The sequence below is a fragment of the Schistocerca cancellata genome, chromosome 5, assembly GCF_023864275.1.
Source record: "Schistocerca cancellata isolate TAMUIC-IGC-003103 chromosome 5, iqSchCanc2.1, whole genome shotgun sequence".
Taxonomy (NCBI): Eukaryota; Metazoa; Arthropoda; class Insecta; order Orthoptera; family Acrididae; genus Schistocerca; species Schistocerca cancellata.
This window is the reverse complement of record NC_064630.1, coordinates 213,372,216-213,629,987: the sequence shown is the minus strand read 5'-3', so window position 1 is coordinate 213,629,987 and position 257,772 is coordinate 213,372,216. Positions and strand designations below refer to the sequence as shown.

The 257,772-nt window shown below is 40.5% G+C and overlaps 1 protein-coding gene across 2 annotated transcripts; it reads right to left on the bottom strand.

Annotated features, from left to right (window-relative positions):
• Positions 1 to 44,853: 44,853 nt before the first annotated feature.
• On the bottom strand, positions 44,854 to 233,164 carry LOC126188980 (uncharacterized). Of its 2 annotated transcripts, none has more exons than XM_049930768.1 (13): positions 231,971 to 233,164; positions 148,756 to 148,816; positions 142,251 to 142,283; positions 117,077 to 117,243; positions 116,896 to 116,978; positions 113,026 to 113,142; positions 112,426 to 112,512; positions 106,888 to 106,998; positions 96,161 to 96,227; positions 91,227 to 91,261; positions 65,496 to 65,598; positions 46,405 to 46,677; positions 44,854 to 46,316 (listed from the first exon to the last, which is right to left on the bottom strand). In XM_049930768.1, exons 1-13 carry the CDS (start codon positions 231,976 to 231,978, stop codon positions 45,944 to 45,946), a joined length of 1,518 nt encoding a protein of 505 aa, XP_049786725.1. In that variant the 5' UTR covers positions 231,979 to 233,164; the 3' UTR covers positions 44,854 to 45,943. The 2 variants fall into 2 exon arrangements, with proteins under 2 accessions (XP_049786725.1, XP_049786726.1); XM_049930769.1 differs by lacking the exon at positions 231,971 to 233,164 and adding an exon at positions 149,494 to 149,612.
• Between the last annotated feature and the right edge of the window lie 24,608 nt (positions 233,165 to 257,772).

Genomic DNA, 257,772 nt, shown 5'->3' with positions numbered 1-257,772 from the left:
TTAAATATATTTATACTCGAGTGCAGAAATTCTTTCACGAGACATTCCAGTCGAAGTTAAGAAATAGTTTTGCAGGTTAATATGCACTGTAATCTGAACTTGGAGTGCGACGAGTAAGTTCCTCGTTTTCTAAAAGAGACAATCTACGTGGATAAGAAATATATACATTTCTTCTGAATAAATGTTGCTAGTGCGACAGAGCTTCCTTGCAATGTAATAAATCACAAGGTCCGTCAGGACCATTATTTGCAACCACAGTCCTGGCTACTCTCAAAAAATGGCTTACTAAGAAGCACATAAACAGTTTTTGTTCTGTCTTATTATTCTTACGTTTTATGAAAAAATGGTGAAGTAACATATTCTACTAAACGTCAACCGTATAGGTACAGTAGTAGAGCTACTAGATTCAGTTCTTGCTGTCGCTTTCTTTCATCTGAAATGTGAAACATAAAATCTTGTTCAAAGCTCTTTTTACAAATAATATGTCGTATGCTAAAACAACACATCTAGATTTTTTGTCCGAGTTGCGTCACCTATTTGCGTCATTAAAGACCTGAACAACTATATCTACAGTTATGTAGTAGTTTTCAAAATTCTGCTCACTGTGTAATTTTGAGTTACGAATAGTTTTGGTTGTACATTTTGCTGTATTTCGAAGTTTTAAGCAAATACTAGGCTCTACAACTAACATTGGCTACATTCTTCGGAAAATACTGCCAACACCTCGTTTCGTCTTTTCTCGTGTCCACAGGGCAATTATAACTGTTGAATTCAAGTGGTACGACGCCCGCGACGTAACTACTTTCCCGCCAAAAGCTATTCAGTCTACAACACCCACTCACGAAGCGACTTCGGCTTCAACCCAATTCAGCGCACCTAAGCGCCAAACAGCGAAATCAAGGACGCTTGCAAATGGCAACGCACACAAGGACAAACAAATGAAAGGATAAAATCTGTGCAACTGCGTTCAGTGAGTAATAGCGGGGCACCGCACGAGAAAAAATTTTATATGTCTTCAGGCCATACTAACCAGCCAAAAGCATCATACGCTTTGCTCCAGTCTTGAATTCCTAGTTACAAAATCCCACTGGAAATCGACTGTTTGAATACTACAGTGTCTTAATTCTTAATCTGGGAAACTGTAATCAGGTGGAAGCACAACGGACCAAAGACTCTGCCTCATGAAGAAAACTAAACACATACGGAAATTTAAAATCAACATCACCCTAACACTTGATCAGTGAGCCTCTCTACAGACTATCTGATTGCCTACGTCAGTTGTGCCTCAGCGACCACTGTGGGAATTTGGAAACAATCAAGATATAAAACAGCAATCCCGCTAAATAAAACTGAGAGGTCATAACCACCCTCAGTTTCCACTTTCAAGACTTCTGCCACACCACTTAAAACCATCCTGTCCAATCAACTAACACCCTAAAATTCCTCAAACAACTCTTAGCAGTCAGCTAATGTGGGTCATCACGTATTTAGTATACTACGTAAAGCTCACAACAGACACCATGAACTATTCCTCATCTTTCATATCCATATACTTGACACACAGTGCCGTGATTCATTTTGAGTGATGGACTAGGGTGGGGATGGGAGTTGTGTCGGGTACGGTGGGTAGAGGATGAGAGAGTTGAGAGCAGAAAGAGGGGTTGGGACTGGGAAACTAGAGGCACAGAGGGAGGCAGCAAAAACCTAGTTTCCTGGCTGGTAATGTGGGAGAGAGGGGTGGCAGGTGTATGGACTAGGCATGTGATGCATGGGTACCATAGCCAGTGAGATGCAGTGCACAATGAAGATGATGTGGAGGCATGGATTACGAAGGGGTGACACGATAGAGGCAAGGGAAACTGTTGAGTAGAGCATGTGGCGACACTGATTAGCAGAGACTGAGAACAGGAAGGTTATGTGAGCAAAGGATGTGTTGAAAGGATAACGCCCATCAATGTAGATTAGATTAGATTATATTTGTTTCATTCCAACTGATCCGTAGTGAGGAAATCCTCCAGGATGTAGAACATGTAAGAAAAACAACAATACATGACAAATATTTACAACTAAAACAAATAAGCTAATGTACCATTCCACAGGTCCCAAGTGGAATGATCGTCATTTTTTAATGAACACTATATGAAAGAGTCATTTTACAAGTACTAATGCACTGAATTTAAAATAAAAAAGTTTTTTATTTATATATAAGGTAATAAACATGTAATACAACTACTATAATACTTATTTACAATGAACACATTACTGCACTGAAATTTTTGGTTCTACTGAGAGATTCATCAATGGATTAGAAGGTGGCCACCAATAAATCCTTTAGGCTTCTCTTAAACTGAATTTCATTGGTTCTTTAGCTTTTTATGGCTGCTGGCAAGTTATTGAAAATGTGTGTTCCTGAATAATGCACACCTTTTTGTACAAGACTACGTGACTTTAAATCCTTGTGAAGATTATTCTTATTTCTAGTATTGATTCCATGAATTGAGCTGTTGGTTTGAAAAAGTGATGCATTTTTAATGACAAATTTCATTAAGGAATAAATATATTGGGAAGCAGTAGTTAGTATCCGTAGTTCCCTGAACAGGCTTCTGCAGGATGTTCTTGAGTTTACACCACATATTACTCAGTAATATAATATATAACAGAAAACTCTATTATTATATAAGTGCTTGTCTGCTGTTCAGTGTCTTCCCCAAGCAATGAGTAGCAGTCTACTTTAATATGTGTATCTTTATTTCATCCCAGATTTTCCACTGATTATTTTAAAAAGCTTAAGACTGATATGTGCCACCAAGTGATTTTTAATGTTACGGGGGAGGAGGAGAGGGGGGGAGAGTAAAAAAATTTAAAAAATCTGTTCATGGAGAAATGTGATTTACACGTATTAGTTTTATTCCTTCTAAACACAGTTGCTAGGTGTTTTGCCGCCTTAGGCGAGAATTGAAAAATGACATCCCCTCTTTTTTACTAACATCGGTCTCCCCAATATCCCCCCCATTTTCCACGACATACAATGGCACAACTATGCAAACCTCAATACTTTTACTCATTAAACTAATGTGACCAGGTGTCCTCCTTTTCTGGAGACTCCTTAATTCAACTGTTGTATGACAAATGATCTGCAGAGACAAAAACAGAAAGAGGGACTGAGGGAAGTATAGTATCAAGTCACAACATGATCGCGAGCAGGCACATTACCCCACTCCAACTCTCGACATAGATGAATCGATGTCATATTTGTTTCCATTTTGTACTCAGTAGTGGCTGCTTTAGTTTTGAGTTAGGTAGGGGCAATGTGTTTATTTTCTTCAAAGTAAATGAAGACTTATTACGTAACTGTTTTGTACACTTTTGAAAACAACTTGGTGTTATAATTGTTCCTCTTTTTGATTTGTTCTCCTCATTTGCTCAATGTTTTCACTATTTTGTTCAATTTTTTTTAGTTTTTTATTTTATTTATTTATTTATTTATTTTTGTACCCTAATATTTTGCTGCCCTATGTGGCCACCTAGTCTTGCCTAATGGCAGAAATGGCCAAGCATCTAAGGAAATTACAATGTTAGCAACTCTTTCTCTTGGCCTAAGAGAAAGTTTACATCGAAACATTTAAAACTTCATCAATTTTACTTACCTCTGAATGTTTCTGATAAGAATTTACTTGCATGAGTAGATTCCAGAAGCATTCATTATGAAACTGTCTGTCCTATCCTTGTAAGTTGCAAGATTATCACTTTTTGGGGTAAATATTGCTGAGAGACAAAGTTACTGAATATCTGTAGTGACAGTTGGAAAGAAAAAGGGGGATGGGAGAGGGATGGAGGGGGAACAGTTTTACCAAGGACATATAAAAGATAGGAAATTTAATTCTTTCTTAAAAATATTCTTACACCATTATGAGTCCAATTGTCCTTTTTTAATGGTCAATGGCAACTACAGTGGAGGCCAAGAGAAAGAGTTGCCAACATCTGAGATCATGGAGGATTATCTCTAAACAGTACTTAAAAATACTCTACAAATTGTATTGCAAAATTTTTCACTGTGTCTTCAAAAAGTAGTACCAAGTATTGTGCACAAAAAAGATAAAGAAATTCTGAGAATAAAGAAAATACAATTTGGAGCATTATCAGACACAAAACAAACAAACAAACTTGGTAAGGAAAATTATATAAAACTTCCTGCTGACAGTAGTAGCAAGACGTAATGTTAAATCAAAATGATCGGGCACTAAAACCAAGGACTTCTTTCTAATAGTAGCTGAAAATACAAGGACACAGAACTAACTATCAAAATCAGATCCATTAGACTTACTTAATCAGATATTGTGTACTCCACCACCAAACAACAGATTTACTATATCAGTTGTTGAAGAGTACAAAAATCATTAAATCACTGAACAGTAGTAGCTCATCTGGCTATGATGGTACTTCAGCCAAAGTACTAAAATCTTTTGTCTCCACCCCTCTTTAGTTACCTTTGCAATCTTTTAATGAGTTGAGTTCTGAAAGACTGTTGTATGTGGTAGTAACATTAATTTGCAAAAGTGTCTAATTACAAACCCATCTTCTTCCTTCTCATGTTGTCAGGATTTTTGAGAATGTAACTTACAATAGTCATTGAACTGCCTTGTCTGACAATAAACTTTTAACAAAGCCCAGTTTTACTTTCATGAAGGTTTTTCAACAGAAAACAATATATGATCTAATTAATTCAGTTCCCATAGAACTAATAAGAAAAATTACTCTGTTGCCATTTTCTGTGACCTTACCAAGGCCTTTGGTTAAGTAGATCACAAACTCCTACTAGGGAAACTGAAATAATATGCTGTTGAAGGTAGTTCCATTGAATCGATGGAGTTGTATCTTATCAACAAAAAACGAAAGGTCACTTTAACAAACAGCAAAACCCATCTTCTACTTTTAGTGTCTCATTTCCTAATCTGATTCTCTCAACTTTCCCTGATATAATTGGATTACATTTCATCAAACTTGATTTACTTCTGTTGATGTTCCCTTTCTAACTTCTTTTCAAGACCCTGTCCATTCAGATCAGTTAATCTTCCAAGTTCTTTGCCATCCCTGATAGAATTACAATGTCACCATTAAACCTCAATTTCTTTATATCTTCTCTCTGAACTTTAATTCACTTCCCAATTTCCCCCTAGGTTTCCTTCACAATTTGCTCATTGTAAAGATTGAATAACAATGGAGATACATTTTTTCACCACAAATATGTTTATAAAGTAACCTAGAAGTAATTGCCATGATCTTCAGTATGAGCAGATTTATAATAGTCATAATTTGTTGTTAGCATGCTTTACAGAAGTTGCCTGTAGTGGCTGCTGCTGCTGCTGCTGCTGCTGCTTACTCATGTATAACTTGACTTTTTCCACATTCTTGAAGATACTCCTTTATGATGAGATTTATGGAACAAGTAATTAAGTTGTCACTGAAAGTGAAGAAGAAGAAAATCGTGGAGAAGCACCTCAGGAAAGAAAATCTCAAATAATATGCACTCCACCGCCAGCTTCTCTGAACTACGCAGATAGGAGTTATCACTGCAACACATCCTTCATTCCTGTAATCATCCTGGCATCAGTGTCCAGTAACCCACTGTCCCTACATCCTCCACCCACTGGTTTCCCCTTCCTCCATCCTGTAACTCCCTCCCAAATGAATGTCCTGATGTCGCCTTTAGCGTACACCATTCCCTACTTTCTCCGACACCTGTGCATCGCAAGTCTAGCCTGCGCTCCTGCCACCCCTTCCACCCCCATTCAAGACAGGCAAACTGGCTGCCCCGCTACTGAGCCACTAGCTACTCAGCCCCAAGCCCTCTCTCTGTCTCCCGCCACTCTCTCCTTCTACCCATCCCACCTGGGACAACACCCACCACCACCTAATCCACCTGCCTTTCAGTCTGAAAAATGTGCTGGCAGCTTTCCAGTGCTTGTTAGATGGAGTTCTATGTGGTCTGAAACTGAAGCAGTGACTAGTGTATCTAGGTGACATAATAGTACAATCCAAGCACATCCAGGGGAATGTGAAGTGTTTGAATGGTTGCGTGTGGCGTGATTGACTCTCAGCTTAGAAAAATGTCGCCTCATATTGTAGGTGCTCCGCTATTTAATTATTGGCCAGGATGGAGTATGCACCAACCCTTGGCTTGTGTAAGTGGTAATATATATACCAATGACTAGCACTGTAAAAGTAGTTCAGTCATGTCTTGGGATCATAAATTTCTTTGCAGAGGTAGCAAGACCTCTTATACATTTGTTGTTGTTGTTGTTGTTGTTCTTGTGGTCTTCAGTCCTGAGACTGGTTTGATGCAGCTCTCCATGCTCCTCTATCCTGTGCAACCTGCTTCATCTCCCAGTATGTACTGCCGCCTACATCCTTCTGAATCTGCTTAGTGTATTCATCTCTTGGTCTCCCTCTACAATTTTGCTGTAAGAAGGTGTAAAATTCAGTTAAGACTCCAAACTGTCAAGAAGCTTTTCAACAGTTAAAGGGTTTACTGACCTGAGTCCTGTTCTCATTTTTCTATTCTATCAAAAACAGTTTATCTTGTCCTGTGATTTGAGCAACAATGCCCTCAGCTGTGTCCTGACCCAAGAGGTGGATAGGAAGGAACACCCAATAGCCCATGCCTCCAGGCATCTAATAAAGCAGGAGAAAACTACTCAGCTACAGAAAGGAAAATTAGTTACTTACTTTACACTATCAGGCCCAATGGACTGCGCGCTGCTTTGAGAGATTGCCTCCACTTCAGCCTGTTTCAGCTTCTTTCTGCCATCCTTCCAGCAGTCCCACTCTCTCAAGGTCTTTGGATACGCAATCACTCCATGGAGTTCTAGGTCTTTCTACAGACCTTCTGCTGGATGGCTTGGTGTTGAGTACAGTTTTCAGCCATTGGTTGTCCTGCATTCAAGCAACATGCCCTGCCCACTGGAGTCGCCATGTCTTCATTATAGCCACGATGTTCGTCTCTTTGTAAATATCATACAACTCTGTATTGTGACAAATCATCCATTGTTCACTCTCATTATCATAAACTGGTCCAAAATTCTTCCAAAGGACTTTGCTTTCAAATATCATCAGTCTGTTCAAATCTTCCTTGGTTGTACTCCAGGTGGTACATCCATATACTACTGGCTGTAGGAGTGTTTTTTAGATGTTTATTTTGAAACATCTTGACAAACTTCCGGTTCTGAGGAGAGCATTAAGACTATGGTAACAGTGATTACCTGCCTGTTGTCTTGCCTGTATTTCCATTTTACTGGGTGGTTCATCTCTGAATACTGCACCTAGATATTTGAACTCCCTGGCTTGACAATAGGACACTTCAGTTGTCTGTAAGGGTGGAAGTGGTTCTTGACTTTCATTATGTCTACTGTGCAGAACCATGTGTTCCGCCCACAATTAACTTGAAGTCCAATTTTCCTCCTGTTGTTTCAGAATGTCAGCCATTTCCCCTAATTCTTCTTGCAACGAAGACAGCAGCACTGTATCATCAGAAAATCTGAGGTACTTGATGTCCACATCCCTGGTCTGGACTCCTCAGAGTTCATTAGATGGCATCTCTCACATTAATTTCTCTAATGTCTCTTCCAGACACCTCATCATACTTTCCTGATGAATGCAATCATATGCTTTTCTGAAGTCTACAAACAGCATGTGTGTAGTTCTTGGCCAAACTCCCATCTTTTTTCTATGATCTGGCACAGGACAAAGATTTTGTCAATAGTGGATCTCCTGTGATGAAATCCTACTTGATATTCTCCAATAATGGTGTCTGCCAATGGTTGGATTCGATCTAGAAGACAATTTGAGAAGATCTTATAACAAATATTGCACAGAGCGATACCACGGTAGTTTTCACATGCCATTCGGTCATTCTTCTTGTGGGTGGTAAAGATTAGTACATTCCTCCAGTCTTCTGGAATGTTTTCAGTGTTCCAAATGGTCTCTATTAATTTGTGAATCCTCACAACAAGGTATTCACTCGCTTCCTGAATTATTTCAGTGTGGATGCCATCTTATCCTGGGCTTCTGTCCTTTTGAAGCCATTTTATCTGCTTCCTGATCTCTTCTATAGTTGGCGGTAGGTATTCAGGGTCTGCTGTCTGTGATAGGGGAAAGTTAAAGAGTGTCATTGGGTCTTCACAATTTAAGAAGTCACTGAAATATTCTTCCCATCTCTTTGCAATTTGATATTCATTAGTTAGCATCTCTCCTTTGGCATTTTTTATGAATTTCTCAGTGGGTTTACAGGTTTTCCTCAGATAGTTGATGTTTCTGTACTTGTTCTTCACCAGCCTTCCCTGGAAGTCTTCTTCTGCTTCTGTAATAACCGCACTCATGAACTTCCTCTTTTCTCTCCACAATATCATTTGTGTTCGTCTTCAGACTCTGTCAAATTCTGCCTCACTGCTCTGATCAGTTGCTGACTGTAACCACTTGTCATGGGCTTCTTTTCTCCTGTTGACCACCTCTTCAAAGACCTCATTGAACCATTGCGTCTTCCTCGCCACTCTCTTTCTAATGACTGCTCCTGCAGCCTTTGTAACCACATTTCCGATTTATTCCCATTGCTGATTTACATCTGAGTCCTCTGTTTCAAGCAGTACTATAAAATGATTCCTGATCTCAACTAGAAGTTCATTTCTGGTTTCTTCCTGTGCTACTTTTTCTATTTCTAAGCGTGCCGCCTTCTTTAGTTTACTTCTTTGGTTTGGTTTCAGAGCGACTCTAAGTTGACTTTTAACCAAGAAATGGTCAGAACCACACTCAGCCCCACAGGAATTTCTTACTTCCATAATCCAATGCCTGGCTTCTGTGTTAATTGCTATGTGGTCTATTTGGTTGACTGTTTTCCCATCTGGGGATACCCATGTTACTTTGTGAACCTGTCTGTGTGGGTAGTTAGTGCTAGTGATAAACACACCCTTGGACGTAGCAAAGATAATTAGCCTTATTCTGTTGTCACCATTATTTTCATGCAGACTATGAAGGCCTATAGGGGTAATGCAGGAGTAGGTTTAATAATGAATAAAAAAATAGGAGTGCGGGTAAGCTACTACAAACAGCATTGTGAACGCATTATTGTGGCCAAGATAGAAACGAAGCCCACGCCTACTACAGTAGTACAAGTTTATATGCCAACTAGTTCTGCAGATGATGAAGAAATTGATGAAATGTATGATGAGATAAAAGAAATTATTCAGGCAGTGAAGGGAGACAAAAATTTAATAGTCATGGGTGACTGGAATTCGAGAGCAGGAAAAGGGAGAGAAGGACACATAGTAGGTGAATATGGATTGGGGGTAAGAAATGAAAGAGGAAGCCATCTGGTAGAATTTTGCACAGAGCATAACTTAATCATAGCTAACACTTGGTTCAAGAATCATAAAAGAAGGTTGTATGCATGAAAGAATCCTGGAGATACTAGAAGGTATCAGATAGATTATATAATGGTAAGACAGAGATTTAGGAACCAGGTTTTAAATTGTAAGACATTTCCAAGGGCAGATGTGGACTCTGGCCACAATCTTCTGGTTATGAACTGTAGATTAAAACTGAAGAAACTGCAAAAGGGTGGGAATTTAAGGAGATGGGACCTGGATAAACTGACTAAACCAGAGGTTGTACAGAGTTTCAGGGAGAGCCTAAGGGAACAATTGTCACGAATGGGGGAAAGAAAAACAGTAGAAGAAGAATGGGTAGCTCTGAGGGATGAAGTAGTGAAGGCAGCAGAGGATCAAGTAGGTAAAAAGACGAGGGCTAGTAGAAACCCTTGGGTAACAGAAGAAATATTGCATATAATTGATGAAAGGAGAAAATATAAAAATGCAGTAAATGAAGCAGGCAAAAAGGAATACAAACATCTCAAAAAATGAGATCAGCAGGAAGTGCAAAATAGCTGAGCAGGGATGGCTAGAGGACAAATGTAAGGATGTAGAGGCTTATCTCACTAGGGGTAAGATAGATACTGCCTACAGGAAAATTAAAGAGACCTTTGGAGAAAAAGAGAAACACTTGTGTGATTATCAAGAGCTCAAATGGAAACCCAGTTCTAAGCAAAGAAGGGAAAGCATAAAGGTGGAAGGAGTATGTAGAGGGTCTATACAAGGGCGATGAGGACAATATTATGGAAAGTTACAAGTTATGGCTCTGAGCACTATGGGACTCAACTGCTGTGGTCATAAGTCCCCTAGAACTTAGAACTACTTAAACCTAACTAACCTAAGGACAGCACACAACACCCAGCCATCACGAGGCAGAGAAAATCCCTGCCCCCTCCGGGAATCGAACCCGGGAACCCGGGCGTGGGAAGCGAGAACGCTACCGCACGACCACGAGATGCGGGCTATTATGGAAATGGAAGACGATGTAGATGAAGATGAAATGGAAGATACGATACTGCGTGAAGAGTTTGACAGAGCACTGAAAGACCTGAGTCAAAACAAGGCCCCAGGAGTAGACAACATTTCATTAGAACTACTGATGGCCTTAGGAGAGCCAGTCCTGACAAAACTCTACCATCTGGTGAGCAAGACGTATGAGACAGGCAAAATACCCTCAGACTTCAAGAAGAATATAATAATTCCAATCCCAAAGAAAGCAGGTGTTGACAGATGCGAAAATTACCGAACTATCAGTTTAATAAGTGACAGCTGCAAAATACTAATGCGAATTCCTTACAGACAAATGGAAAAACTAGTAGCAACTGACCTCGGAGAAGATCAGTTTGGATTCCGCAGAAATATTGGAACACGTGAGGCAATACTGACTCTACAACTTATCTTAGAAGAAATAATAATAATAATAATAATAATAATAATAAAGATTTTGTTGTCTTCAGGTCATTACAGCAATTGACAACGTCAAATGAAGTTACAATTTATAATACAGTGTGATAAGGTATTGACTACTGAAATATATTAGCTTATATTACAATAAATGTACAGTGGGTCATCTGTTGGATTACTGCATTTTACAGTTGAAGAATTCATTGATATCATAGAACGGGTGGGCAATAAACCATTCATGCAGTCTTTCTTTGAATGTATGTTCAGGAAGATCCTGTATGGCATGTGGCAGCTTATTAAATAGTTTGTGCCCTGTGACTTCATAGCTATTTATTGATTTTGATAGTCTGTGCAAAGGTGTGTATATGTGTTTGATGCTTCTTGTGTTGTAACAATGTACATTTTCTCTACGTTTCACATCTTGTACGTTCTTCTTCATAAAGATTAAGACATTGTATATATAGAGGTTTATTACAGTCATAATTTTTTGTTTGGTAAATAAGGGTTTGCAGTCAAATGAAGTTACAATTTATAATACAGTGTGATAAGGTATTGACTACTGAAATATATTAGCTTATATTACAATAAATGTACAGTGGGTCATCTGTTGGATTACTGCATTTTACAGTTGAAGAATTCATTGATATCATAGAACGGGTGGGCAATAAACCATTCATGCAGTCTTTCTTTGAATGTATGTTCAGGAAGATCCTGTATGGCATGTGGCAGCTTATTAAATAGTTTGTGCCCTGTGACTTCATAGCTATTTATTGATTTTGATAGTCTGTGCAAAGGTGTGTATATGTGTTTGATGCTTCTTGTGTTGTAACAATGTACATTTTCTCTACGTTTCACATCTTGTATGTTCTTCTTCATAAAGATTAAGACATTGTATATATAGAGGTTTATTACAGTCATAATTTTTTGTTTGGTAAATAAGGGTTTGCAGTGAGCCTTATGTGAAGAATTTGTAATTATCCTAATGGCTTTCTTCTGCAATAATAGGATGTCATGTATATGACTACAGTTACCCCACAAGATATGCCATAGGATATTATACTTTGGAAAAATGCAAAATAAGATGATCTGATGTATGTTTCAGGTACACAATTTCTGAGTTGACTTAATACATAAATTACTCTAGATAGCTTACTACTAATATAGTTTACATGTTGGCCCCAGGATAACTTTTCATCTAAATAAACTCCCAGGAATTTAACAGAACTAGGGTCATCAGATAGTGGCTTGTCTCTTAGAGTGAAGATTATCTGCTAAGTTTTATTTTCATTTAACAGGAAACCATTTGCTCTGAACCAATATGCTGCATGAGTGAATGTATTTTCAGCACAGGTTTTAAGATCATTAAGATTGTTACTGCTATGAAGAAAAGTCGTATCATCTGCATACAATACAGTGGTGGATCTAATAAACAAGGGGAGGTCATTGATCATTATCAGAAACAGGAAGGGCCCCACTACAGATCCCTGAGGCACACCTACTTTAACATTTTCTATGTTTGACATTTCCTTACCAACACAAACTACCTGTTTACGGTTGTTGAGGTAAGCTTTTAATAGTCTGAGACTGTTTCCTTTGTTGCCGTAGAATGCTAGTTTCTCTAGTAGTGGCGTGTGCTCAACACAGTCGAAGGCCTTGCTTAGGTCACAGAATGAGACCTGAGCAAAGCCTTTGGTCTCAAAAACTTTGAGGATGTAACTGACTACCATGTTGATTGCATCAATGGTTGACAGATTCTTCCTAAACCCGTATTGTGTAGCATTAATTATTCCTAGATTCTCAAAGTGAGATGATAATTGTTGGTACATGATGCATTCTATTACCTTGGAGAATGCGGGTACTATTGAAATAGGCCTGTAACTAGATGGAGAGTCTTTATCTCCCTTTTTGTATACTGGGACGACCCTAGACAGTTTTAACTCATCAGGAAAATATCCCTCAAGTAAGCACTTGTTTATGCAATGGGTTAAAGGTTACAGAATGCAATCACACACTTTTTTTTAGCAGGTTGCGTGATATGCCATATATATCTAAGCTATCAGGTGATTTCAGTTGTTTTATGACCCCTTGTACATATCTAGGCGTTACTTCGGAGAAGGCTAGCATGCTTGTATTTAGTGACTGTCTACCCCAATTTTGGGAGAGTAACTCTGATGGACTAATGTCTGGTTTGATAATTGTGTCTCCTATTTCTTTCACTGAATTAATAAAAAATTCATTGAGTGTTTGTGTTGGGATATTCATTTTGTCTTTTTTAGTATCTGTGGCAGCACTGTTCATTACTTTCCAAGCGGTTTTGCATGTTTGGTGGAATTATGTATGCTGTTGGCATTGTAGGTTTTTTTGGCCTGCAGGATGGCTTTTTTGTATTCATTCCTGCATTCCACATAGGCTGATTTGGCACAGTCAGACTTCATACTATTGTATATGTTGTACAGTAACAAAACTTGTTTCTTTAGATCTGTCAGCTGTTTAGTGTACCATATATTTTGTCTGTTTTGAGATCTGGATTTGTGGCCGCTATCCATTATTTTGATTTTCTTTATGGGAATATTATAGTTAAATAGGGTCAAGAATGCATTAAAAAATCTATCAAATATTATTTTGGCTGGCAGGTCATTACTTGAAGTGTAATGTCGATTGACCCTACAATGGCCAAACCAGTCTCTGTCAGCAAGGGAATTACGAAATGTGTTAATTTTATCCTCAGTTACGGGTCTGGTAATCACAGCTGTTGGGAGAGGTCTGTTTGCATTGCTCCTATTGAGGGGAATTTTACTTGCATAATTTAGAGATACGGAGTCATGGTCAGAGAATGGGAACACTACAACTTCGCATGTGTTTTCAGTGGTCTTGAAGTTTACAAAGATGTTATCTAAACATGCTTTGTTTCTTGTGGGCCTGTTATTAACATGATGTAAATTGTATTGTCTTAGTAAGTTTTCCAGATCTGCAACACTACCCTTAAATTTAGTAACATCAAAATCAGCATTCAAATCACCTCCTATTGCAATATCACAGTGTAGCCATTTAATATTACTTAATTCACCCAATAGCATGTCCATTTTTTCTAAAAATATGTTAATGCTTCCCTTTGGTGATCTGTACATGGATACTACTATTAGCTTATGACTATTAATGATTATACCCGTAACTTCAAAGTGCTGTTCATCACACGAGGAATTTAGGTCTAGTTTGGTTATTGTACAATTGAGTGACTGGTTGGAATAAATTGCCACACCACCTCTAATGTGCTCTTTCCTACAGTAGCTATTTACTATACTAAAATTGTCAAATTTGGCAACTGCAAGTTCATTCTCATTAGCCCAATGTTCACTCAGACAAAAAATATCAAACTGGTTATCAAGACCAACCTCATTTATGATAAGTTCTTTATCTTTCAGTCCTTGAACGTTAAGGTAACATGTTTTAAGATCCATGCTCTTATTGCTTACACACTGAACACTATGGTGATTGGTTTTCAAACCTTTTTCAGGGCTTATCTTTTGGATTTATGCCTCTTGTTGCCTTTTACTAAAAAATTGTTCACTTGGAGTGGTAGCAAATCTACTGTTGTATGCCTACTCTTTCCTACTTGTGATGATATTGTAGATGAGGCTGCTACTACAGGAATTGATGGAACTGCTGTTATGGTGTGTGGAGGCACTGTTGTGGCATCTGGTGACTGAGGAGATAAGGCGAATGCTTATTCTTCTGCTGCTGTTGAATCTTGCTGGTTAAGTGTGATAGGTACTGCTGCTGCTGCTGCTGTAGGCATTGTTGTGGCAAGTGGTGATAGTGGAGATTTGGATGTTGCTTCATCTTCTGCTGCTGTTGAATCCTGTAGATGAAGTGTGGTAGGTACTGCTTCTGCAGTGTTTGTTATGTGTGTAGGTATAATTGCTGCTTCCACCTCTACTTCTACTGCTGCAATAGAAGTAACCATTTCTTCAGGCTCTGCTTGCGTCAAGCAAGGAACAGGAAGAGCAGCAATTACTTCTTGGTTGTCAGATGCTTTCAGTATCATGCTGATGTTTTGGCACAGAATCTTCTTGCCTCTGTTATTAAGGTGCATGCCATGTCTCGTGCAACAGCCTCTTTGCAAGGAGTCCATACTTATAAAATATGCATTTTGGTAGGCCCTGCAAATCTTTGAGTATTGCCTGTTTACTTTTATGATTTCCACGTTCACACATGACCATTCCGAAAGGTCATGCCTATGTGGAATTCCAACTACAAAAACTGATTTCTCTTGTGTTGAAATTAGTATTGCCTTAAGGTTTCATGTTGCACTGTGGAGGTCGTTTTTATATACATTATTGGCTCCAGCTATGGCGACAATATGACGATCATTTTCAGTTTCTATGTTTCTAATGAGTTCTTGGATGGGTGCACCTGGTTTGACAATACTAGTTGCTTGTATACAATGACTGTAACATAGTATTTTTGCGATCTCACGTTCATGGCTATCAGAGAATATTTTCACTTTAAGTTTGTCTTCACGTTTATTGCGGAAGTTTCTGCTCATGTGCTTGTCACTATATAGATTTGGCGTGTTGTTGTCATCACAGTTTTCCGTGGATTCCACATTTATATCTGAATCTAGTGCATGAAAACGGTTTTTTGTTACCACAGGAATTCTACAGTCACTGGGTTTCACATGACCAACCCTTTTTGGCCTAGTAAACATATGTTGCCTTGTTGTTTCTGCCTGTAGGCCTATATCCACTTCAGAGCACTCGTTTATTGTAGGTAGGACACTGAAACTGCTTTTATTGCCGCAGTTCATTCCATTTGTTGTATTTATCACCTTTTCGCTTCTTTCTTCCGTGATCATGCTAGTCCTGTGCTCCCAGTTCCGTGTTTTACTTGCTTTGGCGATCGGGATATTATGCGCCTTTTTCAGTTCGGCATTTTCATTTTCTAAATGCGCAATGTCCCGCCTTAGTACCTCTACAATTAATTGCAGGCTTGATACACGTTCATTTAGCTTCACTATTTCACTGTTATAATTTACGTATGTTCCGTTTTTCACCACACAACTATAACTTTTGTTCACTTTCTCTCTATAAACAACTGTACCGGATGCCATGGTAGATAAGGAAAGGCAAACCTACATTTCTAGCATTTGTAGACTTAGAGAAAGCTTTTGACAATGTTGACTGGAATACTCTCTTTCAAATTCTAAAGGTGGTAGGGGTAAAATACAAGGAGCAAAAGGCTATTTACAATTTGTACAGCAGAAACCAGATGGTAGTTATAAGAGTCGAGGGGCATGAAAGGGAACCAGTGGTTGGGAAGGGAGTGAGACAGGGTTGTAGCCTATCCCTGATGTTATTCAATCTGTATATTAAGGAAACAAAAGAAAAATTCGGAGTAGGAATTAAAATCCATGGAGAAGAAATAAAAACTTTGAGGTTCGCCGATGACATTATAATTCTGTCAGAGACAGCAAAGGATTTGGAAGAGCAGTTGAATGGAATGGAAAATGTCTTGAAAGGAGGATATAAGATGAACATCAACAAAAGCAAAACGAGGATAATGGAATGTAGTCGACTTAAGTCGGGTGATGCTGAGGGAATTAGATTAGAAATTGAGACACTTAAAGTAGTAAAGGAGTTTTGCTATTTGGGGAGCACAGTAACTGATGATGGTCAAAGTAGAGAGGATATAACATGTAGACTGGCAATGGCAAGGAAAGCGTTTCTGAAGAAGAGAAATTTGTTAACGTCGAGTATAGATTTAAGTGTCAGGAAGTCATTTCTGAAAGTATTTGTATGGAGTGTAGCCATGTATGGAAGTGAAACATGGATGATAAATAGTTTGGACAAGAAGAAAATAGAAGCTTTCGAAATGTGGTGCTACAGAAGAATGCTGAAGATTAGATGGTTAGATCACATAACTAATGAGGAGGTATTGAATAGAATTGGGGAGAAGAGGAGTTTGTGGCACAACTTGACAAGAAGAAGGGACTGGTTGGTAGGACATGTTCTGAGGCATCAAGGGATCACAAATTTAGCATTGGAGGGCAGTGTGGAGGGTAAAAATTGTAGAGGGAGATCAAAAGATGAATACACTAAGCAGATTCAGAAGGATGTAGGTTGCAGTAAGTACTGGGAGATGAAGAAGCTTGCACAGGATAGAGTAGCATGGAGAGCTGCATCAAACCAGTCTCGGGACTGAAGACCACAACAACAACAACAACAACAACAACAACAACAATGAAGGCCTATTGTGGGAGTAAAGCTGGTCTCCTTTCCAATCTTGGCATTAAAATCCCTGATGAGAATTTTGCAGCTGTTTTTAGGGATGGAATCCATAACATCTTCCAGCTCTTCACAGAATATATCCTTTACTTGATCTTCACCTTCCTCTGTTGGTGCATGACAGTTCACAAAGATAAGTTGTTGGTTTTTCACTGATAAAGTTAGAACTGAGATTCTTGCATTCACTGCCATAAAATTCTTTACCATTGGTAAAATGTCTTTGTTAAAACAGAAACCAGTTCCAAAACTGTGCTTGACTTCATCCCCATAGAATATTGTGTAATTTTCAACATCTATTGTCCTTGTACCTTCCCACTGCAGGGCAACCACCAGTGTTTTCTGCTTTTCCAATTCTCTAACTAAAGTTATTTCCACCCCAGGTTTGTACAGAGACTGTATGTTCCATGTTCCAAATCGTAGTCCTTTTCTATGCTTGATTCATTGTATTGGGTGTCTGTTCCGTATCTGAGGCTTCTGTCTAACTTTCGTAACACAACTGGTTTTACGAGGTGGGATTGTTAGCCCCACACCCCACCTGCAACCTGGAGGACCAGGGTATCCCACTTAGTCTGTATCATCACCTTTGCTCTGTCGAGCTTGGGAGGCCCTACCGGCAGCTAAGCAACCACTGGCATAGCTCTCACGATCATTTGACCACCCAAGCCCCACCATAACAACAAGGTAAGGATACTGCTGGGGGAACAGAAAAGAAAATGCGGGCACTAATTTTTGGGATCATGTATTTTTATTGCTATCTGTATGGGAGGCATTTTAAGATCATAAAAGATCACACTGCATTAAAATGGCTTTCAGGATTAAAGGATCAAACCAGTAGGCTAATCCACTAGACCTTAGGACTTGGTAAATTTGATCTTTATGTAGTGTATTGTTCAGGGAAGTCTCATGGTTATACTGACAGATTAAGTCCAAGGTACACACCATAGAATGCATCAAATAAGCACAGAAGAGTGGCGCAGAGCTCAGGCCACTGACCCCAATTATCAGCGATATGCAAAATGGGCAGTTCAGCTCTGAGGACATACTGCTTTACAAGCAAAGATGATGCAGCCATCATATCATTGTGGATGAAGTGTTGAACCAAGCCCATGATTCCATCTAGCTGGGCCTAGTAGACAATGAACCATGGACTGCCACATTGTGGAAAATTACTGGTGGCCACAGAGGAAGCAATATGTTGAATGCTCAGTAAAGAACTCTGCATTCCTTACACTCAAAGAGCCAAACTGAGTCATTAGCAAATACCACTGAACAGACTACCTGAGGCAGAGAAACCTTTTCAATTAATCGACCTCAACGTCCTTGGCCCTTTTGCCCAAACATCAGTGGGAAACTGATTTGTACTAACCATAACTGATCTTCTTTTTCACATTACCTGGCCATCTACATCATATCTATACTCAGCAAACCACCATGAGGTGCATGGCAGAGGGTCCATCCCAATGCACCAGTTATTAGGGTTTCTTCCTGTTCCATTCACATATGGTACGTGGAAATAATGATTATTTGAATGCTTCTGTGCATGTGGTAATTATTCTTATGTTATTCTCATGATCCTTATATGCATGAAACATAGAGGACTGTAGTATTTTCAATCATCATTTAAAGCCATATCAAACCATCAAGCAGACAAAGTGCTCAAGCTTTTGTTAATGGTTGGCTATTGAAATTCGACACATCAGAAGCCATAATGACAGACACAAACAGGCACAAACTTAACGTCTGAATTGTTTATGCAGCTGTGTGGACTGTTGTGCATCAAGAAGGTATGAACCCCTGCCACCTCAGCTGCATCAGCCAACACAGCTTCTGCAGCCAGCACTTCCATGTGAGGGATGTCACATGCACTCCTGCCACATGATTGACCAACCTGCCGACTACATCCCACCTGGAGATTGACATTGCTCCAGTTGTTCTGATGTGGTCTCAATACAGGAGACCTTCTGCAACTGTCAGCATGTGAAAACAGGACCTAAACTACCACAACCAGCCCATCAGCAAGTCATCACAGCTATGCCATCTGATGATGCACAGGCTGCCTCTGTTGTCACTCTATCTATGACACTGCCTCCCTGAGCCACAAACCAATGACTGCTGTCTGACTGTCCAACCCAAGCACTGGGACATCATCTTGCTCCCATGCCACTATCTCACAGCTGTCAGCCATCAGCCGCCATCTGCCAGCATGCTGTGGTAGCTGGGACACCTCTCCTGTCCACATGAAATGCCGGCGTCAGCATGACTATACTGGTGTGCTGGAGTCCAAGGATCATCTCCTGTCATCCGCAGTCTGTCTACTTCAGATGTGCTGAAAGATATTTGTTTGTGTTTATTAATGAAGTGTTGTATCAGCTGACTGGTTGCCTACTTTGCCATCTCCATCACCAACATCTAGCAGAGAAATACTTGCCCACTGCTACTCTGCAGTAAACCCCATTAACATTTGCATTAACACCATGACGCAGAACTCATTCCTTACCATACTGGTTTACTGAACTACTTTCAACAAACCATTATTGTTACAGAAGAAGACAATTGTTGTTGTTGTTGTTGTTGTTGTTGTTGTTGTGGTGGTCTTCAGTCCTGAGACTGGTTTGATGCAGCTCTCCATGCTACTCTATCCTGTGCAAGCTTCTTCATCTCCCAGTACCTACTGCACCCTACATCCTTCTGAATCTGCTTAGTGTATTCATCTCTAGGTCTCCCTCTACGATTTTTACCCTCCACGCTGCCCTCCAATACTAAATTGGTGATCCCTTGATGCCTCAGAACATGTCCTACCAACCGATCCCTTCTTCTGGTCAAGTTGCGCCACAAACTTCTCTTCTCCCCAATCCTATTCAATACTTCCTCATTAGTTATGTGATCTACCCATCTAATCTTCAGCATTCTTCAATAGCACCACATTTCGAAAGCTTCTATTCTCTTCTTGTCCAAACTAATTATCGTCCATGTTTCACTTCCATACATGGCTACACTCCATACACATACTTTCAGAAATGACTTCCTGACACTTAAATCTATACTGTTAACAAATTTCTCTTCTTCAGAAACGCTTTCCTTGCCATTGCTAGTCTACATTTTATATCCTCTCTACTTCGACCATCATCAGTTATTTTGCTCCCCAAATAGCAAAACTCCTTAACTACTTTAAGAGTCTCATTTCCTAATCTAATTCCCTCAGCATCACCCGACTTAATTCGACTACATTCCATTATTCTTGTTTTGCTTTTGTTGATGTTCATCTTATATCCTCCTTTCAAGACACTGTCCATTCCATTCAACTGCACTTCCAAGTCCTTTGCTGTCTCTGACAGAATTACAATGGCATCGGCGAACCTCAAAGTTTTTATTTCTTCTCCATGGATTTTAATTCCTACTCTGAATTTGCAATTTGTTTCCTTTACTGCTTGCTCAATATACAGATTGAATAACATCGGGGAGAGGCTACAACCCTGTCTTACTCCCTTCCCAACCACTGCTTCCCTTTCATGTCCCTCGACTCTTATAACTGCCATCTGGTTTCTGTACAAATTGTAAATAGCCTTTCGCTCCCTGTATTTTACCCCTGCCACCTTTAGAATTTGAAAGAGTGTATTCCAGTCAACATTGTCAAAAGCTTTCTCTAAGTCTACAAATGCTAGAAACATAGGTTTGCCTTTCCTTAATCTTTCTTCTAAGATAAGTCGTAAGGTCAGTATTGCCTCACGTGTTCCAGTGTTTCTACGGAATCCAAACTGATCTTTCCCGAGGTCGGCTTCTACTAGTTTTTCCATTCGTCTGTAAAGAATTCGTGTTAGTATTTTGCAGCTGTGGCTTATTAAACTGATGGTTCGGTAATTTTCACATCTGTCAACGCCTGCTTTATTTGGGATTGGAATTATCATATTCTTCTTGAAGTCTGAGGGTATTTCGCCTGTTGCATACATCTTGCTCACCAGATGGTAGAGTTTTGACAGGACTGGCTCTCCCAAGGCCGTCAGTAGTTCCAATGGCATGTTGTCTACTCCGGGGGCCTTGTTCCGACTCAGGTCTTTCAGTGCTCTGTCAAACTCTTCACGCAGTATCGTATCTTCCATTTCATCTTCATCTACATCGTCTTCCATTTCCATAATATTGTCCTCATTGCCCTTGTATAGACCCTCTATATACTCCTTCCACCTTTCTGCTTTCCCTTCTTTGCTTAGAACTGGGTTTCCATTTGAGCTCTTGATAATCACACAAGTGTTTCTCTTTTTCTCCAAAGGTCTCTTTAATTTTCCTGTAGGCAGTATCTATCTTACCCCTAGTGAGATAAGCCTCTACATCCTTACATTTGTCCTCTAGCCATCCCTGCTTAGCCATTTTGCACTTCCTGCTGATCTCATTTTTGAGATGTTTGTATTCCTTTTTGCCTGCTTCATTTACTGCATTTTTATATTTTCTCCTTTCATCAATTATATGCAATATTTGTTCTGTTACCCAAGGATTTCTACTAGCCCTCATCTTTTTACCTACTTCATCCTTCAGAGCTACCCATTCTTCTTCTACTGTTTTTCTTTCCCCCATTCGCGACAATTGTTCCCTTTGGCTCTCCCTGAAACTCTGTACAACCTCTGGTTTAGTCAGTTTATCCAGGTCCCATTTCCTTAAATTCCCATCTTTTTGCAGTTTCTTCAGTTTTAATCTACAGGTCATAACTAATCGATTGTGGTCAGAGTCCACATCTGCCCCTGGAAATGTCTTACAATTTAAAACCTGGTTCCTAAATCTCTGTCTTACCATTATATAATCTATCTGATACCTTTTAGTATCTACAGGGTTCTTCCTTGCATACAACCTTCTTTCATGATTCTTAAACCAAGTGTTAGCCATGGTTATGTAGTGCTCTGTGCAAAATTCTACCAGGCGGCTTCCTCTTTCATTTCTTAGCCCCAATCCATATTCACCTACTACATTTCCTTCTCTCCCTTTTCCTACACTTGAATTCCAGTCACCCATGACTATTAAATTTTCGTCTCCCTTCACTATCTGAATAATTTCTTTTATTTCATCATACATTTCTTCAATTTCTTCGTCATCTGCAGAGCTAGTTGGCATATAAACTTGTACTACTGTACTAGGTGTGGGCTTCGTATCTATCTTGGCCACAATAAGGCGTTCGCTGTGCTGTTTGTAGTAGCTTACTCGCATTCCTATTTTCCTATTCATTATTAAACCTACTCCTGCATTACCCCTATTTGATTTTGTGTTTATAACCCTGTAGTCACCTGACCAGAAGTCTTGTTCCTCCTGCCACCGAACTTCACTAATTCCCACTATATCTAACTTTAACCTATCCATTTCCCTTTTTAAATTTTCTAACTTACCTGCCCAATTAAGGGATCTGACATTCCACGCTCCGATCCATAGAACGCCAGTTTTCTTTCTCCTGATAACGACATCCTCTTGAGTAGTCCCCGCCCGGAGATCCGAATTGGGGACTATTTTACCTCTGGAATATTTTACCCAAGAGGATGCCATCATCATTTAACCATACAGTAAAGCTGCATGCCCTCGGGAAAAATTACGGCTGCAGTTTCCCCTTGCTTTCAGCCGTTCGCAGTACCAGCACAGCAAGGCCGTTTTGGTTATTGTTACAAGGCCAGATCAGTCAATCGTCCATACTGTTGCCCCTGCAACTACTGAAAAGGCTGCTGCCCCTCTTCAATAACCACACGTTTGTCTGGCCTTTCAACAGATACCCGTCCATTGTGGTTGTACCTACGGTACAGCTATCTGTATCGCTGAGGCACGCAAGCCTCCCCACCAGCGGCAAGGTCCATGGTTCATGGGGGATTGTGGGCTGGGGGGGAGGGGGGGGAAGACAATTGTATTAACAATAATTATCCATGTTTCTTTTACAATGGCTACATAGTTGTATTCTTGCATGTTGACTGTTAAAACTCCTGAGTGAATAGTGTATCAGCGTACTATAATAAACATTGTCTTCACTATTAAGGGGGCTGTACAACAATATTCAAGGGACTGTACAACAAATTTCATTTCAAGGAGACACCCCAACTGATCTTGATATTTCAATGTTAGAATAAGACTACGTTTCCAAAAATCAAGTTCATCTTTTTGTGCGAATTATTTGTGAAAGACATTTTTGGGCCCCTGTTTGTTAAACTAATAGAACTGATATACCTTCCTTCCTTCCACTTCTTCTTCTTCAAGAATCTGTCATATAAAGTTGTATCATTCATGTGACTTGTACTCTGTGTTAAATAATAATGTTTATTGAATTATTTCCTTTTTTTGGTACCTTTGGTGCTTTGTATAATTTTTGGTCTGTAAATTAGCTGGATGTAGTCAGTTCAGTGATGCGATGATCGTGCACTATCCTTTTCCCATTTCAACTTTTGTAAGTTGACCATGCTGTCTGTGTTTTAAAATTAAATCTTGACTATGATTTGCATTAACAGTCAACAATGACAGGGTTTCTCATTGCAAAGCTCACTGCTTTCTAATGATGACTGTTTGGCCTGAAGCTAATTTTTGCATGAGCGTGAAAGTAAACACACATGAATAAAAATCATTTTATGCCATAAGAAAAGAGTAACAAAGCTAATACTTCCTTGTGAATTTTATGGTTATATGTTTTCTTTCCCTTTCAACTTTGGAATACATTCTTCCTTCAATAACATTTTACTTTCATGTAAAAATTTAAAATAACAAAACCCATAAATGTGAAGGAAGGCGATACATTACAAATCCTGCACTCAGGCAATCACATTGCAAATAAAAGCCAGAAACGTGGGGCAAAGTAGCAGCACCAGAAACATCAAAACTGATAAAATTGATTTATAAATGCTTTCAAACAGTACTCATGCCTACTACTTACACTCCTGGAAATGGAAAAAAGAACACATTGACACCGGTGTGTCAGACCCACCATACTTGCTCTGGACACTGCGAGAGGGCTGTACAAGCAATGATCACACGCACGGCACAGCGGACACACCAGGAACCGCGGTGTTGGCCGTCGAATGGCGCTAGCTGCGCAGCATTTGTGCACCGCCGCCGTCAGTGTCAGCCAGTTTGCCGTGGCATTCGGAGCTCCATCGCAGTCTTTAATACTGGTAGCATGCCGCGACAGCATGGACGTGAACCGTATGTGCAGTTGACGGACTTTGAGCGAGGGCGTATAGTGGGCATGCGGGAGGCCGGGTGGACGTACCGCCGAATTGCTCAACACGTGGGGCGTGGGGTCTCCACAGTACATCGATGTTGTCGCCAGTGGTCGGCGGAAGGTGCACGTGCTTGTCGACCTGGGTCCGGACCGCAGCGACGCACGGATGCACGCCAAGACCGTAGGATCCTACGCAGTGCCGTAGGGGACCGCACCGCCACTTCCCAGCAAATTAGGGACACTGTTGCTCCTGGGGTATCGGCGAGGACCATTCGCAACCGTCTCCATGAAGCTGGGCTACGGTCCCGCACACCGTTAGGCCGTCTTCCGCTCACGCCCCAACATCGTGCAGCCCGCCTCCAGTGGTGTCGCGACAGGCATGAATGGAGGGACGAATGGAGACGTGTCGTCTTCAGCGATGAGACTGCATACGACCGAGGCACACAGGGCCAACACCCGGCATCATGGTGTGGGGAGCGATCTCCTACACTGGCCGTACACCACTGGTGATCATCGAGGGGACACTGAATAGTGCACAGTACATCCAAACCGTCATCGAACCCATCGTTCTACCATTCCTAGACCGGCAAGGGAACTTGCTGTTCCAACAGGACAATGCACATCTGCATGTATCCCGTGCCACCCAACGTGCTCTAGAAGGTGTAAGTCAACTACCCTGGCCAGCAAGATATCCGGATTTGTCCCCCATTGAGCATGTTTGGGACTGGATGAAGCGTCGTCTCATGCGGTCTGCACATCCAGCACGAACGCTGGTCCAACTGAGGCGCCAGGTGGAAATGGCATGGCAAGCCGTTCCACAGGACTACATCCAGCATCTCTACGATCGTCTCCATGGGAGAATAGCAGCCTGCATTGCTGCGAAAGGTGGCTATACACTGTACTAGTGCCGACATTGTGCATGCTCTGTTGCCTGTGTCTATGTGCCTGTGGTTCTGTCAGTGTGATCATGTGATGTATCTGACCCCAGGAATGTGTCAATAAAGTTTCCCCTTCCTGGGACAATGAATTCATGGTGTTCTTATTTCAATTTCCAGGAGTGTATGATGGCACCTGACATCATGTATAAATTTTTTTTTTTTTAAAAAACCACAAAACCACAAGAACTGTCTCATTATTACATTCTAGTGCATCCTTCAACATCGAATTTCTTTTGTGCAAGAACATTTTTTTCTAACTTTTCAATGTTAACATGAGAACCTGACTACAGGAACTATTAAAAGAAAATCTTCAGAGTCAGAATACTTGTGGATGTTAAATGGATGACTGTTTTGTTTATTTTGTGCAATGTTTCATTTTTAATCTTTTGTATACTTCATAAATAAAATAAACATTACAGCATCTTCAGTCTACGGCACATGTTCTTCAAAACTGTGACCTGACTCCTCTGAAGCTGTAATAGCAAGGTGAGTAAATAAATTTTATACTTTTTGTATATGAAGACAGAGGAGATAGAGGTAGGTCAGGAAGTGTTTGCATAAAGTTAAAAAGATCTCATAGGTACCATTTTTGTGTTGTTGTGGTCTTCAATCTGAATACTGATTTGATGCAGCTCTTCATGCTACTCTATCCTCCCTGTACTCTAATGAGCCTCTTCATCTCTGAATAGCTACAGCAACCTACATCTTTCTGAATCTACTTATTGCTTCATCTCTTGGTCTCCCCCTATGATTTTTACCCACCACACTTCCCTCCAACACTAAATTGGTTATCTCTTTATGTCTCAGAATGTGTCCTATCAACTGATCCCTTCTTTTGGTCAAGTTGTACCAAGAATTTCTTGTCTCCTCAATTTTATTCAGTACTTCCTCATTAGTTACATGATCGACCCATGTAATCTTCAACATTGTTCTGTAGCACCACATTTCAAAAGCTTCTACTCTCTTTGTATCTAAATTGTTTATCATCCAAGTTTCACTTCCATACATGGCAATACTATGAAAAGATCTGTTTTAGTGTAATTCCAGTCTTAGATCACAATTTTTATTTGTAATGGGGTTATTAATTTCGGTCAGAATGATCATCTTCAGACCTGACTAGAAACATGTTGCATTATACATATCATGCTACGACGGGGAAGGGGGGGGGGGGATCAAATAGAAATGGGATTTTTGTTCCTGAACATCAACTGTTGGTAGGACTGGCCCCGCACTTCTGCTGTGCTTAGACGGGACCGTTACAAGTGAGGAGAGCATGCTGTTAGATATTTCCCGATATTTCCCGACATTTCGTCAGTAACGCTCATGATGTTTGAGCAAAAGGCGCACCCCTTGATTGCGCAATGCATAGTTATCATATTTCTTGCTTGTGAAGGAGTTACAACAGTGGAAATTTGCCAAAGATTGACTGCACAGTTCAGTGATAAAACATTATCAAGGACACATGTGTTTGCCTGGCATAAAAAGTTCAAGGAAGGAGAAGAACGTGTGGAAAATCAGCAACATGATTGCCGCCCTTGGACCAGAATTACAAACAAAAACATTCATGTGGTTAAAGACATTATTGATGATGATAGATGGGCAAGAGTATCAGAAATTGCACAAAAAGTTGGAATCAGTTATGAGAGCTGTCAAGCAATCATCACAAACAACCTACAGTTCCGTAAAGTGTGTTCAAGATGTGTCCCTTAACTTTTTACCGAAAATCTGAAGTTTAGACATTTGGAGATCTGTCAGAGGCTTAAGTAAGGTTTGTGGAAGAAGGTGATGCATTTTTGAGTCGGATCGTCACCTGTGACGAAACATGGGTTCACCACTACACTCCAGAATTCAAACAAGCCAAGCCAGTAAGGAGTGGCGGAGGAAAGGGGAGGCGGCACCAGTGAAAGCCAAGACTCGACTGTCAGCTGGCAAGTTTCTTCCAACCAGTTTTTTCAATCAGCGAGGCATTTTGCTAACTGATATTTTGCATGAGCCACACACAATCAATGCTGCTTATTACTGCGAACTGTTGAGCAAGGCAATAATTGCATACCACCGCCAAAGACGAGACCAATCGATTCAACAGGTCATCCTCTTCCACGACAATGCGAGACCCCATACGGCAGCTCTGTCTGTCTCCAAGCTACAGGAAATGCACTGGACTACACTTGATCATTCTCCTCACAGTCCAGACTTATCATCCTGCAATTTCCATTTATGCAGACTGCTTAAAGAAGCTCTAGGAGGGCGACAATTTGAAGATGACGAAAGTGTAGGAGACTTCATGTGCAACTGGCTGCTAACACGACCCAGTTCTTTTTATGATGAGGGAATCAAAAAGCTGCCCCATACACTGGGACAAATGCATTCCCAAAGCAGGAGACTATGTGGAAAACTAAATTATAATTGCCTTGAATTTTTCGATAAATGAATTTAAAAAATAAAATCCCATTTATATTTGATCCGCCCTCGTATTACATATGATGGTGCAATCAAAATCCTTAGCCATGCTGGCATCATCAAACAAATAAAATTGTGGTGTGTGAAGAGCACAATTGAAGTGTGAATATGTCACCTTGTAAAGAATGGATAGGTTTTACACCTTTTAATCTTACTTCCAATAAATGATACTAATACACTGTCTTTATTAGTCATATAACTGTAGTAACCTACAGAGAAAAGGAGCAAATAGTGTACTCATGTCTGTTTTCAAATACAAGGGTTGGAATTTAAATAGTGGCAACTCTTTATTCACACCCGATACAAACGAGTTACATGTTTGCACCTGTTACTGTCCTTCAAAGTAGTCACCAGCGTTGTGTAGAACCCATTGCCAGCTATGTGGCAGGCATATTATACAGTTAGCAGAACCTGTTCTGTTGATGGTGTAAATGGAGTGGTCTACTGCCTGTCGAATCTCTGGAACAGTTCTGAAGCGAACGCCACAGAGTGGTTCCTTCATCTTTGGAATGAAATCAAACTCACAAGGACTTACATCCAAGGAGTATATGATGGATGGTACAGTACTTTCGAGTCACATCGACCAAACAGAGCAGCCATAGCTTGCGCTGTATGCACCCACACATTGTCATGCAAAATGATGCGTGGGCTGCGCAGAGAGTGTCACCGCTTATTTCGCAAAGCTGGTCACAGGTGATGCTCCAAAAATTAACAGTAGTACTGTGCATTGACGGTCTGCCATGGAGGAATGTAATGCGTTTAGATAACACCATCACAATTGTACAAAAATAACCAGTTCACCATACTGGGGCTCTGATGCACCTTCGACTTTCGCGGTGACCCATATTGACTCCACTCATTGGATTGGCGTTTCAGTTTTGGCTCATACAATGTGGCCCATGTCTCATTCAGTTTTACGATGTGGTGTAAGAAAGCCTCTCCTTCATGTTCATAGTGCTCCAAGTGCATCTGAGCAGCATAGTAACGCGTCCATTTCTGCATTTCTGTTGAGTCATGTGGAACCCATTGTGATGCAGTTTTTTGCATACCCAGGCATTCCTTCAGGACGCAAAGCACAGTCGTATGTGCTAATCTGGTTTTGTGGGTGAGCTCATGAACTGTATGGCATCGATCACTGTCCACTAATGCGGCAACAGCATGCACTACTTCTTCAGAGATGCTAGGACGACCTGCCCAATGCATGTCTGCCACAGTTTGCCGACCTTCGTTGAAGGCTTTTACCCAATGTGCCACTGTTGTGTACGCCAATACCAATCCCCCACATGCCTCTTGAAGACCTTGATGACACTGTCATGCTGTACGACCTCTGGCACATTCAATCTTGATCCAACTCTGCTGTTCCTGTTTCAAAAACATAGTGACACCGTTATGTTGGACCACTCACTCACAAGTGACTGTGTTTCCCTCAATTGTGTGCAAGCCGGTGACTTGGGATGTGAGAGTCCATTTGCTAGGAGGTAAGGTAGGTATGTCAACAACATGTGCTATCAGGTACAATAGTACATTCCATTGCAAAGTGTCTCCACAGCAGTGTTGCCACTATTTAAGTTCAACCTACGTATTTTGTGTTTCTTCAAAAACCAAATTGTGTGCCTTTTACTTGGCTTTCAAAACTGAGAACAAATAGCACATTACACTTTACTTTCTACATCATCTGGTAAACACAGTCAAGCACATGATTTCGTGTTTGTTGTCATTAATATTAATAACAAAATACATTTTATTTAGTACAGCTCTTTCCTACTCACACCAAAGTTCAAATGAAGTGACCAAATCCTTCTCCTGTCTCTGGCTTTGCAAGCATACCAGCCTATTTTCTGTGGATGTCACAGCTCCATAATAGTTCAGACTCTCGGCCATTTCTGCAAAGGTCTTAGCCTCTGGTTGTCCTCAGACACTTAAAAGAGTGCCACAGAAATGTGCCACCAGAAGTGTGTTTGAAGCCTGAAGAGTGCCACTTTATACGAAATGCACTGAGAAGCTCTTTAGTATCTCAAAACAAGCACTGACTTCCCATACCTGCTTCTTACTCACATAAACTACACTCTTCCACAGCTTGCCTACTCACAACAACGTTAACCAGGCTGGCTGCCCTTTAGCTGCTTATTAAGCAAGAGATGGGAACTTGCCCTTCAGCATATCCTCTCTTCTTGCTATCCGCCAGGCCTCAATCTCCGCTAATTTCTAATTTCAATTTGCCGCCGCTCATACCTCACCTGTCTTTCAACATCATCTTTGCCTCTGTACTTCTGCCCCGACTGACATCTCTGCCCAAACTCTTTGCCTTTACAAATGTCTGCTTGTGTCTGTATATGCGGATGGATATGTGTGTGTGTGTGCGCGCGAGTGTATACCTGTCCTTTTTTCCCCCTAAGGTAAGTCTTTCCGCTCCCGGGATTGGAATGACTCCTTACCCTCTCCCTTAAAACCCAAATCCTTTTGTCTTTCCCTCTCCTTCCCTCTTTCCTGACGAGGCAACCATGGGTTGCGAAAGCTAGAATTTTGTGTGTATGTTTGTGTTTGTTTGTGTGTGTATCGACCTGCCAGCGCTTTTGTTTGGTAAGTTTCATCATCTTTCTTTTTAGATATATATATATGTTTGTCTACTATGCGCTCACAAACCATTCATCAGATTGCAATGAAAACTGTATGAATCTTCCAATGCTACGCATGCTTTGTCCTGTGTATGTAGCAGCTCTCACTGAAGATTTGTAAATGTGGTGAAGCAATTTTTTCTGCTCCCTTTCCCATTCGCAGCATTCAATCACACGCAATATAATTTTGCGAGCATCGCTACATAATACTGGTTTCCTTCTAACCGTAGGCCTACCGGTAGGGGTTGTTGGCGACTACCGAGATTGGCCAGCAACTGCCTCTTCACTCATTTGTTGGCAAATGTTTAGCACAACTGCACAATAAAAACATACAGAACAGTACAGCGCAAAACAATAACGAAGCGGATGACTTACACACTGTACCTATTGAGGTGCAGGGCATGCCTAGTGAAACTTTATCTATTGATAGACTCAACTAGCATCACTGCAATGTGGCCCATGCCCTCTGCCATCATTGGCTTCTCCAGCCCCTTGTTAACGCACCTAACAGCCGCATTAAGATGAGGCTGCTCATGATGCTGAAACAGTTGCACAAAATGCACATTAGTGCCACCAGTCTGAAAATACCAGTTCACCACCTACATCATATTCCACATCCCTATCAAGACTATTTCCTGCTCCACCCACTACCACTACCTGATCCTCCTCCATTAAATTCCTACGTAACTCCCCTATGCTGTCAGTTACCTGAGCCAACCCTGCACTAGGCTTCACAATGCTGGTGACCTGGTACTCACTCCTCAACACTTCCTGCAACTGATGGCCCACACCTCTACCGTGTGAACTACCCAGCAGCAGAATCTACTTCTTTCTGTTAGACTTTGCAACTAATTAGGCCTCCTAACTGCTGATGACTGCTGCATGTTTCCTACATCTACAGCTACAAGAGGCTCCTCTCCACTCAACTCTGATATTTGGTCAAATCTAGTGCATGTAAGCGAAGTACTACTGTCTTAATACCTCCTCCTCCTACCTGCCTTCTTGCCAACTACCAGTTCCCTTTCCCAGCACCGTTCACCTTCCTCAAACTATCTAGTTCCTTTTATGGTTTTAGGGCGCAAAACTGCTACGGTCATTAGTGGTCATCTAGTTCCTTCTTTGTGTATTGTAACTGCACCTGAAGGGCACAGATCTTGCACTTTTGCTCCTCTATAAATTTATTTCTACTACGGATTCTGCATTCCCAGGAGAGGATCTCGCTAGAATGCCCACTGGCTTCCCCACTGCAATCCTCGAAATGAAAATACTTTGAATACCTCCCACACCATAACCTACTACTCACAGACCTACGACGGAGCCCACACTATTCACTCATGGTAAAATTTTACTGTTACTGAAAAAAAAAAAAAAAAATGTCTACATTACCTAAAATAGAGCTTTGTATAGAACTAATAATAGTGGTCTCGAAAGTCTCTCTCTACTAAGAGAGCAACAACTTTCATTAACACTACTTAACCACAACAAATACCAATACCAACAATACTCCACAGAATTTACTAGCTAAAACCGAACATTCAAGTGGAGACTGGAACACTCAACAAAGTTAAAACAGTGAATGAAAATTTTACTGAAATATTTCACTGGAAACAATAAGAAACATAAGCTGATAACTAAAGTGCAAATTTTCTAAATGACTTCAACACACAGAAAACTCTAAATAATACAGTGAGCCAGTGAACGAATGTTTCCAAAAGTTTATTAAATCATTATTTCACCACAAACAACATTGAAAACTATTAAATTTAATAACTGTGTAACAGTGCACAGACAACTCTGTCAGTGCTTAGATTAGCATATGCATGACCTTTTACCCAAGAGTTTTGTTCATACCTTACAGAAATTTCATTATGTTGGGAAAATTTGAATTTTTTAATACATTCACTCCATCTAAAGGAAAAACGACTATTTCATGGAAAGTTGAAATCAATCTACTGACACTACAGTGATATTAACATTTCCTGCCTACAAATGGCACCCAAGTTATGATACTGACAGCAGTGGCAAGACAAAGCACAACTGGTAATACTGAAATGATGGGAGCAGTACAGTCTACACTGATAAGCCAAAACATTATGACGACCTGCTTAACAGCATGTTGGTCCATCTTTGGGACACAATACATCATAGTTCTGGATGGTATGGTTTTGACAGAGCCTTGTATATATCAACAAGTATGTGGCACCAGATGGTCAGATATTATCACAAATTGTGGGTGCAGAGCTGGCACCTGATAGTGCCCCAGATGTGTTTCATCACGATTAGATCAGGCAAATATGGAGGTCTAAACATAAACACGAGGTTCCTCAAACCATTTTAGCACGATTCTGACCTTGTCACAGTGACAATTATCCAGCTGGAAGATATAATTGCTTTCAGGGAAGACAGTACGCATGAAGTGATGCAGATAGTCTACCGTCGAGTTCACACAGTCCACAGCTCTCAAGGTGTCGACTACTACTACGTGTCCCAATTAAGTCTAGGTGAATGTCCCCGTAGCATAATACTGTCTCCTCCAGCCTACATTCTGTAGTGCAGTACATGTCTTGCACAACCACTCACCTGGATGACAACCTACCTGGACACAATCATCAACCTGGTATGTTGAATGCCAACCTTTTACAAGGAAGCAGCCAGTTAAAATTTTCTAAGTTACAGAGTGAAACTACCTTGCTTACATTACTTTTGTGTTGACACAAAGTGGGCATGAAGAATAACATTTCACCACCAAAAGTTGGTCAGGGAAAAACACAGTATCGGCACTTCTAGTGAGCCAGACAAAGGACCTCAGCCGACACTGCTACTAGACAGGATCACGTCACCTTCATAAGGTGACGAAAGAAATGCTACTCCTAATGCAATGATGTGTGGCAAGAGTTTTTACAAACTATTCCTATACTGTAACAAACTCAATAAGTGTGAACAGCAGAGTGAGAACTTCTGACACCTTCACAACAGCGAGACCTATAAGGTCATGACAAATTATGTTAGGTAAACATAAGCTACTACTTTGTTCATAAACACCCCAGCACTTTAGCTCATAAGGCAGTCGGTCAGATGGATCAATCGTGTACATAATGTTCGCACTCTAGTCCCCAATTACAGTAAAGTGACATCTAGCACAAGACTGTTTTTAATTTCCTGCAACAACAGTCACTACTGGGAGGAATGAGCACCCCACCATGATCATAAATCACGAAGTTCAACATCACAATCTGCCACTGTCACAGATGGGAGGAACCAGGAGTCTTCCTTAGCATCCTGGTTCAGAACACCAGCATTCCTAATACTCTGATAGACAGGCATGGGACCGATCTAATCAGCAGGGCAGGATCATCATTCTACACAGCTACATCACAACTGTCACTGGGGTTCAACAGATGATGAAAAATGGCAGTGAGCTGTAGGGGCCAGAACTCCTCACAAATTGGCATGCATGGCATGGCAAGTGCCAAAGCCACCGCAGTCGGCAACTGCCATAGCAGCATCTGGCGAGGAATGGGCAGATGGCGTCAGTTACCATGTGGGGACTGAAGGCCACTTACAAAATTATTCCTCAAAGACATCAGTAGCCATTGTCAACAGCAACTCAAGACACTGCTTGTAACTTGTGGAAATAAATAGCTAATTCTGTATCTTCTTTTATTGTACCTAACGGTGATGACAAATCGCCACCATCCTTCCAAGGAAAACTGGTGTGGAGTTAATTGAGATAGTGCCTCCTGACACAGAACCAACTCTACTTCCATCCTCCCAAAACTCACCTCTTGCAGGTGCAACAAGAAAAATGATTCAACTGATTAGGCAATACATTTCCATTGTCAACTCTCTATGATCCCAAGCCCACTGCAGTCTTAATTGAGAATGTCATGGGGTCAATGTGGTAACACATACGAGCCGTCTACCATGGAACTCAGTGTTCTATAGTGAGCACTGAATGGTATGCTATGAAATAAAGTGTGCCTGCATCATCAGTATTGTGCTCTCATCAGATCAGAAATAGCTCCTCACTAACCGTGGTTTACAGAGTGGGCAAGCTTCCAATCCCACATTCTGTGCAAGAAATGAACATCCAACACCTTGTCAATCACTCACGGTATCACTGAACTTAACTAATTTCCACATCAGCTCGCAACAGTAGCATGTAAACAGTTGGCAAGCTTCATCATTTCCGAGTTGCTTGGCTCCAGCACAACAAGATGCCCTATGTTAAAGCCGCATTTACTGCCCGTATTATCACTAGAATGATTCACCATTTGTCTCCAGTCTGCCTATATATCTCCCTTACTATGTCACGTGCCCACACCACCACCACCACCACCACCACCACCACCACCACCACAAAGTGTCATTGAACCTCCCTGGGCAGTGCTCATAATGTTTCAGCTAATCAGTGCAGTTACTTTTTCCAGAAAAGAAAGTACCTTAGTTATCACACTATTTTTATATATTCTGAGACAACAGGTGAGTAAAACAATGAAAGACAGCAAATAAAAACATTTATTTACATATCAGTACAGAAAATCAACATTAATGCCAAATTCACCAGATCTCAAAGTATGTTTCAAGAGGAGTATGGCACAATTAACAACAATAAAATAGAACAATATTTTTCAACTGTTCACAACTTCATGTAAAATAAATACACAATGTCTCCATATTTTGACAATATATTCACATATTGCTAATGAACAGTTCATGTTTCAAAGTAAAGATGAAATATTTTTTTTTTTTTACTTCCCCTTTGTCTTAATTTTTTTTCCATTTTTAATGAAATACTGAACATTTTGCATAGTACTATAAACAATGTACCAAATACTAAATTTAAAGGAACTGAACAATACTTTAAAACTGTTTGCAAAAGAACAGTTCAATACTTAAAAATCTATCTTCCACATGTGTTATAATTACAAGTGTAATACTTCTCACTAGAGGAAATTTTAGCACATGCAAACAAATGGATAAAAAGATCCAAATGAGCAGAAGGAGGCTAACTCTTGACATTATAGTGAACAAACTACTGTCAGAATGCAAATTGAAAGAAACAGTATGATTAACAGGGTTTTATCACAGCCAGTAAAACAATTTTAAACAAAATGAATGACAGAAAAAGTACATGTGGTACTTACTGGATTTTATACAATCTCCAAAACATTCCATGTAGCCTTAAAATGATAGCCTGATACAGTCAATAACAGTTAACTCTTATGTATAAGCAAATGTAATGCTGGGCAAGAACACAGTGGCTACTGACAAGATTAACTGAATACCAACTGCAATTGATCCCCTCACACTTATGACACAGAATAGTGGAAATATGAAATGAAATGCTCACATAAATTCAATAACAGATAAACCACTGGTAATGTTGTAGGCCGTTACTCTGACTATGAAAAAAAGAATACGGAAATGCTTTTGATTTATACTAGAATGGGGAAAGCATGCAGATTTCTATCAGGAATGATGATGAGTGACTCAATAACGCAGCACACGCTTAGCTTTGAGAAATAATGATAATTTAAAATTACCTTCAGATGGTAAAAATATTTACCAGATGGTAAAAATATTTACAATTGTCAGTAGGCACACACAAAAGTATACAAAACTGTCCTATCTTATACTCCCACCTGTCTTCCATTCCTCCCTGAGGAATTTCAAAAGGTATGATTGTGTGGGGGAAAAAAAATCATTTTTTAGAAGCTCTACAGTAGGCAAATTACTTATTTTCATATGATTGTTACAGTTCATACTCTCCAATTTGAGAAGTGCTCTGTTCTCTCATTCTCCCATTACCACAAAAATTAAGGCAAAAGGTAGTAGTGTTCAATTTTAATTTTGGAACGTAGCAAAAGGAAATTTTGCAGTAAGGAAATGAAAAATGCTGTCTGGCAAGCAATATCTCTTGGCCCATAAAAAATGAATGGATGTGTTGAAATCAGCAGTATCAGCCACAACAACCCAAAAGTGTACACAGTATCAAGGAATGCTCAGGCTGTAAGCCATAGAGTGGAAACCATGTATCAGCACATTCTGGAGCACCAGGGAATATAGGGAATAGTTAATTTTGTGAACAGTTGATCAAGACTTGAATACAATAAACAGGTTCACATGGCTACAGTAGTTATTCAAAGATGAAGATACTTGCACTGGATATATTTAACATGGAGAGCTGCATCAGACCTGGATTTTGACTGAAGACAGAAACAACAAGCTGAGATTCACTGAGAGATTGCTATTCATAACAAGGAGACTAATCAACGTGCAAAATGTGTAACCTCCACTTAAAGGAAACAGCAGTAAGCAACTGGAAAATAACGGAAAACCATCAGGAAATGGTGGGGAGACAGATCACGTTTTAAGGGGAGGGAGGGGGGGTGTAGACTTTAGGGTAGAGAGGGAGCGTCTGAACTTTTTCAACTTTGCATTATTTGCTCTAACAAAATGTTGAACACTTACTGAACGCATACCACTGAAAATAATTCTAATGCACTTACAGCAGCAACTTCAGTTATGATCATAATGTACATACTACTACAATGAAACTAAACGATTTGAAAGGAAAAACCTCCACATTCAATCGCAAGGCATTTTTTCCTTTCAAATTTTTGAATGGGAATCAGTCACAAATCCAAAAATAACCGTAACAGATAAAATTAAATTAACAGATTAGGAATTAAAAAGGGAGAATGACTAATATCAAACTCTTTTAGAGAGCAGCAAATTTTTACAAATAAATTTATGTTTTATTTCTACTTCTAAGTGTAAGTTTTAAACAAAACTATTTAAAATATTACTTTTGATGCAAATGGTGAAAAAGTAAGCAAACTTAATGCTATATAAAAATCAGTTTAAATGGTAGAACTAGTACTCAGAAAGACTAAAGTAACATAGACTAGTATACAGCTAATATCACATGAATGAAGAGTTGTACATGGGGTGGAAGCAGTGGACCTACTAATGGGAAGTTACCTGCCTTATCTTTTGGTAGTCAAAAATTCTATTTGAGGAACTTAATATTTTCCCCCTTAATTATTAAATAAAAAATTCCATAAACACAGAGTTTAAAGAAATTATCCTCCTTCAATATAATTGTTTCTATGCATTAGCTGCTGGCTAGAAGCTTATAAAATGCTCATTACTTCTAATATCTTATATCAATTGTCTTGAGCTGAAGCTGAAACTACTTATGCAAATATAGGAGTGTGTGGCAAAGTTAGCAATGTGTAGTACAGATTATTCCAAGGCAACTGAAATAAAGAACTTGCCACAAGATAATCTAGCCCTCTCAAGCGTAAATTTTTTCCAAGTAATTTGCTAGATCATTCATACATAAATGTAAGTAGAACAGTTTGCACTGAAACATTTGTTAGCAAGTGATGCAGTTACATAAAAAATTGTATCATCATTAGAAAATTGTTGCAAACTGCATGCAGGAAAACTAATGTCACCAGCCTCTTGTGCGAAGAGAGGCAGCTAACCATTAGCATACATAAAAGTAATTTATTGTGAGCAAATAGAAGAAAAATCATCTTACTACATGATTGGTGAACTGGCACTGATATTAGTGGGACATAATGCATCTAGAGGTACCTGAACAGAGCAATTCAGAATGAAATCACCCTATAAATCCAGCTGTAGGAAAGACCTTTTCTGGATAAATTTATCAGAATAATTTTATAATAGTTTAATTCACTGCAAAAGAGGTAGTTTACAAAACAATTGTTCAACCAACTCTCGAGTACTATAGATTAGTCTGCAGTCCTTACAGAGTAGCATTTACAGAAGCCACAGAAAGAAAAGGATAAGACATATGAATCGAAGTGCCAAGGATAGAACACTGATCAAGAAATATTACATTTTTATTTTTTCTATCCTGTAATGACCACAAGTCTAAAAGCAAAGAAATTAAATTATCTATAGTGTGTTCAGACATGATTCGAATATTATATAGGCAATGTGGAAAATGATTGGCAAGAAAATTCAGCTGTGGCACACAATGTATGGTGGCTCACATAATGCAAATTTACGTAATAGCTGGAGTTTGTGGTACCATTACTGACTGATCAAGTGTAGGGTATGGTTGAATATGTGTGAAGAGACTATTGTTGTGCCTCTCTGCAGTTCAGCATCTCTGCTCCATGGTGAGGAGTAACTATTGCTTTTATAATATTGACACTACTGTTGTGTTTCATTTGGTAATTTGGGCACTGCACTAATCCTGTGTCAGTCATGAAACTGTTTAGTCTGCTCTCTGATTGCAGATGCCTAGGTCACTGAGGAAAAGATACAATGTCACATCATTTGCTAGTGAAAATACAGCCTAAGAAATGTATGAAAATTTTGTACAATGCCTAGAGGAAACTGTGGACAGCCAGCTACCAAACTAATACATAAAAGTGAATATTTGTTTGGCTTTATATGTGATGCATTCCTGTATCATTCATTTATTTTGTACATGTAAATGTGTGTGCTTTGTACATGTGTACCTACTGAGAAAGAAAAGGAGGCATCACAATGCATGCTGAGCACAGCTAGCAACAGATACAATGAAACTTTGGTGAACATAACTATGAAGGTTTCGGAGGAGGAGGAGGAGGAGGAGGAGTAGGAGTAGGAGCAGTAGTAAGAACCAACTACCTCAGAAAAGGATCAGGATGAAAAAAGTGTGTGTGTGTGGGGGGGGGGGGGGGGAGGAGGAGAAGGAGGGGTGTGTGTGACATGGTACCACAACATGGGACAGCCGGGAGCAACGTCAGCCAAATGTAGTACATATATGACTCACTTAACCCATCCTTTGCACAGGTTCAATTATATGTTGTATACTAATGGGTGAGTTACCTGAAATATTCGTTTGATTTTGCAGAAGACTAAAAGACCAAAAATGTCATACATCCCAAAGCACTTTCATTAACTTTTCAAAATGTATCTAAGTATAGGTTACCATGGTCACTGTCACAGTCAATAAAATTCTTCTGGGTGGATGACTGCATTGTCAATGTGTAAAACTTCTGACATTTCAACTGCTGTTGCAAATGGCCTCCTGCGGGTGAGTTGTGCTAAGTGTTAGCAAAAACTGCATCCTGAGGAAGGCCATTTGAAATCGTGGCCAAAACATTGGAAGCTTTACACATTGACAATAGGGCCATACACCCAGAAGAATTTTATTGACTTTTGCAAATGAAATTTTATTCAAAAACAATAATTGCCTTTCATTTATTTTGTACAAGTAAATGTGTGTGCTTTGTATATCTGTACTTACTAAGAAAGAAAAGGAGGCATCACAATGCATGCTGGGCACTACTAGCAACAGATACAAATGCCAATGTAGAAAGAGGACCAATGGCAATAATTGAAATAATACTTGTCATTACTTAACATTCATGAGGAGAAATAATAGAATTCCATTTTTTAAAAAAGATCAGATTTACCATGTCGGTACATAGATGTCCGAGAATCATCAAACACTGCCTTCCAAAATTCCTTCACCAAAGACGACAAAGTAAATATTCCAGAATTCAAATTGACAACAGCTGCCAACATGACTAACTTAGAAGTAGATATCCTTGGAGTAGTGATGCAACTTAAACCACTTAATAAAAGCAAGTCTTCTGGTCCAGACCGCACACAGATTAGCCACCTTTCACAGTATGCTGATGTATTAGCTCCATATTTGGCAATCATATACAACTGCTTTCTCAACAAAAGGTTCATACCCGAAGACTGGAAAGTTGCACAGGTCACAATAATATCCAAGAAAGGCAACAGGAGTAATCGACTAAATTACAGGTCCATATCATTAATATCGATATGCAGCAGGATTCTGGGACATATACTGTGTTCAAACATTATGAATTACCTCGAAGAGAACAGTCTATTGACACAAAGTCAACACAGATTTAGAAAACATCATTCTTGTGAAACACAACTAGGTCAATCACACAAAGTGAATTGATTCCTTATTTTTAGATTTCCAGAAGGCACTTGACACCATATCCTGCAAGTGATTTGTTACCAAATTGCGTGCTTATAGAATATTACCTCATATAAGCAACTAGGTTTGTGGCTTCCTCTAAGACGGGCCACAGTTGATAGTAACTGACAGCGTATCATCGAGTAAAACAGAAGTGGTTTCTGGTGTTTCCCAAGGTAGTGTTATAGCTCCAATGTTGTCCCATATCTACATAAATTATTTAGGAGACAATCTGATCAACTGGCTTGGGGTGTTTGCACATGATGCTGTGGTTTATCATCTAGTAAAGTCATCAGAAGATCAAAACCAATCGCAAAATGATTTAGATAAAATATCTGTATGGTGCAAAAATTGGCAATTGACCCGATATAATGAAAAGTGTGAAGACATATACATAAACACTAAAAGGAATCCATTAAACTTCAGTTACACCATAAATCAATCAACTCTAAAGGCCGTAAATTCAACTAAATATTTAGGAATTACTATTACAAACAACTTAAATTGGAAAGAACACACAGAAAATGTTGTGGGGAAGGTGAATCAAAGACTGCATTTTATTGGCAGAATACACAGAAGATGCAACAGATCTACTAAAGAGACTGTCTACACTATGCTTGTTCATCCTCTTTTGGTGTACTACTGTGTGGTGTGGGATCCTTACCAGTTAGGATTAATGGAGGAGAGAGTGACATGAAACAGGATTTGGAGTGGGCGTCTTTACAACAAAGATGTTTTTCATTGTGGCAGGATTCTCTCACAAAATTTTAATCAGCAACTTTCTTCTCTGAATAGGAAACTATTTTGTTGACCCTGACCTACATGGGGAGAAATGATAATCGCAATAAAATACAGGAAATTGGAGCATGCATGGAAAGATTTAAGTGTGTGTTTTTTCCACATGCTGTTGGAGAGTGGAATAACAGAATTGTTATGAAGGTGGTTTGATGAACCCTCTGCCAGGCACATAAGTGTGATTTACGGAGTAGCCAAATAGATGCAGATGTGGTCATTTATTGGACTACATAAGTTGCAGATCTTCCCCCCCCATGAACCATGGACCTCGCCGTTGGTGGGCAGGCTTGCGTGCCTCAGTGGTACAGAGAGCTGTACCACAGGTGCAACCACCATGGAGAGGTATCTGTTGAGAGGCCAGACAAATGTGTGGTTCCTGAAGAGGGGCAGCAGCCTTTTCAGTAGTTGCAGAGGCAACAATCTGAATGAATGATCTGGCCTTGTAGCATTAACCAAACTGGCCTTGGTGTGATGGTACTACGAACAGCTGAAAGCAAGGAGAAACTACAGCCGTAATTTTTCCCAAGGGCGTGCCGCTTTATTGTAAGGTTAAATGATGGTGTCCTCTTGGGTAAAATATTCTGGAATTAGTGAAGTTTGGTGGCAGGAGGAACAAGACTTCTGGTCAAGTGAATACAGGGTTATAAACACAAAAACAAATATGGGTAATCCAGGAGTAGGGTTAATAATGAATAAAAAAAATAGGAATGTGGGTAAGCTACTATGAACAGCATAGTGAATGCATTATTGTAACCAAGACAGACACAAAGCCCTCGCCTACCACAGTAGTAAAAGCTTATATGCCAACTAGCTCCGCAGGTGATGAAGAAATGTATGATTAGATAAAAGAAATTATTCAGACAGTGAAGGGAGATGAAAATTTAATAGCCATGGGGGGACTGGAATTCAATAGTAGGAAAAGGAAGAGAGGCAAAGTAGTGGGTGAATATGGAATAGGGATAGGGATAAGGAATGAAAGAGGATGCCGCCTGGTAGAATTTTGCACAGTGCATAGCTAATACTTGGTTTAAGAATCATGAAAGAAGGCTATATACGTGGAAGAGGCCTGGAGGCACTGGAAGGTTTCAGATAGATTATATAATGGTAAGACAGTGATTTAGGAACCAGGTTTTAAATTTTAAGACATTTCCAGGGGCATATGTGGACTTTCACCACAATCTGTTGCTCATGAGCTGTAGATTAAACTGATTACAACTGAAGAAACTGTAAAAAGGTGGGAATTTAAGGAGATGGGACATGGATAAATGCACAGAGTTTCAGAAAGAGCATTAGGGAACAATTGACAAGAACAGGGGAAACAAATACAGTAGAAGAAGAATGGGTAGCTTTGAGAGATGAAATAGTGAAGGCAGCAGAGGATCAAGTAGGTAAAAAGATGAGGGCTGGTAGAAATCTGCGGGTAACACAAGAGATATTGAATTTAATTGATTAAAGGAGAAAATATAAAAATGCAGTAAGTTAAACAGACAAAAAGGAGTACAAATGTCTCAAGTACGAGATCAACAGGAAGTGCAAAATGGTTAAGCAGGGATGGTTAGAGGAAAAATGTAAGGATGTAGATGCATATATCACTAGGGGTAAGATAGATACTGCCACAGGAAAATTAAAGAGACCTTTGGAGAAAGGAGAACCACTTGTATGAAGATCAAGAGCTCAGATGGAAAACCAGTTCTAAGCAAAGAAGGAAAAGCAGAAAGGTGAAGGAGCATATAGAGGATTTATACAAGGGCGATGCACTTAAGGACAATATTATGGAAGAGTATGTAGATGAAGGTTAAATGGGAGATATGATACTGCATGAAGAATTTGACATAGCACTGAAAGCCCTACATCGAAACAAGGCTCCAGGAGTTGAGAATATTCCATTAGAAGTACTGATAGCCTTAGGAGAGCCATCCATGACAAAAAAAGATATTTGAGACAGGCGAAATACCCTCAGACTTCAAGGAGAATATAATAATTCAAATTCCAAATGAAAGCAGCTGTTGACAGGTGTGAAAATTACCGAACCATCAGCTTAATAAGTCACGGCTGCAAAATACTAACATGAATTCTTTACAGACAAATGTTAAACCAGGTAGAAGCCAACCTTGGGGAAGAACTTTTTGGATTTCGTAGAAATGTTGGAACACGTGAGGAGATACTGAACCTACGACTTATCTTAGAAGATAGATTAAGGGAAGGCAAATCTACCTTTCTACCATTTGTAGACTTAGAGAAAGCTTTTGACAATGTTGACTGGAATACTCTCTTTCAAATTCTGAAGGTGGCAGGGGAAAAATACAGGGAGTGAAAGGCTATTTACAATTTGCACAGCAGAAACCAGATGGCAGTTGTAAGAGTCGAGGGGCACAAAAGGGAAGCAGTGGTTGGGAAGGGAGTGAGACAGGGTTGTAGCCTATCCCTGATGTTATTCATCTGTATATTGAGGAAACAAAAGAAAAGTCAGGAATAGGAATTAAAATCCATGGAGAAGAAATAAAAACTTTGATGTTTGCCAATGACACTGTAATTCTGTCAGACAGCAAAGGACCTGGAAGAGCTGTTGAACGGAATTGACAGTATCTTGATAGGAGGATATAAGATGAACATCAACAAAAGCAAAATGAGGATTATGGAATGTAGTCGAATTAAGTTGGGTAATGCTGAGGGAATTAGATTAGAAATTGAGACACTTAAAGTAGTAAAGGAGTTTTGCTATTTGGGGACACAGTAACTGATGATGGTCAAAGTAGAGAGGATATAAAATGTAGACTGGCAATGGCAAGGAAAGCGTTTCTGAAGAAGAGAAATTTGTTAACATCGAGTATAGATTTAAGTGTCAAGAAGTTGTTTCTGAAAGTATTTGTATGGAGTGTAGCCATGTATGGAAGTGAATCATGGATGATAAATAGTTTAGACAAGAAGAGAATAGAAGCTTTTGGAATGTGGGGCTACCGAAGAATGCAGAAGATTAGATGGGTAGATCACATAATTAATGAGGTGGTACTGAATAGAACTGGGGAGAAGAGGAATCTGTAGCGCAAACTGACTACAAGAAGGGATCGGTTGATAGGACATGTTCTGAGGCATCAAGGGATCACCAATTTAGTATTGCAGGGCAGTGTGGAGGGTAAAAATCATAGAGGGAGACCAAGAGATGAATACACTAAGCAAATTCAGAAGGATGTTACTTGGAGATGATGAAGCTTGCACAGGGTAGAGTAACTTGGAGAGCTGCATCAAACCAGTCTCTGGAGTGAAGACCACAACAACAACAAGTTGCAGATCAGAAGGTGTTTACTTACTGTGGAGGGTCAAACCCTTCACTGACACACAGTTTGTTTTTCTGAAGTGTGTTGAAAAACAAAGTTTATAACCCTCAAATTATCAATTACTGGTCAGAATTTTAAAGGCACATCACCATACTCATGAACATTACACCAGGCCCGCTTGAGTGTACTGACTACCATAGAGATATGTTTTATTACTCATGAGACCAACATCACATGCATCTCAGGTCAGTGTAAATACTTCTAATTATTCTTTCATCTGGTAGCACTATTGTGCTTCTTTGTTCAATGATTAAAACTGATCCTTATGAAATAGTCTCATAATCAGTACTTGCTCTGTACTGTATAACCTCAGTTCAAAGTGCAGCATTTCATATTAGTTCCTGATGGTAATGATAAATTAAGGTTGGTTATTTTAGCTCACCTATGTTCTATTCATGCAAAGAAAAAGTAATAACTTTTTTTCATTTCTTTAATCTACTTCAGTATGCACACAAAATAAAGCTCGCTCCTTCCCATCAGTATGTTACAGTAATAAATAACAAAACAAAAATTCACTTGAGATAATTGCAAAATTACAGGAAGACAGAATGATTAGATAATAAATACCTTCAGAAAGCTAAATTCCAAGTACTGTTGAGAGATACATTTAGACATTGAAGAACTGTACTTAGTTTTTGTAATTGTTAGTTCCTTCTTCTGGGTGGCAAGAGGAATAGATTGTGGAAATATGGAAAGGAGAAGCACATCACTATGACCAAATGATAAGGACCCACCTGCTGCAAGATTGGGTGAGATGAAAGATTTTCTACTTTAAAATGTGTCAGTCAATGGTACTTCACAATTGCTTCCTGAATGTTTCTACTGCCCAATCATTCTGTCTGTTTATAATTTTACAGTAGAAAATAAGACAAAACATATTGCACTAACTTTAAAAAATTACCTCATAATAGTAATGTACAAAGATAAATATCTACTAGTTTGGGAAGAACTTTTGGGTACTGAGAAGTACATCCTGCACCTAACAATTATTTAGCAGTCTTTCGTAACACCTTTGTCACCAAATATCAAAAGAGAGAGAGAGTACTGGCAAAAAATTAAGAGCCAACATTACATCAATTCATGCAAGCAGTTGATCAATTAACTCATTTAAAATAATTTTTGTATCAATGATTAGTCAACTCAACATTTCTGTATGCTAACTTGAGCCTTTTAGTTTTAATGCCCAGTAATTAATTTATGAGTAGCACTTTGTCTTAATTTTGACACTCTCACTGCTGTAAATCATAGTTTCTATAAATAATTATGACAACTATTCAGTGAATAGGCCAAATTCATCAAATAATCTTTTTGATGCTACTACTGTGTCCAGAACTAGAAAAATTAGGATGCATCTTTAGATGGAATTACTTTTCAAAGCCAATATGCTTGCAAAATAATTTAAAATACATAACATCTCAAGGTCACTAACACGCTTACTTAAAATAAAGGAAACATTAAAGAATAATAAAACAGAAGTGTAATTCAGTCAAATGTACAAAAAATATCACAAATGATTTATTAGAAGTTTTCCACTTCAAGGAGTATTAGAAGTATTTTGAATATTATAATTTACCACATTTTGTACATTCAAAACAGTGACTGCTTGAACATTAATTCTGGGACTCTCCTGTGATCTGCATGTCTCTTCATCTTCCTGAAGATCTTCAGCTGTACTTGAATTCCCCGAGTCAAATTTTCGCCTCTTGACTAGAGGTCCATCAGAGGAACTATGTGGAACAGCAGTATTTGAACTAATTGATGCACTACTTGAAGCCTGTGATACACTTGAGTCACCAGCTCGTTGTGCTTCAGTGTCACTGTTAGGAACTGCAATGCGGAGCAATGCACCATTCAAGGTGACATCTGCTGCATCTAACGTTGTTATTTCTTCTCGTTGCCACCCACTCCTGTAAATTGGTGGTGAAACAACATTAGGTACTTTATACAGTTATTTGTTAAATACTTCCACAACATCCAAATGCAAAGAAAAATTACCTCTTCATAGCATGGTGTTCTTGTCTACAGCCATCTGCATGGTGTGTTTCAGATCTATTAGGAGTATCAAATTTTAGCTCTTCTTCTTCTTCAGCTGATAAGGAACTAACTGAAACATTGCTTGAAGCTTGTGACAGCCCTGAATCATTCAGATCACATGCTTCACTACCACCACTGTTGTTAACTCCAACATTCATCAAAACTCCAAGGAAGGACGGAGCCTCTGCATTTGGTTGCAAATTCGTCTCCGACTGTTCAACTATCTCGTCAGTTCTGTAAAACAAGAATAGCTTGGAACAGGGCAAAATGCCAAATCAGTGATAATGTCATTCAGCTATTAGTTCCTTTAGCAACCTAAGTTACTTAACTCCTAAAAATATACTGAAATTGTTATGATAAGACAATATGTGGCATTTGTTAATTAATTATTGGAGAATAACCGAACAGAACAGAGCAATTCACCACTGACCAAACAGTTTCTAACTAGCAATCTAAATTTGTATTTACTATCAACAAATCCTTATAAAGAAAAAATTGATAAAATATGAACCTTAGTGATGGGCATTATCCTTTTACTGTTTGTATTAGCTCACCACACAATGCAAATAATTTTTACATGCATTCTCAATATGAAAACCTTCATGCTATGCATGGTCATACAGCAAATACTCTTGACAGATCTCAACTGACACCCACAGTTTTATGGCTCTTGTCTGCCCCACTCCTCCCTCAAAAAAAAAAAAAAAAAAAAAAATATCCACCCATCCTATATCTATTTTTTAGTTGTGCTTTTCCTCTTAGCCTTCTTTTAGCTTTGTTTTTCTACACTTCTCAGTGTTTTATTTTTTTATTCTCCACTTTTCTGCCTCCATGCTTTCCAATTAGTATCTCTTTTTACCTACTTTAATCTATATTTAAAATACTTAAAATTTTAGTAATTATTTCTCTCCACTGTATGTCTTAGCACATTACCATTACGTCACTTCAATTTAGCAATTATAATTGATTGTTACCATAGACACATTGTACTATACACTCCTTCAACGATTTTAATAACATTTTCTTCCCATACCTAATTCCTTTCCTAATTACTACCTTCCAATTACAAAAATTTTAGTGATTTCTCACAACTCAATAGAAACTTCCACCCAAGTTTCCACAGATCCTGCTGCTACTATTTGCTTAAGCAAATGTTCTACTTCACATAATGTTTACACTTAACCGTTCTGATAGACAATTTGAATGATATCTAGAGCCAGACAAATCACGAACACAGTATAACTAAAATTTTAACTTATAACATACTGTAACATGGCTAAAACGTCCTCCCTTGTTAATGATCATCATAGAAAATGCTGGAAATGACCACCTCTGACAATTATTCAGCACTGTGCTCGATGTAGGAAACTGCGACATGCCTAGCTACTCTGCCCGAGGGACAGCAGTAACTCTGTTTTCAATTTTTTTGCTATAACTGTTCATGTGTGTGAGGCTTATCTGAATACACCTGAGCTTTCAATTCACCCCACAGGTGTCGCAAGGAGATCAGGTGATCTAGGTGGCCAGGAAGTTGTACTGCCTTTGCTGACTGTCCTCTCCTCACCGAATACCTCAGGCACACGACACAGTTGTCACCAAGGCAGTGCGCACTGTTCCTCCATATTGCTGGAAATATCTATACAGTCATCCACCTTCTGTGAGTTGATGTGCTATGGATTTAACAGTTTCTGCACATAATGGTTAACATTAACAGTTCATTGAAAAAACCATGTTACAATGCAAACACCAGAAATTGCGTGCCAAACACCAATCCTGAGGTTATACAATAGCTCCGTTAAGCCCTGATGGATATTTTCTGATGAATAATAGTGCAAATTCTGTGATTTCACGAACACTAAAAGGCTTAACCACACCTTATCTGAAGAAATGAAAAACTGAGATCCAAAATTGCTGACTCCACTCACAAACCACTGGCAGAACCCAACATGCCAAAGTTCCTTTGGATGCTTTAACTCGTGCCCAACAGTATGTTTCTAAGGATACAGATGCAGGTCTTTTTTGATAATGTTTTGACGTGATTATTTCTTAATTACCACTTGCACACATAAATAGTGTTGAGATTCTGGTGGACTACATTCTAGGCTTGCTTTCACAGGAGTGATTTCTGGTGTTCGAACTCATTTCCACATCTAAATGATTACTCTACATTTCACAATTGAGTGCATGGTAGAGGGTTCATTAAACCACCTTCAAGCTATTTCTCTAACATTCCACTGCCAAACAGCATGTGTGAGAAACAAGCACTTAAATCTTTCTAGAAAATCACAGATTTCTCTTATTTTATTACAATGTTCACTTCTCTCTATGGATGTGAGCACCAACATTTTTTTTTTTTTTCAAAAAATGGAGGAGAAAGTTGGTGATTGTAATTTTATGAGAACATACTGCCACAACAAAAAATGCCTTTGTTTGAGTGACTGCCACTCCAATTTGCATATTGTATCCATGGCACTCTCTCCCCTATTTCACGATAATACAAAACTAGATGCCCTTCTTCGGATTTTTCAAATATCCTCCATCAGTCCCATCTGAGGCAGATACTACACTGCATAGCAATACTATTGAAGAGGGTAGACAAACAGGGTGTAAGTAGGCTTTCAAATAGTTATGGTTTTTATTCACTACAGAGCACATTTAGCTATTAAGTTTTGCACTGCATGCTCTGTTGGAGGTTTTGTTGGAACACTTTCAGTCAAACTCGAGCAAACAGTTCTGCACACATGATAAGAAGAATTCTGCTGACAAATGGTAAAATTCTTGTTTTTGTCGATACTCAACCAGTCTTGTGGCCTTAAACTGCATCATCTTTGCACATGATGATCAGCTTTAGGCCGCAAAACCATTATGTATCAATAAACCATGAATTTTACCAGCTGTCAGCAAAATTCTTCATATCCTCCCTTTCAACAGCTGCAGATGCCATAAATATAAATACTTTAAGCTCTGCATATGTTTTTCACAAACTGTGATTTGCATTAGACTTGACTACAAAGCCTCTTTCTTAATCATAAACGCCATTCTTCACGTGTTCCACAAGTCACTAAATGTATCTGTTCCTGTCATGCACTCACTCAATCATAATGGCACAGGGAAGTACTTGGTACAGAGTATGCAGAAGACTGACAGATGCATCAAAAGCATGGTTCTTTCTGTGGTGAGCAGTTCTCCTGTTCATTAACAAGAGTCATTTCCAAGTCAGTCTTTTTTAAGTATTTTCTGGGCCACTTATTTCACCCATCCTGTGCCTCATGATTATGACCACCAGAGCAAACAAGGAACTACATGGAAAAGTTTGTGTTGTAACAGTCAATTGCTTAGTACTCAATGTTATTGCACACACACAGGCAACAGTACAATATTTTGCATACAATTTGACAATCATTGAACTATATGAAAAAAATGTAAATTAGTTACAAACTACAGTGTGCACACACTTTATTCAACATGTAAACGTCACTACAGATATTCAGATTTAGGCTACGACATGTTCCATATGCGGTGATGTGGTGCAGATGGATGGCAAAATTCTGCATGACCCACTGACGTGTTAGAACATCAATGCTGTCAGTGACCTTCTGAATGGTTGTTTTCAGCTCAGCAATGGTTTTGGGGTTATTGCTGTACACCATGTCTGTAACATAGCCCACAAAAAGACATAGCATGTGTTCAGATCCGTAAAGTATGGTGGCTAATCAAGGCCCATGCCAGTGCCCTCTGGGTACCCCAGAGCCAGAATATGGTCCCAAAAGTGCTCCTCCAGAACATCAAGCACTCTCCTGCTTTGATGTGGATCGAGCTCCATCTTGTTGAAATCAGTGTAAATTTGGCTAATGGGGATGAAATCGATTCCAAAACCTTCACATACCATTCGGTAGTCACTGTGCCATCAAGGAATATCATGCCCATTATTCCGTGACTGGACATTGCACAGCACATCATCATCCGCTGGGGGTGAAGAGACTTCCCGACCATGAAATGTGGATTCTCAGTCCCCAAAATGCACTAATTTTGCTTACTGACTAACCCATCTAAATGAAAGTGGGCTTCATTGCTAAACAAGACCATAAAGCATATACTAATTCTCATTATGTCCTGCAGCTAACCATGCAGTTTGAATGTCCTAACACAAACCATTCAGAAGTTACAACAATTTTATTTCATATAGTTAAACAATTGTTACCCTGTAAAAATAGCTTGTTTGTTTTGTCTGGTGTGGGGGGGGGGGGGGGGGGGTAGGCACATTTTGACTTATACTTCACGCAAATCAATTCAAACAATAAACACTCAAATAAGACACATTCCTTTAAGGTAGCAACAGTATTTATCTCTGGACAAGTATAGCTTCACATACTTTCAATAAGATGTTGGTGAGTGTCTCAAATCATGTTTGTCCGAGGTGGTTGTACCTTTGATGTAGTCGTCATTCATTTGAGCTTGTTCATCAGTTTCTTTTGTTCATCAGTTTCTTACTGGATCTGTCATGAAACTTCATTTGATGGTTGATCAGCAGCTGCTGCTGCTGCAGCACAGACCCTCTTATCACAACCATCTGGCATTCATTCGTAACAATTTCTCTGCTTTACCTATTGACAATGACCCTGGGCTACATGGTCTTTTTCCTGGATAGTGGCTTGGATTTTGTTGTCTAGCACACAGACTTGTCAGTCTACTTAATGCAGTACTGTCTTCCCTTATCATTCAATCAAAAGTTGTATTTTCAATGAACGAAGCTATGGGTGCAGCGAGAGTGTGGTTCACATTTGAGTACTTCTGAGTCAAACCTCCAAACGGTGTTCAACTGTACTAATGTGTGAATTATGCAACAAATGTGCAGTGTGTTGTATTGGCAAAGAAGTATTAATTTCCAGAAATTTTTCATTTTGCCTATTTTCACAAGAGTCAGGAACTATTATTTTATGTGATTTATTTCTACATAATTTGTGCTTAGTAAAAGCTGTGTTGTCAAGGAAGGAGCCTTACAACAAATGTCATAGTCTCAACAATGTAGTTATCTGCACCAAACAGTTTCTTCGGATTGGTTACTTAGCCATTTCGATAAGACGTAAGTGCATTATATTTTTCCTATACTCATTCATATATATGTACAGGGTGTTTCAAAAATGACCAGTATATTTGAAACGGCAGTACAAACTAAACGAGCAGCGATAGAAATACACCGTTTGTTGCAATATGCTTGGGACAACAGTACATTTTCAGGCAGACAAACTTTCGAAATTACAGTAGTTACAATTGTCAACAATAGATGGCACTGCGGTCTGGGAAACTATATAGTACGATATTTTCCACATATCCACCATGCATAGCAATAATATGGCGTAGTCTTTGAATGAAATTACCCGAAACCTTTGACAACGTGTCTGGCGGAATGGCTTCACATGCAGATGAGATGTACTGCTTCAGCTGTTCAATTGTTTCTGGATTCTGGCGGTACACCTGGTCTTTCAAGTGTCCCCACAGAAAGAAGTCACAGGGGTTCATGTCTGGCGAATAGGGAGGTCAATCCACGCCGCCTCCTGTATGTTTCGGATAGCCCAAAGCAATCACACGATCATCGAAATATTCATTCAGGAAATTAAAGATGTCGGCCGTGCGATGTGGCCAGGCACGATCTTGCATAAACCACGAGGTGTTCGCAGTGTCGTCTAAGGCAGTTTGTAACGCCACAAATTCACGAAGAATGTCCAGATAGCGTGATGCAGTAATCGTTTCGGATCTGAAAAATGGGCCAATGATTCCTTTGGAAGAAATGGCGGCCCAGACCAGTACTTTTTGAGGATGCAGGGACGATGGGACTGCAACATGGGGCTTTTTGGTTCCCCATATGTGCCAGTTCTGTTTATTGACGAAGCCGTCCAGGTAAAAATAAGCTTCGTCAGTAAACCAAATGCTGCCCACATGCATATCGCCGTCATCAATCCTGTGCACTATATCGTTAGCGAATGTCTCTCGTGCAGCAATGGTAGGGGCGCTGAGGGGTTGCCGCGTTTGAATTTTGTATGGATATAGGTGTAAACTCTGGCGCATGAGACGATACGTGGATATTGGCGTCATTTGGACCGCAGCTGCAACACGGCGAACGGAAACCCAAGGCCGCTGTTGGATCACCTGCTGCACTAGCTGTGCGTTGCCCTCTGTGGTTGCCGTCTGCGGTCGCCCTACCTTTCCAGCAAGTTCATCCGTCACGTTCCCAGTCCGTTGAAATTTTTCAAACAGATCCTTTATTGTATCGCCTTTCGGTCCTTTGGTTACATTAAACCTCCGTTGAAAACTTCGTCTTGTTGCAACAACACTGTGTTCTAGGTGGTGGAATTCCAACACCAGAAAAATCCTCTGTTCTAAGGAATAAACCATGTTGTCCACAGCACACTTGCACGTTGTGAACAGCACACGCTTACAGCAGAAAGACGACGTACAGAATGGCGCACCCACAGACTGCGTTTTCTTCTATATCTTTCACATCACATGCAGCGCCATCTGTTGTTGAAAATTGTAACTACTGTAATTTCGAAAGTTTGTCCGCCTGAAAATGTACTGTTGTCCCAAGCATATTGCAACAAACGGTGTATTTCTATTGCTGCTCGTTTAGTTTTTACTGCCGTTTCAAATATACCGGTCATTTTTGAAACACCCTGTAGATCAATCATCCAGATCTTATCTCTCTTCTTTAATCCAGTAAAATCTCATGCCGAGTGGAGTGTGCAATAATATTTTTGATTTGTATGATTTCCTTCTTCCTATTTTTGAACTATTTTAATCACTGACACTTGTGGTTCTATCTGCTATGGTGTCGTTAGTATCACCATTCATATCTGTCTCTGCATTAAAAGTTCTGCCAGTAAAACCCACCAAGAGCAGACGTACTCTGTAGCTTTGACTATTTTATAATTTTGACAACAGTTCTGATGTATATATTGCTTTGCAAAAACTTTGGGCTGGTTGTATTGTGGCTGGAAGATAATTTTTTTTGCTAATCTATAAATGTGAATATGAAGAATTGTTCAAAACAATTCTACTGTTGGTCACAAAGGAAAGACTTTCCTTCTCATCCTGTATGGTAAGTCTCCACTGACCCGGGGTTCTGGGTGACCTTCCCAAAATCGACCACTTTTCCTAGACCTCTCCAGTCCTTTTCCTTCACCCTTCTTCCTTCCTATTTGACCCTTCTGCCTGAAGGAGGAATCACTGGTTCCGAAAGCTTGCCAATTACAACCAGCTTTTATATGTGTGTTCTGCCGCCACTTTGTGAGTAGATTTTTTAATCTATATTAACACTTAGGAGCCGACGCCCGTAAAAAATACGGGAGTGCCTGACCAGCCCAAAAATCCGACAGCCGTAATTTTATGGGTGTGTGTGCTCGAACTTCCCCTTCCTTCCTTTACATGTTTGTAGGGCTCCCAATGGTCTGTGAGGCACAGCAGAGGTTATAGTTGAAGTATTTGATGATATATGGTGCTAAGTGGTGGACAAAGGAGAACAACTCCTTTTTTATGAGGCTTTGCAAGTGCTCAGTTGCATCATCATGGAAAGCGTAGATTAACAGATGATGAAATCACTCTTGAGTTATCACGCGAATTTGAAGAAAGTGATGATTTTCTGGAGGATGATTATTTGCTCGATTCTGATGATGACGTAGACTATATTCAAGAAGAAGATTCTGAGTCTTGAAGTAAGGAATGCAGATAACAAACTACACAATATTTTTATTCAGATTTCAACTGAAAGAGGTTTCAATATGTAACTATAGTAGTAAGTGATTTTATTTGCAAATACTACTACTATGGTAGAGTCAGGCGAGGAGAGCAAGCATCCAAATCCTTTAGAAGCATGTATTGCCATTGTTCCTGCCGATACCACACCTGAAGTGTGTGGGCAACCAAGGGTGAGTGAGAGACCGAGAACTTCATGCTGTACCGATTCTGATAAAGGCGGAATGCCTACTGATCATGTGCCAAAGATCTACCCATTCCCAGGACACTCTGGAAAGTGCAACCTTACCAGTTTAAACCAGAACAGTACACCTCTAGACTTCTTTTTGTGTTTACTTACAGACAGTATAGTGAATCATATAAAGCAGCAAACTAATCTGTATGCACAACAAAGCATAAGGAAATTATGAAGCACAAATTCCCTTTCCCCTACCTGCTCACTATCAAAGTGGAAAGGAGTTACTCTCATAGAAATAAGGAAGTTTCTAGCAGTTGCAGTCCATATGTGTGCAAGTGTGAGACCCTGTATATAATAGCACTGGTCCAAGGATCCTGTTGTGTCATGTAATTTCTGTCCAAACATCCTGAGCTGTGACAGGTTTCTTTCTATTTTGAGAAACTTTCACATCAGTGACAATTCATTTGCTAAGAAGAAAGGAGAAGCTGGCTATGACCCACTACACAAGGTGAGACCACTCCTGGATATGGTGTCTGCTAATTTCCCACGAGCATATACACCCTTTCAAAACATTACAATTGATGAAGGCATGTGCAAATTTCATGGCCGTGTGTATTTCAAGCAGTACATGCCACAAAAGCCAAATAAACATGGTATAAAACTGTACATGTTGTCAGAGTCAGAAACAGGTTATGTCTTGAACTTTTCTGTTTATGCAAGTGAGAGGTCTCACACAGTGACACTCGTAAAAACATTCCTTGGGAATCTGCCAGGAAAAGGTTACACTTTGTTTACAGACTGATTCTACACCAGCCCAGTCCTTGCTTCAGAACTGGAAGCTGCAAAAACTGCTCTTCTGGGAACTACAAGAAAATCTAGACAGGGATTACCTCCTGCTATAAAAGATCCGAAACTTCAGCGAGGTGAACTAATTTTTAGGCATAAAGGAAATATCTTGGCATTGTGTTAGAAGGACAAAAGAAATGTGTACATGATAAGTACAAGGCACACTGCAGAGACTGTGACTTTTGTTGATAAGAGAGGCAGAGAGAAGTCAAAACCAGCCTGTGTAGTGGGCTATAGTAAAAACAAGTTGGGTGTTGACTTCTCAGACCAATAACTATCATATGGGGCTTTTGAGCACCGAATTCTGATGTGGTGGAGAAAGTTGTCATTCCACATAATACTAATGGTGGGGATAAATTCAAGTATATTGTATGACAAGGTAACTGGAAAATGCCTCACATCATCACAGTTTATGACAACTATCTGTGCAGGTCTTGCGGACAGCAGAGAGATCTAACCACAACCTGGTCAATCGGGACTCTCTAGACTATCAACTGGAAACCATTTTCTGGAAAAGACTGAGACAGAAATAGGCAAGAAAGAGAAACAAAAACAATGTGTAGTGTGTTCTCTGTGAGGCAAAAAGCTTACTGGGAAAGTGTGGCACAAAGCCACAAGCTACCAGTGTAGTGAATGCAAAGTGGCATTGTACAAACTACCGTGCTTCAAAATTTATCATACAAAGACCAAAATTGCATCTTAAAAATAAAGCCAAAGGAGATTACTGTATATAAAACAAGCAGTATAAATAATTATTAAAATAATGTAGTTTTCCTTCTGTGCATTAAGTGCATATATATCCTTCACCAATTTTTTTCTCTTTCCAAAAACAACGCTATAACTGAAAGTTTCATGAAAGCAAATATTAATTAAAAGAATGAAGTATTACACATAGCTTCAAACTAGAAAGTTCAGGCTTTTCAATAAGGGTAATGCCATTACTATAACAAAAACCATTTAATAGTTGTTGTAAATTAAAATACGCAAAAACAGCTAGGCCTTGTGGTAGAACTTCATGCGCTATGGCTCAGGGCCCAAAGTGTTAGGTAATTTTGTGTGACTAATGTAGTGCAAAAAACACAACTAACTTCTGTTTTTCAAACAATGGAAACCCCTGGTTGGAATATCAACAATTTAAGTACTTATTCGTTAGTTTTCAGTCACAGCCTTATCTCTGGCAGCTCGGACCAGAGATGGTGGTCAGTGTGTTACACACACACACACACACACACACACACACACACACACACACACACACAAGGATTTAACTTTCACAAGCTTTTGGAGCCAGTGGCTCCTCCTCCTGGTGGAAGAGTTGAAGGGGAAAGAACAGGGTTGAAGGAAAAGAACTGGAGAGGTTTAGAGAAAGGGCTACAGTTTTGAAAAGTCACGCAGAACCCCGGGTCAGGGAAGACCTACCAAATGGGATGAGAAGGAAAAACTGATTGTTGGGGACTGCACCGGACAAGATTTGAAAACCTGAGAGCTTGAAGCTGGAAGACAGGGTAATATGCAAGACAGAGATTACTACTAAAACATCGTGCACGAGTTAATAAGAGTGGAAAGCTAAGTGCATTACATGTAACAGAGGTGGCAGGGGGACACAAAAAAGTAAAGTCAAAAAATGAAAGATTTCGAAAACTGAAATGGAGTGAAGTAAGGAGTAGTTACTGTGAATAAATGCTGAGCCGGAAGGAATTAACATAACTTAAGGCTAGATGGGTAGCGAGAACCAAGGACATGTTGTAGTGCTAGTTCCCACCTACGAAGTTCTGAGAAACTGGTGTCTGGAGGAAGAATCCAGTTAATGTGTGTGGTGAAACAGGCACCGAGGTCATGACTGTCATGTTGTACAGCATGCTTTGCAACAGAATATTGTGTGTTGCATATGCCCATTCACCCTGACTGAAAACTGGATGGTAGTTGTGCCATTATAAAAGGCTGAACATTGTTAACATAACAGCTGGTATACGACATTTGTCATTTCAAGGTGGCTCTCCCTTTGATTTTGTGTGTTTTGCCAGTTTTAGGGCTGGAATAGGTAGTAGGAGGAGGGTGCATAGGGTAAGTCTTGCACCGGGGGTTTGTCAAGCGGTAGGAGCCATAGGGTAGGGAGAGGGGTGGAGGAGCATAGAGTCTGACAAGTATATTGCGGAGATTGAGAGGGCTACGAAAAGCTATTCTAGGTGTGGTGGGCAAAATCTCAGACAGAATGGATCTCATTTCAGTGCATGATTTTAGGAAGTGATGGCCTTGTCAAAGTAGCTGATTGATACATTCAAGACCAGGACAATACTGGGTGACAAGAGGTGTGCTCCGAAGTTGTTTTTTTGGAGGGATTAGCAGTACAATGATTGGATGTGATGGCCTGGGAAACGTGCTTTAGAACTATGCTAATTGGATAATTATGTCAAGTGAAGGTTGAAGTGAAGAGTGGTAGTGTATTGCTGTAAAGAGAGTGCACCCGAACAAATATGTTTTCTTCGAATGCCAACGCTGTATGGGATGGAATGTTCGACATGGGGACGGCAACTGTCAAAATATAAGTACTGCCGTCTGTTGGTGGGTTTGATGTGGACGGAAGGTTGTAGCCAGCCTTTGGTGTGGATGAGATCAACATCAAGGAAAGTAACATGGGACTCCAAGTAGGAAAATGTGAAATTTAATTGGGAGAAGATACTTAGAGATTCCAGAAATGTTAACAGGCCAGCCTAACTGTGAGTCCATACAGCAAGGCCAGCCTAACTGTGAGTCCATACAGCAAAGACGTCATCAATGTATCTAAAACCAATCCAGTGGCTGAAGATTTATGGATCCCAGGAAAGCCCTCTCCAAGTGACCAATGGAAAGGTTGGTGTAGGAAGGAGCCATGTAGGAAGGAGCCATCCTGTTTCCCATGGCCATATCTCTGATCTGTTTGTAAGTCTGCCCCTCAGAGCTGAAGTAATTGTTGGTAAGTACAAAGTTGATTAAGGTGAGAGTGAAGGATGTCATAGGCTTGGAATCAGATGGGCATTAACTGAGGAAATTTTCAGTGGCAGACAGACCATGTACATTGGGGATGTTGGTACTGAGAGAGGGAGATGGCATCAATGGTGACGAGCAACATGTGTGGTGGGAGTGGAACAGGCACAGATTTCAGATGATCTAGGAAATCTACAGGATCCTACAGTTAGTTGCCCTCTTGTTTCTCTGGATGGTATCATCTGCCAAGCCAACTACAGACTGCAACAACATGCCAGACTTCAGCTCAAAAAGCTATCCCACCTTCTCCTAAACTATGTCAACAATGGTGTTTCCCTTCCTCTCCCTCTGCAGATCCCCAAATATCCACACCATTAACAACCACTCCTCTCCTACAAACCAAGCTTGGCCAACCCCCTTAACATCACACAGCCTTCACCATTGCCTCCCAGACCAGTCATAACAGTGCAGTGTTCTCAACCTTTCGTCCCAAGAACCTTCTATCCCCCTGAATTATCTGTATTACTCAAGGGTCTCACTTTCAGCTCTAAACCTACATTTAACCATGTTGCTTTGATGAAGGACCTACTTTCCTTTACACATAACATCAACTGGAAATATTTTGCAACCCATTCCCTGACCAACAGGAAACCTGGCATTGAACCCTCCCTTGAACAGTTCCACAATCCCAACTATATCCATCACCACTACCTCAGAATCATCCTACAAGCCTTCCAAGAATTCCTCACATCCAACATTGCTTCACAACCTTCCTTCAGGTCCCTATAACATGACTCTAAACTGTCCTCTGCAGAACTCCAGGCTCTACATTCCCTAAAAGCTGATGACTATTATCCTCCCAGCAGACAAGGGATCTGCCACTGTGGCACCTGACCAACAGGAGTATGTTAGTGAAGGTCAATGCTAGCTGCCTGACACCTCCTCATACAGCATCTGCCACCAAGATCCCATCCCTGTGATTCAAACTGACCTGCAGTCCCTCCTAAAAACCTCAGGCCCCTCAGGACAACTTACACCTCAATCCATAGAACTTCATACCCCAACCAAACGATGCACCAACACCTTTTACCTTCTTCCTAAGATCCACACACCCAATCATCCTGGTCATTCTATAGTTGCTAGCTTCAAAGTACCCACCGAACGTGTATCTCCCTTAGTTAATCAACACCTGCAATCCTTAGGACAGATACTTCTCTCCTATATTAATGATACCAACCATTTCCTAGACTGTCTGTAATCTGTGCCTGTCTCACTCCCACCACATACCTTGCTTGTCACCATTGATACCATCTCCTTCTATACCAACATCCCCATGTGCATGCTCTGTCGCTGCTAAAAACACTCTCAGTGAACCCCCACTTGATTCCAAGCCTACAACATCCCTCTTGCTCACCTTCATCAAATTTATACTTACCAACAATTACTTCACCTCTGAGGGGCGTCATATACATACAGATCAGGGGTACGGCTATGGGAAACAGGATGGCTCCTTCCTATGCCTATCTTTTCATGGGTCACTTGGAGAGGGTTTTCCTGGGATCCATAAATCTTCAGCCCCTGGTTTGGTTTGATATACTGATGACACCTTTGCTGTATGGACTCGCAGACTGACCTGTTAAAATTCCTTCTCTCATACCTTCTAAATACCTTCTCTCATGCCACTTTCCTTGATGTTGATCTCATCCTCACCAAAAGCCAGCTACAAACTTCCATCCACATCAAACCCACTAACAGATGACAGGACTTTTATTCTGAAAGTTGCCATCCTTCCCATGTCAAACATTCCCTCCCATACAGCACTGGCATTTGAAGCAAACATATCTTTTGTTCGGATGCAGACACTCTACAGCAATACACAACCACTCTCACTTCCACCTTCACTTGACATAATTATCCCACTAGCATAGTTCAAAAGCATGTTTCCAGGGCCTTTACATTCAATCACGGTACTGCTGATCCCTCTAAAAGAACAACTTCGGAGGACACCAATTGTCACCCAGTATTATCCTGGTCTTGAAAGTATCAGTCAGCTATCCTGACAAGGCCACGACTTCCTAAAATCATGCGCTGAAATGAGATACGTTCTGTCAGATTTTGCCCACCACACCTAGAATAGCTTTTCATAGCCCTCCTAATCTCCACAACATCCTCTCCTTCTCCATTCATCTCCCTACCCTACGGCTCCTACCCCGTAACCCCCCCCCCCCCCCCCCCCCACCAGTGCAAGAGTTGCCCTATGCACCCTCCTACCACCACCTATTCCACCCCTGAAACTAGGAAAACATATAAAATCAAAGGGAGAGCTACCTGTGAAACAACATGTCATATCAGCTGTTATGTTAACACTGTTCAACCTTTTATATCAGCATGTATCAGTTATCAGTCAGGATGAATTGGCATAGGCAGTGGGTGTATACAGGCAACACAAAAAATTCTGTTGCAGAGCATGCTGTACATTCTGACAGTCATAACCTCGGTGTCTGTTTAACAACACACACCATCTGGATTCTTCCTCCAGACACCAGTTTCTCAGAACTCCGTGGGTGGGAACTAGCACTACAACATGTCACTGGTTCTCACCATCCACCTGGCCTTAATTTACATTAATTCCTTTTATCTCAGCATTTATTCACAGTAACTACTACTTTCTTCACTCCATTTCAGTTTTCGACATCTTTCATTTTCTGACCTGTCTATTTTTCACCATACCCCTGCCACCTCTATCACATACAATGCACTTAGCTTTCCACTCATTAACTTGTGCACAATGTTTTAGTAGTAATCTCTGTCTTGCATATTACCTTATCCTACGCCTTTAAGCTCTCAGGTTTTCATATCCCATCCGATGCAGTTTCCAACAATCAGTCTTTCCTTCTCATCCCATCTGGTATGATTCCCCTGACCTGGGGTTCTGGGTGACTTTTCTAATTTATAGCCCTTTTCCTAAACCTCTCCAAGCCTTTCCCTTCAGCCCTCTTTCTTCCCCATCAACTCTTCCGCCAGGAGGAGGAGCCACTAGCTCCAAAAACCAGTGAAAGTTAAATCCTTTTGGGTGTGTGTTCTCCTGTTGCCACTTGGTGAGAAGACTTTATCTGTCCATTTACATTATATTATCAATTTATTATTTTTATTCTTATAACATCATAATGATGTTATAAGAATAAAAATAATAAATTATTGATAATAATCATAATCCTCCCCCCATGAACCATGGACCTTGCCGTTGGTGGGGAGGCTTGCGTGCCTCAGCGATACAGATAGCCGTACCGTAGGTACAACGACAACGGAGGGGTATCTGTTGAGAGGACACACAAACATATGGTTCCTGAAGTGGGGCAGCAGCCTTTTTAGTAGTTGCAAGGGCAACAGTCAGGATGATTGACTGATCTGGCCCTGTAACAATAACTCAAAAGGCCTTGCTGTGTTGGTTCTGCAAACGGCTGAAAGCAAGAGGAAACTACAGCCGTAATTTTTCCCGAGGGCATGCAGCTTTACTGTATGATTAAATGATGATGGCGTCCTCTTGGGTAAAATATTCCGGAGGTAAAAATAGTCCCCCATTCAGATCTCCGGGCGGGGACTACTCAAGAGGATGTCGTTATCAGCAGAAAGAAAACGGGCGTTCTACGGATCGGAGTGTGGAATGTCAGATCCCTTAATCAGGCAGATACGTTAGAAAATTTAAAAAATGAAATGGATAGGTTAAAGTTAGATATAGTGGGAATTAGTGAAGTTCGTTGGCAGGAGGAACAAGACTTCTGGTCAGGTGACTACAGGGTTATAAACACAAAATCAAGTAGGGGTAATGCAGGAATAGGTTTAATAATGAATAGGAAAATAGGAATGCGGGTAAGCTACTACAAACAGCATAGTGAACGCATTATTGTGGCCTAGATAGATACAAAGCCCATCCCTACTACAGTAGTACAAGTTTATATGCCAACTAGCTCTGCAGATGAGGAAGAAATTGAAGAAATGTATGATGAAATAAAAAAAAATTATTGAGATAGTGAAGGGTGAAGAAAATTTAATAGTCATGGGTGATTGGAATTCGGTAGTAGGAAAAGGGAGAGAAGGAAACGTAGTAGGTGAATACAGATTGGGGCTAAGAAATGAAAGAGGAAGCCGCCTGGTAGAATTTTGCACAGAGCACAACTTAATCATAGCTAACACTTGGTTCAAGAATCATGAAAGAAGGTTGTATACATGGAAGAAGCCTGGAGATACTGACAGGTTTCAGATAGATTATATAATGGTAAGACAGAGATTTAGGAACCAGGTTATAAATTGTAAGATACTTCCAGGGGCAGATGTGGACTCTGACCACAATCTATTGGCTATGACCTGTAGATTAAAACTGAAGAAACTGCAAAAAGGTGGGAATCTAAAAAGATGGGACCTGGATAAGCTGAAAGAACCAGAGGGTCTACAGAGTTTCAGGGAGAGCATAAGGGAACAATTGACAGGAATGGGGGAAAGAAATACAGTAGAAGAAGAATGGGTAACTTTGAGGGATGAAGTAGCGAAGGCAGCAGAGGAACAAGTAGGTAAAAAGACGAGGGCTAGTAGAAATCCTTGGGTAACAGAAGAAATATTGAATTTAATTGATGAAAGGAGAAAATATAAAATTGCAGTAAATGAAGCAGGCAAAAAGGAATACAAACGTCTCAAAAATGAGATCGACAGGAAATGCAAAATGGCTAAGCAGGGATGGCTAGAGGACAAATGTAAGGATGTAGAGGCTTATCTCACTAGGGGTAAGATAGATACTGCCTACAGGAAAATTAAAGAGACCTTTGGAGATAAGAGAACCACTTGTATGAACATCAAGAGCTCAGATGGAAACCCAGTTCTAAGCAAAGTAGGGAAAGCAGAAAGGTGGAAGGAGTATATAGAGGGTCTATACAAGGGCGATGTACTTGAGGACAATATTATGGAAATTGAAGAGGATGTAGATGAAGATAAAATGGGAGATACGATACTACGTGAAGAGTTTGACAGAGCACTGAAAGACCTTAGTCGAACCAAGGCCCCGGGAGTAGACAACATTCCATTGGAACTACTGACGTCCTTGGGAGAGCCAGTCCTAACAAAACTCTACCATCTGGTGAGAAAGATGTATGAAACAGGCGAAATACCCTCAGACTTCAAGAAGAATATAATAATTCCAATCCCAAAGAAAGCAGGTGTTGACAGATGTGAAAATTACCGAACTATCAGTTTAATAAGTCACAGCTGCAAAATACTAACGCGAATTCTTTACAGATGAATGGAAAAACTAGTAGAAGCCGACCTCAGGGAAGATCAGTTTGGATTCCGTAGAAATGTTGTAACATTTGAGGCAGTACTGACCCTACGACTTATCTTAGAAGCTAGACTGAGGAAGGGCAAACCAACGTTTCTAACATTTGTAGACTTAGAGGAAGCTTTTGACAATGTTGACTGGAATACTCTCTTTCAAATTCTGAATACAGGGGGCGAAAGGCTATTTACAAATTGTACAGAAACCAGACGGCAGTTATAAGAGTCAAGGAACATGAAAGGGAAGCAGTGGTTGGGAAGGGAGTGAGACAGGGTTGTAGCCTATCCCCGATGTTATTCAATCTGTATATTGAGAAAGCAGTGAAGGAAACAAAAGAAAAATTCGGAGTAGGTATTAAAATCCATGGAGAAGAGATAAAAACTTTGAGGTTCGCTGATGACATTGTAATTCTGTCAGAGACAGCAAAAGGACTTGGAAGAGCAGTTGAACGGAATGGATAGTGTCTTGAAAGGAGGATATAAGATGAACATCAACAAAAGCAAAACGAGGATAATGGAATGTAGTCGAATTAAGTCGAGTGATGCTGAGGGAATTAGATTAGGAAATGAGACTCTTAAAGTAGTAGATGAGTTTTGCTATTTGGGGAGCAAAATAACTGATGATGGTCGAAGTAGAGAGGATATAAAACGTAGACTGGCAATGGCAAGGAAAGCGTTTCTGAAGAAGAGAAATTTGTTAACATCGAGTATAGATTTAAGTGTCAGAAAGTCATTTCTGAAAGTATTTGTATGGAGTGTAGCCATGTATGGAAGTGAAACATGGACTGTAAATAGTTTGGACAAGAAGAGAATAGAAGCTTTCGAAATGTGGTGCTACAGAAGAATGCTGAAGATTAGATGGGTAGATCACATAACTAATGAGGAAGTATTGAATAGGATTGGGGAGAAGAGAAGTTTGTGGCACAACTTGACCAGAAGAAGGGATCGGTTGGTAGGACATGTCCTGAGGCATCAAGGGATCACCAATTTAGTATTGGAGGGCAGCGTGGAGGGTAAAAATCGTAGAGGGAGACCAAGAGATGAATACACTAAGCAGATTCAGAAGGATGTAGGTTGCAGTAGGTACTGGGAGATGAAGAAACTTGCACAGGATAGAGTAGCATGGAGAGCTGCATCAAACCAGTCTCAGGACTGAAGACCACAACAACAACAACAACAACATAATCAGTCATTTTAAAGTTTAAGTGGAGAAAATGTGGCTATAGTAATAGAAAGTGTTAGCTATAGGAAGAACATTACACTGCTGTGATTAATACTTGGTTATGAGTCCCGATACATTTTCAGTGCTGATGAGACTGGAGTCTTTTATAATTTACTTCTTGCAAAATCATATTCTGTTTTAGAAGAATAATTCCACAAAGGTAAAAAATGTAAAGAAAGGATTATGTGTACATAGTGATTGAAGTGTACAGTTGTTTCCACTATCAATTCCAAGTGTTTCCAAAACATAAAAATGCTGCTTTGTACTTATCAGTACAACAGCAGTCACTGGGGATGTCAGAAATCTTTACAATTTTTTCACCCATCTAGATGCCAAGATGGGTGGAGCAGGAAGGGAAACTGTACTTACGAAAAAATATTTAGGTCCCCAGAGACTTACTGAAAACGGGTCTTACTTTACATCCCATTGCTCCTGATTATCATCTTTTTAAAATCTTTTATTTACGTATTAGATTGCTTATTATCTTTTTGTAGTTTTAAGTGTTTTTATTTAATGTTTTTATTTTCTTGAGCATATTAATATTTACACAATTTCTCGTCCTATATATTTTGCAAGGAACAAGAACAGTAGGAACATAGGTTAAGAAATGCCGTCTTTGTGAAGAATTATATAGAATGCAACACCAATAGAACTGTGTCCAGGGTTCTTTTGGCTTGCTAGCAACTGAAACATGCATTCTGCCAACAAACACTCTTGCTGTCAAATGATGGACTCCGAAAGTCATATTCTGATATGGTAAACTTCACTTACCCATCTGCTGACGCTGGTAAAGTGTCATCATCATGAAATGCTGATGGATACCCACTCTCAATATTAATATCAGGATGAAAAATAGCATCAGTATCAGAGCCATCTGGAAAAATAATAGAAAATTAAAATTTAATATAGGATTTTTTGTTTTTAAAATTCAGTCTTAATCACACCACGTATGTTACAAGAACATAGGTGACCGGTTTCTGTCATATCACATGACCATCATCAGACCTGTAATTTAATTTAGAAAGTAATAGAAACCTTACTAGATTTACAATAAAATAAGACAAAATGCTTGTAAGGATAAAATACAATAAGACGTGTTATACCCAAGGCGTCCTTCGAAGATGGTAGGTGGAGCACTCTTCTCTGCTGCTGCGATGTCAACTGGTGCCAGCATGTGATGAGCATACGCTTAAGTACGAAGATGCTCTGCCCACCACACATCAACCAATCAGTATAAAAATGAGTTCACATAATTGTCAAAACGTAAAAAAAAAGTACAATAATAACATCAAAATAGTTATGTATAATATCTCTTTACAACCATGGAATTACTTAAATGTTGTATAAAATATCAATTAAAAGCTTTAAAATAACTGTACAGACGATGTATAGTCAGTGTGCCCTCTATGGGCTAAGGCGGTACTACCACAATGGTTTCAAAGTCAACGATGTTGTTGAGGTCTTTGGCATTGCGGCATCATATCGATATGCGAGTTGTGACTCAACTGCAAGTATATATCTATGCTAGATTCAGTCTGCCTATCTCGTATTAACTTTATTTGGCACTGGAGATATATGTAATGATGGAATGATCAGCTGCAGGGTAGTATGATATTACATAGATTTTTTTATTATTATTTTTTATTAAAATGTCATAAAACTGATTTATTAAAAATGGAGCCATATTTCATAATATTTCTAGTTGGAGGCTTAAAATTGTGATATAAATATTTACGTACTGTCCTAAGATACATTTCTGCCATGGATACAACTGGGTCCTATGATTTTCTGAACAAAAGAGTACATATGTGTTCATAGAATTTCGTCAGAGAGATCATAAATATGTTTTTCACGAAAATCTAACTGTTCATTGAGAAGCATTGACGGTTCATCTCAATAATGGGCATATATCACGATCTCTTCAAAAATATTTAATAATAATAAGCCTTTATTAGTGTAATGAAGGACTTGCAAATTCTGTTGTACCGTCCCTTTGGCATGCTTATTAAAAGTTATGTGATGGCCAAAGACTGATTTTGCTCATGCAGTACCTGATGTATGTTCTTTGTATCGTGTAGTAAACCTCCGGCCTGTTTGGCCAATGTATATTTTTCTACAATCACCACATTGGATCTTATAAACCCCTGATCTGAGAATTCTATCGTTATCACTACCTACAGTATGTCTTAATTTATTTTGCAAAGTATTCTTAGTTTCAAATGCTATTGTTGTTTCAGAATTCTTAAATAGATTAAAAAAGCATTTTTTAAGTCAGTGATCCACCGGATGTTAAAATTACCCCTTGAAGAAAATTAAATTAAAAAAGAAACAAATATTGTAAAGCAGATTGCGAAGACCAATTCTTTTGATACACGTCAAGTTGACATTATGTTTAATAAAGTGCAACAATCACTAAGTACACCACAAATAGGAGTTCATAAATACACAAAAATGATGTACATGGGGAACATATCAGATAGGATCAGTAATCTATTTAAGAATTCTGAAATAACAATAGCATTTGAAACTAAGAATACTTTGCAAAATAAATTAAGATATACTGTAGGTAATGATAACGATAGAATTCTCAGATCAGGGGTTTACAAGATCCAATGTGGTGATTGTAGAAAAATGTACACTCTTTGACATAAAACTTGACCGGTGGCCGGCCGCTTCAGAGGCTAAGTCCGCGCCGATCGCGACATGGGACAAAGAAACTGGCCAACTCGCTAATTCTCTAAGTCCGGTTATCTGCACAATCTGGCAACACTGTAGACTGCGGCACTTCCTGGAGGAAAACTTGTCCCAAGATAGAGAGACTCTAGGCTGATTACGCCTGTGGTCTAGCGGTAGCGTGCGTTGTTTCTGTTCATAATGTCAGTGGATCGAGAGCAGCCGGCATAAAATATTTTTATAGCCTCTTCTGTCTGAATGCTGAAGACGTGAATGTAATGGTAGCGCAGATTCAATCTATTTCGCTTTGTGACACACCGATATCAAAATTTTATCTAGTAACGATTTTGCGGCAGATTTCCTGCAGACTGTCCTCCTCTGGACGCCGTATGCGGCAAAGCTCCGGGATGCATTTGCTGGCTACTGGCAGCGGCCGTGGCGACAGCAGCGGCGCTGCACTCCCCCGTTCTTTATCGAAAGCGCCTGCTACCGCTCATCGCTTTTGATGATTTAAAACGCTTTATTATTAAATGTTGCTCCACAGAAAATTTCTACAATTTCCATTCACGCTCAAAAGCAACGGAGACAGACGCCCTGATTAGTAGGCGGGTAATCGGCAAGAGCTGAGTATGGCCCGAAATTAATTTTATAGACTGGGACGAAATTAAACCACCTCACTACATTCGATGAATTTATAAATGCTTCATACCTCGTTTCTTTTCCTTTCAAACTTAATTATTTGTGCAACTTTTGGTCAATGTTTGGATGTTTTCGTCAAGCCAGAGTGAGCGTCTGTGGTGTAAAGTGTATTACAGTTCTTGTTTCATTCCTTATGGTAAGTCTATGCGATAAACTGTGTGAATACCTTGCAATGCATGCTCTGTAGCAGTGCAGGCACACTGCACATTTGGAGTTCCATGTATGGGTTCATGAAGTATTTATTGTTGATCGGAAGTGATAGTTAAGGTCATCAGATTTAAACCAGAAAAATTTGTCGTTTTGAAGGTTTCAGAGAACGGAAAGGAATTGCTAACGCCGGTGTTAGAAAACGTCTACAGTTAAACGCTATTGCAAAAATTTAGAAGATGTGAACTATATTAATGAACATGTGCACTTCATAAACAACCTTCTGACATGTTAGACCTATATGACGAACAAAGCTCAAATTTATATCGTTGACAGTCGGTTTGAATCTTTTCAGGACCTATTTTACAGTGAAGCACCTTGGAATTTGCAAAGCAGAAATCCATGATATTAACTTAATTTACTAAGTCGAAATCGGACGAAGATTGATGTTTAAAGGCATTCTTCAGATTGCGCATAAGAAATTTTTACTAGCAGTTTGCAACTCCATTAATTAAAATGGAAAATAAAAGGTTTTAGTCAGCGGCTTCTACCGTGATTCGAACTTATAGTACAAGCACTGCAACGCACAAGGGAACCTCTGAGCTAACGACACACTGGCGGCCAGGGGCGGACTATAGTCACTGCGATGTTGCCTGAGCCTCAAAACGCAACCTTAAACACAGAAACAGAGGAGGTGGAGATTACTGTTTTAACGTCCCGTCGACAACGATGTCATTAGAGACGGAGCACAAGCTCGGATTAGGGAAGGATGGGGAAGGAAATCGGCCGTGCCCTTCCTAAGGAACCATCCCGGCATTTGCCTGAAGCGATTTAGGGAAATCATTGAAAACCTAAATCAGGATGGCCAGGCGCGGGATTGCACCATCGTCCTCCCGAATGCACACACAAACAGGTGTTACTTATGTGAAGAACGCCGTTCTTGGAGTCCAGAAATTAAATATACTTTCTAATTGTGTCATCTTGCAGTGGATTATATCGTACGAGTCTTCGATGTGGAAAACGAATGTTAAGTGAATTTAGCGAGGTAACGCCGACCTACACCCGGAAGTAAATGCACTATCAGAGTGTTGACAAATACTTGCTACGACGCTGCCATTTCTCGGCTCTCTGACGAGGCAGCTCTTCAGCGAAATGCTTGCCGTGATTCTCCGATACGGTTCTTCAGAGTGGAGACGCGCGCGCACGTTTGGTTTTTATGCGGCGTTCTCCCCTGGTGGTTTCTGACGTCGCCTTGTGGGCTATGTATACATATGAGACATTCAATTATCATTAATCCAGAATGATACAAGTTTCAGCTTCCGGCGTGGAAGAAGGCTGTTGACGCCGACATTATATCATTTCAACGTAGGGAAAGCAAAACGGATCATTCAATGTTTCTCATTCAACATAAAGCATGTGAGATAAATTTCCGTAACGTTCATAATCATCTAAAAATACAAACGAAGTAAAAATACACCGGAATCTTATTCGAATTGAATATAATGTAAGATACCAAACGCTTTGCACCTCGATGTCGAATTTGTCCACTTGCAATCGTTTGCAGCATGCACATAGATTGTCATGATTACCACGAGAATGAAGAAATATGTTGGTAAGGATGGAAGCAAGAAGAGACGCAGTCAACAAATATTCTATTCCTCATGGCATTCATTTCATTTGACACGTAAGAAGAGGTAAAGCGGGAATTTACTTTCGTTAACACGAAAGATATGCCGCACATATTGATAACGAGGAAGTCTGCGTCTTCATACGTTTCCTCCTTGAAATCTGTATGCTCTATTATATACTAAGTAGCCCGATCATTGTTTCAGTAATGTTACCCTCTTGTTTGACCCCGTAACGATGAACAGATTCCAAATGCATGTCTCTGCGTGAAAGTAGCTGTTCGAACCCTTCCTGGGTTGTTTTTTGTGTTTTATTGCTTGGAATTCCTGAAGCAGACCACTGTGCCTTCCCCCCTCGTGGGTTAGGTCTCAAAACTAAACCGCTTTGTATCCAATGGCATAATTTATTCATACAGCATCAGCATAAGACTCTTGCGAGTGAGAGAATGACAATAACAATCGTAACAAGAACAAGCAAATAATGAATGATGTTTATTCCAACGCAGAAAGAGAATGGCTTTAAATATAAAAATCTATATCTATATCCATATCTATTGATCTTCGAGTTGGCACAATGAAAATATATTCTTAGCATTTAGTTACTGAATTTAGTTCTGGATGTTTGCAGAGAAAAGGAAAAGTCGGTACTTCTCGCTAGTGTAATATAATGTGAACCAGCAACTACCCTTTCCTTAGAACACGACTCAAGCAGGTCCTCAAGTAGGCACTGCTGCACTCTGTTCCCTGACATTGCTCTGATGACGGTTAATGCAGATGGTTCCGATTATGAAATACAAAACGTATTGCAGGTTAGTTCCTAGGATAGTAACATTAAATTTGCGTTGTAGACGGCACATGAACGTGACGACTATCCATATTACTCATCAATATAAAAAGACAGTATTTTGGGAATTTAGCAGGATTACTCAAAATGAATTCTGAAATTGGGTGACTGACCGCACAGGTGCTAAACGTCGTCAAGAGCATACGATGTCCTAATCGCATTAGGAATATGAAGATCGTCTTCGACAGCTCGCAACTTTCACATAGCTAACCCCACCCTACTCCAGACAGCTCTCGGTGGAGTTGCACTACGTTGCCGATGTTATGGAAGGCCTTCAAACCGACAACAGACCACATATTGAAAAATACAAGCGAATTCTCTTGCAGCGTAAGCTTATTGTAACTAATCTAAAAATTATTGGAGAGGAACATTGTCCTATTCAAAAAAGTAAAATGTTACACACTGTTGACGTCAAACGGACATTATCTATGTCCTGTCTTGTGTCCTACTCATCTATAATATCAAGTGTACTATGAAAATGATTATATATAATGGATTATAAGGTAATGCATTGATACCAGATGGTGGGGGCCGGCCGATGTGGCCGTGCGGTTCTAGGCGCTTCAGTCTGGAACCGCGTGACCGCTACGGTCGCAGGTTCGAATCCTGTCTCGGGCATGGATGTGTGTGATGTCCTTAGGTTAGTTAGGTTTAAGTAGTTCTAAGTTCTAGGGGACTGATGACCTTAGAAGTTAAGTCTCATGGTGCTCAGAGCCATTTGAACCATTTAACACAAAATGACATTAAAAATTTAAGTTATTCACGAGCAGCTAGTTGAGAATATGTATGAACATTAAATGACACGACGAACCGTCATGTTCTGCATATGGATTCAAACCCAGCTCATGCAGACTAAGCAAAGATTTCGTGACTGACGGAAACTAACAGTCATTCCTGATTAGGCATACAGAGAGTGATATACCTCGATTTTAGACAGTATCAGTTAGCAAATATCAACTTTAAATTGCATAACGCAAACATTTTTAACAGACGCGAATTCCTACCCAGCATCTATTGTCCCTGTTAACGAACTACGAGAGATGTTAAATATTGCTTCTTCACAAGTAACTTACTTGAAATGCCGTGAGGTAAAGCTGTGTGTTGGACACGGATTCGAACCCGGAACCTAATCGGATTGCTATCGAAGCACAGTCAAATGTGACATATCGGAATTTCGCGGCAGTAACTAGATGTTATAACTGAAATGACGAGACGAAAAATTAATTTTTTCCTTCCCAGGACTCCAACCCGGCACCTATCGCTGTTATATTCTAGAGAAAACTAACGTTAAATATGGGTTTGTTGCACCAGCAGTGACATGTGAGCATGTTTGAACTGAAATAATATGACGAAGAGTTCAGCGCTCACTGGGAATAGAGCCCCACACATATCGTTGTTGACTACACACAAAGAGACGTCAGCTACCGAATTTTTCTCCACCAGCTGCTCAGAATAGCATCTTGAACTTACAGTCATCTCGCAAATAGTTCTGTGTCTCACTGGGAGTTAAAAACGTCAGATATCGTTAGTGTGACAGCGAATGAAAATACATTAAAAATCAAAATTATTATCCACCAGCAGACAGGTGTTCTCATGCTAGAGCTTGATAATACATAATTAAATCTTTAGTGCCGGGCCAGGATTCGATCCCATTCACGCATAATATGTGAAGGTGTTGAGGAATCTGCAGTTTTGAACAAACAACAAATTGTAGCCGAGCTGTATTGCCACGAAGGGATCAAATTCCGCGTTAAGGGCGGTCTGAGTTGCATTCCCAGTTCAGAACCAATTTTATCGACATACAGAAGCTCAAATAAAAGATGGAATAAGTGTCCTGTGACCATACATAGCGTTTGTGTCGTCACTTGAAATAAATAACTAGTATAAGAAAGGTGACTGGTGGTAGAGTTTCTACATGTCGCCACTCCAGACTTTATTGTGGTTCAACCTACCGTCTACTTGGTAAAGAAGGAATATCATCTTTAATGTGAATTTTCTGACCATGCAGCCATTATATCTCCTTCACTTGGTGTAGCCAGGAGAGAATGGAATCTGTCTCTCCCTATCTAAAATCATTGACAGAAGTGGGAATCGAACCCAGACCATAGGTATAACAACCTACCATCCGTCCAACAGACCACGAAATCCTCTTCTCTGCGAGTCATTTTTCTATCGTAACGCAGTTGTGCCACACTGGATGAGAATTCTGACACACAGGCTCCCTGTAGTAATTTGCAGCATGTTCAGTAAATTCATTTACTTGGTTGACCGAATCACCATGAACTAGCTGCCTCGGCTACCCAGTGCATACATTCGACTATTTTGTAATCACAGAAATAAAATCACGTTACTGCCACCTACACACAACTGCCAACATTGTAGGATGCAGAAGTTTAAATAAGAAGTGTTCCTTTTCACTTGAGCTATTCTATTGCGCTGTCTGTTACTAGAAAACGTCGTTCAGTCCAAAAGAAAAGCTGTAACTGTTTGTCTCTCAGAAGTCAAGACATGGCCATATGCATAATCTCACAGTGCTGTGGAATCCAAAAGTTCTGAAGGAATAGTTGCTGAGCTCTGGAGCTGTTGTAGTTCCGTGTCAGCTTGTAGCATAGATAAGATGTCGCGAGTTCGAATACATTCAGTGCTACATTTTTTAAAACGCAATTCTGCTCTCTGCTGAAGTTATCAATCTAATGGAACTTTGAACAAATTCCCTTCACTTCTCAACCCAAAGTAGTCGCATGTGGAAAAAGGACTAACTACTGTGACATTTTGTCCTATTCAGGTTTAATAGACAGCAGGCAGCAGATGCATCTCGAAGATGTGCAGGGAGAGCGCATCGTGCCATAATATGTCAGAAAAGTATTTTCTACATTAGCCGTCGTGTGGTAGTGATATTTTATTCTTCTTCAAACTTTGATTGACAGCTTTAACTCAGAACAAATTTTCTACATGCATGTAATCAATAAACTGCATGTGCATTGTCAGACTGTCATAGGTAACATCAGAGAATTCGCATATATCGTTGATGATTAATTTCTCTCTCATGTTTACTATTGTTTTAACAACACTAAAGGAAACCTTACGAAAATTGTGCACTGTATTATAAGAAATGAAATAAAACTAACGATGATAACCTTACGACGAAAGTATCTGTACACAAGCATGCCTCTATCGACACGAATTAGTAAAATACTACTCACTTAGATTTTGATTGGGTCTGTGTTTAATTGGTATGCTGTGTCATACTCAAGAGGTATGCAAATGTGGCATTTCATAAATATAGTTACGTATTCCTAGAAACCCAAAATTCGCTTGTCAGCAGCGGAAAGAGGCGTTACCTGTTGTGCAGCATTGTAAGTTTTTCAACATTGCACTATGAGCTGAAAGCATTTTCTTACGATTTCCGTATTGATGTTTGATCTGACTGCTTGTAGCTCTTTCACAGAAGGGATAAAAACGTTTCAGTCAGTGAGACTGGAACTGCGAACCGTAACAGACGCTGTTTCACATGTCAGCACGTTACCACAGAGCTGGCGAGGGGGTATGGGTCTCAGCTTCCTATTACGACGGCAATAGTAACTAGAACTCGTAAACCGCTATTTAAAGGTCGAGATTAGTTGCGATTTCCACCTGCAACGACTTTCTTGGGCTGAAAACCGTAAATTTTCAATCTTTTGTTACCCTTCAAGCTATAATAACTCAGATTATTCAATGGAAATGACAGGTAAAATCAAGTGAACTTTGAGGCTTAATTCCGTGCACACCAGGAAGTAACTCGTCGATCACAGAGTTGCCAAACATACGTTGCCTTGTTGCCAAATCTCAGTTACAGTACCAGCAGGAAGAAGACGAACCGATGTGATCCTACAGCGGTCTGGGAAGTGACCATAGCTGGTGTCTCCAAGTCGCGGCTGCTACGGCCTGGAATACGTAATGCGTCTGATTCGCTTTCTGTAACTAGGTTTAGGGACTGGAGCGTAGTTACTAATAATACTCAGAACTGACTGCAAACTGAGCATCATAAATCAGTAACTCTCATTGTTGTTTTTATATTTCTTTCGTAAGTGCACTCAAAACTAAGAAAGTCATTCACAGGCGTTTTCCTGCCTCGCCGATAGTCGAGCAGAACATACAAATAAAAATAAAAAAGAATGTGTGTGTTTGTGTGTGTGTGTGTGTGTGTGTGTGTGTGTGTGTGTGTGTGTGTGTGTGAGAGAGAGAGAGAGAGAGAGAGAGAGAGAGAGAGAGAGAGAGAGAAATAAAAAGCAATGAGAGAGTGTGTAAAAAATTGTTGTAAAGAAATTGAATCATGGTATTTAAAGAAATCTTTCATTAAAATGACACGTTCCACATCATTACGAAATGTCGTATTCATGATCTATGGAACAAGAGTTAATCTAATGTAATGTAATCTAATCTAATCACATCATATTGATTATTAGCCATGAAGAGTCATGAACTACCGAAAGTTTTGCCAATACCAGTAACCAAATCTAAACTTGAAAATAAAAGACGACAATTTTTGTAATAAACCGTGACTCCTATCAAGACCCTTTCATCCCTGTTATCTAACCACGAAAGATGTCTGATATACCTCCATTCTGAAGTAACAAAGTGTGCATGCATTTAAAGATGAAGTGCATGATGTGAAGTTCTGTGACGGAGATACGAACCCAACACGTAATCCGATTGTTAACTAAGAAAAATCAAATGTTACGTATCGGTTTTTCTTACGAGCCGCTAGGTGTCTGAATCTAAAATAAGGATACAAACTTTTGTGCCTAAGCGACAATCGAACTGCACACCTACCGCGCATCCACGAATATAGCTTAAGTATCAGTTGCTTACTCATGAACAGTAAGATGTGTGCGTGTTTGACCAGAAATAACGACACCTGTTGCGATTGTTGGCAACACATGAACAGACATTGAAATTGCGCGTTAATTTTCACTAGCAGGTGGGTGTGCACTTGATAAAGCTAGAAATGAAATTATGAATATTTTTGTACTGGATCAGGTTTCAGACCCACATACTTACCTTTGGAAGAGAGCTAGAGAAGATTGCAGTCTTGGGAAAAGGAACGAAATGACTGAACTATACTGTTCCGAGAGATTCAGATCCTCGAAAGAGGAGATACGAATTCGAATCACAGTCCAGCACCAAATTTTTAAACGTCTCTAGTTCAATCAAGTACAAGTAAAATAAGAGCCCTGTCCCTTTAAATGGCTATCGGTTCATCAAATAAAATAAAATTTTATAATGTAAGTAAGTTTACTGGCGACTGTATTTCTGCTTACCATGACTTCCGCTTTGTCATTTCCCAACGAAAACTGGCTCTGCTCAGTTGGTTATGAAGGAACGTGATGTTTAATGCGGATTCTGGATTATAACGTCTTTCTCTTGAGGTTACCAGAGGTAAAATAAATCTGTTTGTGCCTCTTAAAAGTAAATGCCTGAACCCACGCATTGCACCTGTGATAGCTCGTTCCACCAGACCATTGTGGCCACATTACCCAGCCCCAGGAGTGTGCTGTAACGGATGATGTGCTTAGCTTACAAAATTAGTCACGGTGGAAAAAATGCGAGTCTATTAAATGGTCAAGTAGAAGCAAGCTTCTGACGCAGAGATTATGCTATTCTCATGTCAGCAGGATGTAAAGACTCTTCTAGGCATCATAGGCTGGATGTGAAGCCATTTTGATTTTTCACAAATTCAGCAAATTTCTTAGTTCGAGAAAATCCACTGTGAAGTGTGAAGTTGCCGGATAATTCGATTATTACTGTTATTATTAATATCATTTTATTCATACTGCTGCTGTAACACAAGTGCTTGAACATCATTTAGTATCTTTTGGTCACTATAGAAGTAGTTTCCCAAGAACAGGTTCTTTCCCTGTCTACGGAATCCTTTTCATGTTAATATCAAACACCAGCAATTACTCGTAGATTACATTAAAACTAAAGTAATTGACGAAGACGTTCTTGGTAACAAAAACGCACTGCCTTTCTTCATTTACTTTCGCCTAGAAGTGGCTATCGAGTACTGACAAACCAAAAGGCAAGAGATCTTACTGCCTTCCGATATACGTTGCTGTTAGTTCTTCCACATGATTTGGTCGACATGACCTGTTTCAAGTAGTGTATGACAGACAGTGTTTTAGAAAATCTATTGTTTCCCTTTGCAATAAACAGAAGTATTTTCATTCTAAGCTATCCAAGTACAAAATTTTCGCAATATTAGTGCACATTTAATATTCGCTTCTATAATGTATAAAAGTATTTCACAGTCGCAAAACTCGCATCCGAAACGTTGACCTTACACTTAGTCGCTGACCATAAATTCTAGCTCAGAGTGACACCAGTTTAAATAACCTAATGTAGCGAAGACTGTTTGCCAGTGCTCTTTCTCACCGGAAAATACGCAATTGACTCATTTGGCTCCATAAGTACACTGTAACAGTAATTTCTGTGTGAAATTTGTCAATAAGCTTTCGCCTTCCAACCGGCAAAATACGGAAGAGTACAGCCGGTAAACAAATCACAAATCACGATTTAGTGCCGATAAGACGATTTCTTTAAACATTGTCGAAGCTGAGGGAATTTATTTTCTGCTTAAATCGTCTTAAGCAGCAACGTTCACAGATATCTCAAATAGGAAAAAGCTGAATATCCAGGTACGAAGGTTGTAAAACAAACTTCCCACAGTTTGTGTCAGGTTGATCTTTTCGTCTGATAACACTGCTTAAGTATTTTGTCTAAGAGGTATCACAAGTAGTATCCCTGTAGCTGTGGGAATCATTGGTTGAAAACGAGTTTAACACCAATGGGTACAGTGCTGCTATATTTTCAAAATTATTATCAACTTAAGTCTGAGTTCATCCACAAACTGAGGCGTATTTATAATATTGAAGCTAGACTGTGTATCCTTGTCTTTCTTGAGTGGTCACAGGAAGGCGTTTACACACACGTATACAATACTATGAATACTTCGAACGCTATGGTTAACGTTGCTCTCATAAACTACTTTTTTTTTAAAATTCTTCTGGGTCTTAAGCGAGCAATATGTGTTGTAGATACAGTCTCAGACCAAAAAATTGACCGCCGAGTCGTTCACGTAAGGTGGACAATACAGTCATGCTCCTCTCAGAATTCTATGTCTGGCAATATGCTCGATCTAGCAACATGTAGACTGCGGCACTTCCCAGAGGAAGTCTTGACTCCAGTCTTAGTACATTACTCTAGACTACGACCGTAGTCTTGAGGTTAAACGCGAGACCAGCTAATATGATATTGTAGATTCGCTTGAATTACACTCATAGCTTCAGCACCGAGAGGAAAGGGGCGATAAAAATTCTGTCGATATGTGCTTTCGGTCGCCAGACGTCATATTAGCTGGTCTCGCGTTTTACCTCAAGACTACGGTCGTGTTCCATCAGCGGTACGAATAAAATGATAGTAATAATAACAGTAATAATCGAATTATCCGGCAACTTCACACTTCACAGTGGATTTTCTCGAACTAAGAAATTTGCTGAATTTGTGAAAAATCAAAATGGCTTCACATCCAGCCTATGATGCCTAGAAGAGTCTTTACATCCTGCTGACATGAGAATAGCATAATCTCTGCGTCAGAAGCTTGCTTCTACTTGACCATTTAATAGACTCGCATTTTTTCCACCGTGACTAATTTTGTAAGCTAAGCACATCATCTGTTACAGCATACTCCTGGGGCTGGGTAATGTGGCCACAATGGTCTGGTGGAACGAGCTATCACAGGTGCAATGCGTGGGTTCAGGCATTTACTTTTAAGAGGCACAAACAGATTTATTTTACCTCTGGTAACCTCAAGAGAAAGACGTTATAATCCAGAATCCGCATTAAACATCACGTTCCTTCATAACCAACTGAGCAGAGCCAGTTTTCGTTGGGAAATGACAAAGCGGAAGTCATGGTAAGCAGAAATACAGTCGCCAGTAAACTTACTTACATTATAAAATTTTATTTTATTTGATGAACCGATAGCCATTTAAAGGGACAGGGCTCTTATTTTACTTGTACTTGATTGAACTAGAGACGTTTAAAAATTTGGTGCTGGACTGTGATTCGAATTCGTATCTCCTCTTTCGAGGATCTGAATCTCTCGGAACAGTATAGTTCAGTCATTTCGTTCCTTTTCCCAAGACTGCAATCTTCTCTAGCTCTCTTCCAAAGGTAAGTATGTGGGTCTGAAACCTGATCCAGTACAAAAATATTCATAATTTCATTTCTAGCTTTATCAAGTGCACACCCACCTGCTAGTGAAAATTAACGCGCAATTTCAATGTCTGTTCATGTGTTGCCAACAATCGCAACAGGTGTCGTTATTTCTGGTCAAACACGCACACATCTTACTGTTCATGAGTAAGCAACTGATACTTAAGCTATATTCGTGGATGCGCGGTAGGTGTGCAGTTCGATTGTCGCTTAGGCACAAAAGTTTGTATCCTTATTTTAGATTCAGACACCTAGCGGCTCGTAAGAAAAACCGATACGTAACATTTGATTTTTCTTAGTTAACAATCGGATTACGTGTTGGGTTCGTATCTCCGTCACAGAACTTCACATCATGCACTTCATCTTTAAATGCATGCACACTTTGTTACTTCAGAATGGAGGTATATCAGACATCTTTCGTGGTTAGATAACAGGGATGAAAGGGTCTTGATAGGAGTCACGGTTTATTACAAAAATTGTCGTCTTTTATTTTCAAGTTTAGATTTGGTTACTGGTATTGGCAAAACTTTCGGTAGTTCATGACTCTTCATGGCTAATAATCAATATGATGTGATTAGATTAGATTACATTACATTAGATTAACTCTTGTTCCATAGATCATGAATACGACATTTCGTAATGATGTGGAACGTGTCATTTTAATGAAAGATTTCTTTAAATACCATGATTCAATTTCTTTACAACAATTTTTTACACACTCTCTCATTGCTTTTTATTTCTCTCTCTCTCTCTCTCTCTCTCTCTCTCTCTCTCTCTCTCTCACACACACACACACACACACACACACACACACACACACACACACACACACACACACACACACACACATTCTTTTTTATTTTTATTTGTATGTTCTGCTCGACTATCGGCGAGGCAGGAAAACGCCTGTGAATGACTTTCTTAGTTTTGAGTGCACTTACGAAAGAAATATAAAAACAACAATGAGAGTTACTGATTTATGATGCTCAGTTTGCAGTCAGTTCTGAGTATTATTAGTAACTACGCTCCAGTCCCTAAACCTAGTTACAGAAAGCGAATCAGACGCATTACGTATTCCAGGCCGTAGCAGCCGCGACTTGGAGACACCAGCTATGGTCACTTCCCAGACCGCTGTAGGATCACATCGGTTCGTCTTCTTCCTGCTGGTACTGTAACTGAGATTTGGCAACAAGGCAACGTATGTTTGGCAACTCTGTGATCGACGAGTTACTTCCTGGTGTGCACGGAATTAAGCCTCAAAGTTCACTTGATTTTACCTGTCATTTCCATTGAATAATCTGAGTTATTATAGCTTGAAGGGTAACAAAAGATTGAAAATTTACGGTTTTCAGCCCAAGAAAGTCGTTGCAGGTGGAAATCGCAACTAATCTCGACCTTTAAATAGCGGTTTACGAGTTCTAGTTACTATTGCCGTCGTAATAGGAAGCTGAGACCCATACCCCCTCGCCAGCTCTGTGGTAACGTGCTGACATGTGAAACAGCGTCTGTTACGGTTCGCAGTTCCAGTCTCACTGACTGAAACGTTTTTATCCCTTCTGTGAAAGAGCTACAAGCAGTCAGATCAAACATCAATACGGAAATCGTAAGAAAATGCTTTCAGCTCATAGTGCAATGTTGAAAAACTTACAATGCTGCACAACAGGTAACGCCTCTTTCCGCTGCTGACAAGCGAATTTTGGGTTTCTAGGAATACGTAACTATATTTATGAAATGCCACATTTGCATACCTCTTGAGTATGACACAGCATACCAATTAAACACAGACCCAATCAAAATCTAAGTGAGTAGTATTTTACTAATTCGTGTCGATAGAGGCATGCTTGTGTACAGATACTTTCGTCGTAAGGTTATCATCGTTAGTTTTATTTCATTTCTTATAATACAGTGCACAATTTTCGTAAGGTTTCCTTTAGTGTTGTTAAAACAATAGTAAACATGAGAGAGAAATTAATCATCAACGATATATGCGAATTCTCTGATGTTACCTATGACAGTCTGACAATGCACATGCAGTTTATTGATTACATGCATGTAGAAAATTTGTTCTGAGTTAAAGCTGTCAATCAAAGTTTGAAGAAGAATAAAATATCACTACCACACGACGGCTAATGTAGAAAATACTTTTCTGACATATTATGGCACGATGCGCTCTCCCTGCACATCTTCGAGATGCATCTGCTGCCTGCTGTCTATTAAACCTGAATAGGACAAAATGTCACAGTAGTTAGTCCTTTTTCCACATGCGACTACTTTGGGTTGAGAAGTGAAGGGAATTTGTTCAAAGTTCCATTAGATTGATAACTTCAGCAGAGAGCAGAATTGCGTTTTAAAAAATGTAGCACTGAATGTATTCGAACTCGCGACATCTTATCTATGCTACAAGCTGACACGGAACTACAACAGCTCCAGAGCTCAGCAACTATTCCTTCAGAACTTTTGGATTCCACAGCACTGTGAGATTATGCATATGGCCATGTCTTGACTTCTGAGAGACAAACAGTTACAGCTTTTCTTTTGGACTGAACGACGTTTTCTAGTAACAGACAGCGCAATAGAATAGCTCAAGTGAAAAGGAACACTTCTTATTTAAACTTCTGCATCCTACAATGTTGGCAGTTGTGTGTAGGTGGCAGTAACGTGATTTTATTTCTGTGATTACAAAATAGTCGAATGTATGCACTGGGTAGCCGAGGCAGCTAGTTCATGGTGATTCGGTCAACCAAGTAAATGAATTTACTGAACATGCTGCAAATTACTACAGGGAGCCTGTGTGTCAGAATTCTCATCCAGTGTGGCACAACTGCGTTACGATAGAAAAATGACTCGCAGAGAAGAGGATTTCGTGGTCTGTTGGACGGATGGTAGGTTGTTATACCTATGGTCTGGGTTCGATTCCCACTTCTGTCAATGATTTTAGATAGGGAGAGACAGATTCCATTCTCTCCTGGCTACACCAAGTGAAGGAGATATAATGGCTGCATGGTCAGAAAATTCACATTAAAGATGATATTCCTTCTTTACCAAGTAGACGGTAGGTTGAACCACAATAAAGTCTGGAGTGGCGACATGTAGAAACTCTACCACCAGTCACCTTTCTTATACTAGTTATTTATTTCAAGTGACGACACAAACGCTATGTATGGTCACAGGACACTTATTCCATCTTTTATTTGAGCTTCTGTATGTCGATAAAATTGGTTCTGAACTGGGAATGCAACTCAGACCGCCCTTAACGCGGAATTTGATCCCTTCGTGGCAATACAGCTCGGCTACAATTTGTTGTTTGTTCAAAACTGCAGATTCCTCAACACCTTCACATATTATGCGTGAATGGGATCGAATCCTGGCCCGGCACTAAAGATTTAATTATGTATTATCAAGCTCTAGCATGAGAACACCTGTCTGCTGGTGGATAATAATTTTGATTTTTAATGTATTTTCATTCGCTGTCACACTAACGATATCTGACGTTTTTAACTCCCAGTGAGACACAGAACTATTTGCGAGATGACTGTAAGTTCAAGATGCTATTCTGAGCAGCTGGTGGAGAAAAATTCGGTAGCTGACGTCTCTTTGTGTGTAGTCAACAACGATATGTGTGGGGCTCTATTCCCAGTGAGCGCTGAACTCTTCGTCATATTATTTCAGTTCAAACATGCTCACATGTCACTGCTGGTGCAACAAACCCATATTTAACGTTAGTTTTCTCTAGAATATAACAGCGATAGGTGCCGGGTTGGAGTCCTGGGAAGGAAAAAATTAATTTTTCGTCTCGTCATTTCAGTTATAACATCTAGTTACTGCCGCGAAATTCCGATATGTCACATTTGACTGTGCTTCGATAGCAATCCGATTAGGTTCCGGGTTCGAATCCGTGTCCAACACACAGCTTTACCTCACGGCATTTCAAGTAAGTTACTTGTGAAGAAGCAATATTTAACATCTCTCGTAGTTCGTTAACAGGGACAATAGATGCTGGGTAGGAATTCGCGTCTGTTAAAAATGTTTGCGTTATGCAATTTAAAGTTGATATTTGCTAACTGATACTGTCTAAAATCGAGGTATATCACTCTCTGTATGCCTAATCAGGAATGACTGTTAGTTTCCGTCAGTCACGAAATCTTTGCTTAGTCTGCATGAGCTGGGTTTGAATCCATATGCAGAACATGACGGTTCGTCGTGTCATTTAATGTTCATACATATTCTCAACTAGCTGCTCGTGAATAACTTAAATTTTTAATGTCATTTTGTGTTAAATGGTTCAAATGGCTCTGAGCACCATGGGACTTAACTTCTAAGGTCATCAGTCCCCTAGAACTTAGAACTACTTAAACCTAACTAACCTAAGGACATCACACACATCCATGCCCGAGACAGGATTCGAACCTGCGACCGTAGCGGTCACGCGGTTCCAGACTGAAGCGCCTAGAACCGCACGGCCACATCGGCCGGCCCCCACCATCTGGTATCAATGCATTACCTTATAATCCATTATATATAATCATTTTCATAGTACACTTGATATTATAGATGAGTAGGACACAAGACAGGACATAGATAATGTCCGTTTGACGTCAACAGTGTGTAACATTTTACTTTTTTGAATAGGACAATGTTCCTCTCCAATAATTTTTAGATTAGTTACAATAAGCTTACGCTGCAAGAGAATTCGCTTGTATTTTTCAATATGTGGTCTGTTGTCGGTTTGAAAGCCTTCCATAACATCGGCAACGTAGTGCAACTCCACCGAGAGCTGTCTGGAGTAGGGTGGGGTTAGCTATGTGAAAGTTGCGAGCTGTCGAAGACGATCTTCATATTCCTAATGCGATTAGGACATCGTATGCTCTTGACGACGTTTAGCACCTGTGCGGTCAGTCACCCAATTTCAGAATTCATTTTGAGTAATCCTGCTAAATTCCCAAAATACTGTCTTTTTATATTGATGAGTAATATGGATAGTCGTCACGTTCATGTGCCGTCTACAACACAAATTTAATGTTACTATCCTAGGAACTAACCTGCAATACGTTTTGTATTTCATAATCGGAACCATCTGCATTAACCGTCATCAGAGCAATGTCAGGGAACAGAGTGCAGCAGTGCCTACTTGAGGACCTGCTTGAGTCGTGTTCTAAGGAAAGGGTAGTTGCTGGTTCACATTATATTACACTAGCGAGAAGTACCGACTTTTCCTTTTCTCTGCAAACATCCAGAACTAAATTCAGTAACTAAATGCTAAGAATATATTTTCATTGTGCCAACTCGAAGATCAATAGATATGGATATAGATATAGATTTTTATATTTAAAGCCATTCTCTTTCTGCGTTGGAATAAACATCATTCATTATTTGCTTGTTCTTGTTACGATTGTTATTGTCATTCTCTCACTCGCAAGAGTCTTATGCTGATGCTGTATGAATAAATTATGGCCGGCCGAAGTGGCCGCGCGGTTCTGGCGCTGCAGTCTGGAACCGCGAGACTGCTACGGTCGCAGGTTCGAATCCTGCCTCGGGCGTGGATGTGTGTGATGTCCTTAGGTTAGTTAGGTTTAACTAGTTCTAAGTTCTAGGGGACTAATGACCTCAGCAGTTGAGTCCCATAGTGCTCAGAGCCAGCCAATAAATTATGCCATTGGATACAAAGCGGTTTAGTTTTGAGACCTAACCCACGAGGGGGGAAGGCACAGTGGTCTGCTTCAGGAATTCCAAGCAATAAAACACAAAAAACAACCCAGGAAGGGTTCGAACAGCTACTTTCACGCAGAGACATGCATTTGGAATCTGTTCATCGTTACGGGGTCAAACAAGAGGGTAACATTACTGAAACAATGATCGGGCTACTTAGTATATAATAGAGCATACAGATTTCAAGGAGGAAACGTATGAAGACGCAGACTTCCTCGTTATCAATATGTGCGGCATATCTTTCGTGTTAACGAAAGTAAATTCCCGCTTTACCTCTTCTTACGTGTCAAATGAAATGAATGCCATGAGGAATAGAATATTTGTTGACTGCGTCTCTTCTTGCTTCCATCCTTACCAACATATTTCTTCATTCTCGTGGTAATCATGACAATCTATGTGCATGCTGCAAACGATTGCAAGTGGACAAATTCGACATCGAGGTGCAAAGCGTTTGGTATCTTACATTATATTCAATTCGAATAAGATTCCGGTGTATTTTTACTTCGTTTGTATTTTTAGATGATTATGAACGTTACGGAAATTTATCTCACATGCTTTATGTTGAATGAGAAACATTGAATGATCCGTTTTGCTTTCCCTACGTTGAAATGATATAATGTCGGCGTCAACAGCCTTCTTCCACGCCGGAAGCTGAAACTTGTATCATTCTGGATTAATGATAATTGAATGTCTCATATGTATACATAGCCCACAAGGCGACGTCAGAAACCACCAGGGGAGAACGCCGCATAAAAACCAAACGTGCGCGCGCGTCTCCACTCTGAAGAACCGTATCGGAGAATCACGGCAAGCATTTCGCTGAAGAGCTGCCTCGTCAGAGAGCCGAGAAATGGCAGCGTCGTAGCAAGTATTTGTCAACACTCTGATAGTGCATTTACTTCCGGGTGTAGGTCGGCGTTACCTCGCTAAATTCACTTAACATTCGTTTTCCACATCGAAGACTCGTACGATATAATCCACTGCAAGATGACACAATTAGAAAGTATATTTAATTTCTGGACTCCAAGAACGGCGTTCTTCACATAAGTAACACCTGTTTGTGTGTGCATTCGGGAGGACGATGGTGCAATCCCGCGCCTGGCCATCCTGATTTAGGTTTTCAATGATTTCCCTAAATCGCTTCAGGCAAATGCCGGGATGGTTCCTTAGGAAGGGCACGGCCGATTTCCTTCCCCATCCTTCCCTAATCCGAGCTTGTGCTCCGTCTCTAATGACATCGTTGTCGACGGGACGTTAAAACAGTAATCTCCACCTCCTCTGTTTCTGTGTTTAAGGTTGCGTTTTGAGGCTCAGGCAACATCGCAGTGACTATAGTCCGCCCCTGGCCGCCAGTGTGTCGTTAGCTCAGAGGTTCCCTTGTGCGTTGCAGTGCTTGTACTATAAGTTCGAATCACGGTAGAAGCCGCTGACTAAAACCTTTTATTTTCCATTTTAATTAATGGAGTTGCAAACTGCTAGTAAAAATTTCTTATGCGCAATCTGAAGAATGCCTTTAAACATCAATCTTCGTCCGATTTCGACTTAGTAAATTAAGTTAATATCATGGATTTCTGCTTTGCAAATTCCAAGGTGCTTCACTGTAAAATAGGTCCTGAAAAGATTCAAACCGACTGTCAACGATATAAATTTGAGCTTTGTTCGTCATATAGGTCTAACATGTCAGAAGGTTGTTTATGAAGTGCACATGTTCATTAATATAGTTCACATCTTCTAAATTTTTGCAATAGCGTTTAACTGTAGATGTTTTCTAACACCGGCGTTAGCAATTCCTTTCCGTTCCCTGAAACCTTCAAAACGACAAATTTTTCTGGTTTAAATCTGATGACCTTAACTATCACTTCCGATCAACAATAAATACTTCATGAACCCATACATGGAACTCCAAATGTGCAGTGTGCCTGCACTGCTACAGAGCATGCATTGCAAGGTATTCACACAGTTTATCGCATAGACTTACCATAAGGAATGAAACAAGAACTGTAATACACTTTACACCACAGACGCTCACTCTGGCTTGACGAAAACATCCAAACATTGACCAAAAGTTGCACAAATAATTAAGTTTGAAAGGAAAAGAAACGAGGTATGAAGCATTTATAAATTCATCGAATGTAGTGAGGTGGTTTAATTTCGTCCCAGTCTATAAAATTAATTTCGGGCCATACTCAGCTCTTGCCGATTACCCGCCTACTAATCAGGGCGTCTGTCTCCGTTGCTTTTGAGCGTGAATGGAAATTGTAGAAATTTTCTGTGGAGCAACATTTAATAATAAAGCGTTTTAAATCATCAAAAGCGATGAGCGGTAGCAGGCGCTTTCGATAAAGAACGGGGGAGTGCAGCGCCGCTGCTGTCGCCACGGCCGCTGCCAGTAGCCAGCAAATGGATCCCGGAGCTTTGCCGCATACGGCGTCCAGAGGAGGACAGTCTGCAGGAAATCTGCCGCAAAATCGTTACTAGATAAAATTTTGATATCGGTGTGTCACAAAGCGAAATAGATTGAATCTGCGCTACCATTACATTCACGTCTTCAGCATTCAGACAGAAGAGGCTATAAAAATATTTTATGCCGGCTGCTCTCGATCCACTGACATTATGAACAGAAACAACGCACGCTACCGCTAGACCACAGGCGTAATCAGCCTAGAGTCTCTCTATCTTGGGACAAGTTTTCCTCCAGGAAGTGCCGCAGTCTACAGTGTTGCCAGATTGTGCAGATAACCGGACTTAGAGAATTAGCGAGTTGGCCAGTTTCTTTGTCCCATGTCGCGATCGGCGCGGATTTAGCCTCTGAAGCGGCCGGCCGCCGGTCAAGTTTTATGTCAAAGAGTGTACATTGGCCAAACAGGCCGGAGCTTTACTACACGATACAAAGAACATACATCAGGTACTGCACGAGCAAAATCAGTCTTTGGCCATCACATAACTTTTAATAAGCATGCCAAAGGGACGGTACAACAGAATTTGCAAGTCCTTCATTACACTAATAAAGGCTTATTATTAAATATTTTGGAAGAGATCGAGATATATGCCCATTATAGAGATGAACCGTCAGTGCTTCTCAATGAACAGTTAGATTTTCGTGAAAAACATATTTATGATCTCTCTGATGAAATTCTATGAACACATATGTACTCTTTTGTTCAGAAAATCATAGGACCCAGTTGTATCCATGGCAGAAATGTACCTTAGGACAGTACGTAAATATTTATATCACAATTTTAAACTTCCAACTAGAAATATTATGAAATACGACTCCATTTTTAATAAATCAGTTTTATGACATTTTAATAAAAATAATAATAAAAAAATCTATGTAATATCATACCACCCTGCAGCTGATCATTCCATCATTACATATATCTCCAGTGCCAAATAAAGTTAATACAAGATAGACATACTGAATCTAGCATAGACGTATACTTGCAGTCGAGTCACAACTCGCATATCGATATGATGCTGCAATGCCAAAGACCTCCACAACATCGTTGACTTTGAAACCATTGTGGTAGTATCGCCTTAGCCCATAGAGGGCACACTGACTATACATCGTCTGTACAGTTATTTTAAAGCTTTTAATTGATATTTTATACAACAGTTAAGTAATTCCATGGTTGTAAAGAGATATTATACATAACTATTTTGATATTATTGTACTTTTTTTTACATTTTGACAATTATGTGAACCCATTTTTATACTGATTGGTTGATGTGAGGTGGAAAAAGAAGAGGTGGGCAGAGCATCTTTGTACTTAAGCGTATGCTCGTCACATGCTGGCACCAGTTGACATCGCAGCAGCAGAGAAGAGTGCTCCACCTACCATCTTCGAAGGACGCCATGGGTATAACACGTCTTATTGTATTTTATCCTTACAAGCATTTTGTCTCATTTTATTGTAAATCTAGTAAGGTTTCTATTACTTTCTAAATTAAATTACAGGTCTGATGATGGTCATGTGATATGACCGAAACTGGTCACCTATATTTTTGTAACATACATGGTGTGATTAAGACTGAATTTTAATCACTGTTCCATAAATGTTTATTAAAATTGTTCAAAATATAGGATGATCATGAATTACTGTATTAAAATATGAACTCAGCATGAACTGTGTCAAACCATTAAAGGAAGGAAAGTTTGAGTTTACCAACAGAATTATGATTAGACATGAAGTAGCTGTGTTGAAAATGGTTGAGGAAGGAAATTGGCAGTGGTCTAGTGCACTGTCCAGTCACTTTAATGTGCCCACCTTTTAAAAAAACTCAATAACCACCTTCTGCAGTGCAGACGACTGCAAGACATACAGAAGAGAGCCAATGAGGTTCTGGAAAGTATCAGCAGGGATGTTGAGCCATACTGTGCCAGGTTTCTCGATTGAGGATCCATGGCATGAACATATTCTCAATTGTCTTTAAATCTGGGGAGTTTGGCGACTAGGGGAGTATGATAAACTCATCCTGGTGCTCTCCGAACAATTCGAGCTGTGTGACATGTTGCAACAGCCTTGCTGGTAGATGCTATTGTCTCAAGGAAAAAAAGACTGATGCTAACTTGTGTTGATCCTTTGTGCCTTGGGCCAATGACCTCGCTGTTTGGCCCCCTCCCTCAAATCAATCCATCAATCATTGTGCCTTCCAGAATGGCAAGATCACCCAGGGAATGTCACAAAAACATTCCAAGACCATAACTCTCCCTCCTCCAGTTTGGACCGTTCTGACAACTGTTGCAGGATGTTTCCTTTCTGAAGTTTCATGCAGTGCACACCAATAGTCAACTGTCTGATGGAGCAGGAAAGTCAGTCATCTGAAAAGACCACCTGCTGCTACGCAGTGGACATCGTGTAGCAGTAATGGTATGCTAATTCCACCCTTCATCACCGACAAACAGCACTCGGCATTTATGCATGAACTAGGCACCTGCTGCAGAGGCCCATACACAGCAATGTTCACTGAACATTGATGAGACAATCTTGGTAGCCCCTTGGTTCACCTGGTTGGTCAGTTGCTCAACAGTTGCACATCTAGTCACCTTTACAAATGGCTGCAGCTGTCATTCACCCATCACCCCTCACCCGTAGTGCATCACTGTTACCTCACACCAGTTTTCATTAGAGCCATTTGGCCGTGCATGGTATACTTTAACCTCAGTGTCACACGAACAATTTACAAATTTATCTGTTTTGGAAGTGCTTCTACCCCTGTCCTGAAAGCCAATGCCCTTTTGGATCTCAGATAAATCACTGTTTCCTCACTGTGACAACTGCACAATTTTCTGCATCCCCCTGATATGCTTCTTACATCCTTCACTGCTGCTTCTGTCACTTGCCGTCTGTGTGTGGTTATTACATGTTGACACTGAAATGTAGGTGTTTGTCACTTAATGTAACTGTACCATGTATAAGCAAGCAACTAAGGTGTTATTGGAAAACAACAGAAAATATTTACTGTATGACCATGTGGGGATTTCATGCCTACCCTTCCCATATAGGAATCTAGTGCCTTCACTACTGTGCCACGTAACATGGTGTATGACATTGAGCAGCTCTCATAAATATGGCAGTGTATGTCATGTTGCAGCAACTGATGCAGGTGAATCGCCTTTGAAATTCACCAGACAGCAGCATAAGAAATGAGCACTTATGAATTATGTCAGCAATTCCAAATATTTAAGTTATTTCATAATAACTGTGGTAGTTAATACTAAAAGTGGCTACTATTGTTTTAAAAAGAATGCACTACAGGCTAATCTGCAGGGCAACTACCAAAATTTCTAACGTCTTTATTAATTAAGAAGATCCAGTTATCAAAATTAACTGTCAAAAGAGAGATTGAAGTAACTTCAATATTACATATATAATATAAAATATGTGAGTAAAATTCAATTTATTTTTCTCAGAGTTTGCAATTTTCAAATCATGCCGATAGTATATCAAGTTTAGAATGAAGCACAATGTTGTTTCTTTTTTCTTCTAAAAATAATCACAAAATGGTAAGTTTTACATTTAGTTAGCACTTTAAATAAATTTTAATCCACAGGTAAATGTCCCCCTCCACAATAAACGTGCACTGATGTGAAACTTCCTGGCAGATTAAAACTGTGTGTATGACCATGACTCAAACTCCAGAGGTTCCGAGTTTGAGTCTCGATCCAGCATGCAATTTTAATCTGCCAAGAAGTTTCAAATATCCTTTTTCCTGCTCAAATGGTAAAAATTGTCTTCGATTAATTCTTCAGCAGAATGATTCAGCCTAATTTGAAATTTAGGACAAAAGCTGTAACTGATTGAAGCAGAAAATTCAAACGTATGGTGAATATTTTATAAAAAACTCAGAAAGTCAAAAACAATTTAAAAATCCTTGATTATGTTCTGCAACTAGTAAGCAAGGTGAACTGAGATACAGAGAACAATATGCATTCAACAGCAAAGATACATTACACAAAACACTCGCTTCATTTGCACACCCACTGCATAAATAGTTGTGACTTATGCAGTTCAGGTGTATTTGCCAGCATATGAGGAACTTTTCACTTACCTGTGGATTGGTCATCTTGTCCCTCGTCAGGGAAACTGAAAAGGAAACAAAATTCATTTGATCAAATTACTTAAGACTTTTCACATGTACCTGAGGCGTAAAAAATACAACTCAGTCACAGCTGTTGTGAGGTCTGTGAACTACATCAAATATGAAAGTAAGCTGAACAGAAATGATGGAAAATAGCTTCACATGAGTTTATTGTGGGCTGAGGCTATAATATTCCACTCAATTTATTCAATAAGCTCTCACTCTTACACCATGTATGTTTTTCTTTAATCTACCTATGCATGTGTCAATCTACAAGAAAATTTCCTGCTATTTCATTTTTGTTTTGCATGGAAATCACTTGATTGACATTTATTCATGTGAAAGTACTGTCTGCTAGAAGCTGTGAGACAGGATATAGCTACAGTTGAGTCACCTCCTCTGTGGGAAATACTATAATGCATTTTATGGACTCCTTGACACTTCTCCTTACCCCCCACCCCCTGATATCAATCTACAGTTTTTGTTCATAAAATCTTTCAAAATTTCTTCACTCAAGGAAGGAAAGAATTACCAAATAGATGAGCCACTGCGCATAAGACACAAACATCATTCAACTTCTAGTTAAGCTTTAGAACAGAATTGTCTCTTTACACTTTCCATCATCTCTATTCCACCCAGCAGGACTTTACAGTATATTAATTAACAGTTACTCTATATCTAAAAACAAAGATGATGAGACTTACCAAACAAAAGGGCTGGCAGGTCGATAGACACACAAACAAACACAAACATACACACAAAATTCTACCTTTCGCAACCAACGGCTGCTTCGTCAGGAAAGAGGGAAGGAGAGGGAAAGACGAAAGGATGTGGGTTTTAAGGGAGAGGGTAAGGAGTCATTCCAATCCCGGGAGCGGAAAGACTTACCTTAGGGGGAAAAAAGGACGGGTATACACTCGCGCGCGCACACACACACACATATCTATCCGCACATACACAGACACAAGCAGACATTTTGTGTCTGTGTATGTGCGGATGGGTGTGTGTGCGTGCGTGTGTGCGCGTGTGCGCGCGTGCGAGTGTATACCCGTCCTTTTTTCCCCCTAAGGTAAGTCTTTCCGCTCCCGGGATTGGAATGACTCCTTACCCTCTCCCTTAAAACCCACATCCTTTTGTCTTTTCCTCTCCTTCCCTCTTTCCTGACGAAGCAGCCGTTGGTTGCAAAAGCTAGAATTTTGTGTGTATGTTTGTGTTTGTTTGTGTGTCTATTGACCTGCCAGCCCTTTTGTTTGGTAAGTCTCATCATCTTTGTTTTTAGATATATTTTTCCCACGTGGAATGTTTCCCTCTATTATATTCATATTTTTAACAGTTACTCTGTTATACATTGAAGAGCCAAAGAAACTGTCACACCTTCCTAATGTCATGTAGGGTCCCCATGAACACACACAAGTGCTGCAACATGGCATGGACTTTACTAATGTCTGACATAGTGCTGGAGGGAACTGACACCAAGAATCCTGCAGGGCTGTCCATAAATCCATAAGAGTATGAGGGGGTGGAGATCTCTTCTGAACAGCACATTGCAAGGCATTCCTGATAAGCTCAATAATGTTCATGTCAGGGGAGTTTGGTGGCCAGCAGAAGTGTTTAAACCCAGAAGAGAGTTCCTGGAGCCACTCTATAGCAATTGCAGACATGTGGGGTGTCACATTGTCCTGCTGGTATTGCCCAAGGACATCAGAATTCACAATGGACATGAATGGACAAGTTATCAGACAGGATGCTTATGCATGTTTCACCTGGCAGAGTCTTATCTAGACATATCAGTTGCCCCATATCACTCCAACTGCACATGTCCCACACCATTACATGGCCTCCACCAGCTAAAACAGTACCCTGCTCACATGCAGGGTATATGGATCATGAGGTTGTCTCCATACCTGTAAATGTCTGTCCACTTGATACAATTTGCAAAGAGACTCGTCTGACCAGACAACATGTTTGAAGTCATCAACAGTCCAATGTTGGTGCTGACGGGCCCAGGCGAGGCATGAAGCTTTGTGTCACACAGCCATCACAGGTAAATGAGTGGGCCTTTGGCTCTGAAAGCCCATTTCAATTATGTTTTGTTGAATGATTTGCACACTGACACTTGTTGATGGCTCAGCACTGAAATCTGTAGCAATTTGCAGAAGGGATGCACTTCTGTCACGTTGAACGATTCTCTTCAGTCACTGTTGGTCCCATTCTTGTGGGATCTTTTTCCGGCTGCAGTGACATGGGAGATTTGACATTTTACTGGATTCTTGATATTCACAGTACACTCGTGAAACGGTCATACAGGAAAATACTGACTTCTTCACTATCTCACAAATGCAGTGTCCCATCGCTTATGTACCACCTATAATACCACATTCAAACTCATTTAAATCTTGATAGCCTGCTATCATAGCAGCAGTAGCCAATATAACAACTGCACCAGACTATTGTTGTCTTATATAGGCTTTGCCAATTGCAGCGCCATATTCTGTCTGTGTATGTAACTCTGTATTTGAACATGCATGCTTATACCAGTTTCTTTGGCACTTCACTTCAGTGTATAATAAATTATAACATTACTCAGATCTTCATCATACAATATAGCTATTGGCACAAACTCCTGGGCAGAAAACATTTCTCTTCAGATAAAGAGCTAATGGTTCTGTGTAGATCATCGAACATCCCAAAAAGCACAGTTGTGTATGTGAAGCGTATGAATTTTATGTATCAGAGTAAGAAAAATCGAGAGCATTCAAACTCAAGATGAGAAGCAGCTGAATTTTAGTTTCTTGATGTAGAAGTTCCTTATCCCTATTGTCATTCAAATTAAGGAGAATAATTTTTGTTTGTTAACATTTTCAACCACTAGATAAAATGATGAGAGCAGTTAGGTGATGAGGTAAAACAAATTAGAGCAGACAAAAATCAAGGGGGACATGTCAGAGTGTATACATACATAAATTACTACTTCTTACTACTTCTGTTATGGAGGATGTACCAGTATCTGATCAATGAGCAGAGCAGAAAAGGGGGTAAAGACTGGTGGCTACACTGACAGAGTAGCACAAATTGTGGGAGAGGGGAGGTGAATTGTGAGGTGGTGTCAGGCCAAAGGGTGCGGAAACAGTCAGGTGGAAGGTGTGGGAATGGTGGGTTACCTATGGTTAATGATTTCGGGAGCAGATAATGTGTTGTAAGGGTAACGCCCACCTGTGGTGTTCAGAAAAGCTGATGTTGGAGGGGTGGATCCAGAAGGCCTGGGCTGTGAAGCAGCCACTGAAATGAAGCATTTTATGTAGAACTGCAAGTCATGCCACAGGCGTCCACATTGCTCTTGGCCACAGCTTAGCAGTGGCCATTCATCCTCATGGACAGATAGTTGGTAGTTTTAACAATATAAAAAGCTGACCAATGATTGCAGCAGAGCTGGTATACAACACGGCTGTTTTCACAGGTGGCCCAGCCTATGATTGGGCAAGAGAAGACTGTGATGGGACTGGACTGGGAAGTGCTGGGTGGGTGAATTAGACAGATCTTCCACATAGATATCATCCCCGTGGCAAGTGGTTGGGGTTGGGAGTGGCATGGGGATGGAGTAGAATGTTGTGGAGGTTACAGTCTGGCTGGAGGTGCAAGAGGTAGTGGTCATGTGTGAGGTATATTTGCTTGTGTGAACATGTGCATGTTTCTCTTTCCTGAAAAAGGCTTTGACCAGGAGCTTATTTGTAACACTTTTTTCACCGTGCTTGTCTGCAGCTCATCATGTCATCTTTATGATATCTTTATGGTGAGTCTCACTGATGTTCAGTTACATACAAAGGATTTTCTCCATCCTGAATTTGAATGTTGTGCCTTTTAAGCTTGTTACTTATTTAGAAGGTCCCCTCACTGCTAAAAATTCAGACTTGCATTGAATATTTCCTCCTCCAAGTCTTCCAGAATTTCTGTAGCATAACTGCTTTTGACTCCCTGTACTTCCACAACAATTGAAATTTTGAACAATTACATTTTCTGCAATTCTTATCAATGTATCACTAAGCATTATATAGTTATAACTGTTTTTAATTACTACATTTATTCTGAATTGCCCTGTATAAAGTATTAATTTTAAACATCATTAACCCTTTCGCTGCTGTGGTTGCATATATACAGGCTCCTTAGGTTTTCCTACAGTGCTATACACATATGAATGTGCCCTGAGCTGCTGACCTCTCACTGCTGCAGATGAGTCATTTCCATATCTCTTTGAATAAATATTTGAGTTTTTATCAAACAACACATATGCCTGATTGTGCACTATTATTCACATAAAAAATAATAAAACCCACCACCTCCTCATTGTTAATGAGATATGGCGATTGTTCTGACCACATGATTTACGATGCAGAAGAACGTGAACGGGCGCACTGCGCACAACCACCCTTCCAATTTAAAAAAATCAGTAACTCAAGAATGAAATGAAACTTCCTTCTGGTTTCAGTTTTAAGTAAAATTGTGATACCTTACTTTCATTTCATTCACTGCAGTGTATGAAATAAGCCTACGAAATGCATTTTTACCTCTGCAAAATCTTTAAAATTTCGAACAATGTTTTACTTACTCTGATGCAGCACAGTAACTATGGTATATAACGAAAAGAAATTCAGTCCTTTGTCAAGAGAAGATATTAGACTGCAAGATATGCAAAAACCAATTTTTTTCACCTAACAGCTTTTGAAAAATTGAATGATAAGTATTTCATGTTGATTGGAACACTGTGTCTCAGCACAGGCACCAGCATAGCCATAAAAAAAGCAGCCTCAGCACAGAATACAATGAGCACATTTGTAGCAGCGAAAAGATTAAGAACTGAAAATACTTGTGTCTACAGAAACCTGCATAAGAAGGCACTATTTACAAACCTTGATATTTGTAAACCGGGTTCTCTGAAGCACACGGCCTCTTTACATTTAACCGTTCGTTCCACAACTGAAACAAAACAAGACTTACACTAATAAATTACATAATTTCTGTAACATTAGTACATAACACATTAAACAAACACAAACACTTATCCTCACAACAACCATAACTCTGAGTGAAACAGAGACAAAATAAAAAGAATACAGTTTCTTCATACTTCATAAGCATGCACAGCCTGTGAACTGCTTCCAAGTTTTCAAAAGGCAAACCAACATTTTTATCTTTACATGTAAAAGAAAAGAACACAGTCAACATTCTCCTCCTATGCTTCTATGTATCACTTAGTCCAACATACATTGTGACTTCCTTTCCTACTCCTTTAAGTAAAGGAGCTCTTATTTCAAAAGTCTCAGATTCTTTACTGCGCTCTGTTTGTGCAGGTGTCAATAGTGCTACACCTTAAGTATTTCAGGATGCAGGGGAAAGGAGAAAAACTGACAATATCAAATCAATGTAGGTGACATTAAATTGATAAAAATTTACCACTGTAGCACAGTTTGGAAATGCACTGCTGTGGAGACAGGACCACGAAATAGCAATCATTCAGTGACGATTGAATGAAAGTGTGTATGTGCCCAAAACTGCTGCATCTAATGTATGTCTGCATCTGCATCTACATCTACCTGCAAATCTGTACTCTGCAAACCACTTAAGTGAATGGTAGAGGGAACTTCCCACTGTACCCATTATTAAGACTTTTCCTGTTCCATTTACATGTGGAGTGCAAGAAGAATGATTGATTAAATGCCTCTGTGGGTACTGAAATTAGGCCATTTTTGCCTTTGTGACCCCTTTGGAATTGTAAATTCCTAGCTTCATCACAAAGTTGCTTCTTGAAACTTACTAATTACGCTTTCATGTGATAGTTTGCCTCTATCTTTGTGATTCTGCCAGTTCAGTTTGTTCGGCATCCTGTGACACTTTCCCATGGAACAAAAAAACTTGTTACCATTAGTGCTTCTCCTTTGTACGCACTGAGTATCCCCATTAGTTCACATACTTGACCAAGGTTCTAAGATGGGTCATATAGGAAAAGTGCAGATTTCTGTTATAAAATATTTATTCATAAACCTTTTTACAAAATTCATTCAGTCACCTTCAAAGTACTCTCCACTAGATGTCAGGCACTTGTCTAGTCAAGTCTTTTTTTCCCCACTGTTTGAAGCATATCTGGAACTTTTCAACTTTGATACTGTCCAGTGCCCTTTGTGAAGCTTTTTTACAGTCTCCACGTCATCATAACTCTTCCCTTTGGGCTCCCCCGCCCCCCTCCCCACCCACGGATACAGGTAAAGTCACATGGAGCTAGGTCTGGTAAATACGGATGTTGGGAATGACAGATGCCAAATAAGGGTCACTCGTGTGTGTGGGGCCACTGTTGTGATGAATGAAACAGTCACCTGATTGCCAAAGTTCTTGGCGTTCCCTCAGCACATCCTGTCACAGACATCTTAAAACTTCCAAATAAAATGGTTGGTTAACAGTCTGGCCAGTGATGCACAATTCCATGAACATAAAAAAAAATGATCATTGTCTTCACACTCAACTGCACTTGCCCCTTTTTTTGTCAGGGAGAATTGGGAGTCATCCTCTGGCTTGACACTTCCTTGGTTTCTGATTCATACCCCTAACACCAACTCTCATCACCTGTAATGACTTTGTTCCAAAAGTTTGAATCACTTTCAATCTTTGTTTTCATGTCCTGGCACATGGTTGTTTTTGTTCCTGTGTGAGAAGGTGCAGAAGAAATTTAGTGGCAACACATCTCATGTGCAAATCCTCACTCAGAATCTGCTGGCACAAGCTCCAACTCACACCTGTCTCTGCTGAAATGTGGTTGATCATGAAATGACACTTTGTTCTTTTAAAGTTTCAATAACAACTTTGTAAGCAGAACATGCCAACAGTCAGAGTAATAGAATATTAGGCTCACAAGTTCACCTATACACTGATGGAGTCTGCACAGTAGTTCATGAAGCCTCTAATAACCTCATCTAGCAGGAGACCTCTGTACTATGTCTATGAATGGTAGTGCCCTCTCAGTCCAGTGTTTTTGAGTCCACCCTCATAAGCATTTTGTAAGCAATCTCCTTTGTACACCAGTTGCAGTTAACTAGTATTCTACCAATGAACAACAGTCTGCCTCCTGCTTTACCTGCAACTGAGTCTACGTGATTTATATATATATATATATATATATATATATATATATATATAGTGGTATGTTTTACATTTCTCGACATTTAAAGTGAGTTGCCAGTAACTGCCTCATGTTGAAATATCAAGATTGACTGAATATTTGTATGGACTTTATCAGACAGTTCATATGTACCCCAAAGAAACAGTGAAGAGAAAAACTGTGTAAGTTTATACAGGTATAACAATAAAAATATTATTTGGCTGGCAAATTTCTTGACAAAAATCATGAAAGGAGAAGGGGGTGACCTTCCAAATGAAGTGAAAATGAAAACAATATTGTGCTATTTTGCAGACTCAGATTTTCAGACTGGGAGGAGTAGACAGGTATACACACACCACCCAACTCTGTAACTGTAATTTTTATACGAGTGTTGTTTGAAAAGTTCCTGGAATCACCACAAGAGGTTAGCACTAGCGCTACGAGTTGCCTGTAAACATGTGCCACGTCAGTGCTCTTGGAAGAGAGCTGTGAGGGTAACGTGACTCTGTTGTTGCTCCCACATAGTGATTTGCAAAGATTGGGGGGGGGGGGGGGGGGGGGGAATCTAGATTCGAGCAGTGATTAAGTACTTCGTAAAGAAAGGTATGAAAGCGAAGGACATTCATGCCGATTTCCAGAATACACAGGGGGACCCTGCTCCTTCATATTCAACTGTTGCCAAGTGGACAAATGAATTTAAAATTGGTAGGGAGAGCTCAGATGATGATCCGCGCAGTGGTCAGCCGAGATTTGTCACAGCTCCACAAATCATTGTGAAAGTGCACAAAATGGTCATGGATGAACACCGATTAAAAGTGCGTGAAATTTCTCACACTTGCCAGATGTCACTTGAAAGGGTATATCACATTTTAGCTGAAGAATTAGAAAGGAAAAAATTATCTGCGAGATGGGTGCCACAACTCTTGATGCCGGATCAAATACACATAAGAATGAACATATCAGAACAATATCTGGCCCGTTTTAAGAGAAACAAACAAGATTTTTTGCGCCAGTTTGTGACCACATGTGAAACTTGGGTGCACTACTATACCCCAGAGACAAAACAACAGACAAAGCAGTGGAAGCATGGTGATTATCTACCACCAAATAAAGCAAAGACAATTCCGTCTGTGGCAAAGGTCATGGCGTCAGTGTTCTGGGATGTTTGTAGATTATCTCTCCACTGGGCAAACAATTACTAGAGAATACTATGCTAACCTCCTGGACAAATTGCAACAAAAGCTATGCGAAAAAAGGTCAGGTTTAGCAAGGAAGAAAGTCATCTTCCATCAAGACAATGAGCACCTGCACACACGTGCCACTGCCATGGCAAAATTACACGAATTAAGGTATGAACTGTTGCCACACCCATCTTATTCACTTGATATGCCTCCGTCAGACTTCAATCTCTTCCTCACACTGAAAATTTTTCTTGGTGGACAAAGATTCACTTCAAACGAAGAATCAATAGCCGGAGTTGACAACTATTTTGCAGGCCTGGAGGAAACTCATTTTCGAGATGGGGTCATGGCACTGGAACATTGTTGGACCAACTGCATTAATCTACAAGGAGACTACATTGAAAAATAAAAAAGTTTCAGTGATGTAAGTACTTTTTTCCTTTTCTGTTCCGAGAACTTTTCAAACCACCCTCGTACATTGTTCATCATGTTTTCTCACAGTATAAAGCTCATATTTTGCTATGTTGGGAATAAGTAGGCAGATCAGAAAAATTAATAACTGATTAATTACGAACATAATGATCTGTATCTCATAACGAAAACACATGTGTGACCATTCAAGTACTTGACAATGGAATGTACCATTATGCTTCATATTTATCAAAATTATCTTATATCCAAAAACTCTGGTAGAGTCCCAATTCTAAGCAGAAAAAAATGTGATGTATTCATATATTGTGTTCACCTAGCTTCAATAACAAAAAGATTTCCCCACATGTCGCGAAATTTTGTATAATCATCACAAAATGCATTTTCGTCAGCTGTCTGTAATTGCCTTAATAATACGTTGCCCCACAAAAAAACTAAAACATAAAGATAGTGCAACTTTTCAGAACACAGTGATGCCAGTTCCATACGTGTACACTGAACAATTTACCTATTTGAGTGAGCTGAATGAAATATAAAATTGTGTGTATGCTCTGTGCCAGATGTGGCATACAACACATACCAACAACCTTCTCAAGAAGGAGAGCAGTAAGAAAGAATTCTCCATCGGAGATTATGCTTCAAATTTTTTATTCATATGAAACTGAGGATGCCCTCTTCATTATTCACACAATCCACTGTCTGCAAGATCATTAATATTCAACATGAACAGCACATAACATTTCCCTGTGGCACATCTGAAGTTACTTCTACATCTGTTGATGTCTCTTCAATGTAATGTAACAGACAGATTGGCAAATCAGACTAGGAGATGCACCTTTTTACTGAACAGAATGATACACAATGAACATTGTTTAACTATGGTCATGTGTTAACTTTCAACTTATAAGGACCACCATCTAATAATAATTATTTTATATTTTGTGAACTAAAACACTTTAATACACATTTTGTTGAAGTCTCATGAAAATGACATACTGTAATGTAACCGTCACTTCATTCTAGGTTTTCAGTACTACTTGAAATGTTTTTCATTATAAAACATGATAAAGCTTCATCCTTCAGGTCACAAACATTGGAGAGAATTAAAAAACGTACTTATTTCTAGTGAAAATTTACATATTTGTATGTAAACTTAGACATACTTATTTAAAGGATATTTATAGAAGAACAATTTTGGAAATTAAAAAAAAAGAAGTTTCTTTAAAATCAGTTATTCATACCTGCTTAATACGTCCACACACAAATATCAATTTGAACTAACATATTTCCATTGCAAATCCCAGAAAAATTGGAATCATAATACTATACAAATAAATATGAAATAAAGGAGAGTCCAGGTTGAAATACAAACAATAAAAATAATCATGCATTGTCACAATTTTATTTAAGGGAGTTCAGGGGAAGTTCAACTAATGGGCAGCCAGTGCAGTTGTGAAGTTTTATGTTGTCACGTGGCACCAGTTAATGGAGGTGAAAACTGTTAATAAAAGAAGAAATTACGTAACATGGATACCAAACTTTATTTGTAAAATATAAAACCTGCCTCCTACGAACGATGGACCTTGTCGAGGTATGGTGGATTGTGTGCCTCATGTGATGCAGACAGCCACACTGTAGGTGCAACTATAATGGAGCAGTATCTTATTAGAGGAGCCACAGTAGCCCATTGTTCTTGTAAAGAGGTAGCAACTGTTTCAGCAGTTCCAGGACCAACAGTGTGGATGACTGACTTGTTTGGCCTTGCAACATTAGCAAACACAGCCTTGCTGAACAGGCACTGTGAACAGTCGGTAGCAAGGGGAACTAATGCCATGATTTTTTTTCTTGCCCGGAGCATGCAGCTCTACCGTATCTTTAATGACAACGGCATCTTTTTGGGTAAAATATTCTGGATGTAAAATAGTCCCTCCATTCGGAACTCCAGGTGGAGACTACTCAGAAGGATACTCAGAAGGATGTCATTATTAAAAAAATAAAACTGGCATTCTACAGGTCGAGCATGGAATGTTGGACAGGGTTGTTCCTTCACAGTTCCACTTCACACTCCCACCACTAACAGTCAATGTGGGCAACTTTAGAAGGACTGAAATATTTCTGATCTACTTGTTACTCAGTTGACATCCAATGACTAGTCCACTTTAGAAGTCACTTGAGTTCAACTGATAATTACTGCTATTACTGCTTCTTTACTGATAACACAATACTCCCCCTCTCCTTTTGTACTGGCGGGTCCACCTCTCGCGACCCCAAGTGGTCAATTCTGCATTACATAGGGGTGTCCAGATACTTTTGATTGGCTAATATATAGAGGATCTACTCAATGGAACAAACTTGAGAACAATATTATAGAAAGGGAAGATGAAGCAAGCGAAGATGAGAAAGGAGATATGACACTACGTGAAAAATCTGATAGAGCACTGAAAGACTTAAGTGGAAATAAACCTCCTGGAGTAGATGGCATTCCCTCAACATTACTGAGACACTGGGGAATGCCAGCTATGACAAAATTATTCCACCTGGTGTGGAAGATACATGAGACAGGAGAAATATCCTCAGGCTTCATGAAGAATGTAGCAATTTGTTCCAAAGAAGACAGCTGCTAACATGAATTATCAAGGGCTAATATGAATTATTTAAAGAAGAATGGAAAAACTGGAAGACAGTTTGAAGAACAACAATCTTACATTTATAGCATTTGTAGATTTTGAGAAAACTTTTGGACTACATGGACTGCACCACACTCTGAAAATTTGAAGGTTGTGGGATAAAATGAAGGGAGCAAAAGGTTATTTACAACTCATACAGAAACCAAACTGCAGACTGTAAGGAGATGAAAGGGAAGCCATAGTTGAGAAAGAAGTGAGACAGAGTTGTAGCCTGCCCTTGATATTCAATGTAAGTTACTAACTAAACAGTCCAATTGTCAAAAATTAATTAAATTGTAATGACAGCTTACTGGTACAGAGCTTACAAGTACCCCACTGTTGGTGCAACATCCTCTGGCATATATGTAAGGGACTTCTTCCAAATGTGTGGCCAGTTCACATTAATAAGGGAAAAAGAATAAAAGAGCCTACAAGTTGTCACAAACACCATCTTCTCAGACATTTGCTGGAGACCATGCCCTTTAAAGCCATGAGGATTTTCAGATGCCCACTGGCCAGAGGTATTGATGTTAAATACTTTGGCGGAGAATGTAGGAGGGTTACAACTACCTCTCATTGTGCCCTGAAAAGAGAAATGTCCTGTCCACTATCCTTCCCACCCTGCTCACAGTGGTAGTCCGCCAACCACTGAGCCTACACAATATACTAGTCCATCATTACACAACTCCTGCTTCCAACCTCTTACCTCATGGCTCATACCCCCATAATAGACCTAGATGCAAGATCTGTCCCATACATCCTTCCACCACCACCTACTCCATTCCTGTCACAAACATCACCTATCCCATCTAAGGCAGGGCTATCTGTGAAACCAGTCTTGATCTACAAGACAAGCTGCAACCAGTTGTGCATTCTATGTGAGCATGACAACCAACAAGCTTTCTGCCCACTTGAATGGCCACCGATAAACTGTGGCAAAGAAACAAGTGCACCACCCTGTTGCTGAGTGTGCTGCTGAAAATGACATCCCTCATTTCAATGATTGCTTCACAACCTGTGCCATATCAATCCTTCCCACCAACACCAGCTTTTCTGAGTTGCACAGATGGTATTTCCCTGCAATACATCGTAAGTTTCCACTATTCTCCTGGTCTCGACCTTCGTTAGTCATTGTTCTCACCCTTCCAGCACCGTCAGTATTCCCATCCCAGCACTACATAACACTCATCCAACATCACACCCACTCTTTTTACTATCTCCTTTTCCACTACCCCACACACTGAATTTGTGAGGGCTCCTTAAATATACATCAGAAGGGCAGAACGGTCACCATTAACGGAAGAAAACTACAAGAATTTAGCTATGGGAAAACGTTTTAAGTCTGGTGATGGAAATTCTATGCAGAGTTACATCATATAATTCACTTCAACCTTCATTCCTCCAAACCAGTCCCTACACAAGATTATGATCTGAACAGAAAACATCCCTCAAAGCATGATTTCAGTTTATTTATTTTCTTTTTGCCTCTCACTTTAGATAACAAATGTTTCCATAAAGTGCAAGAAAATTTATTCAATTCTTTACATTAGTTCAAATAACAGCTTGATAGAAGCAAACATGCTTAAAAATGATAGCATTGATCAAAGAAATTTGATGTTTTACACTAATTTTAATATTCATAGTATTATTTTTCTGTGTGTCTAGTGATGGCTACACTTTGCTGCAAGCTTGATATGTATCCATGTTCAAATGTTTTGACTATGTAAGTGGCTTAAGACTTGAATAATTATGGCTTGCACAAATGCGTATGGTAGAGTACATGTGCCAAATTTATGCATCTTCTACAAGAAAACGTCAGTTTCAAGGGCATCATGTCAGGACCTCCAACAGATCTATCATTATCTGTTTGCATTTTTTATTCAATCATGTACTAACTTCAGTGGCGAATGAAATGAAGCCATATTATGATAATGTTGAATGTGATTCAGTATATGAGACTCTGCTGTCAAATTCATAAGTAGTCGATACTCCAAAGAACAAAAATGCTGTCAGTAAGAAAATAAACTCCTTCAGAACAAATTTTAGGAGAATAGTTGGACACCTGCAAGGTTTTTTGGCTTCTTTCTGTTGCAGGAAATTATAATGTTGCTGTTAATGTTTCATACTGTGTTTTAGTTTCTATCACAGCTTTACATCTTGCTGTCAACCAAGAGAGTTAAGTGACAAAAATTCAAGTATGTCTTGTCATTCAATCGTTGATAATTATGCCTTTCTCATGGATATGTCTTCAAGTCATCGAAAAAGTTAATCACACACACACACACACACACACACACACACACACACACACACACACACACAAGCTCAAGGTATTAATCACACAAAATGTACAAGAATACTTGAGCTTTGTAGAAGTAGAGAATGCTTGTGCCAAAGTGTTTAAGCATACATGAGCGTCAAGCTTGTAGCAACATATATTTCCAAAAAATTTAAAGTGTAAAAAGGGAGACTTTTTTTCACAAAAATTAAGATATGTTTGCAATAAGTATAATATAAATGGAGAAATAGTTGACCCTCCTCCCAGCACTGGTGTATATTGTATGTCAAAATCATTGCAAGCTTAAATTATGATGATGCTGCCCTCTGGACAGCACAATTTATTTTTCAATAAGAATATGTAAGCTACCTCAAAACTCTTATTTCAATTCACTGCCTCAACCAGCTTTACTTCTCTCTCTCTCTCTCTCTCTCTCTCTCTCTCTCTCTCTCTCTCTCTTTGCTTCACAAGTGCAGCCAGACAAGCAGACGCCATTAATAAACTTAACCCATGAGAGCTATGACACTAACTGTTAAGATGATGACTAGTGCTTTTTGGGTAGTGCTTGAGGATACCATAATCTGTTATTAACAACAGATTAAACTGGCAACACATTTCACACTTTTTGAATTTCAACATTAATTTTTAGGATTAGCTCAAGAACCCCAGTCTGGAATGTATGTATGAAAGTAGCTTTACACTGAAGTGACAAAAGGCATGGGATAGTGATATGCACATATACTAATGGTGGGAGTACCACGTACACAAGGTATAAAAGCACAGTGCATTTGTATTCAGGTGATTCATGTGAGAAAGTTTGAGACGTGATTATGGATGCATGATGCAAATTAATAGACTCTGATAATGGGATGATAGTTGAAGCTACACACATGGGATATTCTATTTCAGAAATTGTTCGAAAAATCAATATTCCACAATCCACAACGCTTGTGGGGCGCTCAACAGCGTGGTTATCAGTGCCCGTACAAGTACCCAATCTTTGCTCAGTCCAATTGCGCCACATTCCTGGATGATGATGAAATGATGAGGACAACACAAACACCCAGTCATCTCGAGGCAGGTGAAAATCCCTGACCCCGCCGGTAATCGAACCCGGGACCCCGTACTCGGGAAGCGAGAACGCTACCGCTAGACCACGAGCGGCGGACAGCAGACGACAATACAAGTGCCTTTGCTATCAGCAGAACAGCTCCTGCAGTGCCTCTCCTGGGCTTCTGGCCATATCCACTGAATCCTAGATGTCTGCAAAACTGTGACCTGATCAGACAAGTCCCAGTTTCAGTTGTAAGAGATGATGACAGGGTTCGAGTGCAACCCAGACGCCACAAACCCAGGTCATCACCAAGGCACTGTGCAAGCTGGTGGTGGCTCCATAATGGTGTGGGCTGTGTTAACATGGAAAGGACTGGGTCCTCTTGATGTTTGGCTACTTTGAGACCATTTGCAGCCATTGAGAGACTTCATGTTCCCAAACAATGATGGAATTTTCATGGATGACAATGCTACATGTCACCTGACCAAAACTGTTCGCAACTGGTTTGAAAAGCATTCTGGATGATTCAAGCAACTGATGCGGGCACCCAGATTGCCTGACATGAACCCCATCAAATACTTATGGGAGATAGTCGAGAGGTCAGTTTGCACACAAAATCCTGCACTGGCAACATTTTTGCAGTTATGGATGGCTAGAGAGGCAGCACGGCTCAACATTTTTGCAGGGGGCTTCCAACGACTTGTTGAGTCTGTGACACATCAAGTTGCTGCACTACGCAGGGCAAAATGAGGTCCTACACAATGTTAGGGGACATCCCTTGACTTTTTTCACCTCAGTGTAGTACATTCAATGTTTGAAGTAAATGCTTGTAATGAATAATAAAATGTCTGTAGTAACAAGCTAATTTAATAATCATACCAAATGTAGCCTCATCTCGAAGAGGTGGCAGAGTGTTTTCATATGGAGGAGGTTGTGGTGGTGCAGATGGTCTGTTGCATGGTATCTGCTCTCCAAGAGAAGGCTTCCGTCCTGTAATGATGAGCAACAAGTTACTCCCACCATACTGCCAATCCCATTTCTCAATTGTGTTTTACTTTAGGCATGTGTGTTCACAATTGCCACTCACTAGCAGCATATAATAAGAGCACATATATTTGCTACGTAGCAAGCAAAACCAAATATGGATGTTTTCAACACAAACAATAATAAAGTATCTGGTAGTAGGGCTATTATTATGGTCCTAAGCTATGCAACACATGAAGTTTAAATTTATATAGCACATCCTTAAGGATGTGGAACTTGTCATAAAATTAAGTTACATAACATATATTTCATAAAAAGAAAGGAATGATTAAGTTGTTTCCACAGATCATAAATAAAATAGTCATCATGGATGGGGACTAGTTCAAAACATTGGAAATCTTTCATTTAAGAGTTCAAACAAACTTGTGACAAATAACGTATATGCATGTACAAGGATGTGTGTCAAATGGAAAGCATTTACTACTACTTTACTTTCATGACATTATTATACTGAAGATGTACGGAATCAGAACCGGCGAGGGGGGGGGGGGGGGGGGGAACACTTAGGCATCAAGGAGGAGTTGTGAGACATAAACGAAAGTTGGTAGGTGTGTTTCTACATCTGAAAGATAATGTCTATTCAAATTTCGTGCCAGGTGTATAAGAGTGACACAAATAGCGCATATCAGGTCTGCTTCAAACACACACTGCAATGGTTGTGAGCATTAGTTATATTTGGGACTGGACATGGTGAGTTGATGTTAGTCGAGAACAGCTTTCAGGTGACAAAGACGCAGTTATCAACATTTCACAGAGCTTGGACGAGATCATGGAATGGGGCTTTGAAATGCTGGATGTTCCTTCTGTGATACTGCAAAAAGGATTGGCAGGAATGTAGCCACTATGCAAGATTGCTGGCAGCAGTGGTCACAAGAATGTACAGTCAGAAGAAGAGCGGGCTCCGAACAGCCATGTGACACTACTGAGAGGGAAGACCATCATGTTCAGTGACTGCTCTGGCACATCTTACTGCTTCTGTAACAGCATTTTGAGCAGCAGTTGCAAATAAACTCTTACAAGCTGGTCATTTCAAGGACAGCTCCAAGCCAGATTCCCTGTAGTGTTCAGTCCACTGACTCCAAACCACCAACATTTGCAAATTCAGTGCTGCCAAGCGAGAGTGCATTAGAGGGCAGATTGGATGTCTGTTGTGTTTTCTGATGTAAAATGGTTCTGCTTTGGTGCCAATGATGGCCATGTGTTGGTTAGGAAAATGCCAGCTGAGGGCCTGCAACCAACCTGTCTGCAAGCACTCTGGAACTAGACCTGGAGTTATTGTCTGTGGCACGATTTTGTATGACAGCAGGAACACACTCGTCGCTATCCCGTGCACCCTGATTGCAAATTTGTACATAAGTCTGGTGATTCTACCTGCTGTGCTGCCATTCATGAACAGTATTCTAGGGGGTGTTTTCCAACAGGATAATGCTCACCCACACGATGCTGTTTTAACCCAAAATACTCCACAGAATGTCGGTATGCTGCCTTGGCCTGTTAGATCACCAGATCTGTCTCCAATGGAGCACGTATGAGATATCATCAGAAGACAACTCTAGTGTCATTCACAACCTGTATTGACTGACCAATTGCAACAGGCATGGAACACCATCCCACAAACTGACATCCGGCGTCTGTAAAATGCAATGCATGCGTCTGCATACTTGGTAAGTATGGTAAGACAGAGATTTAGGAACCAGGTTTTAAATTGTAAGACATTTCCTGGGGCAGATGTGGATTCTGACCACAATCTATTGGTTATGAACTGCAGATTGAAACTGAAGAAACTGCAAAAAGGTGGGAATTTAAGGAGATGGGACCTGGATAAACTGAAAGAACCAGAGGTTGTACAGAGTTTCAGGGAGAGCATAAGGGAACAATTGACAGGAATGGGGGAAAGAAATACAGTAGAAGAAGAATGGGTAGCTCTGAGGGATGAAGTAGTGAAGGCAGCAGAGGATCAAGTAGGTAAAAAGACGAGGGCTAATAGAAATCCTTGGGTAACAGAAGAAATATTGAATTTAATTGATGAAAGGAGAAAATATAAAAATGCAGTAAATGAAGCAGGCAAAAAGGAATACAAACGTCTCAAAAATGATATCGACAGGAAGTGCAAAATGGCTAAGCAGGGATGGCTAGAGGACAAATGTAAGGATATAGAGGCTTGTCTCACTAGGGGTAAGATAGATACTGCCTACAGGAAAATTAAAGAGACCTTTGGAGATAAGAGAACCACTTGTATGAATATCAAGAGCTCAGATGGCAACCCAGTTCTAAGCAAAGAAGGGAAAGCAGAAAGGTGGAAGGAGTATATAGAGGGTTTATACAAGGGCGATGTACTTGAGGACAATATTATGGAAATGGAAGAGGATGTAGATGAAGACAAAATGGGAGATAAGATACTGCGTGAAGAGTTTGACAGAGCACTGAAAGACCCGAGTCGAAACAAGGCCCCGGGAGTAGACAACATTCCATTTGAACTACTGATTGCCTCGGGAGAGCCAGTCATGACAAAACTCTACCATCTGGTGAGCACGATGTATGAGACAGGCGAAATACCCTCAGACTTCAAGAAGAATATAATAATTCCAATCCCAAAGAAAGCAGGTGTTGACAGATGTGAAAATTACCGAACTATCAGTTTAATAAGTCACAGCTGCAAAATACTAACGCGAATTCTTTACAGACGAATGGAAAAACTGGTAGAAGCTGACCTCGGCGAAGATCAGTTTGGATTTCGCAGAAATGTTGGAACACGTGAGGCAATACTGACCCTACGACTTATCTTAGAAAATAGATTAAGAAAAGGCAAACCTACGTTTCTGGCATTTGTAGACTTAGAGAAAGCGTTTGACAATGTTAACTGGAATACTCTCTTTCAAATTCTGAAGGTGGCAGGGGTAAAATACAGGGAGCGAAAGGCTATTTACAGTTTGTACAGAAACCAGATGGCAGTTATAAGAGTCGAGGGGCATGAAAGGGAAGCAGCGGTTGGGAAAGGAGTAAGACAGGGTTGTAGCCTCTCCCCGATGTTATTCAATCTGTATATTGAGCAAGCAGTAAAGGAAACAAAAGAAAAATTCGGAGTAGGTATTAAAATTCATGGAGAAGAAGTAAAAACTTTGAGGTTCGCCGATGACATTGTAATTCTGTCAGAGACAGCAAAGGACTTGGAAGAGCAGTTGAACGGAATGGACAGTGTCTTGAAAGGAGGATATAAGATGAACATCAACAGAAGTAAAACGAGGATAATGGAATGTAGTCAAATTAAGTCGGGTGATGCTGAGGGAATTGATTAGGAAATGAGACACTTGAAGTAGTAAAGGAGTATTGCTATTTAGGGAGTAAAATAACCGATGATGGTCGAAGTAGAGAGGATATAAAATGTAGACTGGCAGTGGCAAGGAAAGCGTTTCTCAAGAAGAGGAATTTGTTAACATCGAGTATAGATTTAAGTGTCAGGAAGTCGTTTCTGAAAGTATTTGTATGGAGTGTAGCCATGTATGGAAGTGAAACATGGACGATAACTAGTTTGGACAAGAAGAGAATAGAAGCTTTCGAAATGTGGTGCTACAGAAGAATGCTGAAGATAAGGTGGGTAGATCACGTAACTAATGAGGAGGTATTGAATAGGATTGGGGAGAAGAGAAGTTTGTGGCACAACTTGACTAGAAGAAGGGATCGGTTGGTAGGACATGTTTTGAGGCATCAAGGGATCACAAATTTAGCATTGGAGGGCAGTGTGGAGGGTAAAAATCGTAGAGGGAGACCAAGAGATGAATACACTAAGCAGATTCAGAAGGATGTAGGTTGCAGTAGATACTGGGAGATGATGAAGCTTGCACAGGATAGAGTAGCATGGAGAGCTGCATCAAACCAGTCTCAGGACTGAAGACCACAACAACAACAACTTGCATTCAACATTGTGTCTATTACACCAGTCATTAATGCAATAGATCTTCACATTGGAAATGGCTTATCTCATGATTACATTAACCTTACTATGTTAATCACTCACATACATTACCTAGATGAATGTATTCAACACTCTAAATTAATTTATTTATTTGGTGTTGTGATTTTACATTTTCATGAACAATTAGTCATGAATAAATTCTTTTGGCTCCTCTTAAACTGAAGATTAGCAGTTAAACTTTGAAAGGTGTGTTATTGAAATTTTATGTTTCTGAATAATATACAGCTTACTAAACTAGTATGACTGATTCCTAATGTAGCTTAATCTTGTTTCTAGTGGCTATAACATGTTGTATTGGATTACATTACTTCTTGCAGCAGTCTTCTAAGTGTCAATGCATAACCTGCCTCCCACAGAGAGAAGTTGTGTTAAAAGTTCAGTAGCATGTGTTACTTTACAAGCCTTCAAACAGCTAATGCAAAGATTTATGAAGTTCGAAAATACTTGCCACACCCTCTTCTTGCTGTCCAATTATTCTTCAAGCCTCTGGCCTTTTGAGTAAATGCTGTAATGTTCTCAGCAGACTGTCAACATTCGAAGAGCGGTAGAGCCACGTATTTGCACTGAATTGCATACTGACATTGGTGAATCCACTACAAGAATCCTGGCCCTGGAGTCAGACTGAGGACGTTGAGATGGACTAATCAGCGACATGATGAATCGTGCTATTGATAGGCTCCATCCAGTATCTGTCTAGGTCACAGTATTCAAAGACAGTCAGATGTAGACTGTCCAGTTTACATTGTGGCAGCACTTAATCAGAAACTGCTCCATTTAAGAGGGGAAAGAGATCACTGGACTTCTACTCAACAGTCACTTTCCAGTGAGAGGCATCTGCTAGGCCAGCAGAGCAGAATGTGAGATCAGTAGTGCAGATGACAACCATTACATGACTGAAGTGCATGTTATCACCAAAAACATATTCAGAAGACATAGCTTTTGACACAATTGCACTACCCCAGGGCAGGTTGCCATAGACCCCTCCCCCTCCCCATACATTATGTGCAACACAATCTCCAACAAAAAAGAATAGTTAGCATTGCTCTAAAGTACAGTTTCAGAGACTCTTTGTATATAGCTCTGTGGGCACAAAATCTCAAGCTGCTGGACATTTATTCCTTATGAGAAACTTTATTCTGATTTGTCTGAGTTTCCTTGTTAGTCAGAACACAGGAAGAACCAGAAGTGAACAAGTAAAAAATACCTTTCATCTTTACAAAATTTTGAAAACTGGAAGTCTTGGCATTATTAAACAACTCAAAGAGGAAGAAGGAATACAACAATACAACATACAAAGATCTTAGAAGTCAACATCATAGCTTAAACAAGTAAATATTTCTTAATTCAAGACCAAATTAAAGCATTAGCTTTTCTGGTGTTTGTCAGAATTACATATTTACCATTTGTATTTCCCAACAGTGGTGACATGCCATTTCCAGACCCAGCATTGAGTGTTTCTTGCATGTTTTGAACTGCTTGATCAGCACCTATTCAAAATGGTAAAAATTTCATGTAATACAGATTGTATTGAAATTATTGTACCTTCAACTTCAGGGAGCTACCTGGTTCTGACTTACACACTACATGGATACCAGATTACCCAGTCTTCTTGTCTGATGACAACACATGAATCTCCTAACAGATTGTGTGTCAAAGATGACTGATTTTCATGAAATTGACAGTTTTTCAAAAGTCCTGCATCCAAATTTCAACAAATTAATGTCCAAGTATTTTTCTCGTAAGAAACATTAAAATTAAACTAAATCTGATAACCATCTCACTCAACCAATCACTAAATCATACAGGTTTTTATAATCATACTGAATAACCTGAACTGAAATAAGTCTTCAAATTTTTGGATAGGAGAGGCAAGTAAGAGACTTTCAAGTAGAGGTATATAACACAAAATATTTTACTTGAAAACAAAATACATCAAACAAAAATCTATCTTAATTAGATATTTAGCATACAATATCTGACCAACCAAACAGGCTGCTTACCTCTGTACCTCATTTTCCTCCATCTATGTATGAGATAACCAGCAACTATCACCACAATTGTAACAATAACACCACCTATGATAAGCATTGTTGTATAATTCACTGATGGTGCAGTACCTGAAAAACAATTACACAATTATTAACTATCTTTTTAATGCAAAATGAATGATGACAATGCATGTTTGTAAACGAGCATTTTGTCATTCCTATATAATGAAATTAGTGACAGTCAGCAAAAACAAAACCACATTCTGATAATAGGGCTTGAACAGTTTTATGGGTATGACAAAAAAATAGGAAACAAATGGAATGAAAAATTGATAGCAGATAAGTCAATGAAAACCAGAAGTGCAATTTTCCACCACTGATCCTGACCTAATAACTAAATGTCTATTCAGAGTCAATGTGTTTACTGCCTTTATATTAATTTTTTTCTATCATTTTTGTCCAATGTACTGCACTACATCAAGTTTTGTTTTTACTTTTTAGTTTTGACTTTACAAAAATACACGTTTCTTGCAGACAATATATTCATAAAAAATAATTTACAATGATCAAAGCCTGTAACATGCTACGGTTTAAGAAAACTGTCTACAATGAATCATCAAAATGTCAGAGCTACCAGAGCTGGCAGTCAAGTGTGTGTGAGGTGTGCTTGTTTGTGTGAATGAACAGAGTGTGAGTGTGATTTTCTTTTTCTGATGAATGCTGTAGCCAAAAGCTAATGACTTTCAACTGTGTCTGCAACTTTATGTTTCAACTTTACAGTAAGCAGTACTCTATCTATTCCTTTCTCCTTAGTTGTTGATAATCCAAGCTGGAGTTTCCATTGTTTGATTCTCCAAGTTTAATCCCTTACATGTCCTTACTTGTTTTGCAATCTTTTCTTTTTTTCCACACACACACACACCATCGATCAGTGGTATGTCTCACAACTAATAGTAAAATATTTAACTTCGTAGTTAAATGAAAACCATATACCTATCTACTTCAGCACTACAAAAGTGTGTGGCTAACAATTTATTTTAATTTCCAATGTTATGGCTACTCTTCTGCTGTTATTCTTCAATTCAAAATTATCTTGAGCAAGACATAAATGGACAAAAATCTTCAATCTCCCATTAATATTTTGTAAAAAGGCACTAGAAAACTGCATAACTTTTATCTCAGCATGTACCTCATTTATGTTTACAGGAGCGGACAAGGTAAAACCACTCACAAGAGAATGATTTTGCCTCAGTGTGAAGGTTACACGTACAGGAGAAAAACAATAAATTATGGTACATTTGGCACAGGAAAAATTCTCCATTATGGCAGTACTCTATGATAAAAAAGACAGATTGCAATCTAGTGCAGCCGGTCCAAACAAGCTCCTCTAACTGTACTCAATCCACTAACAGATCACTGTAAGTTGCTCATCCTATCCACTCCCAGTTGCAGTTTCTTACACACTCATTCAACCTAACACATTGTCATTATCTCTCTGTCTCTCTCTGTTATTGTCTCCTGTGTCACAGTCACAGTCCCCTTCATTCAGTCCTACTACTACAGTCTCCTCTCACTGTCACACTCTCCATATTGCTCTCTCTTACTGCTAATTTAATTCCTTCCTTCCTACTGCTACTGTCTCTTCTCACTGTTACTATCTCTCTCTTCCTCATTGTCATTTACTCACTCTCACCCACTTCCACTTTCTCTTTATTCCCCCGCACTGTCTCCTTCACTCTTTTCCTAGAACTGTTCTGTCACTGTCTACTATGTTCCAATGCCACTGTGTCCCTCTCTTTCTCCCACACTGACACATTCTCCTTTGCTCCTTCTTAACACAGCCACCATCAACTGTCTTCCAGTATTTATTACTTTCGCATCTCTTTGCCAGTGCCACTATCTTCTTCTCTCAGCATTAACAAGTGTGACTGTGTTCACATGTCAAAATTTTTAAAGGTGATTTTACGTGTACATGTAGGATAACTTTGAACCACTGTATCTTGGAAACAGATAAAGATTTGAAGAATTTTCAAGAGTGTTCGAGATCAAGATCTTATGAATACATTGCAGCCATCTCCGGATGTGTGGCTGGGTTTGTGTATCCAAGAAACAAGTTTTTGAAGTGTTTTTGAAAAACAGATAACGATTTTTGAAAATGGGGAGATGGCCCTTCTAGATACATGCCTAGAGCATGTACCATTAAAATTTGAGCAATTTGCTGCAGATATGTATTATTTAGAATTTGTCTCATACTGGATTTTACATGTAGCAGTAGAGCAATTTTGAAAATCTGTATCTTGGAAATGGATAAAAGGTACTAGGAAAATTTTCAGTGTTGTTGAATATTGAGACCTTAGGAATATATTGCATGAATTCAGCCATTTTCTGTGCTTAGCCATCTTCGAATCCTTGGCTGGGTGGTCTGATGGAAAAAACACCTTTTGTGGGGTTTTCCAAGGAACCACCCATGAACTAATGGCACCCCTGTAATATCCATCAAGCCACCGTAGACCACATCAAATGCAGAAAGAACCAACTGGTTTACTCCGATTGCCTAAGCAAGAGGAAGTGTGTAATATTCATGCTCTGAGCCTGTACTGTAGGACCATGAAGATAAGATATGAGAAATTAGGGCTTATACGGAGGCATATAGACAGTCTTTTTCCCTCACTCTATTTGCGAGCGGAACAGGAAAGGAAATAACTTGTTCTGGTACAGAGTACCCTCTGCCATGCACTGTATGGTGACTTGCGGAGTATCAATGTAGGTGTAGATGTAGATAGTGACGCTAAGATGATCCTTCTGTTGGGTATACAAGTGGCCCCTAGCTCAAGGGCTACCTAAATATTTGACCCTACCTTTTTTATCACCAACAGAATCCAAGATACGAGCACCAGAAAATCCCGTTTTTATGTGCAGCATTTCGAAACATTAAGTACGTATGCTGTCGCATACCAGTAGAAGAAATAAAGCTGCTCATCAAGTAGGCAAGTTGGCACCCAAGATTAAAATGTAAGTACAAACTTACATTGGACTCCTCCCATCAGTTCATATCTTTTAACCATTGTGCAAACCTTGTCAGTTCCAAATATCCAGAATGCTGATGAGACATAGATACAGATCAAAAATTTGGTTAAGCAGACTAAAATTAAAAATAAATGAAAAAAAAAAAAAAACCAGATGTACCAGTTCAAGAACAAAGTTTGTAACTCATCACCATAAAATAAGCGCTTCTAGTGAAATTGGCCTGTAAAAATTCATCTTAAATTAAAAACTTCATGATTGCCCACAAAGAACCTTCCATGAAACTTTGAGATCAACTGTCAAGTAGTAAACATACTTTTATAGTTTGATGTTCCTCGATTGTGAACCTGTTGTATTATGTGAAGCTCTAATATGTAGTAGAAAGCAGCTGCAAGTAGGATTTGCTTCAGGATTGGAAATACAGAAAAACTGTACTGTAGCTATATAGCTTCAGTGGAAAGCTACATGGTAAACACGATTCCAAGTATAAAATTTTGTACCTGTTTAGTTCACAGTTTCCTCTTGGAACTACTACTAGTTGGCACACTTGGCCTAAAGAGTTATTCCAACACTCTCTCTTTTGTGTATTATTTATTATTACATTTTCTTTTCTTTCTTTTTGTCCCCTGCCCCTAATTTTTTTTTTAATTCACAACTTTCCTTGGCCACATATTGTGACTTTTGTTTCAGCAAGAGACTACATTTACTTGGCCAAACAAAAATCTTGTGTGAATTATGGTGCCGTGTTGTTAACAGTCAACACAGTCAAGGATTGCAGTAAAAAGACAACAAAAAAGGAGATAAGTAAAAATTTCAGAACTTATGACAGCTATACAAACAACTACAATGTGGTCTTACCAGGTATCAGTACAGGAGCAGGCTTTTCCATAATCCTGCAGTAATCCCTCTCATTGCCATTTGTTAGAATCTCTGCTTCATAGCTAAGGGAAAAAAATGAAAACGATCAAAAACTATGGTAACACTGAAACACTGTTGACACAATAAGAGAGTTGCACTTGGAGCTGTGGTGTACACTCACCCATCAACGCACTCTCCACATTCACTAGGTTCCCTTGCACATATCTTCTTTGCATTTGGTTTCCTGTAGTATAATGCACAGTTATAACAATCAACACAACTTCTCATTTTATAGCAGAACATATTTTCTGAGCATTCATGGTCTTCTTCACAACCAGGATGAGCTAACTGCAATAAAGATAGACAAAATTACAGCAAAATTCTAAATCTAAGAATGGAAACATCGAAATGAGAGTATCCAGAAACTGTACGAAGGAGAAAAGCAAATCAGTTACTAGACACTTAAGATGCTGTAAAGCAAAAACCACACTTTCTTAAAACATCAAGTCAATAGGGCAAACAGCATTATTTCATATTTGTTCTCAAGCTAAGTGCTGTAACCAAGTGCTGATTGAGGGCGTTTATTAGTAATAACATCATTTTCCCCATAATTATTTGAAGAAAGAATAAATATTACTAAATGCATTCAATTACTTAACTGGATAGATAAAAAATCTACTCACCAAGTGGCGGCAGAAAACACACATAATAGACTGTTGTGAATGACAAGCTTTCGGAGCCAGTGGCTCCTTCTTCATGCAGAAGGGCTGAAGAGGAAGGAAGAAGGGTGACTGTAAAGGACTGGAGAGGTCTAGGAAAATAATAATAATAATAATAATAATAATAATAAAGATTTTATTGTCTTTAGGCCATTACAGCAATTGACAACGTCAAATGAAGTTACAATTTATAATACAGTGTGATAAGGTATTGACTACTGAAATATATTAGCTTATATTACAATAAATGTACACTGGGTCATCTGTTGGATTACTGCATTTTACAGTTGAAGAATTCATTGATGTCATAGAACGGGTGGGCAATAAACCAGTCTTTCTTTGAATGTATGTTCAGGAAGATCCTGTATGGCATGTGGCAGCTTATTAAATAGTTTGTGCCCTGTGACTTCATAGCTATTTATTGATTTTGATAGTCTGTGCAAAGGTGTGTATATGTGTTTGATGCTTCTTGCGTTGTAACAATGTACATTTTCTCTACGTTTCACATCTTGTAGGTTCTTCTTCGTAAAGATTAAGACATTGTATATATAGAGGTTTATTACAGTCATAATTTTTTGTTTGGTAAATAAGGGTTTGCAGTGAGCCTTATGTGAAGAATTTGTAATTATCCTAATGGCTTTCTTCTGCAATAATAGGATGTCATGTATATGACTACAGTTACCTCACAAGATAATGCCATGGGATATTATACTTTGGAAAAATGCAAAATAAGATGATCTGATGTATGTTTCAGGTACACAATTTCTGAGTTGTCTTAATAAGTAAATTACTCTAGATAGCTTACTACTAATATAGTTTACATGTTGGCCCCAGGATAACTTTTTGTCTAAATAAACTCCCAGGAATTTAACAGAACTAGGGTCATCAGATAGTGGCTTGTCTCTTGGAGTGAAGATCATCTGCTGAGTTTTATTTTCATTTAGCAGGAAACCATTTGCTCTGAACCAATATGCTGCATGAGTGAATGTATTTTCAGCACAGGTTTTAAGAGCATTAAGATTGTTACTGCTATGAAGAAAAGTCGTATCATCTCCATACAATACAGTGGTGGATCTAATAAACGAGGGGAGGTCATTGATCATTGTCAGAAACAGGAAGGGCCCCAGTACAGATCCCTGAGGCACACCTACTTTAACATTTTCTATGTTTGACATTTCCTTACCAACACAAACTACCTGTTTACGGTTGTTGAGGTAAGCTTTTAATAGTCTGAGACTGTTTCCTTTGATGCCGTAGAATTCTAGTTTCTCTAGTAGTGGCGTGTGCTCAACACAGTCGAAGGCCTTGCTTAAGTCACAAAATGAGACCTGAGCAAAGCCTTTGTTCTCAAAAACTTTGAGGATGTAACTGACTACCATGTTGATTGCATCAATGGTTGACAGATTCTTCCTAAACCCGTATTGTGTAGCATTAATTATTCCTAGATTCTCAAAGTGAGATGATAATTGTTGGTACATGATGCATTCTATTACCTTGGAGAATGCAGGTACTATTGAAATAGGCCTGTAACTAGATGGAGAGTCTTTATCTCCCTTTTTGTATACTGGGACGACCCTAGACAGTTTTAACTCATCAGGAAAATATCCCTCAAGTAAGCACTTGTGTATGCAATGGGTTAAAGGGTACAGAATGCAATCACACACTTTTTTTAGCAGGTTGCATGATATGCCATATATATCTAAGCTATCAGATGATTTCAGTTGTTTTATGACCCCCTTGTACATATCTAGGCGCTACTTCGGAGAAGGTTAGCATGCTTGTATTTAGTGACTGTCTACCCCAATTTTGGGAGAGTAACTCTGATTGACTAATGTCTGCGTCTCCTATTTCTTTCATTGAATTAATAAAAAACTCATTGAGTGTTTGTGGTGGGATATTAATTTTGTCTTTTTTAGTATCTGTGGCAGCACTGTTAATTACTTTCCAAGCGGTTTTGCATTTATTGGTGGAATTATGTATGCTGTTGGCATTGTAGGTTTTTTTTGGCCTGCAGGATGGCTTTTTTGTATTCATTCCTGCATTCCACATAAGCTGATTTGGCACAGTCAGACTTCATACTATTGTATATGTTGCACAGTAACAAAACTTGTTTCTTTAGATCTGTCAGCTGTTTAGTTTACCATATATTTTGTCTGTTTTGAGATCTGGATTTGTGGCTGCTGTCCATTATTTTGATTTTCTTTATGGGAATACTATAGTTAAATAGGGTCAAGAATGCATTAAAAAATCTATCAAATATTATTTTGGCTGGCAGGTCATTACTTGAAGTGTAATGTCGATCGACACTACAATGGCCAAACCAGTCTCTGTCAGCAAGGGAATTACGAAATGTGTTAATTTTATCCTCAGTTACGGGTCTGGTAATCACAACTGTTGGGACAGGTCTGTTTGCATTGCTCCTATTGAGGGGAATTTTACTTGCATAATTTAGAGATACGGAGTCATGGTCAGAGAATGGGAACACTACAACTTCACACGTGTTTTCAGTGGTCTTGAAGTTTACAAAGATGTTAGGGGTAGATTCTGGGAAAATCACCCAGAACTGCAGGTCAGGGGAGACTTACTGTACGGAATGTGAAGGAAAGACTGAGTGTTGGGGACTTATCAGACAAAACTTAAAAACCTGAGAGCTTAAAGGTGGAAGACAGGGATTACTACGAAAACATCATACACGAGTTAATACAAGTAAGAAGCTAAGTGCATTGTACTTAACAGAGATGGGAGGGGGCAGTGAAAAATAGACAGGGAAGACAACGAAAGGTGTAGAAAACTAAAATGAAGTGAAGCAGCCCAGACACCTGTTTCTCACAACACCGCAGGTGGGAACTAGCACAATATGTCCTTGGTTCTTGCCACCCACCTGGCCTTAATTTACATTAATTTCTTCCATTTCAGCTTTTCTTCACTGTAACTACTCTGCTTCACTCCATTTTAGTTTTCTACATCCTTCACTGTATTTCCCATCTACTTTTCACTGCCCCCTCCCACCTCTGTTATGTACAACGCACTTAGTTTACTCACTCTCATTAACTCATGCACTATGTTTTAGTAGTAATCTCTATTTTGAATATTACCCTGTCTTACACCTTTAAGCTCCCAGGTTTTCAAATCGCATCCAATGCAGTCTCCAATAATCAGTCTTTCCTTCTCATCCCGTACGGTAAGTCTTTCCTTCTCATCCCGTACGGTAAGTCTTTCCTTCTCATCCCGTACGGTAAGTCTCTCCTAACCTGCAGTTCTGGGTGACTTTCCCAAAATTGATCCCTTTTCCTAGACCTCTCCAATCCTTTCCCATCACCCTTCTTCCTTTCCCTTCAACCCTTCTGCCTGAAGGAGCCATTGGCTCCAAAAGCTTGCCAGTCACAACAGTCTTGTGTGTGTTCTGGTGAGAAGATTTTAGATCTATCCAATTACATAATTTGGTTATAATAGAAGGAAACATTCCACGAAGGAAAAATATACCTAAAAACAATACAGGTACACAATTACATAATTTTATCAATAATTGATTGTTTTCATTGTTAAATGCATTCAATGAGATACTTACAATTTTCTTCACCAAACATGTTAGTAAAATCAGTATCCAGTAGCCCAGGACATCAGAAGTAACTTGTGTACAGATTTGGCAAAACAAAAGAAGCAACATCCAGAAAGAGAAACAAAAGTCAATTTTAAACTACAGTGAATTAAATAAACAGAAATGACAATCTTTAAGAGAGACAACCAGTCAGATGGCAGTGGATGAGCCAAACAAGTTATGTAACTGGAAAATTTCAAGATTTGAGAAACTTTGCCCATACTACACGCTACATGGTGGTGCTATTGGTGGAAATAATATCAAAATTACAGTACAGATACGGACATCTGCAGTTTACAATGATTATGGAGATTAATTTCCCACAGATAACTGAAGAACTAATAACGATTATTAATCCACTGCAGCATCAACAGAACTTAAAAGTTGTGAAGCAGCAGTTTGAGGTAAGATAATCTACTTTAAAAAAGGCAGACAGAAAAAATAAGGTGTAACTAACTATGTAGCTGACAGCAAATCAACAGACAGGTACAAGACATGAAAATAGATACATATTTCATATGGGGGTTATTTAATCTAGAACAAAAATGGAAAGGGATGGGAGGACACCTTTATTTTTACAGGATTAGGCAGGAATATCATGCAGGACCTACAGAAGATAGAGACAGAGAAATGTGTATGTAGTGAGAATGAGTCTGCATGGAAATAATAAATTGAGTGTTATGTACTCTGATGTACCTATTATCTTTGGAGATAATATGGATGTATGCAGCATTTTAGTGCATTTTGTCTACTTTTGTATGTTCAATGTCTTGTGTTTAAGTGTCCATTTACTGGAAAAAGAAAATTCTTAATATAAGCTATTTTCACTTCATTACAGTCCATCCAACAGTTTGGGGGCCCAGTAAATCATATTGGGTTACAGGAGTAGCCTCTGAAGTGAGTTCAATTGCATTGAGGGTTTTTCACCTGTCAGGTGAAAAAAAGGTGAAAGCTGTGTCGAATGAAGTTTTGCAGCATCCAGAAATTTCACAGAAGTAATTTTCATTCATAAAAATATCAAATGGAAAGTATCTTTTGCACAGAAGAAATTGCTGGATGCTGTTGATGGAAGTAAAGCATGGGCAGTTGAAGGGACAGATGCACAGAACTTATGGCATGCGATTAATGTAAAAACAATGCTTTTATTTTATCTGGTATGCAATTTGACCAGCTGCAAACTTATGTTGTGTGCTTGAGCAAATAGTATATGGAACTGACTTATGATAAGTCTTGATCAGCAATAAGAAATAAAAAGTTCTTTCATTAAAAAATATCTCTCAGTGATAAATACTGTGCAACATATTAGTAAGGTTGAAGTATTACAATAGTCTCTTGCAGATCATGTTCAACCACTGGGTTGGTTGGTTGTTGGGAGTTAAAGGGATCAAAATGCGAGGACATCAGTCCCTTCATCCTATGTGCACTGAACCAGAACCATTGGCAGATATGGCTGAGACTGACAAAGTTGTAGATGGAAATATGGCTCACTTGCTGTGGCTTGGTACTACTGTGACAAAAGCAGGCTAACTTTGGTGCCTTAATAACAAGATTACTGCAAGAAGGCCAACATTTGTCAGAGACCACAGAAACAAAACATATAAGTCAGTGTTCGCAATGGCAATCACGGCAAAAGTTGTCAAGTAAGAAGAATGTTGAGAGCTATTATTGTCAGCAGAAAGGTCATTATAAGGCTTAATACAATGCAAAGATGTTCAATTTGTTCAGAGAAAGTCAAGAACCTAGACGTCAAGTTTTAAGTGGCCACTAATTTTGATAATGTTTGACTTGCTTATAGTGCTGCATCAAAACATATTACTTTATATAAGGGATAGATTCCATCATTTAAAGCACTGGAGAAGTTCAAAATTCTTGTTCAGATAGGAGGTAATTCAGTTGTCTACACTAAAGATGAGGTGTCATCCAAAGAGTGAGATGCCAAGGCGAGATTGGTATCTCGCAATGAAGCCACAATCAAGCTTAGTTGTTGCCAGATGCAGTGACAAATGAGTGGAGTCATCATAGACATGCCTAGAAAAGTTTCCATACACCACCCCATCAGTACACTTGCTTATGTATGAGCACAGCATCACTGAGTCACTCTGCAATCACTGAAGATGACAACATTGTCTCTCTACTGAGTTTGCAGTGCAATAGTTGTATTAGGCAAAACTCGGCATAAATTTTTATTGTCAATTGTACTCTGTGAGAGGAGACTAGTAGCTTTTTCTGTATCATGTGATACATTAATGCTCAGTAACAGTAATAAATACTCATATTCCTGTGGAAATCTGTTATATCAAGAGCTACAAATTTCGTCTTGTTCATAATCAAGTGATCAAATACTTTGTATGTGTTACAGTATGACCTCTGCCTCCTACAGGAGTAAAGTTAAGAACCTGACACTGTACTAATGAGTTATTTCACCCAGTACAACAGATGGTATTGGACCACTCGAGTTAAGTGCATTAGTAAATGGGGTACAGGAACATTGTCAAGTGGAGGATACATTATATGGTTTGAGAAAAATATTGTTATGGGGAGCAGCAGCCAAAAATCAGATTTAACAAGAATGAAATTGTGAAATTTGGTGAGGGGCCACTGGTAACTAATACAAAAGCTGAAAATCCATGTTACAGACTGTTGTTTTGTATTGAAAATATTGAACAAGGAAATTGCGAATAATCTGTGCATCTTTGTTATGGCACAATGGGTTGGAATATATTAACTCCATGAATCATGTACATGGAAGAATCCTGGAGATACTAGAAGGTATCAGATAGATTATATAATGGTAAGACAGATTTAGCAACTAGGTTTTAAATTTTAAGATATTTCCAGGGGCAGATGTGGACTCTGACCACAATCTGTTGGTTATGAACTGTAGATTAAAACTGTAGAAACTGCAAAAAGGTGGGAATTTAAGGAGATGGGACCTGGATAAACTGACTAAACCAGAGGTTGTACAGAGTTTCAGGGAGAGCATAAGGGAACAATTGACAGGAATGGGGGAAAGAAGTACAGTAGAAGAAGAATGGGTAGCTCTGAGGGATGAAGTAGTGAAGGCAGCAGAGGAACAAGTAGGTAAAAAGACGAGGGCTAGTAGAGCTCCTTGGGTAACAGAATAAATATTGAACTTAATTGACGAATAGACAAAATACAAAAATGCAGCAAGTGAAGCAGGCAAAAAGGAATACAGACTTCTCAAAAATGAGATCGACAGGAAGTACAGAATGGCTAATAAGGGATGGCTAGAGGACAAATGTAAGGATGTAGAAGCTTATCTCACTAGGGGTAAGATAGATACTGTCTACAGGAAAATTAAAGATACCTTTGGAGAAAAGAGAACCACTTGTATGAATATCACGAGCTCAGATGAAACCCAGTTCTAAGCAAAGAAGGGAAAGCAGAAAGGTGGAAGGAGTATATAGAGGGTCTATACAAGGGTGATGTACTTGAGGACAATATTATGGAAATGGAAGAGGATGTAGATGAAGATGAAATGGGAGATACAATACTGTGTGAAGAGTTTGACAGAGCACTGAAAGACCTAAGTCGAAACAAGGCCCCAGGAGTAGACAACATTCCATTAGAACTACTGATGGCCTTGGGAGAGCCAGTTCTGACAAAACTCTACTATCTGGTGAGCAAGATGTATGAAACAAGTGAAATTCCCTCAGACTTCAAGAAGAATGTAATAATTCCAATTCCAAAGAAAGCAGGTGTTGACAGATGTGAAAATTACCGAACTATCAGTTTAATAAGTCACAGCTGCAAAATACTAATGCAAATTCTTTACAGACAAATGGAAAAACTGGTGTAAGCTGACCTCGGGGAAGATCAGTTTGGATTACGTAGAAATATTGGAACACGTGAGGCAATACTGACCTTACGACTTATTTTAGAAGAAAGATTAAGGAAAGGCAAACCGACGTTTCTAGAATTTGTAGACTTAGAGAAAGCTTTTGACAATGTTGACTGGAATACTCTCATTCAAATTCTAAAGGTGGCAGGAGTAAAATACAGGGAGCGAAAGGCTATTTACAATTTGTACAGAAACCAGATGGCAGTTATAATAGTCGACGGCCATGAAAGGGAAGCAGTGGTTGGGAAGGGAGTGAGACAGGGTTGTAGCCTCTCCCCGATGTTATTCAATCTGTGTATTGAGCCAGCAGTAAAGGAAACAAAAGAAAAATTCAGAGTAGGAATTAAAATCCATGGAGAAGAAGTAAAAACTTTGAGGTTCGCCAATGACATTGTAATTCTGTCAGAGACAGCAAAGGACTTGGAAGAGCAGTTGAATGGAATGGATGGTGTCTTGAAGGAAGGATATAAGATGAACATCAACAAAAGCAAAATGAGGATAATGGAATGTAGTCGAATTAAGTCGGGTGATGTTGAGGGTATTAGATTAGGAAATGAGACACAAAGTAGTAAAGGAGTTTTGCTATTTGGGGTGCAAAATAATTGATGATGGTCGAAGTAGAGAGGATATAAAATGTAGACTGGCAGTGGCAAGGAAAGCGTTTCTCAAGAAGAGGAATTTGTTAACATCGAGTATAGATTTAAGTGTCAGGAAGTCATTTCTGAAAGTATTTGTATGGAGTGTAGCCATGTATGGAAGTGAAACATGGACGATAAATAGTTTAGACAAGAAGAGAATAGAAGCTTTCGAAATGTGGTGCTACAGAAGAATGCTGAAGATTAGATGGGTAGATCATATAACTAATGAGGAGGTATTGAATAGAATTGGGGAGAAGAAGAGTATGTGGCACAACTTGACAAAAAGAAGGGACCAGTTAGTAGGACATGTTCTGAGGCATCAAGGGATCACAAATTTAGCATTGGAGGGCAGCGTGGAGGGTAAAAATCATAGAGGGAGACCAAGAGATGAATACACTAAGCAGATTCAGAAGGATGTGGGTTGCAGTAAGTACTGGGAGATAAAGAAGCTTGCACAGGATAGGGTAGCATGGAGAGCTGCATCAAACCAGTCTCAGGACTGAAGATGACAACAACAACAACAACAACAACAACAACATCATCATCATATACAGAGACCAATAGAGGAATACAGTTATCAGATTCATTAGGATATAAGTTGCAGTAGTTATTCAAAGATGAAGAGGCAAGCACAAGACAGAGTAGCGTGGGGAGCTGCATCAAACCAGTCTTTGGACTGAAGACAACCACCACCACCACCACCACCACCACCACCACCACCACCAACTTCAGATAAAAGTATTAATCAAAGAGAAAAACATGTTTCAAATGGATATGTGCTTCAGGCAAAAGAAACAATGTATTCATTCCCCTAACGAGATTTATTAAGAGCAAGTATTGATGGTGGAATACTAGGCTGTACAACAGTGAACATAAACTAGGAAGTCTTTGAAACTACTATTCCCACTGTCAATCCAGTAATAAGTTTTGCACATGGCACCGTTGAATAAGTCAGCAGCCATAGTTAAAATACAATGAGGATTATTTATGTTTCTCATCTTTCTTTTCAAAAAAAATGAATCACTGGATGACCAGTTAACTCTGGAAGGTATTGTGAAAACTTCTGAACTGCTAAGTACCATTAAACACCAAGGTTTTTGTTGATTACCAGTGTTTTAATAAACTCTAAAGAATAAGGTGAGATGATAGTTTCCTCAGAGAAACCGAAACAATATGAATTCTTTTACTGATTTGTAAATGTATCTTATTTCAATTGAGGTATGAGACAAAAATTCTCCCTTAAAGAATCTAAACAACTTTATGCCCAAGAAATATGTAAACACACCATATTAAATATTGCTCAATAATTATCCATCTTTCAACACTGCAGTATATTATTGAATAATTCTGTTAACAAAAATCGCCCACATTCAGACCTCTGTCACTTTTACTCAGGTCTAGGAGGAATTACTTCTGCATACGTCCTGCCGCATCATTTTACTTAAATGTTGATTGCAAATACTACTTGTGCAGACTCCTACATTTTTGCTCTCAATGACTAATTTATCCCTGGATTTATAAAAGGAATGTGTCAAAAGCAATTTGAAAAAGGCACCTGAAAACATATTGTGAAAGGTTGGACAGCACAAGAGTCTGTTATTATGAGCTTTTTTTCCACTTTCAATAATGTAGTTGCTGTGTAACACAGACTAGAGTAGTCTACATTTAAAATATTGTGCTGGGTGGTAAGATAGGTAAGTAAGTGGGTAGGTAGGATATTTTTGAGTGGTGGTGATTTGGTGGTGGGAGGTTCATGTTTTTTGTGTGTGCGCATGTGCATACTTTGTTCAAAAGCAGGTTTTATCCTTTTCTGTATCCCCATCTACTGACCAATGCCTCTTCCATTCGGTGAACAGCCATCTATCTTCATAGAGACAGATGCTTCTTGGATTTTCCAGCTATTTTTTTTATACTGTTAACATATGGCTCCATATGCAGTAATTATTATAAAGCAACTGCACAGTATACATATGTCAATGAGTTGAAGTATTATTAGGTTTTGTTAAGTACTAATGCTGCTTTTAAGAGTTTAGTGTCTTAAACCTGAGAGACAACAGGATTAACTAGTGGTAAACAATGAGCTACAACATACTAACTATTTAAAAACCTTACTTACATCACATTCCTGTCTGTAAAATATATTCAAAGTTTGCTACCTATACGAAGGGAGGTACTACAGTTACTAAAGTCCCACAACTACAGTTTACATACATTAACATGCATAGATGTTGAGCATACTGACTTACATTCTTTAGTTGTCAAACAGCTCCTAATGCCCAAAGATTCAAGACTGTCTTTCCACAATCCCGAAGTAGTCTGTTTCTGAATCTGGTGTGCAGCAGCACAAGACTTTCCTTGGCATTGCAAAGGAGCAGTAGTAAAAAAAAGTAAGAATCACAAGCTGTGCCACAAGATTCTGTTGCAGAATATTTGCAAACAAAGTTTCCTCCCCAGAAACATTGGACAAACCAACAGATATTCTTCCTAACATAATTACAATGGCAGTTAATAAATCACAATATCTTGAATTGAGCCAGTGAAACATTCACATTGTTCCAGAAGAAATCCTTTCTTTACATGGTTCAAAAATATTTATTCTTTAACTGTATAATTTTCTCTCAGATAAGTATTCATATGTATGTGTACATATTTTTTTCCTTGCTCCTTGGTAGAACAGCTTTCATTCATTCTAAATAGTCATTAGTGTATTGAGTTCTTTTATACCTGTGTGGCCAGCCAAGAATGTAGCCCAGACTCGAGTAGTTATCAAGTGCAGATCTAAAACAAAAGTGAGTATTTCACCTTTGATCAATGTTTATGCAGCATTTTTGCTAAACAAGCACTAATCTCACCGATTTGTCTCACCAGAAGTATATAAATGACTTCCTTATCTTTTTAGCATAGTTATTTTACAAGATCCTCAAAGATTTTAAAGTGTTGCCATTATTCAAATCTCCCTTGTTCTATGATGAAATCTAGAAGTAAAGATTTGATTAGTGTCATCTTCCTCCATAATGTGGCACACTCCCAATACATTAAGGTTGTTTAACAGCTTTATCTAGTCTACATTTGATTACCTTGTTCATACACAGTTGTTTTCTAATTTCATGTACCAGGTTTCTAAAGGGTATCTCTGTCTTTTCCTATCTCTTGGAAACTGGCAAAGAACTTCCCTTGTTCATCTGTCACCCATTCCCCTAGCTACATTGCCTGGACATCTCCACAACATTTTCATTATAACCTTTTCCTGGAAGCTGTTCCATGATCCATTTCTTTGTTTTCCCATCTCTCCCACAGCTTCCCAGAATTTGAAGTAGATATTGTAATGAACCTTCTGTTTTGGACACATCAGCAGTATACTTTTGAAAATTATTTCGTTTACCAAAAGCGCCCTGCCGTTCTTATTCTACAGTTTGTTCCTTTTACTGTTCATCCTATTACAACAGTAAACATTACTAATGAGATCACCACACTTCATTTCATATTTTAGCACTAGTATGACACTTCCTAAACATCTAGAATTGTGTGATGTATCAGTGGACAATTCATGAATGCCATAACATAGTTGCAGACAACAAGCTACCAGTACACAAGAAGGTACAGAGGGTTCTGTATAATCTTATAATGTAAAATTAAGGTAATCACAATAATAAACAAAAACCAATTTATGGTAAATTCTCACAAATTAATCATTAATTCATTTCAAATTTTACAGATTTAAATACAGAAAACCCAATGAAGGTGGCTCGAAAGTGCTGCAATGTGTTTGGGTCTAAATGAAAAAACAGTCTGCATAACAGGCAGACCTTATATCCAGTAATTTTTGGCAGATGAATATTTTATAATATTTTATCAATGCAAATGGTTTTCAAATGCCGACTAAGATCTTTTGGCACTATTACTAATGTGCCAAGAACCAATGACATCATTTTCCCTGTTTCACACCAAAGTTGCTGCAGTTTGATTTTCAAGTCTTTGTGTCTGGAAAGTTTTAAAAGTTGTTTCTCACCGATTCTGCAATCATCTGGAAGGGCAATGTCAATGATCCACACTTTCTTTTACTCCATTGTTGTGATGTCTGGTGTCCATGTTCCAGCATTCGATTTGTCTGAGGCTCCATAGTAATTTGGTATATTTGTTTTTGACAACTTTTTCTGGCTTGTGATCCCACCAGTTTCCCACCACTAGCAGGTGATAATTTTGGTGTAAGTTCCCATAGATCATTCATGCCACAACATTGTGGCCTCTGCTTGTGATCAGTCTGAGTGATCCTCTTGCAACAGCACAAGATATGGTAAACTGCTTCCTCTGCAACACATCACCATGGAGCACACTATGCAATGAAGCATTGCTACAGAGAACACTCTGCCACAAAACGTCATTCTTTTGCTGATTTCTTGATTATGACTTTGATGTTAGTTCTGATGGCTTGTTCCTGAGCAAAAAAAAAAAACAGAATCTGTTGATCAGCCAAGACCAGATCTTTTCGTTATCCATTTTTTGTCTTTGATCTTCTCCAAAAACTGCCCATGCTAAGCTTTACTGCACAGACTGTTAAGCACTTGAGCACAGCTTTCCAGTAATGATTCTTTGTTTGCTTTACTCTGAGAAGCCTTTTGTCACTGACTTCAGTCACAGGTGATTCTTGCTATCTTTCACACAGTCTGCCACGCATGCTTCTCTTCTTCCTATCTGCTTCACCTGCACAGTTCTTCAGCATCTGCTTTTCTGGGCAACTATAGGCTGCTGATGTCACTGCAAGGATCAAGTGAATGGTGAATTTTCATGAGTATTCTTGTTTTCCTGTCCATAATATCTAACTCTACTTGTGTCCAAATAACAGCACCTGCAGTATATCTGACATATGAACCAGGTACTGATTTGGTTACCTTGACGATATTGCTGCTATTCAGCTTGCTTTTCAAACTTTTTCCAACCTCTTGAGTTTACTCTTTCCAGACCATACTTTCTACATGCCTATGCTTGACCTTACACAACTCCTGAATGTATAGGCATTTGCAGTCTTCTGGCTGGTGGCACTTGATGGCTTGCCCATTTGGCATTTTGATGCCTTCACTTTAAGAGATTTTGATCTTTTCTTTTACCCAAGCCAAATTCAATGCTGATGTTATGGCAGAATATTCAGACTGTATTCATCAGAGACTAGATTTTAATTTCAGACTTTCTGTAGAGCTTCAGTTCACCTATGTACAGCAGGAAGGATATATTCTGACAATTTTTCGCTGTTTGGTAGTCCAGATTTGTTTTCTGTTAGATGATTGACATTGGGATCAAGGCAATGATGAACAGCAGTGGGGACAGCGAGGCCCCCATGGAAACACCCCTCTTGATGTTGAAGAATGCATAACTTCTGATGACTTAGCTGACCCGATGGTTTCCAGGTGCTTTATGATCCAACTGCATGATTTCTGGCTCAAGTACCCGTCCAGTCTACAAGTAGAAATGGTCTAACTCTTTAACTTAATGCTGACTACAGGAAATATCCGTGAATGGCTAACAACTGGAAAATGCGTTAAATACAGAAGGATACAGCTGCAATTCCAGAAATTACAGGCCAAAAACATGCCCATTCATCACGTTGAAGTTGCTGACAGTAATCATAGCTGACAGAATTCAGGATTTTCTGGAAGAAAACAACATACCAGTTGGAAAAGACCAGTTCCTGATTGAAAAAAATATTCTGGATAACTGGAAATCCAGAAAATAAATTTACAAATGACCTAGATTGACTGCAAGAGAACTTTTGGTTCACTGCTGTACAGGGGACGTCCAGTTTTGACTTTCTTCACTTTTTTGTTTGATCATTTGAGGTGTTATTTCCAGCTGTTACAGTCTGTTCTTAAGAAAATTTATTCCTGAAGTCCCTTATCCATTCAGCAGTTGTATTGTAGTCTCTCTCAGTTTTCTATACATTTTTCCAGAACTGGGTTGTTGCCCTTTTTCCAGTTTTTCAATTTTTGTTTCTGGTAGCTGATTCTTACTCTGGTAGAGAGTCCTCTGATCAGATCTGAAAGTTCGATTTTGCCTGTACTGGATGATCATGGCCTCTTATCTTTTGATTTTCCTATTCATTGCAATTATTTGTTGCTTAACAATTCCCTAAGCTGCTTTGATTTTCTTGTACCCACCCAAAACTGTATTGGGCATGCCTTCTTCTTCTTCTTCTTCTTCTTCTTCTTATGGTTACTCAGTTTATGCTCTCATGTCCTATTTCCTTGGCTCAGATCTCCAGTCTTTGCTTTTCAGTTACAGTCAAACATTCCACTTTTTATTTCTCAGTTGATTTTCTGGCAGTCTTTGATGCAGATGCAAAGTTCTGTTAATAATATTGCTGTACTGTTAAGTTAGTTGGTTCATTTATTTGATTTTTATTATTTGGACAGTTGCAAGGACAGACTACTTCAGTGTAGCCAGTTGTTTTTTTTTTTTTTTTTGAAGAAAGTTATTGATGTTGGGTGCTGTCTCCTCTCTGCATAAGATGACACAGGGCCACAATTTTCTTTCAGATTTTGTTATCTTTGAGTCAGTGTGTCATCAATTACTTATTGTTCCTCTTCTTAATCCACATTATTTGTAAGTTTTCTTATGATCCAAGTTGTTCAGTGACTCCAGGTGTTTGATGCCACAGCAGGTTGTTTTACTTCTGTTTCACAACTTTTCTAAATTTTTTAGAGCTCCATTTCACTTAACATGTTGTTCTTACAATAAATCTCCTGTGATCAGCTGGTCTTAGTTTTGTTATCTTTATGTATAAGATATTCTTGCTAGTACATGCACTTTTGGTACCCACACTTCTGAGGTTCCGATGAGTAGAAGCACTTCACGACTTTGCAATTCTCTGACAGTGTATTTCTGCCTCTTCTGAGTTTCACATTATTATTATTATTATTATTATTATATTATTATTATTATTATTATTTTGTTTGGCCATTGAAAGAGCCCATAGAACCACTGGCTAACTTCAGTATTATTCTCGTTCCTATCTTCATAAAACTCCATCCTGCCACAATGGATCCTGATTACTAGTTTATTTTTGGACTGGATTTATTTCTGTTAGTTGTTTGGGGATGAACTTACGACAGCAGATCTGTCTTCTGTAGTTCCCTTGTCGTTGGCAGAGAGTCAAAAGTGACTTCCTCCAGATCCTTCTGGGTGCTGTCTAACCAATGTAATTTGGTCTTTCTGTTCCCATTTATAGTGTGAAAGATTTTTGTCATTACTCCTCAGTCAACCATTTGTGTTATTTGTCCATAAAACTGCAGAAGTCTTTTCTGTACAATGAAAATCATTCTGTATGGGAATAGAAATCTTCTGAACTTTTGTGCATCCAGAAACAACCATGGACCAGAATATTTTTCACAATAACTATCACTCCATTTCTCAACGAGACTGACATTCTTGGTTGGCGATGCATCAAACATGTCTAGAATTTCTGGGAGAATGTCTGTCTAACAGCATATTAGTTACATATTATTTAATCTTATTGTAAATGATTTTCAGGTCTAGCTTCAAATTTAATAGCTCAAATTCTTCTACTAAATGTTGAGGTTTACCTGCACTAGAGGCAAACAGCATTAGGTCTCCAGAAAAGGTGCTTCAGATATGTCCCACTAACACGCATTTTTTCCTAATTTCCCCAGTTCAAGCACCTGAAAACTTTCTCTAGGATTACTGAATAATTCTGGTAAAAATGGGATCTCCTCACTTGACAACTCTTTCAATTCTGGATTTCCCAGTATCCTGATTAAGTCTCTTGGAAGCTACAGTTCAGATTTATATAATCTCTAGCATAACAACACTGGTTAATCAGTTTTTGTTTCTCAATAGGTTTAATACAACTTTGCTTGAAAGTAAGTCACCAGCTTTCTTAAAATTTATGAATCCCATACAAAACAGTAAAACTGGTCCATTCTATAATCAGGGTTGCCACAAGTTTCCCAAGGGGAAATTCCCTGATTTCCAAACAGGTTTCAGCAGTTTTCCATGACAAATTTTGAGCTCAAGGCTGAATAAGGACTTAAGTTGACAAAAAAACCACTGAAAAGCAAGTAGCCCAATGTAGCTTCACCTGAATGAAGACTTGCAACCCGGTGACCACACTTCCCTGGATGGGGCCTCCCGGCCATCAATGTCACATGATCATTTCATTTTTCAGGTATTATGTGATTTTTCTTTTGAGGAAAAAAAAGAGTACATAGCATACAAACTGCCACTATTTTCTTCTTCTTATCATCCATACTACCTAATATATGAACTACTTTTAAAGTGCCAAAATATACTGCAATAAATAAAATACCTATAAACGCCATACTGTACAATGTACTTGTGGTGAGACAGTCACAATTCCTGAAATCCAACACCCATGGCCTCTGGCCTGCTGAGGAGCACGACAGTCCTGGGACCATGAATAAACCACGAAAATCCGCCACATTATGCCACACACAAACAGACCCGGCCTGTGGGCGGATCGATGGGACTAAATCCAGCGGGCTTCAGATTTGAAGACCCAATCAGTTAGAGGCACCTGCAGCAATGGCCTGCAGTTTTGGTCTGTCAAAGTCCACTCATGTGGCCAGCTATCCATGTGTCACAGACACCATGTTGATGAAAGGAGACCATGGTGATTGATCCATGCAACAGATAACTTGCACAAATACTCCGAAAATCCATACTAATGATGACAGGTAAAAACTCACCATGATCGCTGAGCTGCAGACAGGCACATAGAAAAGACAGTTACTCTCACCACCAAATTTTCAACCACAGCCTTTGTCAGAAAACAAGAGGACACACACTTTCACATAATCACTCAAGACACAACTCTTGCACACATGACCGCTGTCTCTAGCTGCTACGTCAACAGTCTCTTGAGAATCAGATCCAAACAAACCACTCCTCACTGCCTCTCGCTGGCAGCTGCTAGGCTAATGGCAAGAAGGGGTGACAGCAATGAGGGGAATGGTATGAAGGGGCGAAGGAAATAATGAGGGAGTAGGGAAGCAGTGCACATACTCAGCTGAATCCAGCCAGCGACGATGCATGACATCTCAGTGAACAAACCATTTCATCAGAGACAAAAAATAAGATTTTTCCAGTGTTTTCCAAATTTCCCTGATTTCCCTGACACATTTGAAATTCCCTGATTTCCAGAACTTGTAGCAACCCTGATCATTTCATGAATAATTTGTAAATGATTCACTGAACCATATTAACAAGTAAAATGCTTATTCCTTTTCTTGATTAAGATTTATTTTTTCTTCTCCACAGCTGTTAATAATTTTTGGGAATATCACACAAATTTTATGTTACTATTAGTTATCTGTCTTAAGCTGACTGCAATTTAATTAAAAAGAGTTACACCAGGCACATTTCGCTTGTATTTATAAAGCATCTTCCGTGGTTATTCTGCAAATTGGATACATACGTTTGTAAATTTTTGTTGGTTTATCAATAATACAAATGTATTATCTTGCAAATTTATTGAGGAGGAGTCTGATGGGTCTATAAACTTTATGTTTTGTGTCATATTGTGAAATATAATGAACTGCAGAATTGTTGCAGGTTTGTGGAATCTTCTTCTTTCACATATATATATATTCTGCATATTATTTTTCTACTTTATTTTGTATAAATGTCTTCCAGCTTTAACCATTTTATTGTATCAACCATTTTATTGTATCAGTATCTACAGATGACTTTCCTCTGTTTATATCTCTAATGGATTTACACAGTACAACTCACGTTTCCTTACTTTCAGAATATCATCATCTTCATTTTGAACTATCTGAGTTTCTGATTCATCCCTCTACCTGCAGAAACATTTAAAGAAATTTTCAGTTGTGTGTATACATCACCTACATTGTTACTGTGTCATCAGATCTGACGATATATGGTATCAACCCTATGTAAGTGTATTTTGTGTTTTTCACACTCTTACCATTTCCCACTTTTTCCCTTATCAAATTCTGACTATCTTCATATATCCTCCCTTTTTGTTACATAATGGTGTGGTATAGCTACAACCGAATGTAATAGTTTCTGAAGTAATACCTGACAAAACAGATTTTGGCCACTCGCTGAGTACACAATTTCAATCTCTGTTTTCAATATTTTTCAGATTGTGTAGTGGAAGCAGTTTATTTCTAACTAAAAATTATCTCATTTGTTTTACTGAGGAGCAATTTTAACATTATATTCATTATTTTATTATCTTCTCAATCAAATGAAGTATTCTTGCGAAAAAGTTGCATTTCTTACCACTGCACTGTGACAAGTTCTCAGCTCTAAATTTCTTGCACTTTGGTTGGTGCACATCAATTCATAAGAAACTAATATTTTTTTGCATTTCAAGAACAAGGAGAAAATGCCATATTTTAGTTAGCACTACAAAAATTCTGATTGTTTTCACTGTTCTGAATTCCACATCTGAACAAGTGACAAAATGTAAGTAAATCGCCTGAAGTGTGTTTTCAAACACATTAATTCAAAAAATATTGCTGCAGGGTAATAATAAGCTATGGTTAACTTCTCAGTCCTTGAAAGTAAAAATTCAGTGTCATGGTTCTTATATTCAACTACGGTAATCTTCATGAATTTAGGTAATGGGATAAACAAACAATGTCATGTCTCCAGTCATGGCAAAGTTGTCTCCAATGCTTGATTGGAACTGTTTTGTTTCTAGAAAACAGTACCCATCTGACAGCGTGCTGAAATAAAATATTTCATTTTAGAAGTATAAAAGTGATAAGAACTAATCAAAAATGAAATAAGTGTGGAATAAGTACTACCATCAAATAGCGTAAGCAATAATGGAAACTGTTAAGGGCTCATTTCTGACAAAATAGCTAAAATGCCAGAGGGGTAATGTGCAATAATGTCACATGCCCCTTTCTTGAGCCATTACAGAGAGATTTGGAATTCAGACCAGGATATTAGTGCAAATATTACTGATGAGGAGTTCTAAACCACTTCTCCTATTCTTGCCAGCCAAATACTAGCAATGAAATCATCTTTCAAAACCAGAATTTGAATATGCTATTTATGAGCCTAGTGCCACAGCACTAGAATGTGTAACCTAAGCGACAGAGGGAGGTATAGAACTGGATAGTACTGAAATGGTTATTTTAAGTGTTCAACATTTTAAAGTCAATTACTGATGACCCTTAATGTGAGAGAGAACGGCATGAGGGATTTTCAGTCATAACCAATTATTTGCACATATGGCAAGTCTGCTATTATTATAGCACATAAAAATGTCCAGTCAAAAATTAATTTATTAGAGATGGAAGAATGATCAAGCAAGGCTGCAGCTCTGTGACTGGAAAGAGATGAGTGTGATTGTTGAAAGAACTACACGGTTAGTCTCAAATGTTCCAAAAATGAAAGAAAGTATAAGAGCTGGACCATAATTTTGTTGTATTTCTTCAGAAAATTTATCCTGAGCATGCTTTCACTGCACCATCCAAGTCAAGTGTCAGTGAGAGCTGTTCTCTTCAGTAAGTCACTGAGACCGGTTTCAATCTTTGACATATAAATCTCTAGCTGAAATACCTATCAGCTCTTCCTTTGTACATACATGTTACACCATTAATTATTTTTACTCATCTATTTGAACTTCTTTGAAGACTGGAATCATTACAATTAAAGTTAAGTTCATTTTGACAATATTTATCAAACACTACTGAAGTGCAAGTGGAACCAACTAATTACTCTGCTCAGAATACAGTTTTAGATGAGAACTTGTCTGTGTATTTCTTTAATCAATACAAATAAGAACGAATGTGAAATAGTGTTCATATTTAAATGAAGGACAGACAAATAAGGCAAGTTTCACATAACTTTGCACTTTCATCAAGTACCAACCAATTTTGATTTCTTAAAAACATAAGATTTGTTGTTTGTGAGGCACTTCACATTTACAGATGACTGCTCAGGTTCTTCACACAACAAGATTCCTTCAAATGACTGATGTACAAAAAGATTCTGATGACAACACTAAATACAAGGTGTACAACTTTGCTTCCACCATTTGCCGATAGGTGATGACAATGGTAAGTATTGGTCGAAAGAAACGGATCGTAGACGTCAGGCAGTTAGCTTGGACCTCTGTCAACATAACCTCATTCAAACATTAGTCAATTTATGTCTGCATTATAAAGTTATTCTTGATTGAAAATGTCCATTTACGAGCCTAATTCTCGTCATTTGTGGCAGGTGTTGCCGTTTCGTTTCAATATGAAGAAAGCGGCAGCCGAGTCTCATTGAATGACCTCGAATACATATGGTAAGGACGCCATTGGTGAAAGGACATGTCATGAGTGGTTTCAATGCTTTAAGAACAGTCATTTTAACGTCATAGACTGGCATCGTGGTGGAAGAGAGAATGTTTTTGAAAATGCAGATGTGCGGACATTTCTGAGTGAAGACTCGCGTCAAACTCAAGAATAATTGTCACAATTAGTGGGAGTGACACAGCAAGCCATTTCAAAATGTGTCAAAATTGGATCAATTCATGGATCGCTTCAAAAGATGAACAATTTTTTCGATGGGGGTGCGTACACTGCCCAACAGATGGGAGAAAGGAATGGCCAGCGATGGAAAATACTTTGAATGATACATATGTAACCAATTTGTTTCATTAAAGCCTCAAATGTTGGAGAAAAAATGTCGGAAACAAAGTTGTACACCTTGTAGGAAAGAATAGTCCATAAACAGAGACAAAGTACACAGCAAAGACCTACAATCTAAAAATAAGGGCTAAAAATGAAGCTCAGTAATCAGAATATGTACATATAAGAAAACTCTGCTATACCAACACAGGTATCTAAGACAGGAATTAAAAGACAGCACAAGAAAGAAGTCTTTATGGAATCAGTTATTTTAACAAAGCTAAGAAGAACATAACTATATATGCACAAAGAAGAACATAACTACATACGCACACTGCCATTTTCATATACTAAAAAAATATTTACAGTTGAAACTGATTTATATGTTTATCAGGGGAAGAGTAAAGAGTACTTGTAACTCAGAGTTACTTTGAACTCAGATATAGATACAGTAATACTAATCAGAGTTTTCATTGAAAACATACAATAGACCTAAAGACGCAAATTTTACAAACAACAAGGCTAGAATACAGTATTAAAAGAAAAAATATTATTTGGTCCTGCTTTAGGTACTGTATTGTAATTTGGGACTTCATACTGTACAAATGAAGATATAGTGTTAAAGAGAAAATACATTATTTTGAACTTGATCCTGCTTCAAAGAAACTGGATAACTTTGCTTGTTTCACTTTTCGTGCATTACGTGTATACACCTCATTTTGCAAACTTTCATTAATATGAATTCAGAATGTTTTCACTATATCTTCTCGCACTGCTGTAATGCCTGCTCACACCAACAGCACTTAACACTTCACTCAGTTTAAGTGTTTCAAGGTTCAAGTCATCATCTTCCGTCTCCATCACTAACTTGAAGCTGGTCCACTTTCTTAATCATCACTGCAATGTTGCCACACATCAGCAATAATCTCCTCATACGGCAGTTCTGTGCACATTGTGAGATTACCATCAAAATGTACAAAACTGTCGAAACCTGCATCCTTCAGTAGAGCTAGGTCATTATCAGACACATCATCATCATCATCAGAAGCAGCAGCAGCAGCAGCAATCTCTTCCAGTTAAGCACCAGCATTACAGAAGCAGCTGGCCGAGAAGGATGACACCAGCTGCCAGGCAGCCAAAATTCCATGGCTTGTAATAAGTTAAAGGAGAGATTTTAATTTCCTCCTCAGTCAGTGCTATCAAATGTTTAACCATTTTTTTTCCTATAACACATTTTGAAATTTGCAATAATGCCCAAATGAAGCAACTGTACAGTGGTGTAGTTTGGAGGCAAAAATTCTACTCACACATTTTCCAAAACTATTTGGGGTGGATGTGCTGCACATCGATCCATAAGACAGAGGGTCATCTTTCTTTTCTTTTCAGTCTAATAACCAGTTTTTTAAACATTATTCCATTAAAATCATAATCATCCAAGAATTTTTATTGGGTTTGTATTCCATAGGTTTCATCTTTACACCTCAAACACCTTAGATTCTTAGATTTTCCTACCACAAGTATGGGAAGTTTGTCAGATCAATCTGCATTCATAGCAAGAAGAACTGTCAAGTGAATTTTATTTCTCTTCCCTCCATGGCGTCAATCTTTTCAGTCAACTTTTCACTAGGAAGCAAACTGCAGATCAGACCAGTCTCATCACAGTTGTAGATGATTTGATGTTTATAATCCTCCTCAAGATACCCAGCACAATCTCATCAATCCAGTGTTGCTCCACAAAGCTTTCAATTTGCTGGAAATTTTTCTCCCTGTGATTCCATGATGGTCTTTAAATCCATGGACAATCCTGATAAAATCCTGAAATGTTGTGATGTTCATAATTCTAGCTGAAACTATCGCCTTCGCTTTCAGCAAGTCGCCAATGATAGAGCTGCAGTCTGTTTTTGCTGGAACCATGTACAAATTGGCTTTTCCAAATGTATCTCCTTACTGACAGCTGTATTTTGTTGATTTTGCACCCAACTTTCAAAACTCATTCAAAATACTACTTCTTAAGCTGATGACTGTACATAGTATGGTACAGGCAATTCCTAAATCTAAAGCAATTTCACATCTTGTTTTGTGTGGATTAGCATCCACCTCTTATATGAATTTTACTTTCTGATCTAGTGTGTAACTTTTCCTTTTCTGTTCTCCATGGCTGATCAAAAGCAACTTTATGACAGAACCTCTGTTCAACAATAAAGGCAGCATGCAACTTTTAGCTTCTCGATTGTTACCACAAAAGAAATTCTTGTAATGAAAACAACAGAGCCAAGAGTGTCTTGTTTGTTCCTTTTCTCTGCTGCACCGCCCACTTTCTGTACTTACTTACATCATTAAAGCTACAGAAAATATCACAGGGCTTCTTTTCAAACAACAATGCTCATTACAATTACATAAAACTCAATTCATTCCACCAGAATTTGTTACTTTTAACAGTGAATTATGTAAAAATGCATTATGTATACATAAGGTTTAACTAACAATATTATGAAAAGGAAAGTTGCCACACAGCATATAGCAGACATGCTGCGTCACAGACAGGCACAGCAACACGACTGTCACAAAGATTTCAGCCAGTAAGGTAATCATCAAAAATAGATGATAGACACATGCAACGGAAGCCACACTATGATCAGCAGCACCATTGCATGATGGGAGTGGAGACTGAGTGAGAGTAAAGAGGTGCCACTGGGGGACGCTCAGAGAGGAGGTGGAGAGAGGACAGGGCAGCTACGGATGGTTTGGTATGTTAGTAGTGAAACCAGTCATGTGGTCTACAAGCTAAGCTGCAACCACTGTGCTCTACATTCTATGTGGGCACGACAACCAACAAGCTGTCTGTCCACATGAATGGACACCGACAAACTGCGGCCAAGAAACAAGTAGACCACCTTCTTGCTGAGAATGCTGCCGAATGTGACATCCCTCATTTCAATGACTGCTTGACAGCCTGTGCCATATGGATCCCACCAACACCATCTTTTCTGAATTGCACAGGTGGGAACTTTTCCTGCAATATATCCTACATTCCCCTAACGCTCGTGGCCTCAACCTTCATTAGTCATTGTCCTCATCCATCCGGCCCCTTCCCTGTTCCCATTCCAGTCACTACACAGCCCTCATTCCACTATCGCACCTAGTCTTTTTACTTCTCTCCTTTCTGCTATGTCCCCCCCCCCCCCTCCCCACAACTCCCCAACTCCCCTGCACTCCGTCTAACCTCTGTCGGCATACACCCTACACTTTCTTCATTGTGTCCCTGTGTGACCCCCAGCAGCACTTCACTGTCCCCCTCCCTTCCCCAGTTCGTCCTTACTCCCACCCAGTCACCACTCCCATCATACACTGGTGCTGCTGCTCGTAGTGTGGCTTCAGTTGCCTTAGACTGCAGTCCTCTGTGTGTGTGTGTGTGTGTGTGTGTGTGTGTGTGTGTGTGTGTGTGTGTGTGTGTGTGTTTTGGTTGTGCCTATCTGCAACTCTACAACTCAGCATCTCCACTATATGGTGAGTAGCAACTTTCCTTTTCATAATATTGTTACATTCCATCCTGGATTTTCCATTGTTTAAGGTTTAATTAATGCATTTTAAATTATATTTTGCTGGGACCAAAAAAACTTTACATACAAATAAGAATTATGCAGAACAGAGTTACATATAAATCAGGTTCAACTGTAATACATTTAACATGTATACTGGGCTATAATATTTGCTCTGCAATGTGGAAGGGCTTTGTCCTTCAAGTATATAGCAAAATTTAGCATCACTGGAAATTTTCCACTTTTGCGCAGTTATCCATTCTTTCCTGTAATTAATATTAGGTGAGAGACATATGTAAATGTACGAAAAATGTAGTGAGCGTGCATGTGATTTTCTGTTGTATTAAAAGTACTGAGAACAATGACTTACACCATGTGGACTTGAAAGGGCTTCTGCTGCCATCTGCAAAATTAATAAAAGAATAAGCATTAGAAAATTAGAAAAAGCAACAAGAATGAGTTAATTATGTTCTCAGTTAGTCAAATGCATAACACACACACACACACACACACACACACACACACACACACGTTGTGCATAAATATTCATTTTATTTGTTTTTATTCCCAGATAAATATGTACACCGCCTACCATCTATCAGTGCTATTGATGAAAATTTCATCTATTCACATTATTGCCAGGTAGCCTTTACATGCACAATTTTTCTTGCCACCCAAAGTTCTAGGTTATTGATGTAATTCATGCCACTTTTCATTAAGTTATTCTCTTTTCCCTGCAGCAGTGCTTCCTGAACATACGTTCGCTCCATGTCCTTATTCAAAGTTATTGAAGTATGAAAACACTACAAACGGTACACAAATGTCTGATACCATTTACTAAAACAGTTGGCATCTGAAACAGCTTCCAGTCATTTAGGAATGGATAGCTACAGGTTCTGCATGGGTTTGAAGAGAATCTCATACCATTCATCTAGCATCATAGTGGCAAGTGCAGGTAACAACGATGACTATGGATAGCAATTGTTGCAACATTCTCTCCAAAGTAGACCACAAAGTCACACTAAATACTGAAATCTAGTGACTGTGGTGGCCTGGTGACATGCAACAACTCCTCCTCCATGCTCACAAAGCCAATCCGGGATGATTCAAGCTGTGTAAACAGGGGCCCTATCACCTAAGAGGGCAGCATTACCACTGCGGAACAAACAATGTATCATGGAATGGACCTGATCACCCCAAATGGTCACATAATCCCTGGTAGTAATGCTACCTTGCAGAGTAACCATGGCTGCAACAGAACACCACAATTTAGCTGCCCACATCATCACCGAACTCTGCTGTGTTTCATTCTTGGAACATGAAATTGGCCAGTAATTTGAAACAGTGTGAAACAAGGCTCAATCTAACCACATGAGCATTCTTCCTCTTTACCTCAAAACAGCATTTTATATCAGTGAATAAAAATGCATAATAAATTATGCCTAGAAGATATATTCTTCATATGTAATGCATACTGCAAATTAAAGATTACTTGAAGGACTCATGGTCGATAATGAAAGCGAGAACTATCCGACATTCTGTCACACTGCAATAAGTGATTACAATTTACAAGAAAAGGATGTGCCATGATCTATTGTGCAAGATAACATCCTATCATTCTCCAGAGTTCAGCGTCTCCCTTATCATGGATGGATGCTCGCTTAGTTTTTCAAGCAGACTAAGGAGAGGACATTAAGGAAGTTAAAGAGGCATATTTACAAGTTTATGGGTCTAGAGTCAGTTTTCCTAACACACTGGAAGAGGTGCAAGGGGCTTGTTCAGGTCCAGGAGTCACCAGCAGGTATCCATAGTGTGTGTATGCACACACTCAGTGATGTAGTTCAAAAATATGCTTTATATTACAAGTTATCTTTTGAAAATTGCATAATTCAAAAAATATTGTACAATACAGATGAACAGAATGACACATTCCATTTATTAAGGCACTGATCTCATATTCAGAAGCACAGAATTTGCTCTGTTCATCCAGCCTAATTTAGGTTTCCTACGATTTCCATACACCATTTCGAGTAAATGCCTCGATGGTTACTTCAGCAGATGACATTTCCTACTCTCATACAAACACACTTATGTATTGCTTGTGTATGTATATTTTTAGTTTATTTTTGTTATAGTATGATAACAAATCCTATATCATTGTGAAAAGTTCCCTGGATGAATGAATCAAATCAGCCTCTCTAATTTCCATTTTTCTTATCTATTAAAATTGTTTTTGTTTGTTTGAATTTCTATGGCTCCTTTGTACATACTAACACAGTAGTAATTGGATTTCAATAAAACCTTACCATAGGATAAATAAATTTGATGGTTCCCTGGCCCCAGTGCATAATCTGCTACTGTTGATTTATATGGGTTTCTCAGACAGTTATTTTTTAACCAGGTGTAAATGATTCTTTTTCTAGTTCCTACATACACTTGACCCCCATGTGCACAAGATTTTGTGTAATCCTGCTGTGGAAAGTGGCAGACACTCTTACTTTTTTAGTTTTCAAATATGCATGCAACAATTTTTGGTTCAAACACTGTCAGTTTCATGTCATTTTATTATCTGCTATCTGCAACTGTTTTGACAAATGGGAGGGTAAACTTTTACTTTCGTAGGCTATTTTTCACAAGAATCTATAGATCTTTTAGGGTGTTGTACCCTATTTATCTGTTATCAGAACAGCAATTTTTTCAAAAGACATTCTTGAACAATTGAGCTCATCCTACAAGTACCGCAGTTCACCAATTCTTTTAGCCCAGACCACTAATATTTTCATCAGTCCTCTTTTCTGTTTGGGATGGTAATTGGAATTTTTGTTAATATATGCAGGTAGTGGGTTTTCTGCAGACTTTGTGCCCTATAGCTCCATCAGGTTTTCTATGAACCTGGTTCAATCAAAAATGGAATCTGACCTTTCTCCTTTCTGAGTGTGAACTTTATTTTAGAATTAATACCATTCAGAAAATTTAGAAACTATGAGAGTGTGTTTTCTCTATAAGGCTGTACAATGAAAGTATCCTCAGCATACTGCAAGCAACATGAGGAAATCTTCAACACGGAAAGGCTGTTTCTCTTCAAATTTTTCCACATTTCTTCACTGAAACCTTATGGGCAGGATCCCCATAGCTATGCCATGAGTTTGCTCATGTAATTGTAACTTACATTGAAAGTGATTTTGTATAAGATAATGTTTAAAGTGATCTCGCATATCATTTGGAAAAACAGTTTCCAAGTGAGACATCATGTCAGAACTTTTAATTTTTTTAATAAAATGAACAGAATCATTAATGAAGTGTTAGTTTTTACTGTAAATGACTGCAGGAGAGTGGCAACGTGTTTGGCAATCCCTTAGGTCATAAGAAACTGAGTGTTTAATGGCATCTCACAACTTTTCTTCTTAAGGCAATAAACAAGCTAATAAAAGCCTCTTCCATTTCTCCAATCAACAAGAAGGGTCTCATCAAACCAGAATCATTGCCATCAAGAAAGAATGGTTTACCAAAAATTTGAAAACCTGCTATTCCTTTAATCTCTGTTGTTAGTGCTACTAGTTACCTGACTACTGGTTACCTGTCTACAACTTACTTCAAACAGCAATACAAATTATATGAGCAAACTTAGTGCACTTTAAGCAATTTTTATATGGAAAAATGTGAAGAAACAGTCCTTCACTTAGTGAAGTAGGAACCCTCACGTTTGTTTCAATACACTGATAATACTTCTGTTATATTACACCATAGAGAAACAGCACACTCAGAATTTCTAAATTTTCTGAAGGATATTATTTTTAATATAAAGTTAAAGGTGGAAAAGGAGAAAGAAGGTCAGGTTTCATTTTTGAATGCACAGGTACTTGGAAAACCTGATGGAACTATACATAACAATGTCTGCAGAAAACCCAATTTCGCACGTGTATCTTCACAAAACTTGCCATCACCATCCAAAGCAGAGAAAGAGGTGTGATCAAAACATTAGTCATCTTGGCTAGAAGAATCTGTGAAGCACAGTATTTTTACATAACACTCAATCACTTAAGAACAGCTTTCAGAAGAAATGACTGCACACACAACGATAAAACACTGCACTACACCATAAAAGATCTGTAGCTTCTGGTGAAAAATAGCCCACTAAAGAAAAAGTTTTCCTCTCATTTATCAAAAATGTCACAGGCTTCAACAGTACAGCATGGAGCAGACACGTAATTGACAGTGTTTAAACCACCAACGAAGGTGTGTGTACATATTTGAATACTGCAAAGTACCTACACCTGCCACAACAGGAGTATATAAAATCCCTTGCACACTGGTCAAGTGTACATAGGAACTATAAAAAGCATTTACACTTGACTACATAAACACAAGAGTAATTTGTGCCTGGAGAACATGGGTAAAGAGCAAATTGTTGCCTTGAGAACTTCGATAAATTGGTAGTAGCAGATCGTCTACTGGGACCAAGGAACCAGAAAATTCATTTCTCCAATACTATGGTTTTATCAAGATCTAATTATTAGCATACTAGGGAATACAAAGGGGGCCATAAAAACTCTAAAGACAAAAACAATTTTAACAGAAGAGAAGAAGCACTTAGTGCTAATTAAAACACACAGAACCATTTCCTCTCCACTAAAAGCTTTGTGATACACATCACATTAGCACAACTCTGTGATCCTGGGCAGCAGTTTGGCAAGGTCAGAAATACACCATGGTGTGGATATGTATAAAAAGTTAGGCTTGCTGAGCTTGTTTCAGTTTGATACTGCTTTCTGAGTCTTTATAGCCCCTGATGATGTGTGTAGCACTGAGAGATGAAATGTGAGGCACGCAACATGCCTTTGACCACACCTATAAGCTCATGAAACAAAAATCACAAAGGACACTAATACCAGCTGTGACATTGTAAGATATGTCTTAGAATTATAGTGACAGACAACCCATGAGGCTACTGTCAGTTCCATACTCAAATTCTGTTTGCAAGATAATTAAATCCTAATGTTCTCCACACTTCCTAAAGCAATTAAGCTTACCAAACAAAATATTTGTCACCCCCTCTTAAAGAAGCACATTGGTCACTTGGAGTGCTGCACACAGTGTAGAATTGGTACCAGGCAGCCATGTGACACATCACTGCTGAAATAAGCCATGGCAGTGAAGTGGTGTGTATGTGCCAGCCAGTTAGATGGAATTAGTGTGTAAAATGGTTCAACACAGAGACGTAACAGAATGGCAGGAAGAATCTGTCAGGTTTAGATGTGCTCATGACAAAACCATCAACAAAGTTGCCAAAATTGTTGATGGAGCAACACTAACTGCCCAACATGCCTACAGGAATGGTGTACCACTCTCATCAATGTAACACTGCACAAGAACAGAGGTCGTAAAAAGATTCTAATGAACAGCTAACATTGGTTGCAAACCCAGGCACAAACTGTTGGTTTTAGTTACTGACAGTCCATCCCAGTGAGTTTCAAGTGGAACATTGTGAAGGGAACTGCACCCAAGCTAGACAATGGCTGACTGGAGGTGTTTATTGTGCTCCAACAAGTCAATTTTCCCTCTTTCCAGATGATGGGAAGTGTAAAGTGCACTGACAGCTCGATTAGGTGTATAACCCACAAGGTGTACAGGGAGTAATTCACGTCAGAATTGGTTCTGTGACGTTTTGAGGATTTTTTTGCATACTATGAGTTGTGTTCACCCACTCCCGTTACTGAACATGAAGCAGGATGTTTAATTCAGCACTACTGGGGACCAAGTGCTTCCCTTCCTTCTACACACTCATGGTGATGTGAACATTCCTTTATGCCAAGATGAAAACTGTGTTCTCATAACTACACACACATGTTCATGGTATGGCCAACTCACTGGCACCCAACTGCACATCAACTGGGCTGCTGAATGACCCTATCTTGATCTCTCAAGAAATGCCTGGGAGTATGTGGAACAGCAGGTGAATTGTAGATATCAATATCACCACAATTTGGTAGCTTCATGGGATCGTGTCAGCTTAGTTTGGTATGACATTAACTGAAGAAACTTGTGGGCACTCTCTCTCCAAACTGAGCCCAGTATCAAGATTAGAGGTGGTGTTACTTGGTGTTAGTGTGATTTCTCCTTGGGGAAAAGGGGGGATGTTGACAAGGGAAGAGAGGGAGCCATGATGAATCATATGACCATTTATATGTTGTAAAGATGGCTTGAGGCTGGAGGATTCTGCAAATTTGGTTTTTCATCCTAAACCAAAATCAGCTCCTGTGCCTACATGTGTTATGGAGCCCATGTGCTTTTTGTTTTTCGCATAAGATTCTGGCCATACAAGTAATTTCAAAATCTTATGAGCTTCTCCACTAAAATTTTATGCTCTATGTAACTGATGGGCCTTCACAAGCTCTCAAAAATTTTGACAGTATCCGTCAAACATTGGACTGAGACAGTGGGAATGCTATAAGAAGCATAACTCCTGAAATGCCAGGTCCTCATTTAATGATGGATGACTACAGTATAGATGGATTCTTTTAACAGCAATCATGAGTGGTAAATAGACAGTCAGTCCCTGCAATTAGATGGTGGCCCATTGGTCACTCTTCCAGTTACAGTAGTTCTCTGCAGTGCCTTCCTTCATTAACTTGCCATTACATCCCCCATTTAAAGAAACACCTTATGAAAGAAAATCTCAAATGGAGCACACTTCAACTGCTGTCTCAAAACCATTTGTCACTCTTGCAAAGTGCCAATAAACACTCAGCCATTTGCTTGCTTTGACATATTCCAGAAATAAGTATTTTACATAGAAACAACCATCTACAGTAGTGCAGCAACCAGAAAAAATATTTTGATAATTCTATATTTTAAAGTAACATTCTTCATCATACCATAAGTAAGAATCCTGCAGTAGACTTCATCATTCGAAACCAGACTGTTAGCATTGTTGCCCTGAAATGAGAACAGAGAATATAATCAATTATTAGATACTGTACACTGGCAAATGAGAACAAAAAGGTGGAGATGTGTAACAGCTGTATGTTTAAAGAGTGAGCTTACACGTTACAAAAACAACATGAATGTCCACTACAGAGTAATTGATACTGTCATTAGTAACTAAAGTTGCCCTTTTTCAGGAACAAGCTAAGAATGTTACTGAAAAAATAAATTATGCTGTACATTCACTGCTGGCATATCTTTACAACCTGGGTTTGGGACAGTTCAGTTATTCACATATACTTGTTGTTGTACTGCTGAAACTGTATGCTCTCCGACAATGAAATTTCTGTAAGTGCAGAATAAGTCCTTTTTGAACGGAGAGCTAACACAAGTAAACTGTATTATGCTTCTCATGGATTCAACTAATTTAGAAATAGAACTTTTACAGTTTGGTGAGTTATAAATGATTTTCCTTCTAGAAGAGACCCGTGTGTGTGTGTGTGTGTGTGTGTGTGTGTGAGAGAGAGAGAGAGAGAGAGAGAGAGAGAGAGAGAGAGAGAGAGACCCCCACGGTAACGACGTCGACATGTCATGTTACATTTTATAAACTTAAATTTTATGAACTGATGAAGTTGAAGTTTGCTGCATCCGAAATATTGTCTGAAATAATTACTGTGGATTACACCTACATTCGTCGTTGATACGATAAATAATCGTGAAGCTGCTAATTCAGAACATGGGAAAGATTTGAATGCTGCATCGACTGGCGTTCGGCGTTCTTGGCCTTGCTGTGAACTGCTGAACACCGTCGCTCCCCGTCGCATGGTATTGCGTCATCCCAACCGGACTGCTTTCTCCAGCAGGTAGTCAGGACCGGATGAGTCAGCAACCCACCATCCCCTCCCTCCCAACTGGTTTTTTAACTTTTTTACAGCGACGGATCGCTCTGTGAGCAGACGCGCGGCTTCGTTACGGAATGCAATTTTAGGTTAATCACCGCCTCAGCACAGTATCTGCCATAATGATACTGCACAGAATTCTACACCGATAACCGTACCATCTGCGTCTATACGCACAATTCTTACGATGACTGACTGCGTATTATTTGTTGAGCACGTATCGGTTGTTCTTACCGATATGTTGAAGAATAGGATGGGGCCAGAATGGCTGTTCCTTTTTGCTTCTATAGCTGGCGTTAAACAAGAGATTAAACATTTCACGATTTTTAAAGCAGTAAATATACGCCCCGCCGTTTTTCTCCACAAGATACCGGTATTCCAGTTTTCTAAGCAGACTTCCGTGGGACGTTAGGCTATTACATATTCTTGTGGTATCTTCCGCGTTGTATACTCGTTTCCCCGACAGATCAATATAAATCATGTCACGTTTGGTGTTACAGCATGACAGATATATACAGATATTTCATAAACAAATCGTCTACTACAGATCACCACCTTCCTACCAACAAATCTGAAATCGCTACCCGTTTTAATTACCACGGACCCTCTGTAACCGCCCCATTGCACATAAAATGGGCTCCCCAGGATTTTGTGCGACTTTACTTCCACAAGGAAAGCTACTACTATTTAGTTATCATCATCTGATGTCTACTTTCAGAGCTAGGTGCCAACATTGACACCAGATCGTAACTTGCGAAGCCGTGGTTGAATAATACTGTGTGTGTTCTTTTCATTGCGATTCAGCCAAGCCACAGTAGCATGATACTGATTTCGCGTGACAATTTTGCCTGGATTAATATGAGATGTTAAAGAATTTGTCAAAGATAAATTATCTTCACCATGACATTTAGCTGACGAAGGCCAACGAATACGACATGTTTTTTTGCGTTAAATATTTTATAATGTACCGTATGCACTAACCCACGGACTACAAGCATCAGTGAAACACTTTCTGTGGCCTTTGTGGTCCATCAACAGCTAAATGATTGAGGACGAAGCAATAGCATAATCGAAGAAAGAAAGGTTTGAAATACGCTTCTCTGGGGTACGAGTCCGATATATTAACTACTGCATAATCGTGTTTAACTGAAAGGGATAAGGGGGGGGGGGGGGGGCGTGAACGAAGGTGGAAGAACCGAACTGTTTGTAGTTTTGCTGCTGGGAACATCTCAACCTCAGTCCGATCTAAAACATATCAGCACACGCGTAAACATATCAGGATCAAGAAGGTCTGATACAACGAAACAGTACTGTGTTATAAGACAAATTACAAACATGTTAACAGTCGCACTTCACGGCGTTAACTAAATCTGGCCAGCTGATTTACTGACGCCTTTCGTGTGAAACAAAGTGTAAACGTGACGCAGGGGAGACCGATGTTTGATCGGACTGGCAGAATCGATTCAGGCCTAATATGTAAACAAAAAAGAAATCAGTTTTTAAAATCTGATTTTCCTCTTCTGCAAGTTGTGTCGTACATAAATGTGGTATGTGACAGGGAACACGCAAGGAGATGGAGAAACAGTGGACTCTAAGTAGGCATTGCAAAAGGGGTTTCTCGTGCGATGTGTCGGTCGTTTTTACGTCCGAATCGGCGGTAGTAATTTTTAAATGATTTAATTAATTTATAAATACTAAATGTTACGTCGGTTCTTCACCACCTAATCTTTGACATCTATTCCTTTACACTAATTCCTGTTCTTTCACGTCTGCAGTAGTACTGAAGATAAGACGGCGTGTGGACAGCCAGCCGATTACACCACAAAATGGCCAACCCGCCGGACGCACACTATCGCGGCGCCTGACCTTGAAGATAATTTATTACGGACTTCGTCGCACTATCAATTTCAGTGAAGCGGAATAATTCATGTCGTCCATCCCCTTGGATCACGGTCTACTTCTTTCAAATTAATTCTGATTTTGCGCGATCTTTGAGGTTTCAATAGTAGCTACCACCGTAGATGTGACATTCAGTAGTCAAGCCAGCGCTTTCTTAATATGATTAAAGAGTAACAACAAAAGTTGTAATAGTTAAACATAACTGCACGAGTTTCCAACATTCGTCAAATCCAATATTTCTTAGACTTACAAGGTACTATGATCAATGCGGTGTAGCACCTTTGCAACGAAAAAGTGTTCCTAAATCTATTAACCCGCGCAAGGGTGCCAATACAGGGGGGCAAGGAGGGACGACGGTCGCTCCCTCGCACTCAGGGGAAGGGAAAAATAGCGTAGTCAGGTGTTTTGCTTTCAAGAAAATGATTTACAAGTCTGTATTACTCAAGTTTTTAACATGGTCGGAACTGGAAGTTTATTATAGCTTCTTAGAAGTCTTCCAGTATATTACATATACTTCATACCTCCTTGTGTCGTCGTCGTCGTCGTCGTCCCCTCCTACAAACTATCGTGAGGGCTCGCTTGAATCCACGTGCAGATTCAGCACGTAGTCAAAGTTTTCAACTTTCGCAATTCCTACAGTATTGTTTCCAGAATTCACTTGCCCAAGCTTGTGTTTTACAGCAACTGGTACATTTCAAAAAGAGAACTTTTTTATGAGTATGAAATTCGAAGACTTTTAGTTGCTGGCATTGCTGTTCCTGATTACTTTGCGCCAGTTTATCATGCGCACCTTGAAGTATTATATACCAGCGAGCTTTCGAGACATGGCAAAAAGTATACGTTTTCTTCTACGGAAACGAAGGGATACTCGAGGTCTGTAGCAAACGTGGCAGAAAAAAGATCAGAGAACCTTCAAGATGTTGAACTGCATTCGCTTTTGCGTGGTCTTGTCGGCTTCATTTCCTCTTCATAAAAGCCATAAATGTGGGTTAAAATGAAATCAAAAGTGTGAACAAAACTGATAAAATTCTATTGAAATAAATGTGAAATCCTTTTTTTTTAAAAAAAAAGTCTTTCCCTTGCTTCCGACTTTGTAGATTATTTACTACCTCATAATTATCATAAACTTGTAAATCGGTGTATGAGTAAAATAACTCTGTTATTTGTCTTTCCTCTGACATTGTATTTCTTTGCTTTTTCTTTTTTTACTCCGCGCTCACTTGATGTGCATTTTGAAATTGGCATGGTTAACAAGATTTTCAAAATTTCCACATTCAGAAAAGCTGCTTTCATGTGTATTGCTTTTTGTAAGTATTATTAAATGACTGCTTCTCTTCATCTAAGAGGATAAAAAACTGTTTCAACTGGTCTCTAAAATTACTTTAAGCAGTTTCATCTTTATATAAATTAGAGTCACGGGAGCGAAATCTAATGTGCACTTCGGGTGTATGCTGGTAGAAATTGTCTACAAGGGAGGTCATCCCGAGAGCATTTGAGTGCACATGTTGCAGCCAGCTGTACATCTTGGCACACATCAGCATCAACGCTCTCTGTCGTGTGGGTTCTGAGACAGTTTCAGTTCTTTCCGGAGATTGGCAGAAGTCTTGAAGACAGACAGCCTCAATCGTGAGGTCTCTGCACATACGTCGATTTGAAATATCGTTCTGAGGGCTGGTCGTTAAGAGAATAGGAATTTAATATCATAAGTTCTTACTGGCAGTGCATCCGCAGTAATGTCCGAGGGTTCATGTCTCTCTCAAGAAGCAGACACCCCCACAACACGCTAGAAACTGAGAATTAGTTTAAATACAGAGTAGCGATATTTTAGACACCATGTGGGAAGTGTAGCGGGAAGATAAGACTCCTCAGTACGTGTTTTTTTGGGACAAGCATTAATATTAGGATTAGCGAGGTCCTAAAAAGAATCAGACTGATCCTAATATCAATCTTTCACCACCCACATTTACTCTTGTCCATATTTATTTATCTACTTATTTATTTTGATCTAACATCAAATGATTACAAAAAAAGGTTTTTTGTTCCAGTCTTCTGGATAAGTCACAGCCTTACTTACTAGAGTTACGTATTATTGCCTGGCACTTATCTACACAACTTTTTCTAAATTTAGTTAAGAGAACAATGTTACATACATGGACTATACATAAAAACAATTGGTTATTGCAATACTTAGATTAAGGAATCTACAGTTTGTGACACAGTATTCAGATCTGAGAGTACATATATTTTTAGACAGATGGCCTTCCATCATACGAGTGTACTAAATCTAGAAACTCAGCTATTTAATATATAGGATTGTTTAGGAGCCATAATTTTAATTTCTTTTTTAGTTTTGTAATGGGCAATTTGGAGATATTAGGATTGAAGCACTTCAGTAGTTTTATGCCTTCATAGTGAGGGCTTTTCTCATTAAGTGTTGTTCTGTGAGAGATGAGATGGGGTCTCTCTCTACCTCTAGTGTTGTGATCGTGTATTTCTTTATTAAGTGGTTTGTTACTGTTTACTGCCATAATGATTATCTTCAGTACATGTAGGTTATGAACAATTAGTATTTTAAATTCTTTAAACAAATTTCTGCAGGATTCCCTGGCACATTTTTTCCCCTAATTCTAAGTGCCTTCTTTTGTAAGATAAGTACACTTTTCATATTACCTTTACTGCTGGATCCCCATACCTCTATCCCATAGCTTAGATGGGATTCAAATAGTGCAAAATATATTTACCTCAGAGTGGTTATGTTACAAAAACGTGTCAGTTTTCTTAGGACATATATGGCAGTACATAGCTTTTTGAAATATTATTTACATGATCAGACCAGATTAACTCTGCATCAAGTGTCAGGGCAAGAAATTTGGTCGAGTATTAGTTCAGACACAATGACCATTGAATTATTCAAATATAACATTAACTCGGCAGCACCGAATAACCCGAGAATACAGTATTAGTACTACGCCTACCAGTATCGACTGGCTGACACACACACACACACACACACACACACACACACACACACACACACACACACACACACATATATATATATATATATATATATATATATATGTATATATATTAGCGACAGCAAGAACAAAGCGGTCTTGCGAAGTAATACTCTATTCATTGCCAAACAGGTGCCTCCGAAAACTAATCCGACAGCCAACACAAGGAGTAGTGCATAGGTTTTTAGACTTCCTGGCCTCAAACATTCAGTAATGTCTTTTCGAGTGTAGTACGAAGGCGAGCTGGAAAGTAATGTTTCTGCATTTTTATTCTGTTCTCAGTATCGGTTGAGATATTACACGTCATACATATTACCCACAAGGGATGAGTCTCGGCTCTAACAGGAATTCAGTGTTCCAAGTGTATTTAGAAACTTTACCTACCACTGTGATTAGTATAGTGAAAGAACTCTTAGTTTGTCCACTATCGGCCTTTAAAAATATACAGGAAGTTCCTCAACAAAATGCATGAAACAATATGCAGAATCACAAGAGGCACATTTGATGAAAGCAGTATCTGGATCATCCTCAGAATCACATTCTTGAGCTGCAAATTAAAATGCTACTCGTCTGACATTCTTGAATTCAGAAACATGAGTAGTAGTAGTTTACTCAGCCGCTTGGCAGGAATACTGAAGCACAGGCTGATACACCGGGGCATTCTTTGAATAATAGAATGCATTTTCATTATGAAAAACTTTATTTCCTAATTTAACGTCTAAGTCACAGCAGAGTGTCCTTAGAGTGTCGTTATCCTTATGGCACATAGTTTATATTGCCTGAAGAAATGTACATCCAAAGGCTGGGCGTATTTTATTTTTGGGGAAGTGATCATGCATTCAATGTCTTTGCCCGCAAATGAATAATTTACTATTGTTGAGTACTTAAACACTAATGACATTCACGAGAAAGGTTTTTTAAACGATCTTTTGATATTTTCTCACTTGTACTAGCCTCCAAATAAAATATGTTTGGTCGAGGATTGTCTCCAGAGGCCATTTAACTCTGGTCGAAATTTTTTTCCTGAAGACAAATAGTTTTATTTTTTAGGTGTCCACTCATCGAATGTCCAGCATCACTTACGTAATTATAAGCTGTACTATGCGCAGACTGGATCAAGGGAACTGTTAATTTCCCCTTTTAGATAGTGGCGCACCAGAAGTTAGTTCATAATTAAATCCACTTTGACCAGTGTTCCAAATGCAGTGTGGCTGTATGTAGAAACTTTCAGTTTTCTGGTATACTTCTTCAACAAGACGGGCCCCAGGCTGGTCAATATCTTTATCTTCCCGAACGTCTCCGCCTGTTATGAAAGCAGTGATGTGTCTACGGCACTTTCCAAATTCTTTGTTGAGACGTGTTACTAAAGTTACACGACATTTGAACTTCGTGTGCCCAATTTCCCTTGCTTTTTGCATTGTCGAAAATTTTATGTGCCTCTAATGTATTCATTTCCCTTCTAAGGAATTGGGGTAGTGTGTGTTGTTTTCTTCCCAGTTCTTTGATTGCCTTTTTTTCCTCAAAATATATGTTCATTTAGTCTTTTTTTCTCCGCATAATCAAATATTACTTCGATGTCCGATGCGCTTTTTACAGATGGATGTCTCTTCAATGACGAGGTCGCAACTTCACGTGGATCATAAATACGTTCAGGACTTTTCCAAAACTTTTGTTAAAATATTAATAGCATTGGATACCTGTTGGCTTCTCTTTGAGAAGTGCTATTTACGCCGTTGCCACTAGCACTACAACCTCTAACACTATTAATCGCGTTATCGTCTATAAAGTCGTTTTCTTCATACGTTATCCTATCCAATGTAGCTTGAGACGTGAAATGAATATTCACGTTTCTGAATAAGCAGAGCCACCAAAAACATTGCGAAAGCATCACCGCCCTGTCCTACACTGTCTTCGGTTGGATAACACCTTTTTAACTTGGATCTCACAATATTTATTACGTTCCAAATACTAATGATTTCGTACATTTTTGCTACATTATGTGACAATACTGACACACCTATACTAAAGACTACTTGCTGAGGTAACTGACTGCTTTGTTTAAGAAGCTTCAAGAGTTTTCATATAAAAATTTGGGAGGTATCTCTCTTCAGCACGCCCCCATAAGTACAGGAATCGTGGTCACCGAAGGCAAAAAGAGCATGACGCAAGTTACGTGAGTATTTGTGGTAGGTGGAAATACAGGTCACTATTACGGTAAAAGCCGAACTGAGATCTGGTAAAAGAACAAATTAAGATCAAAGAGAAAGTGGAGAGATGGAATACACGAAGTCTGTTGCAGATCGGCTGGCGGGGGAGGGGGGGGGGGGGGGGGGACTGGCGACAGAAGTCAGGAAACAGAATGCAGTGAAAGAGGAGCCTCGAAGCTGCAGTCGATCCTCTGAGCCTGATCGGATTAAGTAAGTTAAACAATTGTGGTTGACAGTAAAAGATATTAAGAACAGCGCTCTAGCTAAATACGTACCGAGCAATACAAGAGGGCAAAGACCCGATTTGGTTTGGTGACATTATCCTCAGAATGTTGCGAAAATAGACTACTAAACTCTAGCTACGAAAGAGACTATACAGAAAACTTAATAACTCGTGCACCCGCAAAAAAGGATGTGCCGAACCTACGATAATTTTCAGTCTCATCTTGACGGAAGATGATCAGGAACGTTCTGGTAACACGTTAAGTCAATGAACGGATAATACTGTACCAATGTTAGACAGTCGCACATTCAAATTTGATATATTAATAAGCAACACCGATACTGAAAACGTGAAGAAAGCGTTAGACCCTGACGGAATTCCAGTTACATTTTACGCTGAATATACTGCAAAATTACCCAACTTCCTAGCTAGTATTTATCCAGAGTCTCTTGCGCATTCACTTCCGGCAGGAAACAAATCTTGTCACTCCTGTTTACAAAAGGATGAAATAACGATAGGGTAGAAATTTCAGACCAATAATGCTTACTACTCCCTTCTGTTGAATGAACGCAGAGCATGTTCTACGCTCAATCATTATGACATCCCTGGTTGAAAATATTCTCCCAGGAAATCAGCACGGATTCAGAAAAATATCACTCGTGTGATATACGGTTTGTTTTATCGATACACAATGATCTTGTAAACATTTGGTGCAGTGAAGAGGTCAGATTCCGTCTTAGTTTTTTAACAAACGTTCGGCGCTTTACCACTTCGTTGACTACTAACAAAGATTCGATCATACGGAGAATGTTCGCAGATACGTAATTGGCTCGATGAATATTTGACTAACATAGCCCAGTACCGTATACCAGGCAGTGGCTGTTCAGCAGGAACGGAACTAACATCGGGTGTGGACCAAGAAGGCGTAACAGGAACTTTATCGTCGTCATTATTCACAAATGATTTATCAAGTAGGATCAGCAGCGTTACCAGTTTGTTCCCCATTGTTATCTACAGCTAAGTACCGTCGCTGCATGATCGTAAGGAAATTTAATTATTGTTTTAAATATTTGTCATTCCCTACCCCTACAGGTACGGCGGGCTGTTCGAATAATGATCCACTGGACGGTCAGGGATTTTTCAGCCAAATACCAGACAAACTGGTAGTGGGACAAAAGAGTCCCATTCAGGAATTTTTGGGATGGCTTTTCCAGACCCAACATTTGCCTTATACCCAAGGGCAAACTCCCTAAAACCTTTGTCGGAACAGTGGGATGTGAACTATTTTTAATTTAATTTGCATGTATAACACCTCTTTAGGTATGGATAAATGTAGTGTAATACCTTCCTAGAACAACGATAAAGAACGCGATAACATCTGATTACAAGATCAGTGGCAAACGTCTTGAGCACGTCACATCGTAAAAATATTTTGCTACAATGCTAAAACCGGGTTCACCCAAGTAACGCAAGTGTCGCCACAGCTCGCCGCTTTCTGCAGTGGCGCCGTGAGCTACCGTCCACACAGGAGGTGCCACAAATTCTGCGTAGTTGTACAGTTTGCAATATGGAGGCAGCTTCAGCTGAGATGATTCGGCAGGTGTTAATGTAGCGCAGACTGTGGCGTTAAACAGAGGCAACAGTTAAATGTAAATAAAAGAAAACGCAAATGTTGGATACGAACATTGGTTTCGCGCAGAAATAAGACACGGGTTGAAAATGTACTTCTGAAACAATTAAAATTTGAAGATAATTCGTTCGTAAACCATTTACGAATGACAAAAATTTCAGGTACTTGTTGGTAGCGTATCGAGCGCCATTCAATGTTTCTTTCGAGGGTGAGTCAGTAAGTCGCAAACTCTAGAATAGCCATATCGTTTTAAATTTCGCGCCAATCCCTATGTAGAAGGTGATAGCAATCGTCGCATGGAAGGTAGCCGACACACAGTATTCTGTAGCCAACGATTAATTATCTGTGGTCAGGCCAACAAGACATGTCTGCAACGAGTGTGTACCCGACCAGAACAACGAGATTTTTGTGATCCGGGGAACTGACCACAGAGCACGTCCATAGCGAAATGCGTCCCATGTACGCTCATCAAAAAGAGTTTTGCAATACCTCTGTTCCGAAAGTCCCGGAACCTGTACAAAAAATTGGAATAGAGATCAACACAATCATTTCCGCCCTTTTTATTGCTCATTAAAACCACACATTGCATGTTGTATCACCATACAGCGAGACCTTCAGAGGTGGTGGTCCAGATTGCTGTACACACCAGTACCTCTAATACCCAGTAGCACGTGCTCTTGCATTGATACATGCCTGTATTCGTCCTTTTTAATCTACCAAGGCATGTTCGATAGGGTTCATGTCAGGAGAACGTGGTGGCCACTCTAGTCGAACGAAGGAAGTCATTCGCACGATGTGCACGATGTGAGCGCGAATTGTCCGTGAAGACGAATGCTTCGCCAATATGCTGCCGATATGGTTGCACTATCGGTCGGAGGATGGCATTCACGTATCGTACAGCCGTTACGGCGCCTTCCATGACCACCAGCGGCGTACGTCGGCCCCACATAATGCCACCCCAAAACGGCAGGGAACCCTCTCCACCTTGCTGCACTCGCTGGACAGTGGGTCTACGGGGTTCAGCCTGACAGGTTGCCTCCAAACACGTCTCCGAAGATGGTGCGATTGAAGCCATATGCGACGCTCATCGGTGAAGAGAACGTGATGCCAATCCTGAGCAGTCCATTCGGCATGTTGTTGGGCCCGTCTGTACCGCGCTGCATGGTGTTGCGGTTGCAAAGATGGACCTCGCCATTGACATCGGGAGTGATGTTGCGCATCGTGCAGCCTATTGCGCACAGTTTGAGTCTTAACACGACGTCCTGTGGCTGCACGAAAAGCATTATTCAACATGGTGGCGTTGCTGTCAGGGTTCCTCCGAGCCATAATCCTTACGTAGCGGTCATCCACTGCAGTAATGGCCCTTGGGCGGCCTGAGCGAGGCATGTCGTCGACAATTCCTGTCTGTGTCTCTGCTACATGTCCGAACAACATCGCTTTGATTCACTCCGAGTCGCCTGGACGCTTCCCTTATTGAGAGCCCTTCCTGAGACAAAGTAACAATGCGGACGCCATCGAACCGCGGTATTGACCGTTTAGGAATGGTTGAACTACAGACAACACGAGCCGTGTAGCTTCTTCCCGGTGGAATGACTGGAACTGATAGGCTGTCGGACCCCCTCCGTCTAATAGGCACTGCTCATGCATGCTTGTTTACATCTTTGGGCGGGTTTAATGACGTCTCTCAACAGTCGAAAGGACTGTGTCCGTAATCCACAGTCAACGTCTATCTTCAGGAGTTCTGGGAACCGGGGTGATGCAAAGTTTTTTTGATGTACGTATGATTCGAACCGTGTTTCATGAGAATTTTTGATCAATTCGATACAGGAATTCATCAAAGGACAAAAGAAAAAGGTCACAAATGCATCCTGGCCGCCCTGGTTACGCAGTGATGGGACATTGTTTCCCCGTCTAGGAGTATTTCGTCATATCCGGCCACTTCGGCCTTGCAGGTTGCAGCAATTTAAAGAACGAAACAAACTTGTTAGATGCGAATGCTGCCACTTTAATTCTAAGCTGTAGGCTTTTAAGGCACGCAGCAAAGGTAGAGAAGAGGCAGTGTGGCTTTTGTAAACCACGCTTTCCGATGAGGCACCGCACACTGCGTGCAACAGAGGCGTAGGGCAGGCCATTAGCAAGGGTTGTCCGAGCTGCTACTCCGCCTGCGTCGTTCCCTCGGGACCTGTTGATTCTGCGCGGTATCTGCAATCTTTCTCAAACGACTGTAAAGAAACTATTCGGTTAACAAAGTGATTGTCGCACTTCTCATAGCTTACTTTGTCAGCTTCCTGACAAACTGCCTATAATTTCGTCAATGGTCATAGTTATTGTGATACTCCGAGATTAGCTAAACCACTAGAGAAATTCTTAAAGTTTGGATGGAAAAATAGGGGTCGCCACGAATTTGCATTTGGTGCATGTTAGTCATACGTTGCTGCTTGCAAAATGTAGCTAATGTATTGAATTATTCTTTGTCCTTTGAAGGATATCGCTACCAGTCTCCAATCTCGAGGAAATTGATTGTATGGGATGCGCCCCGTCCCGAACACTTGCGCCAACGAGAAAGCCAGAGTGAAATATTCATAAATCCGTCGTATCTCAAACGGTTTTAGATATCGAAACAAGATTTTGGCAAATGTCATCACAACAGCAGCAGAGCATTTTGCCATATGATTAACATGCGCAATTTTCATATCTATGGCGATATTCAAGCTAGTACAGATTTCTTCAATGAATTAATAAGGGATAAAATTGGAAGAATGATGAAGACGAGTTACATTACATCAATTTTACGCCTTACTTATTATTTGATTTATTATATATAAGTAAAAACGTCGTTACGTTAGTACTGGCCCCTTCTTTTATAGCTGCATACTGCCGAAGGTCAGAATCTTCTGATGCATTAAAACACTTTGCACGTAAGGAAAGCTCCACTCGTTTCTACACCTACTCCGAGGCGGCGACAGCAACCGGTTAGTACTCAGTGGTCCCATTTCCTCTTCCTCGGCGAGATTACTTGATGTAATGTTTGAGTCCTCGAGTAATTATGCAGTACACATGTAGCTGTGACAATTCTCTCTACAGTCTGCAGTTTACACTAAAAGGGCCATTTAACCACATGAAGTCTGGAACTAAGATGCCAAATGCACACTCCACAGTTTGACGAGCACGAGAAAAGCTGTAGTTAAAAACTTTGTCAGTAGCAGCAACTCTACATTTACGGTAGCATGGCAGTTTGTTTAAAGAAAAGAAACGGAAATGCACAGACCAACTCGCGGTGGACACTGCAGGGCTCTCCGTGCTTCGTGAGCGCTGAGCCACTACTGACACGGGCATCTTTGACCTCGAACGTCCGAAACCGCAAGAAATCACGCTTAGCCCAACACTTGATCATAAAAACAACAATAGTCTGTGTGATTTCCAGCAAAACTCCTCAGCAGAGAATTTTGCAGAGTCGTTTTAAACGTAGTCACTGCCCCGCTGACAAACAGAAACTATGCGAAATGAAAGCAGTTGTCGGAAGGTCAATGAGACACACTTTTAACGAATTTGAAAGCAATGTTTTATCTGTAGATTCTAAAAATAGCCCCCAAAAATTTTGGTCGTACGTAAAATCTATGAACGCTACAAATAATTCAATACCTTCTCTTCCCGACAGTACGGGTAATGTAACTGATGAAGATAAACAGAAGGCCGAAATTGTAAACCTAGCTTTCAAAAACTCGTTTACGATAGAGGACTGGAGCACCATTCCCCTTTCAATTATCTACGAGTAACAAACGAAAGAATGGCTGACATAGTGTTTCGTTGTAAAACAGTTAAGATCCTTAGACGCCAGAAAGGCATCTGGCCCAGACGGTATCCCTGTAAGATTTTATGTTGACTATGCTACAAATATAGCACCATTCTTATCCGTCATCTATCAGAGATCATTGGAACGGCGGAAAGTTCCACGGGACTGGAAGAAGGCCCAGGTCATAGCAATCTATAAAAAGGGTAGAAAATCGGATGCCCAGAATTACCGGCCAATTTCTCTGAAATCGATTTGTTGTAGAATCATGGAACATTTTTGTGTTCAGACATAAGGATCTTTCTACACTCTGAGGAGCTCATCTGCAGAAACCAGCATGGTTTTAGGAAACAGCGGTCATGCGAGACACAGCTGGCCCTCTTTGTACATGATATACTACAGGCTATAGATACCGGCTCCCATGTTGATGCCATATTTCTTGACTTTCGAAAGACGTTCGACTCAGTTCCACACTGTCGCTTGCTATAAAAAGTGCGCGCTTACGGTCTATCCAATGACATATGCGATTGGATAGAAAGTTTTCTAACAGACAGGGAGCAGTATGTCGTCCTGAACGGGGTAACTTCAACAGAAACAAGAGTAACTTCAGGTGTGCCCCAGGGCATCGTAATAGGTCCTCTGCTTTTTACGATTTACATAAACGATCTGGTTGATGGTATTGACAGCGGCCTTACACTGTTTGCCGATGATGCTGTAGTCTAGAGGAAAGTAGTGTCACACGAAAGTTGTGAACAAGTCAATGAGGATTTGTAGAAAATAAATGCGTGGTGTAATGACTGGCAGTTATCTCTCAATATTAGTAAGTGTAACCTGCTGCGTATAACAAGCCGAAAATCCCCATTAATGTACGAGTACAAAATAAATGATCAGTCTTTGGAAGCGGTAACGTCAGTCAAGTATCTGGGTGTGACTATTCGAAATGATCTCAATGGAATGATCAGATTACACATGTAACGGGTAAGACGAACTCTAGACTGCGGTTTATTGGTAGAATCCTGAAGCGATGCAGTCCTTCAACAAAGAAAATAGCTTACAATACGATAGTTCGTCCAGTCAGTGTATTGTTCGTCTGTATGGGACCCTTAACAGTTGGGTCTGATTCAAGAGATTGAGAAGGTCCAAAGTAGAGCGGCAAGTTTCGTGACTGGTACATTTAGCCATCGCGAGAGCGTTACAAATCTCATAGAAAGTTTGAAGTGGGACATACTTGCAGATAGACGACGTGCTAAACAGAAGGGGCTGCTCACTAAATTCCGAAATCCAATCTTCACCGGGGATGTAGAGCATGTATTATTACCAGAAACTTTCAAATCGCGTAATGATCGTCATTCAAAGATAAGGGAAATAAGAGCTCGTACTGAGGCGTTCAGACAGTCGTTTTTCCCTCGCGCGATCCGCGAGTGGAACAGAGAGGGGAAATATGACTGGCGCGAATTGTGCCCTCCTCCACACACCGCTTGGTGGCTAGCGGAGTATATATGTAGATGTAGATGTAGACTTGGCTGTTAGAGCCATCAGGCGGTACCTCGTTGTAGCTGCACAGACAAGTGCTCGAGTTGGGTGAATGGTATAGCAGCAGTACCAATGTGTCTCAGAGTGTTCGGTTGCGGGTTACTGTATTGTACAGTGATATCACGAAGAGGAAGTTCTACGAATGTGGTTCGAATACCAGGGACAAAGCTGCGAAGTGCTGAATATGGAAAAGGAATTGGGCCCCAGGACGGGGAGTTCGCGGGCACATTATGTAACATAATAATTCAGAAATATAATGGGTGTGACAGAGAAATACATGTCGTTACGCTGGGTAGATACGATTTTGAAGGACAGTAAGAACCTGAACCTAAAGGCGACTGTTCAAGCGGTACACGACATTCATTTCCAGAGCAATAGGAACAATCCAGTCAAAATATCAATTCGCACAGCGAACTACTGACATGCTATAAGTGCATTAAAAGTACATAAAATTGAAGATTAATTCTAAATTATGGGTCTAACAAAAGGAGAGCAGGAGCTCGTCGCAAAGGAAACGGACTGTCGTAATTACAAGCTATAAAAGAGCATGTATTACCGCAATTTGGTAAAGCAAAGTTGTATGGATCTACAGCTCATAGTTGGCATCTGCAAATGACGGCAGTAGAAGCGTCGAAAATGGTTGGCTTTGACAATTTCAGAGCTTTGATTTCTTTTGTTGACAATCTTAAGGCTGAATATGGTAAGCTATCCACGCATATTACTACATGTGTTACACGCGGGGGCATAGAAGACGATAATAGTACACGTCAGAAGGCACAATAGTTTGTGGAGGAAGTGAAATGTTTTTATGACAGAGCAGGCTGTGGAGAAAGAAAATTTTGGAACAGTGACCCGAGGCAATTCCAGTATAAAACGTCGTCTTCACTTTCTCACAGAGGAGACTACAGCTGTCCATGGATCTACCCAAGGCTACAGATTTCATGTGGCTTTATCAATGACAGGCAGACTAAAGCAAACAAGTTGTGCATCTGTTTTCAAGAGGCACAAGGAACCTTAGGACGAAATATTTCAGAGGAACTTTAAACAACATGCCCCCGAAACATTCATGTGGAGACGAGCTAAAAAGGAAGAGTGACCACAGAACACATGAAACGTTTTCTAACTTCAGTCCTTGGCGAACACGTAACAAGTGAAAAGATACTATTACCGTGCGATTTCTTGTCAGGTCATACAGATGCAAGTTTTTCACAAAGATGTTATGCTTACGATATTGCCACCGAAAACAACAAAATATTGCCAACCCCTTGACGTTTACTTCTTTCAGCAATATAAGCTCTATATCAATACGACTGCTGGTTTTGTAAGACAATGTGCCAAACCAGAAGTGAAGTTACATGATCGTTATTTCGTTATCAAACTTCACTATGTTACTGACAGTCAGTTTTCTGTACCAAAGTATACTCCTACACTGATGAGCCAAAACATTATGACCACTTGCTTAATAGCTTGTTTGTCCGTCGTTGGAACGAAATACGGCACTGATTGTGCGTATCAGGAATCCAACACTTTGCTGATAGGTTTGTATAGGTATATGGCATTAGATCTCAACGCAGAGGTCATATACACTCCTGGAAATGGAAAAAAGAACACATTGACACCGGTGTGTCAGACCCACCATACTTGCTCCGGACACTGCGAGAGGGCTGTACAAGCAATGATCACACGCACGGCACAGCTGACACACCAGGAACCGCGGTGTTGGCCGTCGAATGGCGCTAGCTGCGCAGCATTTGTGCACCGCCGCCGTCAGTGTCAGCCAGTTTGCCGTGGCATACGGAGCTCCATCGCAGTCTTTAACACTGGTAGCATGCCGCGACAGCGTGGACGTGAACCGTATGTGCAGTTGACGGACTTTGAGCGAGGGCGTATAGTGGGCATGCGGGAGGCCGGGTGGACGTACCGCCGAATTGCTCAACACGTGGGGCGTGAGGTCTCCACAGTACATCGATGTTGTCGCCAGTGGTCGGCGGAAGGTGAACGTGCCCGTCGACCTGGGACCGGACCGCAGCGACGCACGGATGCACGCCAAGACCGTAGGATCCTACGCAGTGCCGTAGGGGACCGCACCGCCACTTCCCAGCAAATTAGGGACACTGTTGCTCCTGGGGTATCGGCGAGGACCATTCGCAACCGTCTCCATGAAGCTGGGCTACGGTCCCGCACACCGTTAGGCCGTCTTCCACTCACGCCCCAACATCGTGCAGCCCGCCTCCAGTGGTGTCGCGACAGGCGTGAATGGAGGGACGAATGGAGACGTGTCGTCTTCAGCGATGAGAGTCGCTTCTGCCTTGGTGCCAATGATGGTCGTATGCGTGTTTGGCGCCGTGCAGGTGAGCGCCACAATCAGGACTGCATACGACCGAGGCACACAGGGCCAACACCCGGCATCATGGTGTGGGGAGCGATCTCCTACACTGGCCGTACACCACTGGTGATCGTCGAGGGGACACTGAATAGTGCACGGTACATCCAAACCGTCATCGAACCCATCGTTCTACCATTCCTAGACCGGCAAGGGAACTTGCTGTTCCAACAGGACAATGCACGTCCGCATGTATCCCGTGCCACACAACGTGCTCTAGAAGGTGTAAGTCAACTACCCTGGCCAGCAAGATCTCCGGATCTGTCCCCCATTGAGCATGTTTGGGACTGGATGAAGCGTCGTCTCACGCGGTCTGCACGTCCAGCACGAATGCTGGTCCAACTGAGGCGCCAGGTGGAAATGGCATGGCAAGCCGTTCCACAGGACTACATCCAGCATCTCTACGATCGTCTCCATGGGAGAACAGCAGCCTGCATTGCTGCGAAAGGTGGATATACACTGTACTAGTGCCGACATTGTGCATGCTCTGTTGCCTGAGTCTATGTGCCTGTGGTTCTATCAGTGTGATCATGTGATGTATCTGACCCCAATAATGCGTCAATAAAGTTTCCCCTTCCTGGGGCAATGAATTCACGGTGTTCTTATTTCAATTTCCAGGAGTGTAATTCGCATAAATAACGGGCCGCTGATTTGGGTACGCGGTGATGGAGCCCGATAGCGACCTAGATGGGTTCCACAGGATTTATGTAAGATGAATTTAGTGGCCGAGACATCAACGTGAGTTCACTATAATGCTCCTCAAACCACTAAAGCATGCTACTGGCTCTCAGACACGGACAATTATAACGCTGAAAAATGACACAGCCGTCGGGAAAGAAAACAAGCATGAAGGGAAGCAGGTGGTTCGCAGCTGTCATCGTGGCTTCGATTACTACTAAGGTCCCATGCAAGCGCAGGATAACGTCTCCCATAGGACAATACTGCCCCCAGCAGCCTGCGTCCGTGGCGCACTTCACGTTTCGAGTGCCGTTCACCTCGATGACGGCGTTTGTGGAGACGACCAGCGGCCTAAGTGTAGCAAAAGCGTGATTCACCCAAAGAGCCGACGCGTTCCATTGATCGACGGTCGAAATCCGATGGTGCCGTGCGGACTGCAATAGTAACTGATGATGCTGGACCAACATGTGAACACGTAATACAGTCTGCTGCTGAGTTCCATGTTAAACAACGTACGATGAATGGTGTGCTGCGAAAAACTTTTCGTGCACCACCACTGTACTCTTTCGGCAGATACGCCACAAATCACCATCTATCCTATTTTACACAGCAGACAAGCCTCCAAACCCCACGTTCTGTAAAGTCGTGGACGTCCAACCATTTAGCACCTAGTGGTAGTTTCACTGTCCTGCCTCCTTCCGTAGAAGCTCACGACAGTAGAACGTGGATATTCAACCGGCTTCGTCATTTTCGAGATACTCGTTCACAGGCTCTGCGTAATAATAATCTGCCCTTTATGAAAGTCGCTTATTTCAATGGATTTCCCCGTTTGCGGCCCGTATCCTCGCTTGGGTGATCCCCTGCCCGTGTCTGCTCCGCCTACATACCGCGTCATGTGCCGCAAGGCCACCAGGCAGCATCCAACGTCGCGGTGAGCAGTGGTCATAACGTTTTGACTCCTAGTGTACGTTGGAATATGCTTGGCGACAGGTAGGTTATGAAACTGACATACCTGTATCTTCATTTGAAAATGTAATTAGTGTGGCGTCAGATACTGGACTGTTTGAACGCGAAAGCGATTTTAAATGTAAAAACATGGCTTTAGTGGATGTGCACCTCGTTCTCTTCCACTTTGCTTTAACCACTTCATCGACGTCCCCATCTGCGCTATGAGGAGTAATATAAACAGTATCACGTGTGAAGGATGCGTGTGTTTCGCGCTGTTATAACTACTTTAAGCATAGAGTTTTTGGCTCTGTTGATTGAAAATGTAATGATAAACTGACGCCATTTAACTGTGTATAATTTCTCTCCTATGCATCTACATCTACGTGATTATTCTGCTATTCACAATAAAGTGCCTGGCAGAGGGTTAAATGAACCACCTTCATGCTGTCTCTCTACGGTTCCACTCTCGAACGGCACGCGGGAAAAACGAGCACTTAAATTTTTCCGTGCGAGCCCTGATTTCTCTTATTTTATCGCGATGATAGTTTCTCCCTATGTAGGTGGGTGCCAACAGAATGTGTTCGCAATCGGAGCAGAAAACTGGTGATTGAAATTTCATGAGAAGATCCCGTCGCAACGAAAAACGATTGCCACTCCAATTCACGTATCATGTCTGTGACACTATAACCCCTATTTCGCGATAATACAAAACGAGCTGCCCTTTTTTATACTCTTTCGATGTCATCCGTCAGTTCCACCTGATGCGGATCCCACACCGCACGGCAGTACTTCAGAAAAGGGCGGACAAGCGCAGTCTCTCTGGTAGACCTGTTGCACCTTCTAAGTGTTCTGCCAATGAATCGAAGTCCTAGGTTTGCTCTATCCACAATATTATCTATGTGATCGTTCCAATTTAGTTTATTTGTAACTTTGATTCGTAAAGTATTTAGTTGAATTTTCAGCCCTCAGATTTGTCTAACATCGCGTAATCAAAATTTAGCTGATTTCTGTTAGTACTCGTGTGAATAACTTCGCACTATTCTTTGTTCAGGGTCAATTGGCACTTTTCGCACCATACAGATATCTTATCTAAATCATTTTGATAGTCGTTTTGATCATCTGATGACTTTACAAGACGGTAAATGACAGCATCAGCTGAAAACAATCTAAGATGGCTACTCAGATTGTCTCCTATGTCGTTAATATAGATCAGGAACAATAGAGGGACTTCCTTGGGGAACGCCGGATATTACTTCTGTCTTACTCGATGACTTTCCGTCTATTACTACGAACTGTGACCTTTCTGACAGGAAATCACGAACCCAGTCGCACAACTGAGGGGATACTCCGTAGGCACGCAGTTTGGTTAGAAGACGCTTGTGAGGAACGGTGTCTAAAGCCTTCTGGAAATCTAAAAATATGGAATCAATTTGATATCCCCTGGCCATAGCACTTATTACTACATGAGTATAAAGAGCTAGTTGTGTTTCACAAGAACGATATTTTCTGAATCCGTGCTATGTGTCAATAAATCGTTTTCATCGAGGTACTTCATAATGTTCGAATACAGTATATGTTCCAAAACCCTACTGCAAATAGACGTTAGTGATATAGGCCTGTAATTCAGCGGATTTGCTCCTACTTCCCTTTTTGGGTATTGGTGTGACTTGGGCAATTTTTCAGTCTTTAGGTACATATCTTTCTGTGAGCGAGTGGTTGTATATAATTGATAAATATATAGCTATTTTATCACCATACTCTGAGAGGACGCTGACTGGTATACGATCTGGACCGGAGGCCTTGCCTTTATTAAGTGATTTAAGTTGCTTCGTTACTCCGAGGATATCTACTTCTATGTTTCTCATCTTGGCAGTTGTTCTTGATTGGAATTCAGGAATATTTACTTCGTCTTCTTTGGTGGAGGAGTTTCGGAGAACTGTATTTAATAAGTTTGATTTAGTGGCACTGTCGTCAGTGACTTCACCGTTGTTATCACGCAGTGAAGATATTGATTGTGTCTTGCCACTGGTGTGCTTCATGTATGACCAGAATCTCTTTGGGTTCTCTGCCAGATTTCGAGACAGAATTTCGTTGTGGAAATTATTAAAAGCATCTCGCATTGAAGTACGCGCTATATTTCGAACTTCTGTAAAACTTTGCCAATCTTTGGGATTTTGCGTTTTTAAATTTGGCATACTTTTTTCGTTGCTTCTGCAACAACGATCTGACCCGTTTTGTGTACCATGGGGGATAAATACCATCACTTATTAATATATGTGGTATATATCTCTCAATTGCTGTCGATATTATCTCTTTGAAAACATTCCATAACTTTTCTGCACTTACATGATCAGATCGGAAGTAGTGAAGACTGTCTCTTAAAATGGCGTTAAGAGGATTTTATCAGCTTCTTTAAATAGATGTACTTTGCGTTTCTTTTTGATGGCTGTAGGTGTTAACGGTATTCAGCCTAGCACCAACTGCCTTGAGGTCGCTAATCCTTGTATTCGTCACAATACTCACTATCTGTCCAGGATTATTTGTTGCTGAAAGATCAAGTAGGCTTTCGCAGCCATTTATGCTTCGTGTGGGCTCATGAACTAATTGTTCAAATGGGTTTGATATCTTCTAAGTTTTCCATTACAATGTCACACATGGAAGAATGCAACGTTTTTCATGGAAATAACACAGACCAATGTTTTTTTATGATCAAGTGTTATTCTAAGCATGGTTTCGTGCGGTTCCGAGGTTTGAGGCCAAAGATGTCCCTTGTGGGCTCTGCCGTGCCTCTACTACGCTGACCTGCAGAATCTCTCTAGCTCTGCCTCTGCTGTGTGCCATATGCGGGCCTAACGCTTTGTCGAGCGATGGGGTAACTGTTTAAATTTACAAGGGGAGCCTGTTGAAAAGGAAAATGTCAGTCTGGTACACGCGGCTCTGATGTCTCTATCCCAGTTTGCGACTTATTGATTGACTCACGCTCGTGTTTTTGCTTTGTAATGATTACATCAAACCCAGCGACGCTTTCAAACATTGTTCACAATATCAATCTACGATTCATATGGAAAGTTTCGGTCTTTATAATCACTTTTTTTATACACTGGCATAGATATTCCTCATGCCGTTCTCAAATTACGGCCAAAAATCTCAAAACCAAGGAGGAGTTGGGTAACACACACACGAAAGGCTGGTAGGCGTCTTTCTACATCTGAAAGACGTTGTCTATTCTAATTTCGCGCCAGTCGCATAAGAGTGGTGATAGTAACACCACTCTGAGGACGCAGATCAGGTTTGCTTTTGAATACACGCTGTAACGGTCGTGATCCTTAGTTACATGTTGAGTTGACGTTAGTCACAAATGTTTTTAAGATGACCAAAATTCCATCACCACCACCTCACTGAACCTGAACAAGGTCGCGTAATAGGGCTACGAGAAGCTGGATATTCCTTCTGGGATATTGCAGGAAGACTAGGCAGAAATGTAGCCACCGTACATGGTTGTAGGCAGCGGTGGTCATGAGAATCTACTGATACAAGAAGACCGGGCTCTGGACGGCCACGTGTCGCTACAGAGGGGGAAGACCACTGTTTTGCGTATGGCTCTGGCGCATGTACTGTATCTGCAGGAACAACTTGAGCAACAGTTGGCAATACTGACAACGAATTATTAAAAATCTGTTACTTCAAGGACAGCTCTGAGCCAGATGCCCTGTAGTGTGCATTCCACTGATCCCTAACGACCACAATTTGCGACTTCAGTGGTGTCAAGCGAGAGGGCAGGGTGGAGGTCTGTTGATTGCTGATGAAAGCTGGTTCTGCCTCTTTGCCAGTGATGACCGTATGTGGTTTAAGAGGAGCCCATTTGAGGGCCTGCAACCAACCTGTCTGCGTGCTAGGCACACTGGACCTACATTTGCAGTTATGGTCTGGGGAGCGATTTCATATGACAGCAGGAGCACTAATGGTTAACCCACGCGCGCTGCCTGCAATTTTTGTACGTCAGTCATGTGATTAGACATGCTGTTTTGTCTTTCATGAACAGCATCCCAGAGTGTGTTTTCGAACAGGATAACGCTCGCCCACACACCGCTGCTGTAACTCGACATTCTCTGCAGTGTGTCGAAATGTTACCCTGGTCCGCTTTATCACCAGATCTACCTCCAAACGAGCACACAAGGGACATCATCGGACGACGACTCCAGCTTCATCCTCAACCAGCATTAACTGTCCCTATTTTGACCAACCAAGTGCAACAGACATGGAGCTCCATCCAACAGACTGCCACCCGGCACCTGTACAACACAATGCATGCACTCTTTCATGCTTGCAGCCAACATTCTGGCGTGAAACTTCCTGGCAGATTAAAACTGTGTGCCGGACCGAGACTCGAACTCGGGACTTTTTTAAAGTTTGGAAGGTAGGAGACGAGGTACTGGCAGAGGTAAAGCTGTGAGGAGGGGGCGTGAGTCGTGGTTGGGTAGCTCAGATGGTAGAGCACTTGCCCTCGAAAGGCATAGGTCCCGAGTTCGAATCTCGGTCCGGCACACAGTTTTAATCTGCCAGGAAGTTTTATATCAGCGTACAATCCGCTGCAGAGCGAAACTCTCATTCTAGAACATTCTGGCGGTACACCGTTTATTAATGTACCTGCACTTCACATTTACAACGGCATATCACGCTCTTACACTATCCTGTGATCTTTTAACGTTAATCACTTAAATATTTTATCTAGACAAATGTATTCTTGAAATTTCATTATTCTACATTAACTATTTTTTTTTTTGTATTGTAATACTTCGGTCACAAATTTAATGACTGTAGCTAAAGGCCTCTTTTTAGACGTTATCCGCACAGAGGCGCGAAGCATTCCAAAATAATTCGCGAACGAAAACGCACCGAGATGTTTCGAAATTTAGTGAAGACATAAACGTCGGACACATAAGCAACTGCGGTGCCACTGCAGTATGGCACTAGCTGTGGTGTGTGTGAACCTGGCTAGAGGAACGATTAACAAAATAAGATCACGTAAAATCTATGTTAGAGAACTCGAATGGAAGTCATATTTGCTGGATCAGTCATGTAAAATAAATGGGTTTCAACAGGAACACTGTACTAGTCTTGGCAGAAAACCTTGTATCTGACCGTTTCTTCAATGTGTAAGACCCGTCACCTATTTTATTGAGTGATATTTTCTAACCAAATGTCGTGAGAGAGAGAAATCACAAATAAAAAAATGTGTATACGTTTTACAACACTCGGCACTAACATTAACAGCTAAGTGAATAACTACAGCACGGAATAAATGATGTTAATTGAGCGTGTTACTTATTCTTGTTTGTAGAACATTTTGCTTGCCTGACATGTTTACTACATTATCGTATTATTGCCCTTGAAACTATCTTACACACACTGCAAAATTATGGATGGTAGGTAACACAGATTCCTACTACACGTACCCGGAACTAGGTCTTTCTATAGGGAAGTAAGTCTAGGAGATCTAACATCCCTATTTGCTAGTAAGCAGTGCACTAAAAAAAGTAAGTTAATCAGTATTCACAACCGTCACTGTAAATCTAAAATATTATAACATTTAGGTCATTTTGAATCCTCCAGTGTGTGCCGTAAGAGAACAAATAATTATTTGCCGAACTTCACCACAGGTACGATACGACAAGTAATTAATGTCCGCTTCATTCTTTTCTGTACTTTTGTTGTCACTTTAAAAACTCTTTGTAATTTTAGCATAAACGGTGTCAAGAAATTACACTATTTTTAAGAGATTAGATTTGATTTCATATTTTCCATGTTCGAGTTTGACAACAGGCTATTGCTAAGGCGCAGATGCTAAGACGCAACACTTCACTCCGTATCCGAACTGCGGGTCGTAGTTCGTAAAGCGACGCGCTTATCAACACAATATTTGAGATTTCAAATGTCCTAAACGTTTCTGTGTAATAGAAGAAGCGACAATCTCACACGCAAAAAACTGATTCTATTAGTAGCATAAATACAGCGCTCTTCAGGATGAACGCTGGAGCTAACTGATTAAGTAACACCAATCCTCCTTGACGCCCATGGTCAGTGCGTAAATTTGAGTTACAAAATATTCTGACCTGACACTGGCCAGTAAAATCCATTTGACCCTCCCAACAACACTGAGGCAACAGTGTAAAACTTCTGGACAAGAAAAAGGCAAGGAATCGAGCGTGGCTTTTTATCACGCCACTCATGGATTCGCCCAATTTGGACAGCTAAGTTGTCGAATGAAGCTCCTCCAGGGACTTTAAAAATTGCCGGGGTTGAGCGAAAACGATAAAGAAGAGCCTACAGGATGGGGCACGTTCTGAGAAAGGTAAGTCTACTTGACACCATATCTGAGGGTTTGGTAAGCGGTAGACACAGAAGACCGTACGGTCAGACAGATAATGCAGGTTTCACCTCCGTGGAAGTGAGAAAGACGGTGAAACATGGTGGTGTCTGGAGAGCAACTTCAAATCAATCCTAGGATTGTGAAATTTAAGAAAGGAAGGGTTTAGGGAAGTTTCAATAACCTAAGTCATCTTTACCTGTAAGGCAAATCCTGGAAATGGAAATCTTTTCCAGCGCATATAAGTAGTATTCACGCTTTACTCACTACTGTCTTGGATCTATGGTCAAGAAATAATTCTTATAGTATTCTGCTGATGTAACAGGTTAGAACCGGCCACTTTGACACAACGGACAAAGCACGTTACCAATTTCAAAACAGTAACTCACACACTTCTCTCTCACTTCACTGTACAGCATTTCGCGCTCAGTTCAAATGGCTCTGAGCACTATGGGACTTCTGAGATCATCAGTCCCCTAGAACTTAGAACTACTTAAACCTAACTAATTTAAGGACATCACACACATCCATGCCCTAGGCAGGATTCGAACCTGCGACCGTAGCGGTCGCGCGGTTCCAGACTGAAGCGCCTAGAACCGCTCGGCCACACCCGGCCGGCATTTCGCGCTCGGGCTTTAGGCGTCTGCAGGGGGGCGGAGCGAGTGATAACCAGAGTGCGAGAAAGTTTAAAAGTTGAACTTTCTGAAGGTAATAACTGCGCACTATAACAATTATGGCCCAGATATCCGCAGCATAGATTGCAAAGGATTGCTGAAGCTGATCTCTTGCAAGTGTGCTTTTTTCTCTTCAACATACGAGGTCAAGTTGGTGGTGGTTCCTTGTAAGAAAACTCTAGAGTCCTTGGGCATGAACACGACAGTGCTGCCATACCCAGGATATGTCTCACTTCGCTCTGCCGGATAATAAGTACCAATTTTAGAAGAAACTGCACCAGGCGTTGAACAGTTACGTTAACATGATACCATTTTCCCACCCTTACCTGCAGGTACCTTCACGGTATCCACAGAATATCAGAAGTGAAGGCCCGTATTACGGCACGAAAACAAAACGACAGCAGCGCTCCAAGTGGAGTAAATACGAGGAATATGGCGCGGAAATCCTTATTACTGTTTTTCAAAACACTAGTAGTAGATGATATTTTTCATTTATACCCTCTCGATGGGTGTGGTAGTCTCGTGGCCAGTGTATTTATTTGTAAAAATCAATATTCCAATTTCGACCGTGTGGCTGTTATCAAGTGGAAATCTTGTTCCTGATTACCATCTTGTGCGTATCGCACTCTTTGAATTGCGACGTAAATATGTCGCTCGTGTTCTGATTAATTTTTGCTCTCACCCGTAATATTGGACGAGGTAAAAGATGCCATATTTGTTTCATATAAAATAGAAATTGGTTTTGTAACATGGTATTCTGTGCTCATGTCCATTTGTTACTGCTTACGAATCCGTGTATGAACTGGTCGATTTGAATGCACTGTTAGTATATTGCTAATATTTTAAGTTATTTTTGTTACCATTCGTTTTTCGTACTCATTTAATGGAAATCACCGAAATTTTCATTGCCTTCTGCTGAAATGCACTTTTTGCAGTACCTGTTAATAACGTGTGAAAACATTTGCGTAGCAATTGACGCACTTCTAGCAATTGAAAGGAAGGCTGTTCCAGTCACCAAGACTAAAAGCAAAGGGCCTACTCATCTACGTCTACATCCACATACTGCAAGACACTGAAATGCAATGCACTCAGTGCCAAGAAGCAAAAATATTCAAACCAGACTTACATCCCAGTCAGTAAAATATAATAAAGCTGAATACCAATACTGTCAATGGAGTTCTCCATTAAATGCGAGAAAGTACGGAAAACGGATGCAAGCAAAAATAACATAGAATACGAGCAATATACCTAACAATACATTTAAATAGAGCAGTTCGCACTTAAATTCGTAAGCAATAACAGATACACATGAAGTTCGCAAAATACCATGCAAAGAAAGCAGCTTCTATTTCATATGTATCGAAAACAAATTTGGAATCATTCCCATCCGACAGTACGGAGGCAAGAAGAATACAATACGCTTAACATCCTACAACGCCATTCAAAGAGTGCAAGACACACGAGAAGTCGTAATCAGATGCACACTGCGATGAAACCAATTTCTGTTAATCATGAAACAAAAAATGACATGGAAGACTAAAATTCAGCCAATAAGAAAGCGAGATGATGGCCCGATAAACTTTCAGCGCTCCAAGTGGCGAGGCAGCAAACCAAGGGCTTGTTCCCAGAAGTCCCTGTTTCACATGTGAGGGTAACAGCCCACCACCGGCACAAAGCACGAAGTTTGGATCAAATTACTCGAGGACTTTCAGTTTAGAAAATACATTACATCGATGTTATAACTAGTATCGAAAAAGGCAATCCAGGTTAATTAACGACTACCACCATAGTCAAACACGTACCTTAAGCTGAGAGATCCACTCTTGTCTAACGAAACTGGCAAGAAAGTGTTGAAGTGCTGGCGATAGGTAGGACTTAACGAAACATTCAAACGTATGGCACGCGATTGTCCGCCACGAAAAGAAAGACCAGAGACAACCCGTGGCGCGCTTTTAAGTACATATTACTGCGCCCCACTGGTTGTGAAACCACCGATCACGAGTTGCGGGACCAGTGAACCGCGTAGCTCTTGATAAGACTCTTCCTGAACTGACCACAGCCCACGGGGAAATCCGCCCCAATGTGTTGGGCCAATGCGTATTATCTGTGCGAAGGAAGGTGACAGAAAGCGTGAGTAATACGGAGGCTGCCTGAATTTAGCTATAAGGGATCGAATGGCTACATGAAGAGCATTTGATCATGCCCGAAGAACAGAATATGGTTGCCAATGTCCCTGTAGTGGACGATTAGCTGCATCTGCCTGCGAGATAAGATATTCCCCGCTACCACGAACATGACTCACTGTCAGTCTTCTAGTAAAATCCTGCCGCTGATATTCCGAGAAAGGCGGTAAGAGGTTCGGCGAAGCTGCGATAGAGTCACTCAGTCAAGGTGAGCTTCCCCTTGGCGTGAATCGAATCCAACATATCTGGAAGGATTGGGTGAAACGAAAGAATAGTTGCACTGGGCATCAGGAGGAATCAAGTTCGAGTCACGATATCGTTACCCAAAAGCCCTATATGTATTTTGCAATAGACGACACACGCTACCAAACAAAAACTATTTGATCTGGGAATTAAATTATTTTATTCTACTTACCGAAAGAGTGCATCAAGCAGCCAGCCAAGGATATGAAAAAAATATGAAGGTTACTTACCTTTCCATTCTAAACTAACATTTTGTTGGGTTTCACGCTCATTCCGCTGAACTCTTCACACTATCTTTCTACATTCATTGTCGTATACGCATTTCCACCTCACAGGTTCTTTTTTACAACACTTACCAAAAACTGTACACGAAATGAACTGTAGCGAGTCACTTGAAACCAACTTCGCTGTTTGAATAGCTCTCGTCGTTAATGCCACTGCATAACGCTGATGGGATATCGATCGTTATGCACATATACAGGTGGCAGTAGTCTCGCGTACACCAAGTATAGAAGGGCAGTGAATTGGCGGACCTGACATTTGTACTCGGGCGAAAAGGTTTCTGACGAGATTATGGCCGCACGATGAGAATCAACAGACCTTGAATGCGGAATGGCAGTTGGAGCTGGACAAATGGGACATTCCATTTCGGAAGTCGTTGGGAATTTCAGTATTCCTAGATTCACTGAGTCAAGCGTGTACCGAGAATACCAAAATTCAGGCATTACCTCTCACCATCGACAATACAATAGCCGACGGCCTTTACTTAATGACCGAGAGTAGCGGCGTTTGCGTAGAGTTGTCAGTGCTAACAGACAAGCAACACTGCGTGAAATAACCCCAGAAACCAACATGGGATGTACGACAAAGGTATCCTTAGGACAGTGCGGCTATGGCAGCAGACGACCGACGCAAATGCCTTTGCTAACAGCACGACATCGCCCTATTCGTTCATAACGATCGGTGCAGTAGGTTTGTCTCTGTAGTGACGTCATTTTCGGTTCTTTATCCGAATTTCCTATTCAGTAAGCTTCTGAGACCTGTTACCGAACGGTCCTCCCGCCGATTTTTCGACAACTCTACCAAGAGGTTTTGGATTTCGGTATGGCCCTGTCGTTCGCTTAGCTGTGGTTTATTTATACCTAGAATTGGTTATTTTAAACATATTGAGCGGTTTTAGCTTGGATTTAGTGATTATGTTACTAAATAATCACCACAGGACACGTCTGGTTTGGTTGGGAAGTGACTTGATAGACTATTTTCCTTTGTTAGAAATATGGTTAGGTTGTCACTGTGAATATTTACAAAACCTTTTCGGTCAATATTCTCTCAAAATAACTTTTATGCAATTAAGAGTTTAAAGATCATTAAATATCACGACATTGGTTCTGCTTACATATATTACTTGAGAGTTAGCCGGGAATCTAAGAGGACAACGTAAATTACTGCAAATGAAACTAGCAGCAATCGTCTTTATACTCTACCTTGTCAGAAATATTTGTCTGTAATCGAGTCCTTAACAACAGGCAGAGATGAATGGATCAAGCCACAAATCTTTCAGACTATACCACCATACATGAAACATTTTGATTCGTCAGATACATGTTATAAACTACAACGAGCTTCTATAGCTGCTCTCGCCACACGCTCTCAAAAAGGCGATTTTTTAAACTTTGTTTTTACGAACCAAATCGTTTATGTATCATATAGGGAAGTAGGCTACTTAATCATTTGGCTCTCTAGGAGCGAGCTACAACCACATTCTATGGATCTTCTTATTCTTGGACATACTCTTAAACAATTTTTTCGGGTTCGTGGAGATGTGTTCCATCTATGCAACTGACTGAAGGCAGTTTATTCCTATACGCGTTTCGCTTCTTTTATTTGTGAAGCATCATTACGAATAAAGGAAGCGAAACGCGTATGTCAATAAACAAACTGCCTTCAATTAGTTGTATTCACGGAACGTACCTCCACGAATTTTGAAGCAACTAAGAAACGACAGAAAACAAAAAAATACGAGTTTTTCGGGTGTTTTTATAGCTATATTTGTACAATGTGGTGGTCCACTCCATTCCTAGCTCATATTCCGAAACGTAAAATCGAAAATAAGACGTCGACGTGAATGAGAATAAAATGACAATGTGACATTTACGACAGTTTCCAGAACACAATCAATATTCTATCGTTATCATGCATTCATGGAAGCCCAAGGTCAGCGAAATTTGAACAGTATTACGTACTCTAACCACACTTTCCGGTAATGTGACGAATGGCATGCCTGTGTCGACTGCTAGCTGCTTCGAGTTCGTGCCGCTGTGGTGCTGCAGTGCGCATGCGTGGATCTGAGACATACTGCTTTTCACTGGTTGGCACGAGGAGCACTGACAACAGCGTTTCGGTTCGCTACAACCGTTCGACATCGCTTTCGAATTGCTTACTGAATAATGTTGGGGCTCAGGTACCGAACCGATCGGCAAAATGACGGAAAGATATAGAATAGGGACCCTGGGCTGCACCCTAGACAACTGGAAAACTGTGGTGTGGTCAGCCCTAATTTCAGTTGGTAAGAGCTGATAGTAACGTTCGAGTGTACCGCAGACCCCACGAAGCCATTTACCCAAGTTGTCAACAAGGCACTGTGCAAGCTGGTAGTGGCTCTATAATTGTGTGTGCTGTGCTTACATGAGGTGGACTGGGTCCTCTAGTCCAACAGAACCGATCATTGACTGGAAGTGGTTATGTTCGGCTACTGTAAGACCATTTGCAGCCTTTCACGGATTTCGCGTACCCAAACAACACTAAAATTTTTATGGGTGACAATGCACCACGTCACCGAACAATAATTGTTCGCGAATGGTTTGAGGACTATTCTGGAAAATTCGAGTGAATGATTTGGCCAACTACATCGGCCGACATGAATTTCGTCGAACATTTATGGGACATAATCGAGAGGCCAGTTCATGCAAAAAAAGCCTGCATCGGGAACACTTTCGCAGTTATGGACGGCTGTAGAAGCAGAATGACTCAATATTTCTGCAGGGGACTTCCAACGACTTTCCGAGTCCATGTCACGCACAAGTGCTGCAATGTGGCGGGCAAAAGGTGGTTTGACACGATATTAGGAGGTATTTCATTACTATTGTCACCTCAGTGTATACACCTGAAACTTTAGTAACTAGAATAAATCAATGAGTATATCACACTTGCCTTCAGGCACTAAAATATCTGAAAGAGGAAAAAAAATCATCGAAATATTAGGCGGGGGTCTCTTCCTTCTCTGCTTAAAAAAACTGATGTTGGTATGACCACCATAGTCAATGAGGTAGAGTAGTACGGTACGTGCCTTCCGCTGACCTTTTGATCTGATATACCATGCCAGTTATGAGGATACCTACAGTTTAAAGAGGACAGCGAACCACGGTGCATCTCAGCATGTTTCACATTAACAAACTTTGGTAGAGGCGAAGTTAATGATAAAAAACACATCGCATACCAGATTTTTGGATCCACTGTCTGGCACTTAACGACGAGTTCCCAAACACATACCTAAAGAATGAACCGTATCACTTACTAATGTTGGCAACGGCCTTGTCGCAGTGGATACACCGGTTCCCGTGAGATCACAGAAGTTGCGCTGTTGTCATTTTCGGGGTGCACTCAGCCTCGTGATGCCAATTGAGGAGCTACTCGACCGAATAGTAGCGGCTTCGGTCAAGAATACCATCATAACGACCGGGAGAGCGGTGTGCTTAACCTCACGCCCCTCCTATCCGCATCCTCTTCTGAGGATGATACGGCGGTCGGATGGTACCGGTAGGACACTCGTGGCCTGAAGACGGAGTGCTTACTTATAAATACACAGAGTAAGAATTTGAATACGTTTACGTCGCATCGCGTCGCAGAATAGCAATGTCAGAATACTTATAGTTCCAATACTGATCTTGATAATAGATCCAAAGTTTATACAGCTTGGACCTCCTGAAAGGAACGGTTTGAGTACACGTCTTCTGACTAATTCACTTTAGCTAGATCGTTGAGGTTATCCGGCGTTCCAGTATTGGGTAACGTATTCTCTGCCGAGTGATAAAGATTGAGTTGAAGACATACAACTCCTATCACAGCCAGGATTCTTGTTGAAGATGAATTCAATGCCATATATGAACGGAAATGCTGTTGGGAACAAAATTGCTCTCCACGATGTCTGCAACTGCCCTGTGTCCACTAGAAACTCTCTGGATCTGACCAGCCTCGGGCAATTTGGACTACTCAGAATCGCATCCGAACGGGCCATGGGAGGTGCAGAAACGTTCGCCAGAAGTAAGGAAATTCTTCACCACCATGTTGTTGCTGTGGTGCTGAACGACAGACAATTGCTCGTGTTGTATCACCAAGTCCTGTACTTGGCTACAAAGGCGCTTTCGAAGATTTCTTGACAGTGACGAGTTGAGTGATAACCTAAATAAGATACTTTGATATTCGCCTGTAACTATTTTCATTTGTATTATACTGGAGAGTTGTACTGACGTCGACATGCAGTAGTTTAGTAATCTTTGTACATGTACAGCAACTCTTGCGATTCAAAACAATGTATGCCACGCGATAAATAACTAAATCAGGAGATTGCCTTTCTAAAATAATGCTGAGATCCTTCCACACACAATACTACTGTCTATGCACACGTCACAAAGGACTACATGCTTGCAGTCACACTAATTCCAAATTCAGTCGTTTAGTTCTTTAGCAAATAGTACAATGCATTTAAGTGTTGTACCTCAGCCTCTCGATTTAAAAGTGTGCACGTACGTGCGTTGCCGGCGCGCGCACGGCACACACACACAACAATAAAACGCTACACACGCTGACGCCGCACTCGAAATGTCAAGGTTCAGGAAACAGTTGAACCAACGCAATGCACCGACGTCTTACGATGATAGAGCCGCGGATACTTGATAAAGACCTACACCACAGCTCATGGACTGGTTCGGGGCTGTCACTACATACACTGCAGAGAGCCACGCCTAGAGAGCCGGAGAAAGGTATTTCCTGTCCCTGTAATGAATGCCACTTGGCTGCAAAAAAGAACAGGCCACATTATGGCTAAACCCAAACGAGCAGGACGCGCGTGCGCGCAAACACACACACACACACACACACACACACACACACACACACACACACACGATTGTCATATTTTCAGCACCACATACGCCTAATGCATACTGAACGGAAATATGTACGGCAGCACCGCCACAACATAAACTTTGTAGACTGTCGCAATGATTTGAGAAGAGAAAAACGAAACAGTAGTCGCCTATTCAAATATCATGTCGGTTCAAAGCAAAGAAAGAATGCAGTTGTAAGAGACTGATTTAGTTTATTTTCTTGTAAATTGTGAAAACCCACGTACTTGTCTGTTCAGAATGCTTAAACATCTATTATACTATCACCAATGTAGGGGCTTCGAAGCATTTATAACTTTCCCTACCTCACTGTGCAAACACAAAGTTAATTTTACCTTTTTTTTTAAATTCTTTTTCTACTTCGGTGGGTCTGAATTCCGTCGTCAGCTTCGGGTGGACAGAAGAGGTAGCTGCAGCTACGTCCCGTTGGTACTTGGACACGTAAAATTCTGTCTACCTGTGCCACGGAAGACCAGAATTACAAAACTTTAAAGACAGAACCACAACTGTACTTTGCGTGTTAAATGTCCTCTAATTACATTGTACATTTAGTAAGGGTATCCGTCGCTATGACATTAACCACGCGTTCTCTTTTCTGTCTTGTACTTCTTAAAGGCCAGACCTCTTTCTAGTGCTTGCCTCCGGATACTCCAGATCGCAACGATTCCTTGAACTGCTGCTCACACCAAACATATTTCTATGTTATTCACTGCATTGGTTGTTTCCCCATTTACCTTTGACCGTTTCATCACAACTCTTTTATACGACCTCAAGAACGTCCGCCTATTGTAGAACCGTCATTCCGACAAAATTCTCGAACAGTTGACGTTCTGCTTCTTCGATATGGATCAGTGTCCTCTTGACATCTAAATCTTCAGAGAAAAAAAGCGGAGTTGAGTTATATCAAAGCTGTCCTAGCTAAATGGAAGCGACTTACGTGATGGAATCATCCCATTTTTTAATTTGGGGGATCAAATGAAGCCTAAACAAGGACTGCCGCCACAGGAAGACTTAATCCTGGCTTCTCAAGAACGAGAATCAGCTTCCTTACAATTAGCCCGGCTTGCAATATGATGTTTATCGACCTAATACTAAGTGATTACGAACTAACAACGGAAAATACAACCACAAAGTGATTAATACAAAGGGCGCTCAAAAAGTTTTGCACAATAGTCTAATTTTTTTTAATTTTTTGCAAGGGGAGATTGATATTTTTTGTGAACATAGTTGGAACATTTAGCTGTAATCTGGTATATAAAAGCATTTTCTTTTATTTACAGGTGAGCCATAATGGATCGTAAAGTGGATGTCAGGTTGCGACAACGGTCGGCGATGGAGTTCCTCTTCAAGACCAGCGATGACTCTGCTACATCGATTCACAGGAAGTTGCTCCCCGATAATGGGGAGACACAGTGGACCGCAGCAGTAGCTAGCGGTGATTGCAGAGGTTTAAAGAAGGTGATTTCTCTCTACTGGACAATCCACGAAGCGGTGGACCATCGACGGCAGTGAGTGATGCGAATAAGGAAACCATTGATCAAATTATCCAAAATGGCAGATGTGTGACGACACGATAGCTTGCTGAAATGACTCGTTTGCATTGGGTAGTGTCGTAGCATCAGACTACACCATGACAATGCCAAACCCCCTTACATCCGTTATGACGCAGGAGCAAGTCAGGAAAATGGGTTGGAAAATTGTTCCTCATCCTCCCTACAGTCCGGACTTGGCGCCGTTTTTACCTCTTTGGTCGTCTGAAGGCCTACCTGCGCGGTGAAACATTTGATAGTGTGAAAGACCTTATTTCCTGTGTCAAGCGATGGCCAATCCCCGGAATTTTACCAAAGTGCATTTACATCATGGAAAAACGTTGGGCCTGATGCGTCACAGCTGATGGAGGCTACACTGAGTAGGCTCAATGTATAGCTAAATGTTCCAAGTATGTTCACAAAAAATTTCGTTCTCCTCCTGCAAAAAATAAAAAAATTATAGACGACTGTGCAAAACTTTTTGAACGCCCTTTGTATTTTCCGTATCTCCTGACTTAACGCAATAGTGACCTCTCCCACTTGGCTAACGTAGCCAATAAAATTCTCAAAGTTTCGGATCTTCTGTTTATTCAATTCGCTTGTCCGTATAGCTGTGTTAATCCACGTGCATTTTATTTCGGGATAAATCTAATTCTTATGCACCTTTTAGAGGCTGCCAACTACAATTCAGAAGCACTGTGTATCAAAATGTGATTTAGCTGCAGATATGTTGAAGCATCCAAAATTCTGAGGACTCCCAAACAGCTCCTCAAATGTTATAACTGTCAATCAGAGATTAGATCATTTCAACAAAGTTTTTTAAGCCGAAATACGTTTGTTTTCGTCTCACGTATAACTTTCACACGTAAATTAGAATCACTGAACTGCCTACCCATCAAAAATAAGGCAGCTGCGCCAGAACATGTTTGAGGTCTAAAAACGGAAATACTTTTCTTGTAGAGTTGGGTTCCACGAATATAGGTAAGTCGGCAGTCACTGAATGACGGCACGGTTTTAATTATCTTCATAATTATTATGAAGAACAGTGACTATTCCTTTTTCCAAGGCACGGACTTTGCAGGCAGCTATACAACTCTAATTAGAAATAGTGGAACAACCAATTCTACTGTACACCGCATTTTTCTGAGTGTCATTCCTGATGATCTCGATTTCTAGAGCAGTTTGGCTGCAGACACAGTGTTACCGAAGCGGTGGATTCCGCGAAGAACCGGCTTCGGCCGAATACGGCCCATATTTTCGTGTCAGTACGGCAGTGCGTGAGCGGCCAAAATGCAGATGATATCACCCAAACGTACAGACTTCGGAAAACAAACAGTGAAATTCATATCAGTTTCTTTTCTTCGGTCAAATTGGCCGACGTTCTCAGACACGAAACATGGACTGTGAGAAATTTGTACGTCAAGTCCAAGAAAGGAGGAGTATGTGGCTTCCTGAAGGATGAAAAATTCTAGTTTGCTATGGCTCGGAATCAAGGAACTGAAATCGCAGCTTGTCTGGACACCAAAAATAGGCAAAATATTTATCAGAAACTTTTGGCGTAAATTACAATCTCAATAAATAATTTGTTCAAGTCGGAAGGGTGGCGTATTTTGTGCTTAAAGTTACGTATGGAGGAACTTTTTTGGGTTGTGGCAGATGGACATTAGTAGTCTAAGAATTATCACTGCTTACTGGTGTTTTTATACCGGTAAGTTGGTGATTCTGTTATATGAGATGATCTGCAAATGTGCTGTATGTGTTTCACGTATCAGTGTTCTATATGTCAAGAGTATCTCATTTTTAAAATTTATGTTTGTCTTTCACACGTATGCGTAATGATTCACTGAAGATTAGTTGAGATATGGCTGTTTTGCTGATTTTATCTGAAGTTATGCAGAGTGTTTGTAATCACTCTTTTAAGTGCCACCACTAATCATCACGAGTATGTAATAGAATGTTTCTCTCCTCATCTGATACGATCCTAAAACTTGTCTGGTTATTTCAACAACTGAGGAAAAAGCGTACGGTACTCGCCACTTTCTTTTCGAGATATATACAGTTCATTCACATGCATTCGGCGTCTTATTAGTAGCAAAAGCCGCAATGCTGCACTCATTTCCACGCACGGAGGCGTCGTGACATCCATCCCGCCCAAAAAAGTGAAAATGTAACGTTCTTGATTAGAGTCTAACCTAACCTCTTTGATACGCCAAAAACTGACGACTGCCGGAATAGAAGGGGCAACAGTGACGAAGCTGTTCCTGATCGCTAGCAATATTTGTTTCGTAGACGACAGAACTGGTAGAACTTCAGTAGAGGACCGTTAGGAACGAAAGTTGGAAACTACACTCCTGGAAATGGAAAAAAGAACACATTGACACCGGTGTGTCAAACCCACCATACTTGCTCCGGACACTGCGAGAGGGCTGTACAAGCAATGATCACACGCACGGCACAGCGGACACACCAGGAACCGCGGTGTTGGCCGTCGAATGGCGCTAGCTGCGCAGCATTTGTGCACCGCCGCCGTCAGTGTCAGCCAGTTTGCCGTGGCATACGGAGCTCCATCGCAGTCTTTAACACTGGTAGCATGCCGCGACAGCGTGGAAGTGAACCGTATGTGCAGTTGACGGACTTTGAGCGAGGGCGTATAGTGGGCATGCGGGAGGCCGGGTGGACGTACCGCCGAATTGCTCAACACGTGGGGCGTGAGGTCTCCACAGTACATCGATGTTGTCGCCAGTGGTCGGCGGAAGGTGCACGTGCCCGTCGACCTGGGACCGGACCGCAGCGACGCACGGATGCACGCCAAGACCGTAGGATCCTACGCAGTGCTGTAGGGGACCGCACCGCCACTTCCCAGCAAATTAGGGACACTGTTGCTCCTGGGGTATCGGCGAGGACCATTCGCAACCGTCTCCATGAAGCTGGGCTACGGTCCCGCACACCGTTAGGCCGTCTTCCGCTCACGCCCCAACATCGTGCAGCCCGCCTCCAGTGGTGTCGCGACAGGCGTGAATGGAGGGACGAATGGAGACGTGTCGTCTTCAGCGATGAGAGTCGCTTTTGCCTTGGTGCCAATGATGGTCGTATGCGTGTTTGGCGCCGTGCAGGTGAGCGCCACAATCAGGACTGCATACGACCGAGGCACACAGGGCCAACACCCGGCATCATGGTGTGGGGAGTGATCTCCTACACTGGCCGTACACCACTGGTGATCGTCGAGGGGACACTGAATAGTGCACGGTACATCCAAACCGTCATCGAACCCATCGTTCTACCATTCCTAGACCGGCAAGGGAACTTGCTGTTCCAACAGGACAATGCACGTCCGCATGTATCCCGTGCCACCCAACGTGCTCTAGAAGGTGTAAGTCAACTACCCTGGCCAGCAAGATCTCCGGATCTGTCCCCCATTGAGCATGTTTGGGACTGGATGAAGCGTCGTCTCACGCGGTCTGCACGTCCAGCACGAACGCTGGTCCAACTGAGGCGCCAGGTGGAAATGGCATGGCAAGCCGTTCCACAGGACTACATCCAGCATCTCTACGATCGTCTCCATGGGAGAATAGCAGCCTGCATTGCTGCGAAAGGTGGATGTACACTGTACTAGTGCCGACATTGTGCATGCTCTGTTGCCTGTGTCTATGTGCCTGTGGTTCTGTCAGTGTGATCATGTGATGTATCTGACCCCAGGAACGTGTCAATAAAGTTTCCCCTTCCTGGGACAATGAATTCACGGTGTTCTTATTTCAATTTCCAGGAGTGTATATGGGGGCAGTGGTAGCGCCTCATCTGGAAAATGTACGAACTAACACAAGTGGTCTAGCTTCCATACACGTTGATCTCAGTGCGAGCGTCTCTTACTTCAGTACTGTATTACTATTTGGAACGTAGGCTGCGGTGCCAGAACGATATGAGACTTAAGGTTTAGTGTAAACTGGAAGATGACTGTGAAGCGGTAAAGCCAACGAATGTGATGTCATGGGGAGGAGTGGTGAGAGTATTCAGAAAACGGCGATTGTTCAGAGTTCATGTGAGCTTCTCGTTACTCAGCTTAACTTTGGCTCTACATGTGCTGCAAAATTTTACTTTGAGCAAATCTTCCTCTGCCTTCGTTTCGTATTATGATACTAGGCTAGAGGTGTCATAATGACGTATATCTACAACTAGCTTAGCACAGGCCGCTTGGCTCGCATAGACTGGTCTGCACAGCTTATTGTTTTCCTTAAACCGAATTTTATGGTGTTCACAAACTGCAACATCATCTAAGCTTTTCACAGTAATGAAGGTAATAGAAGCATGGTCTTTTCCGAATACACATCTGACCAAAAAGCGGTTTTGGTATTTTTTAAGCTTCCATAGAAACTTACATCTCCTAACACATATTACGTTGTAGGTCACAAATTTAATAAGACGAAGTATGTTCATAAAATTTTTCACCACCCATTTCACTCCCTTTTGGGCTGAATTTCCAAAAAACAGTGAAAACATGTCTTGCAATTTCTAACCGGGAAGCCAAATACAAATTTTCAGAGATATGGTTTCAAAAATGCATTCGTAATGAAATACTTCCATAAAACCTTTCATCCCCTATTTTAACATCCCCCCTCCGCCAGGCAACGAATTTCCTAACGCACTGAAACATGTTTTTTTGTCTAGCCGAGAAGTCAAATTATTTTTTTTTGTCCAACCGAGAAGTCAAATACCAGTTTTCATATATGTAGCTTTAACAATTATTTATTTTAAACATTTTTACCACTATTTTAGCCCCTTGGTGGTTCAATTTCCAAAAATGCAGAAGCACAGGTTTTTCGATTTATGACCAAGAAACCAAATAGCAATATTTATAGTTCTAGGTACGAAATTGCCTTAATGGCAAAATATTTTCAAAAAACTTTCATTTTCTTTTTCACCCCCTTAGGGGCGAAATATCCATTCCTTGCTAAATTATGTCTACAGTATGAAATCAACACCCTCTCCAAATTCCAAGTTTCTATCCTTGGCGGTTTGAGCTTGGCGATGATGAGTCAGTCAGGGCACTGGCTAAATTGTGTGTACAGAGATTCTACCATTGGTTCCGCCATTCTATTACTCCCGCAGCTTAATCCATTGTGAACTGCTATCCTGTATTTTTCGTATTTTCAAGACAAAAATACTGTAAGACACGTGTGGTGAAATAATTATTTCAAATAAAAAAAAAACATTTCTCGTCTACACTTTAGTATCATAGATATATATTTAGTATAATAGACCAGGACAAGCAACCCGCAACCATAAGACTGGTTTGAATGCTGTAACGCTGTACTAAGCATTTTCCTATCTTTGAACCGACCATAACCAGTCGCTTATGTAGCTGGACATACAGAACAATTTTATGTTTGTCGATTCCGACCACAGAGTACACGCTGCCGTGCACTTCCACGCTGCGGTAATGGCATTCGTATTCGTGTTGATTAAACAGTTGTTCAGAATACACCCAACACACTGGTAGTCTTACAAAGGCCGTCTTATGAGGTCAATCATCTCATTTTGCTTCACCACCGTCTCATTAAATTCACGGGGTTACCCAGAAAGTTTCACTTGCGTCATAAAGAGAAAACAAGCACTGCTGCCTGGAAAAGTTTATCGGAACAAGTACAGCGAACACTGAGGTACTTCTCAACGTATTTATACCAGAAACGAAACACCATGCGACTGGATCAACTTTCATACTTCCATGCGATTAGTCTGACGCCAGGAACTGGAAACTGTGCGAGATATAAGTTTTGACCTTCCCATCACAGTAAAAATTTCTAACATGGCGTTGAAAATCACTCCCCATCTTCAAAAACATATTAGTGTTATTGGTATCAGAGAACATCGTAAATTGCGAGAAACATTCGATCACAATCAATAACGCGACAACGTAGTGAAAGCACGTACCAACTACGATCATTCACGAGATTAGCTGCGCCTAAAATCTAGAGATTAAGTATGATCTTAAGAGCATTAACAGTATAACAAGATGAAAATAAAAATATCAGCATCTTCAAAAACTGTCAGGTAAATCAAGCCAGGAGAGAGGCAAAACTTAAGTAATTATGTAATTAGCGGAAGTTAACAATTTCAGATATAAGCAATTATGGTAAAAATAAAGCAAATAAACAGGTAATTTAAACTTTAAAATATCCTAAAATGGCCATAGAATTATTTCCTGTGCCCACGAAGGAATGCAAGAAGAGTGTAGCAAGCTAATGAATTTGGATTGGTACAGCTAATGAAACAATTATAGCTACGGCGACAAAAATTATAGGCCTATAGGGTTTTTCAGAAAGATTCACCTGATTTCACAAGACTGTAAAAAAAAAAAAAAAAAACCATGCGGTATATTTCACCTTACGCAGAGGGCTATATAAAAGTAAGACTGTCAACGCGGGGTTGGTTTGATTACCAGTGCTTTAGTATGCATGATCCTATTGGAGTTTGTGCGCAATTGTATTCCCTCGACCTTCGAGCTGATTTACCCGGCCAACGGGGGACGCCCAAGCATGATGCAACTCGCCATTTTTCACGTTAACATACATTGTCATAGGTGAAAGGATTGGTAAGTGACATAAAATTATTAGGACTTACCGGAGATCGAACACGAGGCGTCTGTATCTGCAGTCATTTTACCACGGAGCACCACGCAAGCACAGAACTAAAGTCTTTGTTTTCAAAAGAACCGACCGATTTTAAAGGGCATATCTTTTACAAGCATGCAGATACAATCCTTGGGTACTTTTTACACTTACGTATAGGATCAAAGTTATCACTCACCTTTCACCCTCCACTGGCGCACGACAAACATACAGATGACAGCCCAACGCGTCCCGTGCATTAATGAAATTAGTGGATACATTGCTGCTACGCACAATAGTTCACCCGAAGTTGTTGGAAGGGTTGTCATATAAACAATCTGCCACAAATCCACTCAAAAATCTCGTGCCGTGAGATCAGCGTTCGAGGCCAATGGTACAAGGGGAGATACCTTCGCCTTTCACGCCGCTCCATCGTTTAGGCATGTCATTTCTAAGAAACTGCTCTTACATTCGTCGCCATGGTACCACCATGACTCGCCGGCTACCTGCACAAGGAAGACCTCTACCACCCATCACATCAACGGGCAACTTACAACTGGCACCAAGCTAAACTTAGCATTTCGATGCTTTAGTTAAAATTTGTCCCAAGTTTTTATCTCCATTCGTGTAGAACACGTAATCTTGTGAAATGGGATGTATAATCAGTTTTACTTCATGCACGTAGTAATGGAGTGTATGTTTAGATAGTCTGAAATAAGAAAATATGATGTTCCAAAAAATCTGGCAGTCGGAAAATAATTGCAAAGGAGATGATTACGAACAACGATAAGTTACATACCTTTTAAGCCCGCCCTACCAACATCCGAAGGAGAAGCTTCCCGTCTTCTCTGCCCTCTTCCGAACATAGAATGTAACATCGAAGGCAATGACTCTTTTAAAGATTTTAAAGGGCAGGGGCAAATGGGGGGGGGGGGGGGGGGGAGGGCGCCGCAGCAAATAAAATGAACAAAAGCTAATAACAGAGAAGAGGAAGCAATGGTTGGATGTTTTTAACAAGAAACAAGAGCAGTGATAGAAGGGATAGAGGAGCAATGTAAAGATTAATGGAAGAGGGTGGGGGACGGAAGTAGCTCTCTCCTTCACCCCCTCCCCCCCTCTCTCTCTCTCTCTCTCTCTCTCTCTCTCTCTCTCTCTCTCTCTCTCTCTGACAGCCAGCCCAAAAAGGCTCTGCTCGCTCGCTATTCATTGATCTGGCGTGCCTCCTCCTGCAGAACCTTTCCCAGGCGATCCGTTCCATCCACTGCAGCGCTGCATACCTTGCCTTCTAGGGCTTCTCCCTCATCCACTCGTGTGCCTATCACCCCCTCCCCTCTCCTGGGAGTCACGTAGTTTTCTCCAACATACAGAAACGTAGAACTACATAAAATAAGCGATACAAAATAATTAATACCATAGTCTCATAATAAACTGAAATAAATCCTGTAGTAAGCTTTGATATGAACCTTCCCGTACCAAATCTCGCTGTCATTCAATTATTGTAAACAACGTAATTCCAAATCCAATTACGAATAGGTTAATATTAAGTGAAATTATTTATCTATTGATGGTACTAAAACCATTGCTGCAACTGATCATGCACAATATATTCGTATCTGACTAGATGGTGCCCCACTTAGAAAGAAAGCTCAAAAGAACGATACAAACAATAGAACTTCAGTTGACATAAATAAGATTGTTCCTCATGGTAATATTTGCAGGCATGTGTGTTTTCTATTTTATCTGCTAATACTCATCTACAGGAAATGATTAAATCACTGAATTCCCTTTCGTGCACAATATATTCGCAACTGAATAGTTGGTTGATAGAAAGCTCAAAAGAACGATACAAACAATACAACTTCAGCTGACATAAATAAGATTGTTCCTCATGGTAATATTTTGAAGTAATAATGTGCTGAGTGACGAAGTGGAACGACGACACATATTCTCAGTTTTTGGTGAAGAAAATGAAAGCAAAGGATTCACAGCTAGGATTCTGAGAAATCACTTGTCTACAAAACTTCATACGACGCAGGTCTACGATTCGAGCTTTAATACTATCCAAATACATGGGTCCATATCACAGGAAACTATAAGACAAAGATGAGCGTTGCGAGCGTTCACTGACTTGATTGACTGCAGAGTGTGACAGTAACATTGAAAAATCTTATCTCAGCGACAGTAAGTCGACGTTAATCTCACGAGGTCCTGCTTAGAAAACGTAAAGCTCATACTTTCAAGAAAAAAATTAACGTATACACTATATCAAAAGTATCCGGACACCTGGTTGAAAATGACTTAAAAGTTTATGCCAGCCTCCAGCGGCAATGCTGGAATTCAATACGGTGTTGGTCCACTCTTAGCCTTGATGACAGCTTCCACTCTCGCAGGCATACTTTCAATCAGGCGCTCGAAAGTTTCTTAGGGAATGGCAGCCGCTTCTTCACGGAGTGCTGCACTGAGGAGAGGTATCTGTGTCTGTCGGTAAGGTCTGGCACGAAGTCAGCGTTCCAAAACATCAGCATTCTGTGCTGGGCAGTCCATTACATGAATGTTATTGTCGTGTAACCACTCCACCGCAGGCCGTGCATTATGAACAGGTGCTCGATCGTGTTGAAAGACGCAATCACCATCTCCGAATTGCTCTTCAACAGTGGGATACAAAAATGTGCTTAAATCATCAATTTAGGCCTGTACTGTGATAGTGCCATGCAAAACAACAAGGGGTGCAAGTCCCCTCCATGAAAAACGCGATCACACCGTAACACCACCTTCTCTGAATTTTACTGTTGGCACTACACACGCTGGCAGATGACGTTCACCGGGCATTCGCCACACCCACACTCTGCCATCGGGAGGCCACATTGTGTACCGTGATTCGTCACTCCACACAACGTTTTTCCATTGTTAAATCTCTAACGTTTACGCTCCTTACGCGAAGCGAGGCGTCGTTTGGCATTTACCGGCGTGATGTTTGGCGCAGCCGCTCGAGCATGAAATTCAAGTTTTCTCACCTCCCGCCTAACTGTCGTAGTACGTGCAGTGGATCCTGATGCAGTTTGAAATTCCTGTGTGATGGTCTGGATAGATGTCTGCCTATTACACATTAAGACCTTCCACTGTCGGCAGTCTCTGTCAGTCAACGGACGAGGTCGACTTGTACGCTTTTGTGCTGTACGGGTCCCTTCACGTATCCAATTCACTATCACATCGGAAACAGTGGACCTAGGGATGTTTAGAAGTGTGGAAATCACGCGTACAGACGTATGATACAGGTGACACCCAATTACCTGACCACGTTCGAAGTCCGTGAGTTCCGTGGAGCGCCTCATTCTGCTCTCTCACGATGTCAAATGGCTATTGAGGTCGCTGATATGGAGTACGTGGCAGTGGGTGGCAGCACAATGCACCTAATATGAAAACGTGTGCTTTTGGGGGTGTTCGGATACTTTTGTTCACATGGTATATATCTAGTAGATCGGCTGCCGATAGAATTAGGCATATCTTGTCACAAAGAGGAATACAAACAAATTTACTGCTCCCAGGTTCCATCCGAAATTGAACGGGAAAAACGTTAATATATCGTACAACAAAAGTACCCTCTGTCACGTACTTCACATGGATGCGCAGTGGAAATATGTTCTGCCACGAGACAATGGTGGCAGTTAGCTTAAGACAGCCACGTTCATTTCCACCTGTTAGAGTTAAGTCAGTCCAACGTCTGTTAGTCAAACTCCAGAGACTGAGCCTTCAGCACCTGTATCAGTCATCTTCTCGTGTGGCCTGGTACAAGTCTTTCTCGTGGACGCCACTTCGGCTACTTGCGTGTCCTTAACCTGGCCCAGTTATCCAACCCCGGAAAACGGACCTACAACTTATTGTGGAATCCGAACCACGTCTGCATCAGTATAATAAAGGGACACGGAAGAGCAGCTATCTTTTCGCGCTTTGCAGCTAGCGCGCGCGCAGTGTTGCAGCGCCAGAAATTTCACTGCAGTACCACACCGCCCAAATTCACACATTCCCCCTCAACGTTCGGTTTGCATGCTCTTGACATTCTGATTTTTCCGAGCTCGTTCGTAGCAAGCTTCATATATTCTATTGTTTAAATACGTGCCGAAAAGAGAAACAAGACAGGCATCGTAAACGAACCACAGCAGTTACGACACCGGCCGCAATCTATGACGTCAGCTATCAGTAACCGAGGCGCGACTGAAGTTAGCGCTGAACCCTGTAGTTCGGTAGTTCCCAACCTTTCTTAGACCATTACCACTGAGTGGAGTCAGGCAAAAGCTAGTGCTCCTGCCTCAGCCCTCCCCTTCCCCCAAACTATCGCCAACTTTAGAACCTAAATAAACTGTGAAATGAAAGTCTTTTCTTGGAACACTTATTTTTAAAATGATGAATGATACTTTGTGTGTGCGTGTGTGTGTGTGTGTGTGTGTGTGTGTGTGTGTGTGTGTGAGAGAGAGAGAGAGAGAGAGAGAGAGAGAGAGAGAGAGAGAGAGAGAATGACAAAGGAATTCGTGGTGCGTCGCAAGTGCTACAAACAACTACTCCTCAGACAAGAAAGCTAACTATCCACAGTGAAGGTAGACACTTGTTGCAAAACATGCTTCCCCTGTATTACTCCTCCCCATTGCTGTACTTGCTTGACCTGCACTCTGCAACCCCATTTAAAGTCAAACATTCAGATGTCTGTACTCTACTCACTGTTTGTAAGTCACTTGATTGCTGCACTCCTTACTTTCGAATGAGCAGAAATTGGACGACTTAAGGCTGTTAACGCTTTATGTCTAACCACTCTAATAATAATACTGCGTGCACCACCACAGTAGCCCTTACGTAATTACTGCTGTGTCGTGCTGTCAATTCATTTATTTGTCTCGAAGCGAGTACTGAAACAATTTCTGGATTATTGCAGGTAGTGTCTACAGCTTGGAGAGGTTATTTTCTTGAGATATATAGCATTTGTAACACATGTGTATCACATTTATCATCAGCGATGTACGGGACAAAGCACAACATGTGTTTAGTGAGTGTACTATGTGAAGAGCCTGTACCCTCCACCGCATTAATGCTGCTTATTGAGAAAAGTAATTACTGATAATTTATCTAATAAGTATTAAGAGTCTTGGAAAATTGTGATAACAGTAACGATTTTTTGAAAAGAATTTAATTTCATGACAAACAGAATCGAATTGTTTAGTTTTTACCCCCTCAGAAAAGTTCATTTTATCCCTCAGGTGGTAATTACTCCCAGGTTGGGAAAAATCTGCTGTAGCTAAACCTCTATCCCATTCCCCTTACCGAAGAGAAAAGTCAGGCCCTGAAACAATTAAGAGGATGTTTTAATGCAAACAAAACCGTTCGATAGGGACATTTCCGTTAAGCAACACCATCAATGGCTGTAAATGTATATCAGTTTCACGTATTTTCCGTTGCTAACCTCTGCGAGGATATGGTCAAAATCTCTCGCCCTATCACAGAGGTGGGATTAAAAAAATGGTTCAAATGGCTCTGAGCACTATGGGACTTAACATCTGTGGTCATCAGTCCCCTAGAACTTAGAACTACTTAAACCTAACTAAACTAAGGACATCACACACATCCATGCCCGAGGCAGGATTCGTACCTGCGACCGTAGCAGGGTGGGATTAATGTAAACATTTTTGTCACGTTGATATATATTAAAATGGATTTCCGTCAACTGTCGACTTAATCTCCTATGTAGTTGTCTTATACAGTTATAAGCAGTAGTGTTATCTGTATTTCGGTAAAATGAATTAACTACTTTACCGAGCAGAGATAAAATTCTCCGTTCAGGACAGTTTAACATCAGAAATTTATCGAAAGCTGGCGAAGGTTTACAAGTCCGCAATCATTTTCAACAGTGACCACCGTGGTCGTATTTTTTTTTTACTCGAGTCATCAGTCTTCCGAGTGGTTTGATGCGGCCCCCAACGAATTCCTCTCCTACGCCAACATTTTCGTCTCTGCGTATCATCAGTCGCAACCTAAGTCCTCAATTATTTGCTCGATGTATTCCGAACACTCTCTTCCTCTACACTTTTTTTTTTCTTCTACACCTCCCTCTAGTACCATGGAAGTTATTCCCTGATGTATCAACAGATGTACTATAATCCTGTCCCTTCTTCTTGTCGGTGATTTCTACATATTCCTTTCCTCTCCGAGTCTGCACAGTACTTCCTCATTCCTTATCAGTCCACCAAATTTTCAAAATTTGGTCTGTGGCACTACATCTCAACTGCTTCGACTGACTTCTGTTCCGGTTTTCCCACAGTCCACGTTTCACTACCATACAATGCTGTGCTCCAAACGTACATTGTCAGAAACTTCTTCCTAAAATTAAGGCCTATGTTTGATACTAGCAAACTTCTCTTCCTCAGCGATGCCCTTTTGCCTTGTCCTCCTCGATCCGTCCGTCATGGGTTACTTTGTTGCCTAGATGGCAGAATTCCTTAATATCACCTACTTCGTGATTACTAAGTCTGGTGTTTAAGTTTTGCTGTTCATTTCTGCTGCTTCTCATTACATCCGTCTTTCTTCCATATGTTGTGCACATTAGACTTCAATCCATTCAACATATTCTGTAAGTCTTCTTCACTTTCACTGAGGATATCAATGTCATCAGCGAATGTGGTCGTTGACATCCATCCAGCTTTAATTTTAATTCAGTCTTGAATCTTTCTTTTATTTCCGTCGTTGCTTCTTCGATGAACAGACTGAACACCCTTTTTAATACCAGCACTTCGTTCTTGGTCTTCTAGTCTTACTGTTCCCTCTTGGTTCTTGTACACGTTGTATATTACCCGTCTTTCCCTATAGCTTACCTCTATTTTTCTCAGAATTTCGGAGATCTTGCACCATTTTTCATTGTCGAACGCTTTTTCCAAGTCGACAAATCCTATGAACTTGTCTTTACTTTTCTTCAGTCTTGCTTCTATTGTCAACCGCAACGTCAGTATTTCCTCTTCGGTGCCTTTACCTTGCATAAAGCCTAACTTACCGTTGTCTAACACATCCCCAACTTTCCCATTCTTCTGTATATTATTCTTATCAGCAACTTGGATGCATGAGCTGTTAAGCTGATAGTGGGATAAATCTCGCACTTGTTGGCTCTTGCTACTTTCCGAATTGTGTGGACGGAGTGTTTCCGAAAGTCTGATGGTATATCTCCAGACTCGTATTCTACACACCAACGTGAATATTCTGTTCGTTGCCAATTCACTCAATGATTTTAGAAATTCTGATGGTATATAATATATTCCTTCAGCGTTATTTGATCTGAAGTCGTCCGAAGCTCTTTCAAATTCTCATTCTAAAAGTGGATTCTCTATCTCTTCCCTGTCGACTCCTGTTTCTTCTTCTATGACGTCATCAGACTTCATAGAGAGACTGTACTTTTTCCACCTATTTGCTCTCTCCTCTGCATCTAACAGCGCAATTTCCATTGCACTCTTAATGTTATCGCCCTTGCTTTTAATATCACCGAAGATTGTCTTGACTTTCCTATTCGCTGAATCAATCCTTCCGATAAGCATTTTATTCGATTTCTTCACTTTTTCATGTAGCCATTTCGCATTAGCTTCCCTGCACTTTCTATTTATTTCATTCCTAAGGGGCTTGTATTTCTGTATTCCTGCATTTCCCTTAACATTTTGTACTTCCTTCTTTCGTCGATCAACTTAAGCATTTCTTCTGTTACTCATGGTTCCTTCGCAGTTACCTTCTTTGTACCTAAGTTTTCCTTCCCGACTTCTGTGATTGTCCTTTTTGGAGATGTCCAGCCTCTTCAACTGACCTGACTACTGAGCCATTCCTTAGCACAGTATCTATAACCTCAGAGAATTTCAAGCGCCTCTTCATTTCTTAGTGCTTTTTTGTCCCCCTTTTATGTGCACTGACTCTTCCTAACTAGTCACTTAAACTTCAGCCTACTTCTCATTATTAAATTGTGATCTTAAACTATATCGTTCCTGGCGACGCTTTACAAGCCAGTATCTGATTACGGTATCTCTGTCTGATCATGATGTAATCTAACCGAAATCTTTCCATATCTCCCAGCCTTTTCCAAGTATACCTCCTCCTCTTTTGATTCTCGAACACAGTATTCGCTATTAGTAGCGGAAATTCATTGCAGATCTCACTTAGTCTTTCTACTCTAGCATTCCCACTACCAAGGCGTTATTCTCCCCCAACCCTTTCTTCCACAATATCTCCTACAACCGATTCCAATCCCTCAAGACTGCTTAGATTTTCATCTACTTTTACGTCCTGAATTACCCGTTCAATATCCTCGTACACTTCATCTCTAGAGCTCCTGCTTGCGATATCGGTGTGTATACCTGAATTATTGTTATCGGTGTTTGTGTTCTGCCGATTCTGATCAGAACAAGCCAGTCACTGAACCGTTCACGGTATCTCTCACTCTGCTCTGCCTTCCTATTCATAACAAATCCTACCATTTACTGCCGCTGCTTTTGATATTATCCTGTACTACATCTATATCGTATTCCGCAAGCCACCTAAAGGTGTGTGGTGGAGGGTACTTTCGGAACCACTATCTGATTCCCCCGACCCTGTTCCACTCGCGAATAGTGTGTCCCCGTATGAACACACCAGGTCTGGAAATGTACAGGTACAAACGATGCCGGACAATAGTGACCGCTTTTAGTACATGCGGCTGCAATTCGTGCAGGCGCAACGTTGCCGAACACTGCCGGCAATATGCAATTTTATGGCAGCTTTAAACTTAAGTTAAGAACTGACATCTCGTGGTGTGTCCATAATACGCTGTAGTGTGCAGCCGATGTGCACTTTCTTCCTCGCTACATGTTGCTGGTGACCTACATTTACTTTAAAAATAATTTCTTTGGTGTCAGATTCGCCGAACGGAATGAATGGGGTCACGGAACGACAATCCGTAAACAGCAAATCTACATCTACGTACAGAATCAGCACGCCACTACACAGTCCAGGGGAGAGGACAGTTTGTACCAGTAGTCAATCCTTTCATTATTTCCACTAGCAAATGGAACGAGGAGAAAATGAATGACTGTATAACCCTGTACGGTCCTGAGGTGAGGTGAACGTTGGTGCCCAGAAAACCGTTCTCTAGTATGTCGCAAACGCTGGTTCTCCGACGTCAATAGCAGTTCCGAAAAGTTCGAAGACTTCCAGCCAGGCATTCCAATTTCAGCTCAGAGAATTTCCGTACAATTCTCGTGCGGATGGGGCCGACCGGTAACAAATCCAGCAGCACGCCTCTTCGATATCTTGTATCAGGAATTCTCCAACAGTGTTCCACGTGAAGTGAATGACATGGGGGTTTTCCGACATTTTGACGATATTGTTTTATAAATTTTTATTTTGAAATCTGTGTTATTAGTTACGTTTAAAATGAAGGTAATAACTGAATAAAACAAGTTTTTCTCATGTTTTAAAATTCTATTAATCTTCAAAATAAACAAGGTGTTCTATCGAGGTACCAGGTTTTTCAAAGTGTTCCTTCGGAGGAGACGTTTGAGAATCCCTGTCTGAAATCAATCCGACCTTGATATCCCAAAAAATTAAGAACTGTTTATACAAGCTTTTGGGAAACGAGTTCCTTCATACATGCGCGACACATGCCGACAACTTTACGAGTTGCATGCAACAGATTACACGATATTGTGTACAGCCTTCCTTCCAGTACATTTTCCATATAATTGATTTCTACCCGTCACGGGGCGCGTCTGTTTAGTTTACAGAATATTGATAAGAAAATTTATAAACAAAAAAGACAAAGAAAAAATTGAACACGAAAAATATTGTGACAGTATACGAATTACTAACATGTTAAAACGGACCCAGAACAGAACCCTCTGCCACCACCTAGTTCACATGACCCCAATCATCTTCAAATCTGCTCCCTGTTTGCTGAGACTGAAGGACAAACTATTTCCTACTTTCTAGGTATGAAATGAACCATCTACATGTTGAGCTTTTCCCCTAATTGTATAATGTTGCAACTTACGCGAAAGTATTACACAGGGCACATAATAAAAATGTTTTTATTAAATGAAAAACCCACTGCCCTCAACCTATCATTTAACGCTGCTAGCGCCTCACACACAAAAGAGTAAGTTGTACTTTCTGTGCATACTCCCTTCCTGGAGCCAAATTATGTGAAATGGGGAGTGCCACTATCCTTTCATTTTGCTACAAGAACTTTCGAAATAGCTGCTACCAAAGAAATGGGCCGAGAGCTGTCTACGTAAACTCTTTCTCCCTCTATATAAAGTGGTCTCGCTAGCGAATATTTGAATCTGCCAGAAGGCACACTGTATCTGAAAGTCCTACTGTACAGGTGCCTGAGTACAGGACTAATATACGGTGCGAAGATCTTCGTAAGCCTACTTGATACTTCATCATACCCGTGAGAGTTCATTGAAGCTGACGACAATGTTCTTACCGGCCACCCGATTCCGCTGTGACAAACAGTCTTTCAAATAAAAGCTACCGCCAGTAGCACGTAAATACCCAGATCATGCAATACCAGTTGGAAGCGACTTTAATCTAGAGAGTATGAACTGGAACTATGGATTCATTCCAGATAGTACTCGCACAGTCTCGCGAAGTGTTACGAAAACTGCCTTGAACAACGGGTTAGACGACCTACACGCAATGGAAATATTTTACACATTGCCGCTACAAACATACCTGACCTTATCGCACAGTGTCACTATAGAAACAGGGATTAGTGATCGTGATATCATAGTGATGATTGTTACTAAAGTTAATAAATCCGTCAGGAAGACCAGGAGACTGTCTCTGTCAGAAAAAGTAGATAAGCAGCTATCAGCAGTCCACTTAAGGCAATGAATGGACATAATTTGGCCCTATTACCACGGACGTAGATAATGTTTGTTTGAAACTATTGTAAATTGCGATCTGGAGACGTATGTGCCAAGTATGTCGATTAAGGAGACGGACACCCGGTGGTTTATTAATCAAATTAGGAAAATCCTGACGAAATATACTGCTTCACTCTCGGCTGAAAATAGACCGTGCAAGTGTTGACACGCAAAAGTTAGTATAAATTTGTGCATATACGTAAGAACAACAATGTGCGAAGCACACACTTTCCACCGTCATACTTTCCCGAAAGATCTTGTCGAGAACCCGAGAAAATTTTAGCAACAAGCAGGTCGAAGGACTTTATCCAATCACTCGTCAACCGGTCTGATGTGGCAGTAGAAGACGGCGAAAGAGAAGCTGAGGTTTTAAATTTTACGTTTAAGATATCATTCACGCAAGCGGATTGTACAATCATACCGTCGTTTGACTGTATACAGACTCCCACATGGAGGACATAGAAATTTGCATCCGTGACGTAGAGAATCAACTGAAAGAGTTGAGAACAAGTCAGGCCCAGATTGAATCCCAATTCGGTTTTACACAGAGTAATCTGGTGTACTGCCCCATTAGCCTCCATTTATCGCAAATCTCTCGCCCAGCGAAAAGTGCCAAGCGAATGGAAAAAAGCGCAGGTTACTCCAGTATATAAGAAATGCAGTACTGACCCGCATAATTACACACCAATATCCCCAACATCCCTTTACTGCATAATTTTTGAACAAATTCTGAGTTCGAATACAATAAATTTCATAGAAACGAAAGCTTCTGTCCATAGATCAGCACTGATTTAGAAAGCCTCGCGCCAGTGAAACTCAGCTTGCTCTTTTCTCTCAGATGGTGTCCCGTAAAGTGCAAACCATGGATGGAGGGCAACAGGCAGATTCTATATCCCTGGATTTCCAGAAAGCAATAAACACGGTGCCCCCCTGCAGACTGCTGACGAGGGTCCAAGCATACGGTTTAGTTTCCCAAAACTGTTAGTGGCTCGATACTTAAGTAATAGAACCAAGTACGTGATCCTCGACGGCAAGTGTTCAGAGACACGGGTATCGACAGGAGTGTTCCAGGGAAGTGTGAAAGTACCGCTTTTCTTTACTATTACATAAATGACCTGACGGACATGGTGAGCTGCAATTAGGACTACTTGCTGACGAGGCTGTCGTGCATGGGAAGGTTTCGAAGTTGAGTGACTGTAGTAAAATACAAGATAACTTAGACAAAATTTCTAGTTAATCCATATGAGCAGGAAAAACAGTCCCGTAACGTTCGATTACAGCATTAGTAGGGTGCAGCTTGACTCAGTCACTTCTATTAAAGATCTAGGCATAACGTAGCAGAGTGATATGAAATCGAATGAGCACGTCAGGTTACTAGCAGGGAAGGCGACTGCTCCATTTCGTTTTATTGGGAGAATTTTTGGGAAATTGTAGCTCATCCATAAAGGAGACGGCGTATAGAACGCTAGTGCGACACATTCTTGAGTATTGTTCGAGTGATTGGGATTAAAAGAAGACAACGAAGCAATTCACAGATCGGCTGTTGGATTTGTTACCGGTAGGTTCGATCAGCAAGCAAGTATTACGGAGATACTTCGGGAACTCAAATGGGAATCCCTGAAGGGAAGCCGATGCTCTTTCCGCAAGATTTAGAGAACCGACATTTGAGGCAAACAGCAGAACGACTTTACTGCCGCCAACATACGTTTCGCGTTAAGGACCATGAAGGTAAGATGCGATAAATCAGGTCTCTCATGGAGGCTTTTTTAGTAGCCAGCCGTTTTTCCTCGCACTATTTGCGAGTGAAGTAGGAAAGTAAATGACTAGTAGTGGTACATGGTACCTTCCTCCAGATACCGTACCGGTGATTTACGGAGTATTATGTAGATGTAGAGTCTTTACTGTTCAGTTAATGAGTAATTCAATTGCACCTTTACTTGTCTCCTCTACTTACCTATGGTGTAATTGTCTCTGAACATCAGGTTTCTGACAGTTCCGCATATTTACGTGTACCAATGAACTTTTTTTTCAACTATTTACGGGAAGTGGTTATTACGTATATTGCAATACTAGTCCGTGTGTGTTCACTAAACTAACTGCTGCCTCCTAAGATTCCACCAGAACCAAACTACGACAGAAGGTCGTCCAAGTGATAGACATCAGCGCAAACTTGATATATCAACCGCAAGATCTAAAAAGTAGTTTATTCCCCTACAGAAATAACTTACAAGCTCACCCAAGTTAATATTAGTCCTCTGACGTGCACCGCTTTACAATACGTCACGTACTTAACCTCCACCTCGGTAGGACTGGAAGACTGAGTAATGTGCTTCTGCGGTAAAACAACAACGTCATCTGTAAATAGTGTCCGGTTACCGATGACGTCAGCTATCAGTAGCAGAGGCGCGCCTAAGGTTAACCAGTCCCGTTGATAACTGGGAAGCAAAAGTAAGAATTCTAAGATACTTCAAGAGGCTTCAACCACACGTTATCTCAATACAATATTTGCTAGACAAATGCTTACTGTAATTCAGGTGCCCTGCCCATGAAATAATGCCGTAAGACAACAGTGAGAGAATAATCACAAAATAAGTCCCTATGCCTGTCTTTACGTCTTTTCTGCTAAACTGGTCTTCTTGAATAGTTTATCTGTGTGTTAAACTTATCTCTAACAGTTAAGATTGCAAGCGCTATAGTGAAAATCTTACTATTGAAATTATGCTCGGATGCTAGATCTTCCGACTAGACGCTGTTTACCACTTCATAGCTATAGAAGTTTAATTTGAAAGAGTTTGCAATTACAGGAATATCACCATATCTTTAAGTAAGAGCTAAGATCTGTTACAGTGAGAAAATACGACGCAGCAACCAGATTTCGGTATCACCATGAACAAGTGCATGAATTCGTGATCGGCAGATATAAATACCAGATTAGCTGCCGACGATCCTGAAAGAATGAGAGAATGTACCGGCACGGCGATAAAGTCGTCCCTGAGGCACAGGATATGGCTGCCCAACAACTGGATTAAATCTTGCCTAGTACTCTTAACGTGGCCAGTGAGCGCGACTACCGAGATAGGTACACACAACCAAGGGTCAGAGGACTGATACACCCCAAGATGAACAAAGTTGAAGGAAAGGGTCAGTAATCGAACATAAAATGTTAGTATCTTCTTGGAGCTACCGAGTGACTCGTTTGAGAAACAAACTTACAACGCGGCCAAACCCTAATTACGAGACGTGAAGCAATCCTGCGCCGTCAGAAAGAGGATTTCGGGCGTTCCAATCTGAACAGATAATGGAGAAATAATTATCAACGCACTTGCATCAATCAGTGCGATACGATATTGCAGTGCCTACATCATTCCAAATTACGATGTAAATGCCTGTCCCTCTGGACATGCATACATGTCCAAAGAACAAGCCCCCGGGTGACTGCAACCATTATGAAATAAAAGAAATGTATTCGCAGTTGCGAATATTAAAAACCATCAGCTGGATTAACACAGGCATTGCAATATCATATTTATTCGCCGACACGGGCAAGCCACTTTAAAATGAAATGTCTCGCCTGTACGAGAATACAATTGATGTAAGCGTTCTGTTTGCAGACACATGGCTGACGACATATGGAAGTTTGGGTCTGGCCTTGAGACGTGCTCGGATAGCATAATGTAAGGCGACCGCTCTCGATAAGCGGGAAATCCGGGTTCGAGTCCCGATCCGGCACAAATTTTCATTTTCGTCAATCCATTACACAGTTAATAATTGTTCATATTCGCAACTGCGAACACATTTCGTGAAGTGCATCAATAACAGTCAGTGATGAATCTTACGTTGTTGCTTTCAATCCTGAGACTTGTTTGATGCAGCTCTCCATGCTACTCTATCCTGTGCAAACTACATCAGCCAGTACCTACTGCAACCTACATCCTTCTGAATCTGCTTAGTGTATTCATTCTTGGTCTTCCTCTACGATTTTTACCCTCCACGCTGCCCTCCAATACTAAGTTGGTGACCCCTGATGCCTCAGAACATACATCCTACCAACCGACCCCTTCTTCTAGTCAAGTTGTGCCACAAACTCCTCTTCTCGCCAATTCTATTCAATACCTCATTAGTTTGTGATCTACCCATGTAATCTTCAGCATTCTTCTGTAGCACCACATTTCGAAAGCTTCTATTCTCTTCTTGTCCAAACTATTTATCGTCCACGTTTCACTTCCTTACATGGCTACACTCCATACAAATACTTTCAGAAACGACTTTCTGACATATCTATACTCGATGTTAAATTTATCTTCTTCACGAACGCTTTCCTTGCCATTGCACATTCTACATTTTATATCCTCTCTACTTCGACCATCATCAGTTATTTTGCTCCCCAAATAGCAAAACTCCTTTACCACTATAAGCGTCTCATTTCCTAATCTAATTCCGTCGGTATCACCCGAGGCAACTCGAATACATTCCATTATCCTCGTTTTGCTTTTGTTGATGTTCATCTTATATCCTCCTTTCAAGACACTGTCCATTCCGTTCAACTGCTCTTCCAAGTCCTTTACTGTTTCTGACAGAATTACAATGTCATCGGCGAACCTCAAAGTTTTTATTTCTTATCCATGGATTTTAATACCTACTCCGAATTTTTCTTTTGTTTCCTTTACTGCTTGCTCAATATACAGATTGAATAACATTGGGGATAGGCTACAACCCTGTCTCACTCCCTTCCCAACCACTGCTTCCCTTTCATGCCCTTCGACTCTTACAACTGCCTTCTGGTTTCTGTACAAATTGTAAATAGCCTTTCGCTCCCTGTATTTTACCCCTGCCACCTTCAGAATTTGAAAGAGTATTCCAGTCAACATTGTCAAAATCTTTGTCTAAGTCTACAAATGCTAGAAACGTAGGTTTGCCTTTCCTTAATCTATTTTCTAAGATAAGTCGTAGGGTCACGTGTTCCAATATTTCTACGGAATCCAAGCTGATCTTCGCCGAGGTCGACTTCTACCAGTTTTTCCATTCGTCTGTAAAGGTTTCGCGTTAGTATTTTGCAGCCGTGACTTATTAAACGGTTAATTCGGTAATTTTTACATCTGTTAACACCTGCTTTCTTTGGGATTGGAATTATTATATTCTTCTTGAAGTCTGAGGGTATTTCGCCTGTCTCATACATCTTGCTCACCAGATGGTAGAGTTTTGTTAGGCCTGGCTCTCCAGAGGCTGTCAGTAGTTCTAATGGAATGTTGTCTTATAGCAGATTAAAACTGTGACCAAGAAGGATTCGAACCTGGGACCTTTTTCTGTCGTGGCTGAAAGCTCTTCCGACTGAGTTACTCAAACAAGACTCACGATCTGCCCCCACAGCTTTACTTCCACCAGTACCTCACCTCCTACCTTCCAAGCTTCACAGAAGTTCTCCTGCATGCATTGCGGGACTAGCACTCCTGGAAGAAAGGATATTTCGGACACATGGCTTAGCCACAGCCTAAGGGGTTATTTCCAAAATGAATTTTCCCTCAGCAGCGGAGTTTGCTCTGACCTGAAATTCTCTGGCAGACTAAAACAGTGTGGTCCCTGGGACCATTGCATTTCGCGGCCAAATGCTCAAGTGAAACTATTCCCCTAAGCTAGGCTAAGCTATGTCCCCGCAAAATCCTTTCTTCGAGTAGTACTAGTCCTGCAAAGCATACGCGAGAAAATCTGTGAAGTTTGGAAGGTAGATGAGGAACTGGCCGACGTAAAGCTGTGAGGGCGTGCTTCGGTATCTTAGTCGGTGGAGCAGTTGCCCGCAAAAAGGCAAAGGTCCGCGCAACTTCAAGGAGGAACAATCCGCTTACGGAAACAATCTCTACTCTTCACATCTAATACAATTACAAGATGGGGTTGGTGTAGCTTCCGAATGTTCAACAGAGTGTCGTGTTATCAAACGATCCAATCGTCTTCGCCCGATGCTGCGATCAATACACTAATTTTTATTCGTCAGGTGGAGACCGGATTTCATCCTCTGGCTGGCTTTCAGGTAAGGAACATGTGAAGATTGCTGGCAACAACTGACGTCGTATACAGTTGAACAATCACAGCGGAAAACGCTAAGAAAGCACTACGACAGGTAAGGGTAATATAAGCTGTACCATACAAGAGGCGCGATGACCCCATGTTACTGACACTATGCATCAAAATATGACCCAAAATAGCGGGTTCACGTTCAAAACCTACCACACACAATATTACGAGTACAACAAAGTGAAGAGTTAACATGAAAAAAATGCGAAGTTATACAAAGGCATTTTTAAAGAATCTAAACTTGACCAAATCACTGGACTGACTGCGCTAAATGTGGGGGGAGGGTGGAGAAATTACTTGACAACAAAATTTTCGAAGCGATAAACACTGAAATAGTAAAAGTGGATAGTCGAGAAAGCTAAATTGATGTTAAGAAGGGTGTATAATGTAAGGTTTCTCAACTTCGCTGTTAAACTTTCACGTCGAAGTAGTAATGAAGTGAGAAACATTTGAAAGAGGAGCAACTTACCAAGGGGAAAGAAAACAAATAAGGTTCGCAGACGACAAAGCTGTTCTGGCCTGACGTGGGAGATACCTGGAAGATCCGTTTAAGTGAATTAACAGCATGTGACACTAAGCATGATTATGGCTAAAGGATTTTTTTAAAATAAATATGTTATAGAGTAGTAGAAAGAATAACAACTTGTTTAACATCAAAACTGGAAACGACACACCAGTAGAAGAAGAAAAAGGACTCTTTCTAGGTAAGAAAATTACACGGGAAGCTGAAGCAAGAAAAATTTCAGAAATAGGGTGGCACATGAGAACAGAGCTTCACTGGTAAAATACTGATGCGAAACTAAGAACTTCCCGAAGATGTACATCCGAATAACAGTAATGAGTCGAAGTTAAATGTGAACGATTGGAAATCCAAAGCAGAAGCACTGGAAGCAACTGAAAAATAGCGGTATGGGAGAAAATTGTGAAGAGGTGAAACAAGAGATGAAGACGCACTACAAAAATAAACGAGGAAAGGTATACATGGAAGGCATTTACCAGAAGGAGCAGGTTAGCGCGAAATCCAACTACGGCTTGGCGCAGTAGAGGGGGAATATAGCAAAAGCAGGGAAAGAATACAATAGAGGATATTAGCTGTAAAATTCAGGTGGAAATTAGATGATCAGCACAAGAAAGTAAAAGATGGAGCACAGCATCAGATCATTCGAAACAGTGATATTAAAAAAACAATGGAATTAAGGGGCGAAAAATATCATGAATTAATTGAACAGCAATAAACTAAGACACTAAGGGGTCGGTTCGAAAACATTTTTCCCCACAAGCGAATTATCATTTGGCGGCTCCCTTCCCCTTTTCCCTCGTACGCTTACACCCGTGGCGGTTTTCGGAACTAATTGAGATACGCACTGTACTCAAATCTTGCAGTTGTGCATTCCTGTCAGCTTGGAGCCACAAACGGCCGCAACTGACTGTGATACGTTTTGTACAGAAATCTTACGGTTGTGGTGCTTCTCGGGCCCCTCCCAGCTTGGCGCACCCAAACGGTGGCTTTAGACGCTTGGGCCTTAAACCGGCGCTGCTTGTAACCATTGCGTTAACACCGATTCTGAGTAACGCTAGGATTCTTCAGCCCCTGTGGTCGGATTAACTGAATCATTTGGAATTGTTACGAAGACCTTTATAGACCAGTTTCAAGTACACTACCTGGTTAGGGTATCTGGACACCAATTAGAGGGCATTAATATGGGGCGTTTCCACCCTTTGTCTTCGTGACGGCTTGAGCTCTGCTGAAGACACTTTCAATTAGGCGTCCGTATGTGGGGGGAATGACAGCCCATTCGTCGTCAAGAGACGAAATCAGAGAAGGTAGTGATTTTGGACACTAGGGTGTGTCGCGAAGTCGAATTCTAATTCATCCCAAAGGTGCTTCATGGGTTCAGGTCGGGACTGTGAGCAGATCAAACCATTTCAGGAACCACTGCCTCACACAGATGCTCCTTTATTACAATATGCGTTATCAATCTGACAATCATCGTCTCTGAACTGCTCCACTACTTTATGCAGTACACAATGCTATAAAATATGTCCAAATCCTTCCACATTTAACATTTTCTAAAGCGCAATGAGGGGACCATACCCTAAAAAAGAATCTACCCCCTCCACCTCCGCCCTCCTTACTTCACTGTTGGCACGGCAAATGACCACAGCTACGGTTCTCCAGGCATCTGCCAAATTCAAACCCTTCCATAGCATTTCCACACAGTACAGCGTGATTCATCACTGCAAATAACGGGTTTCCAGTTATCCACTGTCCAGTGGCGTCGTCATTTACACAGACTCAAGCAACACTTAACACTGACTACAGAAATGTGAGGTGTCTACCATTTTACTCCATTCTTTTTAACTCCCGACGAACAGTCGTTGTGCTAGCTAAACTACTGGTAGCACTTTGGAACTCATGAGTGACTTCTTCAGCTGATTTCATGCATTTTTATACAACCTCTCTCGTAATGTGCGACGATTGCCGACAGTACATGAGGTACTGGTCTTGGTTTAGCTTTGGTTGTTCATTTGCGTTTCCACTTCACAAATAGATCGCCAACAGTCGGCTTGTGCAACCTTAAAAATGTTGAAATGTCCCTGACAGATCTATTATTCAGGTGATATCCAATGACCAGCCCACATTCGATGTCACTGGACTCTCCAAACTGACCCATTCTGCTGTTACTGCCTCTCTCTTCCTATACTGGCGGTCTGCCTTTCGTGACACTGTTCCACATTACAGAATGGTGCTCGAATACTTCTGAGCAGATAGTGTAGTTACTGCACTGCTAGAGGGCTGCAGCACTGCTCCTGGCAGCAATATACCATTAGGAAGCCTGATGTTGTTGGCTTCCACCAATGTGCAAAACCTTTGTGCCTGCCAGTTACACGGGAATCATTTCTGTATGTGAGAAATTCTCCAAAAAATTCCGGCCTGAATTAGAATTTAGAAAGGATTTTTGACATGACTGGAGACACTACAGTGATTTTTCCCTGTTTGAATTTCAGAACTGGTACTTTATTTTTGCAGGAGATAGTGGTTTTTAAACAGTTTGACAGTCGCTATGGGGAGTGGTGTACAGTGGTGGTTCAATATCACAACTTTGTATCCTAAACAACACGTAGGAAATCATTTAAATAAGACTATAGGTATGTTCATTCAAAACTATCAGGTTAAGCAAGGTGTAGCTGTGACCTCAGGAAAGGCCACAGTCATCGTATAACAGTAAATATAAAAGTATGCATGCATATGAGTGTGTGTTTCCTTCAAATCTCCATTGTAACAACTGGGTGCCTTTCAACCAAATTTGTTACACATACAACTTACTACAGTATCAGGGAAGAAGTATTATGGGGGTAAGAACCACCTAGCCAAAATAGTTTTCAGGCTGGGGGTTGTTGCGGTGAAAATGGTAGGTGCACTGCACAACAGGCATGTTAAGTGAGTAGCATCAGAACATAGGGGAGGGTGACAAGATGGGCAGATGGGAGGAGGAGATAGACGGATGGATGGATGGATGGATGGATGGATGGATGGACAGACAGAGGGGAGGGGGAGGCGGAGGAGATTGGCAGAGAGCAAGAAGGGAGGAGATACATGCAATTTATGTTACATATGTGACACGGGTGAAGTTGCTGGTAGAGCACTAGTTTTATATAAAGTTTCGATAGTTTTATTTACCACAGCAGAATGCTATGGTTTTGTTCAACAATATCAGTGTTCAAATACATTTGTGTTCAGAATCTTTCCCAACATCATGCTTCACACTCTGAATGAAACGCTTTGAACTTATCATTAGCACCGTGGCACTAAGCTGGACTTCCCAAACTGAAAATTTGACAAGATCGAAAATGTAATTCCTTTCAAAAGATTCCACCACCCCATTTTTATCCTTGAAGTAACATATTTGAAGGATTTGTCGTAGAAAGGAGGCAGCTCCAATCTGGGGACTTGGGAGCTCCTTTTGCTTTCTTGTAAAAAAAAAAGTTTTTTCGTTCTGTCCAACAAAGATGTAGCCCCTGTCGTTGGTCCTCTTGTTACTGAAAAGGTGGAGATGCGTATCCCAATGGCGTGTTTTTGTTGCTTCTGAAGTTAGCTCTTTGTTGTATCCAAAGACTTACGTGATTAGTTTATATGAACATTACAGAATAGAGTGGAGTGTTTTCCAATTATCTCCCATGTTTTTGGTTTTAATAAACACGCTGCAGCTACCATTGTCGTAGTTTTCGTCTTCAATGTATACTATTGAAAGAATTTGAGGGATTCGGAAGAGGACAAGACTCTTTAGGTTCATGCCTACCGATAAATCCTCTGATGGGGAAGAAATCCCTTCAGGTGAAGTACGTGCCAACAGTAGTTGCAGTCCTTTTCGGAAAAGTGAAAAGTTTTGAAACCCAGTAAACAGAAACGAAATGTTAGGAAACGACGAATGATTGAATACCAGATGTTCAAAACCTCAAGTGAATAAAAGAAATTATGCCGAGTTACCGGCTGTGATAGTGTGTGCCAGTATTAGTTTTTCGATAACAGAGATCTGTAAGACATTTCCAAGGGCACATGTAGACTCTGACCATAATTTATTGGTAATGAAATGTAGATTAAATCAGAAGAAACTGCAGAAACATAGAAAATTAAGGAGCTCGGACCTAGATAAGTAGAAATAATGTGAGTGTCGTGAGTTTCAGAGGCAGCATTAGGCACGGATGGACTGAAACACTGGAGAGGAATACAATCAAAAACGAATGGGTAGCTTTGAGAAATAAAATACTTAAGGCAACAGAGGATCATACAGGTGAAAAGCAAAGACCTGATAAAATCCTTGGATAAAACAAAAGACACAGAATTCAATAAAATAGAAAATATAAAAGTGCAGCAAATGAAGCAGGTAAACGGTAATAGAGACGTTCAAAAATGAAAAAGTGAAAAATTACTATGCAGGAATGGCTGGAGGACAAACGCGTGGCTGTAGAAACACGCTTAACTAGGGGAAAAACAGATGCCATCTATATGAAAATTAAAGATACGTTTAAACATTCTTTTGAATATTAAGACTTCAGGTGACAAGGCAGTACGAAGTTAATAAGAGAAATGTGTAAGGAGACAAGGCACTAAACAAGGGAAATGAACTTTCAGGCAATATTATACAAAGGGAAGATGAAGTACATGAAGATGAGATGGCAAACGTGATGCTGTAGAAAGAATTTGACACAGTCGAAAGGTCCCTGGAGGAGACATTCCCTGAGAATAATGAGATCCTTGTGAGAGCCAGCCATGACAAAAATATTCCACCTGATCCATAAGAAATTCGAAATATTCTCAGATTTCAATAACAATGTAATAATTCCAGTTCCAAACAAGACAGGTGCAAACAGATGTGATTATTACCCAACTATCAATTTAATAAGTCATTGTTGCAAAATAGTGATACAAACTGCTTACAGAAGAATGGAAAAACTGACAAAAGCTGACCTCGGGGTGGATCAGTTCTGGTGCCGTAGAAATATATGAACACGCCCGACAATGGTGACGCTAAGACGTATCTTAGAATACATGTCCTTTAAAGAAAGGCAAGCCTAAATATACAGCATTTGAAATTTGAAGTTTTAGACGAGGCTTTTGATAATGTTGACTGGAATACATTTTATACACTGTTCACCCGGAACACTATGACCACCGACCCACTATCTATATAAACCCGTCCAGGCGATAGCAGCGTCACCTAGCGAGGAATGAATGCTAGTCAGACACTGCATGGTGCATGTAGTATCAGTGAGCATGCTGTCCTTGTGTAGACTTGGAGGGCGCGAGATCTGAGTTTGAGGGCAGATTGTAATGGCCTCGAGACTCGGCACGAACATTTCGGAAACAGCAAGGCTTTTTGGGTGTTTGAGTGTGCTGTGGTGTCTTCAACATGTGCCGAAACTAAGGTGAAACCACGTCCAGACGTCGTGAGTTTCTGCGACCACCCCTCATTACAGATATACGAGGTGCATTCAAGTTCTAAGGCCTCCGATTTTTTTTCTAATTAACTACTCACCCGAAATCGATAAAACTGGCGTTACTTCTCGACGTAATCGCCCTGCAGACGTACACATTTTTCACAACGCTGACGCCATGATTCCATAGCAGCGGCGAAGGCTTCTTTAGGATTCTGTTTTGACCACTGGAAAATCGCTGAGGCAATAGCAGCACGGCTGGTGAATGTGCGGCCACAGAGTGTGTCTTTCATTGTTGGAAAAAGCCAAAAGTCACTAGGAGCCAGGTCAGGTGAGTAGGGAGCATGAGGAATGACTTCAAAGTTGTTATCACGAAGAAACGGTTGCGTAACGTTAGCTCGATGTGAGGGTGCGTTGTCTTGGTGAAACAGCACACGCACAGCCCTTCCCGGACGTTTTTGTTGCAGTGCAGGAAGGAATTTGTTCTTCAAAACATTTTCGTAGGATGCACCTTTTACCATAGTGCCCTTTGGAACGCAATGGATAAGGATTATGCCCTCGCTGTCCCAGAACATGGACACCATCATTTTTTCAGCACTGGCGGTTACCCGAAATTTTGTTGGTGGCGGTGAATCTGTGTGCTTCCATTGAGCTGCCTGGCGCTTTGTTTCTGGATTGAAAAATGGCATCCACGTCTCATCCATTGCCACAACCGACAAAAAGAAAGTCCCATTCATGCTGTCGTTGCGCGTCAACATTGCTCGGCAACATGCCACACGGGCAGCCGTGTGGTCGTCCGTCAGCGTTAGTGGCACCCACCTGGATGGCACTTTTCGCATTTTCAGGTCGTCATGCTGGATTGTGTGCACAGAACCCACAGAAATGCCAACTCTGGAGGCGATCTGTTCAACAGTCATTCGGCAACCCCCCAAAACAATTCTCTCCACTTTCTCGATCATGTCGTCAGACCGGCTTGTGCGAGCCCGAGGTTGTTTCGGTTTGTTGTCACACGATGTTCTGCCTTCATTAAACTGTCACACCCATGAAGGCACTTTCGACACATCCATAACTCCGTCACCACATGTCTCCTTCAACTGTCGATGAATTTCAATTGGTTTCACACCACGCAAATTCAGAAAACTAATGATTGCACGCTGTTCAAGTAAGGAAAACGCCGTCGCCATTTTAAGTATTTAAAACAGTTCTCATTCTCGCCGCTGGCGGTAAAATTCCATCTGCCGTACAGTGCTGCCATCTCTGGGACGTATTAACAATGAACGCGGCCTCATTTTAAAACAATGTACATGTTTATATCTCTTTCCAATCCGGAGAAAAAAAATCGGAGGCCTTAGAACTTGAATGCACCTTGTAGGAGGTTGTAGGCTGGACAGACTGGTAAAACAGGACAGGTAGCGAACTGTGGGGAAATTAATATCAGACTTTAATGCTGGGCAGATTACAAATGTGTGAACATGCAGTGCACCGAACACTCCTTACGATGCCCCTCTGCAGCCGACGACCCATGTACGAGCTAATGTTAACACCACGACATCGGCAACTACGACTGAAACGGGCACGTGACCATCGGCACTGGATGTTGGTGCAGTCGCAGAGCGATGCATGGTCCGATGAATCCCTGTATCTTCATCATCATGCCCAAGGGAGGACGCGAATCCGTCGTCTTCCAGGGGAACCGTTCCATCTGTACTGCGGGACAGACACAAGCTAGTGACGGCTCCATTTTGCTCTGGAGAACATTCACGTGGGCATCCATAGGTCCAGTGGAGCTTGTGCAAGGCACCATAAATGCTTAAAAGTATCGTACACTGGTTGCAGACCACATACGCTTCTTTGGAACGATCATATTTCCCGAAGGCAGCAGTATTTTTGAACAACATAATGCGCCATGTCACAAGGTCAGGAATGTGCTGTAGTGGTTCAAGGACCACAAAGGCGAGTTGCAATAGATATGCTGGTCCCCAACTCGCCAGATCTGAACCCGATCGATCGAACACATCTGGGATGTGACCTGGTGTCAGAACTCATCGCCCCCTCCCCCAGAATTTACAGGAATTAGGTGTGGGGGGGGGGGGGGGGGCGCAGATGTGGTGTCAACCCGATAAAATGCAGGAAGCGAAAATTATTCACAACTTGTACAGAAACCACACTGCAGTTTTAACAGTCTGCGGACATGAAAGGGAAGCAGTAGTTCAGAAGGGAGTGAGATTGGGTTGTAGCCTACGCCCCCTTCCAACGTACAGTTTCTACATTGAGCAAAATTAAAACTTTGAGGTTTGCCAATGGCATAAAACTGTGAGATGGGAAAGGACTTGGAAGAGCAGTTGAATGGAAATAGTAAAAGAGGATATAAGATGAACATCAACAAGGGTAATGGAATGGAGTCAAATTAAACCACACGATGTTGAAGGAATTTGATTAGGGAATCAGACATTAAACACAGCTGAGTTTTGTTATATCTGATGACGGACGAAAGTAGAGAGGACATAAAATATACACTGGCTACCGCAAGAAAAGCATTTCTTAAAAGTGAAATTTTTTAACACTGAATACACGCTGCCAAAAAAAGAAATCGTATACCTGAAAAGAGGACGTCGATTTTGATTCGAAGACGACAAATGCCACCTGGGGATAGAAGTACTGATGATGATTTCAATGTCTTCCACCAACAGATAGCATAGTGGCATAGCTACCAGTGTGCCGTCTATGTCTGCCTTTTAATATGGCATGCTCACGGCAAGCAGGCAACCATGAGTATTGGAGCTAGGTCGGTTCTATTCCAAAGTCTCAAGATTTTAAAAATGGCTGAAACAGCAACTGTTCAAATTCTTCACGGTAAATGATGATAGCCAAAATAGTCGCAGGATAAAGACTTATTAAACCTCTTGACCACAGTTTCGGTATATCTAAATATACCTACATCCGAAGTAAAATACCTAAAGTACATCCTGCAATGGAGATTAATAAAATAATTGTGCCAAAGGTGTTGTTTTATTAATCTCCACTGCAGAATCAAGAATTTTAATAACTCTTTATCCTGCAACTGTTTTGGCTGTCTTCATTTACCGTGAACTATTCCAAAGTACCGTTATCCAAGATGGCGGCCTTGATGTCACAGACACACCCCCAGTGACATCATCCAAGATGGCGGCCATGACGTGACAGACACACTTGGCGCCGGTTCCTAGGAGGAACTGGCGGTCATGTGGCTGAGGTTAGTACAAGTGTGCTTTCTTTCCCTCAATTTTCTTAGGTTGGTAGCGAAAGCGCAAGTGACCTCTCTTCCCGCGATTGTCTTAGGTGTGACGCATTATCATGCTGGAATTTGAACTTCCCGCTATTTTCTGGGGGGGGGGGTTAGGTTTTAGTGGAGGTAGCCTAAGTGTCGTATCTTCCCGCCAAAATCCACCATCTTGGATGATGTCACGGTGGCACTCTGGTGACGATGATATGAACTAAGCCAGTTGGAGCCCAGACCCAGTGGCGAGCACACATGCTTGAAATTGGTTACATAAGAAAGAGAAGCCCATTTTTCCCGCCATTTTACTAGGTGTGACGCATTATGATGCTGGAATTTGAACTTCCCGCAATTTCCTGGGGGTTAGGGAGGGTTACGTTAGTGGAGGTAGCCCAATTCACCTTCATACCACCAAAATTCAAACTTCCCGCCAAAATCCACCGTCTTGATTGACGTCACTGAGGGTGTCTGTGACGTCTCGGCTGCCATCATGGATGACGTCACTGGGGGGAGGGGGGTGTCTGACGTCTCGGCCGCCACCTTGGATAACTGTACTTTGGAATAGAACCGGCCTAGCTCCAATATTACCACACCACGGAGACACACATTGTTTACTGCAGCCAACTGAGGGAGTTTGAAAGGGGTCAAGTTGTGGCCTTCTGTGTGACGGGGTGTCCTTTTGGAGAACTGCCATCCAAGTTGGATGTGTTGTGTCATTTGTGCAACGATGCTGGTATCAGTTGTCACGTGACCATTCTCAACCCATAGAAGAGGTTCTGGACGCCCACCGAGCACAGACTCCCGCCAGGGCAGCAGTGGCAGATCGTACAGCGACCACAGCACAGGTAAGAGGGCTTGTGATCCCATACGTGTCAACATGAACTACTGCGAAACAGTTATTAGCTGTAGGGATGCGGGCATGCACACCTATAGTCCGTCTTCCACTCACGCGACGGCATCGGCGTGCACGGCTCGACTTGTGCCGTCAGAGAATCACTTGGAAGATGATAACGCGCGCCATTGTCTACAGCGATGAAAGCAGATTCTGCCTGCATGCAAGTGGTGGTTGTTTGCGCATACGACGTACACCTGGTCAGCGATGTATGGTAGAGTGCACTCGTTCAAGACATACTGGCGTAACCCCAGGCCTCAGTCTGGTGTTCCATAAGCTGCAACTCTCTTTAACCTTTAGTGTGTCTTGGGAGGGGGTGCGGGCACTCGGTTCATGCAGAATATTGTTAGCCCCGTTATTTTGCCGTTCTTGCAACAGGAAGGTGATGTGCTTTCCCAACAGGTCCACACACTGCACATGAAACTCCATGTGCTCTGCAAGATGTGCAGCAACTTCCCTGGCCAGCATGATCTCCGGACTTGTCTCCACTTGAGCACGTGATGTATATGATTGTATGAGAAGCGACTAGTGCGACTTGCCAACCGACAACTCTTACAGAACTGTATGAACAGGTCGAGCAGGCGTGGAATAACGTATCCCAAGACAGCACTCGTCATCTGGACGATCGACTGGATGCCATAGTCAGTGCCTGCATTGCGGCCTGTGGAGGATACACCATGTACTAATATGGGTGTTTCAGCATGGTGCGATACCTGGTAACACAGAGCCGCTTGCGTTATTGATCTGTAAATGCACTCCATATGCACTGTTGTAACAATAAATCATAAGTGAATTGGATTTCTGTAAAACGTGTACCGATTTTTATCCTGACTGTATTCAAGTGCTAGAAAGTCTCTTCTGAATGGATTTGTCTAGAGTGTAGCCTTGTATGTAAGTGGTGGATAATAGGCAGTTCAGAGAGAACAAAACAAAAGCTTTTGAAGTGTGGATACAGATAATTTTCACGATCGGATTGGTAGACAACGTACCTCATAAGGAGAAACTGAATCTTATTGTGGTGAAAGATTTATAGCACGACTTAAGAAGGGTCCAGTTGGTAAGACACATCCTAAGGGAGGAAGTAATCATCAATTTGGTACTGGAAATAAGTGTGGAGGCTAAAAATTGTACATGGGGAGCAACGGATACGTTGCAGTAGTTATTCAGAGAAAATGTGTTTCACAGGATAGAGTACCGTGGAGAACTGCATCGAACCATCGTTCAGACTGAAGAGCGCAACATAACTGATCATGAAAAATTATACCTACAAGATTTTTTATAAAAACAAAACCAAAGTAATGTCAATGAGTTGCAGGAAGTGTTCCACGATCCCAAAAATGCACTAAAGTGGCCAGCAGATTTGCGATGCTATTCGATGTGTTAAGTGGGAAGAGCTTTGTCAGGACTGATGGCAGACCAAAAATACTAATGGATAGCCGACGATTTAATAAATTTCAAACTACGCAAGTCTTTTTTTACAGACACCATCGAACTGATGAAGTGTGATAGTCACAATGAAGGAAACAGCGACCCAATATTTTCAATCTGTGTAATTGAATATCCTCTGGTTTGTAGACTTGAAATTAGTCTTATCGCACAGCTTAACTCTGCGATCAAGCATAGCTTTAAGTTTTACAGAATCATCGAATCACTGGAGCGAAGAGAACATTTTCAGCCAAGTACATCTGGTATCTGTTATCAGCTTCCTTTTTCACGTCCGTACACACTGCATAACAACTATTAAATACACTCCTGGAAATGGAAAAAAGAACACATTGACACCGGTGTGTCAGACCCACCATACTTGCTCCGGACACTGCGAGAGGGCTGTACAAGCAATGATCACACGCACGGCACAGCGGACACACGAGGAACCGCGGTGTTGGCCGTCGAATGGCGCTAGCTGTGCAGCATTTGTGCACCGCCGCCGTCAGTGTCAGCCAGTTTGCCGTGGCATACGGAGCTCCATCGCAGTTTTTAACACTGGTAGCATGCCGCGACAGCGTGGACGTGAACCGTATGTGCAGTTGACGGACTTTGAGCGAGGGCGTATAGTGGGCATGCGGGAGGCCGGGTGGACGTACCGCCGAATTGCTCAACACGTGGGGCGTGAGGTCTCCACAGTACATCGATGTTGTCGCCAGTGGTCGGCGGAAGGTGCACGTGCCCGTCGACCTGGGACCGGACCGCAGCGACGCACGGATGCACGCCAAGACCGTAGGATCCTACGCAGTGCCGTAGGGGACCGCACCGCCACTTCCCAGCAAATTAGGGACACTGTTGCTCCTGGGGTATCAGCGAGGACCATTCGCAACCGTCTCCATGAAGCTGGGCTACGGTCCCGCACACCGTTAGGCCGTCTTCCGCTCACGCCCCAACATCGTGCAGCCCGCCTCCAGTGGTGTCGCGACAGGCGTGAATGGAGGGACGAATGGAGACGTGTCGTCTTCAGCGATGAGAGTCGCTTCTGCCTTGGTGCCAATGATGGTCGTATGTGTGTTTGGCGCCATGCAGGTGAGCGCCACATTCAGGACTGCATACGACCGAGGCACACAGGGTCAACACCCGGCATCATGGTGTGGGGAGCGATCTCCTACACTGGCCGTACACCACTGGTGATCGTCGAGGGGACACTGAATAGTGCACGGTACATCCAAACCGTCATCGAACCCATCGTTCTACCATTCCTAGACCGGCAAGGGAACTTGCTGTTCCAACAGGACAATGCACGTCCGCATGTATCCCGTGCCACCCAACGTGCTCTAGAAGGTGTAAGTCAACTACCCTGGCCAGCAAGATCTCCGGATCTGTCCCCCATTGAGCATGTTTGGGACTGGATGAAGCGTCGTCTCACGCGGTCTGCACGTCCAGCACGAACGCTGGTCCAACTGAGGCGCCAGGTGGAAATGGCATGGCAAGCCGTTCCACAGGACAACATCCAGCCTCTCTACGATCGTCTCCATGGGAGAATAGCAGCCTGCATTGCTGCGAAAGGTGGATATACACTGTGCATGCATGCTCTGTTGCCTGTGTCTATGTGCCTGTGGTTCTGTCAGTGTGATCATGTGATGTATCTGACCCCAGGAATGTGTCAATAAAGTTTCCCCTTCCTGGGACAATGAATTCACGGTGTTCTTATTTCAATTTCCAGGAGTGTAGTCAATTTTAGCTGCAGAGAACTTGATTTTTTAATTTGCGTAAACGGCCGTTTTACGACTTTCTTTCGTATGGATAAATCAACTGGCGTCACAAAACCCCTTGTTCCAGTCGGCTTATTGCAAAGCAGATACATTTAAAGTTTTCAGAAAATATAATCACATCAAAAACGTTATGTAATTTTCTGTTTGAATCTTTCTGGCAGATTAGAACTACCTGCCGAATCGGGACTCTAACCTGGACCTTTGCTTTTCTTTCGATCTGTTTCTTCATCGCAATGTCCTCAGCGATTCTTTGCGCATGTCGCACGAAATTTTTCGCATTCTATCGATGAGAACTGCACCCTTTTTTATCATTACATGGGGAGTCCCGTGACCGAATATGCTGAGCTACCGCGCCGGCTGCCAAGTATCAAAGCACGACTCACGGCCCGCAGTTACAGCTGTACTTACATCTCTCAAACTTCACAGAACTCTCCTGCATACCTTGTGGGACTAGCTCTCCCAGAAGATATGATATAGCAGAGACATGGCTTAGCCAAGGAACAGGAGGGATTGTTTCACTTTAGCAATTTCCCGTGAAAGGCAAAGGTCCTATGTTCAAGTCTCGGTCCGAAACAGTTCTGGCAGGAAGCTCCAAATCAGTGCACATTACGCTGCTGAGTGAAAATTCATTCTAGATTTTTTTCCCTTTGCAGTCCTGGAACGCACTTATATCGCAAGAGCCACAGTACTGTAGCAAGTCGCTAGATGAGCAAAAGCAAAATGGCGCAATCCACCTCCATTTTCTCAGCTACGCCATTTTGTTTAGCTCCTCTAGCGGCCTGCTATGGAACTGTGGCGCGAAGATTCCAGTGAGTACCAGGACTGCAGACGTATACCTGGAAAGAAAAAATTAATTCTATACATATCTTAGTGGTGTTTGTTCTATCGATCATGTCTGACATAACAGATATCGTGATGACACGGCAGGTGCTAGGCTACACGTAAACATGAAATGTAGGAAGGGGAAGCAAAGGGAAAGGATGGGTGGGCACTTTGGCAATGCAGTGGCGAAAGTTGAAAATTTGTCATGGACCGGGACTCGAACCCGAATTTACCGTTTCTCATGAGCGGTTGCCTCAAACGCTTCGGCCATCTGGCCAAGGACCCTGACCGACTCAAATTTCCAGCTTATCGCACGCTGCAATGCAGTGTGCCTCTTCCATTCAACTCACTACTTGCAGATCCTGATTCCCATAGGCAGTCTGACGATATTTGTGCATTCGCAATGAAACAAACGTCTAGGAGCCGTCCCCTTCTTTTTTCAGAAATGTATAAATCTGACTGGTGTCTCTTTGGCGACCATGTCCGACACAACGGCTCGAAGTTTCTGTACCAATGCACAAATATTGTCCGAACTCCTACGGGAACCAGGATTTGCGGGTAGTGAATTTAATGGACGAGGGACGATGCATCGTAGCGTGCAGTGATTTGGAAATCTGAGTCGATCAGGACCGTGTCAGGATGGCCGTAGCGGTTAAGGCAATTGCTCATGAGAAATGGTAGATCACGGTTCCAGTTCTCATCTGGCCTGGCACAAATTTTCATTTTTCGCCACTGCATTACTACAATGCCCCTTGCGGCTAGCCTTCATGATTTCCCTTTCATTCTTGACCTTTCCTTCCTACATTTCGTGTTTACAAAAAATTACTGAACCATTTTTTGGAGGAGGTAATTAAAACAACACGACTATCCCTCCTACATGAAGAATTAACAATGTGAAAGTTTGGCGCCTTGCTCGTTAATACGAACCAAAAGCAAATGCGAACAAGTTTTTTTGTCAAATATGATCATATTTAATACGATTGATTTTGTTCGCCGATCTGATATTGCGTATGAGACACGAATCCACTAATTCACACGACTTCATCCCAAAAACTAAACAGCAACGTGTAGTATGAAAGACAGTCCCCTTTACCAAAGAATTTCACCTAATGAAAATGTTATGGCCAAGATTTTATGGTATGCGTACGGGATTCTTCTTAGTTACGTTGCAGAAGGTAACTAATTTCTTCTGGGTCGAATTGTAGAAAAAAATCCATGAGAAGCTCCTCCAGCACAAAAGAAAAGTATCGTTCACTGAAGGCAATACTGTCAGACGCAGTTTAGAAATAGGAAAATTGAGGTATTTGAAGTAGCAAATATGAATTATAATATTTTGGCCAATCGTACTTGGTATGCTCTGATTTAAATACCGTAATTTCAACATTTAGAGAAATCTGTGGCTGAGAAACCTTCGAGTCCGGTGTACAGCTTATAGGATCCCAACATGATAAATCTGCAATCCTTTCAGAATCGCACTGCAAGGATTGAAAATTCTGAACGAAATGCGCTGATCTGAAAAGGGAGTACGTAGAAAATTAGGGGCAGTTCTGACGTATAGTACAAAATACTATCACTGACACGCCGGGAAATTTTCTGCAGGATAGCGCACGAAAAACTGCTCCAGAGAACAGACTTCTCGCCAGTTACGCACGAATTGTTGCCCGTCACGAAAAGATACAGCAACAAATGGATGAACATGTAATAATTAGACTTTCGTACTGACAATACAAAACCTAGTCGCAACAGCTTCGAAACAGTAGATGACAAGTGGCGGGCGACAATTGGCAGTCTATATTCTGTTCATCATAAGAATAAACCTGATGTAAACAAACACAAACGCGATGATTGGTCAGCAGCCGCGTCAGCAACCGTAACATACGTACGCTCGTGTAGTACAGCTCTAGGAAGTAGGTCCTACTTATGTATTACATGTCTTTTACGGTGAAGTAATCTTTAATATACTCTTATGTGTTAACAGTCATCAATGTCTGTCTTAATCATACTTTAGCTATTGAGATTTTATTTTAAAAAACGTGTATAATCGTAGTGTCTGTACCGTTGTGCTCTGACTGTCGCGCTACTGATACGTAGTGGGGAAACTGCTGACGCTGCTTTCCTGCTCCGTAGTGAAACACGCCGAAGAACACTTAAGAAGCGGCGAGAAACTGATTGCTCGCAAAGTTTTTCACAAGTTTACAGCAAAAAAATGGCTTTTAGTCTCCCCGAAGACGTTTTTTTTACTAAATTTAAGGTTTTGTTGGACAAGCGATGCAGAGCTGAAATGCTATCGATATAGATTCGTAATATGGGATAGCCAATAGATCGCAAGCATGTCCATTATTTTATAACACGTATGTAGTCTCTCACTTAGCAAAGTGACAAGCGTCGTAGAAACAATTTTCACATCTAGCATTCCATATAAGTGCTGTATTTTTACAACTGCCACTGTATCACTAAAATATGAACCAACAGAATTGATCTGGAGCCAAGTTAAGGGATACACCGCGAGTAATAACAAGACATGTAAGCTGCCTGACGTACTGGAACTAACGCAAGAAGCTTTGTCACACGTCACTGCCAAACAAACGCACGTTATAAAAGGAGACAAGGCGGTGGCCTCATGGATTCTATTGTTGATCGACTTAACGTCAACGTGGCAGATGCTTTTCAGTACTCAGATGCATGTATCGGACCCGTTTTGGAAGCAGTTCAGAAGGCGAAGACCGTAAGTTCAAATGGTTCAAATGGCTCTGAGCACTATGGGACTTAGCTTCTAAGGTCATCAGTCCCCTAGAACTTAGAACTATTTAAACCTAACTAACCTAAGGACATCACAAACATCCATGCCCGAGGCAGGATTCGAACCTGCGACCGTAGCGGTCACGCGGTTCCATACTGTAGCGCCTTTAACCGCTTGGCCACCCCGGCCGGCAAGACCGTAAGTAATACCTACAGTGGCTTCAGTATTTAACTATACAATGAAATCATTGCAATTCGCTTCTGAGTCACACACAGTTCGAGCAGAAGAATTAACGTGTATTCAAGTTAGGCATTTTCATTACTCTTGTTTGTAATTTCAGTACTGTGTTAGTTAAGAACAAGAGCATATTACGCTTTCCGTCTGCTTCCCTAAGTAGCGTATTACCTGAGTTTTGGCGTATATCATTTAATTCTGTTTAAAAATTAAATGACATTCAAAGGTATATTATTTATATGCTCGTTTCTTTCTACGTCGTAACTGCAACTGCTGACATCTGCAGGTTAGCTGGTGGACCAGCTGGCTGGCCAATGTTGTTGAAGTTTAAAGCGCCGGTGAGCTGTTCTTACATATTATAGCTCAGACGATGTTCGCGTAATTTCAATATAACCTTACAACAGTACTTGACTGTATTCGAGGCAGCTTGGATCCACATGAAACGAAATCTAATGAGATTCCAGCAAACGCGGAAGAAAACACGGTGTACTGCTTTCTTCCGATTTACTCTTACAATGAACATGGTCTAGTACTCGGGGCCGGTTTTTCGTGCGCCACCCTGTACTAGGGGGACAAAGCACGGCCGGTGGTGGTCCCGCTAACAGGTCTGTGCCTGTCTGGCCGGGGCGAACTCGCAGTACGGCACCTTCCCCAGCTCCGTCGCAGCAAAAAAATATCCTGCTCCGGTTGTCTCAGTCTCCGTTTAGGCGCTATGTGACTCCGCAAAGGTGAAGGACACCGCTTTCTCAATCGCAGGGGACGCACCACGTAATAGGATGTAACGTGACCGCTTTCACCAGCGCGAATCCTTGTCTGCCTGGAACCGAATGATACGGGAAAGGTAGAGGGGGTACTGGGTAGGAGGGGAAGCGGGGAATGGGAGAGGGAAGCAACTATATGGAGAGGCGTGTCTCGGCCTTCCCCACCATCTTCCAGTCAGGTGATCCGAGCGCGACATCCGTCAAGACTAACCTTCCCGTGACTCACCGGCAGCTGAATTGCCTTATCTGTATGTCGTATGCAGTTCCGTGTCCCCATTTCATTTAGTCCGCTCTGACAAGAACAATGGTACAGACAACAAAGACATTGTGCACTATAATATATATTTAACGAACGTAGCATGCAATTACATCAAGCCGCGTGTTTCAAGAGTTCCGCACGGGACTCAAACGAAGGTACACCTAGACATACGCAAAAAAGAGGCAATAAAAGATGACCGACTTGTTATGCACCTGCCCTAACATAGTGTTAAATATACTTCAGAGCAGTAATGAAATTCACTCTGCCTACTGTACCACCGATTATCATTCAATCATTAAAAAACACCTCTAACTTTCCTAAGAACTAAACCAACGTTTTTACTGTATCTTCAACACACACAGTGCCCAACAGACAGACAGAATTTGATCGGAGACTGATATGCCAAGAACCAGTGAACCCCTGATTTTTTAAAGAATCAAACTCCCATGTATAAAAAAGCTTCGAAAGTGTGATTATTAATGTGTTACATATTTGACTTTGGGCACGGAATCGAGAAACAGTTTAGGAAATGCTTGAAATATGTGTGTAAAGTTTGCTGGAAGTCGCGAAGTACTTTCGTTCTCAAATAATGGATGAATATAGTCATTGTATTTGTGTTCCGTCAGTTCTGCTGCCTCAGCACACACGGTTTGTAAGTGTAATACTTGTCTTACATCAATAACAACGCGAAAAACAAAATTTTTTTGTTGCCCCCGGAAGTCTTTAGGCAACATGCAACGGGTATAAGGTTTTGGGATAGCGTTTTAGCAGGATACACGAGAAAGCATATCCATCGTGTTTTGTTTTCGAACAACCCACTCCCGCATCTGCCTTAATCGGTTACGGTAAACCAGATTTGGATGACTGAACGTAGATTTGAAGGGCCACCTCCTCTCGACTGCAGCAATACTCTAAAGAAGCAAGTTCGTTTGACACACTGCCCTACTTCCACTCTGCGACACAGCCTCTTTGCAGACACTACACTCCAGAGTCCCCGCAGTAACGAGGGACCATTCATTCGACGAATTTTCAACCTGTAGATGATTTAGAGTGGCCACCTGTTTAGGCACGCTGAGGCATATCAGTTACTAGATCACTGGTCATTTGTCCTCATGTCAGTTCCATCCTATAGCCTCATTAGCGTATTTTGTCTTCCAGCTGTACTAAATCTGAAATACTCCGGAGGATGGAACTGAATACAGTTACGCTCTGTGACAATGTAGTGTCCAACGTCTACGATGTCCGACAGAAATATGCATCACAGACCACCTTTTTTCCCTTATCAGAGGTTACTGGTAAGCTCTCACGCTGTCGAATGTAGTTGTCAGTATTCGTAGTATTACAATCTTAGCATAAATACTTTTCACTCGACGGCGGTAATCTAGCGTGCTGAAAATAGCCAATTAAGGTTCTGCTCCTCAATCAGTAAAAACAGAATCATTTCAGGTTCATCTGGCTGTTTGTCCGTCTTTCTGACTGTTAAAAGCCTTTTTCTCAAGAACGGGTAGTCGCATCAATTTGAAAGTTGTGCCACACATGTCTACAGTCACTGGCGGAGTAAAAATTGAAGCTAAAGTCAATGAAATCAAAAGACGTAAGCATTTACGTCATATTTTGTTATTCGCATAGTCACTCATCAAAACCTAAAGGGTACTTCCCTTTGGGCTAGAATCACGAAATTAAGGTTTCACACTACAAGTAAAAGACTGAAAATCATTAAGTTGAAATTACATCACACAAATTTTTTTGTCATTTGCTAGCCTATTTAACTTAAAACATTCTGGAAAGTCTTGGAATTCATGGGACCAATATCTTGCCATTATCAATGTCGATAAGAAAAGTCTGGATTCTCGATTCCCAGGATCGATAACTGTCTATATACGTAATTAAAAATTAAATTCTACGGAGTCCCCAGAGCGCGTTTCCTACTTGCACCTGCCCTCTTTTTTAATGCTCTTTTGCAAGTAATAGTACGGGTTGTTTTGACATTCGGCCCCTTGCAGAGTCTCATTCTTTTCGGAAAAAATATCAAAAATGGGCTGGAAGGGTAGCAGAGGGAATTCCAATTAGGAATATTTGGGAGAGACTTCCCAGATTTATCATGCATCTGATTAAGGAAAACCTCCCAGAATCTTTGCTGGAAACAATGGGATCGCAATTTAAATTTAATGATTTGTTGTATACTGAACCAGACAAAATTTTTTTGTGTATACCTGTGCACAGGAGCGTGTGTGTTGTGTGTATAGTAGTCTGTGAGATCTAAAACGAAACTTCGTAACAGGCGGGCTTCAGCTCAGCTATATGCATCTCATAATGTTTTACCCTTTTCTAGCGAAGGGCGTCACGAGCCCCAGTGTAGCGTTTCAACCAGTCGCTGGCGTGTAGTTAGGTGTAAGAACAGGGGTCAAATTTCCAGCTCACTGACAGATTCTGAAGCGTCAAATTCTCGGTATAGCTCTTTAGCAATTTGAGAAAGCGCTGGCACTACCTGTCAATAGAATGAGATTTTCACTCTGCAGCGGAGTGTGCGCTGATATGAAACTTCCTGGCATATTAAAACTGTGTGCCCGACCGAGACTCGAACTCGTGACCTTTGCCTTTCGCGGGCAAGTGCTCTACCATCTGAGCTACCGAAGCACGACTCACACCCGGTACTCACAGCTTTACTTCTGCCACTACCGGACGTGAGTCGTGCTTCGGTAGCTCAGATGGTAGAGCACTTGCCCGCGAAAGGCAAAGGTCCCGAGTTCGAGTCTCGGTCGGGCACACAGTTTTAATCTGCCAGGAAGTTTCATATCAGCGCACACTCCGCTGCAGAGTGAAAATCTCATTCTGGAAACATCCCCCAGGCTGTGGCTAAGCCATGTCTCCGCAATATCCTTTCTTTCAGGAGTGCTAGTTCTGCAAGGTTCGCAGGAGAGCTTCTGTAAAGTTTGGAAGGTAGGAGACGAGGTACTGGCAGAAGTAAAACTGTGAGTACCGGGCGTGAGTCGTGCTTCGGTAGCTCAGATGGTAGAGCACTTGCCCGCGAAAGGCAAAGGTCCCGAGTTCGAGTCTCGGTCGGGCACACAGTTTTACCTGTCAATAGTTTGCGTTGCAGTCTACTTAAGCGATTCGCGTATGGTTTCCGGAAGGAAGATTGAGTTTGACGTCCCTCGACATCGAGGTCATTAGAGACGGAGCACGAACTCTGATGTGTCAAGGACGGGAAGGAAATCGACTGTGCCCTTTGAAAGGAAACATGCCGGTATTTGCCAGGAGCGATTTAGGGAAATCACGGAAAACCGAACTCTGGGTGGCCGGACGCAGGTCTGACCGCCGTGCCGTTCCCCCGAATTCGAATCCAGTGCTCTAACCACGGCGCCACCTTTCTCGGAGCGTAGGGATTTCGTAGATTTTCTACCGCTGGGGTGCTGCAAAGGTGGCGTTACCTGGAAGAGAATTTTGTGACTGTTGTACAGCACTGCATAGCTTTTGTCGCCAAGTCGTGAACAAGTTTTACGGTTTCGAGTCTTTTCGGATATCGTCTGAGCAGAAATAATTTGGCACTGCCTGTATTCTGTAATTACAATACATATTACGAAACTAAAGCCATGAAGTACGCAGTATTGCGTGGAAGTCCTTCGACAACTATATCGGGTCGCTACTCGCTACAAGATACCTCGTAGCAAATTTTCTGAAGATATGTCGCATTTAAAGTAACTGCAACGGAAGAAGTTTTTCGAAGCACAGAGAATGTACTTATTATAACATGCAGAACCAGAGAGTCTTCATAGCTTCCAAATGTAGATAATATACACTCTTTCTTAATTCCGCTTTCCTACTCCTCAATCGACACAAGGCTGAGAACTACTAATCTATGACATTTTTCTCAGCTTGCGGGAGTTCTTTGCTGTCATAATATTATCGTCAATAATTACTGATAAATATATTGCAACAATGTATCCGTCATTGATTGTATCGAATTCGAGTAGATGAAACATTTCAGCGTTCGTTACCTACCCTCTGTGGTTCATCTTTATCTTCGTGGATAAAGGGGTCCATTATGGAAGCAGAGCCAAGCTGACGACAGGAAGCAACTTGCTTCCTCCACAGCCATCTCTACAATAGGTTTACGTAAACGGGTGCGCCATGTATTTCGTTAATTCACTCAACTGGTTATTGAAAACGCTTCTACAGAGTCAAATGCAAAATACATTTTGCCATTTTAACAGCAACAGTTATTTCATATCTCGCATTCCAAGGACAGTTGTATGTTGTGATCTTCCAAATGTACTCTAAACACACACGTCACGTCGCACAGCTGGACATTTACGTCGCTTACAGGGTGTTTATGCAGTGTACAGTGTTAAATGTTTCAAAATGCAAAGAAACAACACTTTGGATGCCAATGAACACTGGTTTAAATCAATGGTGAAACTTGAAAATTTGTGCCGGGCCGGGATTCTAAGCCAGGTCTCTTGCTTACTAGGCAGACACACTGACGACTATGCCATCGCCTTAACTTATCCACTATTCTCATTGCTCGCGGCATTTCGCCAATGGAGGTGTACTCTTTCGGACGCGTCCGAAAGAACAGACACCACATATATTAAATGTTTCTATTCTGTCGGGTACCAATCGTTGAAGGAACTGTAAAATATTCGCATTGACATGGAAACAAGGAAGCATTAAACAAGATTTAGCCGTCACGTCACGAATATCAAACCCTGAATAAAGGCGACGAGAGCAAATTAACCTGCGCATGTTGAGGTGTTAGAGACGCGCCAGTCATAGATGAGACAGTAACGCGAAGCCACCGAGACCGTCCGCAAATGTCATAGCATTCTATATGGCGCCCCGTTGAAAGCTGGAGTGAATGGCATTCGGATTACGTTGCGGTATTACGTACTGTGTGAACCTACTTCATAACTTACGTACGTATTACGGGAGTCCGTGTTACACGCTAATGGCTGGCAACACTGCGTGACGCATCGCCGAAAAGGAGTACCGGTATAGTGTTTGTGTTGTGCCAGTCGGCGTACTGGTATGTTTGTAAGATAGGATTGTAGTTTGAAGTCTCCTGTTAAACACGACTCCAACAATACTATCACTTTAAGGCACCATTATGTATTTCTGCCTTTAACTATCTTTATATACAAATGAAGTGAACATGACCTAACCTGAGCATGCCTTCATGGTATAAATCTCATGCCACAAAAGAACCTACGATGCAAGGTACGAATACACTTGCGCGTTCTTAAATTTATACGCACCTTCATACTAAGTCAGCAAAATTTCAGTTTTTTTCTCATAAATACTACAAAAATACATTACCTGATATGACATGGACAACAAACCCTCCCATGAAACCGACATTAAAATTAGTTTTAGGTATGATTGTGCATGTTACACTGGTACAATAGTCTGCTTTCCCCTGCCACGAAGTGAAATTTTGGTGGCACAACGATATGTAGCGTAGCCTGCGGTCTACCTTCATTGCACATTTAACGCGTGTTTCTCCATACATAAAATACAAGGTGCAGTCAGAACAGCTTCACTGTCCCGAGACAAATCTCCGACGCGCAATTTGGTTCTAATATACATGTATGGAAAAATAATTTTCTGGGCCTTTTTTTTACGCCTATGAAATCACGACAAATAAGAGACTTGTTGAAATTTAAAAAATACATTCTGTGGCATAATTACCGATAGTATCTCCGCTATATTAACGTAATCGACTGGAAGAGTGTTTCTTTTTTTCACCAACTGAAACCGGAGTTATGTAGGCCGTGAATGAGAAGCGGGGTGCTACAAAACTTCTGATGTACATAATGTAAGTACGTTTGACATTTCACCATAGTTTCCATGGATGATATGGCCATATTAATTTTGTACCGTAAGTACAAGCAATGCTCTGCAAAGCATTCCAAGAAAACATGAAAATTTCAGATCGACGTTTAATGTTACAACCAGTAAATATACATTACCAGTCCCAGTTTACAAATTCACATAGAATGCTTCGTAGGTCCTCCACATCCCACTGTCAGAGTGTATTTTTTGGGTAATGAAAGAAATCGGAAGCAAGAAGGGAAAATTAAATTATTACTGACCTGGTCATAATAACTTCTGAGTGTTCCAAATTGTTTCCAGAATCTTTTCAACCTCAGCACGCTCCTATTGCAAGCACCAAACCCAGTCACTTGCGACCACCTGTAGAACCTCTTCCCACGCGTCCACACAAGCTACTGCCGATGCTACCAGAGACATCTACAGGCAGTAGGCACTAGTTGCTCTAACGATGCCACCTATACGTACAAACCGAAAGTAGCGTCGGAGGTTCAACACTGCTCGGGTTAGGTGGCGTTGGGTACAGTACATTAAAAGCAGAGATAATCTTGAAATTGAAGTGTTCCGAATCTATCAGTATTTTGCGAACAGAAGTACGGAGTACTATGTTGAATATAGCAATAATGATCAATCTTTTGAGATGATATTGTACTTATTGACTTCATCATAAGAAGCCAATTCAAAAACGTAAAGTAACCATTTACGTCGTTTGTGTTCGACGTATCACGGCAAAATGACGTCCATACGTCAACTCGCACTAAACAAAAGCGAACATAAGCGGAACTGGACGTGTTCACGTGTTGTCACAGTCTCACTGTGGCCTGTAACATTTGACGCTACATAGAACTAAAATCCAACGCTTCATCTAGCCCAGCACCAAACTGTGACAGATAATGAGTAACGTCCGTGATACGGTATCAAAATTAGGAAACTAGCAGTGGCCAAAGCAAAATGTGTAACAAAAGTTCAGTGATAAAAGTTGTATAGTATACTGACAAGTGAAAAAAAGAGTAAAATACAGCCGAAAAATTTAAAAATCATGAATACTTGGTGTTCCGCAGTTTTCAGACATGAACACCTGTACACCATGGGCTGTATTAGAAATGCTTCATTTGCCAAAACCGATTTTTCGTTCTATACCTTTATCGTCTGTGACATCTGATACTGAGAAATAAACAAATGTTTGTACACAAATTTCCACAAGTATATAGATGTACATGCAGTAGCAGTAATCTACTTACATTATGTACTTCTGTAGCAATGACATGCTTGTTAGTTAACACGATAGGATCTGAAATTGCCCAATAACGAAGTACACAATGTGACAGCAGTAACATACATGACAGACTGCGTACTATCGAAAACTAGTTTTGGCAAATAAAACTTTTCTAGTGCAGTTCGTGGTGTACAGAAGATATTCAAAAATTTATGTCATAGAGAAAATATATAAAAACACAACCCACAATATTTTAAGGCAATACATACAGCCTTTTTTACCTTATTCATTGTGACTGTGTTTTCTTTATAGCCTAAGTACGAAATGACTTCAAAACAACCGTTTTTCCCCTTGAATATAGCTGATTTTTTTCGGTATTAAGGATTATTTAGAAAAAATTGCTTCATCAATTTACGTATTTATTTATGCAAAGTATGTATTTTTTCTTTGTCCAGGTATTGCGAAACTTAAATCATTTTCTGCTTTGAGAGGAAGACTACCCACAGACATACGTGTCTGCAGAAATTATGCAGTGGGGGGGGGGGGGGGGTGGAAAATGGTGCAAGACTCAAAAAACTGCCATTTTTAAAATAAATGAGTATTATTTCACTGCAGTCAGCGACATAATGGTACAACTGGTTAAATGATGTGGTTTGCAGAATCATAAAAAGCCATTTTTAGAAATGGATGAGAGTTCTGTAATGTTAAAAATACTGTACTTCATATTGCCACCTCCCCTCCCCTTGCAGATGCCAATCATCAAAGAAAAAAATAGATGCGTTCCCATAAAACCAAAACCCATTACAATGTCTCAAAAATAAAAACAAACTATAAAATAAAGATTAAGAAGAGAAAGATGCACAAAATCCATACTATACCTTGAGTCAATGCAGTGAGAAATTAGCAGTGTGTTCCCTCTATTACTCCTTGCGAGAAACAATGACCAATTATATCCTCGCCCACAATTACCACTCCTTTGAAGACATAATCTAATAATAATTTTGCAACACAAGCATTCAAATATTTCCATCCTATGGCAAATGCAAACCTGTTTAGGATGTGGCAGTTATTGCTTACTATGTCTTTTATACTTGATAAGCTATATGTGTACATCAGCCCAAGGCAAAAGGTATATGTTTCAGGCAAGTTGGCCAGTCTTGGCTGGATACAGCTTTACAAGCTCAGGCATCCTATGCTGGAGACTGTTGAGTGTACTTAAACCTCTAGACCATAAGCCCTGAGTATTCTCATCCACTCAAATAAAGAACTTGGTTGGCTTATCACAATGGTGAAAGTAAAGCAATTAATAATAGTAACTGGGCACATATGAAATCCCCTATTTTAGTGCAAGAGGACATTTGAAAAAAGTATTTGGGATTAGGAGTTCTGGCAGGAAATATTAAAATCAATAAAGAGGTCGTGTAAAGGTACACTCTCTTGGGAACAGTTTATCCTGTTAGATAACCAGCTTGTTGAGCAAAATTACACAACACCGCTAATTTCAGAAAGGGTAAACACAGAATATTTTTAGACTAATTACACAATACCCTTAATTTAGGTAAGAATGTAATCATGAACAGCCTCAAATGAACAGTTTGATAGTAGCTTTACACAGAAATATGAGTAAACATGAATGAAGGAAGTGGCCTGGTGCCAGGCCCCAATTTGTGGTAATCCAGGCCGTTATTGTTACTGTCTGTAATTTGGCTGTGTCAGCAGTGTTGCAGCTCCAGTAACAGCAGAATTAGGTTAAATATATGGTAACTTGTTCTAGTGCGAGGTCTGGCTGGTGATTTTTACTGTATCAGCACAGCTATCAGGCATCATCCAACTGGGAACTAATTACATGTGGGGTCCCACAAGGTTCCATTTTGGGGCTCTTACTTTTTCTTGTGTATATCAATGACCTTTCGTCAGCAACATTACCAGATGTCAAGTTCGTTTTCTTTGCCGATGATACAAACATTGCAATAAATAGCAAAACAAGTGTAGTCTTAGAAAGATCAACTAATAAAATATTTGTGGACATTAATCACTGGTTCCTAGCCAATTCTTTGTCACTTAACTTTGAAAACACACACTACATGCAGTTCAGAACTTGTAAGGGGTGTCTGACGAGTATATGTCTAACATACGATGACAAGTACACAGAAGAAGTGGACAGTGTTAAATTCTTGGGATTACAGCAAGATAATAAATTCAACTGGGAGGAGCACACCACAGAACTGCTGAAGCGTCTTAACAAATCTCTGTTTGCAATGCGAATTTTGTCAGACGTAGGGGATATAGAAATGAAAAAGCTGGCATACTATGCTTACTTTCATTCCATAATGTCATATGAGATTATTTTTTGTGGTAATTCATCAAGCCAAGCTAAAATTTTCCGTCCACAAAAACTTGCAGTAACAGTTATATGTGGTGTGAACTCGAGAACATCCTGCAGAAGCCTATTTAGGGAACTAGGGATACTAACTACTGCTTCTCAATATATTTATTCCTTAATGAAATTTGTCATTAAAAATATATCACTTTTTCAAACCAATAGCTCAATTCATGGAATCAATACTAGAAATAAGAATAATCTTCACAAGGACTTAGTCATTTAGTCTTGTACAAAAATGTGTGCATTATTCAGGAACACACATTTCAATAACTTGCCAGCAACCATAAAAAGCTTAACAACCAATGAAATTCACTTTAAGAGAAAAAAGAAAGATGATGTGACTTACCATACGAAAGCGCGGGCACGTCGACAGACACACAAACAAACACAAACATACACACAAAATTCTAGCTTTCGCAACCAACGGTTGCTTCGTCAGGAAAGAGGGAAGGAGAGGGAAAGACGAAAGGATGTGGGTTTTAAGGGAGAGGGTAAGGAGTCATTCCAATCCCGGGAGCGGAAAGACTTACCTTTGGCCTTTACAAATGTCTGCTTGTGTCTGTGTATATGCGGATGGATATGTGTGCGTGTGCGAGTGTATACCTGTCTTTTTTTCCACCTAAGGTAAGTCTTTCCGCTCCCGGGATTGGAATGACTCCTTACCCTCTCCCTTAAAACCGACATCCTTTCGTCTTTCCCTCTTTCCTGACGAAGCAATCGTTTGTTGCGAAAGCTTGAATTTTGTGTGTATGTTTGTGTTTGTTTGTGTGTCTATCAACCTGCCAGCACTTTTGTTTGGTAAGTCTCATCATCTTTAGAGAAAAGAGAAGTAATAAAATGAGCTCTAACATGGAAAGTAAGCGTTTCCATATGACTCATTGCTCTGCAGTACTAGCATCAAGCACATCAGTACGTAGCATCAACAGGTTAGTGTTCATCACGAACGTGGTTTTGCAGTCAGTGCAAAGTCTACAAATGCGGAGTTGGCAGATGCCTATTTCATGTATGGATTAGCACGGGGCAATAGCCGTGGTGCGGTATGTTTGTATCGAGACAGATTTCCAGAACGAAGGTGTCCCGACAGGAAGACGTTCGAAGCAATTAATCGACGTCTTAGGGAGCACGGAACATTCCAGCCTATGACTCGCGACGGAAGACCTAGAACGACGAGGACACCTGCAATGGACGAGGCAATTCTTCGTGCAGTTGACGATAACCCTAACATCAGCGTCAGAGAAGTTGCTGCTGTACAAGGTAATGTTGACCACGTCACTGTATGGATAGTGCTACGGGAGAACCAGTTGTTTCCGTACCATGTATAGCGTGTGCAGGCACTATCAGCAGCTGATTGGCTTCCACGGGTACACTTCTGTGAATGGTTCATCCAACAATGTGTCAATCCTCATTTCAGTGCAAATGTTCTCTTTACGGATGAGGCTTCATTCCAACGTGATCAAATTGTAAATTTTCACAATCAACATGTGTGGGCTGACGAGAATCCGCACGCAATTGTGCAATCATGTCATCAACACAGATTTTCTGTGAACGCTTTGGCAGGCATTGTTGGTGATGTCTTGATTGGGCCCCATGTTCTTCCACCTACGTTCAATGGAGCACGTTATCATGATTTCATACGGGATACTCTACCTGTGCTGCTAGAACATGTACCTTTACAAGTACGACACAACATGTGGTTCATGCACGATGGAGCTCCTGCACACTTCAGTCGAAGTGTTCGTACGCTTCTCAACAACAGATTACGTGACCAATGGGTTGGTAGAGGCGGACCAATTCTATGGCCTCCATGCTCTCCTGACCTCAACCCTCTTGACTTTCATTTATGGGGGCATTTGAAAGCTCTTGTCTACGCAACGCCGGTACCAAATGTAGAGACTCTTCGTGCTCGTATTGTGAACGGCTGTGATACAATACGCCATTCTCCAGGGCTGCATCAGCGCATCAGGGATTCCATGCGACGGAGGGTGTGTCCTCGCTAACGGAGGACATTTTGAACATTTCCTGTAACAAAGTGTTTGAAGTCACGCTGGTACATTCTGTTGCTGTGTGTTTCCATTCCATGATTAATGTCATTTGAAGAGAAGTAATAAAATGAGCTCTAACATGGAAAGTAAGCGTTTCCGGACACACGTCCAAATAACATATTTTCTTTCTATGTGTGTGTAAATATTGAGTCCTGTTTTCAGTGTGTTATTACTTGTTATGCAGCTTCATAACAAACACTGATACTTCCCAAATGGCTAACAAAACTTTTGAATCCGTGAATTCAGATAATTTTTAGGAAGAGTGACTAATGATGAATGTTTTTAATTTTGTTTTTAACTGTGAGGGATACCCAATTTCTTACTTTTTGTTAGGTAGGGATTTGATGAAAATCTTCCCACCACAAAACATAACTCTGATGTGAACTATCGACAAGCAGGCAAAGTCAATGTGAATATTACTTTTGTCTCCTGTACTGTGTGAGTCTAAAAATCACAGTGTAGCTGAAACTGACCCTCATTATCAGCAACAATAACCTGTAAGGAGCAAAATTTTTGGTAAGTGATTGTAAGCATTCCAAGAGCCTTAAAATGGCTTCTGCAAGGTGTACAGTTATCTACTTTACACAATATCTTACTTCTGCTGAATAATCACTTTACATACTTCATGTGTATTGCTCAAGAATATAATTCAATAAGGCATGGGGAGTGGAACTATGCAAAATATGCCAACACACTTCATCTTTAGGTCAATAGAATGAGATACTTTGAAGGGAACTTATTCATTCATTGCGTTCCACAGGCCCCATCAAGGAGAATCTTCATGGATGTGGAATGAGTCAAGGTACATGTAACATGAGACAATGATATCAGAGAAACTTAATCTTCATGCTGCTGTCTATAATACTTACTATCATTCATCTAAATTTAATTGAGTGAGTTAGTAAGGAAGCTGCCTCATCAGTTTTATGCTGTTTATCTGCTATTAGTAGCTTAGTTGCTTGTCAAACCGTTTTACAACAAAGCCTGAGCACTATGTGCCACAAAGCTGACAAACTTTCTATCTCTGAATCTAGATATTCAGATAATTTGTAGAAAGAGTGTTAATGAGATATGTGAAATTCATTTTTAACTGCATAACATGCTGACTTGAGCTTCTATATTCAATTATTATTGATTCTGTTTTAGCTTGTTATCCAATTGGACACCAAGGAATTTTACGCATCGTTATTCATTTAGTGTATGACCATTAATGCCTACATCTGGTGCTAATATAGCATTTTTCTTCTAGGCATGTTGAGCCATCATCTGAGCTGTGTCTAGTAAGGGTGAGTTTGGATCCTTGGTTTATATACGAGTACTTGTATCATCAGCAAAAATTACAGTTTTTGAGTTGCCTTTAAAGTCATTGCAAGATCATTTACATACGTTAGAAACAAGAGTAGGCCCAGCATCAATCGTAGCGGTACTTCGTACTATATGTTCTCTCATTCAGAGGTGTTTCACACCTGAGACACAGTCTGTTAAAGAGGTCTTCTGTTTACCGCTAAGAAGGTACAATTTCATCGGCACAAGAAGGATGCTACTGATCCCTTAACAATTTAATTTACTAAATAGAATTTTGTGATCCACACAATTGAAGGCTTGTGCAAGGTCGCAGAATATAGCACCAGGATGATTTTCCATATTTAGCTCTCCTAGCACTTCGTTTGGAGGCTTTGCATTGCTTTCTCTGTTGAGAATCTATTAAGAAAGCCAAACTATGAGCCACTTAAAAGTCCTACCTACTTAAATGAGTCAGTATCCTATCACATGCCACTTTCTCAAATACTTCTGAAAAGATTAGAAGCAATGGTTTAGGTCTGTAATTAGAGGTGTTTGCTTACCTCCAGTCTTGCATATGGGTATTTGGTGGTGCATTTGAGTTAACATAAATATACTGATAGTTATCGTCTACCCAAAGCCTCAATTTAATTGGCTGAACACAGTTGCATGCTATGTCCAGAACTGCACATCATTATCATCAGATGTCATAATGATTACAAAACATTGTACAGAAAGTTTTTCATTCCAAAATGGAGTGTAAATTCAATTGCACCAAACTCTAGCACTGATTACATTTTCGATAAGAAACACATACTGCTGCTTTCCTATGTACAGCTAGTTTGTATGACCACCTTGTCGGTATCCCAGTTAATGTTTAAACTATGTACTTGTCATTAATTTCAATAAGCAAATAGTGACAATGTTATTTATGTGAGGCACTTGTTCATCCTGACTACTGGACAGCTAAGACACTACTTTGGGGATATCATCATATATAGATAGTATCCCAGTTAATTTTTAAATGATGTACTTGTCATTAAACAATGGAAAATCCAGGATGGAATGTAACAATACTATGAGAAGGAAAGTTGCTACTCACCATATAGAGGAGATGCTGAGTTGCAGATAGGCACAACAAAAAGACTCTCACTAAGCTTTCTGCCACTGGCCTTCATCAACAACACACACACACACACACACACACACACACACACACACACAAAACCTGCAGTCTCAGGCAGCTGCTGGAGAGAGAGAGAGAGAGAGAGAGAGAGAGAGAGAGAGAGAGAGAACATACCTGTGTATTGTTGACAAAAGCCAATGGCTGGAAGCTTTAATTGTGAGAGTCTTTTTGTTGTGCCTATCTGCAACTCAGCACCTCTGCTATATGGTGAGTAACAACTTTCCTTCTACTTGTCATTAATTTCAAAAAGCAAATAGTGATAATGTTATTTACCTGAGGCACTTGTTGATGCTGACTATTGTACAGCTCAGACATTAGTTTGGGAATATTGTTTTCAGGGCCGATTTAAGGCACAAGCTGTCACATGGGTTGCCGAGGTGAGAGGGGCACCAGAGATGCCACAACTGTAAGATGTATACAACTAGTAGCAGACACCTGGAAAGCCAAGCTGAGAGGAGCATCAGTGACACCCAAGTGGAAGATTTGTATACAGAGTATTTGTATGCGTGTCACAATTAGTCACAAAAACTGACACAGGTGAAAGTTTACAAGGGAGAATGGGGGAGCCAAATGATAATCACTTGCATGGAAAACTGTTCTTGATCAGAACCTGATCATTTTCCACCTGAAGGTTCACAGCGTCCTCAATTTTGCCCCTAGTTTGTATCAACATTATTATCGGTTTAACAGTGCACATTCAGTTTCTGAGTAAAAATATTGTCAAACTCATCATAATTCACTGCTCTGTGTTTGTAAAAACCCAGCTAGATACATGAAACACAGATAAAACAGAAACAGTCTGTGATAACAGAGTGTACCGCAACCATAAGAGGAACTGTGCAGGAGAAGGTTTCAACTATTACATAGGATCCAAATCTTTATTTACTTTTGGATTGAAATCTGGTTCTCCTGATGTCATTTACATAAAACTGAATTGCAGAACTGCTTCAGTTCAGTATGCACTCATTCTACTATGTAAACGATGTACAGAGTAACACATATCAAAAAATTCATTTATTTATATTTGTATTTCTTCATTCATCCTGTAAATCATGACTAAGTACATAGTTTGTACAAAAAATGTAAAAGAAGTCAGGTTTGATATACTACATACAAGTTTGTGATTTAGAAAGCAACAGTCGATACATGTTGAATACTGGTAACACAATTATAAAAAAAATATATATATGATTGAAAGAATAGTATGGTTAAGAATAATTATTTGTTCAATTACACTATATTTTCTTGGTGCTCCAAACAATTAGAAACAGAATAGCAGTGTTCAAGCAAGTACTCTTTTAGTTTCACTTTAAATTCAGGTAAATTTTGTATGAGTTTCAGAAAGGATGACATGTGGTTATATAACATAATGCTAGTATGATACACTCCTCCCCCACAAATGTTTGCACTTGGTGAATTGACATGCAGGTTATGCTTCTGTCTAGTATCATGAGAGCGGTAATCAGAATTATGCTTGAACATATTTTCTACTTTTAATGTGACTGCTTTATATTGGTCTACATGAGCCTCTGTATTAAGTATGTGTTATTATTCTAACAATCTTTTTTAAAGCCAAGATATTTTTATGTTACATACGGAATTCCCCAAAAGATAATTCCAATAGTGAAAGGACACTGCTGTGGTACACTGTGATCACTGATGCATGACTTGTATTTTGTGAGAGGATTCTTACAAAATATGTAAGTGTATTTAACCTTATATTTACATTATACATGTGTGTGTCTCCCATTTCAGGTTCTCCTGCATATGTACACCTAAAATTTTTGTCACATTCCCAGATGAGACAGTTTTTCCATCAATGTTAAAAATTGGTGTTGCCCGGTGGCATTTGAGTGAAGTGTGAAACCTGACTGACAATTTTTTCAGAATTTATTATTAGCTTATTTGTGCTCAACCGTTGTGTTAAATCTTGTATTACATCTGGAGCTGGTTTTTGTAAGCTGTCTTCATCACATGACTTACACTATGTGATCAAAAGTATCCGGACACCTGGCTGAAAAAATTTACAAGTTTGTGGCACCCTCCATCGGTAATGCAGGAATTCAATATGATGTTGGCTCACCCTTAGCCTTGATGACAGCTTCCACCCTCGCATGGATACATTCAGTCAGGTGCTGGAAGGTTTCTTGGGGAATGGCAGCCCATTCTTCAGAGAGTGCTGCACTGAGGAGAGGTATTGATATCGGTCGGTGAGGCCTGTCACGAGGTCGGAGTTCCAAAACATCCCAGAAGTGTTCTATAGGATTCAGGTCAGGACTCTGTGCAGGCCAGTCCATTACAGGGATGTTATTGTTGTGTAACCACTCCGCCACATGCATTATGAACAGGTGCTCGATTGTGTTGAAAGATGCAATCGCCATCCCCGAATTGCTCTTCAACAGTGGGAAGCAAGAAGATGCTTCAAACATCAATCTAGGCCTGTGCTGTGATAGCGCCATGCAAAACAACAAGGGGTGCAAGCCCCCTTCATGAAAAACACGACCACACCATAACACCACCACCTCCGAGTTTTACTGTTGGCGCTATACGTGCTGGCAGATTACTTTCACCGGGCATTCACCATACCCACACCCTGCCATCGGATTGCCACATTGTGTACCATGATTTGTCACTCCACACAACATTTTTCCACTGTTCAATCGTCCAATGTTTAGCTCCTTACACCAAGCGAGGCACAGTTTGACATTTACCCGCATGATGTGTGGCTTATGAGCAGCCGCTCGGCCATGAAATCCAAGTTTTCTCACCTCCCGCCTAAGTGTCATAGTACTTGCAGTGGATCCTGATGCAGTCTGGAATTCCTGTGTGATGGTCTGGATAGATGTCGCATACTACACATTACGGCCCTCTTCAAGTGTCAGCGGTCTCTGTCAGTCAACAGTTGAAGTCAGCCTGCATGCTTTTGTGCTGTACGTGTCCCTTCATGTTTCCACTTCCCTATCACATCAGAAACAGTGGACCTAGGGATTCTTAGGAGTGTGGAAACTTCACGTTCAGACATACGACACAAGTGACATCCAATCACCTGAGCACATTCAAAGTCCGTGAGTTCCATGGAGTGCCCAATTCTGCTCTTTCACAATGTCTAATGACTACTGAGCTCACTGATATGGAGTACCTGACAGTAGGTGGTGGCACAATGCACCTAATATGAAAAACATATGTTTTTGGGGGTGTCCAGATACTTTTGATCACATAGTGTAATTAAGGATATTTATGTCATCTGCAAAAAGTACTGTTGTCCCTTTGGTTAATTTTTCTGATAGATCATTAACATATAGAATGAAAAGAATGGGCCCAAGGCCCGACCCTTGAGGAATTCCATACCTAATTTTTGTGCATTACTATAAAAACTAGAAATTTTGCGCATTTTCATATATCTGTATTTTACTTGAGTGATCTGTTGACAGTCACACAGATAAGAGTGGATCCACATGTTTGATAAGCCTTGTATTCCATAATTTCTTAGCTTCTGCGACAGCATGTAATGATCAATGACATTGAAAGCTTTACTAAGGTCAAGGAATATGCCAGAAACATATTGCTTATTATTTACTGCCATTAGAATTTCATTTAAGAAGGTAAAAATAGCAGAATGTGTTATCTGCCAGTTCAGAAACCCTGTCGTGGATCACTTATTACCATTACTTTATATAAGAAGGCTGTTAGTGTCCTAAGAAACAGTTTTTCAAGAATCGTGCCTGTCCTAAGAAACAGTTTTTCAAGAATCGTGCCAAAGCCTGTCAACACTGATAGTTCGCGGCCTCATATTTCTCTCCTTTCTTGTACAGTGGTGTTACCTTTGCCATTTCCAGATTTGTCAAGAATGTAACATTCATGAACGAGGAGTTGAAAATATCTATTAATGGTTTTATGATAAATATTGCACTTGCTTTGATGATAACATCTGGTATTTCATCAGTGCTTGCTGAATATTTATTGGGTAATATTTTTATGATCATTATCATGTGCTATAGTAGACAAAAATACAGTTCTTGAATAAATATTGACTCTGAATGTGGTGTATTGCTGTTTGTCTGTCTTTCAACTGTAATGTTTAGTAATCAGGTGATGTGCTATATTTGAAAAATAACTGTTAATTTTTTTTAGCCACATCTGTGGGGTCAGTTATTTTATCTTTCTTTTCATGAAGTACTATGTTGTCTAATGATGTAATGCCGGTTACTTTTTTGATCATATTCCATGTTGTTTTAATCTTGTTCCTGGAATTTTCTATATCTATGTGTCTTTTCCATCTTCCTTGCTTTTGATATAACTTGTCTAAGAATTTGTTTATGTTGTTTAAAATAATTAATAGAAACGGGATTTGTGGTCTGGTTTGAGTATTCATATAATTTTCTTTTATTCTGGCATGATATTTTTATTTTTGCTCTGATCCATTTATTTGGATTGTACATGGAATTTATTACCAATGTTTGTTTAGGGAAAGCTATTTAAAAAAAAAGTTTGTATGTTGCCATAAATTTATCAGACACGTCATCTGTGTTGTTTGAGCTGTAAACATCATTCCAAGTTGTTTGCTCATTTCAAGAGAGAGCAAAAGTAATTGACATGTTCATCATTGAACTTTCTGACATTAGCTCTAGTTTTTTGGAGTTTTATGTCTCCTGGAGGTATTGTTAATATTTGAGCGTGGTAATCACTAAAAACAAGCATTTACAGTTTGTATGTTGCAAGTATATTTATTTGTGTTTACAAAAACCTGATCAATGGTTGTTGCAGAAGTACTTGTTACATGAGTTGGGATAGTTGCAGCTCAGTATTGAAGTCTCCACATACGAAAATATTTTTCTTGATGATGTTAAAATTCTCCAACAACTCTTCCATATTATTATGAAAAACTTTTTTATCAACATCTGGTGACCTATATACACAGATGATAATTGTATTTTGATTTGGGAATTCTACTACTAACAGTTCTATGTCTCTTTACTGTAGCATTCTCAAATCTAAAAGTATGTGCATAAAATCAGAAATTGAAAGCTCAGAAAATAAAATTAAAATTATATGGAATGTAATAAAGAGGTAAACTGGCAGGAAAACAGGGAACATGTCTCAGGTAGAGATTAAAAGAATCTGAGTTGGTTGGAGAAATATTTAATAACCACTTTTTGAGAGCAGCAGAGAAGACAGGCTGTAATGGTTCTATGGAAGAATCATTTTCCCTCCTACAGAAAGCTATTAGCAACAGAATCTCACAGTTATCTTTACCTCCAGTTACTGTAAGCGAAGTCACAAAAATTCTGCTGGTGTGGACAATATTTCTAGTAAAATACTGAAACACTGTTATAAATTTTTTAGTCCCGTCTTATGCAACATATACAATACATCCCTACAAGAAGGGATTGTGCCTGGTCCCTGACAGTCTAAAATAGGCTGTAGTGATTCCTCTCTTTAAAAAAGTTTGGTTTTCATGCTGGTATTTGTACTGAACAGGCAATATTGTCTTTCAGCAACCAAGTTTTGGAAGCCATTAACAAAAAATGTCTCCAGTGGGTATTTTTTGTGATCTTGCGAAACCCTTTGACTGTGTAAAACCACCAAATTCTTTTGAAGAAGGCAGAATACTATGATTTAGGTGGTACTGTTGGCTTGTGGCTACAATCATATCTAAAGGATCGGAAGCAGACTGTAATGCTAAATGGCTCTTCTGGAGAACCTGCCTCATCTGAGTGGGGCATGACAACACGTGGTGTGCCTCAAGGCTCCGTTTTGGGCCCACTGCTATTCCTCATCTTCATTAATGATGTTCCTCTGTGTTCTGAGGCAAACAGCAAATTTACCCTGTTCGCTGATGATACCACAATTCTAACTGATGATTTGATAGATCACAATCTTGAACAAACTACAAATACTGTTTTTAATGACATCTTAAATTGGTTCTCCTCAAATGGTCTCTCACTCATTGCAAATTAAACTCATTATATGAGGTTTCATACATCACAAAGTAATCTCGAAGAAATTAATATTAAATGTAGAGATTGACCAATACAGAAAGTTGAAGATACAAAATTCCTGGGCGCTTAAATAGACAGCAAATGTAATTGGTCAGTTCACATTCTTCATCTATGTAAAAAACTTAGCTCGGCAACATTTGCATTATGGGTAATTTCTTCAGTGGCTGAAGTTGATGCCATTAAGGTTGCCTACTGTGGCTACTTCCACCCATGGACGTCATATGCTATCATATTCTGGGGGGAACCAACCACTTGCAAAAAAAGTTTTTGCTGTCCAAAAAAAAGGCAATCAGAATAATGTGTGGGGTCCATCAAAGACACTCTTGCAGCACTTGTTTCGAAAGATAGGTATCCTAACAACTGCCTCACACCTATATTTTTTTCTGTGCTGACCTTTGTGTGCAAAAATTATTCTGTCTACCAGGACAACAGTAAATTCCATGGCTATAACACCAGAAACAAAAACAATCTACATGTCAAAATAAAACGTCTCACTCTGGTACAAAAAGGAGTTTACTACTCCAGCATTAAATTGTTCAATGCTCTCCCACTACATATCAAATGTGCTCATACAGAGCTGCCAAAATTTAAACAAGTTGTCAAAGATTACCTGACAGAGAAATCTTTTTATACTGTGGATGAATGTTTGAAAGGAAATGTATACCATCACTAAACTTATTGTGTCTAGAACTAGTTCAATTGACTTTATTGAGCATTTGAGCATTATCACACTTTTTGTAACAACAGATTGGCAGTACCTGTATTTACTCTTGTAGGCCTAATATCGGATTTAACTTTGTGCTCCTATTTATAACCTTTATTTGAAACTCCTTTTTCTGTTAAATGTTTGTTATGTTATCTAGCTGACATGTATCTATTACTGTATGTCTTACTGAAACTATGTAGAATTTGGCATTGAATTGCCCTTGTATTTATTGTTAAGTTTAAATTGAAACCTGTACAATTTGACATGTTCCATATCCTTGTGATTGACTCACTATCTATGGAACATGAAATAAATAAATAAATTTCTCTGGATAAGGTATCAAATTTGGTTATATTATTGAACTCTATTTTTTGCTCAGACATATATGCAGCTACCACTACGTCTAAGTATTTTTCTACAAAATTTGCCTTGTAATTTGAACTGAGGTCAGTTCTAACATGTCTCTGCTCAACCACTGCTCAGTGAAACATAAAACAGAAATATCTTTCAAATCACTTAACAAGATTTCTATTTCATTCAGGTTGTTGAAAAGAGACTTAACACTCAGATGGCGCAATTTATACAACATATTATTATCTATCCTGGTTGATGCACACCGAAAATGAAATGAAATGAAATGAACCTTCGTTAGTCGCTGCCCTCATCCATCCAGCCCCTTCCCTGTTCCCATTCCAGTGCTACATAGCCATCATTCCACCATCACACTCAGTCTTTTAACTTCCCTCCTTTTCCACTACTTCCCCCCTCCTCTCCCCTCCCCACCTCTCCCCTGCCCACTGCCTAACCTGCAGCACTTCACTTCACTGTTTGCCAACCCCACCATACTATCCCTCCCCCTCCCTGCCTCAGCCTCCTCCTTACCCCCACTCAGTTGCTACTCCCACCACGCACTGGTGCTGCTGCTCGCAGTGTGATTTCTGTTCCTGAAACTGCAGTCGTGTGTGTGAGTTGCATTTCCGCGTGTGTGTTGTGTGTGTGTGTGTGTGTGTGTGTGTGTGTTTGTGTTTGTTGTGCCTATCTGCGACTCAGCATTTCCACCATATGGTGAGTAGCAACTTTCCTTTTCATAATACTGTTACATTCCATCCTGGATTTTCCGTTGTTTAAAAATGAAATAAACAGTGTTTTTGTAATAATGATGTGAACTTTCAGAGATGATGTAGGAGGGCAAATACATCAATTTGAAACAGGGAACCTGAGTCTTTCAGCAACTTAAAGTCGTAACTGAAAGTTACCATTGCTCATCATCATCACCATCATCATCATTTAAGACTGATTATGCCTTTCAGCGTTCAGTCTGGAGCATAGCCCCCCTTATACAGTTCCTCCATGATCCCCTATTCAGTGCTAACATTGGTGCCTCTTCTGATGTTAAACCTATTACTTCAAAATCATTCTTAACCGAATCCAGGTACCTTCTCCTCGGTCTGCCCCGACTCCTCCTACCCTCTACTGCTGAATCCATGAGTCTCTTGGGTAACCTTGCTTCTCTCATGCGTGTAACATGACCCCACCATCTAAGCCTGTTCGCCCTGACTGCTACATCTATAGAGTTCATTCCCAGTTTTTCTTTGATTTCCTCATTGTGGACACCCTCCTGCCATTGTTCCCATCTACTAGTACCTGCAATCATCCTAGCTACTTTCATATCCGTAACCTCAACCTTGTTGATAAGGTAACCTGAATCCACCCAGCTTTCGCTCCCATACAACAAAGTTGGTCGAAAGATCGAACGGTGCACAGATAACTTAGTCTTGGCACTGACTTCCTTCTTGCAGAAGAGAGTAGATCGTAGCTGAGCGCTCACTGCATTAGCTTTGCTACACCTCGCTTCCAGTTCTTTCACTATGTTGCCATCCTGTGAGAATATGCATCCTAAGTACTTGAAACCGTCCACCTGTTCTAACTTTGTTCCTCCTATTTGGCACTCAATCCGTTTATATCTCTTTCCCACTGACATTACTTTCGTTTTGGATATGCTAATCTTCATACCATAGTCCTTACATTTCTGATCTAGCTCTGAAATATTACTTTGCAAACTTTCAATCGAATCTGCCATCACAACTAAGTCATCCGCATATACAAGACTGCTTATTTTGTGTTCACATATCTTAATCTCACCCAGCCAGTCTATTGTTTTCAACATATGATCCATAAATAATATGAACAACAGTGGAGACAGGTTGCAGCCTTGTCTTACCCCTGAAACTACTCTGAACCATGAACTCAATTTACCGTCAACTCTAACTGCTGCCTGACTATCCATGTAAAGACCTTTAATTGCTTGCAAAAGTTTGCCTCCTATTCCATAATCTTGTAGAACAGACAATAACTTCCTCCTAGGAACCCGGTCATATGCCTTTTCTAGATCTATAAAGCATAGATACAATTCCCTGTTCCACTCATAACACTTCTCCATTATTTGCCGTAAGCTAAAGATCTGGTCCTGACAACCTCTAAGAGGCCTAAACCCACACTGATTTTCATCCAATTGGTCCTCAACTAATACTCGCACTTTCCTTTCAACAATACCTGAGAAGATTTTACCCACAACGCTGATTAAAGAGATACCTCTGTAGTTGTTACAATCTTTTCTGTTTCCATGTTTAAAGATTGGTGTGATTACTGCTTTTGTCCAGTCTGATGGAACCTGTCCTGACTCCCAAGCCATTTCAATTATCCTGTGTAGCCATTTAAGACCTGACATTCCACTGTATTTGATGAGTTCCGACTTAATTTCATCCACCCCAGCCGCTTTATTGCACTGCAATCTATTGACCATTTTTTCCACTTCCTCAAATGTGATCCTATTTCCATCATCATTCCTATCCCATTCTACCTCGAAATCTGAAACATTACTCATCGTATTTTCACCTACATTGAGCAACTCTTCAAAATATTCCCTCCATCTGCCCAAGGCATCCAAAGGATTCACCAGCAGTTTTCCTGACCTGTCCAAAATGCTTGTCATTTCCTTCTTACCTCCCTTTCGAAGACTGCTAATTACACTCCAGAATGGTTTTCCAGCAGCTTGACCCATAGTCTCCAACTTGTTTCCAAAGTCTTCCCACGATTTCTTCTTGGATGCTGCAATTATCTGTTTGGCTTTGTTTCTTTTTTCAACATAACTTTCTCTGTCTACCTGGGTTCTGGTATGTAGCCATTTTTGATACGCCTTCTTTTTCCTTTTACAGGCTGCCTTGACTGTATCATTCCACCAAGCTGTTTTCTTCATCCTACTTTTACACACTACCGTTCCAAGACATTCTTTAGCCACTTCTAGTACTGTGTCCCTGTACCTTGTCCATTCCTTTTCCAATGACTGTAATTGACTACATTCAACTAACTGGTACCTTTCTGAGATCGCTGTTATGTACTTGTGCCTGATTTCCTTATCCTGAAGTTTCTCCACTCTTATCCTCCTACATATGGACCTGACCTCCTGCACTTTCGGTCTCACAATCCCAATTTCACTGCAGATTAAATAATGATCAGTGTCATCAAAGAATCCCCTGAATACACGTGTGTCCCTCACAGCCTTCCTGAATTCCTGATTACCATTGCTCTGCTGACAATTTTAAAAATTCAAGGAGATATATTTTTTGAACTATTTTATTTATATACAACAGTTGTTCAAAATGGCATCCTCCAATTTCCAAGCAGTCATGTCATCTTTGCACAAAGTGCTTTTATACCTTACCACACAGACAAGTTTTCAAACAATGTCAAAAGCCAAAAAAGTTTTTTGTCACTAGGAAATGTTAAGTTTTGACATGCTTCTTGTACGCTTTTAATATGGCTGAGAAAGGTGAAAGTATAAGTGAAAAAGCTAGCTATCAAACAGAACTTTCTTCTCCTAATATACCTTTCAGGAAATGAATGCTACATGTGTTAACATCAAGGTGTGCAAACAGAGCTGGGCCTCTATCACATTGGAGCCAGATAACATGGACACAGATGAAGTGAGATAATTTCTAATAACATAGAGAGTATGTTGCCAAAAACATAGTGTCCCTGGTACAGTAAGCAGGGAGGAATCCATTTGATGTGCCACTCTCTGATTGTATAGCCTGGAACAATGTGTGCTCATGAAGAAAGTTTATAGTTTGGTCTAAAGGTGGACCACACTTCTTCAAACTACATTCTAGCTGATATCAGCATTCCAGCTGTAAGAACTGTTGATAAATTACCATACACAATGTGGCAAATTTAAAGTTCAGATTATATATCAAAGTCTGTTTGTGGGCCTATTGACTTCAGTGGTAGTTCAGAATATGATAATTCAAACGTTCAGTCACATGGAAGTGCAGCTTAATTCAAGGCCTAACTTCTGCTTAGGCTAAATACTGCCTAAGTCCATGAAATATCATAGATCTTAACACTCCTAACTTTGCTATATTTGCTAAGTCCTATCAGCAGCAGTTTTGTAGCAACTGCTTTCAGAAAGTTAGTCTTTTGGAATAGTTCGTTGAAAAAGTTTGTAACAAGCAGGAAATAACTGACAGAAAGGGTTTTGAATCAGGCAAGCCTTGGAAAGAACACCTCTGCAACAGTGTAGGTGGATAGAAGGACATCTGATGGAATGATAGTTGTATATTAGCTGTGATAGATCATACGTGGATAGGATTATGTTAGTAGTGGGTATCATACATTTGTGCAATACCTTTCTTGTTGCTTTGGTCATCATAAGATGTAATGCCCCCCCCCCCCCCCCCTCCACAACACCAGCTTCTCTCTAGTTATACACATGTAGATGAGAACAGTCCTTGCAACACATCCTTTGATTCTTCAATCTCTGCAAGCCACTGTCCCACAATAACCTCCACCTCTACCCCAACCCGTAACTTCACTCATCCTACAGTCAAATGCTATTCTCTGCAGTTTCCCTGTTCCTCTGTTTATTTCCCCTTCCAATCCACTCCACAACACTGTGCACAACTCCCCCTGCCTGCAGCCAGTTTAAGCTCACCAGTGTCGTATTTCTACGCCCTGTACCTGCTGCATCTCCCTCTCAGCCATTAGCCACCCTTCCCTCCCTGCACCCCACCTCCTTACTTCGCTCAACACAGACTCTCATCCCAGTCAAGTTGCTGTATCATCGCAATGTAGTCGGCTGCATAGTTTTGAGTTTCTTATACTGAAAGAAAATATAAAAGCTGTAGTCTTATACAGTTCTCCATTTACAATTTTAATAATATTTAATAATAATATTCCATCTGTTGTTCATTCTTGCTGCAGCTTGTAATGTTACATCATATGTAGGCGAGCTAATCAGCTGCCTATATTTGGTACAAGGTAAGGTAAATTTGTGTGCGATGCTGTGCAGCCTCAGGGCTGAGAGCGCATTGAGGCCAGGTGGGCCATCATGGCCGCTCCAGGAGGGCAAGATGCGTCAGCAAAGGGCCGGCTGTGAGTAAATCTCAGTATGGGGAATTTTGGCAATAGATGGTCACTTTGGAGGGCACACAATGCTCCAAAATATGGTGGAGTGTCAGAAAATCTTACAGAAGGCTAAGTTACAACTCTATGAACTTCAACAATAAATCACATTTACACAAGAAAGCGAATCTGAATACATCTAAGACCTCAGAAAAATGACACTTATGTGGATGTGGTGTCTGTTCTTTCAGACATGTCCGAAAGAACAGACAACATTGGTGACCAACACATGTCTAGAACGAAATTAGAATTATATTAATACCTTCAGCTGCTGACGGGCATAGATATATATCAACAGAGACAGGTGAAAATGTGTGCCCGACCGGGATTTGAACCCGGGATCTCCTGCTTACATGGCAGATGCTCTATCCATCTGAGCCACCGAGGGCACGGAGGATAGTGCAACTGCAGGGACTATCTCGTGCACGCCTCCCACGAGACCCACATTCTCACCTTGTCATAGTGTCCCATCCCAACACACTCATTACTCCTGGAAGACATTCTTACCAAGTCCTGTAAGAGTTCGGAGAATATGTGTGCATCTGGACAGAAGGAGGTCATGGCCAGTATACCAGAACTATACACTTACATGGATATGGTGTCTGTTCTTTCTGACACGTCTTCTAATTCAGAAAAATGAGGCACATCCAATGACACAACAGTATTCCAGTATCTTTAAAACTACAGAAGTTAATATTTCACAGCGAATAAACTTTTCACAATGAACCTCTGAATTAACAATGTATAAATCCTTCACACGATTTCAACAAATGATATATCAGATGATAGCATTGCACAATAGCTATCATCCCAGAAAGCCACACATGTGTGTCTATTTTATTTACTGACTTATTGCATCTTTTATATCTTTTTTTATTACACAAATGTTTGTCAGAACATCATATATTCCACAGTTACACAGTTAATGAATGCAGTATGAATGCCTCACATATATTGTCAAAGTTGTGCAGTTATTTAATGAGTAGATTACTATTCTGCCAGTACGTCAGTAAGAACTATTAAAAAATCTGTGGTAACTTAAAAGTGGTCAATCACACATATTTGCGAATCCATCACTGAAAAGAGGACCAAAAGACACTACTGTCAAGAAGGCATAAATAATTGTTTAAACAGTGTTTAACAACAATTTGTTGTCATTTATTATGAACACACTTGCACATGAATACTGACTTATTTATTTATGAACCAACTATTACTTATATTTACTGTGAATGGTCTGAGTGTGACCGAATGTCTATAAAATTACTTTATTTAAATATTGTTGTAATAAATTAGTTTAGTCTGAGAAGTGGACAAGTTGAATCAAATTATCTCTGCAGAATGTCAGAATGATGTATTTATGGTGGGGACAGCCTTCAGCCAAAGGAAAAGCAGACAGTAGCAGAACACTATGGGAGTCAATTGGAGACTGGGACTTTTCAAGTGAAGAGCCCAAAGGAGCTCCTCCACTTGTATTACAGAATCGAGGATAGCTAGAGTATGAGTTACTATTCTTTGTGTCACACGTGTCAATCTGTAAATCATAATGTTGGAACTGTTTTGAGCTGGTGAATTTATCATATACTGTGATTACAAAATGGACTTAGTTTTCACATATCTTTGACGACTATTTAGTTAGGGGATTTTGCTACAATTCTCATTTAGTCTCAATGTCACTTTACTGCATTTGATAATGGTATTTTCTGTCTGTATTGTAACTGAATATCATAGGATTCAACATAATTTTCTACTATCTACGTCAATTACAGACTTTAGAATTGAACCCTTATTATTAAATTATTCACTTAACTTTTAACTCACAAATCTAGCCAATTCATAGACTATCTGACTGCAGGATCACAGCTACAGGTTATTATTTGCAGTGAATTATATGTGGTGCATGAAAGCAGATATGCACAGCTCGACCCTATGACTACATCGAGCTATTTTTAAACAGAGCCATGCATAGCCTAAGTACCTAAAATATGATTAACCACCGGTAAAGACGCAACTGGTTTGCTTGTATGGCATGCTGTTTTGGAGAGAAACTAAACTTAGCATTAAATGTTCGGTATCGACACGAACTCTTTCATGTCTACGTTCATGTTCCAACGAATGACAACCAATGCTACATCACTTAGGGCCCTTTGCATCTTACTCTTGACTAGATACTCACCAAGTACATTTGCATTTTTGTTGCTTGTTTACTCGGGCATCTCTCATAGTCTTAATAAGATATGTGCCTTTCGCCTTTTTTTTAAAAAAATTATACAGAGTTGCCATACCATTTTTGAAGATGAATACATTATTCATCACTGTACAGGGTCCATTCTGTCATTTATTTGTTTTACTAAGTTAAGAAGTTTTCTCATATGATCTAATCACTGGAAATGTTTGTGTTTGGTGTTGTATATTCCATACAATTTCCATAAGTAGTTCAGAAAATAAAGATCAACCCAGACAGGCCCTGGGTTATCTGGACAAGCATAATGCAAATGGGGTGTGTATGCTCCAGCTGTTAACTGATAGCCGGCCGATGTGGCTGTGCGGTTCTAGGCGCTTCAGTCTGGAACCGCGTGACCGCTACGGTTGCAGGTTCGAATCCTGCCTCGGGCATGGATGTGTGTGATGTCCTTAGGTTAGTTAGGTTTAAGTAGTTCTAAGTTCTAGGGGACTGATGACCTTAGAAGTTAAGTCCCATAGTGCTCAGAGCCATTTTTTTTTTTGTTAACTGATAACTGTTTAATTTTGACAGCAATCCAATCCTATAGGACACAACACACCTTGAGGTTGAAGATTTTGTACAGTTCTGCCCCAACTTCATTATGTAGGTGGTTAAGCTGTGATTCTTGCACTCCAAGACAAATGAAATTTCATTTTCAAACACAATGGTAGTCACTGAAGCATGCTCAGAGCTTAAGGTAGTACATAATTGGTGCTGGCCAATTCCTATTTCAGTAAATTTGCAGAAGGAATGTCTAATGTAACATGTTTTTAATTATGTGACATAATATGATCAATAAATGTAAGAATTAATAATTATGGGGAATGCACATGAAAAAAGATGACTGCTTTGATGAGACATGGCCTCTGAATGTAATTACTGCCAAATCTTCTGCCTCTTGTAAGAACAGAATATAAATAAAACTAAAAATAACTAATAGAAAGTTGGTGAAGCAATGAAGCTTTGGAAGGGGAATACTCACAGTAAGCATTGTGAATTAGCTGCAAAAAATACTTAACACAGTATAGTTTAGTTCTTTTGTATGCTCAGTCGATCACATTTGTAGCAACTTCTTTCAATGAGGAACATGTTGATAGGTTTACGAATAAGCAAGAATAAGAGTGTTGTAAATAGGGAAAACTTTATAATTTACTCCTTATACTAGACACTTTATTTTTCAATTATTGCTTATTTATGTCTGAATTACCCACACTTTTCAAACAATGGAAACTCCAGGTAAGAATATCAACGATATAGGAAAGGGGAGATTGCTACTTACAGTAAAGAAGAAACATTAAGTTGCAGACAGGCACAATTAAAAGACACTTACATAAAGCTTTCGGCATTCCAGCCCGAGGTGCTGGAGTTGGTAGTCATCTGTGCATGAAATGTGCTTTATTGTGTGTATGAATTGTGTGTGTCTCTCTTTTATTGATGAAGGCTGTGCCGAAAGCTTTATGTAAGTGTCTTTTAATTGTGCCTGTCTGCAACTTAATGTGTCTTCTTAATGGTAAGTAGCAATCTGTTCTTCCCTACATTGTTGATATTCCTACACACTCTTCCCTTTAACAAGTTCTCAATGAGAAAATCAGTGGTTCATGAAATTCAAGATTCTGTGATTGTTTTAAAGATCATATACCAATGATTTGACTTTTACATCTTATGTGTGAATGAGCTGTTGGTGTGAGTAACTTTTCACAATGTATATTCATACTGTATTCATCAAACAGTTGAATAAAATTCATTGAACTGTAACAGTATGCAAGTTTTAAAGAGTTAAGTTGCATCTGATACCCAAACTGAAAATAAATTAACAGTTCACAGTATAGTGGGGGAAAAGGAAAGTGTATCCAACTAGGTTAAATAAAACTTAAGACATATGAGTACAGTTTTAGTTGTCACATGCCTTTGAAGGAAAAGTAATATTGACAATATGCAGAAGTGTTAAATGACTTAACCAGTCCTCAAGTAGACTAAAGCCCTAAGACTAAATAGTTATCTCGGGACCAATATTTTATCAGTCCGGAACCGCACGACTGCTACGGTCGCAGGTTCGAATCCTGCCTCAGGCATGGATGTGTGTGATGTCCTTAGGTTAGTTAGGTTTAAGTAGTTCTAAGTTCTAGGGGACTGATGACCTGAGATGTTAAGTCCCATGGTGCTCAGAGCCATTTGAATCAATATTTTGTTACCAGTTTACAAACAACAGCATCTTACTAAAATAGTCCTCACACTTCTAAAAATGAATATTGGATTGGATAGCATATAATGTATTTACTGATTCATTAAAGTGAAATGTATCGGCTTATTTCACTGATTACTATAAAACTCAAATGCTACATGTATGTTATTTTATTAATGGCTACTTTCCTTTTTTACAGTTGTATCATGCCACCTTAATAGAAATATGGAATTTAAAACAGCAATATCACAGTTACCATTCATCTGAAAGTTGCTATGGCCATGCGTTCTGCACCATAAAAAAATCAAATCTAGAGTCCGCACAGGATACAGTGCCCGATGCACAGTGATCAATTTTCATCCAAAGCACTGGGCAAGTTTGTTCATTTATTCAGAAGGGGAGACTGACATTGCTCGACAGCTTTGAGCCAGTTTGATATGCACTGCGATGACAGAATCGAAGCACACATCCTGCAATCTTGTTCAAATGATTTTATAGAAATTATTTGGTAAAAAAAATAATTTTTGCGTTACTTATAGCTTTATATGTCAGCTTCATGATGACATGCCCGTCATTTTGTTAATAGTCACAGTTATTGTGATACTGAATTTTAGTAAGACACTGCGCAAAATTAGAGAAACTTTGCAGTGAAAAATAGGGGTCATTATGATTTTGATTTGGTGCACATTATGTAACATGTTGCTGCATATGAAATTACGCTAATATAGTGAATTTTTCTTTAAATGTAGGTGGAGGTCTCTAACTGGTACCAATCTCGAGAAAATTGATCTGATGTAGCAAACTCTTTTGTAATATCACACACCAGTGATAAGGCCAGAATTCCTAATATTTCATAAACGGTTTGAAATATCGACATGAGATTTTAGCAAATGATAGCATGAAACGAGGAGAGTATCTTGCCATTTGGTTGTTATACAAAACTTCATTATCTAGTGCGTTATTCCACTAACTGCAGACTTTTTCAATTAAAGAATGTTAAGGGCCATCGATAGCTAGTTAAACGAGAAATGCTGTGGGTTTTGGAACAACATAACTGATGACAGTATAGGTTTATTTTTGTACTAGAAAGTGCTTTTTTGTAAGCTATTGACCTTACTTTTCCTCAGTTCCTCACTTAATAAAATTAATAAACCATTGCTTCAGAATTCTCTCACACTTGCACCTGCACAACATGTTAGTGGGGTGACTCTGTGCAAATTGCGCTATGTTTTGGCAACAGAAGCAAATTTTAACATGGCAACAAGAGGAATGTAGATTTTACTCAAAGTTCACCACTCACGACATTTCTCTGAAAGTTACTAATGGTTAACGAGCCAGGCGAAAATAAATTGCTGCTTTCATTATATTTCTATCAGAATTCTTTCT

Excerpts from the sequence above, each read along its gene's own strand:
- LOC126188980 (XM_049930768.1), bottom strand. Across the intron at positions 117,244-142,250 it reads CCCTTTCAAGTCCACATGGT|TTAGCTCATCCTGGTTGTGA; the intron begins GTAAGTCATTGT and ends TCTTTATTGCAG. Across the intron at positions 116,979-117,076 it reads TGTGGAGAGTGCGTTGATGG|CTATGAAGCAGAGATTCTAA; the intron begins GTGAGTGTACAC and ends TTTTTCCCTTAG.